This window comes from Panthera onca, chromosome B2 (genome assembly GCF_046562875.1).
Source record: "Panthera onca isolate mPanOnc1 chromosome B2, mPanOnc1 haplotype 2, whole genome shotgun sequence".
Taxonomy (NCBI): Eukaryota; Metazoa; Chordata; class Mammalia; order Carnivora; family Felidae; genus Panthera; species Panthera onca.
The window spans coordinates 14,986,213-15,262,197 of NC_138343.1; the positions used below are offsets into that span (position 1 = coordinate 14,986,213).

Consider the following 275,985-nt stretch of genomic DNA (forward strand, 5'->3'; position numbering starts at 1 on the left):
GTCAGTGTTGCCTTCGAGGATCCAGCTGTTCTCATCTTTGCATTCTTCCCTTCCTCTGTATGTTAGGCCGTCAGCTTCAGCCTTGGGGTTACGTGATCACAATATGGCTGCCACAGCTCCAGGCCTCACATCCGCAGGTGGCAGCATGCAGAACAAGAGAGAGAGCTCCAAAAGGGCTCTTCTCATAGGTGTCTCGCCTTTTAGTCAAGGCGAAAAGTGTTTCGCCTTTGCAGCCCTTCTGGTGGGAGGCGGACAAGGAAGAAGGAAGCTAGCAGTGGTTGTTGGGTTGGCATTCACAGCGTTGGTTAAGCGTGCGAGTGACACGGCCTGCACACTTAAAGAGAAGAAGATAATCACTTCAAATGGACAAATTCACACGCAGACGTATTTCTCAAAGCTCTTCCCCAATCTGCAGGGTTATAGATCCTCAGCTTTGCAGTATTATTTTAGCAAAGCATGGTGTAACCCAGATACTGCTCCCTTCCCCTTAAAAAGAGCAGGGTAGGGGGGCCTGGGTGGCTCAGTCAGTTGAGCGTCAGACTGTTGATTTCGGCTCAGGTCATGACCCCTGGGTCATGGGATCAAGCCCCACATCAGGCTCTGTGCTGAGCATGGGGCCTGCTGAAGGTTCTCTCTCTCCTTCGGCCCCTCTTCCCCACTGCTGTCTGTGTCTCTCTCTCAAAATTAGAGGGGCGCTTGAGTGGCTCAGTCAGCTGGACATCCAACTTCAGCTCAAGGCATGGTCTTGCGGCTCACGAGTTCCAGCCCCGCGTCAGGCTCGTTGCTGTCAGCGCGGAACCCACGTCAGGTCCTATCTCCCTCTCTCTCTGTCCCTCCCCAGCTCCTGCTTTCTCTCTGTTTCGAAAATAAATAAAACCATTAAAAAAAACACTTTTTTTTTTAAGAAAGAAAAGTCCCTTGCATGTTAAAAAAAAATTTTAAATTAGAAAGATCAGGGTAGACTTCCAACAGGCACTGGACCCCCGGCGTCCTGCGGTTTATTTTTGCCTCGGTTGCCTTACGCTGCATGGCGAAGGCATGTGTCCCCCACTCCATTTGTCCTCCTCTGTTCCCAGCTTTCTGGCTCCTTCTTTTCTGACTCTCTCCTCTAAGAATACCTCAAAACACATATACTTGATCTGCAATTCGCAGGTTTGAGGGAAATGTGTAAAAAAATCAGTCGACACCCGGTAGAAGTCAGGGTCGGCTATGGCACGCTTGGTGGCCATCAGGCTTGTTAAGGGGGTGGTGGACCCAGAAGGCATCGCCTTCTCCGCTGAACGTGGTGCCCTCTGTGGGATGCTGCAAATCACTGGCGTATCTGATCCCTTCACTCGGACCCTGGACAGGTGCCCCTGCAGAAAGTCTGCTTCCGAGGTGTGAGTGCAATTAAGAAACAAGGTCAGCGTGCGTGAGAACCAAACAGCGGTCGAATGGAGCACGGCCGGTAACTTCCGAGTCTCCACCATTAATATTTATGCGAATGCCTCCCGTTGGTTATGAGCACTGCGCGTGCTAATAGACCAAAGAGTAGCAAGCCCTCAAAGGTTAAGAAAACTCTAAGGGAAAAAGTTTAAGGTTGAGAGAAGTCCATTAACTTCTTCCTGCCAATGAATAAAACCATGATTGTTTTGTTTTAGCGGCATAGGATCACGGTGTGGTTGCTCAACACCCGTTTTTCTAAGCAGATAATTTCAAAACCACTAATGCGATGAGTCAGGAGCCCTGGGTTCAGCTCCCCAGCTTGCCACTTGCCATGCTCCTGGGAAAACCATCGAAGCTTGCCAAGCCACGGTTCCCACATTTCTACAGTAACAGCAGGAACAGTAACGAGAATGGGAATGATTATGGAGCATTTGTTTACCATATTCCAGGCACATTTCGAACGTCTTTCCGTGCTCGTTTAATCTTCATCACGTCCCTATGAAGTAAGCGCTGAAATAATCTCTTTACAGATGAGGAAATCAAGGCAGAGACCGTCGAAGTAATGTGCCCACCAGCACCCAGCTAAGACATGGTGACTCCAGATTCAGACCCAAGCGTTCTGACTCAAAGGAATACCTTTCCCTCGCCATCTCCCCAGAGTGCCAAGACACCAACACATACCAGGGCAGGTTTATTTTTTAGTGTTTTATTTTTGTTTTTAAATTTTTTAGTTTCTACTTGAGAGACGGAGAGAGAGCGACAGAGCACCAGCAGGGGACGGGCAGAGAGCTGGAGACAGAATCCAAAGCAGGCTCCAAGCTGCGAGCCATCAGCACAGAGCCCGACGTGGGGCTCGAACTCACGAGCAGTCAGATCATGACCTGAGCCAAAGTCGGACCCATAACCGACTGAGCCACCCAGGTGCCCCCCAATGTTTTATTTATTTTTGAGAGAGAGCACACGTGAACGGGGGAAGGGCAGAGAGAGAAGGGGACAGAGGATCTGAAGCAGGTTCCACGCTGACAGCACAGAGCCTGATGTAGGGCTCAGACCCACGAACCGTGAGATTGTGACCTGAGCCGAAGTCGGACGCTCCACAGACTGAGCCACTCAGGCACCTGAGTCAGATGAATTTGTTGAGAAAGATGCGGGGTCTTAGCAAAAAACAATAATCGCTTGAACAGCTAGGGTATAGATTGTAGCAGGTACGTACGTAGATCATAGCAGGAATCCAGAAACTTCAAGGAAATGAGCATAAGCTGTGAAGGATTCTACTCTGCCAGCCCCTTGCATAAATCCCAGAGTGACTGTGACTGTTCCTCATTTTATGTGGGGGTTTTTGTATTAAAGGATTGATGTTGACATGAAGGTCACTGTCTAAGCCTTAGATTTATTCAAAGTTTAGGCCTTAAATAATTACTTACTATTTAGTTTAATGCCCTTTTTTTTGGTGGATCATTAAGTAGGGTATTTCATTTTTTTTTAAGTTTATTTATTTTGAGAGAGATGGCGGGGTGGGGGGGGCAGAGAGATAAGGAAAGAGAGAGTCCCAAGCAGGCTTTGCACCTGCAAAACCGACCTGGGGCTCAGACTCCTAAATCGTGAGATCATGACCTGAGCCGAAATCAAGAGTCAGACGCTCAACCGACTGAGCCACTCAGGAGCCCCATTTTAAGATTTTATTTTTAAGTAATCTCTACACCCAGTGTGCAGCTCGAAACCACAGCCCCAAGATCAAGAGTCGCACGCTCCCCTGACTGAGCCAGCCAGGCACCCCTAGAATATTTCGTTCTTAATCAACGAAGGCAACCATCTATCTGTAGCACTACGTGAGAAAATATATATATATTATATAAAATATATAATACATACCATACATACATATATATATATATATATATATATATATATATATATATGTATATATATTCAGCCACTTTTCAAAAGTTTTCCAGAAAGCGGGGCTACCTGAATCCTGACAGGGCCCTTGGAAGCATTTGCCTCTTTTCCAAATTCTGTTTTATTTGCATAAAACCCCTCTTGCCTGCTCTCAGCTTTCCATGGAAACCACGTATCTCCTGCTCTTCTCAAAGCGGGGCCTCAGATCTCAGATCTCAGAGAGATGAGAGGGAGAAGGGGCACGCGGGAAGGGCGCACTGGCTTTTCATCCCACCTTCTTGTGGGTTAAAAAAGTTACATTAAGAATAGGGGCGCCTGGGTGGCTCAGTTGGTTAAGCAAAAGAAGGACTTCGGCTCAGGTCATGATCTCAGGGCTGGTGAGTTCCAGCCTCGCCTGGAGCTCTGTGCTGACAGCTCAGAGCCTGGAGCCTGCTTCCGATTCTGCCCCCCGCCCCCCCCCCCCCCCGCCCCTTCCCAGCTCACACTGTGTCTCTGTCTCTCTCGAAAATAAACATTTTTTTTTAAGTTATTTAAGGATAAAAGGTGTGCACACACACAGACACTTCACCAGAATAAGCAAATCCATAGAGACAGAACCTAGACTGGGAGTTGCCTAAGGCTGAGGGGTGGGGGTGGGGTGGGGGTGGGGTGGAAAGGGTGAGTGCAAAGGGTACAAGGTTTCTTTTTGGGGTGATGCAAATGTTCTAAACATGGATTATGGTGATGGCTGCACAACTCTGTGAATATACGGAGGACACACTTTAAATCCGTAAATTGTATGTCGAACTCATTGAAACTGGTTTTTATTTTTTTTAATTTTTTTTTTTTTAACGTTTATTTATTTTTGAGACAGAGAGAGACAGAGCATGAGCAGGGGAGGGGCAGAGAGAGAGGGAGACAGAATCTGAAACAGGCTCCAGGCTCTGAGCGGTCAGCACAGAGCCTGACGCGGGCTCGAACTCACTGACCGTGAGATCATGACCTGAGCGGAAGTGGGACGCCTAACCGACCGAGCCACCCAGGCACCCCGAAACTGGTTTAAAAAAAAAAAAAAATGTCCATTCTACCCCTTCAGCTTTCGGATGAAGAACCAAAGCCAGAAAATTGTGCAGTCTGCCACGTGGGTCACACAGCTGGCTACTGGAGCTCCTCCTACTCCCCCCCCCCCCCCCCCCCCGCCACCCAGGGACCCCGCGGGGGCCAAGTCCTCCTGCGGTGCCCTCCCTGTGTGCCACATGACTCTTGATCAGTCTCCCGGAAGGCCCAGAGGGTTAGCCATCCAAGGAGCCTAGACCCCCCCGCGCTCCGCAGAAAACTCCTCCCCCGGGACCTCCGCGGTGCTCTCCCCACGCCCCCGACTCTGAACTCATGCCGGCCTAGGTAGGCAAGTCAAGATTCCCCAGCCGTGACCAGTCTTCTCAGACTTCCAGTATCTTCTGAGACGGGACGTCCCGTTCTGCTCCTCCTGTCCCTTGTCTGTAACACGAGGAGGGGAAACTAGGAGACTCTCTTCCTCCCCAGACCACAGCCCTGAGGCTACAACACGTTGTGAGTCCTGGGGCTCAGGGCACACAGGGCCCCAGTACCTGATGCTTGCGGAATGATAAAGGTGAGGGAAGAGGCCTCCCCCTGAAGGAGGCCTTAAAACTAAAGAGTCATTAAAACTAAGAGGGTTAGAGGTGCCTGGGTGGTTCAGTCCGTTGAGTATCCGGCTTCGGCTCAGGTCACGATCTTGCAGTTTGTGAGTTCGGGGCCACATCGGGCTCTCTGCTGCCACTGCAGAGTCAGCTGCGGATCCTCTCCGCCTCTCTCTCTCAAAATAAATAAATAAACATTTTTTTAAAAAGTAAGACGGGTTAGCAAGAAGGGGAACCAGCTGTCTTTTTTTTTTTTTTTTTAATCTTGCTCATTCTCATTCACCACCAACGTGGCCCCGAATCTCCATCATTCTTTGTGACAACTTACCTCCTCCAGGAAGCCATCTGGTCGACCCCATTCTTCTTTCTCTGTGTTCCTCGCCATTCGCGTCCTGTGTCAGGGTTGGAAGCACAGCCTCCAGAGCCAGGCTGCTTCCGTTTGAATCCCTTGACCTTGGGGAAATGACCCCAGCTCTCAGTGCCTCAGGTTCCTTATCAGTAAAATAGGGATAATAATAGTACGCAAGTCATAGGGTCATTAGGAGGATGAAATCAGTTTACGTGCATCGCCACCCAATGCCTAGAAACCGTTTTGTGAGTCGGTGCATTTTCTCATCTGCATTTCCTGCTTAGTGAACATGTGGACTTACAGTTGTTTCTAAGCGCTCCTGGAAGGACTGTCCCCTAACCGATGTCCTTTCCCAGTGATGAAACGACGCCGTGCACACAGCGGAGTGTTCACTAAACGCTTGCTCTCTGCTTCCCGGCGCAATCTGTTTCAAACGTAGAGAACATTCGCTGGAAATTTTGTCAAGGCGGATCTGCCCGTATTTTAAACCCCGGGTGATTGTCGGAGGCAAGAATCGTCACCTTTTGTATTTTCCCTCGGAAGTGTCCTTTGCAAGCTGCAGCCACCCTGGTACCTCGGAAGGGCCCCGAACTGGGCTTCAGGGTTACAGGTTAAAATTAGCCACCTCGCTCTCGCTGGGGGTGCCCGGAGATGCAGGGATGGGGCGGGAGTGGATGAAGCTGGCCTGCGATTGGGGACCACCGTGGAGGGGAATAGAGGCAAGAACCTCCCCCCCCGCCCCGCCCCCACCATCAAATGTTGGCATCTCCGAAGGGGGCACAGAGCCTGGGGTTCCCCGAGGTTGTAAAAATCCCAAATCCGTGTTACGGCATATGTCTTCTCTGCGAGGTCTGCTGCTGCTACATTTGAGCTGTGTTGACAACTGGAATCTTCCAGATTGTTCCTTTTGTGATTATAAACTGTCTTTGGAGTAGCGTGATGTGGGCGGATGCAGTTTATAGAACTACTTGGACCAATCAGCCTGCTCCCCAAAGGAACGCTTGTCTTACCCTCTCCCAGAGTCTTCCTTGCAAAACAACATAGCCTGACGATCTGTTTTGGGGGAAAGGGGAGGAGAAAGGACATCATTCAATTTAAGGACATGAGGAGATACCCGAGCACAGACCAGACCTGAGTCGAATTGGGCAGGAATTCTCTTTTATGCGACCTCCCTCCCCGCCCCTGGACCTTTCCCCCATTCCATGGTATCTCTTCTTCTGTGAGACGCCCACTGCCTTCGTGTATTCTCAGTGCCCCAACCCACCAAAAATAAACCCAGAAACCTCTCCCCTCGGGAAGAGAGCAAATCTCAGCCCTTCGTTATGAGGGTGGGCTTTGACAGCACAGAGACCTGGGTTCAAACCCCAGCCTTTTCTGCTTCCTAGAGGTCTGAGCTCCTGCAAATCAGCCTGCCTGTCCCACATAAACCACAGATCATAACACTCACGGTGCTTTTAGCCACAAGTAACCAGAAAGCCAACTCAAATGGGTTTAACCAGTGAGGAAATCGATTGACCCCCACCCCGCCCTAATAATGGAAAGTTCAAAGGTGCAACAGGCTGACTGAACCCCGCTATCAGGGACCCAAGATTCTTTCTGCTTCTCTGCGTTCCATCCTCGGGGTCAGCCGCATCTTAAACCTGGCTCCCTTCACAGAGTGGCAGCCAGGGCAGAGGAAACCACCCCCTTGACCACGGGCTAATGACTGGCACGAAGGGAATGCTATGCGCTTAGTGCCTCGGGCCTGGCTCCGTAAACCAGTTACCAGCAAGGCATGGACAGGATTACCATGGTTGGTATGCAGTGGTTGTCAAACTTGAGCGTACATCGGGGTTGCCGGAAGGACTTACAAAAACACAGATAACCGGACCTCAGTGTCAGCGTTTCTGATTCTGTAGGTCAAGAGAAGAGCCTGAGACTTTGTCTTTCTAACAAGTTCTGGGGTGCCACGGAAGCCTCCAGATCACGCTCTGAAAACCACTAACGTAGTCAGAGCAGGGGTACCCCTAGACTCGGGTCAAATGCCCCAGACTGCACGGTAAGGAAGGGGTGACATGGACGTTGGAGAATTAGCTGTGATACTCAGAATCTTGGAGAGTCAGTGTTTCAGTCATCTGTCGCTGAATAACAGACATCCCAAAACTTAGCAGCGTAAAACACCAACTTATTATTATTTTCAATGGTTCTGTGGGTTGAGCGGTCTCGTCTGGGCAATTTTTACTTAAGGTCTCACATGCGTTTGTAATCGGATGTCAGTTGGGGGCCAAATCCCCTGAAAACTATGTTGAGCTGGCATGGAAATGGCTTCTTGGTTCACATGTCTGGAATGTATATGGCTGGGATCGCTGAGGGCTGGCCAGCACCTGTGTCCCCTCCACCACTCCACGTGACTTGCTTGGGCTTCCTTACAACATGGCTTCCGGAGACTTGGTTTTCTCATATGGCGATTGACTATCCCCAGAATGACCATTCCAAGAGACCAAGGCAGGAGCTGTGAGGCTCCTCCCGATCTAGCCTTAGAGACCACACAGTATGCCTTCCTCCCCCCACCACGCCCCCCCCCCCAATTCTACTGGTTACATGGGAGGCACAGAGCCAGCCCAGATTCAAGGGAAGGGCACCACACAAGGGCATGTATATATAGAGGCAGGATCACTGAGGGCTCATCCTGGGGACCAGCTACCACGGGGATTAAAGGAGATCATTCATGGAAAGTCTCGAGTATGAATATAAGCATTTACCATCAATAAGAGTTCAGGAAATGAGCATTATAATAATTGCTGTTCCATGCAGGGGGTTCTGCTTATTACACTTTCTATGTTGTTGAGGAATTTAAGGCTTTCTCAACTAGGAAAGGATTTTCAGGCAGTAGCCAGCAGGTGAAGCAGTATTTTCTTGGAGTGTGATCCTTCCAGGTCTCCCGAACCAGACGTACAAAGTCACTATTTCCTTAACCAGGAGAAAGACTACACTCCCAAGTGTATCTGCTATATGATAGAAATGTTCCTTTTCTATTGGCTTCTTCCATGTGGTTTCTATTTTATTAAAGTTTATTTATGTATTTCGAGAGAGAGAGTGGGGGAGGAGCAAAGAGAGAGGGGGAGAGAGAGAATCCCAGGCAGGCTCCATGCGGCCAGCGCGGAGCCTAACGCAGGGCTCGAACTCACGAACCGTGAGATCACAACCTGAGCTGAAACCAGGAGTCGGACGCTTAACTGGCTGAGCCACCCAGGTGCCCCAGGTTCCTATTTTTAAATTTTTTTTTAATGTTTATTTATTTTTGAGACAGAGACAGAGCATGAATGGGGGAGCATCAGAGAGAGAGGGAGACACAGAATCTGAAACAGGCTCCAGGCTCTGAGCTGTCAGCACAGAGCCCGACGCGGGGGCTCGAACTCACAGAGTGCGAGATCGTGACCTGAGCCGAAGTCGGGCGCTTAACCGACTGGGCCACCCAGGCGCCCCTCCAGGCTCCTATTTTAGAATGCTGGCTTTCGATGAGAGATTTTTACCCAGGCTCCTGTAGATTGGCTGACTTGACTAAAAATTATGACAGCTCTTGTGTTCTGTATCGGTACTTAGGTGAAACCTAGTCCTCCAGTGTCCCCGTTCCCATGTCACTTATGGAAAGTCACTAGAATGACAACGACTCAAGTCACTCTGTATCACTCCCACCCAGCCACCTCTATTCTGAAGCCAAACACGCCTTGCCAATTTGAGCGATTCCGAGCACGACTGAGTTTCAGAATGGCCTCAGAGAGAGGATGGGTTTTCTTATTTCTACCAAATATGCACACATATGTCTTAGCTTTATACTTGCTGGTGCTTTTTCCTTTCCTTTTTTTTTTTTTTTTTTTTAACGTTTATTTATTTTTGAGACAGAGAGAGACAGAGCATGAACAGGGGAGGAGCAGAGAGAGAGGGAGACACAGAATCGGAAACAGGCCCCAGGCTCCGAGCTGTCAGCACAGAGCCCAACGTGGGGCTCGAACCCACGGACAGTGAGATCATGACGTGAGCCGAAGTCGGACGCTTAACCGACCAAGCCACCCAGGCGCCCCTCCTTTCCTTTTGAGTGAGAGCGAGTTGGGGCTTTACTCAACCGCATGATGGAGAGAAACTTGAGGGGCTTTTGGCTTGTGTGTGTTGGGGGTGGGGAGGAGCTGGTGCATCCCAATCTGGACGAATCTACTGCTGCGGAGGGAGAAGCACGGAGAGCTTCTAGAGTGTCTGTCTGTCGGCCAATGTACCCGAGCAGCCCTGCCAAGGTCTGATGTGTTTGGACTTGAGCTTGACGGGGAAGGTTGCACAAAGGCAAGTTCCTGGGATTTGTTCTGCCGTCTGAGTGGGCTGGGTGTTCTCACGGGGCTATTTCTGTACAAAAAGCTGTCTGGAACCATCTGAGAATCCACTCACCGCCGCGGTTTACTGGAATATACCTTCTAGTCACTCTGTTGCATCATTTCCCCTCCATTTTGTGCTTAAGAGGACGACTGTGTGTGTACATGTGGATGTCCGTGTGAGCGTGTGTGTTCCAAAGTTATGTTACCATGGAGAGTTATTTGGAAAAGCTATCTTACCAACCGTTTCAGCCGAACGTCTGAAAGTTCATTTCAAAAATCAAAGCTCCTCTTAATGTGCATAGACTCTGTTGGGAAGGACACGCAAAAAAGTGGTAATCTTTGTTGCCGCTGGAGAAGGGAACTGGGGGGTCAGTGTGCTGAGGGGGGCTTAGTCTTCATGGCGTGCTAGTTAATTTTGTTTTACCATGATCGTGTAATATTTTTTAAAAATGAACACTAGAGTTGTCGGGGGTTTTTTTTTCTAATGTTTATTTTATTTTTGAGAGAGAGAGAGAGAGCTTGTGCGAGCAGGGGAGGGGCAGAGAGAGAGGGCGAGAGAGAATCCCAAGCTGGCTCCTCACTGCCAGCACAGAGCCCGACTCAGGGCCCGACCCCACGCACCGTGAGATCATGACCTGAGCCAAAGTCAACAGTCCGACGCTTACCTGACCCAGCCACCGAGGCGCCCCGAACGCAAGAGTCAAACGCCAAAGCTTCTCCTGGGAACCATTCGCTGGACTCAATCGTCCCTCTTGACTCCTGCACTCAGCTCCCCAAGAGGAAACTGGGAATCTTTGAGCCATCGTGGGCTGAATATGAAGAAGGAATCTGCCTTCTTGGACTCACACTGCACAATCTCCAGGACGCCCTTCGCCTCTTTATCCCAGAGAAAACACAGCGGGTGGTGAGTGGGGCAGCCCGCTGAGTGCAGGGTGCTAGGCATACCTGGAGTGACCTGCCAGGCCGGCACGAAACAGCTCGTCCCAGTTGTGCAGGGAGGCTCTGTACCTGGTCACATAGAGGAACACCGCACACCTTCATGATGTGTCTACCCACGTTTCGATTCCCTCCCAGACGATGGCTCAGGCTTCAGAAGTTATGGCGACCTTACTGTGTATTTTTGTATTCTCTTCGCTGAGCTAATGACCTGCTTCCAAGCCAAGAGTACAAATGGCAAGTGGACAGCCCAATATTTCCTCTCCCGTCCTCGCCCTACTGGCAGTCCATTAACATAACGCGTGTCCACACGGCCCCTCTCGTTGGCACCGTGCGTGCGGCTTGGGCTCGCTGAGTTGCACCAGATAGAGCCTGCTCATTGGAAAGCATTAGCCAACTCAAGAGGGAGGAAAAAAGAATAAAAAAGAAAAACACTGCCCATCATAAAAATAACTTGAGAATTGCGCAACCCGCCAGCATGGGTCATTTGTGTTGAACTTGCTTTCAGCGCTCTGTTAAAGGTACCACACCCTACCAGCCAAGAGATTACTCCCTTCCTTTCGAGCAGCAAAATAATGGGAACTAGAAAAGCTTCTGTGAATTTGGCAAGGCTTCGTATATACAGGTTTCCATGAGGTCGGGCAAGAGCCAGGGTGGTGTTCGGTATACGTTAGTGCTCCCTGTTCATTAAAGGCTGCCTTTCGGAGGTAAAGCCACGCTTTCCTAGACGTGAGATTCTGCCCCGACCCGGTGCACTCGGCTGACGGTGTGGATTTTGCAACGCAGGTTATTGTTGTCTTGTTTCAATATGCTTGAAATCATCATGGCACTTCACGGAACGCTAATGTTTTCCCAAGGGAAATACTATGTTTTTGCACGCAGAGCTACCCGGACTCAGAGTTTCCTCCCGAGGACATTGTGCTATTCCACGGAACACAATAGGGCAGATGTTTCAGAGGATTTCAGTGCGGTCGGGAGAAGTTTGCTGACTGCCAGCTGCGTGCCAGACATTTTCGTATGTCTTCACGTGTTGTTGACAGCCACCAAGCGAGGCTGATGTCACTGTGCTTTCCCGGGTGGGGAAGCTAAAGCACAGAGGAATGAAGGACCAGCACAAGGGTGTCCCGCTGTAAGTGACAGCCGGGATGTACACCCAGACCCTCCTGGCCCCAACGCAAACACCCTTTCCTACGGCAGTGACACTGCCTTTCAATGCCCCCTTTGACGCTGAAGATGAAGGTGTGGCTCAAAGTTTGGACGTGGCTTTCAGGGAGTCTCTGCCAGACCACGGGTGGGACGTTGATGAGAATGGGGACTTGGGTTTCCAGGGGGAGGTTCCAGTATTGAACAGCACAAGGGCATCCAGAGAGCGAGAGGCGGGATTCCTGCTAATCGAATAGCAGATATCTAGGGACTAGACTCTAAGGGCAGGATCATAGCTCCAGAAAGACTGACGAGGAGATAATGAGGCAGACCCTACGTCGTGGAGGAGACAATGGGAGCCACGAAAACATCGACTCAAATCAAAGGGAACAAGGGGGTCAAGATGGAGACCCACCACGGTGGACTTCAGTCCCAGAGGATGTAACAAGGGCCAATGACTAGCGTCAGACGGTCAGAGCATGACCAGCACCAGCCTGACTTGGTGCCGAGGCTCTACTACGCGGCAGGGGCCGTGGGAGTAAAAGTGGACAAGATAGGTGGAGTCCCTGCCCTCGTGAGCTGGTGATGGGTGCCCGGGGTCTGTGTTAGGGAGTACTCTTGGGTTCAACTTGTGGAAGGGAAGCGGGGAGGGAGCAAGACGGGGCGGAAGACGAGCTGTCTCCGGCGGGGAGTTTTGAAGATAGGATGACCCTCCAGAGCCACGTGCCCTGGGGGAGGCGGCTGGGCCCTGGCACTCCCCCCCCCCCCAGGTCATTGAGCCGTGGCTGCCCCTGGAAAGGGCTGGGGTGGGCAGCTCTCCTTCCCGGGGCGCCTGAAGGCTATCGACCGGCAGCACTACCTGCCATGAGCCCGTGATGGGAGCAAAGTGAGTAAGAGGGCGGTGGCAGAAAACGAGTTCGGAGAGGTGTCGGGGGGCCAGCTTGTGCGGACCTCGGAGACCTTCGTGAAGACGGGCTTTCGTTCCCCCACTGGCGGTCTTGAGAAAGGCATGCCGAGCTCTAATTCACATGTTAACCTGATCGCTCCTGTAGCTAAGGGGAACAGACTGTGGAGAAGCAAAGGGGAAGGAGGAAGACTTGTGTGAGTCTGGAATTCAAAGGAAAGGTCCCAACTGAAACATGAATTTGGTAGCTTTCGTGATGCATTTATTTATTTATGTATTTATTTATTTGAGAGAGAGAGAGAGAGAGAGAGCACGCACACGAGCAGGGGAAGGGGACAGACAGGGAGAGAGAGAGAGAGAGAGAGAGAGAAGCTCCACACGCAACACAGAGCCTGATGTGGGGCTCGGTCCCACGACCCTGGGATCATGACCTGAGCCGAAATCAAGACTCCAACGCTCAACCGACCGAGCCACCCGGGTGCCCCTTTCGTGATGCATTTAAAGCCACGTGACCCCAGCTACCCCATAGGGAGTGAATGCAGAGAGTGGAGAGAAGAAGTCTGAGGATTGAGTTCCAGAAGATTCTGCTGGCTGGGGGCCGGAGATAGGAGGAGGACACAGCAAAGAGAGACAAGCGGGGCTGCAGGAACTGCATGAGGGAGCAGCGGTCCCGAGGCCAAGTAAAGAAAAGGTTCCACCTCGGAGAATAATCAGCTGCTGAGAGGGCGAGTAGGAGAGAAGGAGCAGGACCCGTTAGACCTGGCAAGCGCCCTGGACAAGAGCGGTTTCAGATGCTCTTGGTGGTGGTGGGGTGAAAGCCTGATTGAACTGCCTTCAAGAGATAACAGGCGGAGGGGAATTGGACACAACCAGTACAAACAACTTTCTGAAGAGTTCTGTTAGAGGAGCAGAGAGGGGCACATGGGGGGGGGGGGGCTCAGTCGGTTGAGCGTCCAACTCCTGGTTTCCGCTCGGGTCATGATCTCGTGGTTCGTGGGTTCCCTGCTGACAGCATGGAGCCTGCTCAGGATTCTCTCTCCCTTTCCCTCTGCCCTTCCCCTGCTCATGCTCTCTCTCTCTCTCTCAAAACAAATAAAAATAAATTTAAAAAGGAAAGAAAGAGAAGCAGAGAAATGGCGCAGTAGCATGGATGCCTTCAGGGTCAGGAGAAGGCCAGTGAGCCTCGGGTCCCCCGAAAACAGTTCCGGAGTCTGGGCCGGGTGGAATCCGTGGGTGAGCACCCAGAGGCCCACCTGAAGGCTGGAGATTACAGGGTTTGGGGCTGAGGAGGCCATGCAAATCCTGATGTGATGAGTAGAGGGAAGGAGAACAGAGCATTTCAGATGTGCCTTTTTCTACACTGTCCTCCTACGGACGCTGAGAAGTTGGATATGGGTTGAACTTTTGGAAAACTTGGTCTTGTTTTAACTACTTGGGGGAAATTACTTAGAGGAAACCAGTGGTGATTTTTTAAAAATGCTGAAAAAATGTTTAGTATTTTTGAGAGAGAGACAGAGTGTAAGCGGGGGAGGGGCAGAGAGAGAGAGAGAGAGAGAGAGACCCAGAATCTGAAGCAGGCTCCGGGCTCTGAGCTGTCAGCACAGAGCTTGACACAGGGCTTGAACCCATGATCCGTGAGATCGTGTCCTGAGCCGAAGTTGGATGCTTAACCACCTGAGCCACCCAGACGCCCCAGCAGTGATTTTTTCGTGTGAGAAATCCTCTCCGAGTATAACCGTGTTATGAGAATTTCCATGTATCAGTTTTTCTAAAAACTGGGTACACCTATAATCGCACTTTGGGTTCTTGGCTACATCAAGGATGAAACTGAATGTAATTATATCACATTTTCTTCAAAGGCTCTTAAAAAAAAAACAGGCTATCACAATAGGACTGTGAGATTATAGAATAGCATGCAGTTTTTAAAAACTAAAACAGGGAGCAAGAAAGTTATTTTCCAGATGCCACAGAGTAAGCCTGGCCAAGCCTGGCAGGGGGACAAGAAAACAGCAATTCTGGGCCAGGCCAGTTGTCCTCAGGACCCAAGGGAGATCAGTAGGCATCAGGAGCCACAAGGCTTTAGGGAGGGCTTTAAAAGTTAAAGGACCAGCATCTAATACGAACAGGACCCTGGATAGCAGCACGGGGCAGGGGGACAGAAATTCCCGCCTTGGAAAGGCTGCAGGGCAGGGAAGGGGTAACAGCTCGGGCTCACACTGAGGAGGTGCCCAGCCTGTGTTTGGAGATTCAAGGCTGCAAGGTGTCCCCATGAAGACGCCTCGAGGACGAGCAGGCCCCCTCGGGGCCTTTGCTGTGTGGTCTCTCTGCTTGGAGGACTCGGCCCTCTCCGCCATCCCCAGCCGACTCTTACACAACCTTGAGATCTGTCTCATCTGAAACCTGTCGAAGTTTCCTGACTCCCTTCCCCCAACTTTCTTTTGTTTCTTTTCTCGTGCAGCTGTGGTCCCCTGGCTTCCCCTTCGTTGCTAGGTGTTGGTGCACCTGCTGCCCTGCTTCTCTCACTCCCCACCCCCTACCCGGGCTCTGATTTCCTGGTTCTTCTTGGATTAAAAGCAAGCCCAACCCACCCCACCCCCCCAAGCAGTCTGTTCACACAGTGCGTTCTCCAGCTGCTCTCCTCTGGTTCAGGCTGCCCACGTGAGGTCAGTCCCACCTGTTTTATGGGACAGGGCTTTTCAGCAAGAGCCATATCCAGTTTTTGAAGAGACGTCCTCCTGCTTGCTAGTCATGCTGGGGAAAATGTTCCACTCTCCTGACCAAATAGTGACTACCAAAGGTTTTCCTGCAGATAAATATTCTGGATAATCACCGAGCACCACTTTGATTCCCGTAGAATTCGCCGAGACTTCCCATGGCTGCATGGAGATCTTCCTGTGGAGGATTGCAGGAACCCTGTTTTTGTTTTTGTTTTTTTAATGGTTTATTTATTCTTGAGAGAGAGAGACAGAGCATGAGCGGGGGAGGAGCAGAGCAAGAGAGGGACACAGAATCCGAAGCAGGCTCCAGGCTCTGAGCCATCAGCACAGAGCCCGATGCGGGGCTTGAGCTCACGGACCGTGAGATCGTGACCTGAGCCCAAGTCGGACGCTCAACCGACTGAGCCACCCAGGCGCCCCTCAGGAACCCTGTTTTGATGAGGTTCTTTCTAAAGCACCGGCAGAGAACGAATATAGGAGAGGACTCCATAGTCACACGTCATTCACTATTTCAGCTATTCAGATGGAAAGGGGAGGACCCCGGATGCTAAGGTGTCCCCGTTCTGAGGCTTCACGCTTTCCCTGTGTGTGATCAGGACAAGATAACAGGCGGTGTACCTTCGTGAGTGTGCCCTTCATGAGACACCAAGCAAGGGCCCCCAGCTTCCCCTGGGCCTGCTACACTGTCATGTTTTCCTTCTCCCAAAGACAAATGTGGCTTAGACACTTCAGACCCTACTCACCAAAGACTTTCTGTGGCTTTGGGTTATGGTCCTGAGGCTGCTTCCTGGAATGCCAAGGAACCCTAGATTGCCCTTACCCACCAAGCCCTCAAGCCCCTGTTTGCTCCCGGGCTCAAAAATGCCAGCTTCCCTCAAGCCATCCTTCGTTTCCTCTTCGAGAACAATACCAGCCACAGGTATAAAAACTGGTGAGGATGCCCTTGCTGTTCCTGGGGAATTAAGAAGTCTGACCCTTGCCTCTGTGGGTGCAAATTAGACAAATCTTAACCTCTGGTATTCATATACATCTGACAAAGGACTGCGATCCAGATATATTTCTTTTAAAACTCCTACAAATCAATAAGAAGACAGACATCCAATTTTTTTTTAATGGGCAAAAGATTTACGCAAACGTCTCAGAAAAGGAGATACACAATTAGCACATGAAAAATGCCCAACATTTTTATTTATCGGAGAAAGAAAATTAAAGCCACAATAAGATACCACTACACATCCCCCCTGAAATGGCTACAGTTTTAAAAACTGACGCCACCAAATGTCGGCAAGGACGTAGAGCAACCAAACTCTCACACAAGCTGTGGTGGAAAACAAAACGGTACATCCGAGTTGGAAGACCGTTTGGCCGTTTTTCACAAAGCTGCACTAACCCCACGACCCAGCAATTCTACTCCTGCTTGGTTTTTCTTACCCAAGAGAATTGAAAATATATGTCCGCCCAAGGGCTTGTGCCTGAGTGTTTATAGAAGCTTGGTTCATAATAGCAAGGCAAAACGAAGTCGTGCATAACCAAAATGTCTATGCCAGCAAGTGAATAGATAAACAAATTTTGGTCAAGTCACATAACAGAACACCTCTCAGCAACGAAAGGGAACAAATTGGTCGTGTCCATGACGTGGGTGAATTTCAGAAACACGACACTCGGGGAAAGAAACCCAATAGCCAAGAACGTATACTGTGTGATGCCATTCTTATGAAATTCTAGAAACGCGGAAAAAAACCTATAATGACAGAAACATTCTCAACCTCATACACAATAAAAAAAAAAAAAAAAAGCAAAACCACAATGAGGTGTGGTTTTGTTGGTTTTTTTTTGTAATCTGCAGGGCTGCAAAAATATGTGCTTTGAGCAAAGTACAAATCTAGATTAAAGGTCAGTGACAGAGTTTGGGGACTGACTGCAAAGGACCACGAGAGAACATTTTGCGGTGACAGAAACGTTCTATGTTTTGATTAAGGAGTGACTACCCAAGAGGACACGTTTGTCAATATCCCACAAAATGTGCACTTAAAATGGGGATTTTTATTGTATATAAATTATACCTCATCCAAGGGGATGGGGGGTTACCACTTAATAGGTACAGAGTTTCAGTTGGGGATAACGGGGAAGTTCTGCTTTTTCATGGCCGTGATGGATGTCATTTTTAATGTAAATTTTATTTTATTATTTAAAAATTTTTCTTAATGTTTATTTATTTTTGAGAGAGAGAGAGAGAGAGTGTGTGAGTAGGGAGCAGCAGAGAGAGAGGGAGACACAGGATCCGAAGCAGGCTCCAGGCTGCGAGCTGTGGGCACAGAGCCCGCCGCGGGGCTCGAACCCACGCCCCGTGAGATTATGCCCTGAGCCCAGGTCGGACGCCCGACCGACTGAGCCACCCAGGCGCCCCTCTTCATGTAAACTTTTAAACAACAGTGTGAACATACGTAATGCCATAGGACCATACACTTGAAAATGGTTGCAATGGTGATTTTTTGCATTGTGTGTCTTTGACCGCAATAAAAGAATTGTGCCTCGTTAATGTCAATTTTACAAAAACGGAAGGGGGGGTTTCAAAGAGCGGCCTGGAAAAGAATGAAGAGCACTGTCTGGAAATGGATATGTAAAATTTGGAAGAGTTTTACAGGACCTACTGGGTGCTAGCCAGATGTGAGATGCCCCTGGGCCGTCAGAGAAGTTGGTCGAGGCGGCCATGGGGCCGAAAAAGAACTGAGATGAAAAGCCAGACTTGTAGCTCCTGCCGGGCTCCCCGTGTGGCCGGAGAGTGTCACTTGTCCTTCTTCAGCTTGGGCCACCTCCCCCATAAGGCGTGGGGGCTGGACTGGCTTGTGCCCAACGTCCGGCCTGGGGCTGACGCTGTTTCTGTAGCCACTAGGGATTTCCTCCCCTACAGAATGGGAGATCCATAGCTTAAGTCAGACAGACCTAACGTGTGCTTTAAAGAAGTGAGCAGTGTTCACATTCATAATCATAATTACGATTACATAACATTATACAACAATTATTATTTGTCTTAAAGAAGTCGTGCCAGCTTTTTTTTCCCAATTAACTTTTACTAAGCACTCGTGTGTTGTGTCCAGGCGTCTCCCTCCGCGCCCTCCCTCCCTCCTTTTCGTTCTCTCTCTCTCTCTCTCTCTCTCTTTCCCTCCCTCCCCCACCCCACCCCTCAGGGCCCTCCCTCCCTTTCTGTCTTTTCCCTTCCTGTGACTCAAAAACCTGCCTATCAACACTCCCCCAAACCTGTTCTACAAAGGTCACAGTGACCTACTTCCTCATTGCTCATTCCAAAACACTCTTAAACCTTCATCCTTCCTGAGCTCTTGGCCAAACTTGACACTGTGGGTCCCTCCCAGCTGAGAGAACTTGGGACCTGTCGGAGCTGCCCCATCCTGCCGCGTCCCCAGCCTCCTCTTTTTTTCTCTTTATCCCTTCCGGGACCTGCAGACGTTTTCCTTTTCTGCCGAGGGCCAGATAGCAAATACTTCAGGCCTAGCAGGCCATAAGCTCTCTATGGCACATTTTCTGGTTTTGGATTGTTAGTTGGTGTCTTAAAACCCTTTAGAATGTAAAAGCCATGCACCTGTCGCATGGGGTGCCCGCCACACTGCGTGGGTTTCTGCCCACTGCCCCCACTCTAGCACCACCTGTAACCCCATGGCCTCACGTGACGGCCCAGGAGTTCCATCTTTCCCCAAGATGGGGAAGGGGGTTACGGATGCCCCATTTTCTGCACTCCAAGAAAGCTGGTAGCTGCAGGAGAAAGGACAAGGTCAAAGGGCCTGCACAGGTGATTTACAAAATAACAACTGTCGATGGCTTTGAAGCATATTAACGTTCTCAACCTCAAACACGATGAGAGAAAGGCAAAGTGAAACCACGACGAGATGCGCTTTTTTGATCCTGTACAACAACAAAAATGAAAGAGTAATCAGGAACTGTAAGATCATGACCTGAGCTGAAGTCGGACACTCAATGACTGAGCCACCCAGGGGCCCCAAGCATCATCCTTTTGGGTGGGTGATTTAGCCACGCATCGATCAAAATACAAAACGCACTTATCTTTTGACCCAAGAGGTCCATTTATAGATAGTTACGTGCAAAGGCAGACTGGAGGGCGTGCTTGTGGTACGTCACTGCCTGTATAAATGGGGCAGGGGTAACGCATGAGTATATGATACGTTGTTGAGATGTTGTCGAGAGCATGATATGTTGTTGAGATGTTGTCGAGAGCTCGGCAGAAAGCAGAAAGCTGGGAGTCAAGGGTGGAGGAGGAACAAGCCTTTGCACTGTGTATCTTTTTGTATCATTAGAGTATTTTTATCTTGTGCATACAGTATTTTCACCAAAATGAGCCATAATTGCATGATGGATGGATGGACGGATAGGAAGGGAATATCTTATCAACAAAGACAGAGGAATCGTTGAGGTAGACGGGACCTTAAGATCATCTACACCAATGCCATCGTTTGTTGATGAAGACACTGAGTGCCGAGCAGGTCTGTGACTCTTCCACGAGCTCACTGTTGCTGACTGAACTAGAACTTGAGCCCCGGCTGCTAGTTCTCGGTCCAGCACTGGTCCCTCTAGCTACAACACGCTGCATCCCATCTCTTAGATGACGCTTCGATGCAGGAAATCTAGCTACATAATTTGAACTTGAGGAAGAAATAAAAATATTTATAAAATTGATCATTTGCAACGGATCTTCATGGGGAAAAAAAGGGCCCATTCTTGTATTTTAAAATTGCCAAAGTATTAGGCGCTTTGGCATCTATAGAACTGGTAGAAAATTTAAATAATGCACACGTGTCGTAGGGTTGTTTCCACAACAAACATTCCACCCCTCCCCTGTCACGTGGCAGCCACAAGTGATTTGCATGGGATCAACCCCACTCTCAGCTGCAGGGGACACCGTCATTGATCTAAACAGGATTCTTTGCCATAGTGGTTTATTTAGAGAATATAGGCCCAAGCCAATTAGCACTTGCCATTCCTCTGGCCCCAGGAGTTCATTCAGGGTTGATCCAACTGATATTGAACCTGAAGACTTTTGCTGAGAATTAGGAGACAAGAACACATCTCTGCTTCCAGGTCCTGTGGGGATGCATATGTGAGGTTTGGACCTGCTGCAGCCTTTTTGCCACCATGAGGGAATCTTGTTTATGAATGCAGCAGACACAACTGAAAGCAGAGTACAAAGATGGAAAGAAACCAACTCCTTAAAGACGTTATTAAGTTACCAAATCACACCAATCCTGGCATTGTTAAGCTGTCAAATCACACCAGACCTCCGAATTTTCCAGAGGCCTGAGTAAATATTCCCCTGTAGTATTTAAGTTAATTTGAGTTAGGCTTTCTGTTACTTATGAAGTGAAGAGACCTGAATGATACATGTTTAAAGGAGTCCCCCTACTTCCACATTTAAGGAATAACTAGCATAAACAACCTGTTGTATGTCCTTTTTCTCAAACTGCTCTGCGGGGGCGGCTTGTCACAGCAGGATATGTCCCTTCCCACACACACACACACACACACACACACGTGCTCACACATATAGTTGGTTTAAAAAAAATCCATTTTATTGCTCATGCTATTTTACAACTTGCTTTTTTTCTACTCAATAAAATGACGTGAGAAGCTTCCCTACCCGTACAAACCAAACTACCTGTTTGCTGCAGGGTATCCCATGGTATGGCTGTAACTTATGTATCAAGCCGTCTTTCTAATTTTAGAACCTTAGGTTTAGACTCTATAGCACAATCATGCATCCTCATGCAGGTGTGAGGCATGTTAAAGAGAGTGACTTCATGTATGGGCTCTGGAATCAGATTGCCTGGAATCAAATCCTGGTTTCGCTAGTTACTCACTGTGAAAACTTCCTTTCCCTCAGCCTCAGTTTCTCGGACAATGGAGGTGATTATAGGTCATCTTGTGAAGCAAAGGAAGTTGTTTATGTAACGCGCCTGGCATGGGATCTGGCACGCAGTAGGTGCTCACATAAGGCTAGCTGTTGTTATTATCACCGGAATGAATCTCTACAATTGCGCTTTCTGGACACAAGCTTATTTACCTTTTAAATCGTGATAGATGCTGCCAGTTGCACTCCAGAAATAAATCAAGTTCTGCTTTCTCCCACAGTGCCTTTCACCCCCACCTTTACCAACACTAAATCTTTTTCTTCTTTTTCTTTTTTAATTTTTGTTTTTACATTTATTTATTTTTGAAAGACAGAGACAGAGCATGAGCAGGGGAGGGACAGAGAGAGAAGGAGACAGAATCCGAGGCAGGGCTCCAGGCTCTAAGCTGTCAGCACAGAGCGCAAGGCTGGGCTCGAATTCACGAACTGTGAGATCACGACCTGAGTGCAAGTCAGACGCTTAACCAACTGAGCCACCCAGGCGGCCCCGCATTGGGTATTTTTCATTTTTGTCAATCTGGTGAGCAAAAAAGTTATTCATTGCTGTTTTAATTTGCACGTCTTGATCAGTAGCAAGCCCTTTCTTTGTTTATCAGCCATTTGCATTAATCCATGAATTGCTTGCGTATTTAGGATACTAAACCTTAGTCTACTATGTACGATATAAATATTTTATTCTGGTCTGTCCTGTGTCTTTTACTATCTTTGGTTTCTTAGAAGTTTATTGTTTTTAAGTTTATTCAGAGAGAGAGAGACACACACACACACAGCATGAGTAGGGGAGAGGCAGAGAGAGAGAGAGAGAGAGGGAGAGAGGGAGAGAGAGAATCCCAAGCAGGCTCCACACTGCCAGTGCAGAGCCCGATGCAGGGCTCGAACTCACCAAACAGTGAGATCATGACCTGAGCCAAAACCAAGAGTTGGACCCTCAACCGACTGAGCCACCCAGGCGCCCCAGAAGTTTATATTTTTTATGTAGTCAAATCTGTCCTTTTTTTTTTTTTTTTTCTTATGGCTTGTGGATTGTGTCTTTTTAGGATGGTTTTTACTTAGAATTTTTGATACGCATTTGGCTTTTCTATTTAGAGCAGGATAGCATTAGCTTTGGGATTTTTTTTTTTTTCCTGGAGAAGATTGGGCCTCTTGGACATTATTATAAACTATGAATTCCTTGGTCTGAGAGAGGCCCTTCAGGACACCCAACCTACAGCAAGGCTTTCTGAGCTGAGCAAGGGGGTCTCTGGCCTTCAGTTAGTTTAATATTTACTGAGCACGGTGGTTAGCGGTGGGATCCAGAAATGGTACAGGATATAGAAATGATATAGTTCCTGCTCTGGAGGTGCCTCCAGGGTGATGCAGGGAACGGGCATAGAAGCAGATCACTTCAGTCTTTCTCCCATGCTGATCAACAGTCCTCGCCACCCTCACAAAACATTTAAATACAAGCAGTGATACGGACGATATTGCTTCACTTAGTGTCACGGAATTCTTCAAAAAAAAAAAAAAAATGGTTCCAAGAAATTATGATCTAAGATTCCACAACGAGCAAAGCATTACCTTCTACGAGACCCAAATGCAAAAGGCAGGGGTAGGGGAGGCCACGTGAACAAGGATCAGGTCCTCGGATTCTCAGCTGGGCTGTGCAAGGAACATGCCACATGACTCAGAGTACTCCCCACACCTTTGGGCTTGGTTCTTTTCCTGGTTGGCTTTTAGGGTCTTGGGGTGAGGGGCGTTTGGGGAAAAGGAGGGTGAGGAAAGGCAGAGGTGCGTAAGGGTTGTTTTGCTGTTGTTTCATTTTGATTTTAAAATCAAACCTTTAGATGGAAACCCTTCAGATGAAACTTGCACTTGGTTTACAAAGTGGTTTGCAATCCACTCCAGCCTCATCGTGACTCTCTTCGTGACCCGCATATGGCCCTGTGCTCTCTACTCTCTGCAGGGCCTTTGGACACGCCTCGCTGGCCTTCCTCCCATTTCTACTTCGCTCACTGGGATGATTTGTGTCGTAACTTCTAGTACCTCGGAAGGGGACCTTATCTGGAGATAGGGCACTGCCCATGTCATTAGTTAAATTAGGATGAGGTCATACTGGAGTGGGGTGGCCCCTAAGCCACGAGGACTCAGTCCTTATGGAAAGGGAGAAATTTGGACACAGAGCCGGAGGAGAGGGCCGTGGGAAGACTGAAGTCACAAGCCAAGAAAATAACCAGAGATTGCCTGTAAACCCCCGGAAGCTGTAAGAGAGGCAATGCAAAGTGAAAAAAGCTGGCTTACAAACTGTCTTCACATGTAATCACTTTAATTAATTTGGATGCCGTTGACATAATGGTAATTTTGTAGACATGCAATTATATATGCATTTGATATTGATATTGTCGCTCCCTTTCGATATTTTGGTCATGATACTTTTTTTTCCCCAGAACTCAAAACATTTTCATCGCTCCTGAGAAAGCTTGCAGGCCTGAAGCTCCTGCTTGTGGAACCCAACGAACACCCTTTAACATCTGGAGCTTGTTTCAGCCACAGAATCTGGCACCTGCTGGGTAACTGTTATTCCCTTGTGTTTTTCTTTTTATTTTCTTTATGTTTATTTGTTTTTGAGAGAGAAAGAGAGAACGTGAGCAGGGGAAGGGCAGAGAGAGAGGGAGACACAGAATCCAAAGCAGGCTCCAGGCTCCGAGCTGTCAGCACAGAGCCCGACGTGGGGCTCGAACCCATGAACGGTGAGATCATGACCTGAGCCGAAGTCAGGCACCTAGCTGACTGAGCCACCCAGGTGCCCCTGCCCTATGTTTTTCTTAAAAGGCTATAAATTCCTCGAGTACCAATCTCTACCTTATTTCTCTTTGTGACTATGTCTAACACGTGGCTTCTGTCCAGCAAGACTCATTTAATGAACAAATAAGCGATTATTTTTACAAATACCATTTTAAAAACTTACTAAGTGGGGCAACAATTAGTGTTTCTACTTTATTATTTTTTTAATATTTATTTGTGGGGGGCGGGGCAGAGAGAAAGGGAGAGAGAGAGAATCCCACACAGGCTCCACATGTCAGCATAGAGCCCAATGCCGGACTCGATCTCACGAACCACAAGATCATGACTTGAGCCGAAATCAAGAGTCAAGATGCTCAACCAACTGAGCCACCCAGATGCCTCTCGTGTTTCTATCTGAAAGCTCAAATGCAAGGAATAGCTAAACATGAAACAAAGAAAAACCCAGGACATTTTTTTTTTATATTTGAGGATATTTACATATGAGGACATTATGAGGACAAAGCCACGTTTTATATCGTGAGGACAAAACCATTGTCATTTTGTTATTCCTAAGGGATAGGAGCGGAGGCTAACTGTTGTTAAGTAATCTAAGTGCAGGTGCAACTCTCCTGGCCTTTCTTGGTTCCAGGAGATGAGTCTTGTCTTGGGTTCAACTCAAGGGTTTAGAGCAGGTGCTAGAGAGAAAATTCCAGGCAGGAGAAAACAATGGGCCGACATCATAGGGGTGGGAATGAGTGCCCTCTGTTATTTGAGGGCAATAATCCCTTGGATCAAGACCTATTCTGGGGGCACCTGGGTGACTCAGTCGGTTAAGCGTCTGACTCTTGATTTCGGCTCAGGTCATGATCTCACGGTTCATGAGTTCAAGCCCCGCATAGGGCTCCATGCCGACAGAGTGGAGCCTGCTTGGGATTCTCATTTTCCCTCTCTCTGCCCCTCCTCTGCTCTCTCTCTCTCTCTCAAAATAAAGAAACATTTTAAAAAAGACATATTCTGTTAAAATCATCGAATACTTAAACAGTGCTTCTTCGGCACTTGGCACGATTTCACTTGATCCGTGTCTGTCAGCTCATGTAATCCTCTCCGGAACCCTCCAAGCAGGTCAGCAGCCCACAACCATGCAGGCTGTGACCGGCGCCCCCAACCCTACACAGCTCTCAGCCTGCACAACCTGTGGTGACCCTGCCTATAACCCTTCATATACCCATTTTACAGGTGAAGAAACTGAGGCATGGAGATGTTCAGAGAAACTTTCTTAGTTCAGGGTTTAATCAAACTCATGCTAATCACAGAATACTCTATTCAAAGCTTGATAAGATAAAAATGCATTGATCAACCCAATTGCGAGGTGGGGGGAGTGTGGAATGGGGGGAGAATTTACATGTCATGGCAAGTGTATAAGAGAATCATTTCTAAGAAATTAGATCTCGTGCATTAAATTACATCAAACCAACTAAAGTACTACCAGAACGTTGAGCCAGAAAGCAATCATGTGCCCCTAACGAATGCCGAGGTCTCATTTGCAGTCAAGAACCGTTACGGTACTAAAATTCTTAAAATTGGAAAAGAGGCTGGGCTGGCTTTATTTGATCAATTAAGCATGCCCCCTTATGAGCCTATTAACTAGCTAGACAATTTATTTACTAAACAATTTCTTAAATTTCTCCAAGACTTCACCATATTCCAAAAAGAACACATTGCCACTCAGAATTGAGTGCAACTTGGTAAGGTTTCACTATGCTTTTACTTTACTCGGTTAAAGACTGAGTTTGGAAGGTCACAGGCAAGAGTTTCAAGAGAAAAAATGTTTCTAAACTGACAAAATAACTCTTAAGCCAATAAGATAGGATGGAACCTGGTTTGTGGACAATTTAATACAGATTTTTGTGTGTGCCTAGTTTCTAGAATAAACTGCTCCGTTAAAAAAACAACAATAACAAAGTCCACAGAATTCTCAGTAAAGTTTACCTATGCATATATTAACATTTATTATTCTTATCAAACAGGCACTAAGTGTTGCCTGGTGGTTAGACGTCAGTCTCCCAAGGCTCCGAGGTGCCCAAGAACCCTTCCTGGATCTCAGTGCCTTGCAGATCTGATCCATTAGGTCTGGGGTGGGGTCTGTGAACCTGCATATTTAAAATCTCCCAGGTGAAGACGATGCTGAAGAGTCTAGAACTCAGACTTTGGGAGCCAGATAGTTGGAGCTGGGTCCAAATTCTAACTCTGCCACTTCTTAGATCTGTGTCCTGGGGCGAGGCACCTCACCTCTCTGCGCCTTAGTTTCCTCATCTGCAAAATGGGGCGATGACAGCCGTATCTACATCATAGGGACGTGGCAAAAGTAAGATGATCCAGTAAGAGTAAAGCAGAAAAACACGACTGGCATTATGCTACATGTGTGGTTGACAACTTGCTTTTTGTACTGGGCATCTTTTTACGTCAGTAGAATAATAATAGGCTCATCTTTTTACATCTTTTTACCCCATTCTTCCTAACAGTTATATGGTATTTCATGATTGGTTGTATCTTGATTTGCTTCATTCCAATGGATTTTTTCTGCCCATTTTTAAAATTGTGGTCAAATATACCTGACAAAATCGACCATTTTAACCATTTTTCAGCGGACATTTCAGGGGTATGAGGTACAGTCACATGATTGTGCAGCCATCACCACCATCCATCTCCAGAACATTCCATCATCCTACGCCGAAATCCCATATCCATTATCTCCATGATCTCTGGCACCTGACGATCTCTAGTCTACTTTCTTTCTCTATGAAGTTGCCTAATCTAGGTTCCTCACTTAAGTGGAATCATACAGTATCTGTCCTTTCGTGTCTACAGTGGATTTTGAAGGGCAAAAATCTTGCAGTTTGTCCTCTGAATCCTGAGATCTCTGAGCTTCAGGTCATCCCCCTCCACAGCCCAAGCAGGAATTAGGTCAGAGCCGCTGAACTTCTGTGACGTGCAGCCAGCCTCTGGAGGCTTCTGACTCGGCAATGAACAAAACTCATCGTCACTTTTCTTCTCTCAGGGTCTACCTTGGGCCAGAAAGGTACTGAAGACCGCAGAGTGTCCCGTGGGGTTGGGAACATGCCCCCCCATTTTGCAGACGCAGAAACAGAAGGTCAGAGAGGCTCGCTGACCCGTCTGTTGCAACTCAGAGCTGTTTAGGGACAGAAGTGGATTATAGGTAGGTCTGACTCCATCGTTCGAGCCCTTTCCCACCACCTACCCAGCCCGGCAAATGAAAAAGCAATTGTTGGTGGTGGTGTTCAACAACCGTCTGATTAAACGCAGGTGGAACTTAAACGAAGCAAGCCCGATAACTGAACACTCAGATGTTTAGCCAAAATAACTGGGGGTAGTTGCTCACCGAAAGAATTCGACGCAGAACCTCTCTTGAGCATAAGTAAGCTGCTCAGCTTCCCAGGTGGGGAACGTTTCCAACAGGTGTTGAGTTGGCCAGTCGATTTACACCCTCTGCTGCTGTCCAGCTCCCTTTCCGTGGGGTCTCTTCCTAATCGTGAGAGTATGTCGATTTCGAATGGTAGTCTAGTCGATCAAAGGGCAAGGGCAACCTCAACGGGCCGTTCCTTACAGGGCTAACCCGGGTCCTCAGACGCTGCCGCCTTTCCCTTCAGTGTTTCAGGAGAACTAAGAAGGCTCAGAGGCAACCACTGTGGTCCCTGCCACACATAAGGACCTCAAAATGCTCGTCCGATCTCCTCAGCTAGCCCCCTGGCCAACAAAATGGGCCAGCGGTGCAGGTGTGTGTATCCGATTGCTTTCTAGAACGAGACTCAAATGTTCCGCTTAAGAAAAGAAAAACACACCTAATTTTAAGTTTGGTGGGAAAACCCTCTACCAGTGGCCAGAGCCACGGCATCTAAAAATAGCATCTCTGTCTCCTCCGAGGTGTCTCTTGTCCCTTGTTTTTGCCAAGAAGAAAGAGCGCTGTTTACGTGTCGCCTCACCCTCTTCACGTGCTCCCAGCTGGGGATCCTCTTCACCAGGCTCACATGTTGCTCTGGCAGCCTACACGCATTCTTTCGTGCTTCCACCCCTTAAAGGAGCCGTGTCCAGCCGAGCGGATCTGGGACTGTCACCCCAGCGGCGGCGGTGAGGGGCATACCGCGTGTTGGGATCGCATGAGCTTCCGCTTTGGGGCTGTGTCGCCTAGCTGGACCTTAGATCAGGGCGATTAGCGAAGGCCTGATGATACTACCCCACGGTGCACACCCCAAAGCCAGCCACTGTGGTATCTTTCATTGTGAACCCCAGCACGCAAAAAATAAAAAATAAATAAAAACCCACAAATAGATAACAGTCATACCCACAAGGACTCTTGGAAGGGGTACTGGTCAGAAGGTCAAGATTTGCCAGGTCTGATGCTTTTTAGTGACTTTGGTCAAGCTAGTGAACCTTCTGTGATGATGACTAACATCTACCCCCTCCCTAGTAAAACCTCCCTTACTAGGGGTTTTATTATCGGACAGACCCTCTGAGTTATTTGATAAATAAGCTTGAAATTTCAGTCACCTGTAGCTGCATCCACTGAGTAGCTCCAAAGGATCTACAAGAAATAACCCCCTTAAACACAGGGGCCGTGACACAAAAGACTGAGGGTACACGTCCCCCTCGGAAATTGAGCTTACTGCTTTCTTTTGCAGCCGAGGAAGCTGCCTTTCTTAACTCAGACTCTGTATCAGAAGAACATCTCACCCTTTGCTCCCTCTCTTCAACTGGTTCGTGAATATAACTGGGCATCCGCATTCAGGGAGACTCCTCTAAACTGTGGGGCTTGTGTTACGTACAGGATCCAGAAAAACGGGGGTATAAATAAAGCAATGCCTCAGCTTTCATATGGATGTCACTGGCCATCCATTTGGAGTCAGGGAGATACAATGCACATGGCTTCTGGGGCCCGCGTATTCTGGAGAATTGTGGTTACTGTATGCGCTAAGGTATAATTCAGTCCATATTTATTGAACGTTTCAATGCTGAGTGTGCCTTCTACTCAAGACACCGAACTAAACAAGAGGATAAGAGATGAACCACCTAGTGGCTGCTTTTCGAGGTAAGTTCCCATCTGTCCCTTTCCAGCCCGGTTTCTTTCTTTTTTTTTTTTTTAAATTTTCGTAATGTCGATTTGTTAGAGAAAAAGAGACAGACACAGAGCTAGCAGGGAAGGAGCAGAGAGAGAGGGAGACACAGAATCGGAAGCAGGCTCCAGGCTTTGAACTGCCAGCACAGAGCCCGATGTGGGGCTTGAACCCACGAACCGCGAGATCATGACTTGAGCCGAAGTCGGACACTCAACCGACTGAGCCACCCAGGCGCCCCTCCAGCCTGATTTCATGTGCCTACACAGAGTGGCTGCTTTCAATCAGTCACCAAGCATGTGGTAGGCACAGTGAAGTACATCTTTAAGGAACTCACTCTCTAGTTCGGGAGAAAAGACACGTGTACATAAAAGAATTAGCGATCAATACGAGGTCATATAGAATCAAGCGTTAGAATGTGGTGACAAAGACGTGAGTATGGGTTGGAATTTTAAAAGGGGATAAAATGGCTGGAATCCAGTTAGTGAGGGTCTCTGTGGAAGAAGGAAGCTTGGGAGTTGGCCCTCGAGTGAAGAATTGAACTAATGCAAAGGACAGAAAAGTGAGCCTTGCAGACTGGAAAACAGATGAGCTTGAACAAAGCACAGAAGTAGAATGAAAGAGCTGTGCCTGCTTGTTTCTCTTTGTCCTTCCTTTATAGTTTCTTGCTGCCGCTTCGCCCATTAGAGCTCCTTCCACTCCAGCTAATAGGCTGCAAATTTATAGAAGAGCCGCTTGGTTTTTACGCCATCTGTTCAGGGAATGTTGTGTACCTACTCTCCCAACTTTGGAAGGAGGGGAGGATGAATTGCATTTCACGAGGAAAAAAATGGAATCATGAAAGAGAAATGTGCTCTTTTCCTTCCTTTCCCTTCCCTTTCATCCCAAATGATTCAGACCTGAAGCGTTGGATGGGGCTGGACACCCATGGTGCGGGGAGAGAGGGTTAGCTGTGGTGTGTCAGATCTTAAGCAAGGTGAAGAGGGCCACCATGCAAAGGGGAGGTAGGGCCTCTGAGGGTGAGAGGGCATCCACATACAGGGTGGCTCCATGTGTGTGTCAGGGTGTGAGCACGATGACAGAGGCATCCTCACGTGAGGGCAGCCGGACACAGGATATCGGAGCCCGAGTAGAGAGGAAAGCATCTGTAATGGAGAAGGAGTGGCAGAAGAGGTAAGGAATGGATCAAATAAATATATAGAGGTTTCTCACCGTCGGGAAAAGAGAGTTACAAATACGGAAAGGAAGAAAACGAAAATGAACGGTGTGATGTTACATTGGAAGTAGGTGAAATAGTATGAAGCATGGTTTGCAAGACAGAACAGGTGGATGGATAGACTGGATGGATGGATGGATAGAGAGATAGATAGAAATATAAACAAAGACGTACATATGCATATACGTCCTGTGGCAGATGGACTACAAGATAGCCCCCTTGCCTCTATCACTTAATAAGGTGATCGGAGTAGCAAGCTCTTAAGATAATCCCCAGTGATCCACACTTCCTGGTATTCATGCCTTTGTGTAATTCCCTCCCCTTAAGTGTGGCAGGACCTATGACCTGCTTCTAACCAATTCAATACGGCAAATAGGATGTCGTTTCTGTGCTTATGTTACGTAAGATTGTAATGCCCGTCTTGCTTGGAGCCTCTCTCTCCCTTGCTGGCTTTGATGAGGCAAGCTGCTGTGTTTTCAGTGGTTCTGTAGAGAAGCCCACAGGGCAAGGAACTGAGGGCAACCTCCAGCCAACAGCCACTGAGAAACTGAGGCTCTCTGCCACCACATGAGCTGAGAAGGGGGTCCTTCCCCAACCGAGCCTGCAGATAAGATCACAACCCCAAACAGACATTTTGTGACACCCTAAAGCAAAGGAGCCGGCTAATCCATGCCAGGATTCCTGACCTCAGAAACTGTGAGATAATAACTGGGTGTTGGTGTAAGTTGCTAAGTTTGTGAAATTTGTTACGCAGCAATAGATAACTCGTTACGTGTAGTGCATGTACCTTAGCTTTCACTGAGAAGGCTTAAGGACAACAACACCCCAATAGCAATACATATACCTAGTGCCCAGATTTTCTTCCAATGTCATTTCCAACTACAAGGAACCATGGCTTCTTGGAGAAATGGCTCATTCCAAGGCTAAAGTGTGGAAGGTACAAGAGGAGTCTGGAGCATCATCTTGTGCCGGAGAGTAAGAAAATGCTCAAAGAATGACAGAGATGTGTCAAAAGGACCCACTAGCCAAACCACGGGTACTTTGAGCATCAAAATAAATGATAATAGTGGTGATTTATGAACCGACTGAATAAATAGGAAGTCATGTGTTGACAGATACATAAATAACTTTGTGAATTAAAAGTTTGATAAGGAATGAGACATTTAGTTCATTTCTTTTTTCTTTTTTTTTTTTTTTTTATTGCTGAGTGATGTTCCATGGTATGGATATACTACCTTTGATTTATCTGTTCATCCGTTGATGGGCATCTGGGTTGTTTCTACCTTCTGGCTATATTATGCATAATGCTGCTATGCATATCTGTGTACAGACTTTTGTGTGGACATGTTTTCATTCCTCTTGGGTGTATACATAGCAGTAGAATCGCTGGGTCGTATGGTAACTCTATGCGTAACTAACCTTTTGGGGAACCACCATACTGTTTTTCACAGGGGCCGCCCCATTTTACATTCCCGCCAGCAGGGTGTGAGGGTTCTGACTTCTCCACGTTCTTGCCAACACTGGCTGTTAGTACATGTAATCCGGGCATCGTAATCAAACTGTGAAAAACTTCCTTCTGAGAATGAAAACCACGAGGTGCTCATAAAGGCCTGGAGTCGAAGATTTTGAAACCAGCCCGTGTGTAGCACTGGGAAGTATTTAAGGAGAACACACTAGATGTGGGGCATTATAACAGGAAGTGGGCTCTTTGAAGGGGTTTCTCCTGCTTGTGTTAAGTAAATGGGGCACCTGTGACTCAGATTTCCCTGGCAAGCCGGGAAGTGTATCAGGCTCTTTAGATCTGGTTCTACAGGCAGGGTAGCATGACTGAAAAAACTAATGTCCCCAATCACCAATGGTAGGTAGGTGGAGGCAAATCACAACACTTTTTGGCTTCTCAGTGAACCAGGCAGATGGGAGACGGCAGAGCACATCCAGGACATCTGTAATTGGCCCCGAATGTCCGGCTCTGAGCTCAGGGTTGCCTTTAGGCCACTAACTGGTGACCCACTAACCAGATCTGACCCGCAGAGAGATGTTTTGCCTGGCCCACGTACTGTTTCAAACATTACGATTCTAATTTCTTCACACTCTCCATCTGTGACAGTCCCCACGGCTCCGTATGGTTTTAAACCTAACCTGGGTGACTCTTCTACATGATCCGTCTGGCTCCTGGAGGTATCTGGATGTGCACGTCCTGTTTAGATGGTGCCTGAGTCATATGGCTAAAGCCTGGGTAAGTCATTGAGTAAAATATCACTGCCGTCATCACAAAGCAAACAGTCACATCTCTACAGTGCATCATCAACAAGAAGTAGTTATTAAGCAGAAAATTGTGCAACACGCGACATAGAGAACAAAAAATAGATGTGACCTGTGTCTACTAGGACCTTACAGACTAAAATAAACCACTCGGACACAGACGGACATTCATGTGGCCAACAGAGAGTGGAAAAAGGCATGCAGGCCACGAAAATAAACACGGCGTGAGGTCAGCACTGAGCGTGGCAGCACAAACTCACAACTGTGCGGTTGCTCCCACAGGCATCCTAAAAACAGATTTCTCTACAAAACACACTCTTCCTAGATTATTCCTACTAAAAGTTGAAAGTGTTTGCTGATGAGGTCTTCCTCATAGGATTTGCAAGACGTGAATTTCCAGCCTTTCGGGAATGCAAACATGCTTGTTTGTTTGCTTTCTTTCAGCGAGTTCTCTTATGGCAGGTGTATTCGTTGCAATGGTCACCCGTGGGGCGCCTGGGAGACTCAGCCGGTGAAGTGTCTGACTCTTGATTTTGGCCCAGGTCATGATCTCACGGTCCGTGAGTTCGAGTCCCGTGTCGAGCTCTGCACTGACAGTGCAGAGCCTGCTTGGGATTCTCTCCTTCCCTCTCTCTCTCTGCCCCTTCCCTACTCATGCATGCGCTCTCTCTCTCTCTCTCTCTCTCTCTCTCTCTCTCAATAAATAAATAAACATTAAAAAAATGTGGGGTGCCTGGGTGGCTCAGTAGGTTAAGTGTCTGACTTCGGCTCAGGTCACAATGTCACGGTTCATGGGTTCGAGCCCCATGTCGGGCTCTGTGCTGACAGCTCGGAGCCTGGAGCCTGCTTCCGATTCTGTGTCTCCCTCTCTCTCTGTCCCTCCCCTGCTCATGCTCTGTCTCTCTCTGTTGCAAAAATAAAATAAACATTAAAAAGAAAAAAGAAATAATCAGTCGTGTGATTAGAAATGTAGTTTGGAGCAGAGCACACACATCCCTAAATGCGATTACTACCTTGACCAGTATCCGTCACCAGCCGGCTCACCCATCTCAGGCTGCTGGGAGCACCAGCTGCCAGTGGTTCACACTGTATCCTTCTCCAGAGAACTGCCCTTGCCTGAGGGGGGTCTCGTAGCCCAGAGATGCCGGGATGTTATGCTCCCCCAGGGAGGGAGGTGGTCAGCTAATGAGGGCTGAATACAAGTTACAAAAGTCCTGGACTCTTGCCCGAGATGGGGCAATCCTGCAGCATCGCACACACTTCAGAGCTCCCCGTGGGGTCAGGCAGAAGCCAGACTTCGCTGGACACTCATCTTTGCCTGGCTTCTTCCCCTGCCCTCTCCTGCTCCCCTTATTCTCTTACAGATGTCACTTGAGAGCGCTGTCTCAAAAACCACGTGCACCGGAAATCCCATCTCAACGAACAAAGAAAAAAGAGACTAACATAAGAATAGACTCTTAGATATAAAGAACAGACTGGTGGTTACCAGAGGGGAGGTGGGGGGGACCATCGGTGAAATAAAGGGGATTAAGAATACACTTATCATGGGGCGCCTGGGTGGCTCGGTCGGTTGGGCATCTGACTTCAGCTCAGGTCATGATCCCACAGTTCGTGAGTTCGAGCCCCACATCGGGCTCTGTGCTGACGGCTCAGAGCCTGGAGTCTGCTTCGGATTCTGTGTCTCCCTCTCTCTCTGCCCCTCCCCTGCTCGCTCTCTGTCTCTCAACAATGCATAAATGTTAAAAAAAAAAATTAAAAAAAAAAGAATACACTTATCATGATGAGCAGTGAGTAATATATAGAATCGTTGAATCACTACATTGCACATACACCTGAACTAATAGAACACTGTATGTTAATTATACTGGGATTAAAAAAATAAATAAAAAACAAAGAAACCCCATCTCGGGTTCAGCTTCTAGGAAACGTGAAATAGGACAACTGACCTGTCCTACAAAGTTATCCTTATGGGGTCAAATTTTTCAAGAGTTGTTAAAGCATGATACACATGACATTATAGGCATCTTATGGTTAAAAAGTAACAGCTCTGAGCTGGGGCAGCCAAGGTGACCCTCTAATAGTGTCCTTAAGGCAGTTTTACGGCATTTATGCTTCTGACCCATGGAAGAGCCATTTCAGTTCATACCCCAGTCATAAAATTACTTTTCCATCAAACCAAAGTGCTTATAACCCCTTCCTTTACTGGAACTCAGAACCCGGAGAGAGAGGAGAGAGACAGAGAGAGAGAGAAATGAGGCTAAGCTATAAAATTATGAAGACAAGTAGTGAGCTTAGATTTGCCTTCTGGAGATAGACAATTAACATGACACGTGAGCTCTGGATCGTATGGCAAAGTACATTCCAGTAAAAAGCACTGCAATTTTGATGGGGGAAATGTGTTCATGGATCACTCTGGCTTCCACAGCACCCGGTATACTTAATCTTCTTAACGACTTCGTACAACTTTTCCCCCCAGAACCTAATAAGTTTGAAGTATATGTGTGCGTGAGTTTCCTAGGCTGCCGTAACAAATGACTACAAACTTGGCGTCTTAAAGCAAAAGAAGTTTATGGGGCGCCTGGGTGTCTCAGTTGGTTAAGTGTCTGACTCTTGATCTCGGCTCAGGTCAGGATCTCACAGTTCGTGAGTTCGAGTCCCGCGTGGGGCTCTACGGGGGCAGCACGGAGTCTGCTTGGGGTTCTCTCTCCCTCTCTCTCTGCCCCTCCCCTATTTGTGCTGTCTCTCTCTCTCTGTCTCGCAGAATAAATAAAAATTAAAAAAAAAAAAAACAACCCAGAGTTTATTCTTTTATAATTCTGGAGGCCAGAAGTCCAGAGATCAAGGCACGGACAGGGCTGTACTCTGTCCATCTCTGTAAGGGAAGATCCAGGCTTTGCCTGGTGGATGTTGGCGTTCCCTTTCCCCTCCTCTGTCTTCACATGGCCTTCTGACTGTGTGCGTCTTCTCCTCATGGGTCTGTCCGAAATCTCCCTCTGCCTCTCTCACAAGGACATTTGCCATTGGATTTAGGGCCCTCCATAATAATCCAGGCATTACTTCATTACCTCCTTAATCATATCGGCAAAGAGCCTCTTTCCAAATAAGGTCAGGTTCACAGGTTCACAGATGGACATCTTTCGGGGTGCTATGTTGGGGTCAACTACAGTGTGTGTGTATGTGTGTGCACAGCCGCACCAAGATAGAGAGGGCCGTGCACCGTTGAGGAATCCAACCAGGGCAGCACTTACGCACCGTACTCAACTCTGAACGCCCACAGTCTCGCCTCTTTAGAGGCAGCCCGGAAGACTCTTGACGAAATCCAGGTTCATAATTTTGCCCGAGCACAGATTGCATCACATGTGCGATGAGGTGAGAGCACTACATGGAAATAGGAACCTGGTCATTGAGTAGTCACCCAACGCCCACATGTTAGTGCAGCTTTTCTGTGCTCTAACCATGTCGATGATTCTCATTATGCTTAGTGTGTTTTATAGGGTGGCATGCTATGCTACGGTGGGATTTGGAGTGTAAGGATTTAGAAAGGTCTTTGATCTTTTAAGAATGCTGAAGGTCATGGTGCGCCTGGGTGGTTCAGTCGGTGAAGCGTCTGACTTCGGCTCAGGTCATGATCTCACAGTTTGTGGGTTCGAGCCCCGCGTCGGGCTCTGTGTTGACAGCTAGTAGCCTGGAGCCTGCTTCGGATTCTGCGTCTCCCTCTCTCTGCCCCTCCCCTGCTCACACTCTGTTTCTCTGTCTCTCTCTCTCTCAAAAAAACAAACAAACAAAAAAAAACCCCAAAAAACAAAAAACCAAGCATTTAAAAAAATGCTGAAGATCAATTGTCTATGGGAAATTTTCGGATAGTGGCACAAAGCACATGTCAGGGGCTGAGACAGTTGGTGACAGCAGGAGACAGGCCAGTAATTCCCAGCTAAGGCCACTCCTTTAAATAACTGCTATCTGTTTATATAAGTTAAATATTTGTAAAGTAAACTGATTTCAGCTGAGGCAGAAAACTACTAAAGAAGTATTTGAAACCGTTTATGCTGCTTCTTAAAATACAGATGTTCTATAAAATATTTTAAAAAACGAAAAAGGAAAAAGGGGGCTCCTGGTTGGCTCAGTTGGTAGAGCGTGCGACTCTTGATCTCAGGGTTGTAAGCTCGAGCCCCACAATGGGTGTAGAGATTACTTAAAAATAAAACCCTTAGGGGTGCCTGGGTGGCTCGGTAGGTTGAGTGTCTGACTTTGGCTCGGGCCATGATCTCATGGTTCCTGAGTTCGAGCCCCACACTGGGTCTCTGCCATCAGCCTGTCAGTGCAGAGCTTACTTCGGATCCTCTGTCTCCCCCTGTCTCTCTGCCCCTCCCCTGCTTGTGCTCTCTCTCTCTCTCAAAAAATAAATACAACATTAAAAAAAAAATCTTTTGAGAAAATACAGATGTTCTGACATCTTTGAAATATTATGATTTTAAAAAGCCTCACATATTGCCTGGCATATTTTTCCTTGCATATCATTAAAGGCACTTCAGGAAAACAAACAAAAAAGTTTAAGAAATTAATTACTGAGCATAAAGTGATATGCAGCCGTGATGAAGGAAACAGTGAATTGCAAAATAAATTGCCTCACTAAATTACTTTCTTCTTGTATTTAGATTGCAAATTACACCTTGCACCTTCTTTGAGGGCCGTTACAATAAAAAAAAAATATGTGCATTAATTATGTCTGTGTGGTAACCTAGGTACAAAGAAACTTGGATCGAAGAATTAATTCATTTTACTGACAACAATGGGTTGGCTGGAGAATTACTTTTCCTGGGATATTAGAAAAATAGCCATAGTGCTTTCCGTCTCTATTACAGCACTTTTCCTACTCAACCTGAAAAATTGGTTATGTAAAAGCAATGTTCTTTCGCACACAACGACAAACTCCTCGAAGTCAAGGACTTTAAGATTTCCCCCCCACACCTCCCCTCTCCTTTGCTAGAAATGCCCATGTGCTGCTTAGCGCTGTGTATTGTATGTAATAGATACCCAATAAATGATGGCTGCAATGCAGCCCATATCCCAGGAAGATAGGGGGCTAACCCACAGTTGTAGGCAAGTTATAGACCTCAGGGATGTTTGGCACTTTGGGGAACTATCTACCATTGCCCTTTGAGGACCCATCTTTCTTTCTTTCTTTCTTTCTTTCTTTCTTTCTTTCTTTCTTTCTTTCCTTTTTCTCACCTATTTTTTCTGTTTTTGTCTTTTGTCTTCCTTTCACCTGTCTCTTCCCTCCTAACTATTTGCCAAACTCCAGATGTTGAGATTTAAACCCCCAATGTGATGGAATTTGGAGGTGGGGCATTTGGGACATCATTATGTCACGAGGGTGGAGCCCACGTGAATGGGAGCGGGTGCCCTTATAAAAAAGATCCCAGAGCACTCCCTAGCCCTTTCGGCCAGGTGAGGACGCACAGAGAAGATAGCCATCTATGAACCAGGAAGAGGACCCTGACCGGACACTACATCTTCAGGTTCTTTGATCTTGGACTTCCCCGTCTCCAGAACTGTGATCAGTAGACGTTGGGTGTTTATAGGCCACCTGGTCTGTGGTATTTTATTCTAGGAGCCCAAACGGACCAAACCAGCATGCCTTGGGCTGCCCGCATGATCTAGCATCCAATAGGCTTTTCCTGGGCTCACAGGTGCATTGTCTGGACCTCAGGGAAATTCTGGGCAGGCTTCTCATTTTATGATTCCATCAAGAACCTGATCGCCCCCACTCAATAGCACTGAGGGAGACGGTGCAGAGGAAGCAAGTTCCAGATCAGAGCTTGACAGCAAGTTTTGCTCCCTGCTGATACGCCACCTTGCATGTGCTTTTGTGGCACTACCAGGAAACAGAGGGGACGCAGAAATCAACACGGAGGGAAGAGATGCGAGTTTTGACAAAGGAAGGAGGAGCTCCGGGAGACTAGAAAAAGCAGAAGGAAAAATTAAGAGGGAACTCAGATTGATAATAGATTAACTTCTTAGCCCAGCTTCTCTAAGCCAAAATTGCAATTTTTGTTCAAATCCTTCTAGAACCGATTAATAAAACATGTAGTTTCCTCTACATTTAATAACTTTTGGGTTTTCACATTTGTGTTATTAATGAACACTGAATTGTAACCGTTCTAGTCACGCATGAATATGAAATGGTGCATTTGTGTTATTCCAAGTGATTTTGCGGACCCTTTTCACCCCGAACCCTCAGCCGCAGGAATCCTACCTCTGGGTTTGCGATCATAGCCAGCACCCCCTTCCTGGCCTGGCCAAGACAGCACACAAATCCTCCTCATATTAGGTTTTGTCTACCTCGCCTTGGACTCTGAAGTCTCTGTTCATCCCCCAGAATCATCCCCTCCCCTTGGATGCGGGCTGCACCTAGTGACCTAGAGTGACTTATGTACTTAGCGACTTACTTTGAAAAAATAGATCATGGCGAAAATGATGGGATGGAACTTCTGTGATTAGGTAGGTTACAAAAGACTGACTTCTGTCTAGCTGCTATCTGCTTTCTTGGCTTGCACACTTTGATGACACAAGCTGTTTTATTGGAGAGGCCCATGGGCCAAGTTACTGAGGGCCACTTCTGGCCAATAGCCAGCAGGGAACTGAGGCTCTTTAGTCCAATGGCCTCAAGGAACTGAATCCTGCCATCAACCAGGTGGGTGAGCTTAGGAGTAGAACCTTTCCCAGTCAAGCCTTGGGATGAGGGTCGCCCAGCTGACACCTTGACTGCCCCTGAGAGACTCTCACGCAGAGGACTCTGTTAAGTTGGGCCAGATTCCTGACCCACTGAAACTATGTTATATGTTGTTACTTTAAGCCGCTAACTTTGTGGGTAATTTGCCAAGCAGCAGTAGATAACCAGTACAGACCCTGAAGCCATACTCTGGATCTCGGCATACTTGGCCGTCACATTTTCCAGTACTTAGAAGGATACTGTCATGGATATTTCCTGAAACTGGCTGGCCAGTGTCTGACCCTCTTTTCTAGTACTGGGAAATCCTCAACTCTGGGCATCAGTGGCCCTTTTTCCACTAGGGCAGTGTGTTCTAACGTTTTTCATGTCATGCCAGGCATAGAACATGAATACGAGAGGCGCCTGGGTGGCTCAGGCGGTTGAGCGTCCGACTTTGGCTCAGGTCACGATCTCACAGCTCGTGAGTTCGAGCACCGTGACGGCTCAGAGCCTAGAGCCTGCTTCCGATTCTGCGTCTCCCTCTCTCCATCCCTTGCTTGCTCACACTCTGTCTCTGTCTCAAAAATAAACATTTAAACAATTTTTTAAAAAAGAAAATGAATATGAGGTGTACTCTATGAACGCATGAGGCTGCTCAAGGCCAGGAAAGACCACCAGCTCTGTGGGCTCCAGGCGTTCAAGGGCTACCCTCTATAACCCACCCATAGAATAAGCTGGGAATCTCTGCTCACAGGGAGCCCCTGGCATGATCATGCCACCTAGGCTTTGCCAACTTTGAAATTTGAGTGAGTGATGAGAAGATTGGAGGTCAGAGAGATGAGAGTCCAGGCAGTGGAGGTGGCATCTGATTGATGGTGGCTGCTGTGACCAGTGGTGGGGCCCTGGCCTGACTACCTTTGGCCTTTGTTTTCAGGCTTGTGTCAATTCTGAGAACCATCCGATATCTTTCCGGTAAATTCTTTCTGCTTAAGAGAGACGAACTGGCTCCTACTGTTTGCAACCAAGAACGTCAGCACATAGATACATATCAGTATTATTGCAATACATGGCAAAGGCTGAAAACAGGTGCCAGACGTGGTGGACGAGTTCAAGGCTAATGGATTTTTACCACGTATATCTCTATGTACAAGCCGAATGTTTTCATAATTAAAATTTACTTTTAATCATGTATTATAATTACCCATTACAGAAACATCTTGTGATTTTTTTTTTTTTTCCTTCAACTCTTTTTGGTAACAATTGGGTCCAGGTACGATTATTGGGTAGTCATTTCCCATGTAGCGCATCATAATCTCTTTTCCAGGTCTTCAAAACCATATTTTTAAGGGGCCATATATTTATTTCACACTATGCCCGTGCAAGAGGCCTGGAGGGAGGTCTGAAATTGGGCCCAATATCCACTGACTAAATCAAGAGAAAGGAGTGTCTGTTTCTAATTGGTTGGCCTCCTTCTCCTGGCAATTCCGCTGCCCAGCGGGATACATTAAAAAAAAAAAAAAATTTCAAACCAACGTGCTAAACACGCTCCTGCAGTCCTACTTCTACTGAGTGGCTTGGAGCGCATTTATTCTACCTTGATTAGCCAACATTTAAATAGAGTGTGGCTTACATTGGACTCGTTGTTGCTGTAATGTAAATGAAAGTTTTAGAACAATTTAAATACAATGACATCCTGTAATTTAAAGTGCATTGGCTTGGAAAAAGTCATCAAACAATAGGTTACAATGATCAGAAATTTTTATTAAAGAACAAGAGGGCATCAAGTTGTCTGGGTAATTGAGGGAGAAATTAGACTTGAATGACTTTATTCGTTCTGGCCAGACATTAGGGGCCTTCAATTAAATCACCATTTACCTACCCTCTTCAAGACAAAATAAATACTTCTCTATTCAGCAAATTATTCGTTCCTTGCATATTTGGACAATTACCACCACAATATCTTTGCAAGCAAACAAAATACCAGAATTTACATCATGTCGTTTACACGTGTTGAGATCGATTTTGCCAGCTAAGGAAAGGATAACCCAAACAAAGGGAAGCGAGGAAAACAAAATAGTAATGCTAGGATGGGTCAGAGAGCAACACTTGGCAAGTTGTGCCAAATTAGTCGACCAAGCAAAGCACTCTATTGGGAATTGCAAAGTAGGAAGTCCTAGTTTTGACTCTGCTGACCTCGGTGAATATTTCCTTGTTTTAAAAATGTGCATAATTCTTTGCTACCTAACCAAGAGGCCTGTTAGGAAAATTAACGAGTCTATAAAATGTTTTGACGTCTCTAGAAGCCCTTTCTAAACCCACACTATAATCTTGTATTCATATAGTTCGTGTTCCTGCTCTTTGAAGATATGCCAGTCTTTATTAGTATTCCTGTGCCACCTTCTACGACTCCAAGTTCACTTTAAGTCCTCATAAAATTAATTAATCAAATGACCACTATTTTAAAGTGGGAGACTTTGCCTTCAGAAATGGTTTCCAGTCCCCACATGCTAAACGCTGAGGTATTAAGTCCCGTGCAGAATAAAGAGCAAGTAGGTTCACGGAGAGGGAGGCGGCGGACAGGGTACCTCGCCCCGTCCGGGGCAAGCTCGGCCGGCAGAGCCCGGGCAGCCCGTGGGCAGTCTCGGGACCGCTCACCTCGGGGACCCAGCGGGGCCCCCGGAGCCCGAGCCTCTCCGTTCGTCCCGGGAGCCCGCGGGCCGGGCTCGCGGCGGCCCCAGCCGGGCTCGATTACTTTCGCCTGGGCGAGAAGCAGCACCGCCGCTCCAGCGGGAACCCTACGGGGGGGGGGGGGGGGGAGGTGGGGCGACGACAACAAAAAGAAGTAAAGTAGGAGGAGATTCTCCCGGGAGGGCCCGGGCGGAGGGGGGGGGGGGGAGGCGGCGGGCTCGTGGGAGGAGGCAGGGACCGGCAGAGGGACCCCGCGCCGGTAGCCCCGCGCCCCGCCGGGGAGAAGCGCTCCGCCGCCCCCGCCGCGCGCCTCGCCGCCCCCCCCCGCCTCCCACTCCCGCGGCCCGCGCGCCGGGACCCCCGCGAGCCCGCCCCTCGCCGCCCGCGCTCCCCCCGCCCCTCGCGCCTCCGTCCCCGCCCCCTCGCCCAGCGCCGCCCGCGCGCAGCGTCTCGCGCCGGCCCGGCCCGCCCGCCGGGAAACAGCCGCGAGAGCAGCGGCCGCGGCGGTCGCCACCGCGCCTTCTGCGCCCGCGCTCACGCTTCGCCCCCGCCCTCGGCGCCGCGTCCCGGGCCCGCGCCCCGGCCAACGTTCTCTCGGGGCCTCCCCCGGCCCGCCGCCCGCTCCCCCGTCTCCGAGCCCCCCAACCGCCGAGCTCTCCCTCGGCGCGCGGCCCGCCGCCTGCTTCCGGGGCGGGCGGACTGGGCGCCTGGTGCCGGCGGCCGCAGCGACAGCGCCCCCGGGAAGCAGAGGAGGAAGGAGAGAAGAGGTGGAGGTGGCCGCAGGCTGAGTCGCGGCCGGGATGTCCGGGCAGCCGCCGCCGCCACCGCCGCCGCCGCAACAACAACAGCAGCAGCAGCAGCTGCCGCCGCCACCGCCGGCGGCCGTGGCCCCCGTCTCCGGAGTCGTCCTGCCGGCGCCCCCGGCCGTCAGCGCCGGCTCCTCTCCGGCCGGCTCGCCCGGCGGCGGTGCGGGCGGCGGCGGCGGCTTGGGGGCCGCGGCGGCCGCCCTGCTCCTCCACCCGCCGCCGCCGCCGCCGCCCCCCGCCACCGCGGCCCCGCCGCCGCCGCCGCCGCCCCCGCCGCCCGCCTCGGCGGCCGCCCCCGCCAGCGCGCCCCCCGCGCCCCCGGGCCTCGCCGCGGGCCCCGGCCCGGCCGGAGGCGGCCCGGCCGCAGCCCTGGCGGCGGGCAGCAGCGCCGCGGCCCCCTTCCCGCACGGGGACTCGGCCCTGAACGAGCAGGAGAAGGAGCTGCAGCGGCGGCTGAAGCGCCTCTACCCGGCGGTGGACGAGCAGGAGACGCCGCTGCCGCGATCCTGGAGCCCGAAGGACAAGTTCAGCTACATCGGCCTCTCTCAGAACAACCTGCGGGTGCACTACAAAGGTACTGGGCGTGTGTCGTCGTGCGGTGGGAGTGGGGCCGCTGACCCGACGTGTCCTGCCGCCGCCGCAGCCGACTCTCGACCCGCCCCCGACCCCCTCCCGCCCGGGGCCCTCCGAGGTGACTCGCCGCCCGTTCGCGGCTGCGAGGGTGGGACCGGGGTCGCGGGGAACGGGCGAGATTGTCGGGCAAGGCAGGTGAGTAGCATGTCCCTAGGTGTAATGGAGCCGGTGATCCTAGGCCAGGAGTGGGACACCTTGAGGGAATCCAGGATGACAGGACATAACTCGCTTTCCGATTTCCCTTGAAGATAAATCTTAGGGCTTGGGTGGAGGAATCCACGGACCCGGAGTTGGGTTACATTGTTCTCCAAGTGGTGGTGATGGGGTCAGGCGTTCTCTTCTTACGTGGGGGTGGGGGGGAGGGGGGGTGGGGGGTGGACAGGCACGATCCCGAGGTATGATTTCTAATTAAGGGAGATCAGGGATATATAGGGGGAGGGGTAATCAGTGGAGGATTTTGTCCAAAATTAGGCCAGAGATTGTCTACGGGGACAAAAGGGCAAGGGCCCCAAGTTTGCCATCAGTGTTTCTTACTCAGAGCAACGGGGAGGGGAAGAGGTGAAGCTCAAAAGTAGGTGTTTTCTTAGGGGAGCAGAAACCTACCACTAGTGATTGGAAATGCCCTATATTTATGTGCTCGTGTTATATGAAGTCTAATTGAAAACGGATATTTAAAAATGTTATATAGCATTTTAAAGAAAACGGCTTTACGTTTTACACCTGCAGTTAAAAAAAAAAAAAAAAACAGCAGCCTTAGGCTTGTCCCCTCCTCCCTCACCTATCTGTTAAAACAAAGCATTAAGTAGATCAGTTTTATATGAAATTATCAATTGCTCTGACAATTCTTGAAACGTAGCAGTCTAAATGAATAGCATGCGTCAAGTTTACTTGTCGGGAGAAAACAAAATCTAACGTATGTCTGTCTGGAAGCAAATCCAGTTTTTAGGCCCCAAACCTGAAGCAAGAGCTTTTACATTTCAAAGCAGCCTCGTTTTGATTGGCTACAAAGGAAGGGGCCTCATCAGATCCTAGTGACAGGGGATATAGAGGGTATAAACAGTTTTTGTGGATAAATTCTTGAAGTACACAGGACTAGAATCGGAGAAGAACCTTGATAAGTAAGTTACTGTTTGATCAGAAAGGAGAATGGCGGCAGAAATCTAGCAAATGGTTTGGCTGGAAAGAATCACGCACAAAAATAGGCCTTGTTGCACATTCCTTCTTTTTCTCCATAGATCCACAGAAGTACTTTCCGTTTTAAATATTATGTTCCTTATTCTAAAATGGCTGAAAATGACCTTTGCTTTCTTTTTAAGTTAGGACATTTCGTTAATGCTCTGTGAAGGCTATTTAATTTTGCGTTTTAATTTGTGTGAGCTGTGCTGTGCTGTGAAGTGTTTACTTCTGATCTGGCTACCGGAAAGCTTTTTGTTAGACTTGACAAAACTTTATCTTAAATTTATGGTTGATGGTTAATAGTTAGCTTATAAAATCAGAGGCAAGCGATATGGAAAATTATTGAACAAAGAATCCTACCTTTCTTGAGTCCCGCAGTCATTTGTGATTTTAGGCATGTTCCAGGACAGGGCCTCAGTTTCTTCCTCTGAGAGTTCAGTGAGTTGAGCTGGATGGTAAGGAAATTTCCAGCTCCGAATTTCCGTGAGATCTAGGATTTCTGATTAGAGTCTCTTTAGCACTGTAACATGCCTCGATTAGTTTTACTGACTCCTTTTACGTAAAATTGATGATTTGGGTCACAGAAAAGTGCATGCTTGTGTGAAATTGGTTGGAGTTTGGAATATTTATGATACTGCTGTCTCCCATTATTTTTCCTGTTGGCCTCTTATTACTTGTTGTGTAATACTAAGATTCACTTTCTGGAAACTTCACTCTTTTATAAACACAAGGCATTATTTCTGGAAGAACAGATTTTGTTGTTTGTCATCTTTTTTCTTTTCTCTCTCTCTCCCCTTTGTCTCTCCCTTCCCCCTTGTCACAATCTCTCCCCCCCACCCCCCCCAATGCCTCTTCCTCTTGTCTTGTTATTTTAATGTGTGTGAGGTTTTGTGTTTTTTTGTTTTTTTTTTTTTCCTGTTGTTTTTCTGTGTGCCTTCTGAGTGGACCACACCAAAGTACTGGGCAACTCTGTCCCATTAAGAAGGGAAGGGAGCAAAGGGGGAGTGTCATAGGTATGGAGGATAAAATATTGAAGTCCCCAAATTGGAAGAGTGAGTTTTATTTAACCTATCATTGGGCTGCTTTGATTTGGACCGAAGCATTTTTCGCACCCTTTTAACATGAAAACCACTGTTGATAAAATATTTTTGCATATAATGGAATTTGAAAAGATGGGTGTTATAAGGATAAGGATTTTTCTTACCTTTGAAATAGAAATACGTTGGCTTCTTTTGCTCTGAACCATGCTCAGTTTTTAAGATGTTATTCTTCTGAGTCGGAATTACTGTTTTGGAAGCCATATGGTTCCTTAAATGATTTGAAGGGATTCATGTTAAACAATGCCAGACATGCAGACAAAGTTGATCGGATTGCAGTGGAATAGCAGGGTGTGTGTACTGTGTGGTAAAATTTTAAAAAAGACCCTTTGCTTAGCAGTCACACACCAACTGGTGAAACACTCAGGCATAGCCCCTTTTATTTTTAAAACTCTTGTCAGCCTTGAATAAGTACGAATGTGACAAGCTTAGACTCCGTTATAATGAGAACTTTATTCCAACTTAAAGCATTTTAATGCATATGACAATTGGATTCAATTAGTCCTAAATGCTTCAGTTACAGATTGCATTTTTATATTTGTGAAGTTATCCCATTTGGATACTTTACAAAGCTTTTTAATACACACAAGTGTCTTAGTGGACTTGGACAAGGTAGTGGAATTCTCAATTTCAGATATGAGCGAGTGGCAGCACCTGGAGGCTAGGTGTTCCCAGTCACAAGTAAGCCAGGCCTGGAAACTAGTTTTCACCAGCTCTAAATTTAGTGCTCTTTCCAACCCTCCAGTATTGCCTCTTTCAATTTGTATGAGTTTTAGTTATCTCTAGTGGATATAATCCAGTGATCACATTTAGAACTTTTTAAGGACTAGTTGACGTTAAAAGTACTTCCTCTAGGGAAAAAAAAAACGTGGTCTGGAACACACTAATGCCTTGGAAAAGTCCAGATGCTTTGATTATAGCAATTTATGGCAGCTTAGAAGAAACGCAGGATAAGTGAAAGTTGGAAATGATAAGTAGCTATGAACTAGTGAATTGCTCTTTTTGATTGAGGCATTATTAACAGCATCTAATGAAATAGCTTGACTTTCTGGTGTGCCTCACTCCCATCCCTCTCAGTATCCCTGGTCATCAGGCCTTTGACACTTCTGAAATTTAATTACTCACTGAATTCTTTTGCGCTTCTTCAGGTTGAAGAAATATCTTTATGATATTTGCTTGCCTACCAATACGAATGTCTTTCAGGACTTATGGGGATGATAGAAAAATGTTCCCTAATATCAAAGAATTTAAAAACCAAGCTGAGCTTTTCCCAGGGATCTCTTTGCCAGTATTAGGGAAACTGAGCTTTAAAAATGGTAGTTGAGGGGCGCTTGGGTGTCTCAGTCAGTTAAGCGTCCGACTTCAGCTCAGGTCATGATCTCACGGTTCATGAGTTCGAGCCCCACGTCGGGCTCTGTGCTGACAGCTCGTAGCCTGGAGCCTGCTTCAGATTCTGTGTCTTCCTCTCTCTCTGCTCCTCCCCTGCTCGCGCTCTCTCTCTCTCTCTCTCTCTCTCAAAAATAAACATTAAAACAATTTTTTAAAAATGGTAGTTTATAACTACAACAATTAAGTGAACCTAATAATCACACTCATAGAAAAGTAGTAGTAATGGCATTCATTGAGCAGTTCCTATGGTGCAGATATTCTGCTAGACAGTTTGTGTTTATGCCCTGCTCTCTGTTCATTCATTTATTCAACAAGCTTTTATTTATTAAAAAAATTTTTTTTAACATTATTTATTATTGAGAGACAGAGAGAGACAGAGCACAAGCAGGTGAGGGGCAGAGAGAGAGGGAGACACAGAATCCGAAGCAGGCTCCAGGCTCTGAATGGTCAGCACAGAGCCCGACACAGGGCTCGAACTCACACTGTGAGATCATGACCTGAGCCGAAGTAGGATGCCCAACCAACAAGCTTTTAAGTGAATGTTTACTTTGTACCAAGTTCTAGGCGCTCCAAGGTGATAAGATAATGTCTTTGAAAGCACGTGTAAAACACTCAAGGGTAGTAAGGGAAGTGTTAGAGTCCTGTGGAAGAGTGGAGGGGCATCGACCCCTGGCTGATACTGGAAGTGATAAAGTTGGTGAGTCAGGGACAGCTTTTGGGAGGGATGAGGCCAGTGGTCAGTCTGGAAAGATGAGGAAATAGGAGAAGGGGCCTTAGGAGTGAAAATGCATAACTAAGAGCACAGAGGAGAGAGTTATCCTGTATGTTCGGATTGACCAGCAGGTTTGCTTTGTTGGAATTTAAGAGGTGTGACAAGTAGCAGCTGGGAAAAGATCATGAGAGGCCTTTGGAATATTTTACCAAGCTTAGATCTTCTTCTCTAGGACATGAGGAATCTTCAAAGGATTTTTTTTTTTTAATTTTTTCTTTTAATATCTTTGAGAGAGAGAGAGAAAGAAAGAGAGAAAATGAAAGTGTGGCGGAGGGGCAGGGAGGGAGACCCAGAACCCGAAGCAGGCTCCAGGCCCCGAGCTGTCAGCACAGAGCCTGATGCAGGGCTCAAACACACGAACTGTGAGATCCGGACCTGGGCTGAAGTCAGACCTTTACCTGACTGAGCCACCCAGGTGCCCTTCAAAGGGCTTTATTTATTTATTTTTTTAATTTTTTTTTTTTTTTTTTTTTGGAGACAGAGAGAGCGTGAGCACGGGAGGGGCAGAGAGAGAGGGAGACACAGAATCCGAAGCAGACTCCAGGCTCCGAGCTGTCAGCACAGAGCCCGACGCGGGGCTCGAACTCATGAACCGTGAGATCATGACCCGAGCTGAAGTCGGACGCTTAACCGACTAAGCCACCCAGGCGCCCCAAGGTGCCCTTCAAAGGACTTTAACTAGGAAGTGACTGGCTCATAGTTTCATTTTTGTGATACAACCAGTTGGAAGATAGATTTAAGGAGTACAGGGCTGAGAAGAGCAAATTCATTTAGATGATTGTTTGGCAGACAGACCATAAGAAAGGCCTAGAACTTGGTCAGTGGTGGGATGGAGGAAAACCAGATTGGTGATATGTTTTAGAGTAACACTAATAGAAAGTGATGGAATGATGGAGACAGAAATCAAGGGTGACACTTGGGTTTCTAGCTCTGTTAGGTTCTTGCAAAGAACCAGGAATCAAATAACGATTGCAAGGAAGTATTACAGTGTATTTGGAGATAAGGAGGACTGGGAATCTTAGTCATATGATCTGACTTCATGGCAACCAGCAGAACCCAGAGACACCTTACAGAAAGAGCAGGAACAGGTCTTCTGGAGTTAAGGTGGCTCCAAGTCACTGCAGTGGCTGGAGTTCATGACTTTTCGTTTTATTCCAGTGCCAAAGAGACTCGGCTACAGTTTCTAGTCTCTGGTTGTTTTCTTCTCTTTTCCCTGCTGACTGGTTTATCCTTTCCTTCCTATTTCAGATTCCTGAGGGACTTAGCAGATTGGCTTAGCTAATTGCCATCATTCTTAGTTGGGCGCAGCTTTTCGTTGCGAGCTGTGGTGTGAATGGGTGGCCTTCACGTCAGGTGCTAACCTGTGTTGAGTCAGCTGTAGAGGCGAGAGGGTCCCGATGAAATACACAACACCCTCCGGGCATAAGGAGAGTCGGGGCCCCACTTGCAGTAGGGATGGTGTCTGAGGCCCTTTCTCCTAGGAAGGGTGGGCACACACGGTAACTGACTGAGCTTGGGAGAGAGGTCTAGGTCGTGACTGATCTGGGAGTCACCTCTAGGTGGTGGCTGAAACCCAGAGAGGGAGTAGATACAGTGAAAACAGTGGGCTAAAGATGGAACCCTGAGCGACACCAACATTAAAAGCCCGGGTGGGGTCCAAGAAGGAATAGGTGGGAGGTACCTGAACAGGGCAGAGTGTGGTGTCCCGGAAGCTGAGCAGAGGACTATGGGAAATGAGGAAGCGACCTCAAGTGTCAAGTGCAACAGATCGGCTCAGTGAGACAGGCAGAGTTTTCCACTGGATTTGGAAACTAGATCATTGCGACCTGAGGAGAGCAGTTTGCATTTGGCGTTGGGGGGCGAAGATCAGAGTAAATAGTAGGGACCAAGCAGAGGGGATAGTGAATATAGACTACTCTTGAGAAAATAAGTGAAGAGACCTGGAGGAGGATGGAGGTTAAGGCAGGGTTTTTTGTTGTTGTTGTTTAAATGGTGGACGGTGGAGTTACATCGCGCCTGGTGATTAGCGTCTCACACCAGCACAGAAGATGAAAATCCACATAGTCAAAATGATCCCCGAACACTCCATTGGAAGGTACTGTGTTCGAGACTGTTGTATCATTTCCAGGTAAGTCTCGTTTTTGCTTGGCGGTGTGGGTAAAACTGAAGTGACGTGAAGTTGGATGAGAGCGTGGTGTTAGTCGAATGTACGGACTCCCGGTAAATGTTATGTCCAAATTTAATGGACCTTTTGACGAAGTTACTGTCAACGGTACTTGCTTTTATTACCTTAAAAAAACAAAAAAGTTCATTATACTTACTACCAACCCCAGTGCATTACTGACCATGATGTGGCCCCGAAGCACGGGGGATTCTGGAGACACCGCCTTACAGATTGAGAGGAAGGAGAGTGACGAGGGGAAGGGGGAAGAAGAGCTTGGGAGGCTGACGCCGCTGGCCTGCGGGGAGGAGGGCGGTTCCGGAGCACAGTGCAGTCCCGAAGAAGAGAGGACATCCCACTCCCCTGAGACTCCCCCGATCGGGGGAGAGGTGAGGATTGCTGTGGACGACGACCAGTTTGTAATAGGAGAGTGGGGACGAGAACATGACCGTGCACTTAGCGGAGTCCCAGTGTACGATAAAGGAGGCGAGGCGGTTTGCTCGCATCGGTAAAGTGGGTGGTGACCTTAAAGTGGGTGATGAGAATGTGGACCGGCCATCGAGGGGAAGGGGGCACAGGCCAACTAAAGCTTTCTCAGTACACCGTAGACAGCAGTGGGAGAGCCCAGCCGACGTCCTTCCTTCATAGTGGTGGCTGTGTGCGAGGTTGTTGGACTTGACTTGGTAGAGGCCAACTGCCCCCGGCAGGAAGAGGGAAGTGGATTATAATATTGATCTAAGGCTGTGGTTTTGCTGGTTGCGTGTGGCGGAAGGATAGGCGTGGGAGAGAGATCAAGGATATTTGAGAGCTTTTGAGTGATTACCACGTAGCCCGTCCCGGAAGAGGAGAGATGGGGCGGAGCGGAGCGCAGCCGGGGGGAGCAGGGCTCAGGGAACGGGAGTTGGGAGTTCCCGTTGATCCCTTGATGTTGAAGAGGAGTGTGGACCAGGAATGTTTAGGAAGGGGAGGGCAGAGGGAGTTGTGTCCTAGAGGAAGATACAGACATTGCAGCTCCTGTGCCAAAAATGTGTTCCTGGAAAAACCTTAGGTTTTCCACAAAATTGGGCACTGAAGGTAACGGGGCTTATGGGAAAAATAGGGCTGGGGCAGACTACTTGAAACCTATGGAACTTTGTAACCAGAGCCCCACAAAAATAACGGCCTAGTAAAACAGAAGCCCGGTTAAATTTCTGCTGGCGTTTGTGTCCGGCATCACAGGCTGCAGCCTGGAGCCCTGGGGTTTGGGCTTCCTTCTTAGGTAAGCGCTTGACAGCCGTCCGATCAAAAATAAAAATCTGATTCAGGGTTTAGCTCTTTTCAAATCCCCGCCCCCCCTCCCCCCTTCCAAACAAAGGAAGAACATACAAACTCGAGCTGTTAGGATGGCTGAAGTCCAAAGAAAACCTGACGATGGCAGTTGCTGGTGAGGACTCGAGAGCGACGGGGGCTTGCGTACTGCCGGGCCGGGAGCGCAAAGTGATGCGGCCGCTCTGCACAGCGTTGGGTGGTGTCTAACAAAGCTAAACGTGGCTTCACCAGCAGTTGAGCTCCTACCCGGCTGACTTGAAAACTTGGCCCACACAGAAAGCCGCATGTGAACGTTGGAGCGACTTCTCCCATAATTGCCCCAAAGGGGAAGCGGCCAAGAGGTCTTTGAGGGGGTGAATGGGTGAACTGTGGTACATCCATACAGTAGAATATTATTCAGTGATAAAAAGAAATGAGCTGTCCTTCCGAGCAAAGGCACATATGGATCTGAAATGCGTATTGCTAAGTGAAAGAAGCCAGTCTGAAAAGATTACGTGCTGTATGATTTCAGTTACCTGACCTTTTGGAAAAGGCAGAAGTAAAGAGATAGTAAAAAGATAAGTAAGTGCTTGTCGGGGGCGTGAGGGGAGGGGAGTGGGGGGATGGGCAAAGCACAGGGGGTTTCTGGGCCGTGAAAGCACGTTACTGTAACGGTGGACACATCACGCTGTGTATTTATCAAACCCACAGAACTTTATGGCCATAAAGAGTGCACTTTAATGTCTGTACATTTCAAAAAAAAATGTATTAGGAGAGAGGGGGGAAATCCCAGGATAAAACGCAGAATGTGACAAACCAGTCTAACTATTACAAATCCATGGAATAATAGCCTTGGAGAAGAGGGGAAAAGGAGCTGCCCCAGGTAACTTTGGAAACCGATAGTCTGTAAAAGTAAAGGTAAAAGAAACTACAAAAGCACTGAACTTTTACTGATCAAGTTGTGTCCCGTGGGGATATGGATTAACAATTCAGACGCTATTATACACGTGTACTGGAACTGCACAGTTAAATGCATGGCGGACGGTGGGAGCTACGTTTCTTACTGTTGGGGTGGAATTTTACAGATGAGCAGAGAGAGAAGGTTAGAATGATCTGTGTGGTAATAAACTTGGAGACCTCAGCGTGACCTCATGTTTGGTTTAATACAAACATAGATGATTACATATAGAAACGTAGATATATGTAGGGGGTGTGTGTGTGTATGTGTGCATACGTATACATGTACGTATGTACATGTAAGGGTTTATATACATCCATATATTTCCCTGCTCTTGTCAATGAGCAAGCCTAAAAGCAGTGACACCCCAGTAACAAGGAGCACACCTGCTAGCTCGATCTTGGGTTCTGGTGCTATTTGCCAGTAAAAGGAGCGAGCCCCAGGGCTCCTTGGAGAATGGCTGATTCTAGGACTAGGGTGGGAAATACACAAGATGAGCCGCCAGAGTCTTCTAGGGCCAGAAAAGAGCAAACAGCAAGAAGCGACATAATGGAGGTATGTCAGGGGAGCCAAATGAAAAAGCTCCCAGAGGCTGGGCAGTTTGAGCAGCAAAACAAAGTAGTATTGAATTATAACACAGAGTGTAAAGTAAATATGCAAGAGAGGCATGAGTCCTACCAGTATAAACGAAGAGGGAGTATCTTCATACTTTTTGATCAGTGTCGCGCTTGAATTTTTCCCCAGATGGCTTAATGCCCTGGCAGGTGTAGCTGTTCCTGAGGCCACTGAACACTGGACACCGTAGGAATGCACTTGTAGAGGGCCCCAGGTTTTTTGACTTGAGAGTTTTTTTGCATGTTGCTAGGCTTTGCTCTTTAATTCATTAATGTACTGGGAAAAGCGGTGTTATGAACTAAATGACTTCTTTATTGTGCTGACATCATTCCTGTATTTATCAAGTACGTGTGAGCTAATTTGTATTCAAGAAACGTGTTTTGTAGCAGAACACACGTCGTTAGAATTTACTGTTTCTGAGGCGGCATAGTTTCAGGTGCTGTCAGAATCCAGAGTGTGGCTCCAGGAAGGAATGATTGAAGTTAGAGTAGGAGGAGGTCAGTGGAAGTAAAGAGGCCTGGGAATTAAAATGTGAGAACAATAAGATAATCACAAGTAAGTGTGGAGCGTGTAAGTGTATGGGACGAACACGTGTTGCTAGGAGGGCACAGAAGAAGGAGGTTAGACCCAGTCAGAGGCTAGAGGAAGAGTAATTGAGGAAGAAAAAGTTGAGCGGAGAGCTAAGGGGCGAGCTGCTGTAACTAGGTGAGGAGGAAGGGGAGAGCTTTCCAGTTAGGGGGAATGGTTTGGGTGAAGACTGGTCAGGCCAGTGTGGCCGGTGCTGGAAGGCGGTGGAAAGTGCTGGGGGGCGGGCCAGATCGACAGAGTTTTCAGGCAGTGGTGTATCTTTTTCCTGGCTGAACGGGAGGCTGGTGAGAAGGAGTGTTAGCGGTGTGAGGGGATAGTGGCACTAGGAAGACTGATTGATATTTCCAGAAAGGCAGTTGACTGCACGTTGGGAGAGCGGAGGGGGGTGAGAGGTGGGCTTAACTCAAAACCTTGTCCTTGTAGTTAAAAGGAATCGACAGGTTGTGAAATGAAAGAGCTAACCTTACGGTTTTGAAGCAGTAACTGTACTTTGTCTCTGAATCCTATAGAAAACACGTGACGCTGAAGACTTTGTGGGTTTAAAAGTTTATCTTTTGGTAGTGTGAAGTAGTGTTGTCTGGTCACGACAGAATTTAAGGTAACAAGCTTCCTGCCGATGAGCAGTTACTAGAAATAGGCCCTTCGCTATTGATATTACGAGTCTTACCTAGGAGACAGTACGACTCCTTTAGTCTGACATCGCAACTTTTTCCTGGGTCTTTCCATTTAAGTTTAATTTAATTTAAAAATGAGACCAATCCTTTTAGCATTTACGGAATTTTTCTACAGCGTCTAAATAGAACATAATATAATAGAACCTGGAAGATTGATGATTGTGTAGTTTACAGTTATTTTTGTATAAGAGGAAAATGTAGGGCATGTAAAAAAATTTTCTTTTTAACGTTTGTTTATTTATTTATTTATTTATTTATTTTTAAATGTTTATTTATTTTTGAGAGAGAGAGTGAGACAGAGTGTGAGTGGGGGAGGGCCAGAGAGAGGGAGACACAGAATCGGAAGCAGGCTCCAGGCTCTGAGCTGTCAGCACAGAGCCCGACGTGGGGCTCGAACTCATGGACAGTGAGATCATGACCTGAGCTGAAGTCGGACGCCCAACCGACTGAGCCACCCAGGTGCCCCGTTTATTTATTTTTGAGACAGAGAGAGAGAGACAGAGCATGAACGGGGGAGGGGCAGAGACAGAGGGAGACACAGAATTGGAAGCAGGCTCCAGGCTCTGGGCCATCAGCCCAGAGCCCGACGCGGGGCTCGAACTCACGGACCACAAGACCGTGACCTGAGCTGAAGTCGGATGCTTAACCGACGGAGCCACCCAGGCGCCCCAGGGCATTTTAATTCATATATGGATTTAACACACGACTCTACTAATTAGGGGCAAGTTATACAACCTCTGTAAGAGTTTCTCCATTTTTACTTTATGTATGTATGTATGTATGTATGTATGTATGTATGTGTGTGTGTTTTCAGGGTGGGGGCTGAGAGGGGAGAGAGAGAATCCCAAGCAGGCTTCGTGCTGTCAGCATGTGACAGTGTGGGGCTGGGTCTCACGAACCGTGAGGCCATGACCTGAGCTGAAATCAGGAGTCAGGTGCTCAACTGACTGAGCCACCCAGGTGCCCCACAGTTTCTCCATTTTTAAAGTGAGGTTAAATGATACCTGTTTCACAGATGTTGAAGGAGAAAATCTATACCAAAGCACCTAATTCTTTGGGAGGTTGTTCACCCTCAAATACTAATTTTCTTTCTCTTTTCCCATAGAAGTAGCAAGAATAGGAGCTAGGAATACAAGTGAAGTGATCCCAGGATGCTCATTGAACCCTTCCTGTGGGTTCGGAGCTCACACTGGATCAGACCTCTTGAATTTAAATCCCAGCACAAATCCTGGTTTGGAATTCTCACACAGCAGTATGATCTTGGGCGAGTTTCTTCATCTTCCCTTAATTTCCTCAACTGTGAAATGATAATAAATAGTACCTACTTCAGAAGTTGTTTTGAACACTAAACGAGTGAACAAATATGGTCCTCTTTGAGAAGTGCCTGTCACATAACACTAAATGTATGTTGACTATTGTCATTTATTATCATCATCATCATTTTTTAAGTTTATTGTGAGACACAGCAGGAGCAGGGGAGGGGCAGAGAGAGAGGGAGAGAGAGGATCCCAAGCAGCCTCCACAGTGTCAGCACAGAGCCCGATATGGAGCTCAAACTCCAGGACCGTGAGATCATGACCTGAGCCGCAACCAAGAGTGTGATTGCTTAACCGACCGAGTCCCCTGGCACCCTGATTATTATTATTAAATATATACCTTGCGACTACTTTTTCCCTCAAAGTTTTGGTCACTTCTCTTCCAGAAAACCAAAACTAAAAGTAAAAGTTGATTCAGGACTCCAGGGTTAATCAGGGTAGGGTTTCTTTAGATTTTTTTTTTTTTTAACTGTCTGAATTTTAAAAGGTCATTTAGTTCACCCTACCATTTCCCAGGCAACTCAATTATTTGAACACATTCTTACTGAAAAACAAGTTTTGCTGAAACTGTAATTTATTAAATGTCTCTTTAAGAATTGACTGGTATCATTCTACAGATTGATGTGTTTTGTTTTGTTTTGTTTTCCTTCTGCCTAGCTCGATGTAAATCTATTAGCTAACATATGTTAAAGCAGTTTTAGGGGCATCGGTATATTGCTGCTTCCATTTGTATCTTCCTCACCAATTTTATCACCTGTCAGTGGTCACCACTTTTGCCCATAACGTACATACTTAAGAGATCTGTGGACACAGGTTTTCATGGTAACAGAAAGGAGTGTCTGAGATCACTCAGTTTCTTTTGGGCCATGTGAACACATGCTAGTTTGCTTTGCTAGTGTAAGCTTACCTGTTTAATGATGTAATTTGATTAAGGTGTAAGTATGGTAAGGGAAGCTGTCTCATTGGTGTGTGAGGGTTATTGTATAGCTAAGAGAGAATTTTCTGTTTGAAGAAGACATTTAGTTTTGAAACATGGTACATTTGAGAACGGGAAGTTTGCAACCCATGAAGGTCATATTATAGTGTGACTAAAGGGTAATGACCTAAGTTTGTACTGGGGGAAACATATTTAACACTGAAAAAGAATTTAGAGTGTTGTTTCTCAGTCCTTTTGGGGATTGTGGAGAGTTGTCTCACTCTTGAGTACTTTCTGCCATCAACTTATGTTTTTCTTCTTTTGTGATTTTTTTGGGCATATCTTGCTCAGTTGATTTTGTTCACATGCTAGCTTTAGGCTAATTTGTGTCTTGGGCAAGGGACAGGGGAGGCGATTGTGAGGGAAGGAAATCCTCCTGGATTAGAATTGAGGAATTGCTATTTTAAAAAGTTTAAAAGCCATTAGCTAACAGATTCCCTAAAGATTTCAGCAGTGGTATGGTGTTAGATTCCTTTCTTTAAAAAGAGAGAAAGAAAATACAACTAGAGTTTAGATCTACTTCTCAGTAGGCTGTAACTGACCAAAGAAATTTTATGGATCAGCCTTTGTATAGAATGAATGATAAGAGTATGTCAAAGAACAGACTTGTAAATTCTTTTTTTTTTTTCTTAATGTTTATTTAGAGAGGACGCATGTGTGCACACATGAAGTGGGGAGCCAGGTAGCGGCAGAGAGAAAATCCCAAGCAGCCTCTCTACGCTCAGTGTGGAGCCCCACACAGGGCTCCATCTCATGACCCATGAGATCATGACCTGAGCTGAAATCAGGAGATCACCCAGGTGCCCAAAACTTGTAAATTCTTCAAATAAGAAAGCTGCTCTGCCAAGTCCAATCTAATTATATAAAACTTCACTTAAAACTAATACTCTGTGAGGGGCTCCTGGGTGGCTCAGTCGGTTGAGTGTCCCACTTCGGCTCAGGTCATGATCTCGCAGTCCATGAGTGTGAGCCCTGCATCGAGCTCTGTGCTGACAGCTCAGAGCATGGAACCTGCTTCAGATTGTGTCTCCCTCTCTCTCTGCCCCTCCCCTGCTCATGTTCTGTCTGTGTGTCTCTCTCTCAATCTGTCTCTCTCTCGTCTCTCAAAAATAAATAAACATTAAAAAAAATTTTTTAAATAAAATAATACTCTATGATATAGATGCTTCAGGTTTAAAAAATAGACCACTTGACAAAAGAGTAGGAATAGTATAAATTCTATGCAATTTGGATCTAATAAAATTTCATCTTTTTCAAATGCAGCCTTTTTTTTCTCTTAAAATATAGTCTACCCTATTTAGTTTGGTAGGTTCTGTGTATTCAGATTCTTGAAGTGTATTAAATCTAGTAATAGTGTGAAAAGTCCCGGGGCTAACGTGGGCTGTTTTGCATATCGATTTGCGATAATAAATGTTTCACTAAGTCTTTATATGTACTGATGGGAGCAGAAATGTATATATCGTTCTAAAAACTGTATTTTTCCTGAATTGCGTAAGATTTTTGTTGAATATCTCATTTGAGGTGTTTTTCTCCCCCCTTCCTGTGTCCTATGCAGGTCATGGTAAAACCCCCAAAGATGCAGCGTCCGTTCGTGCCACGCACCCAATACCAGCAGCCTGTGGGATCTATTATTTTGAAGTAAAAATTGTCAGTAAGGGAAGAGATGGGTAAGTGTAAATTTTGGTGGGACGAATTGTTGGCTGTTCTTGCGTAATTATTTTGCCTTGATTTATAATAATTGTGATGTAACTGGGAAACGGGGATCTTGGAAGTTTTGGTAATCGGTCAAGTAGGATCTGAACGTTCCACTGTAGCAGGTTGGATGTAGTTCTAGTTTTGTTTAAATACTGGTTGAAGCTAATACCTGAGTTGGTGAAATAACAAAGTTTCTCTGGTGGGTTTGTCATTAAGTTGGAGAATTGGAATTAAACGACAGAGAGACTGACTCATTTTCCATGCCTTGCCTTACACTGCCTTTGTCTGAATTCTGTTGAGAATTTAAATCTTCCCAGAGCTAGTTAACCAAGGCCAAACGGTGATTCATAGGTATTTTATGGGGGTTAGGAGTTTAACTTTTGGGTTTAGATCAGGGAAGTGTATGTTTATATGCTCTCAGCTGGAGGTGATTGGCAGGGATTAGGATGTGGTGGAATGGCCTCCAAATGAGAACTCCACCTAGATCCTGGAGGCAACTTTGATAGCATTGCTTTTCAACTTGGGATCAGTGTGTTCTGTGTGTGTATACATTAGAGTCACTTACGGCACTATTGGAAACGTAGTAGCTTGGGCCTTATCCTAAAAGTTCCTAAATCACTATTTTCAGAAGCAGAGCTTAGGCAAGATGGGCATTCTGAGTAAGCTTTGCAGGAAATTTTGGTGCATATCTCTGATTAAGAACTAATTACCTTGAATCATTGGATCTATTCTCTGGTATTTCCGGATAACTTCATTGTGGTACCAGAGGTCCCTTTTTAAAAAAAAAAAGAAATTTTTTTTTTAATGTTTATTTTTGAGAGAGAGAGAGCGCGAGTAGGGAAGGGGCAGAGAGAGAGGGAGACACAGAATCTGAGCTGTGAGCTGTCAGCACAGAGCCCGATGCTGGGCTTGAACTCAGGAACTGTGAGATCGTGACCTGAGCTGAAGTCACATGCTCAACCTATTTAGCCACCCAGGCACCGCCCCCCCCCCATTTTTTTAAGTGTATTTATTTATTTTGAGAGAGAGAGAGAAAGCACAAGCGGGGGAGGGGCCCAGAAATCCTTTAAAGCATCCAGAGTCATTTGTCCGACTACCAAGATAAACTTACTAAGTTGACCTGTATTTGAAGTGAATCATTTAACCTCTTAGTGCTTCTTCTGTGTTTAACTGACAAAATAAGTATGTTTAATAGATTATTCCTCTTTATTTGTGGAATAATTTCATTGTCAACAATATGGGAAGTAGAAACTTTGGAATTCATGATAACTTCTTATTTAACTGCCTCAGTTTCCCCAGGGTGATCAGGGCAAAGATAAAATCAGAGAAGCCACAGATAAAGTGGTTGAGAGACCCCAGATTGAAATAGACACATGATTATAATCATTTTTTACTCGGCTGCTGCATACTCAGTAAGCCAATTCTGTTTTTACTTCAGATTATACCATCAACCTCATTAATGCTGCTGTCGCTCACAGTGATTCCCAGGATTCTCTTTACCTTTTCTTTTTATTTTTTTTTATAATTTTTTTTTAACATTTATTTATTATTGAGAGACAGAGAGACACAGAATGGGAGCAGGGGAGGGGCATAGAGAGGGGGAGACACAGAATCCCAAGCAGGCTCCAGGCTCTGAGCTGTCGGCACAGGGTCCAACACGGGGCTCAAACTCATGAGCTGTGAGATCACGACCTGAGCTGAAGTCGGTCGCCTAACCCAACTGACCCACCCAGGCGCCCTTCTCTTTACCTTTTCATTCTCCATATTCTGTCTTTGCATGATCTTGACCTTATATTTTCATGGCTGCAAGTGCCCTGACGAGTCTCAACTTTAAAGCTGCCCCTCATGTTTTTTTTTTTTTCCCTCGAGCGCCAGCCCCATACATCTGACCCGGTGTTTGCATGTGAGTGTCCCACACACGTTCCAGGTTAGCTTGGTCAGTGGTGTCACTCGTGCTGGAAACTTGAGAACTTCCTCTTAACTGACTCTGCATCTCTATGGCCTCCGCCTTAAGTCAGCTTCCCTCGTTTGTCCCCTAAATTACCGAGGTGGTTGGTTCACCGGTCTTACTTCAGTCTGTGACTGTTGTCAGTGTTCTTTCAGACACAGTTGTGCCTGTCCCCTTTGGGAGATTGTTTGGTGCGCTTGTTGCTTGGAGGATAAAATCTAAAACTTCTTAGCAGGGTCCTTCGTGGTGTGACTTAACTCCCTTTGTAGGTTTTCAGTCTCATCTCTTTGTTGCCGGGATCCTCATTCATTTTTTTTCCTCTCTTTTTAAAATTAGGTGATTTTTACGTGTAGTAAAATTGATCATTTTTAGTGTGCAGGTCTGTGAATTTTGACAGGTGTGGATAGTCGTGCACCCACCACCACAGTCAATATACAAGTGGCCTTTGAATGACACAGGTTTGACCCGCATGGGTGTACTTTATGCGCGGACATTTTTTATAACTGCAGTATAGTACTGTAAATATACTTTCTCTTAACGATTTCTTTTTTTAAGTTTATTTGAGAGAGAAAGCATGAGCGGGGGAGGGGCAGAAGGAAAAGAGAGATTCCCAAGCAGGCTGCGCACCACCAGCGCGGAGCCCGATGCGCGGCTCAAACTCGCAAACCGTGAGATCATGACCTGAGCTAAAGGCACATTTTACCGACTGAGCCACCCAGGCTCCCTCTTACGATTTTCTTTTTCTTCCCTCTTAGGATTTTCTTAATAACATTTTCTTTCCTCTAGTGTACTTTATTGTAAGAATACAGCGTATCATACATATACAACATACAAAATATGTGTTAACTGTTTATGTAATCGGTAAGGCTTTCAGGCTACGGCAGGCCGTTAATAGTTAAGTTTTGGACATGTCAAAAGTTACACAGGATTTTCAACTGTGTGGCGGCAGGGGGGGTGGAGGGGGTGGGAGGCTGGTGTTCCAAGGCCACCATAGTTCAAGGATCAGTGACAAAACCATTCCTCCCCCCCACCCCGATTCCTTCCTACCCCTTTGTAGACAATTTTTCCCCATCTCCAGCCCCCTGGCAACACTGATTGATCTTCTGTCTCTCTCGTTTTGCTTTTTCTAGAATGGCATATAAATGGAATCATCGTATGTAGCCTTCTAATTCTGGCATCTTTCACTTAGTATGGTGCATTTGAGATTCATCCCTGTTGTTGCATATACTGGTAGAGCAGTCCTTTTATTGCTGATTGTATGGTTGAGCCAACCACAGTTTGCTTATCCACTTCTCAGTTGAAGGACATCTGGGTTGTTGCCGTTTTTGGCAATTAGGAATATAGCCGCTGTCAACACTTATGTATAGGTTTTTGTGCAAACTTGAGTTTTCATTTCAGTTGGGTAAATATGTAGGAGTGAGATTGCCGGACCGTGTGTTAGGTGCACTTTTAACTTTATGAGAAACTGCCGAGTCGTTTTTGCAAGGCGGCTGTACTAGTTGGTGTTCCCACCGGCAGTGTATGAGAGTTCCTGGCGCCTTGCGCCCTCAGGAGCACTCGGTATTGTCAGGTGTTTTTTTTTTATTTCAAATTTGTAGCCGTTGTAATAGGTATCTGGTAGTTTCTTGTTGTGGTTTTGATTGGCACTTCCCTAATGACTAATGTTGTTAAAGCATCTTGAGTTCTTATCTGACCCCCCCTTTAACAAACTCCAAAATTACTTGATTTTGATTTTAATCATCTGCCAACCACTGTGGAAGTGGTTAAGAAACGACTTACAAACACACTTAAAAATCCTGAATGACGGCGAAACTGAGTGGAAAGTTTCATAGGGCAGTTTTCATTTTGTCATTCACGCCAGTTAAATTCAAGGTCCTTCTACCTCATCTCTTTTCTGAGCACTGTAAGCTGTACCTGGGGCATCCAGTTAATCTCCATTTCCACCTAATGCAAGCTTAGGCGTGGGAAATTAGCCCCAGAAAGTAGAAAGTAGGATACGAAACAGAGTGGAGTCAATGTGAAATGACCCCAAAGAGGGATGGAACAAACTGTTTGGTTTTTTTTAATGTTTATTTACTTTTGAGAGACAGAGGGAGTGTGAGTGGGGGAGGGGCAGAGAGAGGGGGGACAGAGGATCCTCAGTGGGCTCCACGCTGTCAGCACAGAGCCCTACGTGGGGCTTGAACTCATGAACCGTGAGATCATGACCTGACCCAGAGTCCGGACACTTAACTGACCGGGCCACCCAGGTGCCCGACAAGGACCTGTTTTTAATCAGAATCAGCATCTGTGAAAAATGCATTGGGTAGACAGCAGTGTAGTACCACAGTTTGCTGTGCATGTGGCCAAATATTTCTAGTTCTGTCTGCAGACTCTTTTTTTTTTTTTCATAATTTTTTTTCTTAATGTTTGCTTAATTTTGAGAGAGAGAGAGACAGAGCATGAGCAGGGGAGGGGCAGAGAAGGAGACAGAATTCGAAGCAACTCCAGACCCTGAGCTGTCAGCACAGAGCCTGACGCGGGGCTCAAACTCAGGAACTATGAGATCGTGATCTCAGCTGAAGCCAGACACTTAACCCACTGAGCCACCCAGGGGCCCCTCTTTCCTTCCTTCTTACATTCACCTTCTCTTGTCTCTTTACCATTTGCCCAGCTTAACTAATTACTCTTCAACCCTAGTTTAAAGATTCCTTTTTCGTGGTACTTTCTCCTCCCCCAAATAGGATTATGCCTTTAACAATCTTCATTTACCTTTTGGCCAGACTGTAATTATGTCTATACTGTTTCACTTCCTGCCAGTGGTATAAACTGCAGAATCAAGGGTAAGGGCCTATTTTATGTTTCTGTCACTCTAGTACTAGTAACTAATTTATAGCCAGCATTCATATGAATGAATGAGAAACAGTACTTACCTTCTCTTCTTGGACAAATCTGTTGTGTCTTTGGGCAGATCTTAGTCATCTTTCTGGTGCACTTTTTGAACAAAATTCTAGGTGTAACTCCATGTTTTTGGCAGGGAAGCATGATTCCTTTATGAAGGAAAGCAAGTCGTATTGCTAACTGGGCAAGTAATGTCTTTCTGGAGATGTATTTAACTGTATCAAGAGAACTAAAAATTCCTAAAATCCCAGCATCTTTGTAAAGATGGACCAGAAAGAGCAGCTGTTACTTTTCATTTGCAGCGATATGTGCTCATCTGAGAGTTTATTATATTTGAAATTTAATTTTCTTTTAAACTGTGTGTTTATCCAGGATTAGAGCAGGCAAATAAATATTTAGATCCAAGAACTTGTCTTAAGATAAATTGATAAATGCAGCATGTTTTCTCATGACATAGCATGAGTTGAGTATGAATTACCTCTTAATTTATATGTGATATGCATCATTTCTGGGTCTGCCTTGGAAAATTAGGAATATGACTGTGATCATTGTTACTTGTACTTTATTGCCTAAGGAATAAGGCTTGAAGGAAGCCTTTTATTGAGTGAAAGAAATAATATATTTTGGTTTTTGCCTTAGATTTTCATTTAAACATTTGTGTATGTTCAGGAAAATAAGCTTATTTATTGGGACACAAGAGCCTAAGTTTTGTAGTTAATTTAAAAATAAATTTTGAAAAAAAAAAAAATAAATTTTGAATACATTTTGTAACAAGATTAAATCACCTGTCACCTGCATAGCTTTTTTTAGGAGTTATATAACTTTAATATATTTAAATAAACTTTAAACATATTTAAGGCTATATATTTACTTTGTGGTCTTGTTAATGATTGTTGACTCTCGAGATGAATTTCTCAAAGCTGTGTCTCATGAATGTACATTCAGTGCAGGAATTTCATTCAAGTTTTAGATTATCCATACTAATGCAGGCAGTGAAGATCCAGTCAGTTTTAAATGTGAGAAGTGATCCATTTTTTATTTGAGTATTTGTAGAATTATAATTTATTATGAGTGGTATTTTTAGCTTTTCAAACAAAATATTGATGCCATTCTGCCAGTGGTTCAAGAGAAGCCAGCAGGTAATCCAGTCTCTGTTCTGTTCCTAAATTCTTCTGCTGATAAGAAAGTGCAGTCCTTAGAGTGTTCCTTCTATGCTCGCTGACTTTCTGGATTATTTCTTGGGAGTGAGGAAAAGAAATAAGTCCTCTCTTCCCATTTAGTTTTAAACGGCTTTAAAAAGTCTTTCCTTCTGTTTTCGATGAGTGATAAGCAAGCAGCAAATGGAAACACAGATGGAAAAAGTGAACAAAGGCATCAGGTGACGTATTTATTAACTTAGCAAATATATATTGACCACGTGTGACATGTGATGTGTCAGGCATTGTCAGCGGCTGAATATAAAAATGAAATTATTTTATACATCTCTGTCTTGTCCATAGTTCCTAGAGGACGCTGAGTGAACTAAATGTGGGTCCTTGCCCTCAAAGAATAGTAAATTCATTGGAGAGTACAGTGGGGCAGGGGAAGCGGCAGACATATACAGATCACTCTAAATTAAGATACACTACTCACTTGAAGAGCAAGAGAGTATATGGGAGAACTGAGGAGAGAGTGATTAATTCTCGCTCAAGGAGACCGATTTGTAAAGAAGGTAGTATGGATAGGCTTTACAAAATGAGTAAGAATTGAAGACGCTCTTTTGGGGAAAAATACTCCCGACTGTGATAGTGGCGGGACTAGTTTCATGGGAGGAGTGGAGCCGTATGGTATCTTTGGCCAAGGTATGTGGCTCAGTATTGCTGGAGACTGAAGGGATTATAGTGAAGAGTTCCCAGAAGTGAAAATGGCAATAGAGAGCACTGCTCTAGAGAGCACTGGGGACAGTTCTCACGTGGAAGGTAGTAGGGAGCCTGGAGTCTTTTTAGTAGGGCAGTGATAGCGATACCTGTTTCGAAAGGCAGTGCTAACTGGGTGGGGTACGTTGGATATGGTGTGCGGTGGCAGCGTGAAAGGTGGCTACGGTTGGAGTTCGGTTATGAGGCTGGTGCCTTGGGATGGATTATGTTAGTGCTTTAAAAAAAGACAATGGAGGGGGGCGCCTGGGTGGCTCAGATAGCTGAGCATCCCACTTCAGCTCAGGTCGTGATCTCACGGTTCGTGAGTTTGAGCCCTGTATTAGGCTTGCTGCTATCAGGGCACAGCCCGCTTTGGATCCTCTGTCCCCCGCCTCCCCCCCCCCCCCACCATCTCTCCCACGCACCCGCTCGCGATCTCTCTCAAAAATAAACATGGAAAAAAATAGAGGGACAGGTGGTGGTTTAATTTTTGGCGTACTTATGTGCTAGGAACCTGGGGTTTATAAAGATGAATGGGGTCCCTGCCCTCCAGAGGTTCGCAGGTAAGAAGGGACACGGACAGGTCAGTGAGTTGTTAAATATAGTATAAAATATATGTAGTAATGGAGGAAGTGACCAACTCTATCAGAGGATAGGGTGGGGAGCCACCATAGAAAGCTTGCTTATAGTTACGGAAGAGGAAGGTTAAATCTAAGTCTCTCACTGTCCCTTAGCCCTCATTTACCCTCCCTAGACTAATTGCCTGGAGATTCCCCCCGCCCCCCCCCCCCAAGTCTATGAGCAGAGCTTTTAAAGACATAGCTGTTTTTTGGGGGGCTTAGTCGGTTGAACGTCTGACTTCGGCTCAGGTCATGATCTCACAGTTCCTGAGTTTGAGCCCCACTCGGGTTCTGAGCCTCCTTCAGATCCTCTGTCCGCCTCTCTCTTTGCCCCTCCCCACTCGCTCTCTTTCTCTCTCAAAAATAAATAATATTAAAAAAAAAGATGAATAGCTGTTTTAGAAGCTGATAAGTGACCTTTGCCAAGAAGTACAGTGTACTTTGGGATTGGACAGACGGAGATTCGAACGTTGGGTCTGCGCGTGTACTTTTGGATGAACTCTGTTGCCTCATCTGTAAAATGGAAATAAGAGTGCCAGCCTCAGAGGATTAGTAATTCGTTGAAAACACTTACTAGAGTGTCTGGTGCACATGCTGGATGCTGCTGTCGCTGGTGGAGAAAGAGCAGCCCCAGGTTTTGTGGGAGGATTGTGTGCAGAGGTGACCTCACATGGACTTCCAGTGCTTATGTGCGTGGCCCTTGGTCCTTTAGGTGCTAGTTTTAAGCAAGGGAATGATAGCGCTTGGCTTTGCATTTTACGGAGGTTACTCTGATGGTAATACAGAGAGGAGATCTGAGACTGATATGGACGGGACCGTTTGGGCTATTGTGATTTTAAATCGAGGGCTTAATCTGTCCTGGAGTTGGTGAGAGCCTAGACAGATGTGGTTAGTTATCAGGACACGGAAAAAACAAAAACAACCTTACCTGAGAGAAGGAGGTGGCAGGGGTGGGTTTGGAGAGAGAGAGAGAGAGAGAGTGTTGAGGACACCTTCCAGGTTTCCGGTGACTAAACAAATTAAATACCGGAGGGAAGCTGAGCTTCCAGGTTGCAGATTGGAGCAGCGTCTGAACTGCTGTGGGCCAGCCAGATGACTAACGGCAAAGCGGTGGGTTTTCCGAGGGAGAGCAGAGCTACGGGTGGATTCTGGAGTCCTCAGAATGTACGTTGTTAAAGCCGTAGGGATCGATGTGATCACCCACATACGCGGCGTAAAGAAAGGCTGGCGACGGACGCTTGAAACGCCACCTCCTATATATACGGGAGGAAAGAAATCGACTTGAAGAGTCTAGGAAGGAATGGTCAGAGAGAAGGGAGATGGGAGACCGTATTGTGTCAGAAGCCAAGAAAGTCCGTAAAAAGGAGAACTGAAGCGTCCACTGGCTTGAAACAGTTTCCTTGAAGTCAGGATAGAGGCGGGCACAGTAGGTCAGAACTCCGAGTTCCGGAGGTGGGGAACGGAAACCACGGAGCCTGCAGACTCCAGGGCTGTGTTGCTGTCGTGGGAGACCATCCTCTGTCCATTCAGCAAAGTAATACGCAGCTAATTGAAAGATTCAGGGAGCACAGAAGAAAAATGAGGAAGAAAATTATAATCTTGTATAATTGCTATTATTGATAATCCAACTTGTTTCCTTCTAGTTTTTTTAGATAATACGCTCTCATATTTTAAATATGATTATTCTCTACTTACAGATTTTTGCGTCCTGTTTTATTGGCTTACTTATTTGTATTTATTATTACATGTTTTTTACACAGTGACAAGCATTTTCCTGTAAGATTAAAAGCCCTGAACATCTTTTTTCTTTTTCCTTTACTTTTTGGCTGCAACGTAGTTTGTCGTACCTATATTAAGGCACATCTGTAGCTGTTCTCTTGTTATTTTAGTGAACTCCTTTGACTATTATAAATAATTTTTAAGCATGAAATCTATCTCTGTTTCCTAGGCAAAGATTTCTTGAAGTAGAATTATTGGACCAAAGGAAAAGATACACACATTTTTGAGACTTGTGATACAGTAGCCAAAAGACTCTCCAGGAAGAGGAGTCCAGCTCCCTTTTAGGTGGGAGAGACTTAGTTATAGAAATCAGTTGATGAGGAGGAGTCCCTGCTGAGTCCAAAGAAGGACTGAGGGAGTGAATTCCTTTGCTAAGTGGATGGACTTGGGGGTTTTAAATAAATTAGGAACATGGGATGGAATTTGAAATTGATTGGAACGTATATATCTCTACTTTGGGAAGCCTTTCTTGACAGCCTTTCTTCCTCCCCACTAGGTTAGGCTCCTGTTGCCTGTTCTCATGGCACTTTGTGCTGCCCCTTCCTAGCATTTTGTCGTGTTTATAATTGTTTTTTTAAGGTCTGTCTTCCCTGTGAGAGTGTCTGCTCCATGAGAGCACAGACTTTTTGTCTATGTGTTGTCCTCCCACATACTTATCAGTGAACAGTCACTGATCAGAGAAGTAAACGTATTGAGGAACTCTTGAGATTTAAAACCAGGAATTTGTGGGGCGCCTGGGCTGCTCTGTTGGTTAAGCATCTGACTTTGGCTCATTTCACTTCACAGTTCTGTGGGTTCGAGCCCTGCGTTGGGCTCTGTGCTGACAGCTCAGAGCCTAGAGCCTGCTTTGAATTCTGTATCCCCCTCTCTCTGCGCCTCCCCTGCTTGTGTGCGCTCGCTCTCTCTCGCTCTCTCTCTCACAAATAAACATTAAAAAATAATAATAAAACCAGGAATTTGTTGTGACAGCAGTTTACATACTACCGTTTTCCTCTATGTTCTTAGCTGATTAGGGAGGAAAGTTGAATTGCATGATTGATGCAGGTTGGGAAATGATTAGGTAAATTGGAAGAATAGGTGCAGTAGATTGTGGTTACTGGTGAGGGAATAATTAAACGGCCAGTTTTAGGGGTACCTGACTGGCTCAGTTGGAGCATGTGACTCTTGATCTCAGAGTTGAGAGTTCAGGCCCCACTTTAGGCATGGATCCTACCTAAACTAAAATAAGCCAGTTTTAGTTCATGCTGGGTAGTGAAGAAATGAAATGAGTAAGGAACTGATAAACTCCAACAAAATTAAAGAGATGTATAGATTGCTGTCTGTAGTGAGGTTTAAGAAGAAATTTGGTAGGATTTCTGAGCTGGAATTGCTAAAGAGGCAGGTTGGATGTAGCAGTGAAGGACAACTTCCATGAAGAGAAAGCAGAAGGGATTTGGGGTCCGTTCTGCTCACTCCTGTATTCTCCACAAAATCGGTGCTGGAGGAGTATGTTGACCAAGTGGAGGTAGATAGGGATGTCTTTTTCTTCCGTATCCCCCCAGCTCTGCCTTGTGCAGAGGGTAGGTATGTATTTAGAATGGATGGAGTGATTTTACCTGCCTTGTGAAAGGATCAGAAATTTTGGGAGCTGTGTTTGTGGTGGGGAGGACAGTGTTGTTTAACAAAGGACCTGGGGAATATGGGAAAAGTGACCTAGAGATAAAGCACCATTGTGTTTCTCAAATTATTCGTTTTGGTTTTTTTTTTTTTAATTTTTTAAAGGTTTATATATTTTAGAGAGAGAGACAGAATGCAAGCAGGGGAGGGGCAGAGAGAGAGGGAGACACAGAATCCGAAGCAAGCTGCAGGTCCTGAGTTGTTAGCACAGAGCCTGATGCGGGGCTTGAACCCACGAACCATGAGATCATGACCTGAGCCGAAGTCAGACGCTTAACCGACCAAGTCACCCAGGGGCCCCATCTCAAATTATTCTTGAGTTACTATCTTCGGTGTAATGAATCTCAAATCGCCCTTATCCCCTACTCCCATCAGTTATTTTATAACCAGCAAATGCATATGGATTTTTTCAAGAGTCTTTTTTTCTTTTTTTTTTGAGGTATAAGGTAACACATTCTTAATGTAAAAGAAGCCAGACAAATCCTGTGAAGTAGAAAACAGCATAACTATTTTAAAAAGGATCTGCAGTCCCACCACCCATACATACTAAAGTGCAGTTGACATTTTGTGGTGTTCTCCAGGACTTTTTGTCTCTATTCAAACAAATTTTAACATTACTCTAAAAAAAAGACTTAGGATGTATTTGAATAATGAAATACATTATTCTTGTGTGTACCACTACTTACATTTTCACATTAGGATGAGTTTAATGAAAAATTCAGAGAGAAAACCTCTCTCTAATAATGTCTTGAAAATACCCATAATCTTTCAATATAACTGTAAGGATACATAGCTTTGCCATAATGAAGATCTTACTTGAGGTCGTACTTCACTTTTTCAGAACGAGAAAACCGGTTTGTAACCAGTTGGTTTATGGTGACCTCAGATAGCGTGCTTGCTGTTCGCTGACGGCTAGAATCATTTAGGTGAAATTAAACGAATTTCAAAATAAGGAGAAAGTGGTCTGTTGGTCCTAGACCTTTTGCCTCTTTGTGGCTGACCTGGCGGTTCGGATGGGTTGTTGAGGAGGAGCGGTCGAAGTGTTTGAAGTGATTACAGAGCAGTCCTTGTTCTCGGATGGAAGCCCGGGCTGGTTAAAAGTTGAGCTTCATCCCAGTCTTTCTCTCTTGGTGATTCAGACAGCACGCGTTCTAAGCGTTTTCCTCCCCAACGTTTTCAGACACACGCAAGAGTTCAGGGAATACCCATGTACACAGCACCTAGATTTTAGGATTGGGACTGATGCATTTGCTTTATCACAGGTCTGTCTAGCCATCATCAGTCTGTCTCATTTAGTGCATTTCAAAGTAAATTGCAGTTTTCAGATCAGTTTTACTTGCATTTTCTAATTTTATACTTGTATCTCTTTTTTCTTAATCTGAAAATCTTTGCTCCCTACGTTACTGACATTTTTTTCATTTGTTTCATACTACAACATAGCTATATATTTCTTTTTAAATTTTTTTTAATGTTTATTTTTGAGAGAGAGTGCGCGCGGGCGAGGAGCAGAGGGAGAGGGATACACAGAATCTGAAGCAGGCTCCAGGATCTGAGTGAACAGAACAGAGGAGAGCCGGACATGGGGCTCAAACTCATGAACCGTGAGATCATGACCTGAGCTGAAGTGGGACACTTAACTGACTGAGCCACCCAGGCGCCCCCATAGCTATATATTTCTAAATTAAAATACCAGTATCGTTACTAAAAAGAATATTACTATATGATGTGTTTTTAGTTGTTTGTTTGTTTGTTTTTTAGAACATATCCTACTAGGGATAGATATTCAAAATACTGCGCTCTAAAGTCCCTTGAAGTAACTCTTTTCTTTGTGTTACTACAACTAACTTGACATTATTAGTTTCATTTATTTAAGTGTTTTAGGTTTTTAGGGGTTTCTTTCTTTTTGTTTTCTGTAATTATGTAAAACATTTAAACATTTGCACTGTTCCAAAATTAAAACTGTATAAGAAGGTACATCACAGAAGTTTCATTTTAATGGGTCATCTTCCCCATGCCTGCAAGTAATCGTTTTTATTAGTTCTTGGTTTACCTTTCCATTATTTCTTTTGAAAATACATTGGACCCTTGAACAGTACAGGGCACTAGGGCTGCTAACTCTCCATGCAGTTGCAAATACATAATTTTGGGGGGTTTTGTTTGTTTTTTACCTGATCAAAAGTTATTTTTCCACCTGGAATGTTTGATACGTTTGGAGATGGCATCTTTTTTTTTTTTTTTTTTCCTTGGATGTATACTTGAGTCCTGTCATGTTGGTTTCGGGTGTAGACTCTGTACCTTTGGCTGTGCCCCCACAAGCCTAGCTACCGTCTTTCACCCGGCAATGCTATTGCAACATTGACTCTATTCCCTCTTTCTTACCTTTCAGCCCGGTGACTTATGTAACTGGAAGGCTGTATCTCCCAGTCTTCTTCACTCATTTTGCCCATCCCTCTGCCCCTCTGCCCTCTGGCACCCATCAGTTTTTTCCTCTGTATTTATGGCTCTGTTTCTGCTTTTTGTTTGTGTGTTCATTTGCTTTTTTTTTGTTTGTTTTGTTTTGTTTTTTAGATTCTACATATAAATGAAAGGGTATTTGTCTTTGGCTTATTTCACTTAGCACAATACCTGCTAGGTTCACCCATGTTGCCAAACGGCAAGGTCTCATTTTTTTTTTAAATGGCTGAGTAATATTCCACTGTTGTTTCCATTCCGTGTGTGTGTATCATATTTTCTTTGCCCGTTCATCTGCCAGCGGACATTTAGGTTGCTTCGTTCCTTCGGTATCTTGGTCCATGTAAATAATGCTGCAGTTAACATACGGGTGCATGCATCTATTTGAATTAGTGTTTTTGTTTTCTTTGGTAAATATCCATCCGTAACTGGGATTATTGGATCACATGGTATTTCCGTTTTTAATTTTTTGAGGAACCTCCATACTGTTTTCCACAGCGTCTGTACCAATTTGCATTCCCACCAACAGTGTGTGAGGGTTGCATTTTATCTGCATCCTCACCAGCACCTGTTATGTCTTTCTGGTCTTAGCCATTTGGACAGGTGTAAAATGATATCCTATTGTGGTTTTGGTGTGCGTTTCCCTGATGATGAGTGTTGTTGAGCGTCTTTTCTTGTGTCTGTTGGGACATCTGTAGGTCTTCTTTGGAAAAACGGCTGTTTAGGTCCTTGCCCAGTTTTTAATTGGATTGTTACCCCCACCCCCACCGTTGAGTTGTATAAGTTCCTTATATATATTTTTTGAATATTAACCTCTTATCAGATACATTATTTACAGATATCTTCTCCCACTCAGTAGACTGCCCTTTGATTCTGTTGGTGGTTTTCTTTACTATGCAAAAGCCTTTTAGTTTAGTGTAGTCCCAACAGTTTAATTTTGCTTTTGTTTCCCTTGTCTGAGGAGACCTGTCTAGAAAATGTTGCTAAGGCCAATGTCAGAGATTTTTGCCTCTGTTTTCTTCTAGGAGTGTTAAGGTTTCAGGTCTTGCATTTAGGTCTTAACCCATTTTGAATTTATTTTACTGTTTGGTATTAGAAAGTGGTCCACTTTCATTCTTTTGCATGTAGGTGTCCAGTTTTCCCAGCACCATTTAATGGAGAAACTATTTTTCCCCATTGTATATTCTTGCCTCCTTTGTTATAGATTGACAATATAAACATGAGTTTGTTTCTGAACCCTGTATTCTGTTTCATTATCTTGTGTCTGTTTTTGTGCCACCATACTGTTTTGATTACTATCTTTTGTAGTATGTCTTGAAATCTGGGATTACGATACCTCTAGCTTTGTCCTTCTTTCTCAACATTGCTTTGACTATTTAGGGTCTTTTGTAGTTCCAGACAAATTTTAGTACTCTTTACTTGTGTGAAATTGCTGTTGGCATTTTGATAGAGATTACATTGAATCTACAGATTGCTTTGGGTAGTATGGACATTTTAACAATATTAGTTCTTTGAATCCATGAGCATGAGCTGTCTTTCCATTTGTTTGTATCATCTTTCTTTCATCAGTGTTTTAGAGTTTTCAAGAGTATAGGTCTTTCACTTCTTTGGTTAAGTTTATTCCTAGATATTTTATTTTTTGATACACTTGTAATTTGAATTTTCTTATTTCTCTGTTACTTTTTTATTAGTGTCTAGAGACAACCGATTGCTGTGTGTTAATTTTGTATCCTTCAACTTTACTCAATTCTTAAGAGTTTTTAGGGTTTTTCTATGTATTGGTGTCATGTCATCTGCGAATAGTGACAGTATAACTTCTTTCTTGCTAATTTGGATGCCTTTTATTTTTTATTTTTTTGTGTGTGATTGCTTTGACCAGGGCTTCCAGGACTGTGTTGAATAAGCGTGGCTACACTGGACATCTTTGTCTTGTTCTTGATCTTACGGAAAAGTACTCAGTTTTTCACCATTGAAAATAATGTTGGCTCTGGGTTTTTCGTATATGGTCTTTATTATGTTGGTATATCGTCTCTCTAAACTCACTTTGTTGACAGTTCTTACCATAAACACGTTGAATTATGTCAGGTACTTTTTCTGCTTTTATTGGGAGGATCATGTGATTTGCGTCCTTTCTCTTGTTAATGTTGTGTGTCACGTTGGCTTGTGTATATTGAGCCATCTTTGTTGCATCCCTGGAATGAATCCCACTTGATCATGGTGAACGATCCCTTGAATGTATTGCTAAATGTGGCTTGCTGATACTTTGTTGAGGAAATTTGCATCTGTGTTCATCGGGGATATTGGCCTGTAGTTTTCTTTTTTTGGTAGTATCTTTGTCTGGTCTTTGGTATCAGAGTAATGCTGGCCGTGTAGAATGTATTTGGAAACTTTCCTTCCTCTTCTAGGTTTTGGAATAGTTTGAGGAAAATAGGCACCAATTCTTTAAATGTTTTGTAGAATTCACCTATGGATCCATCTGGTCTTGGACTTTGGTTTGCCGAGGGTTTTTTGATTACTGATTTAATTTTGTTACCAGTAACTACTCTGTTCGGATTTTCTGTTTCTTCCTGATTCAGTTTTGGAAGATGGTATGTTTCTAGGAATTGATTGATTTTTTTATAGGTTGTCCAGTTTGTTGGCATATTGTTTTTTGCAGTACTCTCTTACTATCCTTTATATTTCTGTAGTGTTGGTTGTTACTTCTCTTTCATTTCTGATTTTATTTGATTCCTTCCTCTTTCTTGATGAGACCGCCTGGAGGTTTATCAATTTTGTTTTTCTTTTCAGAGAACCAGCTCTTGGTTTCTTTGATCTTTTCTAGTGTGCGTGCATGTGTGTGTGTGTGTGTATTTTATTTCTGCTCTTCTGATCTTTATTACTTCCTTTCTTATACTAACTTCGGGCTTTGTTCTTTTTCTAGTTCCTTTGGGTGTAAGGTTAGATTGAGATTTTTTGTTTGTTTGTTTCTTAAGGTCGGCCAGTATCACTATAAATTTCCCTCTTTGAATTGCTTTTGCTGTGTCCCAGAGATTTTGGTCTGTTGGGTTCCCATTTTTGTTTCACGTGTCTCCATGTAGTTTTTTATTGCTTCTCTGGTTTCTTTGTTGACCCATTTGTTGTTTAGTAGCATGTTATTTAGCCCCCATGTGTTTGTGTATTTTCCAGTGTTTTTCTTGTGATTGATTTCTGGTTTCATACTGCCATGGTTGGAAAAGATGCATAATATGATTTCAGTATTCTTAAATTTATAGAGACTGTTTTGTGGCCTACCATGGGCTTTATCCTGGAGAATGTTCGATGTGTATTCTGTTGTGTTTGGATGGAAGGTTCTGTATATATCTAAGTCCATCCTAGTCAATGTGTTACTCAAAGACACTGTTTTCTTACTGATTTTCTGTCTGGATGATCTTTTAGTGTAAGTGGGGTGTTAAAGTGGACTATTGTATTGTCCATTTCACCCTTTTTATTCTGTTAACATTTGCTTTATGTATTTAAGTGCTTCAATGTTGGGTGCATAGATATTTACAATTGTTACATCCTCTTATTGGATTGATACCATTTTTAATAAGTAGTATCCTTCTTTGTCTCTTATCACAGTCTTCGTTTTATTTTTTTATTATTTTTTTTAATGTTTATTGATTTTTGAGAGACAGAGACCGAGCATGAGTGGGGGAGGGGCAGACAGAGAGGGAGGCACAGAATCTGAAGAGGCTTCAGCCTCTGAGCTGTCAGCACAGAACATGACATGGGGCTCGAACCCACGAACTGGGAGATCATGACCTGAGCCGAAGTCAGTTGCTTAACTGACTGAGCCACCCAGGTGCCCCCAGTCTTTGTTTTAAAGTCTGTTTTGTCTGATAGAAGAATTGCTACCCCTGCTTTTCTGTGTATAACTTTTGACTCCCCAGAAACTTAACTACTAATAGCCTACTGTTGACCAGATATGTTACCAGTAACATAAACAGTTGATTGACATATATTTTGTATCTCTATTATATGTTGTATTCATGCACTAAAGGAAGCTAGAGAAAAGGAAATGTTATTAAGAAAATCATAAGGAAGAGAAAATACATTTACAGTATTGTAATATAAAAAATCCATGTATAAGTGGATCCATGCAGTTCAAACACGTGTTGTTCAAGGGTCAGCTGTATAACCGAATATGCCTTAGAACACTCTGAACAAATACCACAAATAAATGGTGACAGCAGTTGCTTCTAGATAGAGGAAGTGGTTAGCTGGAGATAGGAGTGAAAGGAAGCTTGAAACATTTTTGTCACTTCTGAATTTTGTTTTTTATGATACCTATTTTCATTGCTCTCTTTTGGGGGGAAGATTATGTAGTTTTACATTTAGAAAGTTACTTTTATACTAATACCTCTAGTCCCTTCCTTTTAAGAGATTCTCTTTTGTGAGCAATAATGAAATCAGCCAGTAACCTCTTCTTCACTTTACCTCTCTCTTCCCTACTATCTTTTGTTGTTGTTTTCTGGCATTTAAAAATTTATTACTGATTTGCATGCAGTAAAATCCACTTTTTGGAAAGGGTGTACATATGGTTCTGTGAGTTTTGACAAATTCGTAAAATCATGTAACAACCATTATAATCAAGATACAGAACTCTTCCTCACCTCCCTAAATTCCATCTTACTGCCCCTTTATAATCAAATCTTCCTCCCACCCCTAATTTTTGGCAACCACTGATCTGTTTTCTATGCCTATAATTTTTTTTTATTTGAAACCAGAATGTCTTATAAATGTTACCCTTTGAGTATGACTTTGTTTTTCGGTTAGCATGATGCATTTGAGATTCATGTAGGTAGTCCAATGTATATCAATAGTTCATTCTTTTTTTTTTTTTTTTTTTGGCAGACTCCTCCATTTTGTTAGTTTCATTATATCTACATGTTGTAAAAGCACATAATATGTTTGCATCCACAGCTGTGTTACCTCATCTTTTAGTGTTAGTTAAAAATTCAGTGTTTAGTAATTCAGTACCAGACCTTATGCCAAAGGTTCTCTTAGGGTTTTTTGGTTTTTGGTGTTCCCCCCCCCCCCGGTTGTCTGAAGATCATTCTTTACTAGAGAACTCAGGAAGAGCTCATGGGAACAATATTATTTTTAAGTCCTTTTTGGTTCAAAACTGTGACCATTACACTCATTTTATTTGAAGATTTGACTGGATATAAAATCGCTGGCTTATATTTTCTTGAGCTCCATAGTCTTGGATGTGCAGCATCATTGTCACAGTCTTAGGCCATCTTTTTTTCCTTATGAGAAAATTGGTCTTTCACTCGGATGGCCAAAAGATTTTTCTTTGAAGAGCCAGTACTGAATATATCTTGGTGTTAACCTTCCTGTGTGGCCTTAAATAATAATTTCAAGCCCTCTTTCATTTAGGAAAGGTTTAGTGTATGATGATTTTCATTCAGTACTTGTCCTGTTCCATTACCTAAGTTTCTTTTTTAAGGACACCAGTCAAGAGGGTGTGTTGGATCTTCTTTGCCTGACTTCTATATCATTTGCTCACAAAACCTTTTACTTTCCTTCTTTGTTTATTTAGAAAATTTCTCTGTTCCATCTTTTTCTTTTTTTTCTTTTTCAAAGATGTTTTGTTTATTGTTGAGAGAGAGTGAGCACAAGCTGGGGAAGGGCAGAGAGAGGGGGAGACACAGCATCTGAAGCAGGCTCCAGGCTCCAGGTTCCAAGCTGTCAGCACGGAACTCAATGCAGGGCTTGAACCCACAAATTGCGAGATGGTGACCTGAGCCGAAGTTGGACGGTTAACCGACTGAGCCACCCAGGTTCTCTTGTTCCATCTTTATCTATGGAGACTGTTCACTCTTATGTTCTGTTTAGTTTGTCTTCATTTCTGATGTAATTTTTTTCTTCTAATTCTTACATGATGCAGGTAAAAACACTATTCTACTTATGTTTATTCAAAATTGGGGACTTCCTATTAAAAAGTCTTAAAGATCCAATGTAAATTTTAAGTTCTAGAGAAATATGAAGAGAAATGTTATTGCTGAAAAACCGTAAAATACACCACAGTCTGTGTAGTTTTGTAGGTATACCTCGCTTGGTACAATGGATAGTACCTGTAAAGTTCATAAGATTGAAATGTGAAGCCATTTCTTTTTCTTTAAAGATTTTAAGTAATCTCTACAGCCAACGTGGGGCTCCAACTCACAACCGCTGAGGTCAGGTGTTGCATGCTCTACTGACTGAGCCAACCAAGTGCCCCAGATGTGAAGCAATTTCTTATTAACTTATTGGCTTGATTTGGAATTGCTGCTATTTATTGTTTATCGATTTTGTAGGGACATGCTGAAAAACAAGAATTTTATGTATGGAGTACAATAGAAAGAATTGATTTTGTTAGCCAAAGATTTCACTTTATTAGAGTCATAATTTAGTGTGTATGAGAGGAAAAGATCTCTTTTGTACCTAAAGTGTGATAAATTATTTTCCTTACTCTCTGTTTAACACTATGACAGGCTACTTTCAAAAGTCAGGAAACCAAATTATGTTTCGTTGTTGTAATTAACTACAGATGAGATTCTTAGAGGAACTCTGATACTAGTATCTGCTTTTGTGGGTCATTGAGTTTGATTGTCTTAATTATTACTTAAAAGGCAGGATCAGTGAATACTTGAAGGCCACTCTTTAATTTAAGGTATTGTTTATATAGCTCTTTTAGAGGTAATGGGAGAAATCTGCATCTCGAAGTTTGATGTATATTATGGTGGACTTCCCAGAGGCAAGTAGTAGAGCCTGTTAAGTTTGTTTTTCATGACCCTTCTGCTTTAGGAGGAATGGGGGAAGGGCAGTGCAGTGTAGAGAGAGATCGGTAGCTGCTTTGCTGTCAGTGGAGAATCAGAATTGGAACAACATTTTGCGTCACAGGGTGCGCTAGGTTTGAATAGTAATATTAAGGATAATTATTTCCATTTTCTTCAGTTAAATTTCTTACCTCAGTCCTCTTCTCTCAGATAGTCATCTGGCGATTAGTACTTAATTTGTAATATTTTAGATACGCATGATCTTGAATTACCTTCGTATAGTAGCAGTAGCTCTTCTAAGAACGCACATGTTGGATACGATGGTGAAGGTGTCACAGCTGCAGGAGGAGACCAGAGCAAGGCTGGCGAGGAAGTTTATTACACTCACAGGTCCTAGAGAGGGGAGGTCCCACGTGCCACAAGGGGCCCCAGGGGAAGTACCGCGTTGTGGTCAGGGGGCAGAAGACAGGAGCAAGGGGAAGGCCTAGGCCAGAGCCTTCTTTGGGGTTTCCAAGGGAAACGATGCAACAGTTTAGGAGGGGCTCGTTTGAATGATTTTGGTGGGCTTTGGGCCGTTTTGGTGGTCTCCAGTTTTCTGGTGCCTGACCCTGGGGGGATTTAGGTCAGGGGACGGATTGACGTGAAAATGAGATAACGAGATGGGCTGCAGACCGGGTATTGGCTGGTTTGTGTGTGGGAGACGTGCCCCGGGCCAAGTCCTTTGCCGTCTTCTCCTTGGCCAGCAAGCTCTTTAAGATGTTCAAGACCTCATATAAAATACGGTGAAAAGCATGACTATTTTAGTGGCTTATGAAAGTGAACTTCCATATGTTTTTCCTCATAATTTCTGATGTGTTCATAATCTTTCAGGACCGGAGCTCCCTAGACAATTGCTTTCTTTTTCTTTGTTTGCTTTCTTATAAGTTTTTAACTGATTTGGTTAGTAATTGTTTTTGTTTCTCTGGTTTTGGTTTTGGTTTTGTTTTTTTTAACCCTGAAGCATGCATTTCTTAAAAACCTGATTGAAATATTTTCACGGGAGCATGTGCAACTTTTGATGAAATCTTGTGGTTTAATTTTACAGCACTATATGAGTCACCAGTTGGGTATATGTCTGCAGTTTACTTTTAACAGTTGAAAGTAGTTAGATGTTTTCTTTCACATAAAGAAGAGATGGATGTTATATTCATATCTTTTACACATGTTTTAGATTGGTACTTGTGAGATGCAGATAAGTGTCCTGAGTTTCTGTATAGAAGGAGATACACATATACCAGTATATCTTGAAGCAGTAATTACTCTCCTTTGGTGTTCTTAAAGTAAGAGTTTTTTCTTTTTTTTAAGTTTGTTTTGAGAGAGAGAAAGCATGAGCATAAGTGGAGGAGGGGCAGAGAGAGAATCCCAAGTAGGATCCATGCTGTCAACGTGGAGCCCAACGTGGGGCTTGATCCCACGAACTGTAAGATCATGACCTGAGCCGAAATCAAGTGTTGGATGCTTAACCAACTCAGCCACCCAGGTGCCCTTAAGAGTCTTATTTTACTATATTCGTTATGCCTTCAGACAGAAATAAGACATTCTAGTTCAAAAGATATTAAGTAATTTTCAAGTCTTGTGAGGCCAAAAGATCCCTTTGTACCTAGAGTAACATGAAAAAACTATTCAGAATTTGAAATTTTAAAATTCAGCATCAAACAAGGAATTTGCTTGGTTACCATTATACCCACTAGATGAATGCTTAATGAAGAGCTAACATTCAGTGTAATTTGAAATTTTCTTTATTTCTGAGATCCATGAACACTTTTGTTAAGAAATCACAGTGATTTTTGTCAAGAATCACAGTGATAAGATTGCTGGTGAGTTTCGAACAAGGCGGTGGTTGAATGAATTATTGTAATTAAATGAATATTAAATCTTAATTAAGATTAAATTGAAAGCTGACTCCAGCCCACATGGCAGAAACATCTAGTTCACCAGTCTTTTTGAGAACTGCCAAAAGTTGAATTGTTTCACTCAGAAGGGCCATAGTTGCCCTTTTGGAAAACACTATCCCTTTACAGTTCCAGCAGATGTGCACACTGGTTCACAACAGGCTTTCCTCCTCCATTATTGTCTGATATCTTTACATTTTATTACATTTTTTTATGGCAGCATTTGCAGTAATCACATGGATTTGTTTCTTTGTAAGGTGTTGGGGAGTCCGGCAGGGCCTGGCCGCAGTTTGCTGGCTTGTCAGGTGCAGGGCCGTCTCTTCCTCCAGCCATCACGTTGCAGCGTGTAGGGTCCTGGGGGGACCTGCGTGAGATGGGGACTTGTGTGCCGCCTATTTGGAATGTATGCATGTAAAATGATTTATTACCTGTCCTTTATTGTTACCCATGGAGGAGAACGCTGGCTTTCAAATTACCCATTTTTTTATTACAGTACTGCCTTTTTTAAAATTTATTTTTAATTAATATACAGTAAAACTTTTTTGTTTGTACAGTTCTCTGAGTTGTGACAAATTCATGGAGTCCTGCAGCCGCTACCACAGCCAAGATATAAAACAATTCCATCACTCCCTGAACTTCTTCCCTAAAAGGGAATGATCATTAATCTTCTCTACACTGGTAGCTCCTAAGAGCCACTGAACCATTCTCCTCCCTCCATGGTTTTCTTTTTGAAAAATATGGATGGAATTGTGTCATATGTAATCTTTGGGACTGACTGATTTCATGTAGCATAGTGCCTTCAAGATTAATCCACACTGATGTCTGTACCAATTCTTTGTTGCTTTTTCTTACTGAGTAGTGTTGCACTGTGAGGGTGCCCCACAATGTATTCATCTGTTCACAGTAGGAAGGACTTTGTGTTGTCCATATGTCTGTTAGGAGTACAGCTGCAGAGAGTATCTGCGAATAGGTTTCTTCTTTCACAATATTTTTAAGCACATTCTGTGTTTAGCGTAATTCTATATTATGTATGTTGGAATATCACTCCTAAGTTGTTTGCCCTTTGTATTGGGTTATGGTGTTTTTCTCCCTAAATGTACCTTTGGGTTTTTGGCCAGTTTTAGGAAATTTTTAGAAATTTAGAAAATTCGCACAGAAAAATTAAGCAGATACTACAAAGAATTCCTGTTTATACCCCTCACTCCCCTGGTTTCTCCCATTAACATCTTGCATGAATGTGGTACTTTTGTTCTAGTTGACAAACCAGGATTGATAGCTTATTACTAACTACAGTCCATAGATTACATTGGGGTTTACTCTTTGTTGTACAGTTCTGTGCGGTTTGGCAAACGCATAATGTCTTGTATCCACCTTTACGGTGTCTTACAGAATAGTTTCACTGCCCTAAAAATCCCCTCTGGTTCCACCTGTTTGTCCCTCCCCTCTCTGCCCCCCGTCTCCAAACTTCCCGGCAACTGCTGATCTTTTCACTGTCTCCATAATTTTACCTTTTCTCGAGGGTTATAATTGGAATCATACAGTATGTAGCCGTTTCATACTGACTTCTTTCACTTAGCACGCATTTAAGATTCTTCCATGTCTTTTCATGGCTTGATAGGTTATTTCTTTGTATCACTGAATGATACTCCATTGTACGGATGTATCACCGTTTGTTTACCTGTTTACCTAATGAGGGGCATCTTGGTTACTTCCAGTTTTTGACAGTTACGAACAAAGCTGCATGTGCAGGTTTTTGTTTGGACATAAGTTTTCACCTTATTTGGGTAAAAATACCTAGGAGCACGATTGCTGGAGCAGAAGGTGGTCTGTCTTGGTGAATGTTCTTGTGAGCGTGAGAAGAGTGGGTATTCTGCTGTTAATGGGTGAAGTGTTGTATAAATGTCAACGAAAACCAGTTGATTGATGATGTCTTTGAGTTTGACTACATGCGTGCTTCTTTTCTGTGTCTGCCGGTTACTAATGCATGTTTGTTGACGTCTCTGGTTGTAATAGTGGATTTAACTATTTTTCCTTGCAGTTCCGTCAGTTTTTGCCATACATCTTGTGACGTTTTGTTACTGGTGCGTAAACATTAAGGATTATTATATCTTCAAGAATTGGTTCTTTATTGTTATGAAATGCTCTTTAGTTCTGATAGTTTTCCTTGTTAAATCTGCTTTGAAATTAACATAGCTAGTCCCGCTTTCTTTTGATTGGTATTAGCACGGTATGCCTTTCTCTGTCCCTTTACTTTCCATCTATGTGTGTATCTCTATTTAATGTGGGTTTCTTGTAGATGCTATATACTTTGGCCTTGTTTTCTTATCCAAACTGGCAGTTTTCTTAATTGATATATTTCGACCTCTCACATTGAAACTGACTGTTGTAGCTGGATTAGTGTCAGTGCTATTTGTACTTGTCTTCTGTTCATTGCGTTTGTTCCTCGTTGCCTTTATTCAAAAGAAAAATCTGCTTTCTTCCTCCTCTGGTTTTAATTGAGCATTTTTTTTATGATTGCATTTTCTCTCCTAGTTGCCTCAGAGTTTGCAGTAGTCGTTTTCATGAGTGTAAGTCCATTTTCGAAAAACACTTTACCATTTTACAGGTAGTACAGGTTCTTTATTACATTATAACCACTTCCTCCCTCCCATCTCATATAATACTGCTCTCACTCATTTCACTTGTCCATAAACTGTAATTACCCAATTTATTGTCGCTGTTTTTATTTCCAACAGTTAAGATCAATTCAGAATGAGAAGAATGCAAGGTTTTATCATATCTTCATTTATTTCTTGCCTGATTCTTTATGTGGATCTGAGTTCCTCCCCAATACTTTTTCCTTCTCTCCGAAGAACTTTTAATATTTTTTGCAAGGCAAGTCTGTTGGCAGTTCTTGGGAGTTTTTGACTGTCTAATAAAGTATTTGTCGTTAACCTTTTAAGGATAATTTTGCTGGACACCGAATTTTAGGGGAATAGTTTTTTTCTTTCAGCGTTCAGGTATGTCACTGCAGTCTCTTCTTGCTTGCGTGGTTTCTGAGAATAAGTCTTCATGTAATTCTTAATCCTTTTTCCTTACAGGTGAGGTTTTGTTTTGTTGTGCCCTTAGTTTATTTCAAGATTTTCTTTTTTGACTTTCTGAAATTTGAATGTAAGCCTGGGTGTTGATGTTTTGGTATTTATCTTGTTTAGTGTTCTGTAACCTTTCTGGAATTTTGGTTTCATGCCGGTCATGAATTTTGGAAAAATTCCCAGCCATTATTACTTAAAATACTCAAGTTTCTTTCCTCTTCTTTTGGTATCCCCATTATGTGTATGTGACACCTTTTATATTGGTCCTGCAGCTCTTGTATGTTCTGTTCTGATCTTTTTATTCCTTTTTTTTTCTCTTGGCATTTCAGTTTGGGAAGTTCTTAATAACATATCCTTAAGCTCACTGGTGGCTTTCTCAGTTGTGTTTGGTCGAATGATGAACGCATCAAGAGCACTGTTTGTAATAATGTTTTTAACTTCTAGCATTAAAAAAAAAAAAATTTCTTATTGCCTACAGCCTATTAATCACAGTTATCTTAAATTCTTAGTTTGAAAATTCCCAAATCTCTGCCTTGCCTGAGTCTGATTGCGATACTTGCTTTATTTCTCCAGATTGTATTTTTCTTGCTATTTAACATGCAGTGTGATTTTTTTGTTGTTGTTGAGAATGTTACATAATTGATTGGGTAATAGAAATTTAGGTAAATAGATCTTTATGTGATGTTTTATACCGTGGCTAGGAGTCAAGTTGTGTGTAATGTTTCCTTGGTGTATGTATTGTTTGACTGTGTCAGGGGCTTCATTTTTCTCTGGTTTCCTTGTTTTTGTTGTCACTCTTATTTGGGGTTTCCCTAGAAACTCCTTAAATAGAGTCTGTGTCTTGCACCTCTGTCAGTTGTAATTGACTATTATAGTGTTACACTAGAGCCTTGCTGACGTGGTGATAAGGTACCAGGGAAAGGCAATGGTCTGTGATTTAATGACTAAATCTCAGTTGTTATAGTGGACTAGTGTCCCTTTCCTCTGAATTTCAGAAGAATTTTAGTCTTTCTCTTTTTTTTTTAACCCCTTCTCTTCAGTCAGGAAGGCTAACAAGAACTGGCGTTGTCTAAATGCTCTTTTTCTAATTCAAATAAGGTTCTGATAAAGTAGTTTCTCTTGAAGGCAGGTCTTTGTTAAAAGGGACACACTGCTCGGGGTGTTATCTCTGAATGGTTACTTTTCCCCTTCCCGTGGACAGAACTGAAGAGCTCTTCTTGCTCCTGGGTGATAACCTGGTGACAAGGTAAAACTCATCCAAGTGTGGAGGCTTCTGGAAGACTGGGCCATCAGCAGTTTTAAAGCTTCAAGCTAGTTTATACTCTGCCTTCAGGAATTCATTGTTACCTTTTAGTTTTTAAAAATTTGTTTGTTTTGAGAGAGAGAGAGAGAGAGAGAGAGACAGTGTGTGTGTGTGTTGAGGAGGGGAGAGAGAGAATCCTGAGCAGGCTCTGCGCTGTCAGTGAAGAGCTGGACGTGGGGCTCGATCTCAGAAACCATGAGATCATGACCTGAGCTGAAATCAGGAGTCAGACAGACTTAACCACCTGAGCCACCCAGGTGATATTCGTACCAGTTACTATCTTCAGAGACTCCTGCTCATGGTAAGCTCTGATTCTCTGTAATCACACAGCGTTGTAGCCTTTTTATTTGTTCACCTTTTTTTTCTTGTTGTGCGGAAGGGAGTGACAAGTTCCAAGCTCTTTACATATTCGCGCTGCAAACAAAAGTCCTCTTGTTGATGTTTTAATGAGAATCTTACTGAGACATTATTCATAGTTATAAAAATTTACCCTTAAAAGCATGAAGTTAGGTAGTTTTTAGCATATTCACGGAATTGTGCAATCCTCACCACTGTTTAATTTTAGAACATTTTCATGGCGCGAAAAGAAATCCTGTACTCATCAGCAGTCCCTTCTCCTGATCATGGGCAACCACGTGCCTATTTTGTTTCCATGGATTTACCTACACCCTGGGCGTTTCATATAAATGGAATCATACAACACGTGACCTTTGTTTCTGGCTTATTTATCTTAACATGATGTTTTCAGAGTTGATTTCTGTTGCGGCATTTGTCAGTATTCCATTCCTTTTTCTTGCCAGATATTCCATTATAAGGATATATCACATTGTGTTTATTCATCAGTAGGTGGAAACACATTTCTGGCTATTTGGAATGATGCTGTTATAAACATTTGTGTCATGTTTCTGTGTGGATATGTTTTTGTTTCTCCTGGGTAGATAACCAGGAGTTGAATTGCTGGGTCAGAAAGAAACTCAATGATTCCCATTTCAAGGAACTTCCAGACAGTTTTCCAAAGTGACTGCACTGTTTTACCTCGTCACCAACTGTGAAAGTTCTAAACGCTCATTCATGATTCTAGTCTATTCTTGATTCTCGTCCTCGTGGGGTGTGTGAAGTGAGATCTCATAATGATTTCGATTTGCATTTCCTTAATGACTAGTGATATGGAGCATCACTTCATGTACTTATTGGCTATTTGTATATTTTCATTGGAGAAATGTCTGTTCAGGTCCTCTGGCCATATTTTAGTTGGGTTTTCTTTTTATTGCTAAGTTGTGAGAGTTGTTTGTGTGTTCTGAATACAAGTCCCTGACAGCTGATTTGCATATATCTTATCCTGTTTTAAATTCCTTAACAATATTCTTCAAAGCACAAAAGTTTTGTATTTTTATGAAGTCCAGTTTATCTTTTTGTGGTTGTTACTTGTGTTTTTGGTATAATATCTAAGAAACTATTGCCTAATCCGAGGTTATGAAGATTTACTCTGGTGTTTTTGTCTAAGAGTTTTTATGTTCTCTAATTCATTCTGAGTTACATTTTATATATGGTGTCGAGGTATGGCTTTGTTTTCATTCTTTTGCCTAGATACATCTAGTCCCTGCATCAGTTGTAGAAAGACTATTGTCTTTTCCATTCAATTTCCATTAAATCAAAGACTTGTTTTTTCCATGAAATTGTCTTGTCTCTCTTACCCTAATCACTTGGCCATAAACATAAGAGTTAATTTCTAAACTCTCAGTCCTGTTGCATTAATACATATGTCTGTTCTTAAGCCAGTAATAATACACTGTCCTAAGTACTGTGACTTTATAGCGAGTTCTAACACTGAAGTGTGAGTCCACCAAGTTTTTTTGTTTTGTTTTGTTTTTCCAGATAGATCAGTTCTCCTGGGCCCTGTTGCATTTCCATATGAATTTCAGGATCAGTTTCTCCATTTCTGCTGAAAAGCAAGTTAGAATTTTGATAAGGGTTGCCTTGAATCTCTAGATTAATTAGGACAGCGTTGCCATCTTACCAGTATTCTTTCAATCCGTGAATGTGGGTGTCTTTCCATTTATTTAGATGTTCTTTAATTTCTTTCAACAACGTTTTGTAGTTTTTAGCGTTCAAGTCTTGCACTTTTTTGTTAATTTTATTTCTAGATATTCTTTGATTCTGTTGTAAATGAAATTGTTTTCTTAAATTTATTTTCAAATTGTTGCTAGAGAGTAGAAATAAAACTGATTTTTGCATATCGAACCTGTATCCTGCAGTATTACTGAACTTGTTTAATAGGTTTTTGGTAAGGATTCTGAGGACTTTTTATGTATAAAATTGTGTTGTATGTGACTAGGGTATGTTTCTTCCTGACTTTACAATACGGATGTCTTTTCTTTTTCTTGCCTTATTGCCCAAGCTAGAACCTCCAGTTCTGTGTTGAATAGAAAGAGTAAAAGGGGTTATCCTTTTCTTGTTCCTGATTCTAAGGGGAAAGCATTTAGCCTTTTACCGTTAAGTATGATGTTAGCTGTGGATTTTTTGTAATAGATACTTTTTACCGGGTTAGGAGGTTCCCTTTTATTCCTGACTTGTTGAGTGTTTTTGTAAAGAAGGGATGTTGGATTTTGTCTAATTCTTTTTCTGTGTCAGGGATCAAGTTGTTTTTATTCTCTATTCTGCAAGTATGGTGTATTATGTTGATTATGTTTCGAAGCCAACCTGCATTTCTAGGATAAATTTCTCTTGTTCATGATGTACAGTCCTTTTCTGTGTGTTGCCAAATTTGGTTTCCTAGTCGAAGATTTGAGCATCTATATTTGTAAAGGATATTTTCTCTTGTTTTCTTGTGGTATCTGCTTGATTTTGACAACAGGGTAACATTGGCCCTGTAGAATTAGCTAGAAACTGTTACAAATTTGCAGGGAGGAGTCTGAGGATTGGTGGTCAGTTTTCTTTATGTTTGGTAGAATTCACCAGTGAGGCCATCTGAGCATGGGCTTTTCTTTGTGGCAAGTTTTAAGATTGCTATTCAGTTTTGGTAGTTGATGACTTTTTAGGGATTTGTCCATTTTAAATAGTTTCTGTAGTATGTTGCTATATAGTTTTTCACAGTATTTTCTTATAATTCTTTTTATTTCCTTAAAATCTTTTGTTACTTTGGTAGTAATTACCGCTCTTTTGTTGCTGCTTTTGTTGAGTCTTTTTCTTTCGTAGTAGAACCACCTTTTGGATTCAGTGATTCTGTTGTTTTCTGGTCATTTTTGCATTTATTTCTGCTCTAATCTTTTAATCCCATTGCTTGCTTGGGTTTGTTAGTTTTGGGGGGGGGGGCTTGTTTTGTTTTAATTTTCTAGTTTCTCAGTGTAGAAAGTTGGATTATTCATTAGATCTATTTCTTTTTTTTTTTTTTTTCAAGATTTTATTTTTAAGTAAACTCTACACCCAACAAGGAGCTTGAACTTACAGCCCCAAGATAAGAGTCGTGCACTCTATCAACTGAGCCAGCCAGGTGCCCTGAGATATTTCTTTTTTTAAAATATAGGAAACTGCAGCTATAAATTTCCTTCCAAGTACTACGTTAGATGCATCCCATAAGTTTTGGTGTATTATGTTTTCATTTTCCTTCATTTCTAAGTATTTTCTAATTTCCATTGTGGTTTCTTTGTGAATTTTTAGAAGTGTGTTTAGCTTCCACATATTTGTGTACATTCCAATTTTTATTGTATTTATGAGTTCTTTAAATTTTTTTAGTGTTCATTTATTTATTGAGAGAGAGAGCGAGCGTGCGCGTGTGTGTGCACTGGGGAGGAACAGAGGGAGAGAGAATCCCAAGCAGGCTCGGTGCTGTCGGTGCAGAGCCGACGCGGGGCTCGATCTCATGAAAGGTGAGATCGTAACCTGAGCCGAAATCAAGAGTCAGACACTTATAACCAACTGAGCTACCTAGTACCCCATGTTTGTGATTTCTAATTTAATTTCTTTGTGGTTGGAGAATATGCTGTGTATGATTTCAGTTATTTTAAATTTACAGGGGCTTGTTTTAGGGCCTGGAGATTCTTCTGTGTGCTCTTGAGAAGCATGTCTCACCATGGTTGGTGGAGAGTTCTATAGATGTCTGTTGGTTCTGGTTGGTTTACAGTTGTGTTCAAGTTTGCATTTCCTTGTTGATCCTCTGATTGTTCCATCCGTCATTCAAAGTGAGTTATTGAAATTTTCAGCCATCATTTTGACTTGTGTATTTCTTTTAATTCTTGGAGTCTTCACTTTAAATAGGGCTCTGTTGGTAGGTTTGTATTTGTGTATAATTGTTATGTTTTCTTGATGTATTGACCCTTTTGATGATAAAATGTATCCTTTTGTTTCTAGTAGCAGCTTTTGTCTTAAGGTCTATTTTGTCTGGTATTAGTAATAGATTACTTAATTTCTTGTTTGATTACTATTTAGAATGTCTTTTTTCCTTCCTTTTATTTTCATCTTGTGTGTTCAAATCTAGTGTTCCCCTAGACAATATGCCATTGTTTGTTTGGTTTTTTTTTAATGAAAAATACTGTTCTATGAGTCTCTACCTCTTAATTGGATGACTTTATCCATTTGTGTTTCTTATCATTGCTGATAACGTAGGACTTAAGTCTGCCATTTTGATATTTATTACATGTGTTGTATCTTTTTGTTTCTGTGCTCTTCCATTATTGCTTTTGTGTGAATTAAATGTCTTCTAGTATACCTCTCAATTTCATTGTGGTTTCTTTTCTGTAGTTTCTGAGTTATTTTCTTAGTGGTTGCTCTGGAGGATTACTCAGATAATACCTTAACGTAAAAATATAATTTGGGGGGCGTCTGGGTGGCTTAGTCGGTTGAGCATCCGACTTCGGCTCAGGTCATGATCTCACAGCTTGTGAGTTCAGGCCCCGCATCGGGCTCTGTGCTGACAGCTCAGAGCCTGGAGCCTGCTTCCGATTCTGTGTCTCCCTCTCTCTCTGCCCCTCCCCTGCTCATGCTCTGTCTCTCCCTCTGTCTCAAAAATAAATAAAACATTAAAAAAAAATTTTTTTTTTAAATAAAAAAATATATAATTTGGATTAATACCAACTTAATTCCAATAGTATGTTAAATTTTGCTTCCTAATATATTTAATTTCTTCTTTTCACTGTTATTGTCTTAAAATTCTATCTGTATGCAATTTAAACCTAAAGAGTTATAATTATTGCTTTTATGTTTTTTATGTAGGAGAAGAGAGTTAGAAACAACCATTCATACCTTCTTTTGTATTTACCTATGTAGTTATCTGTATTGATGTCCTTGCTTTGTATGGATTTGAGTTAGTCTCTAGTTTCCTTTCTTTTATGCCTTATCATTTCTTATGCAGGTTTGTTAGTGACAAGCTTCCAGTTTTTGTTTATTTTGGAATATCTCAGTTTCTCTGTTTTTGAAACATAGTTTTGCTCTATATAGAATTCTTGCTTTACAGAGTTTGCTTTTTCAGCATTGCCAAACGTCATCCCACTGCCTCTGGCTTCCATGGTCTCTGATGAGAAGTCTGTTGTGTGTCTAATGAGTTAAGTAGCATTAACTAAACAAAGCAAGAATGGTGCCGTTCTTGTGGAGTGAGTGGCAAAAATGTGAGAAGAGGTAAACGGGCTTTAAAAGTTTTGTGTTACATTGTCATCATGTAATAAATATACTAATTCAGTCAAGAATATGTGGGTTAAAGATGCATTTCTTAACACATGGTGTTCATTGATATACTATCAAAACATACAGCAGAAAGCTAATAACAAAGGGTAAATATAGAAAAATACAAAGAACGTAGAAAAGGATGAATGGAGAGAACAGATGGGAAATTAACAAGCTAATTGACTTAAACCTTAAACCTATAGTAGGAATATAAACTAATCTTCTTAGTCTCTGTTCTTTGATATTTGGTGCAACCATTATTTTTAAAATGCTAATAACTGTATAATTTGAAATTGATATATTGATCTGAAAAAATTTTATAGCCATTTCCTTTGCTAAACACAGAGTATCACAATAATAAATTTCTTATTCATTGGAGCTCCTGGGTGGCTCAGTCGGTTATACATCTGACTTTGGCTCAGGTCATGATCTCACAGTTTGTGAGTTCGAGCCCCACATGGGGCTCTGTGCTGACAGCTCAGAGCGTGGAGTCTGCTTCAGATTCTGTGTCTCCCTCTCTCTCTCTCTGCCCCTCCCCCCTCATGTTCTGTCTCTCAAAAATAAATATTATTAAAAAATAATAAAAAATAAATTTCTTGTTCATGTACTTTAAAAATCTTGCCACTCCCTCATTGCTGTGTAATTCGAACTTGCTTTTATATGTCATGCCACACCTCAGACATCTACCAACTATGTTGGTTCACTGCCTGTTACAAGCCACACCCATCCACATCTGCTGTTACAGATTTGCCCGGCAAACAACTTTTCTTCCACCGCTTCACAATAAACCACAAGCTACAGTCCTGTGCCACCCACTTCCCCAAGTGAACTTCAAGTCTTCTTCAGTGCAGGAGGCTATATTTATTGTTGTGTTTATGTATTTTAATCAATTTAGCTTGTGTAAAAATTTTTTTTTGAAAAAAAATTTTTTAATTGGGTTCTTCTCTGTCTTTTTTAAATGTGTTACTGCTAGAGTTTTGGAATGCCATGCTCTTACCCCATTTTTTCCCATAAGCCCTGTGGTTTTTATTGCATGATTTTGTATAGTGCAGTGAATTTAAGGAACTTAAATGTGATAATATAATGAGATCCCCTCCCCCAGTTTCTGCATTTATAGATATTTTACTGTGAAATAAAATTTTCTTATTTCCATGTGAGAAATGCACGAGTATGCAGCTCAGTGTTCCTGTGACAGTAATAGGTTTTTTTTGTTTTTTTTTTTTTTTCTGGCTGCTTTCACTATTTCACTTTATTCTTACTTTTCAGCAGTTTGGCTTGTGACTTGTGCATAGGTGTGCTTTTCTTTGTGTTTAACCTGTAGATTATTGAATCTATAAATGCTTTTCCCAGACTTGGGAGATTTTTCTCAGATTTTTTAACCCATTTTCTCTTTCTCCTTGTGGGACTCGGGTTTACATGTATGTTAGACCTTTGGATACTGCCTTAGGCAACTCTTTTTTCCCCTCATTTTTCTCTCTGTTCTTCAGATAGCTCTGTCTTCATGTTTACTTAACTCATTTTGCCATTTCCAGTGTGCTGTTAAGTATGTAAGTGCTTATTTCAGGTATTTTTCAGCTCTAGAATTTTTGGGTTTTTTTTTTTTTTTTATTGTTTCTTCTTCTTTGTTGAAATGATCACAAGCATATTTCCCTTTACGTCCTTGAGCATTGTAACAAGAGTTGCTTTAAATTCTTTATATTTTAATTTCAACCACTCCATCATCTCAGGGTCATTCTGTTTTTTGTTTCTTTTCTCTTGGATATGGGTCATGTTTTCCCGTGTCTTTATATGTAAAGTACCGTTAATTGTATTCTGGCGTGTTAGGTATGGATTATAGAATTTTAAAATAATAGTATTTTGAGGAATTATTTTTAGTTACATATGTCATCATTTTTTGTGCTGATTATTGTTTCTTTGACCCTTGCATTTCTTCTGTTGTTTTTTTTTTGTTTTGTTTTGTTTTGTTTTGTTTTGTTTTTACTTTTTCACTTTCTGGTAAAGCATATCTTGAAGTAGTTCTTTTGTGAGGGTCTGTGGATAGTAAAACTGTTAGCTTTTTAGTGTCTTTAAATACCTTCTGCTGCCCTCATTTTCAGTGCAGCTTGATCTGGGCATTAAGTTCTAGGTTCTTTACCTTAAGTTCTAGACTGTTCTTTACCCTTAGTGCTTTGTGCCATTGTTTATTGCCATCAACTGCCGCTGGGGCAAAATCTGCTGTCAGTCTAATGGTCTTTTCTTGGAGGGACATAAGCCGCATCTTCCCTTTGGAAGCTTTTAGGATTAAGTGTTACCGATATTCTGTAGTGTGTCCGCGTGCGGGTTTATTTTTATCTTCTTCAGTGTGTGTGTGCGCTTTCAATTCAACAATGATAATTTTCAGTTGTGGAAAATTAGCTACCTATCTTAATAAACACTGATGTTCTGCTTTAATTTTCCGTGCTAATGGCTCCTTTTTCCTTTTACGTATCCTAAATGTCCTTTTTAAATTGTTCCCTCTGTCTTAATTGTCCACTTGTGTCATCTAGAATGAATTCTTGTTGCAGTTGTATGTATTTCCTTGGCCTATGTTTGGTATATCCTATAGAGTTTGGCTTTTGTAGCTCATTTTGATTAGAGAATTTAAAGTTTCTCTTCATTTTGTGCATCTTTTTCTATCCTCATTTTCTCCTTATGACAGTTTGTACTTTCTAACCCCTGGGCCCCCAAACAAAAGCTGGTAGAAGAGTCTTCCAGTTCTCCCTTCAGGGGGATTGGCAGCCTGGCAGAGTCAGTCCCTGATCGTTCAACAGCTTTGCTCAGGTTTAGTCAGGAGGCTACTGCTAGCCTTATCTAGGCCACGGTGTCCAGTAGGCTTAAGCCAAGGCAACAAGTGGTATCGGTATTTTCTTCTCTTCCTTTCAGGAGCGGAAGCCTGTTCCAGTCTTTGGTCTTAAGCAGTGAGCACGGCTGATGTGCCTCCTGGGGAGCATTTTTGGTCGCCGTTTTCCCAGAAGGGGAAACTCGTAGCCATTAATGGGTGCTCCTAGACCCAGGACCTTGCAGGTCTGCCGTCGTATCCCTGCTCGCAGCTTCGTGTTTCTTCTCAAAGACTTAAGTCTTGTACTTTATTAAGTCTTTTGTTTCTCCCAATACTTACATTGCATGTAAAATACGTGCAATACTCTCAAAATCCTTCTAGTTTTGAAAATCCGTTGGGAATCTTTCTTAAATCTTATTACATGTATAAATTTTAGAAAGATACTCTTTTTTTGTACTGGCAGGCTATCCAAATACATAGTATATCCATGTATTTATAGCTTTTATTTTAATATTTGTTTTCATGCCGTGGGACTCCTGTTTTATGATTTCTGTAGTTTTGTGACTGTATATTTACACACACCACTTTTCTTTCTCTGGTTACTACTAAAAGAGAAACGTAAATGTTGGTCTCATTTCTAGTCACTTTGCCAAAATAATTATAGTTGACCTCTGAACAACACGGGTTTGAACTGCATGGGTACACTTATATGCAGATATTTTTCAATAAATGCAGCACGGTAGATGTATTTTTTCTCCCTTATGATTTCCTTGACATTTTCTTTCTTTAGACACAACTGTATTGTAAGAGTACGGTGTGTAATGCACATAGCATACAAAATATGTGTCAGCTGACCGTTCATGTTATTGATAAGGCTTCTCTGGCCCATAGCAGACAATTAGTTAGGGAGAATCAAGTTATACTTGGATATTTGACTGCATGGGGGTCAGTATTGCAACCCCCTGCATTGTTCAAGGGTCAACTGTAATTCTAAAAACTTTTAGTAGACTCTGTGGTTTTCTATGTATATAATCATAGCGACTACGGGTAAAGATTATATCTTTTAATATTATACTAGTTATTTTTATTAAATTACCTGAAAACTTCAAAACAGTGTTTAACAGTTGTAGACAACTCCATGTCCTGATTTTAATGGAAATGGCTTCAGGGTTTACTGTTGAATATCTTCCTGTATTAGAGTTGGGCGGGGGGTGGGGTGTGGGGGGGAAGTGTGTCATATTTTAGTTTCCTTAGACTCTTATTTTGCTTGAGTTTTTATTAGAAATGTAGCTGAAATTGGTCAAATGACATTTTATTTTAATGTTTATTTTTGAGAGAGAGCAGGAGCCGGTGAGGTGCAGAGAATGAATGAGGGCGTGGTGGGGGGAGGGGTGGGACATACAGATTTTGAAGCAGGCTCCAGGCTCTGAGCTGTCAGCACAGAGCCCAACACGGGGCTTGAACTTACAAACCGTGAGATCATGACCTGAGCCGAAGTCGGATGCTTAACCGACTGAGCCACCCAAGGCATCCTGTCAAATGCCATTTTAAATCCTGGTGCAATCATAGTCAATTAGCCTTTTAACAAACTGGATTCAGTTTACTGTTTTATTTAGTTGTTGGGTTTTTTTGTGTCAGTATTTACAGGTGTATTGCTTTATACTTTTCCACTTTTCTCCTGTCTTTATAGGTTTTATTAATATTTCATAAGCTTTTAAAAGTACTTTTAAGTGTAATTTTATTAAATATTTCAGATGTTTTTATATGAATTTGACATCCTTTTTTTTTTCTAAATCTGTATCTCTGTTCCTTTTTTTGTGGTCTAGATCTTTACTGTGTCTTTTTAGAAATATATTTGTTTCCTAATTATTGTTTTCTTTTTCTTCCACAATCCCCCTACACTTTTTATTAGAAGTCTTAATCCTAAATATTTGTGTGGATAAGTTGAAAGGTTTTTCTAGTTGTTAGTAGAGTGCATAATTATTTCTAATAGTTGGGGTGTCTTTATGAATGAGTACTGTAGGAATTTACTGTGAATCTGGGTTTTATTGTGCTTAATATTGTCCTTTTTGCCATTTAATGAATTGTAATAACTGTTTTGTAGCTGTCCTAGGAGTTTCAACTTGGGCTGGGTTCTGATGTTTCAGGGTGTTGGGTAGTTTTTTTACATATATGGTTATAATAACATGCTTTTCTCCCCCCTCCCCCCCTTTTTTAACAGTTACATGGGAATTGGTCTTTCTGCTCAAGGTGTGAACATGAATAGACTACCAGGTACTTGTGATTGAATTATAGTACTGTCCTACAACTACTTCTTTCTGGTTAAATTTGAAGTAATAATTTGAAATCGTTAAATACTGATTTTTCTGTGTTTTTAATCACGTGTATTACGAGTTCAAAGTGGAAGCCGAGAGGTTTTAAAAAATTCAAATTTTATGTTATTTAGCAAAACTTACGTGTACTATGCATGTTTTTGGTTTTTTGGGTTTTTGGGTTTTTTGCTTGTTTTGTTTTGGCATTTTAACTTCCAGTATATAGCCATATCAACTGCTTTAACTATTTTCATGTGATTGGTTGGTTCTCTTTGCTACCCAGCACATTCCTGGCTTTTAACCTGTTGTCATTTGTTTAATGTTCTGGGAATGTAGGCTAATAGGAAAAGTAAACTAAGGAAGGTGTGAAAGTGATTCTTGGATTATATTTTCTGGTATCCCGCTTACCAATGTTAAAAAATTAATTTGGGGGGAAACTTTTTGAAAATAGAAAAATCTTATATTTTACACTAAATGCTCTGTGTGTGTGTGTGTGTGTGTGTGTGTGTGTGTGTGTGTCTAAGCCAAATCAAAGCAAAATTCCTTTGGTCTGATAGCAAAGGAAATATGCATGGAAAATGTGACTTTTTTTTTTTTTTTTTTTTAAATGGTAGGAGTCTTGTTTAATGCATGTTTTAGTCTTCTGTGTGGCATATTTTCCTTAGTGTTGTGAGCAGTATTTTAATGTAGAAATCATGTGGTGTAATTGTTGAGAATTTAAATGTACATTTGGGAATTTATCTTTGTGCTCTTGTTTGTTGTACCATTCTTGCTTGTCATAATCTTAGTGAATAGCTCTCGTACAGAGGAACCTGACTTTTCATTGTAAATATACTGGAACTTTCTCTCTAGGCTGGGATAAACATTCATATGGTTATCATGGGGATGATGGACATTCATTTTGTTCTTCTGGAACGGGACAACCTTATGGACCAACTTTTACGACTGGTGATGTCATTGGCTGTTGTGTTAACCTTATCAACAATACCTGCTTCTACACCAAGAATGGACATAGTTTAGGTACTAAGATAACGTATTGCATGTAAAATAACCGAATACTGTGATTATTGTACTTACAGCATGGTAGTCACATTTATTATGTAGTTCTCTGTTATAAATAGTTGCCCGTAGACATTATTTCTTTGTTCCTTCCAGGTGGAGGTTGAGCAAACGGGGAAAATTTGTATTCTGTGAAGGCCACATTGTATCACATGTACGGGAATAACTGTGAAAATAATCCCCGGGGCTCACGTGTTTATTCTAGTAATAGAAGTAAATGCTAAGTGTTCTCTGCTTTGCTTTGAGTAAAACACTTCGTAGCATGACTGAAGTCTCTAGGTAACAGGTGCTAAGGGGAAGAGAAGGGCTGTCAGTTGGTAGTGTAGTATGGGGGAATAATGAAGGAAAAGATTGGTACTATCAAGCAAACCAAAGGCCGTGACCTACTGAAAGGTCAAGCCTGCTAACAGTGTGATGACTGCAGGATGATGGCTACAAGTTAGTTCTGCAGAAAGGAGCAGAACTGAAAGGAAAAAAATAACAGCAGGATTTCTACGGGTAAAAGACAGATGGCAGATACACAATAAACAGGTTAATGGAAACACGAAGAAGCCCGTCCATTGTAAGACGAGTAGGAAATTAGGCTTTTTTAGTTGCGTATGCACCCACAGCACTTCAAATTCCGAATCGTATGCGGTTGTTACACTCGCTTTTCTTAGAAGTCTTTTTGCTTTCGTTTTTATACAGAAGGTATAAAGAAAGAATGGTAAGACTGATGCTTTTACAAATAAAATGGTTTCACATTATTTGAAAAATCCTTGGCTCAAAGCAAATTATTTCTGATGAGGTAAAGCGTAAGGAAGCAAAAAGTAATAAGTAGCTTCAGAAGGCAGAAATTTCAGTTGGCTCATAAACAGTATTGAAAAATTAGACTGCAAATAGTGTCCTTAGGCAAATAAGAGATGTTCTTTGATAGAACACAAAAGCTGTTGTGTCTTTCATTTCATCATGGGAAATTCTAAGTGTTTTGCTACATTGGTAATAGCTATTCCTTTCTAGTGTCTCAGCATCTTCGTGGTATGCAGTTAATGTCTTCACATTTATATATGGCTTCAATCTTTTCCTTCCAAGTTTTAATATTGATCCTGAAGCCCTGTGTTACCTGACTAAAAGGTCATTCGAAGTCCATACTAGACCCTTATATGGTCCTTGGTACAGGAACGTTGATTCAGGACGCCAGGCAAAATGTGTGTGTTTAAGGTTGGGTTGCTGTGGCCAGCCAGTTTCCAGAAGGATGCAGCCTCTTCAGCTTCTTTGTTAATAACTGCTTTGGCTCTGACTTATCAAAGCAGTTAACTGGGATGGTCTCAGTGGCCTTGCTCGCGTCAGATATTTGGTCTTAAGTTAGGAGAAATCTGCTTTGAGGTATGACTTTCGATTCAAAAATGCAAAGGAAGACATGTTTTTAAAACTTTATTCCAGAGAAAAAAATTCTATTTTGGGCAGTGGAAAGATCATAGGTGATGTGCCAGTTTCCTGTTCGAGTTTCACAAACATTTATGTTGAGGTTTTCTCTTGAATAAGAAACAGTTTTTAAAATGTGAGATGCTTTTTAGGAAAAGGGTACTTTAGTGATGGGATCACATTCTAATTTTAAGTAAATGTGAGACATTTGTCATGATTCGTTTCTAAAAGTAATGGTTATTAGGCCCACAGAGAGGCAGTATAAGAGCGATTGAAATGGGTTCTTTCGTTGCCTGCGTTTGTCTCCTGGCTTAGGCCTTGTGACCTTAGCAGGTTAGTATTTGTGTGCCTCAATTTGTAAAACAGGATTACTATAATACCCACCTTTTTTTGGTTGTTCAGGTCGACTGAAATGACGCATGCGAAGTTCTGAGGTGATTGCCTGGCACATAGTGAGGATGCACTAAATGTTGTTTATTATCATTGTTTGCCAGGGTCTGGGCTAGATGCTGGAAGTCCAGTGGTAAAAAATGACTCCTCTAGGACAGAGGTCAACAGACCATGGCTCATGGTCCAGATTGGTCTCCTGTCTTTTTTTTTTTTTTTTTTTTTTTTTTTAAGTAAAGTTTCATTGGAACATAGCCACACCCATTCATTTGTGTAATGTGTATGGTTGCTTTCCCTGTTTCGGTGGCAGAATTGAGCAGTTGTGACAGAGGCCATACGGCCTAGAGAGCAGAACATACGTACTGTCTTTACAGAAGTGTGCTTACGTAACTTTGATCCGAATACTGGCATCTAGAAAATAAAATGTTATTTCCACAGTGTCGTTGTGTACTTCCTGGAGTGGATAATTTCTACCCAAAAGGTGATACGTCTTTAGCTTCTGTTTCGTGAAGGTTTTCAAAACTGGATATTTACTGATCATAGAAATAGAAATGGAGAAGTTTTTATTTGAGGAAATAGGTAAAGGAGAAACAGTTCGGTATGCAGGTTAACTTAATTGGGAAAGTTTTTTACTTGTTTTATTGAATATTATCAACTGAAGATCACTTTTTGGAAAACCTCTTGCCAAGTCACAAAATGAGAAATATTAAAAAAGTGTCTTCTGTGTGAAATTTCAATAATTACACTAGTTACAGTGGCATCTTCCTGTGGTCTGGATGTGTACAGGTTGTGGTAGCTGGGTTTGGCCACGTTCCAAAGGTTCATGTGTGGAATTGGGTTTTTCCATTAGAGTTTTTGGTGAAGACTGAAGATTTCAGTAATAACAAAAAGGAACTTTTGCTGAAACTATAAAAGTAGACAGTCTTTGCTATAACAGACATCTTTGAGGAAAATAATTTGTCAGGCTGCTAATTTATGGCAAATGGTAAAGATATGAATGGCAACTAAAATATTCTCTGTTGTTTTCTGTATCCTGTTTAGTTTTCTGAAAATTTTAGAATAAATTTTCATATTTGGCCTGTAGTCCCTTTGCTTTCCATTTATGAATGAAGCCAAAATGATCAGGATGTTTCACAGGGGACTTGGGGGAACCTCCAGCTTTGTTTGCCTTTTGACAAGCCAACATGAATTTACTAGTTTTTAAAAGTCATAAAAATAAGACTTTGACTACAAAACACTATTTCTACACATTTACTAAAAACCATCGAGTAGAGATGTATATAGTCTGTCTTTCAGTTTTATTACTTTAATATCAGATAATTGTGTTTTCTGATGGTATAGCACAATTACAGAGCCATAAAATCTCACGTGGGGAGATACCATAAAGATAATTTAACAGAAACGCCCTCAATTTTTAGATGATGATCAGTCCCAGAGAGGTCATGGTATTGGTGTGGGTTTTTGTTTTGGTTTGTTTTGGTTTGGGTTTTTTTTGCTTTGTTTTAATGTGTATTTAGACTGGAAGAACTGAGATTAACTGACTAGCCAACAACATCTCCTCCTCTTTTTCTAGAGCTCATTTTTTTAAACCTATCAATGAGATCCTACAGAAATGTTTGGTTTATTTATTATTTTATTTTTCGCTAAGTAACATATTTAAATACTTGAAGAGAGATTATTAAGTCGTCATTTCAGGATGCCAGTAGACTTACTCCAATGACGTCACGTTATTCAAGTATATTTGGAAAATGACTGTGCTCAAATTACTGTCAGGACATTCATGAGAAGTTCTCAACCGTGTAAATCTTGATTCTTTGAATGAGGAATTGACTTTTGTCACAGAACAGTCAAGTTATTTAAGAATGTACTTTCATGGGAAACATTTTTTTTTAAGGAAACACAAATACCGTATTTTGCATTGTTCACTTTTCTTTTTCTTGGTAACAAAAGAAATCTCTGTGCCCCTCCACCACCCCCCCCCCCCCGAATTACTGAAAAACTAAATCCAGGTGAGGAAGATTAAGTGATAAGACTGGATAGAGCAGCTTGGGTGTTGGCCAAAAATCAGATGTCACTGTCGTGCAACCGGTATTCTCGCAAGGGTCCTCACATAGCCTAGGAGATAGATCTAAAACCATTTTTCAAGATGGTACCCCATAAACAGACTTGGTGTGTGACTAAGAAGGATGTGGACTTTGAGAGGAGATAGTATTCACTCCAACCTCTGTTGGTGTTCTTGAGAAAAATGCTGGTCTCATTATTTTATATTTAGCCTTTAAATTTTTCCTTTCCTTCCTTTGCCATTCCTTCCCTTGTTTTCAGTTATAAATTCAGTTCAGCTTTGTCACTGTTGTCTGCCTTTGAAAAACCATTTCTAATGCCACTTTTTTTGGTTTTTGTTTGTTTGTTTTTTAGGTATTGCTTTCACCGACCTACCGGTAAGACATAATTTCTTTTACAAGCAGTCTTGCATTTTTAATTAAAAGAATTTAAACTAGTATTAAGCATGTGTGGAATTCAGTCTTACTGATAATTATTAATTTTAGAATGCCATGCGTAGAATAGAGATCCTTTCTGTAGCCACCGCTGTTGTGCACTTTAGAAATTAAACTCCCAAGTTGCTCTGGGTGCCATGGCACAAGGGAACTTTGTTGTAGCTAAAAAAAAAAAAAAAATCAGGATTGATTCTTAGACTACACCTTGTAATGTCACTGCATTCACTTGGTATCCCTGAACTTTTCAGCAGGTGGCTGTGCCACAGTTCTGGTCATTTATTAATGCAGTTGTATATTGAGTGCCTGCTGGTGACAGGTTCTGTGCTTGGGATACGTCATTCATCAAAACAGGTGGAGGTCTCTCTCCTCTTGAAGCATTCACGCTGGGGAATAGAGAATAAACAATTCATTAAAAACAAGTAAATTATAACCTATTTTAAGTACTTTTTAAAGAAAGAAAACGTGGGCGTAGCAAAGACAGAAGAGGAGCTGTACGGTTTGCTCACCTTTGCTCAGGGTAAGTCTCGAGCAGAGACTTGTGGCGAAGTGAGGGAGTCAGCTGAATGGGTATGTAGAGAAGGGCACAGGCAGAGGGAACAGTCAGGGGAGCCGTACTGAGGCAGGAGCACAGAGAGTGCTAGGTGAGTCAGAGGTCATGGTGGGAGAGGACGAGCTAGATCACAGAGGCCTTGAGAGCCATTGTAGGGACTCGGCGTTTACTATGAGTGAAAGGCAGAGACCCTGCAGGGTTTGAGGTATAACTTAAGTTTTAAAGGGTCACTGACTGCTGGTTGAGACCTAGACAGGGACAGGGAGTAAGGGTAGAAGCAAGCAGACCTGTGAGGAGGCCATTGAGAAATTGAGGCAGGAGATGATGGTGACTCCCCTCATTAGAGATGTGAGAACTGGTGTGATTCTAGATACATTGTCGAGTCAGAGGCTGTCCATTGTCATGTGCATCATGTATATATAACCCTACAGTAAGGGAAAAAACCTAACAAACAATGATACGATGCTTTCTTGTCACTTAGAATTTTTATTTTGTGTTTATTGAATTATCTCAGCGTATTTAGAGGTTTTTAATCCATATCACTCGTTGCACACTTAAAAACAATAAGATATGCAATATAGATTGATTGAGGTATTCCCCAAACTTAATGTCAAGAGTCCAACCTTTGAAATCACTTTCTTAGAGTTGACATCTGGTTGTCTACGTGATGGGGTCTTCTGGGCCATCAAGAACATTTCTTAAGAGCTGTCCATTACGTCTCTGGCATTTTCTTCTAAGCTCCTGGTGCCATTGTGCAGGCTCTGATGACAGCCCTTTTTAATATTACCAAAAGGTACTAACCAGAGGTTTTCTGACAGCAGTCAGGACTCTGATACTTCTTTCTTAGTTGGTCCGTTCATGACTTGTTGACTAAAATTGCAGTGATCCATGTTTCACCAGGAAAAACGTTGTTTTAACAAATTCACACTCCTGTGGGCCCAGCGACAGCTGCCTGACCAGACACATGTAAGGTGCCACTGATGATAAGACACGTTCCAGTTTCCGAGAAGTTTTGAGAAAAGTGACAGGAGAATCAGGCAGAGAATAGTCATCTGACCTGTAGATTATTAATATTCCTGAAGAAAATTTTAGGGGAGGAAAAAAACCCAGAAAGAAATCGAAGTTATAATAGAAAACAACTCTGCTAAGCCAAGGAGAATTTGGAGTCTAAAATCAACATGCTCGCCAGGAAGCATTATTTAATAATAAACAGTGATGGGACAGGTGTTTCTTTTTTTTTTTTTTTAATTTTTTTTTAACGTTTTATTTATTTTTGAGACAGGGAGAGACAGAGAATGAACAGGGGAGGGTCAGAAAGAGGGAGACACAGAATCTGAAACAGGCTCCAGGCTCTGAGCTGTCAGCACAGAGTCCGACGCGGGGCTCGAACTCATGGACCGCGAGATCATGACCTGAGCCGAAGTCGGCCGCTTAACCGACTGAGCCACCCAGGCGCCCCAATGTGTTTCTTTTTTTGAAAAAATATGTCATCTTGGGGTTTTGTCTTGTGTTTGTTCCAAAGTAAGTTCCAGGTAAAGAGTTAAATGAAAAAACAGAAATCAATATGATTGAACAAAACCCCAACTGAGAGCCAGAGGCAAGAGAATTTTCTGATGGATTGGATGTGAACGTATGAGAAAGAGGATAGATAGGACTTGGAGATTCTTGGCCCGAGGAACGGAAAGGATGGCGATGTCACTTACTGATAGAGGGCTGTGTGTAAGGGAAGCAGGCTTTGAGTGGGGGTGGATCTGGCGTTCAGCTTTGGAAAAGTGAAATGGACTTGCCAGGTATACAGCGTTCAAGAGCATGATCTGAGCTGGGGACGAAAACTTGGGAGTCTTTGGCATTTCAGTATGTAAATGTAAAGTCACGAGACTGTGACGTCAACAAGGGAGTGTGTGTAGGCAGAGAAGAAGGGGCATGCATGTTTGGGAGAAGAGATGGGAGCGGCAAAGGGAGATTGAGACGGAGCAACGGGTGAGGTAGGAGGAAGACTTAGAAGCGAGTGTGTCCACAAAGCCACGTGAAGAAAACCTCTCTAGAAGGAAGGAGTCAGCAGCTGTGTCAGATGCCCATGCGATAGATCCCGTAAGCTAAGGGCTGAGAATTGACCGGCGGATTTAAGCAGAGTGGAGGTCGCTGGTGACTTTGACAAAGTTTCAGTCGACTGAGTGACGGGGAAATCCTCATTGGAAAGGGTTTAAGAGAGAATAGGAGGAGGGGAATCACAGAGTACGGACAACCTGGTGGAGAATTTGACTGCACTAGGGAGGAAACAAGTGGGTTGTCGTGGCTGGTGGCAGAGGTGGGAGCAGTGAAGGATTTTTTGATTTACTAGGATGTTTATTTGCTGGTGAGAATGATTCAGGAACAGCCAAACAAGTTAACATAAAGGGAGAGGTACACCGTGAGTGGACAAGCTGGGGATCACATGACTCGTGGAGGGGAGGCTGCAGAGAAGAGCATCTGTGGAGGGGCCAGGGGTGGGGTGCAGGTGTGGATGCTGGCACGCAGGTCAGTGTGGCTCAGAACCATCGCAGAGGCTTCGGGCAACACTTGAGTTTCATTTGCAGTTGGCCAAAGGGTTTAGCTGGTTGGGTGTTTGGGGGCGTTTTTTCCTCTTTGTGACCCAAAGTAAGTAGAACCAACTTGTCGGAACAAGCAGATGTTTTATGAGCTCTTGTTCCTCACTTTCATGAGTGGTGACAATTTGGAAAAGACTCGCCGGTTGTAGACATGTTGACTATTTTTGTGTTGCCTTCTGGTTATTTTTGTCCCATTTTAGAATCACTGGTTATGTTTCTTGCCTTGTCTATAATTAGCTGGTGGTAACTTTTTACCAACAGCGGGTAAAGTGGTAGTTAGGGTAGTGTTACAAGTTTTGTTTTGTTTTGTTTTGTTTTGTTTCAATATAGTGGTTCTGAGAGCCTTTTATTCTTAGGATTCTGAGATCTGCTGGGACTTCCACATGCAGCACAGCATTCCGCTCCTTGAAAAGGAAAGGAAAAGTGAATCTTTCCCTTAAGGGCCCCACCAAAGAAGTATTTCTGTGTTCTCTCCCTGTGATCTCTCACTGGCCAGCTGTAGCATTAAATCCTGGTAGAGAGTGTATTTACAGAAAAAAAAAGTTTATCTAGACTGTGTTCCATTTATCATGGAACCTAGGGTGTTTACATGGCTCTGAAAACCCTACATTACATCTTTTCCAGAATAATCTTTCTTCCCCAGCTCACCTCACCAGTTGGAAAAATATCCATCTATAAACTAATTTCACTTTGGGATTACATAAATTCTTTCTTTTTTGTTATAGAAGCTGTCCTCATTTAAAATGATGCTATTTTCCAGCTCTTTAGGCTGATTTGAAATCTACTTTTTATAGATAACATTATTCTTTTTGTTTCTTTTCATTTCATTTCTTTTCATTAGAAAACATCTTTAGAACAAGATTATGCTACTGAATTTGATTTTGTGTGTGTATTTAGTTTTTGAATATTATTTTTAATATCTTTATCTTTAATACGTTAATAGAAATTATGAGATCTATGTTTCTCTTCATAGAGACTTATTTTCATTTTTGTCTGATTCTACATGAGAAGGGGTGATCTTTTTTTTTTAATGTGTTAAGTTTCCTAGAAAACATTGTTTTACATAAATCCACAACCTAGATTCATGCCGTATCATGGAAGAACCTTGAAAGCATTTTGCTAAATGAGCGAAGACGGTCACAAAAGACCACGTATTGTATGAATCCTGTTTGTGTGAAACGTCCAGAATAGGCAGCTGCATACGGTCAGGAAGTAGATGAGTGGCGGTCAGGGGTTACAGGATGGGGAGCAGGAGGTGACTGCTAGTGATAAAAATGTCATAAAATTAAGTAGTGGTGATGGTTGCACAGCTCAGTGACCATACTGAAAACTGTTGTGTTGCTACATTCTGTTTTTAGAAACCTGTAGTCCAGCAAGTTATCTATTAGATTTTTTTTTTTTATAATGTATAGTTTAGCCACTTAAGCCATTCCTTTCTCCTCAGTTCTTCAGGTTTGAAGTTGAGTAAGCGGTATAAAAAATACTGTTACTTTTCATTGAATCCAACTGACTTTACCACTTCTAGTTTTTTATCACGTCCTGATTACAGAAGTAATACACAGTGTTAAGTATTTGAATAATAAATGTTTGTAAATACAGAAAGGGTACAAAAGAGAAGTTTCTCGAAATTCCAGCCTGTTTAGACATGATGGCTGCATTGAATATATATCCTTCCAGGTCTGTTTCTGAATTTAGGTTAGCCAGTATGTCCATTATTTAAATGTTTACAGCAGAGGTGAGGTCATAGTTTATGTACTAGTCTCTAGCTTGCTTTTCTGCATTTAGGAATATAACATCTTTCTGTGTCAGCATACAAATTTTTTACTCTTGTTTTTTGCTTGCTTTTGATATCTTATTGTATGATGCGCTACCACGATTTCTGAGATGCACATTTTTTCATATTTTGACACTTATTTTTTTAAGTTTGTTTCTTTTTGAGAGGGAGAATGAGTGGGGGAGGGGCAGAGAGAGAGGAAGAGAGAGAGAATCCCAAGTAGGCCCCGCACGTCAACGCAGAGCCCAGTGTGGGGCTCGAGCTCACGAACCTGTGAGATCATGACCTGAGCCGAAGCCAGATGCTTAACCGACTGAGCCACCCAGGCACCCTTCTGTTTTGACTTTTATAAAATGGGGGTGCATCTTAGAATCTGTGGCCTGCCACATTTAATTGGAAGTGTTTTTTCTTAGACATAAAATGATGGCATGTCTTACAATTATTGGAGTCTGAGTTTCGATGAATGTGGTATGTAATACCACTTGTGAATGGACATTCTTTTTAATGTTTTTCCATTAAAATAATGCTTCAGGGCGTTATGTTTGTTTCTCTGTAGGATTTAATTCTTAAAAGTGAAATTGCTCTGTCAGTTTTAATAGATTTTGCCAAATTTCTTTCTTAAAAGATGATATCCTTTTACACTGCTGTGCACAGTGGATGAGAGGGTTTACTGTCTCAACCGTCATCAGCATTGGGTATTCTTAGCTTTTAAAATCTTAATCTAATGTGCAAAAAATTCTTCTTGTTTTAATTTGTATCCTAGGAAGGCCAGTGAGGTTAAGTGTCTCTTCATATTTTCATTGGTATTTGACATTTCTTCTGCAAATTCCGCGTATAGCTGTCACCACTTTAAAAACAATTGAGTTGGCCTTTTAATCTTTGTCCCGTATCTTGAGAATATTGTTTACATTGGGAATGTTGATTCTTACATGTGTAGCAGATTTTTTTCCCCATAAAGTCTATTGTCTTGACGTTTATGGCATGTTTTGTCATAGGGAAGTCTTAATCTGTGTTATGGCACAATTTTATCAGAGTATTTCTGAATGTTGATTTTCTTTTCTAGTGTTGATAGGATTATTTTCCCGAGTTCGCCAGGAAAATTTAGATTAGCACACCCCTTTTAAAGCGTCTCTGGGCAGTGCTGAATGTCAGAATCACATTCTGCTTGACAGATGGGATTGCCTTTCACTCTGTTGTTGCCTGTATGAACAGTCTTTGGCTTTATATACTTTTGTTTTAAGGTATGTCAAAGTTTGGTTCTGGAGTTCAGTGGAAAGAATCGTGTGCCAAAAGTGGAGAGGCTTGCGTCCCTTTTTTTATGTGTCTCATTCAGAGATGTGTGCTGCCACTCCCTGGGTCTCAGTTTCCCGGGGGGTGAAATGAGAGGGCTGGAACAAGTGTCTCCCTTATCTCCGGCTTAAAATTGTAAACACTTGCTAGTTTGGTTGATCTGGAATCCGGGCATTTGCATACATCGCATCACCATTTATTTCCCGAATCCAGTGCAATTCTGTTCCTCGGTATTTTGACACAGTAGTCCCTTTGTTTCTGATTTTGGTTGCTTGATCATCGATGAGTTGTTGTTAAATACATCCTCTCAGCTTTTTGCTGTGAAATATATCTAAGCATCTTAAATTCACATCCAAATTATCCGCTCTTAATCTTTATCCAATTTTGTAGTGAAAATATTTGTGATAACCATTAAAGCAAAGAAATAAGGCATAAATACAGAGAATAAAGATGAAGTAAGCCTTGGAGTTTAAAGTAAAACTAAACGTGGATTTGTTGTCAGATTAATCTGTGCTCCAGTCCCTCCTGTGTCGTGATGCATACCATGAGCAAGTTAATTTACCCCAAACCTCACTTTCTTTATCTTTGTAATGCAAATAATAATTATTTCACAGGATTATTATTGTGCTTAAACCCTGCTATTTAGTAGACATTCAGTAATTCATCCGCCCTTTAGGTATGACAACTAGTGATAGACCCAGAAGGATTCCTGTATTTTTTGCATACTTGAAGCTATTAAACTTGATTGTTTAGCTTCAGAATCTTGGAATAGATCTGAATGCATTTCTCTGTGAATTTGATCATCGAAATCCCTTTCCGCTCCCGAAACGTGTGCATTTGAGTCTTTTATTTTTATACAGAGAACCCCACTCTTAATGGCACTGTGTGTTTTGCTTATAATTAAGTTCTCACCACCGTCCCTTTATAATGGCATGCCCAATGCACAGAGAAATGAAATCGGTAAACTTCAAGTGGCGCCTGCCCCGATAGAGTTGTACAGTAACTAGTCTTCTCATGGAGTCTCTAGAAAATGCATCAGACGTATCCTATATGAAAGCATAAATCCGAATTAACGTGTTTACACTTGAATTAATGTGTAACTATTATGTGACATGTTCTTAAAAGCAAGACTTACGTTTTTGCTTATTAGAAGTATAATGCCACACGGTCTCTGAATAAAACAGGTGCTTTAGGTGGCTTTAGACTTTCTCTTGATGATTAGATTATAGGAAGTGCTACTTTTTGTCGAGCATATGGTCTCACTTCGATTATTTGCTTACTTTTATTTGTCTTTAGCTGATTTTCTTTCTCTGCTGGTTTTGATTGAGATTTTAAACTATTTAAGAAGTAAAATTCTGAAAGGTAGCATTTGAAAGAATGACTGAGTCTTTAAAACAGTTAGATAGATGCTAGTGAAATGTGTTGTCTTACAGCCAAATTTATATCCCACCGTGGGGCTCCAAACACCAGGAGAAGTCGTGGATGCCAATTTCGGGCAGCATCCTTTCGTGTTTGATATAGAAGACTATATGCGAGAGTGGAGAACCAAAATCCAGGCACAGATAGACCGGTTTCCTATTGGAGATCGGGAAGGCGAATGGCAGACCATGATACAAAAGTAAGTGAGGAAGTTTGAATGGACGTTATTAAAAAAAAAATATATATATATATATATATATATTTATGAAACATTCTTCTAGTATGAAAGAATATTTATTGAAGCATTTTAATCTCATTTCTATCCTAATAATTTTAGTGTATCATTGATTACATTTAAATCTCTATAAAAAGTAATTTACTTTTCTTAATTAAAAATATTTTTTATATATCCTAATAATTTTAATGTAGTGATGATATTTTAATCTCTATAAAAAGTAATTCACTCTGCTTAAGCGATTAAAAATAATTTCGTATCTGGTCTTACTGATTTGGAGGACAAAATAAAGTGACACTAGATAGCTTGGGTTCGTTCATTTGCTATCCTCAGTAATAGGATTTAATGATTTCCATAGGCTACTTGATTCTGTTGTTAATAGTGCCAACGCAAAAGACAAATTCAGGAAGATAATTTAGGTTGTATAATTCGTGGTTTTTGGACATGAACTTGGCTGTGTCCGGTTCACATATTTATGGGGCTAAAAAAAATAATCCAGTTAAAATAATGGTATAGTTAATGTACTGGAATACACACTTGGGATGTACATTTTGTATTTCAAGTTTTGACTCAATTTTTCCAGTGTGTGGGTTACTCTGTCAGAATAATACCAGCTACTTTTGCTTACTAGGATTCCTGTTGTGCTAAATATTTACTATTTTTCGTGGAGATTCAGGGAGGCTATAATTGCCTCTGTTCTAAATAGGAAAATCTGACCAAAAGCATTCTATGGCAGGAATTTTTAAGAATCTAATTATTTTTAATGCAATTTACTTTTATATGTTCTCATTAGACATTTAAGAGGAAGCAAAAAGAATGAAGATCAAAGAGTTGAGACTATGGAGTGAGGATTCCTAAATGCAGGATTGATACTTAGGATTTAGGATGATACAGAATGGGTAGCAGCAAACAATGGGTGTCAGTAAAAGTACTCTAAACTGAACAACCTGTATCTTAACTCCTTTATGAAAAAAGAGGATTTCATTATGGAAGTCAGCAGGAAAATGCAAGTCCTGTGACAGTCAACTCTGTAGACTGTACCTTTGTGAAAAGGCTAGAGATGACACCTGGGTGTCAGTAGCACTAAACGGTAGCTCTGAAAGCTTGAAATGGTACAGACTTAAAAACTAAGTACCAGTGAATTTAGTCATTTTCACTGCTGTCATCTCACCCAAGAAAATAGCAAAGGCTTGGAGATACCATCTATCCGACAGTGTGTCTTAAATGTCTGTGTAATTGCTTTGAACAGTTGTAAACTTAAAGATACAATGAAATTTTGTGTGTGTGTTTTTTGGAGAAGATAGTGATTGGAAGACATGATGGTAATTTGGAAAACATGCTTCTTCCTTGGAGCTGTTACCATCTGGTATCACAGAAGCTCTCCACCGGTAGTCTTTGCCGGCACACTTGACCCAGCAGTGAAGTCTGGCTGAACGCCTCGTGGTCACCATGAGTTAGAGCTCAGATGGGTTGCTGTCCCGGGGTCACCTCCCTTTCATGCTTTAAAAATGGGTGCCGCTGAGCATCCTTGCAGGGGAGTAGTAGAGGAGAGGAAACCTTGTTTATCTTAATTCTGTGGTCAGAGTCCAGTGAGGACCCTCACCGCCACCAAGTCCTTTACACAAGTGACACTCACCATGACCTCCTAGGGGGTCCATTTAAAACAGTTCTTCCCTACCCTTTGAAATTAATTTGACCAATTAGATGAATTAAAATGAAAAATCTTGTTTCTTGGAGATTTGCCCCTCTGCCCCCCAGTCCCTCCTTCCGGAACCACAGCTTCCTTCCCCATTTTGATAGGGCCTCAGTAGTGCCAGATGGAGGCAGGCTTAGGAGTTGAATACTTGGATATATTGGTTATTTGGGTTAATATTGTTGAGTCAAGTTTTTGTAACCTTTTGTGATTAGATGTAAATGTGTTTTGACCGCTTGATGGCCTTTTAAAAAGTACACTTGTTCTTTGGAAGTATGGCACTTCCATGTAAATCACAGCTGAGTCAGTTTTTTGTGTGTACAGTCATACTAATAGATTTAGATTAGAAGGGCAGTTTCTCATTGATTAGTAGAATCGCCCTCAGAGACTTTGTTCTGGAAGATCCTCAGGTTCACCTTAGCGTTTCTTGTGTTCACCTCCTGTGACCCCATCTCTTGTAACTGAGGAGCAGAGAAAGGAGTCGAGCTCCACACAACACAAAGAGTTAATCTGTTATTTAAAAATTACTGTATTTTATAAAATGCTAACACTTCACTGGGATAAGCCATGCAGTAAAGATGAAACCGAAATTACGGTTAGTGGGATTGAATATAAGGATGGGAATCGTAGGAAAGGCCCCGGGGATAACGGGGAGCCAAGAATCAAGAGCTGTATAATGTCCTTGCCTCTCTAGTGGTAGTTACTCCTAGGGAGAGCACTCTTCACATGGGATTTGCAGCTGCCTTGCTGGAAATATGACATGAATAGAACAAAATGACTTTTTTTTTTTTTTTTTAACTTTAAAGTGGAGGTTCTTAAAGCCTGGTTTCAAGGGAATAGGTTGGTTTTGTAACATCAGAGTAGATCTTGTTTTATATAACTTGTAGTATGAAGCCTGTATTCTCTTGACTAAAAGATGTGTGTTTCTTCTTTTTATTTTAAGAATGGTTTCATCTTATTTAGTCCACCATGGGTACTGTGCCACAGCAGAGGCCTTTGCCAGATCTACAGACCAGACCGTTCTAGAAGAATTAGCTTCCATTAAGAATAGACAAAGTAAGGACCCTGTGGTGCATGGATAACACTTGTTTTCAGATTATAGGTTTGGTTATATCAATTTTTAGAAATTATATTTTTTAAACTAAGATCTTTTCAAATATATTAACTTAAAATGGATGCCTCTGAAATTTATTTTCACTGACATTTTTGAAGACCACCTTAAAAAACACTCACGTAAGACTGGGTTAGCGTTCCGGACGTAGAAAGAATTTTGGAGAAAGTTTTATAAGGAATGTTTACCATTTTTTCTTTAAAAATGTTTGCATTAGCTTTTAGGAAGTAAACATTAAACAAAAAAAATTTTTTTTTTTTTTTTTTTTTGTAGTTGGTAAAGTAATCCCATGATTAGAGACTAGCAGAGATAATACGTACAAAGCAATGTAAACCTTTGCATTCAAATCGCTCGCTAACCTTAAGGTAGTATTGGTCTTCCGTTGTACTGCCCGGGTGCCGGTGCTGTGGCCAGAGCTGTCGGCCCAGGCTACCAGGGGCACGTCAGTGTGTCGCTCCCACAGTTAGCCTCCTAAGTGACAGTGGCGCAGCTAAGTCCACCGGGGAGGGGGTGGCTTGATGAGACCCTAGGCATCGAAACAACGTGATGGGTGAAAGCGATGTTTTTATAGGTCGCGCTGCTATAAGAACACTTACTCCATTGTGTTGTCACCAACTGTAGGCTTGTCTGTCTTTCTCGCTGTGTTTAAGCTCTGGCAAACCGGAGACGATCACTTTTTTTGTGTGCCCATCATGTAATTGAACAGCTTACCTGACAGCGGGGAACACTCAGTGAATGTTGAATTCAGACTTTACTCCAAGGCTACCTTCTCTCAGTACTGGGTTCAAAAGGTTATCACGTTTGATAAGGCATTTTGAATATTACGTCTTTAATGTTTGCTATGGTCTTTAAAAAAAAAAAACACAACACTCTACTGAGATATGATTGGCATATTAGATAGAAGCTGACGTATTTAGTGTGTAAGTTGAAGAGTTGGGGCTTGAGGATTCCGTGAAGCCAGCATCACACTGTATGCCGTAAACACGTCCCTGCTTTTAATCTTCGTGTTTAAAACTTCAGTAATGCTTCACAGATGTTTTTTTGTATTACTTGTATATTAATTCGTGATTTTTAGAAATAGTTTATGAAAGTACTTGTTTTTCTAATTTTTTAATGTGTCTGAAATTGTTCCTTGATTGCCTGATAGAAACTATGATTTAAAACAAAAAAAGAAATGGAAGTTAATCACCGTAATTTAAATACTTTTTTTGACTAACTCCTTTTTTGACGGTCCACTAAGTTTATGTTTCTACTCTTAAAAAATTAATCTTTTACCTTCTTTTTCTAAATAGGAATTCAGAAATTGGTGTTAGCAGGAAGAATGGGAGAAGCCATTGAAACAACACAACAGTTATACCCAAGTTTACTTGAAAGAAATCCTAATCTCCTTTTCACGTTAAAGTGAGTTTGTTCAACAAAACGTTATTGTGTGTGTGTGTTATGTATAATCAGAATTGTTTTCATGTTTTAATAGTTTTTGTTTCACCTCGTGTCAGGTATTTACATATAATTCTGTGATACAGCACGTCTCCATAACCGTTTGTAAAAGACACTTTTGTGGTAGGATTATAAGCAGATGGCATCTCTTGCTATGTTTCTGCTCTTCTGTGGTGCTAGCTATATGTTTAAAAATGTTAAAATTGTAGTTAGAAGGTGGATATCTGTTTTTCTTCCTGCAGAGTACCTTATTGTAAGTCTGTGTCATTTCGAAAGCTGTGGTAAAATATACGTAACGTTTGCCATTTTTGCACGTGCACTTCTGTAGTATTTTTGCTTTAAGTTTATTTTGAGAGAGCACGCACGTGCACCGGTGGGGGTGGGGGGCAGAAGGAGTGGGGGAGAGAGAGTCCCAAGCAGGCTCCGCCCTGTCAGTGCAGAGCCCGACGCAGGGCTCGTGTTCACGAACCGTGAGATCATGACCTGAGCCAGAATCAAAAGCCCGACCGACGCTTAACCGTCGGAGCCACCCAGGCACCCCGTGCAGTTGCGTAGTATTAAGTGGAGTCACGTTGTTCTGATCGTCACCCGTCATCCACCTCTAGAACTTTCTTCATTATCCCAGATGGAAACTTGGAAGTCCCCATTTCTCCCTTCCCTGCCTCCCAGCAACCACCATTTTACTTTCTGTTTCTGTGAATTTAAATTTGGCTGCTCTGGGCGCCTCAGATAAAAGAAAGCGTAACAGTGTCTGTTCCTGTAACTGGCTCATTTCTCCCAGCCTATTGTCCTCAAAACCCATCCATGTTATATAGCATGTGTCAGTTTCCCTCCTTTTGAAGCTGAACAATTGATAGACATTTGGGTCGCTTCCACTCTGGTTCTTGTGAATAACGCTGCTGTGAACAGGGGTGGTGTACGAATATCTGTGCGGGGTCCCTGCTTCCAGCTCTTCGGGGTATATACCCAGAAGTGGGATTGTTGAACCTGTGATAAATCTGTTTCACTTTTTGAGATTAATCCTTAGAGCTCTGAGGCCTGCACCATTTTACAGTCTCAGCCAGTGGTATGCAAGAGTCCTGGTGTCCCCACATCCTGCCGACACTTCGTTTCTGCAGCTTTTGTTTTCATAGCCATCATGATTTGGCGTTTCTTTTTTATTGGTGTTAAGGATCTTTGTTATTTTAAAATTCAGGTGTTATTAAGCCTAATATTTCAACTCTCTAAGTACCAGACGCCCTTTGTGTTTGTTTTTCTTTTTTTTGAGAGAGAGAGTGAGCCGGGGGGCGGGGGGCAGAGGGAGAGAGAGAATTCCAAGCAGACTCCGTGCCCAGCCCAGAGCCCGACCTTTGCAGGCTTCGATCCCATGACCCTGAGATCATGACCTGAGCCAAAATCAAGAGTCGGACATTTAACCGACTGAGCCACCCAGGCGCCCCACCAGAAACCCTTCCTTTGTAAGCCAATGTCAGAATTGTTTTGCTTAAGAGTAAAATTTTAACTGTGGCACATTTTGGTTAAGAGGTTGCAGATGGGAGTTGCAGTGAGGAAGAGCGTGGAGCAAGGCGCTTCGTCTACGTGATGTGTACACGAAAGCGTATCGTGTTCTTGCACGCCATCTGACTTGCCGCCAAATGCGAATATTATTTGATTAAACTATTTTTAGCTTCAAAAATGAGGTCTTCTGATTTTAAGCTATGGACTCCTTCATTTTCTTAGTGAATCTTTTTTTTTTTTTTTTTTTTTTTTTTAATTTTTTTTTAATGTTTGTTTATTTTTGAGAGAGTGCAAGCAGGAGAGGGGCAGAGAAAGAGGGAGACACAGAATCGGAAGCAGGCTCCAGGCTCCGAGCTGTCAGCACAGAGCCCGACGCGGGGCTTGGACTCACGAGACGTGAGATCATGACCTGAGCCGAAGCCGGACGCTTAACCGACTGAACCACCCAGGCGTCCCTCTTAGTAAATCTTAATTAAAGGAGAGATAGTGTGTTTTGCTTTATACTCTGGTTTTTCCGGAAATTTTTAAATTATTCTAAGCAGTACAGTGTATGAAACTACATGTAGTGTTTTTAGCACACTATCTAAAGACCACACCTACTGATAGATACAAGTCCATAAGGTATTTCCTTTCAGAGATCTGTTGTTGCTACTAAACAAACTGCTCTTTGAAAATGACCTAAGTAGGGGCGCCTGGGTGGCTCGGTCAGTTGAGCGTCCGGCTTCGGCTCAGGTCATGATCTCGTGGTCTGGGAGTTCGAGCCCTGTGTCGGGCTCTGTGCTGACAGCTCGGAGCCTGGAGCCTGCTGCGGATTCTGTGTCTCCCTCTCCCTCTGCCCCTCCCCTGCTTGTGCTCTGTCTCTCTCTGTCTTTCAAAAATGAAGAAACATAAAAAAAAAAAATTTGAAAATGACCTAAGTAAATTTGTCTCTTATCTTTCTAGAGTGCGTCAGTTTATAGAAATGGTGAATGGTACAGATAGTGAAGTACGATGTCTGGGAGGCCGGAGTCCAAAATCTCAGGACAGTTACCCTGTCAGCCCTCGACCTTTCAGTAGCCCGAGCATGAGCCCCAGTCACGGATCGAGCATCCACAGCTTAGCACCAGGCAAAGGAAGCAGCGCACATTTTTCTGGTGAGACCCAGTCTTACGACGTTACTTTGAAGTGTTTGCCCTTCTTTGTAGTTTTGAACCAAAATGAAAATTTTTTGAAACATGGACGTTTCCACATAGCTGTTTTGCACATGCACATACTTGACCTCAGCGCTGTTCTGGAAGGAAAATTGTAAGTGGATCGGACTCGTGTGTTTTTAGTACCAGAAGGTGACTTGAAGCAGAGCTGTTTCTGAGAATGGATTATTAGCAGATCTTCGTAAGCCAAAGTCGACATTCGAGCTGTCTCTAGAAAGTAAATCAGTAGATATTTGGTAAAGGTAAAAGGTAACCCGTGTGTTCTAATCCCATATAAACGTGAAGGTGGTGCCGTGGCCGTGGCGGCTTTGGCCACCGATCCCCACGCTAGCTGGGCCGGCTGCTTTCTCTTTCTTTCCCCACCGGGCCTCTGCTCTGCCCGCTTCATTTTCTCACGTCCCTCTCTGGGCTCACCGGTCATAGTCTCTCAGGCTTTTGGTGTTCTAGGAACTAAAATTCTCTCCTTTCCTGCCTTCGAGGACATCACTTCTACAGGTTTATTTCCAGCCTTCCTTAGTCTTCCTCTGCTGGTCTCTCTCATTCTGTTCTTCCCGACGTGTTCTCTTTCCTCTGTACATTTAACCTTCTAAAGCAAAAGTCACATCCTCTTTCCTTTCATAGAGTAACACCTTTGCTCTTTCTCAGTCGGCATGCACCTTTCTACATTACCACCTCTCGGTTTATTTACATCACCATCCTGTGCAGTGCATGTGATTCCCACGTTTGTACCCTTCGCCACCTCCCCTCTTGAATTTCATACATTCACTCGGGCCCAGACGACTTCTTGGCCTCAGTGTATTCGTGCATTAAATGGGAGCGATGAGAACACAGGCCTCATGGGGGAGCTTGGGGGATTAAATAAGATCCATAATTAAGCCTTCAGTAAATGTTAGAGGAGATGATAATTACAGCCCACAGTTAATATCCGTCTGTCCTTTCAAAGAAGTTATGTTTCCTTTTTAAGCAATGCATGGACTCTGCCACGTTATAAAAGTTTTAAATGCAAGATCAGAATATGGGCATATAGTCGTTACAGCTGACCAGTAAGTTGGTGTTTGTTTCTGTTTTCATGCCTCTTTTTCTTGTTTTTCCCCAGGTTTTGAAAGTTGTAGTAATGGTGTGATCTCAAATAAAGCACATCAATCCTATTGCCATAGTAAACACCAGTCATCCAACTTGAATGTACCAGAACTGAACAGTATAAACATGTCACGATCACAGCAAGTTAATAACTTCACCAGGTATGTGATCTCCCTAGCTTTTACATTACTATAAGCAGCCTAATTATTTGTGTCGTCATTTTTAATCATTTGGAGAACTTGAATTAGATCGTCCATAGGGGGTCTGGGCGCTCCCAGGTCCTCAGAGAACAAAAGGGTGAGGAGTGAGTCCCAAACTCTCCGGTCTCCCGGGGGCCGGCAGCCTCTTTTCCTCTGCTCCTTCGTCGTGCTCCGCATCACCTTTTCCCTCTGCCGGGCTGTAAGCATACACACCGGACTCCTTGCCTCTGGGCTTCCTGTGGGCAGCGGCCTGTACACGTGGTCACATAATGCTGTGCCTGTATTTCCGGGTTAAGTCCCAGTCGTTCATTTACTCTCTAGAAGTAACGTATGGTATGTTTACAACTGTCTTTTTCTCTCTGTGTGGGTTTTTTGGTGTAGATGTGCATCAGGTTTTCTGAATTCCAGGTAACTAACTTGACAAAGAATCTTTTTTGAAAGCCTGACTTTAGGGGGCGGGGCTTGCTTGTAGCAGCAGAGGGACCTTCGGCCATTTAGTAAGCGTACCATGAGCCCAGTGCTGAGGACCTGTCGGATGTCAGACATTCTGCCGGGCCTGGTCTCCGGCTTCAGAGAGCTGGGAGAGAAGAGATGTGTGTGTCACCGTCCTGTCACATATATTCGGGTTGAATATTCACGAACCTCGAGGTTCACGAAATGTAATCATTTGAATACGAGTTCTTACGAAATCAGCCTGCCCAGATCATCCAGCATCTGAATTCACTTTGGTTCAGGACTAGTGGCATGATAAAAAAATAATACACATGAAAAATGATGTGTAGATTTTATCAACTTGAGGTTGGTTTGGTCTTACAACATGAATTGTTTGGTCACACCCCATCTGGGGGGGAATAACGTTCATCAGTGCAAAACTTTCTCACTGAAGGAGAGAGGATGGGATCTGACTTTTGACGTGGGAAATAGGATTCTGGAGAAAGGCGTATGTGTGAGAATCAGTATTGCGAATCAGGAGAATAATGAGAGTATCAAGATGATCTATCCCAAGCGCCAGCCTGCCGAAGTAATGGCGTGTGGTGTATACAGGTCATAATGGTGGTCCACAGAAGTGGTAGGAGAAGAGTAGGAAAAAACTCCGTCTTGTACGGAGGAGGTTCGGGTTGTCTTTCACGGTAGAAATGACATAGTGGAAAGTAGGTTAGAGGACTGTGTCGTGCTGAAAATTCTGTCTGGAATATGGGTGTGTGCGTGCGTATGTGCTTTATATATAGCACGTTAGCACTTTGTTCTCGGTAGAGGCTTCTGCCATTGTTTGTGGCAGGACCGGGGGCAATTCGGGCAGTTTGTGGGTTTTTCTCTGAAATACCTCCTCATGGCAAGGAAGTTGCTAAAGAGACCTGTTGTTACCTGCGTTCAGGGAAGCAAGCTCACCGGAAGGGTTTGGCGACAGCATCTTCTGTGTGCCGTACGGACGAAGAAAGTGAGCTTGTGAAGTGCCCGGAACCGTTACACGGTAGCAGTTCCTTTGTAGTTGCTGAAGGCTTTCCTTACAGCCCTATTGCGAAGTAGCGAGGGTGGTACTAACTATTAAAACATTGTCCAGATGGAGAGCCCAAACCAGAAAAGTAAGCGATATTTTGTTGTTGTCAACAATACACGTCAATAATTCGTGGCTAGTAAGTTGCAGAACAGTGACTGCGTCCCAGGATTCCTGACTTCCAGTCGTGTGCTTTTTCTATTATACAGCACCCCCCTCCCCTGCTGCCCCATCTGCAACACTGCTCCCTCCGCCCTCCCTCCTCCCCTCCTCTCAGCCGGCTGTAAAACTGAGTTCACTTGTCATTCCCAGGATGATTTCCTTGTGACATCCCCACCAAAGGTGGTGGCTCCCTCCCAGTGGGTCCTCTGTTGGCCCCTGGAGGGCGGAGGCCGTCTCATTGTAACCTTAGCCCGCAACACACAGTGTGGGCTCAGAGGCTCTTAAGTGTGTGTTGAATGAAAGGATCCCTCCCAAATACCGAATTGAATTGTCAAAAAAAAAGAAAGAAACAAGTGTTAGTATATTAAGATCACTAAGAGCTATGATCTCAACAATTTCCATTACATTAAACATTATTTTTTAAAGTTTGATTTTTCTTCTCGTTGTCAAAGCTCATCAAGATACAGTCCGCGAGCTTTTCTGCCTGATGGAGTCATCCTGGGGCCCTTGCCCCCTTCTTCCCAGATCTGTGTCTTTTTGCCTTACACGTCTCACCGATGGAGGCAATGCTCTCACACGCACACACTTAAACTCACGCACTGACCCCGAGGTGCTACCAGCGGTTACCTCTGGTGGTGTGTGTGCAGAGCGCGTTTTGCTTGTCTGCGTTCGGTGTTGTTTTTTTCCTACGAATGAATATAGTTGCTTTTTTAATGAGAAAAGTGCATTTTCATTTAAATATTTCCTACACTGTCATCACGCGTTCCTTCTGGGCCGTATAATCCCTGCCTGGATCGTCACTGGAGAAGTCTTCAAGAGGAGGCGTTTGCCGTTCGTAGGGCGGGTGCGCGCGCCCACAAGTTCAGTGTGTCCAGACCCAGTTACTGGCACGGGGCTGTTCTTCAGTAGATGTGACCTGAGGGAAAATGAGGAGCAACCTAAATACCCAAAATCACATTTTTAAAATGAGGATTTAGCAGTGCTTTTTAGATTCTGTAGCCAGCGAGAAAGCCTGCGAGAGAAGAATCGCGGTGGGGGCTGGCCGGGGTGTGAGAGGGCGAGCCAGAGTGGCCTTCCAGATCACCGTTCACCTTGGTGGGAGGCTGCGTTTCTGAGTGGTGAGGACAGATGCCACCCCGTCCGGGCCACTTAAAGAAAACCTCGTCCTAGAAGGGATGAAGATGAGGGCACGAGAAAGGTGAAGTGGGGTCGGGGAATGGTTTGTTTCGACGGGGTAGTTTTCCCCTTTTTTGCCCTGGCTGCTCGAAATGCGAGCGGCGTGAGGCTGGGGCACCCGGGGGCAAGAGCTGATGAACACAGAACCAAGTGCGGATCTGACCTGGAAACACGGTGAGACGTATGTGAAAAGGAGTGTGTCCGTACGGATATAGAGTCAGGAAACCGCTGCATTTTAGGACGTACGCTGTTTTCCTCCTTCCAGGAGTACGGCTTTGTTGCGAGTCGGCTACCTACTGGCTCTGAAGACATTCAGGATAGAACCAAATACCCTGTTTTTGCAGACTGCTGTCGCCCTATGAAGTCAGTCTATGAGGAGGCTAGGAGTAGGAATTGATTTTAAACTACGCTGCGAGGATGTGATTTCTAAAGTTAGGTGTTTCTTCTTTATTTCCAGTAATGATGTGGATATGGAGACAGAGCACTACTCCAATGGGGTTGGAGAGACTTCATCCAACGGCTTCCTAAATGGTAGCTCTAAACATGACCACGAAATGGAAGACTGTGACACCGAAATGGGTCTGCAGTGATATTTCTTACGTTTTTAATAAAAAATGGTGACTACAAGGTTATGCTTTTACTTGTATTGATTCACAGCTGATGAGCACAAATCATGCTTAGCGATGTATGTGCCATTGGATTTGACAAGAGCACATATCCCGTAAACTGCCTCGTGAGCGCGGGCTGCTGCAGGGCGCGGTGCTTTCCAGTGCCTTCTGAAGTTAAGTTCCAGCCGGTTTTCTGTGCCGGACTGTCTTCGGCTCAACTTGGTGCTGGCGTTGATGCAGCCGTACTCTTACTAGCGTTAACTGTCTTTTAGGACACTTGGGGTTGGGGAAATGAACGTTTTTACACTGGCTTCAGTATAGCCAGTGAAGGCCAAATGGGTACAGCTGATTTTATAAATTCGAATCAATTTCTTAAGTTCGTTTAATGTGAATATTTGTGACTATGAATAGTTCAGTGCCTGGCACATAGTAGGTGCTTCAGTATGACCCCTCCCCTTCCCTCTCCCTCCCCCAGGCCCCCCCAAAATTATGTGGCTGAAAGGTACATTAGCACGCATAGTTTTGTTTTGTTGGTAACTTGCATAGTAAATTGTACCCATAATGTTAAACCATCAGCAAACTTTCCCATCGATTGGAGAATGAAAATGATTGGAGCTTCAAAATGCTTTTTTGCCTGAATTCGATGGCAACATTAGATTTTTGAGTATTTGGGAGTTAAAGGGTCCTTACTGAGGACTGTTGTTGAGGATTATGTGTTCAGTGTAAAATCCATTTTTCCAGCAAGGGGTATAGTTGGGAAGGCCAGCCTAGTTTTCTTCTATCAGATACCAGCACCCTCAACATTCAGAGTATAATCAGAGCATGGTGATTGAGAGTTCTGGAGCCAGATGACCTGGATTTGAATTCTGCAACTGCCATTTACAAGCTGTGTGACCTTGCTCAAGTTACTTAAGAGCACAGTGCCTCAGTTTCTTCATCTGTAAAATGGGTGTGGTAATAATAGCAACCGCCTCATAGGCCACTGTGAAGCTTAAATGGGCTAATTTGTGAAAAGCTAGTAGGCACAAAGGAAGTGCTTAGTGAATGTTAAGGATCGTCATCGTTAGTAATTTATATGTTATTAGGGATTCATACAGTTACGTTATTGATCAGCGGTTATTGTCAACCAAGATATATACTAAACAATTATTTTCTCAAAGTGTGTAATTAATCCTGCGATTCCCTGGTGTCTTCTGTGTTTTTATTGGAGTCATTTAGCTTTTCACCTGGAGGAGTCCTTTTTTTCCATCTCTGCTCTGTGTCAGAGTAGCTGGAGTGGCAGTGCCGTTGTCTCCTTAATGCTGCTTAATGAAGTTTTAGAGAATTGTGCTTAACTTCTTCTACACTTTTCCCTGATATACCAGGGGCATCCTAAATGGAGACGATTTCGACGGACTTTGACCTGCGTGCTGGAGAGTAGAGCCTAGGTTCTTGAGACCTAGATAAAGTATACCTTTTAGCTGCAATGTTTCCTATTAAGTGAGAAAGAAAACCGCATATTTAAATAAACTATTAGGTAGTAATTACTAAATGAAACGTACAAAATGTTGTAAGCAACTGATGTTCATTTCTCCCTGGCACTCCATTTAATAAGAAAGTAAAATACTCGTTTGTTTTGCTTACAGAAGTTGATTCGAGTCAGTTAAGACGCCAGTTGTGTGGAGGAAGTCAAGCCGCCATAGAAAGAATGATTCACTTTGGAAGAGAGCTACAAGCCATGAGTGAACAGCTGAGGAGAGAATGTGGCAAGAACACAGCAAATAAAAAAATGTTGAAGGTAGATTTGTTTTTCCTTGAAAAATTGTTGATCTGTCAGAGGAACTAAAATTTAATTTTGTAAAGCACTGAGCACTAGGAATTCTTGTTGGACTTCAGGTAAAAAGGATGGATTCAGGGCACCTGGGTGGCTCAGTTAAGCACCCGACTCTTTATCTCAGCTCAGCTCTTGGTCTCAGGGTCGTGAGTTCAAGCCCCGCGTTGGACTCTGTGCTGGGCACGAAGGCTACTTAATAAATCAATAAAGGTAGGGATTCAGTCCCAGTTCTGCCGCCTGTCAGCGTTTTATGCCCTTTGTCGACCTACTGTAATTTTCTTAGCTGTAAAATTGGCAAACTTATTAGGAGACATGCGAGTTTGCTGATAAAACTATAAATTTGCGATATTTTTATTTCCATAAACGCTGCTCAGGGCTGCAGCAGATTGAACGTGTACTACGTGGCTTTCATTATGACAGTGATTGCCGAGGCACTTTCACAACCCCAGATAGATAAAATAACATTTTCAGATCTCTTCTGGATTGATGCGCATGATAGATGGTAAGATGGCTAGGACTTCAGCAGTTTAGTACGGTGGTCACAAGTTTGCGTGTCAGTTGCGGATGGAGTTTTTCCCTCCCTTAAGTCGCCGTTGCTGTTAGTTGTAGAGATGTTAAGACTCCAAGAGGGTTTTTTTTCGTACTCGCGTAAGTCCCAACAGCCCTGTAAGTCTATGACATGTTAACCTAGCTGTTGCATTTTTTTTGTAATCCTGCATCAGCTTGGGCTCAAAGGTGATTCGTTAGCAACATTTTCTCCTGCGTGTTTAAGAGGAGAGACGCGTGTGCTGTGGCCCTGAGACCGATGCTGGGGTGCAGTGGCAGGAGCAAGGCTTCTGCCAGCCCTTCCTGACCCAAACTGAGCCTCAGCGCCACAGTCAGCACCACCTAGCAGCACCAAACGCGGCCTAAAAGCAGCCAAAACTCAAACGGCTACCTGCACCGGAGCCTCCGTACGGTGCCTGTGTAGACGGAACACCACCTGCTCAGCCTAGGATGGTGGGTGAAGGAGCCACCCACGTACATCGCCAGTTACGGCGTGCGGTCTTGTAGCGTCGGGGGCTGCGACGGGAGCAGCGGTGTATTTGCTCTACGCGGTACTTCACCCGCTGGATCTCACAACTGCGGTTTCTGGTGGCGACCCTGAGCTATCCAAAAAAAAAAAAAAAAGAAGTAGTTAATTATGATTTTTATGCTAAATAAAATTGGTGGAATATGTAATTTAAACAGTTTTTCATTTAAAATGTCAAATCGCTTGGTGGGACCGCAAACTGGTGCAGCCACATGTGAAAACGGTTTGGAGATCTCCCAAAAAATTAAAAATAGAATTACCATATGATTCAGTAATTCCACTCCTGGGTATTTACCCAAAGAATATGAAAACAGTAATTCTAAAAGATCCATGCACCCCTGTGTTTATAGCAGCAGCATTGTCTACAACAGCCAAATTGGGGAAGCAGCCCAAGTGTCCACCTACCGGTGAACGGATAAAGAAGTGGGAGAGAGAGAGAGAGACACACACACACACACACACACACACACACACACACACACACACGAATGTTACTCAGCCATAAAAAAGAACGAAATCTTGGCATTTGTGACAACATGGATGGACTTCGTATTCTGCTAAGTGAAATAAGTTGGAGAAAGACAAATACCACACGATTTCACACATATGTGGAATTTAAGAAATAAAGAAAACTGACCAGAAAAAGACTCTTAACTCTAGAGAACACACACTGCTGGTTGCCAGAGGGGAGGGGGCTGGGGAATGGGTGAAACAGGTGATGGGGATCAAGGAGCGCACTTGTGAGGAGCACTGGGTAATGTGTAGAATTGTTGAATCACCATATTGTGCACCTGAAACTATTCTAATGCCGTGTGTTAATTATACTGAAGTTTAAAAAAAACAACAATAGGGGCGCCTGGGTGGCTCAGTCGGTTAAGCGGCCGACTTCAGCTCAGCTCACGATCTCGCGGTCCGTGAGTTCGAGCCCCGCGTCGGGCTCTGGGCTGATGGCTCAGAGCCTGGAGCCTGCTTCCGATTCTGTGTCTCCCTCTCTCTCTGCCCCTCCCCCGTTCATGCTCTGTCTCTCTCTGTCTCAAAAATAAATAAACGTTAAAAAAACAAACAAACAAAAAAAACAATAAATTAAAGCCAGACACTGATATATTAGGAATATGGCTGCCCACGTTTGCCCTGTAAGGTGCAGAATTCCTTGAGGTCAGACTAGGTCTTTACCTAACTCCTCCCCCTTTAAATATATCCAGTGCACATGGCACCTCGCTATTCATGAATGTTTATTAAGAGTTTTGTTTATATGGGTTCTGTTTATTGATATTTACCATACTAGAAATTAAAACAAATGATTAATCTCCTGACCAATAATCCTGGATCCGTTGAATATTTTTACGAAAAATAACTTCCAGAAACATCCGAAGAATGGCATCGCTTTACATTTGCCAGGCTTAATGGAGGGGAAGTTGGATTCTCGTCCCTACCTGTGCACTCGATGTGCTGTGCTGTCACTGTCACCGGCCCCGTGGCCCCTGGAAACCCCGCTGTGTGGCCGGGAGGGAATGAGAGTGAGGGTGAGGCGAGAGAGGGTTTTCTCAGTTTTATTACGAAAACAGCGTTGACGTTCCGGGACCTCCTGCAAGGATCTTAGATTGAACCCAGTGTTTCTGGACTGTACTTTGAGAACTGCTGTTTTAGGGGATATTTGGGGATACGGAATGTTTCTAAGAATTCACGTGCTTTTTTACGCTAGGTCATCTTGACTGTTTTCTTGTTAAAACTTTATGCTAATTGTGCATGATGAAGGAATGTGATTTATGTAGTGCCTTTCAGAATGTAAGATTTCACTTAATCAGCTTACTGTCTTTGATGCTGATGTGCATAAGCTGAGAAAATGGCATTGATGTGGCCTCTTCTCAAAGATAGTCCTTGATTATATATTGAATTATGTGAAGATGTAATTCATCTTCCTCATCTAAAGAGTGTGGATGGCTTTGATTTTGCACTTCTGACTTCTAAGCACATGCCAACTACTACTTTAAGAGACTTTCTTAATATTCTGAACTCCTTCCTTCCCATTCCCCAAACTTATCTTGATCCACGTGGGGACAAGATGACTGACTGATCCAAGTTACAAGTCCCCGAAGAACAGCTGGAGGGTTTGAGGACAACATGAAGAGGTGGTTTTTTTTTGTCAATCGTTGAGAAGGTTTAGAAATTATCCCCTTTCATTTTTCATTTCAGGGCACGTGTGATTGTAGTGGGTGATTTTTATCTTTAATTTTGTGTGGGTCTGCGTAAGCATCTGAATCACACAGGCATCTGTAGAGAGAAAGATTCCTTTAAATGTGAAGCTAAGAGTTCCCTAAATGCTTTCCCGTATTCTGCTTCCCAGGGTCCTGGGGAGCAGGCCTCGTGCAGAGCCTGGGGTGGCCCGTGTGCGGTACAAATGGGTGGGAGGGGCAGGGCGTCCTGCAGCGCCCGTTTGCCTTGACCTTTCCCAGTTCTCTGTCTTCCTTTCCTCTTCTCCTGTTCTCTGTTCCTCGCCTCCCTACACCTGCCAGTGGCTCATCAGACAGCTACCTGAGTTTGTTCCGGAGCTGCGTCCTGAGGCTCTGGCCGGAGGGACCGTGGAGTCGCACACGAAGGAGCAGCCCCGGCTGGCAGTTGAAGCCAAAACAGAACCACTTAAGACCAGCCCTGTTTAGAAACTGCTGCAGATTTTAAGCCAACTACAAGTACAGTTTGAGAATCCTACCTGAATGATGTCACGTTTGCCTCAGAAGTTATTCCCACTGAGATCTGTTTTTTTTAAGTGAAAAGTAACCCACGATCCCACGCCTCAGAGTTTTAGTTTTGTGCCTTAAATCCCCCGTGTGTATATTTCACGTAGTAAGTATACCATTTTGCGGTGTTGTCATTGTCCTAAAAATGTACTCCCAGTTTCTGTGCATTAGTTCTTTTTAAATGGCTACACGCTACTCTCTTGAGTTGCTGTGTCAGTTCATTTAAGCGTTGCTTTATTCAATTTTTTGCTTTTATTCAGATGCTTTAGTGAATGCCTTTATACATGCGTCTTTGTTCCTTAAAATTACAACACGGGATAGAGTCCTGGAAAGAGAATGATTGAGTCAAAGCTTGGGATTATCGTGGCTTTTCCTATATATTGCTATACTGTTTTCCAGAAACCTTCCCCCAGCTTACAGCAGTAGTAAAGGAAAGTGCTGGACGTACTCCTGTGTTAGTCTGCTTTAGTGACTTCAAGCTCAGACCTTAAAATCGCTTGTTTGCATTTCTTTGGTCATCACCATCAATTAGGTTTTACTTCAGGATTTAAAACATTAATGTCGCTGCCCTGATTTCACTCCCTTTGAAAAGGAAAAGTTGTAGATATTCAGGGAACCTGGTGGCATAAGCCTTTTTTTTCCTTCTTCTTCTTCTTTTAAGGTTTTATTAGTTTTCTTGCTTATAGCTTCACCTGACTTCCAAGCCTGTTCCATTGTGCTGCGGTGGGATCCTGCTGAAGTCAAGTCTTACCCACATCAGTCCTCCATTTAAAACTCCATTGTCGTATTGGAAAAAAAAAAAAATTTAAGCCTTTGGGGACATTTTAGGATCTAACCCCCCTTACCTCTGGCTCCGTCCGTGCCTTTCTTTCTCTCAGCCTGTTTCCACGTACTTTGGGTCTCTCTGGGACTGTGACACGTGACACAAAATACTGCATGTTCATAAGCAGTACCCTGTCCATTGTTTATTTACATGTCTGACTTCGCCGTAAGACCGCGTGGGTTCTTGGCACAATGACTAGGTCCTGGTGATTGCTCTCTGTGTCCTCAGGGTCTGGCAGCTGTGTGCAATAATACTCCATTGTTTTGAAAATATTGGAGCTAAATTTTAGCCTTTCTTCATCTTGATATTTAGATTGGCAGTTAAAAGAAGCTGCATCTTACTAAAAGAGGTTCTGTACTAACTGTGTGCCCTTAAGCTCTCACTGCCTCAGTTTGCTTCTCTGTAAGATGGGCATAACAGTATCCGTCTCCTAAGGTTATTGTGAGGATAAAATGAGATTCTCCACGTTAGGGCTCGAAACATTGCTTCACCGGGTATTAGTGCACGATAAATTATTACCATCATTATCTGTTTTTTTCCATGAGGTTTTGGTGAAATACTAGAAGAAGGTGTTAACAGAAGAACGGTCTGCCTTGAGATCTGGGACCGCAACCTTTCTCGTTTTCGGTTGCGTGTCCAGATGTATAGACCCGAGAGGACAGTTTTGTGCTTAGAGGTGGTTAGGTGCCAGTTGTTCCTTGAACGCTTCTTCGGTGTACTTCAGCTAACTTTCTGTGGCATGGGGATGGTACCTCACTAGGTGGCTGTGGGGTCAGTTAAGTCTTGAGCGAAGATCCGTGACTAGAGTTAGCTTCCCAGGATACAGGACGTTAATACTCTTTCCATCAGTAAATTCGGATGGCGGGGGTGGGGGAGCCAGGAAGTAGAACGGAGTGGCTCTGTGCGATGCACTGGAAGAAGCAGGTCCTGTGATGGGCGGGTGTGTGAAGCTGCTTCCCTGTTCCCAGCGTCTGTGAGTAGCTGCAGGGGACTCAAAATAGTGTAAGAAAGAAATTTTCCTTTCAGAGACCTTTCATTATAAAAACCGGGGCGAGCCGCCCACCACCCGTGAAATATTCAGCAGCGGAAGGAAGACCGTGGACGAGCCGCACGCGTTTTCTTTGAGAGGCACGTGTATTCCCCGCCCGGTAGCCCCAGGCCGCGCGGCTCCGGCTGCGTGGACAGCCCTCCCCCGGGCTCCCCGGTGTGCAGGCCGCGTGGGGTGAGAAAGGGCCAGAGCACAGCTGACCGGCAAGCCCGGCCTCCGCGGCCGCTCTGAGCAGCGGTGAGTTGAGCGGAGGGACGTCCGGGCGGCCGGCCCTGGGACCCTTTCCTTCAGAAAGTCCAGTCTCCCACGTGTCCGTAATCCGCATTTTGAAAGTGGCACTGACCGAATTCGTTGACGCTTTCCTGAGCACTGTCCTACGTAGGCCTTCTGAACCGGGAAGGCGTCCTGTCATTCGCCTCTCTCGGGAACACCGCCCCGGATTAGGGCCTTGACTTCGGGCAGGAGAGGACGACCTCCGGTACCGAGAGGTTAGAACGGACGGACGCTGCCAGTGTCCTGGAGCGGTTAGTGCTTACTGACCGAGAGTCACTGACTGAGAAGACCGCGTGTCCGTCCCTTTCGGAAGGGTGGCTCGAGGATGGTTGGCGCTACCGAATGTTCCTGAAGGGCAGCCAGTTTACCTTGTTGGTCCCGAGTTTGAGAAAATGACATCCAGGGAGATGGAGCTCGTCCCCACATCTGTTTAAGAAAATGAATAGGCTCTGTCCTTTTAATGTCAGATTCATACCAGTGGTGATAAATTATAGAGCATCTGAATGTTTTTGTCTTCCTCTTTAATTAGCCCGTTCCACCAGAATTTAATTTTGCCGTTGTGTATGTGTTGTAGGGATGGGGGAAGATTCAGATTCGGATTGGCTGTCTACAGTAAAGAAGAAGGAAGACCCATTAGGCTTTGTTGTATCATCTTGTTAAAAAAACATATATAGCCTCATAATCATTGGGGTAAATGGGTTTGAGTGTTACCGTAGTCTTGTGCCGGAAAGCTGTGTATTTTGTCTCTCAACTTTGTAGCCGTGGGGAGGACAGTAGCTGAAGCGTTTGAATGAAAAACCAAACTGCTGTGTTTTCAACAGGACGCATTCAGTTTACTCGCTTACTCGGATCCTTGGAACAGCCCGGTTGGAAATCAGCTTGACCCGATTCAGAGAGAACCTGTGTGCTCAGCCCTTAACAGTGCAATACTAGGTGAGTGAAGCGGCACTTCAGCCAGAGTGTCTGCATATTTGAGACGGGGTTCGTATTTTGGTAAAATCTTAATGTAGAAACCATTTCTACATTTTAAAAAAGGTAAAATTATTTCAAAATATAGAAACCTTCCCCTCCACCATCTCAATTCCAAAATTAAATGGATTCAAACAGAATAATAAAAAAAAAAACCACAACGGTATATTGAGATCATACCCCGGGAAGTCTGGAAAATGGAAGTCTTTGTGTGCATGTCGTGTAAGCGTTTTTGGGCTGAGCCGCACATACCGCAGCTTCCGCTGTGCTTGAGATACGGACACGAGGGACTTCCGGGTGACGTGTGACTGCCCTGCCAGCACCAGCCCTTGGAGTAGCACCGTATTTGCATGAAAGTTCAGCATATTCAGCCGTATTATGCCCTTACCAGGTAAAAAGCGAGGTGGGGGAAGAGAGCAGCAGTTTCGGTAGTGAGACGTCGCTAGAGGGGAGCACGGAGGGAGACCGGTTTGCCGTTCCCCTGGTCGGTTGCTGTCCCTGTAAGCAACTCATTACAGAGTATGCTTACAGGACTCATGTCCCAAACAAGTACTTTTTCTGTGAATGCTATAACATTCCGTGCATTTATATATAAACCGTACAGGGCGGTTTACGTGAAACTATGATCTTCTCTCGGAGATTCTTTTCACAAGTAACTTAAAGAAGAGTGGCTTTTGACCTGACTTTACAGGCTAAATCCGCAGGTAAAATGAGGCTCCCACTCCTGCTCGGCCCTGTTAGGGAGCTTTTAGCAACACGTTTCACACCATTTCAGGTGCGCGAGAGCATTGCCACAAAGAGCAGGGAGACCTGCAGCGGGCCAGGGACCGTATGGCTAGAATGTGAAGGGAGCAAGTGTTCCTACATGAGCCTTATCTGCTCTTACAAAGTTCATTACAGTTGACGCTCGAACCGAGTGGGGGTTGGGACACCAACCCCCCAGCACAAAAATTTGCGTGTAACTTTTGACTCCCCTAAAACTTAACCGCTGCTGGCGGGAAGCCCTGCCAAGAACAGGAGCCCTTGATAGACACAGATCTGGTATGTGACACGTGTTGTGTTCTGGATTCTTACAATAAAGCCGGAGGTGAAGAAAACCCGAAGGGAAGAGCCGTCTACATCCCTGTACCGTATCAAAAACCGCAGCTGGAAGCGGGTCTGTGTAGTTCAAACTGGTGTTTCTCAGGGGTGAACTGTGAATTCTTTGTGTTAAAGTAGAACGGGGGGGGGGGGGGGGGTTGCAATAACGGTAAGAAAAAAAAAGTCTTTGGTGGGGTTTCTATAAATTTAGAATTTGTATATAATAAATCACGTGAATTTTCTCTGGTTAACGTGTTGTATTCTCTGGTTATATGAAATCCACTTAGCTCTATTGGTAAAAACAGAACTCAGTAGTAATGCTGAGATTGTAGGGCAAATCGTGGTTTACTGTAATGGTCTTTTTGAAATTACAGCCTTCATATTTAAGGATCAGATTCGTGAAGAATTTTTGAAGTAACCAGTTTTCTTAGAATAGTTTTTTATGTCGAGTTCTTCAAGGTAATTTAGTGATTAAATATGAAATTTTGTAGGGCCATTAAAGATCTGTGTACTCTCACTGTGCTACCTAGTAGATAGGTTCAGCTGTACCTAGTACTTAAATTTATATTCATAGGATTCCTGCAAAATTAATGACAGGCTTATTAATATAAATCGCTGTAGATGAATATGTGAATATTTATAAATCTGTAATTAGTGCTTAAAGTTGTTACATATTAATTGTATGTTAGTTCTTGTCAGTTGCAGATCCCAAAAGAATTTAAAGATGCTTATAACCACATGTCTCCTGATGCTTATCTTCCAGCAAGGTTACTTCCCTGTGAACCATCAGACATTTTTGAAAAAAAAAGCTTCCTTTTCCATTTTTTATTCCTTTTCATGTTGATTTTGTGTAAAACTTAAATTGTTCTGGACTCAAGACAGAACTATAAAGTCCGTCCTGCTTAGAGCTGGCAAAAACTGTATCACCATCAAAGTTTAGCTAAACAGTGTCTCACCGAAGAATAGCCAGGACTTTATTAATCCTAACCCACAGACCACTTTTCAAACCATACTTTCTCACTGATCTGTGTACCTTTTCTTACAGACTTCCATTCTTCAATTCTTGATCCTATTTTGTGTTCTTTTGTACCTTTAAATCCTGTATTTGCTTCCTTTATTTTTTGGGGTCATTCCTTATGGAACTTTCTCCCACCCCATTGTAACCTTGGAATCAAAAGTAGAATTAAATTGGGGCACCTGGTGGCTCAGTCGTTTGAGCGTCCAACTCCTTGATTTCAGCTCAGGTCATGATCCCAGGGTCGTGGGGTCGTGCCCTGTGTCGGGCTCTGGGCTGAGCGTGGCGCCTGCTTCAGATCCTCTCTCTCTGCCTCTGCCCCCTCCCCCACTCACGTGCATGCTCTCTCCCTATGAAATAACAAAAATAGGATAGTATGGAGTGTGGCCTTACCTGCCAGTATCATGGTCTTTGCCCTTCGTTGTCCACTATGCCTAGAAAGGACTGAGGAGTGATTTTATTAATTGGGAATCTAATCAACTTGAAACTTGGACTTCTCCACCCAGGGAGAGATCACTAGGAACTTGGCCAGTTTCACCAGTAGTTCATTTTTTCATTTCTGGCACAGAACTTGAAGTTTTGCAGACTTCTGGTATGTAGGACACGGAGAACAAATTTATCGGCCATTTAAAACGTATTTTATCTACCAACTGTAAGTCAACTCCCTCCAACGTCGTAGGGTGGTTTTGCTTTTGTCTTGCCTCACGGCCACCGGCACCATTTGCTCCCTAGAAGCCCAAACAACATCCACCAATATGCCTTGGAGACAATTAGCCTCTGGTGGGTTCTATCCCCAGAAGGGGAGGCGTTTATCGGTGAAACTTTTACTTTAAGCCTGAGGCCTTTTCCTGTTAGGTCAAGTGACTTAAGGCGAAGAGAAATACTAAATAGTCCTTACTCCCCACTGTAAATATCAGGTAAGACCGGACCTCTTTCCCATCATAGTTAATGTGGAAGTTTTTAAGTGTCGAATTCTGCAAGAATTTTCCTTCAGAGTCGAATACTCAGTACCCATAGCACCTAGTCCGAGCAGCAGGGCCAAAGACGTTAATGACTGGCTTAGAAATGACCGATGCTAGTGAGGTAATTAAGAACAGTGTAGGCAGGGGTAAGTTTTCAAGTAATGCAGTATTTTCCCCATTGAGAAGTTTTTGGGAAATGTCTTGCTAATTGCTGTTTCCGTTTTTAATCATTTTTCCTCAGAAACCCACAATCTGCCAAAGCAACCTCCACTCGCCCTAGCAATGGGCCAGGCCACACAATGTCTAGGACTGATGGCTCGGTCAGGAATCGGATCCTGTGCGTTTGCCACAGTGGAAGACTACCTACACTAGCTATGCATTTAAGGAGCTCACGTGTACATTGTGGCATATAGTCAACCTGGAAGTAGACCAGCTCTGCTGATTTGAAATTTAGATTTTTTAATTATGTACTGGGGACAGGTTTTTGTCGCTTTACATTGCTTCCTAGTTTACAGCATGATGCAAATGATTTTCTAACTTGGTGTTAGGAGAAATTATTTTCCATCTTTAACCTCTTAGTTGTCTAAGAGTTCAATATTACTGAATTTCAGACGTTCAAATTGATCATCACAAATCCTTTAAAACAATTACCTAAAAGAAACCAAAAAATCCTGCCGCCTTTGTTTGGGGGAGAGGGGGGAAGGAAACGGAACCAGTTGTGTTTGTGTTAGCATGTGGGTGATGTAAACTTCAATTTGGGAGATGCTCCGACCCCCGCTCCCATATAAGCATTCAATCAGTGTAACTTGCAAAACGCATAAACATCCGACAGTTTGAATTTATAGTGTTGATGGAAGAAATCATTTTTAATGTGTACTGTAAAACTTGAAATACTCAGGAGCTGAGTGAATATGTTTGTTGCTACTTACAATCCCGACCTGTTAGTCCCAGTAGTTTTGTTTTAACATGGTCTTTTTCAACTTTGTTTCCTGTTTAACTACAGACAACTTCTGTTGTAGACTCACAAGTTTAACTGTTGTATTATAACAGTATTACATGTCAACAGTGTGGTTATGACCTTTATTTATATAAAAACCAAATATTTAGTCAATTTACCGTGTCTTAATTTAATCTTTGTACACCTTCCATTTTTAAGTGCTTAAATGAGTACTATATTGCAATAAAAATGTAGTGATATAATTAACCAGCCATTAAAAATTTACTATTACAGATACTAGAGTGTCAATTGAATTTATATATTAGGTGCCCGCACACTTCTAATACAGAATTAGAGCAATTCTCTAAATCTGAGTTCTACAACGCAAGACTGCCTTCAGCTTACTGGCCGCCCTAGAGTAGGGTCAGACCTGATGCTGTGGGTGCTGCCGCAAGAAAACAGACAGTTCAGCTCCTGTTTCTGTAACTACAGTAGGAACGATGGCACGTGGCCTGCCACCAAAGCACACCTGCCCAACCTGGTTAAAAGTAACACTCAGCCAAGATCACCAAATCCTCTGGCTAATGAACTCTGCACGGAGGCTTCCATCTTCCTCGAGAAGAAATACTTACTGCACTGAGATACTGAGCTTTCAGCTACTTCCTTCCCGTTCCATAGCCTGGGAAACAAATGCCCCTCAGAGCACCAAAACCTCTGCGAGACCAAGGCAGCTGAGAGCTGCAGCTGAAAACACCCCAGGGCCCACTTCTCTCGCCCTGCTGTGCACCCAACACCGCAGGTGGAAGACGAGCTTTCAATTAACTGCACAAACGCTCATAAAAAAGAGAAACCATCTTTTGAACCGGTTTGTCTTCCAACGTCATTCTCAAACTACGAGGCAGGACTGTCCTGAAGGATGAGAGGTGATGGGGTGCTTCCCCCAACAGACCTACGAGTTTTGCAGTAACCCTTCAAAACTCTTTATAAATCATTTATTAGATCTTTTTAAGAGCATTTTCTAAACCAAATAACTGAGTCCTATACATACAAGTTCTCATCCTTCATTTACTTCATTTGATTTACTTCTTAGAAGTTTTCATCTTTCTGACCATCCACCGTCTTTTAAACCTCTTGGCATTTTGTTTTTTCTGAGTTCCTAGAATAGAAAATTTTATACAGTAAGAATATTGGATACGAAATTCGCAAGAAACAATTCCAAAGTTTTCAAGATTCTATGAATATAAACACTAATCAAATTGTACAGTAGATATACCACGCTGATCTATGTTTTAGAAGCAACTTCAAGATATTAATACAGAAGCCATTATAAGGAAAAAATGGATATCTCACGATTATTTAAGTATTTACTACCTCCTTAAAAGAAAGCGTGCGATATATAAAAAGCTGAGGGAGCGGAGCTGGATCTTACCCCAAGCATTATTCAGAAACTGGGCTGCAGCCTTTTTCACTGGTAACCTCTTATTTTCAAGAGACAGGAACTTATTTACTAGAAAAGAGAATTATCTATCACTTCTTTGTTTAATTTGCAGTAAAAAGTGAGAGAGACAGTCTATAAAGAAATTACCAGTAGTTCTGTTGGTTCCTGGACCATATAAAGAATTCTGTATAAAGGCTTTTGCTGCTTGCTGTCTTGAATCTCTCAGATCTTGATCTTTTAGCCTTAGAGCCAAGTAGCTTTTATTCTGGCTGGTGACAAACACAAAAGGTCAAAATGAGCAAATCTGATAACATGCTGAGTTTGAAAATAAAAAGTTTTGTTAGCTACTTAAAAAAGTGAAAAGGGGTGCCTGGGTGGCTCAGCTGGTTAAGCGTCTGGCTTTGGCTCGGGTCATGATCTCACAGCTCATGAGTTCGAGCCCCACGTAGGGCTCTGTGCTGATGGCTCAGAGCCTGGAGCCTGCTTCGGATGCTGTGTCTCCCTCTCTCTCTTCCCCTAACCCACTCACATTCTGTCTCTGTCTCTCTCAAAAATAAACAAACATTAAAAAAAAGAAAAAATTTAAAAAAACCCAAAATCCTAATTTTCTGTATGTGCAGATCGTGAATAAAATGACATCACTGGGCTATTTTACTACATACAAATAGACTAACGTTTCCATTTTAGGAGGCAGAGGTCTTATTTTTACGTAAATATCAGAACTGGTTTTCCCATAGAGGAGGTAATCTGAAACTACTATAATGAAACTATTTCCCCCCACAAGCCAATACTCTCTCTCAGGTCAGCTTTACATTCTCTGAAAAGAAGAAAGACCCTCCTTACCCGACAGACTGTACTTTTTGTACTTTAGCTTTCTTGGAATCACTTCCTTTGTCACAGTCTTCATTTTCCTTCTGCAGATTCGCTAAAAAATTGAGCTTATATATGTAAAACAAAGCAGGAACATTTACTGGACTGTACTTTAAATCTAGTACCAATCTGGGTGCAATCTTTACTTGTAAGAAATAGAGACAACGGGCCAAGCTCCGCTTGGCCAGGCCTATTCCCACACTCTCTCGGGGCCAAACATTTGGCTGCAAATATCTGCAAATGTACCTGACATTTACAAGAGAAGTTATTGAAATGAGAATAGTTCATACCTTCTTTCAACTTTCCTGATGATTTCTTGATGCTAAGGAAGAACAATAAAAACACTGATTGGTAAGGCAGATAGCAAAGATGACTCCACTGGTTAACACAATTTCATCTGCTTTTACGAAGATCTCCCCTTTTCATTACCACCATCCTCGGTTTTTACTCAGGATCGTTAATCAGTTTTGGAAAGCAAAAGTCCCTCCCCAGGGCACTGCTACCAATTCCCAAACTAGTAATACGCTAGGAAGGGAGTATCTTCTCAGAAGTGAAGATCTCAAAGCATATGAGCAAACTTCAGCAGAAGCAGATCGATGTGGGTAACAGTAAAGTGAAAGACTTCAGGAAAAACGAGTTCTGTAATACAGTATTCAAAATACAAAGTGAAAAGGTGGTAAGACCGCCTCGTTTTACTTGGAGGAATCACAAAGGGTTAATCCAGCAGTTCAGACAGAAAGACAAGGATGGAGACCAGGACTAGCCTGGAAGAGTAGTGGTCTTAACGAGAGACCAATGTGAACTGACAAAACACAACAGGAGACTCCCATGTGGAAACACCAGCACAGGGGAAAAGCTACACTAAGGAGGCAGCGAGGACATCTGAGCTTGGTTTTTAAGGAGGAAAGGGGAATGTGCCCCAGGTAACAACTGTTGGTATGTTTACTGGTAGTGTTTACAGAACTTGAATAGCTCTTTGGAAAAGCCTTTTACTGAAAATTTTGAGAACCGCTGGCCTAGGCAAGAAATACAGGACTAGGGGTGTCTGGGTGGCTGTCCACTAAGCGAGCGGCTCAGGTCATGATCCCAGGGTCATGGGATTGAGTCCCAGGTTGGGCTCCTGAGATTCTCTCTCTCCCTCTCCCCTCCCCTGTCTGCACGCTCTCTTAATAAATATTAAAAAAAGAAAAAACTACAGGACTAAACTTCTGAACTTAACAAAGCAGTCAGGAGAGGCCAGGAGAATGTTAAAAAATTGCCGAATATCTAGCAGCCTAAATTTATTAAGGTTTGATTTCAAGGGCTAGAGGAGGACGAGAACTACTGCACGGGCCTTTACACATTCGGCACAGGGCACAGCTGCTAAATGAGAGGAATGAAACCGAAGCCGGGGAGCAGCCAAGGCAAGCACGGGACAAGAGGAGCCTCAGAGCCTGCGGATGTGCCTGCTACTCCACTAGCTGATACGGTTCGAGACGTCATTTTACTCACCACCGTCTCCCCTGCCCTTAGTACAATGACAGGAGCACAACCGTCCCCTGACTGAACACACTGGAATCAGTAACTCGGAGGCTAGAGTTTGCTGTGGGAATGAACACAAAGTGGTGGGGCACCTGGGTGGTGCATCCGACTTCGGCTCAGGTCACGATCTCGCGGTCCGTGGGTTCGAGCCCCGCGTCGGGCTCTGTGCTGACCGCTCGGAGCCTGGAGCCTGCTTCGGATTCTGCGCCTCCCTCTCTCTCTCTGCCCCTCCCCCGCTTGCTCTCTCAAAAATAAACATCAAAATTTTTTTTAAAAAGTGGCAGAAGACTGAAAAGTGGAGTTAATTCCCTCCACCTCTCCACCTTTCCCACCAAATCCAACCACCTGCTGTGTAGCTTTCTGTCTTATTCTCTTTATTATTATGTGGATTCAAACAAACGTGTGTACCCGTATAGCATCCAAAGACAGGTGTCTAAGCAAGGCGCATATAACAGGATCTATTACTTACTTAGTCTGTCCGGCTGTAGTTAACTTCTCTAGAATGTTATCCGGAAGGAGTTTCCTTTTCTTAGATTAAAACATTTAAAAATTAATCAGAGGTGAGATACATGACACACCCTGGGCTGCTTCTCAAGTTTCTGGCTCTACGGACACAGATTTACACCCAGAGCAAGAAATGAATCAGGCTGAACCCTCCCTGCCCCTGCGATCCCTACGCTGTGGAAGGAGTGGGCCCAGGAAGCTCAGAACCTGTAACACATTCTTGGGAAGACTGAGCGAAGACTGGGAAGGCTGGCCCCGGTATTCCACCCCAGAGGTCACCGTTCTGCCATGAGCGCAGTCAAGTCACGTCCCTCTGAGCGGGCTCTCTGTGGCCAATCTGCCAAACGTCAGACAGCAAAGCAAAGATACTCCAGGTACAGCCTTCACTTTGCAAAGTACCTGAGCAACCCAATTTCGGGTAAAGAAACGACCTCCGCGAGACTAAACGACCAGGCTCGTCACGGTGAGCTGGTACAAGGGGGAGAACCCCACGATCTCAAACTCCCGCCTCTTCCCACTCCCATTTTCAACCGGTGGACAGCAAAGAGCACGAGCGCCTTGTCCCCAGAAATCTCAGCGACTCTCCCTGCCAAACATGGGAATTCTGCCCCGGCCGGGGTGCCTTTGAAACGGAGACGCCTCCCCAGCCTCTAACCTTTTGTTCGATGAACAGCTCCTCGCGTCGCTTCCTCTTCTCCTTCAGGAGCGTTTTGTCCCTGAGAGAAAGAGTGACAAGTCAGTGCGGGGCGACACGCGCGGGCCGGGGGGGGGGGGGGGGAGGGGGGGGTAGGGGGGGCGGTTTCTCCCGGCCGGCTGCGGGCTCCGAACCTGCGCACCGACTCCCGAACCCGCCGCTCCTCCTCTCGTGCTTCCGCCTGGGCGCTGGCGAAAGTCAGCTCCTCCGGGGCCTCGTCGTCAAACTCGTCGTCCCCTTCCTCGTCGTCTTCCTCCAGCGGCTCCGCGGCCGCGCCGCTGCTGGGCTGCCCGAGCAACAGGCCGTGCTCCGCCTCCTCCTCCTCCTCGGAGGCGGGCTGGCCCTCGTCCACCATCGCCGACGCCGGGACGCGGGACGCGCGAGGCCGCAGCTGCACCATGGCCCACACAGCGCCCGGCCGTCCGGCCTCTGACCCGGAAGCAACGCGGAAGCGCCGCGTGACGCAAAGAAAGAGCGACGCGAGTTAGGCCGCCCCCTGCAGGTGCAGATGCGAAGACGGCCGCGCGCCAGCAGAGGCGCAGGCGCAGAACGAGGAAGGGCGTGGCCTAAAGAGAGCCGGCCGTGTTTGTTTCCTCTCTGTATGTAGGATGTTTTCCTCGCCTGGGATCCCACCCGGATTCCTCTCCGCCCCGCAGCAGTGGCTCGCGCGCCGGCTGCGAGAGCGGGCAGGGATGGGGCTCGTTTCCAGGAGGGGAAGAGCCATCGTGAGACGTCCTCCGCTGGGAGGCTGGCAGCAGGATTAGCTGGCTCCCCCCCTCCTCCGGCCCAGTGGCCAGTTATGCCAGCCAGTGCCCAGAAACCTGTGACCGCAAGCCCCGGCGGCCCTACCTACCACGGGGATCCGCTTGGTCCTGTTAATCTGAAAAAATAAAACTGCCGGTTGTTTTACCAGCGAAAAATGGGTTTATTCAGGAATCGTAGAGAGTTGCAACCCCGGGGCAAACAGGCTGCAGGCAAAACCACAGCAAGTACCCCCAAAGCGTGGATCGCTCTTTTTATAAAGGAAAGGGAAACTTTGGGTGAGGCTGTTACAAACTAAAAGGCCATTGGAGTAAACTGGGAGTTCAAACTACAGTGGCTTCTCATTGGGCGAGTTGTCACGCTGTCATTGGCTGGGCTGTTGCTGGGGGAAGAGGAAAGCCTTTCTCACTCCTGTGGGCGTTAATAAAGCAGTATACACCTGCCAGGTCCACTGTTGGATTTGCAAGTAAGGGCAAGTGGTAGAGCGGGAGACCGCCCTTGCCCAACTTCCCGGCTCCATTTTAGTGAAGTTTCTCTTTATTAATTTTCACAGTCTAATTAATCAGTATTTGTAGAGTCAGCTCCCTTCACTCCCTGCACCCCAAAGAAGTGGCATTTCCGAGGGAAGAATTGTAGCAATAGGACCTCGATGCCTTCCAGTCCTTCTGTCGCCGACAGGAACAAGTCGACAGATGCAGGTTTCAATCAATCCTCAGCATCGAACGTGTGCTTGGCAACCTCAGCCACCAGGCTCCCCTGACCACCTGCCCCCTGGACTGTCCACGCCTCTGTTCATCGTTGTTCGTCAACACCACTTCTGACAGCTGATCATCGGACACCCCAATTAGGATGTAAGCAATGTGAGAATAGGGTCCTGGTCTGGTTCCCTGCTTTAACCCCAGGAGCCTTGAACAGTGGCGGGTGGTCGCAAATCCTGAATCTGGTAGAAGAATAACTTCACCGTTACTTAGTGAATGCAACCCGAGCGTTGTTTATATTCTCTGCCTCCGGGTATATTTTGTCTCTTGGCACACAGGCCCCTTCCTGATCTCTGTGCTTATCTTCTCCCACCCATTGCACAGCACTAAGTGATTGGTCACTCTCTGAACAAACCAAGCTGTTTCGCACTTGCTGTGCATTTGTACACACTGTTTCCTTTTCTGATACTCCTCCATGTGGAACTATTTATACTTCAAACATTGCCACCAAGGCTGACTTCCTCTTAGATTTTTGTTTTAACGTTTATTTATTTTTGAGGCAGAGAGAGACAGAGCATCAACGGGGGAGGGTCAGAGAAAGAGGGAGACACAGAATCCGAAACAGGCTCCAGGCTCTGAGCTGTCAGCACAGAGCCCCATGCGGGGCTCGAACCCACGAACCACGAGATCATGACCTGAGCCGAAGTCGGACGCTTAACCGACTGAGCCACCCAGGCACCCCAAGGCTGACTTCCTCTTAAAGTGCCTTAATATCTACCCTATCCCCTCTCCACCCATCTCCAATTGCATTCTTCCCTGAATCTTGCTCATATTACTTCACTGTAGTTGCCACACTGTAAAATAGTTTACGTAACAGTTGTCCCAACCATTCTGTGAACTCCTGGAGGGTAAGGCCCATATCTTGCCGATCATCTAATTTCCAGTGTCTATCACATGGGAGCCATTCAGTAAACATTAAATTGAATTAAATAATGCTACCTCACATACGTTTTGTATTTTCAACTCTTTTTTTTCATCTTCTCTAACAAAACCAAAACGTGAACAAAAATGAAAAAACACGAATCAAACTAAAAACTAAAAAAAAGCCACTGGTGCCAAAGGCCCAGGATGAGAAGAGTTGCAAAGAACAGTTCCGAAATACGTGGGCTTTGGTCAGATAGAAATTACAGGTTAAAAATATAATCAGACTCGCGGGGCACACCTGAGTGGCTCAGTCAGTTAAGTGTCTGACTTTGGCTCAGGTCACGAGCTCATGGTTCTTGGGTTCGAGCCCTGCATCAGGTTCTGCGCTGGTGGCGTGGAGCCTGGTTGGGATTCTCTCTCTCTCTCTCTCTCTCTCTCTCTCTCTCTGTCCCTCCCCCACTTGCACATGTGCGCACTCTCTCTCTCTTGCAAATAAACTTGAAAAAATATATATAATCAGACTCACTGAGACAGTATGCTGACTTCGGACATCGCTAACCCTAGGAAAATGTATGCATTTAACTTTGAGAAGCCCAACAACAAAACTATTAAGAGTGAATGATGATGGGGCGCCTGGGTGGCGCAGTCGGTTAAGCGTCCGACTTCAGCCAGGTCACGATCTCGCGGTCTGTGAGTTCGAGCCCCGCGTCAGGCTCTGGGCTGATGGCTCGGAGCCTGGAGCCTGTTTCCGATTCTGTGTCTCCCTCTCTCTCTGCCCCTCCCCCGTTCATGCTCTGTCTCTCTCTGTCCCAAAAATAAATAAAAAACGTTGAAAAAAAAAAATTTAAAAAAAAAAAGAGTGAATGATGAAAGTGGGAATCGAGCCCTCAAGATGCTTGGCCGGTCTCTCAGACTCCTTGTAGGTTATGAACACCCCTCTTGCCCAAGCAAAGAACCTCTGGGATTTATGAAAAGTTATGACGTCTCTCAGACTCCTTGTAGGTTATGAACACCCCTCTTGCCCAAGCAAAGAACCTCTGGGATTTATGAAAAGTTATGACTTGCAAACGCAGTACAAAGTCTTATGTGACCCGTGTCTTGTCTATTTCTACGAAAGCCAACAGTGTAACATTAGATGCGGTTTTGTAAGGGGCTGAGGCAACGTGGCCCAAGTGTGCGATCACCCAGGGAACCCACCTCATCTAAGGGGCCCAGGTAGGGCTGACCTCCCTCCACTGTTTCCTAAAGACCACTCTTCCCGGTCAGGCCAGACAGCAGGCATTCCGGGACCCTGGGTGTGGCGTTAGATGGTGAGGCTTGAGCAGGAGCTGTATTTTTACTACTTTACTCCAAGGTAGAATGGGCATAATTTTTTTAAAGTCCACAGGAAAAAAAAAAAAAAAAGCTTCAGAATTCAGTGTCTGGGAAAGCTTGGTGGGCTTTTCCACCATACACAGACCGTTTGCTTCTGTGTTTATGTCATTGAGAAACAGCGATCACGTCCCCCTTTCCTCCTTGGCTGCTAAGAAGGCCAGCGCTCAACTTTAGGCAGCTGTGTTTGCCCCTGGAGTCCATATATTTGCATCGTTTATTTTTTTTTAATCCGGATTTTCTATCTTTTTAGAAAATTTTTTTAACATTTTTTATCTTATTTTTTTTTTGAGAGACAGAGACAAAGCGTGAGCAGGGAAGGGGGAGAGAGAGAGGAAGACACAGAATCCGAAGCAGGCTCCAGGCTCTGAGCCGTCAGCACAGAGCCCGACGCGGGGTTCGAACTCACGGACCGCAAGATTGTGACCTGAGCCGAAGTCGGAAGCTCAACCGACTGAGCCACCCAAGCGCCCCCTGATTTTCTGTCTTGTGCTACTTTTCTCTTCCTTCCTTGCATGACTTCTTGTCGTAGGGTTATCCCACGCACTGTGAGGTAAGACAGACAAACGAGGAAAACACCGAAAAGGAAAATCCCCCAACAAAGACATCTCTTGGGGTAGCATCTTTATACAATAAATCACCTACCGTAGAGAGTGAGTTTGTTTTCCACCAAAACTTGACAAAAATTAGAAATACCGAGGTTTGACCCCTCTACTCCTCTCTTTGCCCAGATAGCAACAATAAAATCAGCACAACTGCTTCTTTAAAAGAAAATCTAATCACAAAAATATCCCCTTCCAATAACCAAGCAAACACGTCAGAGATATCTTGTGTTTAGGTTCACACAAAATAACACTGCATCAACCCCACTGTTCATTGACTTCTCCCTCTGACTACGTTTGCGATTGTTCCTTCTAAACTGCCATCGCTTATCATCAGGTGGGATTCCAGCCAGGGAATCGGAGGTTATTTCTAGATTTTCTAACATTTAGCTCACCATCCCCATGATTGTTTCGCCTCTGTCTGTGGCCCGGTACTTAGATGTGCCACAATTTCTTCTTTCCCCGGGACAATTAAGACACGTTTTCAGTTTCATGAGGAGCAAGGGCTTCAGGAAGAGTGGTACCGCAAGGCCCCTGGAAGTGAAACCTGAAATAGGACAAATACAGCCGAGTTAGGAGCAAAATGAACATACGACTTCAGCCGCTCACACACTGCGTGGTTGTATCCAAAGTAAAATCCCAAATCTCACAAATACGGTATTGTGAACTTTGTCCCCACTCTTGGCAAACTAGCTTCTGACAATTCTAGATGTAGACATTTCATTACAGGCCGGCCACAGAAATCAAGGGAATTTAGTTAGGAAAGGAACAGCCTAGAATTCAGGCGCTATAAACACGAATTTTATTTTAAGGGGTAGGGGAGACATAATTGTAAAGTGCATTTTATGACCGTATTGCCAACCTCATAACTGAAACTGTGAGTTTTACAAAATCCATATGCTACATTAAAAGAGCATTTTCGTGCACTGAAGACAAGAGAGGGGCGCCTGGGGGGGCTCAGTTGGTTAAGCTTCCAACTTCGGCTCAGGTCATGACCTCACGGTCTGTGAGTTCGAGCCCCGCGTCGGGCTCTGTGCTGACAGCTCGGAGCCTGGAGCCCGCTTCGGATTCTGTGTCTCCCTCTCTCTCTGCCCCTCCCCTGCTCACGCTCTGTCTCAAACAAACATTAAAAAAAAAAAGACTAAAGAAAAATAACCTCGTGTACCACACAGACCATGAACATTTTCGCTGAACAGGCCTCTCAAGCGATCCACTGGACTTCACGACTGACGTATATACAGTCAGAAAGGAGAAAGAAACAAACATAAAGAGCAAACAGCAGGGACAAAGAAGAAAAATTAATGATTTCGGCTTCCTTTGAGGAAAAACACAAAAAATAAGCCCAACTCTGAATGCAGGATGAGGAGAATCCTGTAAAAGTAGGATTTTCTAGTATGTTAATAAGCAAGCCAACTGAGCACAATTAAAAATGGAAAAAGCACATGTTCAATGTAATTCATCATTCATGCTGTATTTTTTAAAAATTGTTTAAAATGTTTACTTATTTATTTAGAGAGAGAGACAGAGAGACAGACAGGAGAGGGGCAGAGAGAGAGAGAGAGAGAGAGAAAATCCTGAGCAGGCCCCATGCTGCCAGTGCAGAGTCCAACGCGGGGCTCGATCTCCCGAATTGTGAGATTACGACGTGAGCTGAAACCAAGAGTTGGATGCTTAGTTGACTGAGCCACCCACGCGCCCCATATCGCTTATTGACACAACACAAATCGTGGACGCCTTAGACCTCAAACAAGTCTTGTCTCTGGACAGAGTGCCGCTAATGGATGTCCCCACCCAGTGACACCTCTACTCCTTCCGGCCACCTACAGTATGTTGAACACTGGCTGCCAGAAAGCTCCTCACCCGCCCGGTTGCAGCCCCTTGAGGACCTTCCAAAAATGCCAGCCAGGCACGGAGAACTCCTAGGGAATCCCCACAGCCTCAACTTGCACACGTTTTCCTTCCTGAGAAAGTGACCTTTCACCTGCCCCTTGCCCCATTCAGCTTTCTCCCACTTTCCAAGAGCAAACCGAGCCCCTCACCCGCCTGTAGCCTTCCCACGATGCCTTATCACAGAACGTGCAAACTTTCGAGGGGCCGGATAAAGGGGCGTTTGAAATGTTGGTGTGCATCTCAGAAAACAAACGGTTTCCGGAGACGGGGTGACGACACATCCTTAGGCAAGCAGGGGCCACTCCGTTCCTGTCTTCGATAAAACCGGAAGAGCATCTGGCCCGGTAGGGCCGTCGACGAGATCACTAAATGCGATTCAGTAAAAATGTGCCCTCCCAGCCTTCAGACTAGAGAGAACAAGAGACGCAGAGAAAGCCAAGTGCAAAGAGAAAACGGTATTTTTTCCCAGGAGGAGCTGCAAAGTATCCTGACAACCCCCCTTCTCTGTGTGACTGCTGCTTTTTGTTGTTGTTGTTGTTGTTGTTACTCAGGGAGGAACTTTGTTCTCTAAAATCATAAACTGCCCGAAACTGCTGTTGGAAATGACAGCGGTAAAGGGTAAGTATGCTCAGAGGATCTAAGTCACCGTGCCACTGACCAGCAGCCTTGACTTCCAATCCCGGTGCAGACCTCCAGATAAAGGGCATCCGGACACAGCCTTCCATGTCTACCTTCACTTTGCAGGCTCCAGGGAAACAGGACCCTGTGCCCACGCTGCCCGCCAGACTGCACCTGACCCCCTTCCACACAGCCCTGCTTGCTGTTCTGTCTCCCCAAAACAGCTTTGTTTAAATTTCACCTAAGCTCCACCCTCCCTCCAAATCCTGTAGTCACGGCACCTTTTCCTTCGCATGGGGACACGCACCATGTCCCCCTGGGATGCGGTCTCCCTCATTTGCAGAGAACCAGTAAACTTGATCTGACTACAGATTTGTTTCTGGTGACTGCCGGCGGATTGGGCAGGAACAACATAAACTGTCTCCTAACACTTAGCCGGGGACACGGGAACTACTCCAAAAAGTTCATGGCCCATGCATCTATTAAGAGATGCGTTTTGGGGCACCCGGGTGGCTCAGTCAGTTAAGCATCTGACTCCGGCTCAGGTCATGAGCTCACAGTCCGTGAGTTCGAGCCCCGCATTGGGCTCTGTGCTGACAGCTCAGAGCCTGGAGCCGGCTTCAGATTCTATGTCTCCTTCTCTCTGACCCTGTCCTGCTCCTACTCTGTCTCTCAAAAATAAATAAAACATTAAAAGATGCATTTCCTGGGGCGCCTGGGTGGCTCAGTCGGTTGAGCGTCCGACTTCGGCTCAGGTCACAATCTCGCGGTCCGTGAGTTCGAGCCCCGCGTCGGGCTCTGGGCTGATGGCTCAAAGCCTGGAGTCTGCTTCCGATTCTGTGTCTCCCTCTCTCTCTGCCCCTCCCCTGTTCATGCTCTGTCTCTCTCTGTCTCAAAAATAAATAAAAAACGTTAAAAAAAATTTTTTTAATTAAAAAATAAATAAAAAATAAAAAAAAATAAGATGCTTTCCAATAAAATTTCACTTTTATGGAATTAGTCAAAATTTATTATTTATATGTTGTTTTCAACAGCTATACCACAAATTATTGTAGCAATGATTCAATCTGGAGAAATTTTTCAATAGGACAGTTTTTAAGTTTTAAGGAAATGGAAAACAAAAGATTCATATCATATTGTGCTACAGAAATAGAGTAGTTAACAAAAAAGATTTTTAAGCATAAAAATATATTACATTAATATGAATTTATATAGTGAAAGAACGGAAATAAAAGTTCATCCCTTCTCGGCCTTTTGGCTAAGATCAAGTGTGGAAATAAAAGTTCAAAGAGAAGAAGAAAAAACGTGAAGGCTGTGGAAAAAGGGGGCAACCTGAGCATCTCAGCTAAGCATCTGACCTTGATTATGGCTCAGGTCATGATCTCACGGTTCACGAGCTCGAGCCCCACTTTGGGCTCTATGCTGACAGAAGGGAGCCTGCCTGGGATTCTCTCTCTCGCTTTCTCTCTGCTCCTCCCACCCCCACCCTGCCGCTCATGCTCTCTCTTTCGCTCTCTCTCTCAAGAAAAAAAAAAAATTTTAAAGAAAAGGACTTGTATATCTATTTTGTAAATAGATGACGGTGAGTATCAAGCACTTGTAACACTCAGACTGGATACATTTAAAATCATGAAGGGGCGCCTGGGTGGCTCAGTTGGTTAAGTGACCGACTTTGCCTCAAGTCATGGTCTTGCAGCTCGTGAGTTCCAGCCCCGCGTCGGGCTCTGGTGCTGACAGCTCGGAGCCTGGAGCCTTCTTCGGATTCCGTGTCTCCCTCTCTCTCTCTGTCCCTCCCCTGCTCTCTCTCTCTGTCTCTGTCTCTCTCTCAAAAATACATAAACATTAACAAAAAATAAATAAAACCATGATAATGGCGGATTTGCTTGTAATGCATTTTTATTATAAAATTTCAGTATTTTATTTCTAATACACCTAGAATCACATGGTTTTCAACTCCAGTAAAACCTTGGTTTGCGAGCATAATTCGTTCTGGAAACATGCTTGTAATCCAAAGCACTCGTATATCAAAGCGAATCTCAAGAACCATCGGCTCAGTTGTGATCATGTGACGTTCGGCTTCACCTACTACTCGTGTTGCGAGACATTGCTCGTTCATCAAGTTAACGTTTATTAGAAATGTTTGCTCGTCTTGCGGAACCCTCGCAGAGCAAGTTACTCACAATCCAGGGTTTTACTGCATTCCGATACAAAACGTTAGATGTCAAGTTTCAAAAAAAAAGTGCTTGAAGACTCGTGTTGTAGCAGCCCCGTGCACCACCCCGCCTCCCCCCCAGCAGCGGGCGACCAAGTCCACTGTGTTTGTTCCGGAATCTGTTCATGCCACTTCTAACGGTTAATGAGATTATCTACTTCAAGTAAAAATTGTGTAATAAATCCCCAAAATATAGTTGTGAAGAGAGGGCTATTCCTGGGAAAATTTGTTGTTACGCTTTGGAAAGGCACGGCAGGTCACTGAAAGTAATTCTGTTAAATTAGCATAGGTGGGAAAGACTAGGGAGGAAGCCTGCTTCACAAATTTCTTCTCCATTAGTTCTTGTTCCCCTTTTAAAAAGGGGGAAAAAAAAAAAGGCAGAAAAATACCCAAACCAGAGGCTGTAATCCGGTGTCTTCTAAGACTCCCTGATGAGAACAGTCACCTGGGCTGCTGGTCAAATACACAAATAGTCGTCTCGCCCCGGAAAGTCTGATTCAGGAAGTCTAGACCAGAGCCTTGGGATCGGACTGTTTTTTTGGTGGTCTGTTTTCTTTTACAAAATAAGAGTTAGGGTGACTTTAAAAAAATTTTTTTTTTAATGTTTTTATTTATTTTTGAGAGAGAGAGAGAGAGAGAGAGAGAGACAGAATGTGAGCAGGGGAGGGGCAGAGAGAGAGAGGGAGACACAGAATCTGAAGCAGGCTCTAGGCTCTGAGCTGTCAGAACCGAGCCCGGCACGGGGCTCGAACTCACGAACCGCGAGATTGTGACCTGAGCCAAAGTCAGATGCTTAAACAACTGAGCCACCCAGGCGCCCGATTTTTTTTTTAATGTTTATTTATTTTTGAGGGAGACAGAGACAGAATGCGAGTGGGTTAAGGGCAGAGAGAGACGAAAACACAGAATCCAAAGCAGACTCCAGGCTCCGAGCTGTCAGCACAGAGCCCGACGCGGGGCTGGAACCCATGAGTTGTGAGATCATGACCTGAGCCGAAGTCGGACGCTCCACCGACTGAACCACCCAGGCGCCCCAAGGGTTAGGGTGATTTTTATCTGCAGGGGCTTGGGGGGCAGGGGACGCTGGGAGGATTAAGAGCATGATTCATGCAAGAAAGGCGACTGCATGATCAGCAGGTCCCTGCTCAGAGAAATGGCCTCCAGCTCCGTCAAGCAAAGCGAAACAAACCAAATGAATGCACAGTGTTTTGCTCTAAACGAAAATATGTTTCATTCAATAAAATTAAATCTCGTTAGGTATCTTTAAGTATACTTTATTAAGGCATATATGTGTGCCTTTTAAATTGTTCTTACTCTCAGTGACTTTTTGATGAACAGACCAACAAGGAGCCGAACCGCATGAACCAAGATTAGGGCCCTTCCTACCCACCCTCAGTGCAGCCAGGGGGAGCACTGGACTTCCTACCCACTGTGGCCGACCGTAATTTAAAAGTATATTCTTTATACTCTTGCTGAGCAAATACATAATTAAAGCAATTTAGAAAACTGGTTTCAAAAACAACATTTTTTTTTAACATTTATTCATTTTTGAGAGTGAGAAAGACAGAGCATGAGCAGGGGAGGGGCAGAGAGAGAGGGAGACACAGAATCCACAGCAGGCTGAGCTGTCAGCATAGAGCCCGACGCGGGGCTTGATCTCACGGACCGCAAGATCATGACCTGAGCCGAAGTCGGATGCTCCACCGACTAAGCCACCCAGGTGCCCTTATAAAACCATTTTCTAGGGGCGCCTGGGTGATAGGGGCACCTGGGTGGCTAGGTCGGTAAAGCGTCCGACTTCGGCTCAGGTCACGATCTCATGGTCCGTGAGTTAGAGCCCCACGTCGGGCTCAGTGCTGACAGCTCAGAGCCTGGAGCCTGCTTCGGATTCTGTGTCTCCCCCTCCCTCTCTGCCCCTCCCATGCTCGTGCTCTTTCTCTGTCCCTCAATATTAAATGTTAAAAAAAAAAACCAAAAAACATTTTCTAGCCAAGAACTCAGACTTATAAACTCTACTGGCAGTTTGCTTTCTTTCTCCCCTCCCCCCGCCCCCCCAAAACAAGTTCTTTCCTGACCTTCCTGACCACCTCTTCGCCCTCCCTCCCCCTACTCTGGCCACACTGACCTCAGTGCTGGTCCTCACACCTCCCAGGTGTGCTTTGTCCTGGGGTGGGGGTGGGGGGGCTCTGCTCCAGGTGGTCCTGTGTCTGGAAAGCTCTTAGCCAGACAGTCCCCTTAGCTCGCTCTCTCATCGCCTCCAAGCCCGCGCAGGTGTCTTCTCAGTGCGGCCTGCCCTGACTACCCAGCGGAATCTGGGTAGTCTGCTCCACTCCAATTCGACTTTTGCTTTCTGCCACAGCCTCCGGCCCAGCTGCTCACCGACTACAGTCTTGGCACGTTTATTCTGCTTTACTGCTCACCGTCTGCCTCCACCACGAGAGGGTCATGTTCACACAAGAGATTTTTTTGCTTGGTGTCCTGACGTATCCCGGCCTGAGCACCTAGGACCGTGTCTAGGGCATTATAGGTGCTTAGTAAATGAACACCTGTGGACTTCAACTAAATTCCCAAGTTTAGAGAAATTCCAAGATGAACGACATGGTGATCACAGGGCACGGGGGTGGGGGGAGGGGACCAGGTACTTGGAAGGCCCAACACATCAGCCTCCTGACAAGCAAACCTCATTTCTGCCTCAGCAAGTGCACAGACCCTCACGGGCCAAGGACCCCGGCGCTGAGTGAACAGCCAAGAACCTTGAAGCCGAAGCTGAAAGTGGCTCGTGTCTACACTAACCGTAATGGCTTGTCAGAAATCATCTGCGACCACCAGCGGGGATGGGACAAATGACAAAAACAAAACCGGAACTAATGAACACCCTGAGGATATTAACACGTTTCAGTGGGAGGCAAATTCTGTGACTTTGTCTCTACATGAGAATTGGGGCAAAGAATCTAATCGACGCGTGCTTGGTCTAAGACGTCCTGTGAGACCCACGTTCAAAGTGTGGCCCGCATTCCTGCCCCGCCTATTTAGGCAATAAGGAAAATTAGGCCAAAAGGAGACATTATCCCAGTTTTTGTTTCTCTCATTAACCTACAGTAGTTGTTGGCAAAGCCTTTCTCTGTGAAGAGCCAGAGAAGGCATATTTTAGGCCAGACGGTCTCTGTTGCAACGACCCAGTTCCGTTGCTGTAAACACAGGGCCACGGCTGAGTGCCAATAAAACTTTATTTACAAATGCAGATGGCGGGTGAATTTGGCCTACGGGAGGCAGTTTGCGGAGCACCGACCCAGAGTCAAATCCAACCAAAATCTATCACGCGTGAGCTGTTAAGAGAAAATCCTGCCCTTGTCGAGCTGTGTGTTCAAACACTCGATCGCCCCAGCCCTGGTTCCCCGTTTGAAGAGCCGAGAAGGGGTGAGAAGATCACCTACATCTCTCCTAAATGCCACCTTTGAGGACTCCTAGATAGAAGCACGACTGTCTTCGCCCGTCAGTTACACCCATCTGGGAAAATTCCCAGACTTGGTGGTACAGCCAGCCTCAGCTGCCAGAGGAACAAACGAACAGCAGGCGGTTCTTGTGGTAGGTGCTGGTCAGTGGGTAGCTTGTCAGACTTGGTCAAGGCTTCCAAGATTTTGGCCGAGACGGAGCAGCGGCGGAACCGGGTCTGTCGTGTTAGGAGGCCCAGCTTATGCAATGATATCATTATATGCCACGATTCTCTTCTCAACCTGCAGGGACAACTGGCAGGTTCAATTTCCTCTCACACGAAGACACACACAATGCCTGCCAGTCCCTGCCGGTCAGTCCGGGGCATGAAAGGTAGAGGCCAGCCCTTGGCTTGTGCAAACACTCTCCTTTTATTGTCTTCTTTTCTCCCCCCCATCTGCATTTTGTTACTTTCCTACCATGATGGTTTTGTTTTCAGTCTTTATACTTCTTAGAGGTGAGCTGGAGATCATAGGACTGAAAATAAACCACATTAGAAGAAAGGGACTAGGGACGGAGCTCCCTTCCTCCTTCAGAAAGTTTATCCCAGGGCACCCGGCTGGCTCAGTGGGGTAAGGTCTTGACTTGGGCTCAGGTCATGATCTCGCAATTCGTGGGATCAAGCCCCGAGTCAGGCTCCGTGCTGATGGCGCAGAGCCTGCTGGGGATTCTCTCTCATTCTCTCTCTGCCCTTCCCCAGCCCCACCTCAAACAAATAAATAAATTTTTAAAAAAAGAAGGAAACAAAGTTTGTCCTTTCCCATTCTTGGAGAATACTGATTTTTTTTTTTAATGTTTATTTATTTTTGAGAGAGAGAGAGAGAGAGAGAGAGACAGAATGCGAGCAGGGGAGGGGCAGAGAGCGGGGGAGACAGAGAATCCGAAGCAGACTCCAGGCTCCGAGCTGTCGGCACAGAGCCCGACGCGGGACTTGAACTGGTGAACCGTGAGGTCGTGACCTGAGCCGAAGTTGGACACTTAAGCCGCCGAGCCACCCTGATGTTCTTTCGAGCAGACGAGAGGCCTGAGCTGCCTGCTCCGACACTTCTTAGAATGCTACAGGCTAGCACAGCTGCTACCTGTGTATGCCACAACGCGTGTTAGAGGTCCAATGTCTACTTTTCGGGGCATACATTAGAAGATAACTTAATTCTGAGCAGGACAGCTTAACTGAGATATAACTCACGTATAAGCTGTTTAAAACATATAATTTAATGTGGTTTTTTTTTTTTTAGTATATTCACAGAATTATATGACCATCACCACAATCCACATTAGACAATTTTTTCTCATCCCAAAAGGAAACGTGTCTCCATTTATAGTTACTTCTCGTTCCTCCCTGCCCTAACCCTAGACAACCACTCATCGACCTCCAGTCTCGGTTGATTTCTAGGTATCTCATATAAACAGAATCATATGATGTGTGGTCTTGTGTGTCTGGCTTCTTTCACCCACTAGAATGTTTCAAAGGTCATTCGTGTTGTAACACAGATCAGCATTTCATTTCTTTTCATGGCTGCATAATATTCCCTGATACGTATGTACCAAATTATGTTTCTCCACTAATCAGTTGAGGACCGGAAGGACATTTGGATCATTCTTGCTTTTTCTTTTTTTTTTTTTAATTTATTTTGGGAAAGACAGAGACAGCACGAGTGGGAGACGGGCAAAGAGAGGGGGAGACCGAGAATCCCAGGCTGGACAGAGCCCGACGTAGTGTTCAAACTCATGAAACCATGAGATCATGACCTGAGCCAAAACCAAGAGCTGAATGCTTAACCGAGTGAGTCACCCAGGTGCCCCTTTTTTCCCTAATGTTTATTTACTTTTGAGAGAGAGAGCGCGAGAACAGGGGAGGGGCAGAGAGAGAGGGAGGCAGAGGATCCAAAGCAGGCTCTGCACTGACAGCACAGGGCCCAATGCAGGGCTCGAACCCACAAACTATGAGATCATGACCTGAGCCGAAGTCGGACGCTTAACCGACTGAGCCACCCAGGCGCCCCAGTAGATGTATGTTTTCATTTCTCTCGGCTATCTACCTAAGAGAATTGCTGGATCCTATGTTCACTCTGTATATAACCTTTCGAGGAACTGCCAGACTGTTTTCCGGAGCAGGTGCACTATTGTACATTTCTACCGGCAACAGGTGAGAGGTCCGCTTTCTTCAACACCTGTTACTTTGTTTTATTATATATATAAACACACTTTGTATTATTATACCCATTCTAGTGGTTGTTAAGTGGTATCTCATGGTGGTTTTAATTTGCATTTCCCTAATTTTAATAATGTTCAGCATATTTCAATATGCTTCTCGGCCATGTGTACATATTTGGAGAAACGTCTACTCAAATCTTTGGTCCATTTCTAAATTGGACTGTTTGTCTTTTTATTATTGAATTGTGAGAGCTCTTTATATATGCTGGATGCAAGTCCCATATCAAATATTAGACCGGCAAATATTCTCTCCCATTCTGTAGGTTGTCTTTTTCACTTTGCGGATGGGGTCCGTTGAAGTACAGAGGTTTTTAATCTTGATGGAGTCCAATTTATCCATTTTTTTAAAAAAAGTTTATTTATTTATTCTGAGAGAGGAGAAAAAGACGGAGAGGCAAGGAGAGAGGGAAAAAGAGAATCCGAAGCAGGCTCCACACTGTCAGCACAGAGCCCAATGTGGGGCAATGCAGGGCTCAAACTCATGAACCGTGAGATCATGACCTGAGACAAAAGGAAGAGTTGGATGTTTGACTGAGCCACCCAGGCACCCCTGATTTATCCATTTTTCTTGTGTTACTTGTGCTTTTGAAGTCATATCACGGGGGCTTTGACTAACTCAAGGTCAAAAAAGACTTACTCCTATATTTTCATTTAAGTATTTTACATTTTTAGCTTTTATGTCTAGGTCTATGACCCATTTGGGCTAATTTTTGCAGGTGGTGTGATGAAAGAGTCCCAGTCCCTTCTTTTGCAGGTGGCTCTCCAGCTGTTCCAGCACCACTTGTTAAAAAGACTGTCCTTTCCTTGAGTTGTCTTCATACCCTTTCCAGAAATCAGTTGGCCATACGCTGACTGGACTCTCGATTCTTTTCCGTTAACCTAGTGTATTTCTGGACTCGCGATTCTGTTCCGCTAACCTATGTATATTTCTGGACTCGCGATTCTGTTCCGCTAACCTATGTGCCCATCTGCAGGCCAGCGCCACGCGGTCTGCGTAACTGTAACTTCGTGGTAACTTTCCAAACTGCAAAGCGTGAGTTTTTCAACTTCATTCTTTTTGTTTCGGCTATTCTGGGTCCCCTGCATTTCCGTATGAATTTTGGGACCAACTTGCCAATTTTAGCAAACAGGCCAGCCGCAATTTCGATAGAGACTAGCGGTATCTGTAAATCAGGGTGGGGAGCACTGCCATAGTAACAATATTAACTTGTCTGGTCCATGAACGTGAATGTCCTTCCACATATTCTCATCTTCTATATTTCTTCTCCTGGGGAGTTTTCAAAGAATCAGTTTTATAATCGAAGGCAGTTTTTTAAAGGGACGTCTTCCTGGTTCCTACCACTTATGCACAAATGAAGAGGTGGACTAAGGACACAAACCGTAGCTGATTAAAAAGACGTGGAGGAGACCAGATTCGGCCAAGTCACCTGAAGACGGTCACACAGTCTGTGGCACATTTTTATCCCAATGAAGACTCAGAATGCTGGTTCTCACTGTGGCTGAACATTAGAATCATCTAGGAAGCTGATAAAAATCACGATGGCCAGGCTACACCTCAAGCCAATTACATCAGAACCTCCTGGGTGGTACCCACACGTTGGTATTTTTTTTTTAATTTTTTTAACGTTTATTTATTTTTGAGACAGAGACAGAATGCAAGTGGGTTGGGGCAGAGAGAGAGGGAGGCACAGAATCCGAAGCAGGCTCCAGGCTCTGAGCCATCAGCACAGAGCCTGACGCGGGGCTCGAACTCATGAACTGTGAGATCACGACCGGAGATGAATTTGGACGCTCAACCAACTGAGCCACCCAGGCGCCCCCGTCGGTATTTTTAAAATATGTTGTTGAGGTGAAAACTATTGGCTGAAGTAATGATAAGAAGTTTCAGGAGCGCCTGGGTGGCTCGGTCAGTTAAGCGTCTGACTTCGGCTCAGGTCATGATCTCGCAGTTCATGGGTTCAAGCCCCGCGTCGGGCTCTTTGCTGATGGAGCCTACTTCAGATTCTGTCTCCCTCTCTCTCTGCCCCTTCCCCACTCATTCTCTCTCTCTCTCTCTCTCTCTCAAAATAAATAAACATTAAAAACTTAAAAAAAAAGAAGTTTCAGTGACGTTTTCCATTTATTCATATTTCTTTAAGAGTTTTTCATGTTCTACCTTATTCTAGAAAGGAATTAAGCAGACTGATAAAAATGTATAAACTAAGGGAAGACACAACAGCCAGGGTGAAAAAAGAAAGCAAAAGGAAGGGGAGGACAAAACAGAACCCCCAAAACACATACTCTGATGGTCTTCACTTTCCACAGTGTGGAAGAAGGGATCAGTACCGTGGCATGGCCCCAAGTACTAATATTGAGGATACGTGGCAACCTGGCGATTATTTGGCAATGAGACCAAAGAGGAGCTCACCCAGGACGCCGCGCAGTGAGAACAGAGTGATGAGGGCGTATGGGCATCTCCCCGGCTGTGCTGGGTATTCAACTCGCCTACACCGAAATGCCATTACTAAATCTCACATAAACACACGAATGACAGCAAAGCCTAGGGAATCAAAGAACTTTCAAAACGCTAATCAAAGAAGAACTTTCAAAATGTGAACCCCAAAAGCCCTAAGGCAAATTCCCTGTAAAAAGACATAGCTACCTTGGTCTACAGTGAAGATTTTGTTCTTCCATCAAAGCAACGACCGACCAAATTAGAAAACATATACTCTGTGTGTCTCCATCTCTCTCTCTCTCTCTCTCTTTTTTTCTAATTAGAACCATAGGTGACATCTGTTTAGATAACATGTCTAAACGTGCTCAGCACCGTCCATCTCCCACCTGGTCCCTGTACCTGAATCTGTTCGTGGCTGGGGTGGTTTCCATGTTGAATTCGGCCACTGGCACTCCGCGGGCAGACACCTGGGGGGCAAACATGGCGGCAGGATAAACCACGGAGGAAGTTCCCACCTACAAAGCAAACAAATGGAAACGGACCAATGACCACACTACGGGGAGAGGAAACATCTTCCAGAAAACCTTACATAAACTCAGGCCACTTTAGGGTTGCAAGATATGAGGAAAGCTAGCTGGATGAAACAGATGGAGAGCTTCCAAGGGACAGATGGGGAGTTAAGAGGCATCCTGTCGGCTGATCACTAGAAGAATGTGCTAGGCAAAAGGGAGCACAAATGGAGAGAATCAAGGGCTCGGTTTTGTCTCTGCTCTGTGAAGTAATGCCAATAATCCATGTTCATTTTTTTCTTTTTTCTTTTTTTTTTAACATTAGAAAACGCAAAGAAAAAATATACTCACGTTATTCATACTCCCGCTACCCTGTGATAACCACTGTTCACATTTGGATATACATCCTTTCAGGTTTTTCCCTATAGATACATATGTATAAGTGTGCTTTACAAGAATGGAAAGGCCAGAATATGTTGTACAAACCAGGTTTTCTCATTTAAGCACTGGTGATGAACAGACACTGAAACATTGGGGTGCACTCAATAAATACTGGCTGAATGAATGTGTACCCATGAGAAAGTGCTTCTGCTTTTAAAGATGTGTTAAGGAAACTCGGAAATATGCACACCCTCTGTCTAATTCATTCCATTTCTAGGAAATATGTCCCAAGGAAATGATTTGAAGAGTATGCGAGGAGTTATGACTAAGAATAGTCACTACAGGGGAGCCTGGGTGGCTCAGTCAGTTAAGTGTCTGACTTCGGCTCAGGTCATGATCTCGCAGTTCGTGAGTTCGAGCCCTGCATCGGGCTCCGTGCTGACAGCTCGGAGTCTGGAGCCTGCTTCAGATCCTGCCCCTCCCCCACTCACGCTCGCTCTGTCTCTCAAAAATGAGTAAGTGTTAAAAAAAAATTAACAACAGGGGCGCCTGGGTGGCTCAGTCGGCTGAGCGTCCGAGTTCGGCTCAGGTCATGATCTCGCAGTTGGTGGGTTCGAGCCCCGCATCAGGCTCTGTGCTGATGGCTCGGAGCCTGGAGCCTGCTTCGGATTCTGTGTCTCCCTCTCTCCCTGCCCCTTCCCCACTCATGCTCTGTCTCTCTCTGTCTCTCAAAAATGAATAAACGTTAAAAAAAAATTTTTTTTAATTAACAACAAAAAAAGAATATTCACTACAGCATTATTGAAAATATCAAAATGTGAAATGGCCTAAATGGCCGACAATGGAGGATTGGTTAAATATATCATTGTATATCCATGCAACAGAATACCATGCCGCCAATGAAAAGATGATACAGATTTGTGGATGTACTGACACGGAATATGCCCGGTGAATCGCTACATGAATAAAGTTGTTTCAAAGCAGAACATACAGTATGAACCCACTTTTGAATTTTTAACCATATGTATACATCTGCACAATAAAAGGTCTAGACCAGGAGTAGGGAAATGTTTTTCTGGGAAGGGCCATATAGTAATATTTTTAGGATTTATAAGCCATACAGTCTCCATCACAAATAGTCAACTCTGCCATTGGAGTGTGAAAGCAGCCATACACGATACATAGAAGAATGGGCATGGTTGTGTTCCAATAAAACTTTATTTACAAAAACAAGTGGCAGCCTAGATCTGGCCCACCGGCCACAGTTTCTCACCTCTGATCTAGGAAAAAATACACTAAAATGAACAGTGGCTATTTTTGGATGGCAGAATCATTGGTGATTTCTAATTTCCTCCTTATAATTTTACACTTCTTTGTGTTTTCTCAAATGTAATAATGAACATGTATTACTTTCAAAATCAGAACCAATAACATGCTCTTTTCATTATTTTTGGCAGGAGGGGAGTGTCTTTGCAAAGCCCAAGACATGGTCTTCCGCAGTTTCACATTTACGATCAATTCGTATTCGTTGTTTCTTAATTCTTCTGTAGGGTACAAAACCTCTCAACACACACAGTAGGAAGAGGAGGAAGGAAGGAAAGGGAAGAGAGAGGGAAGGAAGGGAAGATAAAAAAAACACAACAAACTCCACCCCAGTCCTGGTGTTCCGGAAAATCTCGAGGATCAGGGGAGGGCATGACTTACCACTAGACATAAGTCACAGAGGGTCAGCTCTCTGTCAACCTCCTCCAGAATGGCAGGATCCAGGTTTTCGCCAAACCACACCACGTGGGGTCGCAGCAGGCCCTCGCACCCTGCCTCTTCGCACCTGTGGGAACATTATCCTTCACCCAACCCCAACACCTGCCCTGCCAGAAGATCTGCCCCACTGGATCAGAGGAAGGCTAGGGGCTACCCCAAATCAAGTCTGTCGCCCTCTTCCTTGTTATCCTCCCTCCCTCCCCTTCCAGACCATGTGAGCTTATTCTGAATATTCAGGCCCTTCTAAAGCTTTCATTTTGTCCGGATGCACTGGGCTGATATGTTGACAGATGTGTTTCGGCCAACCTTACCATTCTCTTTCTAAACCGTGTTAAAAAAGAGAGACCACAGGCCCAAAATGGAGTCCCGTGGGCTAAGCCCCATATCAGCAAACCAAGACCTAGTACCTAACCTAGCTGTACACCCAGCCTCTCCAGGGCCTGTGGTCTTTAACCAGTCAATCTGGAGCCACCTGGTCGGCACTAGTGGGGTAACCCGCCTGAAACACCCCTTGGGTCCCCAGAAGGAAGGTGACCTTGCCCGAAACAATTCCCTCTTTGCCCGAAGAACTTCCTCGCCCTGCCTCTTCCACCTATAAACGTCTTCCATTGTGCGCAGCTCCTTGGAGCTTCTGTCTGCTACGTGGGATGCTGTCCGATCCATGATTCTCGGATGAAGCCAAATGATCTTCAACATGGACTCAGCTGGATGTGGGGTTTTAACCACAGCTTTCCCTTTCCCAGCTACGTCATCGCACTCTTCAGCATGGCAGCCGGGAGGAACCAGGCTCAGCCCTGCCTCGAACACACCAGCCACCTGCTAGTCGCATCTGTGTCCCCCTTTCACTTTCCCTCAGATTCACCTTTCTCTTGCCCTCGCCACGGCCAAGTTCGCCACCTTCCTCTTCTTCCACTCCCTACTGCCTGTGGGTCATCTTACGTAGACCTTCTACAACAACTTCCCAAACCTCACTTTCATCATAAATAATCTTCTCAAGAACTGCCCACGATTCCCTATTGTTTTAGATCAAACTTTAGAATTCAGTAATAAAAACCCTTCTTAAGAATAATAAATAGGGTTCTGGGGCGCCTGGGTGGCTCTGTCGGTTGAGCACCCAGCTCTTGATTTCAGCTCAGGTAGGTCATCATCTCAGGGTCATGGCATCGAGCCCCGCGTCAGGCTCCACACTAAGAGCCCAGAGCCTGCTTGGGATCCTCTTTCTCCCTCTCTTTCTGCCCCTCCCCCACTCACTCTCATCCTTTCTCTGTCTTCTCAAAATAAGTAAATAAAACACTTAAATTAAAAAACGTTGAAAAGAATAACAAATAGGGTTCTGTGGTTAAATAAACTAGTGAAATATTCACAAATGATAACTATTCTTTAAAGAACAGGGGCGCCTGGGTGGCTCAGTCGGTTAAGCATCCGACTTCGGCTCAGGTCATGATCTCACGGTCTGTGAGTTCGAGCCCCGCATCAGGCTCTGTGCTGACAGCTCAGAGCCTGGAGCCTGTTTCGGATTCTGCGTCTCCCTCTCTCTCTGACCCTCCCCCATTCATGCTCTGTCTCTCTCTGTCTCAAAAATAAATAAACATTAAAAAAAAAATTAAAAAAAAATAATAAAGAACAGTGTACTTTGGTGTATTAAATGCTCTGAGAAGTCCTGCAGTAAAGCAAACATACTTCAAATTTGTTTACTCTACGGTTTCCATATGTATTTGAACACATAACATCATTTTCAAAGTAACGTCCATCAACATCACATGGATCGAGTGTTCTAAGAACACTTTGGGAAATGCCGTTGTAACGTCTGCTTTTGAAAAACCGACACAGGGGTGCCTGGGTGGCTCAGTCGGTTGAGCGCCGACTTCGGCTCAGGTCACGATCTCGCGGTCCGTGAGTTCAAGCCCCGCATCGGGCCCCTGTGCTGACAGCTCAGAGCCCGGAGCCTGTTTCAGATTCTGTGTCTCCCTCTCTCTGACCCTCCCCCGTTCATGCTCTGTCTCTCTCTGTCTCAAAAATGAATAAAAACATTAAAAAAAAAATTTTTTTTTTTAAAATAAAAAAAAAAAAAAAAGAAAAACTGACACAAAAAACTTTCTCTAGGGCTTTCCTTTTCTTTTTTTTTTTATCTACAAAAATCCTGTTTGGTCCTATAATTTCACTTTTGTGAGACCTTTTACTGCCTCCTTTGCCCTGGGTTAATAACACACGACAAGGAGGAGAATGAAGATGATTGCAGCTAACATTTTCACAAGACGTCCGCCTCTACGCTTCGTAAGCACCGGGTAAGCAGCTGGGGCATAACAGCTCCAGAACCCTTCCAGGCCTCAAATTATCCCACCACAGTGCAAAGCAAAAAGGGACAGTGCAAAGCAAAAAAGGGACGGGAAGGGAGTGGTTCTCCTCGCCCTGGGGTGGTTCACCTTCAACCTTTGGCCCCCGTCCGGCTGCATTTGTGCACTTAAGAGGCATCTCAGCAAATGAACTTAGATTTTGATTGTTTTTTTTTTTTTAATTTCAATCTGAAAAACCAACTACGGATCAGAGAGTTTTACCCACCGGGGAAGTTTCTCCACTGGGATTCTGGCATCCTGAGCTTCAGGTTCCGGAGCCCTGGAGTAAGTGATGTTAGTAAAGAAACAATGACATTGGTATAATCAAAGAACAGAGAGAAAACATAACGTGAGTCTGTATATTCGCCTGGCGGTATACAGCTCCCAAACTCATAGTTAATACAAGCTGACTTAGAAGGGTACTGGAAGGGGGCACCCGGGTGGCTCGGTCGGTTAAGCATCCGACTTCGGCTCAGGTCACGATCTCGCGGTCCACGAGTTCGAGCCCCGCGTCGGGCTCTGGGCTGATGGCTCAGAGCCTGGAGCCTGCTTCCGATTCTGTGTCTCCCTCTCTCTCTGCCCCTCCCCTGTTCATGCTCTGTCTCTCTCTGTCTCAAAAATAAATAAATGTTAAAAAAAAAAAAAAAAATTAAAAAAAAAAAAAAAAAGAAGGGTACCAGAAGGGCAGATACCAAACAGTTAACACCCAGTGATTTTAACCCCACTATTCTTGATAATCACTGTTAATATTTTGTTGTCTTTTCTTCTGGTCTGTTATCTATATACCAGGTATACCCACATGGGGTGTGCGTGTGTTTGCATGAGTGTGTGTGTGTGTGTGTGCACGTGCATGTGTTTAAATATGAAGTTTGGATCATATTAGATAAGAGTTAGGTCCTGTGGTTTTCACTTAGCATTGTAAATTTTGAGCAAAATAGTTCTTTTATCCTATGGCTGTACTGTAATCTAGTCTCATTTCTCGTAACTATCCACAGGAATCTTAGGCTACTGTTCAATTTCCTTCCGTTTATGTTCAACTTAAAAGAGAAAACAAAGTACACCCATTCCGTAGGGCAGTGTCATTACCCTTTTCCCAATAAAGCTGGACAAATGGGACTCTTGTAATTCTCCGCCACAACTCCACAAGAGGTACATCGGGTTTTAAATAAGCTACCTGAAAAACACAAGTTAAACAAGACCGTTATTTAGCATAATTAGAAGGAATTGTCTCCATGTCTAAAGGGGTGCAACAGAATTTAGTTTTTATTCGTTCATTTCAACAAATGGGCCTGCCCTAGGTGTCAAGGGAAATCCAAAGGCACGCAGTTCTACTGAGCCACGGACATCTGCCTCCTGGATTTTGTAATCTGGAAGGGAGAGAGACAGATAAAATGACTTATGGCATGATTAAGGAGCTCTCAAATGATCCTGATGTTGAGGCGGACTTGAAGGTGGTCAGTAGGGTACATGAAGCCAGTGTCAACCCAAGGGCGTGGTTTACTAGGTACATGACTGACGAAGGCTCAAAACGTTGGATGTACTGGCAAAATCTTACCGTCGACTCAACAAATCTTGAGTCTTTCTACAAAAGCAGCTCAGTAAATACATAAGCAACTAACAAATGAAGCAAGTAATTGTTAAAACTAGCAACCCATTTATTGAGCTAAAGCAACGACGGTGACCACGATTCACTAAATGTTCACCACGCACCAGAGTGGATGTCCACTGCTCCGTTCTGTCCAGTTTTCCTTCCTCGGGGAGCCATCTCTCCTCTATCCCCTGAGTGGTGGAGCTGTCAATCCCATCCCCAAATACAAGCTTAGGCTCACGCCCCCGACTGGTCCAATCACGGTACCGTAATCCTCTGGCAGTGGCCTTCGGTCACAGGGAGGTATGTGACCCAAGCAAGGTGCCCAGAGCGGCCCACAGCTCCCTTCACTGGCCTGGCGCACGGAGGCAGACCGCATGCACGGGGAGAAGTGAGGTTTTATTCAAAGAGTCAACAAAGCTGGGGTGGGGGGCAGAGCAAGAAGAGACTGTTGCTCACGACATCAGCTCCAACCCAGGACTCCCGGGTTCTGTGAGACAACATCCCTACTTTGTCAATTTCGGCAAGGCCATTCTCCCCCACGTTAGTATCTCTGAAATCGCATGTGTCCTATGACCGCTACCCGGCGAGAGGACAGGTGTGAGGCGGCCGTCAGAGCCTGCGCTGGCACACCTGTTATAGGAGAACAGTGATGGCTGAAACGTGTGGGGACATGGCTGTTATTCCCCAGGGACTGCTGGGGCAAGGGCCAGCCCTGGACGTTTCAGCCCACAAACCACCAAAGGGCCATTTGGGGGAAGAAAACGAGTTTGGGCTGTTGTCTAGTACATTCCCCCCGACACCTGTTGGTGTCGATCCAGGAAGGCCCAATATCAGATTTCCAGGATGTGTGTCAGCAGCTTGGAGGGGAACCCGGAGACGAGCGGGGAGCAGCCTCTTAGGAAATGCTTGGAAAACACGCCTGGAAAACACTGACACCTTGGAGTCATTCAGAAGTGATTTGAAAGAGTTGGAACGTGAGAAGTATCTTAACCACTTTATTTCACTCATTTTCATATGTGCATTTTTATATTTCACTGTTTTTTATATGTGCAAGGGTGATACAGTTTCTAAAAATCTGTGTCTATGTAAGTTTTAGTAGGCCATTTCGGTAAGTGCAAAATAACAATGCTCAGGGATAATAAAATATGATGGCTTAGGCAGACTATTTCCTTTGCGAGGGTCACACTGAAAACACGATACATGTTAAAAATTGGTGGCATCTTTAGTTTGATGAAAGAAGGGGCTTTCTTTTTTTTACCTAAATCAGAATTTTTTTTGAATGTTTATTTTTGAGAGAGAGAGAGAGAGAGGCAGAGAGAGAGAGAGAGAAAGAGACAGAGTGCGAGCAGGGAAGGGGCAGAGAGAGAGGGAGACCCAGAATCCGAAGCAGGCTCCGGGCTCTGAGCTGTCAGCACAGAGCCCGACGCAGGGCTCGAACTCACCGACCGTGAGATCATCACCTGAGCCGAAGTTGGCTGCTCAACCAACTGAGCCACCCAGGCGCACCTGTTTTTACCTAAATTAGAAGAGAGTTCTTATCGCTTGCAACCCCGTAAGCCCCAACTAATAATATGTACATATTGTCTTATTTAATCCTTAAACAACCAAGACAGGTGTTAACACCCCCATCTGACACATTTTTACATGGCAAGAGACACCGCCTGCATTCTGATAGTGTAAAGAAACGAGAGGAGCCGCATGGACAGTGGCCCAGACCCAGCGGGAGAAGGTGCCAACAAGACACCAGGTCAGTAGGTGGCTGACTATGGCTAGGGCACAAAAGAGGGACGGGACCCAAGTGAACAGTGCTCGGTTTCCGTTATCCCAGGCAAAAATAGGCAACTTCACTGCATACCCAAGGAAACCAGCCCCATTCCCCCCTGGGTCACCACTGCTGGAAATTCCACAATTAGCAATGCGTTGCTTGGGATGGAAGTTTTGTAGGCTCTTAAATACAAACGCCCTTGGGATTATGCTCTTGTATGAATGAAATGCGAAACTGTATGAGTTTACGAGATTTTTGGTGAGCTCAAAGGAGGGAGGGGATTAAAGAGGACGTGAGGGAGACGGTGTCATCAAGGGCAGAGGGAAGCCAGCGGGACGTAAGACAAACTCCACAGGTGTCACAAACCTGGCGGGCTTGGTCACTGATCTGTTGAGAGCTGGGCAGAGGCTCAGCCTCAGGGGACAGGCCAGCTGGGGAGGAGGGGAAAGGAAACGGCCACCCCCAGGAATGCCAGAGTCTTCCCGGGCGGCTCCTGCCAAAGCCGTAAGTTGGTCGATGGCCCACACTTCCCTTTTCCCGCCAGCCTCCCTGGGCACTCGCGTCTCTGCCGTGTGACCCGCACACCAGACGCCTGGGTGTCCTGTCTAAATGCAGACTGTGGTTCGGTGGGTCCAGGTGGGAAATGGCAGGACACGTGTTTTGAAGTCTGGTTCCCCTCCCCACGCGAGGGCACCTCACCGTGGATTTCCAGAAGGTTCTTGGTGCCAGCCTTGCGGTGCAGCTCATCGATGTTTTGAGTGATGACCACAAGCCGGCGGCCCTGCCCACGCAGCCGGGCCTCACATTCAGCGATGGCGAGGTGCCCGGGGTTCGGTTCCTTGCTCAGCATCACCTCCCGCCGGTAGTGGTAGAACTCCCACACCAGGGATGGGTTTCGCGCAAAGGCCTGAGGGGTGGCCAGGTCCTGGGGGTGAGACAGGAGACAGGAGTCAGAGAAGGAAGGGTGCACTAAGGCTCTGGAACGTGGAGGCAGGCGGCTTCCGGGGGGAGCGAGCTGGAACACATCCGCCTTAAGCCCACGCGGTGTGGCGGACGGGGCACAGGGGCCTGGGCGCCAGCCTCCGTCCTAATCCTGGGACCAACAAGGGACCTTGGAGAAACTGCGTTTCATTTCCCCACTTACAAGGCAGGGATAATGCAACCTGTCCCATTTTCCACTCGAGTAAGTTATGACCAGGAAGTAAAGCAATAATGTGGAAGAAAGTAATTCAGGTTGAATCTGCTTTTTTCATGGAGTCCCAAAACATATGAGGTCCCTTGCATCGATGCAGGAAAAAAAGTGAAATACAAAATGCCCGACTGATGATGGCCACAGTTGACAAACTCAGTTCTTTATAACTATAATTATGGCTCCGCGCACACACACACACAACTACACACAGAAAGAACAGGGGCGCCTCGGGGGCTCAGTTGGTCAAGCATCTGATGCTTGGTTTCGGCTCGGGTCACCATCTCACGATCGCAGGTTCATGAGCTCGAGCCCTGCATCGGGCTCTGGGCTGACAATGCGGGGCCTGCTTGGGATTCTCTCCTTCTCTCTCTTCCTCCCTCATTCTCCCACTCTCACTCTCAAAATAAATAAACTTCAAAAAAAAAAAAAAAACAGTGCACATATTAACAGAATATATAAAAATATATTTTTAAAGTACGATCCCTCTTCTAGGAGAGAAGAGTCTCATCTACCGTGAAAGAGAGAAGGGTAGTCGTTGTCTGGGGCTGCGAGCCTATGAGGAAAGGGCAAAAGGGAGCCTCTGGCAATGACCGAAACATTCTAGATCTTCATTGCGGTGGTGGTGGTGTTCTGCCTTTCGTTTTACCTACGAAGGTCACTCTTCCACCTGCTAACAGTGTCAGCCTTCACTTGGGGAGTGAATGGGGAACAAACATCTACGCCGTGGATCATCGACATCCACCCTGTACTTCCCCACAAACCCTGAGCTGTTTTGACACTTCTGACTATCCTCTCCTCTCAAAGCACCCCCCGAGACCCTCCGAGCCCCCTCACCCCCTGCCTCTCAGCTTCAGCGGCTGCTTTCTGAGCCTCCTCTTTCTTCCGGGACCCTAATGGCCCTCTGCCCTCCTTCCCCCACTCCTTCATCCTTAAGGCAACGATCCCCACGGCTACAGCCACAGGCTCACCTGGAGGGCAGCAGAGAGGCGACAGAACATCCTGAACATCTGCCAGCCGGGGGCATGTGATAGGGCAGGAAAGGCAGGTTCATCAGCCCTTCATTTAACAAGAAACTACCTACGAAATGTGGAATTCGTGCACTGAAATAACTATGCACGATGGCCTCCATTCACCCAACTCAAGCACTCACGTGTGCCAGAGTTCCGGGAGCTGGGGATAGAGCAATGCGTAAAACAGACGGGGGTGCCTGGGGGGCTCAGTCGGTTCAGCGTCTGATTTCAGCTCAGGTCATGGTCTCAAGGTTCGTGAGTTTGAGCCCCCTGCGTTGGGCTCTCTGCTGTCAGCGGGGAGCCTGCTTCAGAGCCTCTGTCTCCACCCACCACCACCCCCCCTTGTGTTCTCTAGCTCTCTGCCCCTCCCCCACTCACACTCTCCCTCTCTCTCTCAAAATAAATAAATAAATAAATAAACATTAAAAAAAAAAAAAAGGGCAGACAAAACTTCCTGCACTCCAAAACTTGGGATTTCCTGAGCCAGGAGGAGAGCAGGAGGCTGACTGCAAAAGGCCTGAAGTTATATTCTGGGCCCATGATCATGGTCATGGCTACGCTACGGGGCACACTTGTCAAAACTCATTAAATGGCACACTTTCAAACTGGTGAATTTTATTGTACGTACAGTTGACCCTTGAACAACGTGGGGGTAAAGGGCAGCGACCTCTGTGCATTAAAAAATCTTGCGTATAACTTTTGATTCCCCCAAACTTAACTACTAACAGCCTACTGTTGACTGGAAGCCTTACTGATAAAATAAACAGGCAATTAACACACATTCTGCATGTTACGTGTATTGCATAATGTATTCTTACAAGAAGGTATGCTAGAAAAAAGAAAATGCTATTAAGAAAATCCTAAGGGAGAGCAAATACATTTACAGTACTGTACGTATCGATACCCAAAGTACATTGTCCATTCACAGCGTGAATCATCTGTCAGTATCTACATCAATATTCTTATATATGATACAAAACACTGTAGATGCTCTATGTATTACTAACGGTAGACCTCAAAAAATAAAAGAGGGGCACTGGGGCGGCTCAGTTGGTTAAGGCATCAGACTCTTGATCTGAGCTCAGGTCATGATCTCATGGTCCTGAGATCGAGCCCCACACTGGGCTCCATGCTGGGCGTGAAGCCTGCTTGAGATTCTCTCCCCTTCCCTTGCTCGTGCACACACACTCTCTCTCTCTCTCTCAAAATGAATAAACATTAAAAAACACGTAAAAGGCAATGTGAAAAGTTCGTATTTATTCACGCATAACACAATTCATACGTCAGTAATGAAGCAGCAGCAACAACTGAAATGGATACGATTGCTCCGCGGTAGCTAGCCCATACGCTGGGTGAGTGGTTATAACATCTTTACGGCATACGGTATCACAATCATATTCATAACACAGTGTTAGAAACACTTAACTTTAAAAAAAAAAAAACCACTTGTGGGGCACCTGGGTGGCTCAGTCGGTTAAGCGGCCGACTTCAGCTCAGGTCATGATCTCACGGCCCGTGAGTTCGAGCCCCGCGTCGGGCTCTGTGCTGATGGCTCGGAGCCGGGAGCCTGCTTCTGATTCCGTGTCTCCCTCTCTCTCTGCCCCTCCCCTGTTCATGCTCTGTCTCTCTCTGTCTCAAAAATAAATAAATGTTAAAAAAAAATTAAAAAAAATAAAAAACAAACACTTGCCTGTGGTGATAGGTTGATACACGGTTTCTCAAATTGTAAGAGACGCTCACTGTAGTGTACCGTAATTCTTCAAAAGCAGCGTTCGAGAACCGTGAGAAAACTAACACCTTAGGAACCTCATGTTAACTATCACTCACTTTATGCCTCCGTACGGGTGGGTGATGCACTTCCATGCAAGTGAACACAGGATGGCGTACACGATGAATTCTTGGGTGATAACGGGCACGACACAAGACACCTCCTATGGTCTGAGCCCTACGGTTATGAGGTTCTCACACGAAGACACACGCATGCACGACGGGCCGGCTTATCAACTGTGTGGCGCGATGATCATTTATTATTCACTAAGTGGAAGCGGGTCATCATAAAGTCTCCATCCTCATTGCCTTCCAGAAGGCCGGGGCGGGGGAGGAGGACGGGGGGGTCTTGCTGTCCCAGCGGCATCAGGGGAGGGAGCGGTGGGGGAGGTGGAAGGGGAGGCTGGAGAGGCAGGCACACTGGGTGTGACTTCGCAGAAATACATCGCAATCTCTGCCCAACTTTTTTGCCTTTTCATTTCTCTCAAAATGGTCCCATACAGAAGCAATTCTTCCTCCACCATTTGCTTTAGGGACAGTGCCCAAGTCCGTCTCGTAAAAGAAGTCAAGGGGCGCCTGGGTAGCTCAGCTGGTAGAGTGTCCAACTCGCGATCTCAGCTCAGGTCATGGTCTCATGGTTGGTGAGTTCAAGTCCCACATCCGGATCATCAGAACACTTTTGCCAGACTGTCTAACATCAGTTTGTCTCCTGAGCTGCTTTTGCATCTTCGTCCTCGTTGTCTGGCACTGGTTCCAAGGCTCTCACCTCCATCACGTCGACTCCTGTGGGTGCCTCTGGCGTGTGTCTTTAGCGCTCGAATTTCTCCAAGATCCGGATCTTAAAACCCTTCACCTCCCTCTCGCCCCTCCACCATTTTTGCCAGAGCCATAATCTTTCTCATGGTTTCCCCGACGGGCTGCGTGATAAATCCCAAGAAGTCACACACGACGTCTGGACTTTTCTCCAACAGGAATTTATTGTTTCGGGCTTGGTGGCTCTCACGGCTTTTTTCTGTAACGACAATGGCACCTTCTGGTGAAATCCTTCCAGACTTCTGTGACGCTCTCTGTTGGGGTTCCCTTCCACAGCGTTGACAATCCTTTCCATAGGACACCGTGTGTCGTGAGCATTAAAGGTCCTTCTGACCCCTGATCTAGAGGCTAAATTAGAGACGCTGTGTTTGGAGGTGAGGAGATCAGTTTGAAGCCTTCGGTGTTGGACTCACAGGGTTCTGGGACAGGGTACCGTCTGAAATCAAAGATACTTCATCAGGGACCCACCCAGAAAAAGGATTCTTGGTGTCCAGGCCTTCTTCTTGTACAAGATAAAGACAGGAAAATATTTATATTCTCCCTTCAGAACTTGGGGGTTAGCGGCTCTCTAGAGAAGGGCTGTCTGATCAGAAACCCAACTGCGTTTGTACAAAACCATAGAGTTAGCTTATCCCTTCTGGCTTTAAATCCTGGCGATCACTTCTCTTTCTTACTAGTAAATGTTTTTTGTAGCATTTTTTCCCCTAGAATAGGGCACTTTCGTCTATGTTAAAAACCTGTTTGGGCAGACATCCTTTCTCCTCAATGATTCTCTTAACGGCATCCGGGAACTTGTCTGTTGCCTCTTGGTTGACAGAAGCTGCTTCCGTTAATTTATTTTTGAGAGAGAGACAGAATGTGAGTGGGAGGGGCAGAGAGAGAGGGAGACAGAATCCAAAGCAGGCTCCAGTCTCTGAGCTGTCAGCACAGAGCCTGACGCAGGGCTCGAACTCACGAACCCTGAGATCATGACGTCGGCCCAAGGTGGACGCTCAACCGAGCCACCCAGGCACCCCGACCTTGGCATTTTTTAAAGCCAAACCCCTTTCTGAGGTTATCAAACCATCTCCTGCACTAAAGTCTCCAGCTTTAGGTCCTTTGCTTTCTTTGTGCTCTAAGTTGTCATAGAATGATGTCACTTTCTCCCGAATCAGCTTAGTCCACAGGTATGCCTTTCTTACGGCAATCCTGAAACCGTATAGAAGCTGCGTTTTCTTTTTTTTTTTTAATGTTTATTTATTTATTTTTGAGAGCGAGCAAGTACGAGCGGGTGAGGGGCAGAGAGAGGGGGAGAGAGAGAGAGAATCCGGAGCAGGCTTCGAACTGTCAGCGTGGAGCCCGATGGCGGGGCTCAAACCCACAAACTGTGAGATCATGACCTAGCTGAGATCAAGAGTCAGATGCTTAACTGACTGAGCCACCCAGGCGCCCTAAAGCTGCATTTTCAATATGAGATACAAACATATTTCATCCAAAGTGCAAGGTTTTTGCACCTGCTGGTATAGCTACAGCAATGGCTTCATGAATTTCCTTTTATTTTTTCTTTTCTTTAAAAATTTTTTAGTGTTTTATTTATTTTTGATACAGGGAGAGACAGAGCATGAGTGGGGGAGGGACAGAGAGTGAGAGTGAGAGAGAGAGAGAGAGAGAGAGAGAGAGAGAGAGAGGATCCCAAGCAGGCTCTGTACCGTCGGTGCAGAGCCCAACAGGGGGCTCGGATCCACGAACTGTGAGATCGTGACCTGAGCCAAAATCAAGAGTTGATCACTTAACCACCTGGGCCACCCAGACATCCTGTGTCACACCATATTTTAAGCAGATATTCGCAACACGTGAGCTCACGGCAACAGCCACAGGAGGTGGCTACGAAATCACTACAGAGGTACCGTGTGCACTGCAGTTAGTTTTACGTGGTTATGATTTAACACTGTATCTTCACATGTGTTTACGTTGCTCTAGACTACGAATGGCACCATATAGGCTCTGCATTTGCGTGCCTAAGTTCTGGCAAATTCTTCTTTTTGCAATAAATTTGAATGGTAGTAAATGATAAAAGACAGACTGGTATCCACATGTATTTTATGCATTCACGACATGCCTAACTTTGTCTTAGATTTTTAGAAATGTCTAGGTTACGGGGCTCATGTGAGAGTTTTTTCAAACTGTCGCAAATCTCTAAAAAGTTTTACGGTACGTATAAAAAAAATCCGCACGTAGGTGGATCTGCACAGTTCAAACCTGTGTGGTTTGAGGGTCATCTGTATATTATACCATAATACAAGTCTGTTTTTAAAAAGTCCGTGCCCATAGTTTCCATTCTAATGGCCTTCGTATAAAGTTTTTTTTTTAATGTTTTTATTTATTTTCGAGACAGAGAGAGACAGAGCATGAACGGTGGAGGGGCAGAGAGAGAGGGAGACACAGAATCGGAAGCAGGCTCCAGGCTCTGAGCCATCAGCCCAGAGCCCAACGCGGGGCTCGAACTCACGGACCGCGAGATCATGACCTGAGCCGAAGTCGGACGCTTAACCGACTGAGCCACCCAGGCGCCCCCGTATAAAGTTTTTAAACGTCGAACCCTAAGCTTTCAAAACTGCAACTTTGGTTTCAAACATGAAAGTTCACAGGAACTTTAAAAATTTGTAATACTTGGGGTGCCTGGGTGGCTCAGTCAGTTAAGCATCTGACTCTTGGTTTCAGCTCAAGTCATGATCTCACGGTTCGGGAGTTCCAGCCCCACGTCGGGTTATGAACGGACAGTGTGGAGCCTGCTTTGGATTCTCTCTCTCCCCTTCTTTCCTTGCCCCTCCCCCACTCGTGCTACCTTTGTCTCTTTCAAAATAAATAAATACACTTAAGAACTGTGTTAATACTTAATTTCAAGATCTATAGAAAAGTAATGAGCTATGCTTAGCACGACTTTTCTGATTCCACTTTAAGTTCGAGAAGAAATCGAAATTGTTACACGAATAAATGAGATCTGTACATATCTACAAAGTAAGGAAAGTGGCTGCTTTGCTTATGCCTGAGACCCTAATCATACAGACTTTGTGTTGAGGCCAAAATGAATAAGGACAAGAGTCATGGTCAATTTCAAATCTTTTTTCCCTCTGGGCCAGGCATCAGGCTCTGAGTCAAACTGTGCTTCCTTCAGTAGAACCTCTCGGTATTCTGGAAACATCACTCACCTGAGCTTGCCATGTTCTCCAATAGCCCCCAGCTCCTCTGAAGGTCGGAACCCCACTTTCAGCACTAACGCCAGCCCCCGAAATGACGACTATGTGCTTTGCTTTTGCAAAAAACTTCCGAAAATCAGCCATACCTAAAGAGAGCATAAAATCTTTATAAATCCACTGTACTGTTTGGACATTTATATTCTGTATCAATCGTTCGTATTTTGACTTGACCTTGCAAGAAATTAGATTTTAGGATACCCAAATAAGAATCATTCCGATGCCATGAAGATGCCACCCGTGGGGCCTGATGTGAGACCGTATAGCGTCTTAAGAAAGAAGCAGGAACGGGGAGCCTGGGTGGCTCAGCCGGTTGAGCGTCCGACTCTTGATTTTGGCTCAGGGCAGGATCTCACGGGCTCGTGGGTTCCAGCCCTGCATCAGGCTCTGCATTGTCTGCTCGGATTCTCTCTCTCCTTCTCTCTCTCTCTGCCCCTCCCCCACAGGCATGCTCTGTCTCTCTCCAAGTAGATAAACTTAAGGAAAAAAAAACAAAGAAGTAGGGGCTTCAGGCACATGACACTGGCTTCCGATCTCAGCTCTGCCTCCCATCCATCCGCCTGTGAGATCCGATGCAAACAAGTGGCCTCTGCTGCCCTAGCTGTTTGATGTGCACAGTACTGCCTTCCCCAGAGCAGGCTCTCGCAGGGGTTCTTAGCAGCTAATGGATGGGACGCATCCTCCTTCCTAACAGTAAAAACAAGCTAGTGTAGGAGGGTTCACCTCAGGCCCACTGGACCCTAGAGTCTTCCCTTCCTCCCCAGATCCCCTTCCCTTTGGGGATCTTGCTAATTGCAGCGTCCCCTCGGCATCATTACAAGCTGAGGGTGAGGCTCCCTCCCCTGTGAACAGATGCTCGGCTCCAAACCTGGACCATGTTCTTTACAACTCAAGCAACAGCTGGATCTTTCAGCAAGACATCACCAGGGACTTGGGGTCACAAAAAGCAGGTGAACCCAGAGCATAACCGGAGAGCAGGTCACAGACTACGGCTGGCTCGCTGTCTGGGATGGGGGGCCTTGTTCTGCACCTCCAGGCCTTCTCCCTCTCCAGCTCTGACCAACAGAGGCAGCAGCAACCATCCTTCAGTGAGGGCGCACCACGCCCCAGGCTCCACACCAAGCACTGTGAGTGGACCACCAGGGAGAGTCCGCCCTTGCAATAAATGTCCTCGTCCCTGGTTAAGAGTGACTTGGTGACGCCATTGAGTGGTGCTGGGGCCCCTGGAGGCCGGGCCCAAGCGGTGCAGAGCTGAGCACAAGCTGCCAGGAGAAGAGAAACTCCCCCTTCTGCCCTCCCGCTGGAGAAGCAAAAGCCGGACCAACACTGCTTGTGGCCCCTTGACACTGACGTCTTCTGGAAGTGGCTAACCTGGGCTCCTGCTCTGCAGATTCTGGCAAAAGTGCAAACGAGTTCTTCAGCGGATGCAGACAGAAGGTTTTCTGGTCTCCTGCTGGAGGCAGTGGTGACCAAGGTTGACCCCTGGACGGGATGAGCATCCCCTGAGAGATGGCGCCCATGACAGGAGGATGGGAGAAAGGAGAAAGGATAGCAGGATGGGGGTGGAGAGACAATGAACTTAGACATGAAAGGAATGTGACTTCATTCTGTGCCCCAGGCTGGGAAGACAGATCCTGCTGGTTTCTCATACATCCAAGACGCCTCCCTTACAAGCCCAGAGTCACCTCCACGCCTGGCCCAGGGTGAGAATCTCAATAAAGACCCAACCTGCCCTCCCCGTCCCTTCCTCTCCGGCTGCTGGTAAGAATGCACAGGGAGTGAAAACAGACTCTCAGAAGCAAAGACGCAGAGGCTCACTACTCCCTCTCCTACCACATTCCTGAAGCTTCTCCGGGACCACGTTTCTGGCAGCACAAATCTCAAAGGACTGAAGATGGTGCTGGCACACTGTTCCTGGGGTATAACCAGCCCAACCACCATTTGCCAACCACACCAAAGCTCAGCCCACGCTCACGTCCCTTTCGGAGATAGACCACTGTGAGAAATGAGGCCCACTAAAGCTGACCAACCAGGAGAAAAGGAACCCCGTCTGGGTAGATTTGGGTTTGCAGTCTGATCTAATCTCCTGAAAGAACAAGATGCTTCATAAGAAAACGGGCAAGTATTTTACTTGGGGGTATTTGTGCGACTCCTGGGTTCAAACCCTACAAAGATCCTCAAGGACTTCAAAGTTCACCCATAAAACTTTCTCCAGCTCTAAGAGTCTTTTTCACCTGAAATGTAAACTCTTGTCATCCCACTGATGAAAAGATCCCAGGTCCAAGTGACTCCTTTAAAAGGTCCCACTTTAAAAGCAATGTCTAGAAACAAAAAGGGCAACTTAGGTTTGGTTCTTGGAAAACAGGATGTAAGATATAATACATTAACGTGGTGCGAAATCCTAAAAGAAGAAAAAGGAAGAGGAGAAAAGAAAAGAAAAGAGAAGAGAAGAGAAAAGAAAAGAAAAGAAAAGAAAAGAAAAGAAAAGAAAAGAAAAGAAGACAAGAAAAGAACATTTCCTAACACAGCAGGACACTTTGCACTTCCAAACCCAGACGGCCCGCTCTGGGCAGAAGCCAGGCACAACCGTGGGTCTCACTACAGCCTCTAGCAGCCTGCCCTGTTCTCCACAGCCAGGACCACCAAGGGATTGGGTTCTTTTTATTTCTGAGGGTGGGCAAAACAGAAGCAGGGGCCGTTATGTCTGAGCACACTTGCAGGATTAGAAAAATCCAGAAGTTGAAAATGAGGCCAAAAGAGGTCAGCTTGGCCTTTCAATGCCACCCTGAATTCAGCACTCTTGAACAGGCTCATCCAAGGTCCTTTTAGTATATAAATCTGTTAGACTCTATACTCCCTGCAGACTAAGGGCCCCAGGTAGAGATACAAATCCTACCTCGGGGCGCCTGGGTGGCTCACTTGGTTAAGCGTCCAACTCTTGATTTCAACTCAGGCCATGATCTCACAGTTCATGAGATGGAGCCCCACATCGGGCTCTGTGCTGCCATCACGGAGCCTGCCTGTAACTCTCTCCCTCTCTCTCTCTCTCTCTCTCTCTCTCTGTCTGCCCCTCCCCAGCTTGCTCTCTCTCTCAAAATAAATAAGTAAACTTAAAAAAAAAGTCGTTATCAAGGGGTGCCTGGATGGCTGAGTCGGTTGAGTGTCCGACTTCCGCTCAGGTCATGATCTCATGGTTCGTGGGTTTGAGCCCCGCATCAGGCTCTGTGCTGACAGCTGGGAGCCTGGAGCCTGCTTGGGATTCTGTGTCTCCCTCTCTCTCTGCCCCTCCCCCACTCGCACTCTCCCTCTCTCTCTCTCTCAAAAATACACATTAAAAAAAAATTTTTTTTTTAATCTATCTCTGAAGTAGAAAATCTACTCCACATTACCCTGTAGGACAGTCTCCTGCTTTCCCCTCCTGCTGAGAGGTGAGGATTTTAAAGTACAAATCAGGGCGCCCAGGTGGCTCAGTTAGTTGAGCATACGACTTCAGCTCAAGTCACGATCTCACAGTTTGTGGGTTTGAGCCCCACGTCGGGCTTTGCGCTGACAGCTGGGAGCCTGCTTAGGATTCTCTCTGTCTCTCTCTCTCTGCCTCTCCCCTCCCCTCTCTCTCAAAAATAAACATTTAAAAAAAATTTAAATGCAAATCTTATGTGAGAAGCTTGAATGCAAACATTCTGGGAGAAGCAATAAAATGTCTTCAATGGGCTTGCACTTGACCTACTAGGAGATGATCCCAGATCCTGACCTGCAGGGGGCTTGCCTGAGGGCAGGAGGGCAGTGTGGCTTTCTCTAAAATCTTGCCCAGCACCCACTCCACTACAGACATTACCCCCTCAAAGTGTAGGAACGTTCAGGTACTTTAAATTCCACCGGAGATAAAGGAGTGGCAGGCTGAGAAAGACCTACTTGAACTTGGTCGAGCCATCGTCGGGCAAATCCGGGTTCTGGTGGAGACTGGAGACTTCAGTCCACTATGCAGCCAGGAGAGTAATCGACAGGGGACAATCTGAAGAGGTTGCATCAGGTTTTCTTTGTAGTCCTAACTCCAGAGATGGGCTTCAGAAAAAAAACACAGACACAAACAGAAACAGTCAACTTCTATTTCTACACGTGTATATAAAAGTAAGAAGGCCCTTGACAAAAATCATTAGTAACAGATCTTGAGGGCAATGCATCCTCTAAAGCAACGGTTTCCAGTCTGTGTTTTCAAGCTGTTCCTGGTGCCCTGGAGCAGTGGTTCTCAAAGACAGGTCCCCAGACCAGCAGCGGCACCTGAGATCTTACTAGAAATTGCAAAGTCAGGGGCTCCACCGCAGATCCACTGATTCAGAAACTTTGCAGGTGGGGCCCCCGTCTGTCTCCAAGTGATTCTGATGAATGTTCAGGTTTGAGAACCGCTGCCCTAGAGGCTTGGGAAGGGGTAAGATGTGAGAATTCATTCAGAAAACAAGTTCTTCTGCTTTTTAAAACGTATGAAAAGGTAAGAAAAAGGTGTGTCTTCTCAACTTTGGGTCAAAAGACAGTTTCTACGAGAAGGTAAACTCTAACTGAGAACAGAACGAGGCAGGGAAGACACATACTATGACAACGAATGGGATCAAGATGACATCAGGTCAAAGGAACTTGTGACTTAAAGCACAGTTAGTAGATTCTTATCCATCCCCGAGGAAACGTATAAAAGGGAAACAGACACAGAGAAAGACAATATTTAGATCAATGACATCAAAAGGGTAGTTGGCAGGGCTGACTTCTATCTAGAGGGCAAACTGTTGGATAGACTCAGAATGAAAAAGTCTGTAGATCCAGAAAATAGAAAAAGAACACATTTACCAAAACTTCATAATCCCTTTGGAAGACAACCTATCAAGATTACAGGCGCTGGGAAGGCAAGCTGGTGCAGCCACTCTGGAAAACAGTCTGGAGGTTCCTCAAAAAACTAAAACCTTACAACCCAGCAACTGCACTACTAGGCATTTCTCCACGGGATACAGGTGTGCTGTTTCGAAGGTGTGCTGTTTCGATTTGCCCGACGATGGCTCGACCAAGTTCAAGTGCACCCCGATGTTTATAGCAGCACTATCAACAACAGCCAAAGGATGGAAAGAGCCCGAATGTCCAATGGATGAATGGATAAAGAAGACGTGGTATATAGATACAATGGAGTATCACTCGGCAATCAGAAAGAATGAAATCTTGCCATGTGCAACTACGTGGATGGAACTGGAGGGTATTATGCTAAGCGAAATTAGTCAGTCAGAGAAAGACAAAAATCATATGACTTCACTCACATGAGGACTTTAAGAGACAAAACAGATGAACATAAGGGAAGGGAAACAAAAATAATATAAAAACAGGGAGGGGGACAAAGCATAAGAGACTCATAAATATGGAGAACCAAGAGGGTTACTGGAGGGGGTGTAGGAGGGGGTATGGGCTAAATGGGTAAAGGGCACTAAGGAATCTACTCCTGAAATCATGGTTGCACTATATGCTAACTAATTTGGATGTAAATTTTAAAAAATAAAAAATAAAATTAAAAAAAAAAAGATTACAAGTGCATTTTTCCCTTTGCCCTAGCAATCCCAAGTGAGGAAATTTGTAAAACAGGGAGACTTGCCCACATCCAAAATGATGAATCTGTAGGTTGTTCTTTAGATCAGTTTGACTAACAGCAAGAGACTGGAAACAACCTAACTGTCCACCTGTGGGGGACGAGTTCAGTAAACACAATGGCACAGTCACAACATGCAGCTTGACAAAAAAGAAGGTACGTATGATTCTACCAATATGACATTTTGGAAGGGACAAAACCATGGGGACAGAAAGTATGTCATGCTCACCTGAGCAGGGAGGCGTGAATACACAAAGGGGCACAAGGGGATTTTGGGGGGGTGATGGAATTGTCCTACAAGTTGATTATGGTGGCGGTTATGATTGTTGTCTGTCAAAACCCACAGAACACTACATGAAAAAAGGGTTCATTTTCCTGTATGTGAACTATAAAATAGTTTAAAAAATAAAAGTAATGGGTATAGGGTTTCAGTTTTGTAAGATAAAGAGAGTTCTGGAGATTGGTTATGTAACAACGTGAATGTACTTACTGAACACTGTTGAACTGTACCCTTAAAAATGGCCAAGATGCTAAGTGTTACGTTATGTGTCGTTTCCTACAATTTTTTTTTTTTTTAAAAATGGGGGCGCCTGGGGGGCCCAGTCGGCTGAACGTCCGACTTCAGCTCAGGTCATGATCTCACAGTCTGAGAGTTTGAGCCCCACGTCAGGCTCTGTGCTGACAGCTCGGAGCCTGGAGCCTGCTTCGGATTCTGCGTCTCCCTCTCTCTCTCTGCTCCTCCCCTGCTCATGCTCGGTCTCTCTGGGTCTCAAAAACAAATTAAAACATTTAAAAAAATTTAAAAAACACACAAATGAACCAAGTGATCACATGTGATTTGCTGGCTGATTCAGTATTTAGAAGCAGACGGCTCCCTGACTTCAGAGTGAGGGCCGGTATCAGCTGAGCAGAGGATGTTTGGAGAGGTTAGAAATAAATGTCTGGAAGATGAGGCTCAAAACTCTGTTAGTGCCAAATCAGACTATTTAATTCCACAACTCACTCCGGTATGCAGATGTCCCATGTTAATAAATAAATAAATAAATAAAGACATTGTCTCTAACCTTTTTTTTTTTTTTTTTTTTTTTAACATAAGCACCATACCCAATGTGGGGCTTGAATTCACAACCCGGGTTCAACAGTTGGATGCTCTACCGACTGACCCAACCAGATGCCCCAAGACAGCCTCCCTAACCTGGAGAGACGTCTCCAGAATATAAATACTGTTTTGTAAGAGAAAGGGGATAGGAGGTACCAGAGTGCTACGGCACCACAGTACTCGTTGGCATTTGCGTTAAAAACGTGGAAGAATTCCCAACTAGTAAGTGAAAAGAGTTGGAGGTGGGGTGGGAAATAGGATGTCTGGAGACACGAGGGGAAGCAGGGATCCACCATACTTGCCTCTGTATGTTGTTTACGGTGCGAGTAAAACACACCTGTAGCTGGGCAGGTTGCGGGGAGAGAGAAACACCATGGAGACCTACGGGGGGTCTCAGTAACAGCCTTCGAAAGGATTTATTACAGGATCGAGGCGTGTGTTAGGAAGGTCAAGCAGGGTTCACGGAAGCGGGACCGCGTTCTGGACTGGATGCGGTCAGAGAACACGATGCCTTGGTTATTTTAGTGGATCTTACCGAAAAGGGGCAATGAGGAAAAAGGGGCTGGCACCACGACTGGTCAAGAAGCTGCAGTCCCTCGTATCAGCCAGGGCAGGAGAATGTTTTGTCATTTTTGTGGCTTGGGAGACGTGCTTGTTTTTGTCTGGGTTCAGACCTAATCACTGAGCTGTCTTGTTTTCGTCCTGTTTCACCGCCGGTCACAGGGTGGCCTTGTGTGATGTCGGTGTTCTGGGAAATTATTTATGTTCAACAGCAGAACACCAGGGTCCATCACACGGTGCCAGGACAAAAACATGGAGGCAAACCCAACGTCCATCAGCTTACAAAGGGGGTAAAAACACTGTGGTTCGTCCATACGATGAAACACTCGCCTACTTCTTGTCAAAGACATGTAGCTAGCTTCTGAATAAACGTCTCTTGCACAAGGGTCTCAATGATGAGTCTTCTACTAAATAGCTATGAAATGAAAACAAATCTTTTTTTTCCCCCTATTTTTTCTTTAAAAAAAAATGTTTATTCATTTTGAGAGAGAAAGAGAGAGCCCGGGTGAGCAGGGGAGGGTCGGAAGGGGAGAATCTTGATTTCTGCTCAGGTCATGATCCCAGAGTCCTGGGATCCAGTCCCGGGTTGAGTTCCACATGGAATGTGGAGCTTGCTTGGGATTCTCTCTTCCTTTCTCTCTCTCTCTCTCTCTCTCTCTCTCAAATAATAATCATCACAAAGTAGAAAAAAGTTTTACTTGATCATATTTCAATATTTCCCAAAATCACTAGTTTCTATTTTCTTTGCCCAGGAAATGCAATCAGCAAGTACTTCTTGGGAAGATAGCTTTAGGTCTTATGTGAATTATGCCAAATGTCACACACACACACACACACACACACACACACACATATATATGCATGTATACATACACTCAAGGACTATAATACAATTAAAATACTTTCTAAACATCTATATTCTTTGTATTGCAAATCTTTTATCGTACTAACTTATCAATTTATTAGTAAAGTCTAAGTTTTCCTTTTTTTAAATGTTTATTTTGAGAGAGAGGGAGAGAGGGAGAGAACTAGCAGGCGAGGGACAGAGAAAGTGGGAGAGAGAATCCGAAGATGATAATGCAGAATGTGACATGGGGCTCGAACTCACAAACCGTGAGATCATGACCTGAGCCAAAATCAAGAGTCGGACGCTTAGCCAACTGAGCCATCCAGGCGTCTCAGAATGCAAGTTTTTCATTGTCTATCGGAAGTAGTCAATCAGTGAGATAATTTCTGGTCTCACAAAACCCACTCCGCTTCCTGTTTTATTGGTGAACATCTCACATGATGTTTTTAATGAGTGTAGGAACCATTTTGCTAAGTTTTCCGTTAATTTAAAAGATGTTCTGCAAATCTTTCAGTGAATGTGCAGACTAGAGATTAAATACAGCAGTGCCACCTGAAACTTACTTCCCAGATTGGAAATGCTCAGAACATAAGACTATTTTCAAGATACTCCCACAAAGTATTTATTGGAAATATCTTCTGTGCCAACATTTATCTGCTTTTCGGGGGTGGGGGGGCTGGTCGGAGTGGTCTACCTTCTACAAGCTTACGACCCTGTTCAAGTGTAAAAGCAAATTCCTCTAAGCAGCACAGTCCACGGATGTGCTGAGTCGGAGAATGGAGAACTCCATTACTCTGCCTTTTATCTTCAGGGTGGGAGACAGACCACAGGGGAGAAAATAAACTAACTCATCAAACAGTCATTGGGAGCTTTCTGGGTGCAGGACTGGTTCCCCAAACACTGACATTCCTCTGGGTGAATGGCAGTTCCCTGTTTAACCAGACTTTTGAAATCACCTACTGAATTAGAAGAAAAGAACAACGTCTCTCTGTTCCCTGCGTATTTTTCAACGCTGAAAAATACTATAAATGAAAGGCTCCATCAGGAAGTCAAGAGAAAAACACTGATTTAAAATACGTAAGTATATGGCAAAGGAACTGCAAAAACTGACACAAATAATTTCTGAAACCCTAGGAGTTAAGTGCAATGTACCAGTCCCCACTAACACACTTATTCCCTCACCCCTCTACCAATTGCTCTTGTCAAGACCACCAGTGACTTCCATCCACCTTGCTAAACCCAATGGTCGTCCGGATCCTCTTACTTGGCCACGTCCAGCCTCTGACCCATTTGATCACTTCTACAGGAAACATTTGCTCCTTCTGGTTTCCAGGCACCACACTTTCCAGATTTTCCTCCTACCTCCCTGGGTCTCCCATCCGCCCCTCCAATGTCCAACAGGCGCTCCCACCTCACACAGCCCCGCCTGAGCTCCAGAACCTTCCCCACACCTTCTCCGCGCAAAGCCTTAAGGCATCGTCTCCTTGAACCTGACCTCTCCCTTTCACATCTCACACCCCAGTCTGGCCCAGGCCACCATCATCTGCGACCCGGGCTGCTGCGGTGGCCACACTGGCTCCACTCGGAGCCCCCCTGCGGCTCCCCCTACAGAGGGGGCCCGCCAGGCCCACCTGATCCGGCCGAGTGACTTTGAACCTCGCTTCCTGCCCCCTCCCTCGTCTCTCGGGCGGCAGGTGCCCGCGAACTGTGCCACCACCGGGCTCGGGGCTCCGCACGCGGCGCGGCCCCGCCCGGGGAGCCTCCTGGGGTCCTCCCGCAGAAGCGAGCTCCGCTCCCCTCCCCCTCGCCCTCCCACCCGTCGTGGGCCCCGGAAGAGGGGAGCGCGCATGCGCCCGCCGGCACCGCCCCCCGGCCCGCCTCGGCCGGCGGAGCTTCGAGTCCGCTCCGGTCGGTGCTGGGCTGGGACCCCCGGCGGGGAGCGGAGGACGGGCCGCCGAGCCCGCGGGCCGCGCGGAGACGCACCTGCCGGAGGCGGGAACGGCGGCGGCGGCGGCGGCCCTGACGCAGGGGGCGGGCCGTGGAGGCCGCGGGGCGGGCCGGCCACCTGCCCCGCTGCAGCGGCCCCTGCCGGACACCCAGTCTGGCCGCGCTCGCGAACGGCGGGGGCCACCCCCGCTCCTGTCTGTCCGCCAGCGACGGTCGCTTTGCGCGACCGCGGAGCGGAGCCGGGGGCGGTGTCTTGCCGCGTCTTTGCGCGCTTCCCCGAGGTGTCGTGAATTACTACCCGCTTTCGTCCGGCCGGATCACACAGCTTCCGGACAGAGCACTTCAAACACTGGAAAACGCAATCTCCAAAGATGGTTAGCCGGGTTTCCGGGCAGCGACCCCTGAGATCTTTACCTGGGTGTCCCAAGGGAACAGTTTGAGGGTCTCTAGGGCAGGGTGTCCCAGGTGGCTCCACGTGTCTGATTTCCCTTAAAATCGCTCAGGTTTCTTCCTTTTGATTCAGGCTGACCACCAGCACGAGCCTTCTTGCAGTAGAACTGCCTACGGGTGTGCCTGTGGATCTGAACCGGAAGTGGCCTGAGAACCTGGGTGCAAAAAACGTTACCTTGACATTTGTTTTCTGGTGTCAGACCTCAACCACTTCCTAGTTTGGCTGGAAATTCAGCCTACTTTGGAAGCCTCTCTTGCTCCTGTAGGCTCTCGCAGCCCCTCAGGGGCTTAGGGAATCCAAGGATATGGGAGGAGGGCCTCACATCTAACTATTTCCCTCCCCCACCCCCCCCCACGTGTATGTGGCACTTACTTTGTGATAGACACTTGTAAGCGCTTAACATACCTTAGCCAGTTTCTTTCTTTCTTTTTTTTTTTTTTTTTTGAGTTTATTTATTTTGAGACAGAGAATGCATGGGAGGGGCAGAGAGAGAGGAAGAGAGAGAACTCCAAGCAGGCTCTGTGCTGCCAAATACAGAACCGGTCACTGGGCTTGAACTCACGAACTGTGAGATGGCTGACCTCAGCCAAAACCAAGAGCCAGGATGCTAACCTACTGAGGCGCCCAGGTGCCCATCCTTAACCAGTTTAAATCTTCCCTGTTATCCCTACTTCACTGGTGGGGAAATAGAAACCCAGGGAAGTGATGCCCGAGGCAGAAAAGCTGTTGATAGAGCTAAGATTCGAACCTAAGTGCTTTAGCTGCAGATACAAAGGTCGGGGCTTCCACACACACTTTCTCTTACTACAGTGTTGTTCCATGGTTTCGTGTGCATGTGAGATTAGCCTTTGAGTGTTCATCCTTTCCTACATTCAGATACTGGGTGCAGGGAGCTGGGGCGGGAGAGGGGGGGCAGTGCCCTTCCCTGCAACCTTTCATGGTTTCAAGGCCCAACATGTAGCCCTCTGCCTCTGCCCACATGTTCACCCACCTCTGGGGCGTGGCCGTCCATCAAGGTCCAGGAGTCTCCTCCCTGCAGCAACCCTCCCTACCAACCCCTCAACGCCATCCCTTCTTCCAGACTTGGATGAGCTGACGGTTCCTCCTGAAGCATCATTAGCTACTATCCTTGCCATCTTTCAAGCAACTCCCGCTGAATCTCCCGATGGCCTTGTTCTTTCAAAACAAAGACTGTCCCCTCTTCCTGAAACGTTCTTTCCCTATTCCCTCAAGAGTAACTCCTCTCAACCTTCCCGGCCCCCCTCAGTCGTAACTTCCTCAAGGAAGCCTTCTCTGACCCCAGCTCTCCCCCCAATGTGTGAGATCCCTTGTTCCTGATCCAGGCTCTTACAGCACTACAGCAATTATCCCAGTGAAGGTTTCAAATGCACTGCTGTTTATTGGATTCCATTGTCTCCCCTCCACCAGGCTGTAAGCATCCCCGAAGATGACCTTTTTGTCTTTCTTTGCTCACAGTGGTATTTCCAGTGCCTCACAGGGCCTGACAGTGGATATTCAATTTATTAATTCAATTAATATGTGTCACACGAGTAAATGAGCAACCTCACAGGAAAAGCAGCCTAGCATGGAGAGGAGAATGGCTTGGCTGTCTTTACCAAAATGAAGAAGTAAATTACTTTTTCCTTTCACGTTGCTTAGGAGTCCCGAGCAGCACAGAACAAAGCAAAAGTAAACAAGCAAAAGCAGTTTATCGATTAACTACCTGTTTGCAGAGGTTTTCCTGGCATAATGAAGGAGGTGATATAAGAATTTAGGAGTACATACGCTAGGCAGTAGAATCTTGCCTCCTCCCTTTAGTGAAATTCAGACATGCCAAACTTTCCCTCTGGGAAGAAAATCTCCCCCCCCCCCCACTCTGACTTTTTTTAAATGTTTATTTACTTTGAGAGAGAGAGAGGGATTATGCATGCGTGAGCAGGGGAGGGGCAGAGAGAGAGGGAGAAAGAATCCCAAGGAGGCTCCACGCTGTGAGATCATAACCAGAGCCAAAATCAAGGGGCACCTGGGTGGCTCAGTTTGTGAGATTGAGCCCCAAGTTGGGCTCTGTGCTGACAGCATGAAGCCTGCTTGGGATTCTCTCTTTCTGCCCCACCCCCTGCATGTGCGAGCTCTATCTCCCCCTGCCCACCTCAAATTAAATAAACATTTTAGGAAAAAAAGAGAAATCAGGCTTTGGACACTTAACCAACTGAGCCACCCCAGGCACCCCATGTATATTCTGTCCGAGTCGCTCACTTTGCTGATTGCCATGCTGCCTCTTAAGGGTGGACTGTCCTCTTTAAGCTCTGGTGCAAATGTAAACATGGATGTAAACATCTAGACTTGGCGTCCTTCACCGATTGACTGATTTTGACATGCTTAGGAGAAAGCTACAAGTTTCTAAGGGTTTTACTCAGTACTAAGGGAGAACAACAAGAAAATCGACATCAAGACCGCAAAACTAGAAGAGATATAAACACCATCCAGAAATGGTGCAAAACCCCAGCCGCGTAGATGATACATTTCCCAGCTCTAGTCTGTTTCCACAATCACACGCCGATGTGACGCTCATCCCCCCATCTACCCCCCGGCATCTTGGGCCCTGTGTGGAGAAAGGCAAGAGAGCAAGAACGGGTCTGCACAGCCCCTCAGGTTCTTCAGGTTTCGGTATGAGGCCCGAGGAGTGGTTAGCGCAAAGAACGGCCTTGCCCTCGGAGGGATCCCACACACACAGCATCCAGGGCTTTGGCTTTCACTTCCGTCAGCTGGTCAGTCCATCTGCATACAATACAGCTGCATAGGATATAGCAAAACAGCTGTGAGTGGTGGAAGGCAGGAAATGAGGGGTGCAGGTGTTTGCATGCTCTGTGGTGCGGGAAGCCAGGTTATGAGGAAATGGTTATATCAGACAGCAATCTGGAACAACGAGGGCGCAATCTTCTAGTAGTTGGATGGCGAGGTGTAGGGGAGTCAGTGCCCTTATTCCTAATGTCTGTGATAATTAATAAAGGGAAACTTCACTAAAGTCCAGAGGGCAGAAGGGGAGCCCTTATCACTCAACATCAATTACAAGAATTGTCAATTTCAGGTTCCAACAAAGAATGGCCAATAGGGAAGAATCCCCAATGACAGGCGCCAACAGGGAAAAGATGTGCATTGCACCTCTACTCCTGCAACCCAGCCAATGAGAAGCCTTCATCACCCTGAACTCTTGCCTTTGTCCAGTGGACTTTCATTCAAAACAGCCCCTTCCAGGGCACCTGGATGGCTCAGTCTGTTAAGCCTCCGACTCTTGATTTCGGCTCAGATCATGATCTCGCAGTTCATGAGTTTGAGCCCCGCATTGGGCTCTGCATTGACAGTGTGGAGCCTGCTTGGGATTCACTCTCTCCCTCTCCTTCTGCCCCTCCCCTACTCGTGCACGTGCTTGCTCGCTCTCTCAAAGTAAATAAACGTTAAAAAAAAAAAAAAAAAAAACCACTTCCAACTTCCTCCTTCTCCATAAAATAACATTTCTTTCCTCTCTTTTGTTGGACGTGCCTGTGGTTTGCTGCAGATTGCTGTGTCAAATTGCAATTCTCCACTTCGACTCCAGAATAAACCCATTTTTGCTGGTTTAAAATAACTGCTTCGTTTTTAAGATTAATGTATCCAAGAGCCCTGTTCTTTCTTTTCATGTTTAGAACATCCATGTTTTGGGGCGCCTGGGTGACTCAGTCAGTTAAGCGTCTGACTTCGGCTCAGGTAATGATCTCATGGTTCGTGAGTTCAGGCCCAAAGTCGGACTCTGTGCTGACAGCTCAGAGCCCGGAGCCTGCTTCGGATTCTGTGTCTCCCTCTCTCTCTCTGACCCTCCCCCATTCATGCTCTGTCTCTCTCTATCAAAAATAAATAAACATTAAAAAAATTTTTTTTTAAACCTGCCCATTTCTGAAAGCCAAATTCTATTGGTATTTTTTAAGGGATCAAGTTAAATTTATAAACTAACATGGGGGGAATTGACAGATACTTACGATATTGAGTTTTCCTACTCAAAAACAGTATCTACTTAGTTTGAAAACATATATGCGCCCTTATGTTTATTGCAGCATTATTTACAATGGCCAAGATGTGGAAGCAGCCCAAATGTCCATGGATAAATGAATTTCTACATATAGAAATATTACCTAGCCATAAAAAAAGAATAAAATTTTGCCACTTGCAACAACAAGAAGTACCTAGAGGTTGTTATGTTAAATGACGTAAGTCAGACAAAGAAAAACACGGGTACCGCCATCATGCCAGGGAGAGTGGAGCTCCGCAGTCTGGGGGATCCGAAAGGGTAGGAGGTGAAAGTCGGTGCTCAAAGCTGAGGCTCATCACTATGGAGTTCAGCGTGATAAGCCTAACAATGAGTTCATGCTGTGCCATTGGAAAGAGAACGACTCCAGGCAGTGTTTAGAGGAATGTGAGATCATCAACAAATGTGCTCTGGACTTCTTCAAACAGATCAAGCTTCACTGTGTAGAGCCTTTTACAGAAGCTTAAACTAGAGGTGCCTGGGTGGCTCAGTCAGCTGAACGTCTAACTTCAGCTCAGGTCATGATCTCACAGTTGATGGGTTCAAGCCCCGCGTCAGACTCTGTGCTGACAGCCCGGAGACTAGAGCCTGCTTCAGATTCTGTGGCTCCCTCTCTCTCTGCCCCTCCCACCCCAAAAGTAAATGAACATTAAAAGAAATAAAAAACAAATAAAAATAAGAAGGTTAAACTTGCATTGATTATTCCAGCCTGCATTTAACTCTGCTGGTGTTGCAAACAGCAGACCAAGTTTGACAAGCATGTGCCGGACAAACTGGGCTGGGTGTGACATGACCCGAAAGAGCGGTCAAAGTCACCCAAGTGAAAACAGATCAACCTTTCCCGGAGAATCTCAAGACCAAGAGCAGAGGCCAACCCCGAGGTGGAAGGAGAACTGAAGCCTCCCAAATATGGCAGCCGCCATGTTTTCTGGACCAGGTAGAGAGGGGTCCATGGCCTGCACTCAGTCACAGGTCCAGACGACCACTGATGACACTCCCATGCTGTTTGCATCGACCAATAGAATGTCCTTTCTGGGATTATAAACTTTAAAAAGTTAATTCATGTGACTTGGCAGTTATTCTATACCATTTCCCGGCCATTAAAATTTTTAAAGGGAAAAAAACCCAAAACCAGAAACAGACTCATAAATACAGAGGACAAACATAGTTGCCAAGGGGGGGAGGTGGTAGAAGAAGTCAGAGAAATGGGTGAAGGGGATGAAGATTACAAACATCCAGTTAGTTATAAAATAAGTCATGGGGATGAAAGGTAAAGTAGAGAGAATATAGTCAATAATATTGTAATAACTTTCCATGGTGACAGATGGTAAGCAGACTTATCGTGGTGAGCATTTCAAAATGTATACAATTGTTGAATCGCTATGTTATCACCTGAAACTAATATAATATCGTATGTCAACTACACTTCAACTAAAAAAAATATATGCCTTTTCATTTATTCAAGGCATCTTTTAAATCTCCCAAGAGCCCTTACATTTTTCTTCATATATAGTTTTCCCACATTTCTTGTTAAATTATTCCTATTTTATCTTGAAATTCTGTTATTGGAGTTAACCGTTCAAAAAGCCCTCTCACTGCAGAAAGTCCTCTTTACACGAAGAATCCAACAAAAGAAGTACCAAGACAATAGGAGGTTAAAAGCTAAGGAACGTGGGAATAAAAAGGAAGTGTCCAATATTCTACCACATTAAATTGACTGGGCAAGTTTGACCTCCCGATTTAGTCTCCTCCATCCCCCCATTGGCACATCCATCCATCCATCCATCCACTTATTCATTTATCAGTCGTGTGCCAACCATGGCTAGGCCTCTAATCAGAGCAATGGATAAGAACTAACAGCACCAGCAGAGATAACTATGCACGGATCAAATAATAAAATTCTGCCATCAAACATATACTGTGTTGTATCTTTGGCCCTCGGCCTTTCTCAACACATTAAGCACTAAAATTTAGAATCTGCTTTTCTTTATTTAATTTTTTTGACCTCCAATAAATAGCTGTGCGGGGTACTTAGTATAAAAGTCAACATTCTCTCTCAGAGCATGAAGCATTTTGTAATAACCTGCCATCGGGGTGTTTGACAAGTTTACTGTGAGATGTCAAGGCAAGTCGAGGCAAACCACCTCTAACTACCATACTTCTAGATTAACTAGATTGGTGGGAAGCAAAAACATCCTCAAGAAACAAAGAGAAAAGGTCTTGTGGTTTCCATGTAATCTGACATATGCCTGTCCATTTTTTGTTATGTAGTTTGCAGATATTTATTTTAAGAACCTATTTGATCACTCGTACCGCCCGGTTTGTGATCATCACGGGTGTGTGTATGTGAGTTTGTTGTAGGCAATTCTACAAGGCTTAAGAATCCAGGGTCCATAGCTTCTGTTCTAGCGTCTTGAGTCTCAGATTTTTTACCTTTTAGATGGGACTAACAATGCCCCTTCTTACTAGATTCTTGTTAGGAGCAAGTGAAATAATGTCAACAGAGGATTTAACACAGGGCCTGGTGTAGCTACACCCAATAAGCAGTTGCCCAGTTGCTATTAATTTACTGCTATTAATTTACAACTAGCAGTTGCTATTAATTTTACTACTAGAAGGTGGAATCACCTTCTAGATTGTATTTTGAAAGCATACCCACGCCATCATTACCAGCGCTTGACCCCTTTATTTGTGCTGTGTCATCAACCTCCTTGAAAGAGATACAGCACCTCAACCCTCTTGGGAAGGTATGAACCAAACATTAATCAGATTCTGAATTTTGCTTTATGGAAAACAGGTGTGGTTCTGGGAACAGCGGCCTCAACAACACCTGGGAGCTCGTTAGAAATGCAGAAACTCGAACCCTATCCCAGACCTCTCAGTCAGAATCTGCATTGTAAGAAGATCCCTGGGTTGATTTCCAGAAACTTCAGAGTCTGAGAGGCCCTGACATTGTTTACCTACCAGTGGAGACAAAGTTATTATAAACAGCTGCTGCCCCTAGAGCAGGGGTAACGCGGTGTTATATAAGAAAGTCACAGCATCCTTGTTCCTGCCCAGTGGAAGGCTGATCTGTTCTTTTGCCGAAACTCCAAACGAGAAATTATATTTCTCACCAAAAAGAGCAAATGAAACACCCATCCTGTAGTTCAGCGCATGCAAGGGACACAGAATGCTAATCTACAGGAGGAGGAAAGCTGAATACAGAGCAAACCAAGGCACTTGACCTTGGACGTTAAGGAATCAGTGGCTGACATTGATGAAGTTTCCTTGGAAATGTAATTGATCAAACTCCAATAGAAAGAGCTCTGGATTATTTTTTTAATGTCTGCACATTCCAGCAGTATGTGAGGAGTTCATTTACTCCACATTGTCTCCTGTGCTTAGTATTGTCAGCAGTTTCAAAGGCATCCTATTAAGCGTAAGGTGGCATCAAATTGTGATTTCCATTTCTCTAACGAATAACCATCCTGAGCATCTCTCCACGTAGTCATTTTCTGTCCACTTTTGGTGAAGTGTCCATTCAAATATTTTGCCTCTTGTAAAAAATTAGGTTGTGACATTAAATTAAAATTAAGTTTAATTCAAAATTTTAAATTTAATTAAATTATTTTTTACAAGAGGCAAAATATTTCATTAATAAAGTTGTGACATTCTTTAGCCAGATACTTGTTTATAAGTATTTTCTCTGCTGCTCATCCTTCCATTATCTTACACGCATCTTTCAAGGAGCAGACCTTTTTCAATTTTGACGAAGTCCAATTTATCAACAAATTCCGATGGCTTATGGCTTGATTTGTGTCCCCTAAGTAATCTTTGCCTCAGCCCAAGTCACAAAGGTGCTTTTCTATGCTTTCTTCTGGAAGGGCATTGGCTTCCATGGTAGCCGCTAGTCAAATGTCAAATTTAAATTTAAATTAATTAAAATCGAATTAAATAAAATGACCAATTCAGTTTCTTAGTCACATTAGCCACATTTCAAGTGCGCAAGAGCCACTTGTGGCTACTGGCTATTGTATTGAACACCACAGGATAAGAAAACATTTTCAGCATTACAAATGTTGCTGTAGAAGACTAATAGGTTTGGGTTTTACAATCAGATCTGTGATCCATTTTGAGCCAGCAATCTCACTCCTGGGTATTTCAAGAGAAATGGAAAATACATCCACAGAAACATCTCTAGACTAATGTTTAAAGCAGCTGTATTTTTTTTTTGTTAATGTTTATTTTTGAGAGAGACAGAGACAGAGACAGAGCACAAGCAAGGGAAGGGCAGAGAGAGAGAGAGGGAGACACAGAATCCAAAGCAGGCTCCAGGATCTGAGCTGTCAGCACAGAGCCCGGTGCGGGGCTCGAACTCACAAGCTGTGAGATCATGACCTGAGCTGAACTCGGACGCTTAACCGACTGTGCCCCCCAGGTGCCCCACAGAAGCTGTATTCTTAAAAATTGTTTTTAAATGTTGATTTATTTTTGAGAGACAGAGCATGAGTCGGGGAGGGGCAGAGAGAGAGAGAGAGACACAGAATCTGAAGCAGGCTTCAGGCTCCAGGCTTCAAGCTGTCAGCACAGAGCCCGATGCAGGGTTCCATGCAGGGTTCGAACTCAGGAACCATGAGGTCATGACCTGAACTGAAGTTGAACACTCAACCGACTGAGTGTTCAACCCACTGTAGGCTCCCCTACAGCAGCTGTATTCTTAATTGCCAAAACCCGGAAACAATCCACATAACCATCAACTGTGAATGGATAAACAAATCCGTGGTGCAGCCTTGCAAGGAGATCTAGGCAGCAATAAAGAAGAACAAATGAATAACATAGGTAACAATGGGGGTGACTCTCAAAAGCATTATGTTAAATGAAAAAAGCCAAACTCAAAAGGCTACTACTTACTCTGTGGTTCTATTCAGATCATACTCTGGAAAAGGCAAAACTCTCGGCATAAAAATTAGATCAGTTGCCAGGGGACTGGGGTGGAGTAAGAGATTGATTATACAGAGGCATGAGAACGTTTTGCATTTTGGCGACAGAGAAATATTCCAGATCTTCATTGTAGTGGGGATTATACGACCACATATGTTTGTCAAAATTCCTAAAACTGTTCACTTGAAAAGGGTCAATTTCACCGGAAGCGTTTATTATCCCACAGTTTCTAGAGGTTAGGGATTTGGGAGCAGTTTAGTTGTGTGGTTGTGGCTTTGATCTCCCGGCTCAAATGTCAGCTGGGGTTGCTGTCATGTGAAGGCTTGACCAGGGCTTGTGGATCTTCATGTTAAGCTGTTCCTGTATTCTTTTTTTTTTTTTTTTAATTTTATTTTGTATTTTTTAAAATTGACATCCAAATTAGTTAGCATCTAGTGCAACCATGATTTCAGGAGCAGATTCCTTAGTGCCCCTTCCCCGTTTAGCCCATCCCCCCTCCCACAGCCCGTCCAGCAACCCTCAGTTTGTTCTCCATATTTATGAGTCTCTTCTGTCCCCTCCCCCTGTTTTTATTTTTGCTTCCCTTCCCTTATGTTCATCTGTTTTGTCTCTTAAAGTCCTCATGAGTGAAGTCATATGATATTTGTCTTTCTCTGACTAATTTCACTTAGCATAATACCCTCTAGTTCCATCCACGTAGTTGCAAATGGCAAGATTTCATTCTTTTTGATTGCCAAGTAATACTCCATTGTGTGGAGTATACTCATCTTCTTCTTTATCCATTCATCCATCGATGGACATTTGGGCTCTTTCCCAACTTTGGCTATTGTTGATAGTGCTGCTATAAACATGGGGGTGCATGTGTCCTTTCGAAACAGCCCACCTGTATCCCGTGGAGAAATACCTAATAGTGCAATTGCTGGGTCGTAGGGTAGTTCTACTTTTAGTTTTTTGAGGAATCTCCATACTGTTTTCCAGAGTGGCTGCACCAGCTTGCATTCCCAAAGCTGTTCCTGTATTCTTTTTTTTTTTTTTTTAATTTTTTTTTCAACGTTTTTTATTTATTTTTGGGACAGAGAGAGATAGAGCATGAACGGGGGAGGGGCAGAGAGAGAGGGAGACACAGAATCGGAAACAGGCTCCAGGCTCCGAGCCATCAGCCCAGAGCCTGACGCGGGGCTCGAACTCACGGACCGCGAGATCGTGACCTGGCTGAAGTCGGACGCTTAACCGACTGCGCCACCCAGGCGCCCCTGTTCCTGTATTCTTGATCTACAGAGACTGTGGGATAATGAATGCTTTGTTTCTTTTTTCTTTCTTTTTTTAAATTTTTTTTTAATGTTTTTTATTTTATTTTTGAGACAGAGAGACAGAGCATGAGCAGGGGAGGGTTAGAGAGAGAGAGAAACACAGAATCCGAAGCAGGCTCCAGGCTCTGAGCTGTCAGCACAGAGCCCGACGCGGGGCTTGAACTCACAGACAGTGAGATCGTGACCTGAGCCAAAGTCGGAAGCTCAACCAACTGAGCCACCCAGGCGCCCCGTGAATGCTTTGTTTCAAGCCACTATCTTTTGGGTTAATTTGTTACACAAAGGTAGGCAAGTAATATACCTATCAATGACAGAGAGAAAAGGGAAGGGCCCAAATCAAGAGAAATAACGTAGTGCCACTAGGGTTTGGGTAGGAGAGGCAGCCTCTGACCCTCTGAGCTCAGCTGGGTATCTCTACGGCAGGGGACAAGGTATTCAACTAGGCAGGGTTAAAGAGGAGTTCCTCTGATGTTTTGGGGAACAGGGAAGGAGAATCAGGCATAAGATAAGAAGAAAGTAATCGTCACTCTTGCCACTTTCCATGCGTCTAGGCTTGGTGCAGGTGCAGGGGTCTTTGAACTTGCTCATTTGCTCCATAATGGATGTGCATGGTAGAAGGGGGAATGTACCACCAAGAAAGTCATATCTGGTGGACTGGACGGGGACTGGGAGCTCAAAAGAAGAAAGAGCAATAAACACAGAGCCTCTGAGAGTGAATTCATTCTAAGGGAAGACAAAGTCAGGCACCCTGAACCAGCCTTAGCAACAAGACTAAGGTTTGGAGGAGGGCAGAAGTTTCAGGTAGAACCCAGTGGCCATTACATGAGTCTGCCTCAGCCCAGTCCTCTTGACAACCTAGGAACTCTAAAGAGGAAAAAGCTTGTGTAAAATGAAAGCACTCAGCTCATCCAACTCTGTAATGCCTGGGGGCAACAGGTCTCTCCCGGGGGCCTGGAAGGACATAAACCAAGGACAGCAGTGCTTACAAGTCATTACCCATTACATGGGAGAAATGACGTGCCAACGATGAACAAGTAGGCTATTAAGTGGCGGGTGGGGCTGATCATCTTGCGGAAATGGGCAGTGGCAGGAAGGAGCTTGGAGATGTCTACAAATGTAAAAAGGAAGGCAAGGGGTGCCTGAGTGGCTCAGTTGGTTGAGCGTCTACCTCTTGGTTTTGGCTCAGGTCATGATCTCATAGTCAGTGGGTTCAAGCCCCTCATTGGGAGCTGCGCTGACAGCACGGAGCCTGCTTGGGATTCTCTCTCTCTCTCCCTCTCTCTGCACCTCCTTTGCTTACTGGCTCTCTCTCCCAAAATAAATAAATAAACATTTTTTTAAGAATTAGAAAAAAGAAGACAAATACTTGGGAAAAAAACAACAAGAATACTGGGATACTATAGTTATATAAGTGTGGGCTTATAAGTGTGACTAACAAAATATGTCTAAATAGTAAAGTGACCTGATTTGTACCCTCAGTTGGTGAGGTCTAGGGACATTCCAGGTATAGAAAAATAGTGGTCTGGTTCTTCATTGTGAGCCACAGAAACCAATTCTGGCTAGTTGAATTAGAAAAAAAAATATTTTATTAGAAAAGATATTAGATAAATACAACTACAATAATGTGTTAGCGATTAATAAGATAAAGAGATGTAAGTTGTGACATCAAAAACACAAAACATGGGAAGGAAGAGAGTAAAAATGTAGAGCTCTAGCATCCATTTGGACAAGTTGTTATTCACTTAAAATAGACTGTTATAAATATAAGTTGCTTTATGTAAGCCTCTGGCAACCACAAAGCAAAAATCTACAGCAGATACGCAAAAGATAAAGAGAAAGGAATCTAAGCATATCACTACAGAAAAGCATCAATTCACAAAGGAGGGGAGCATGACACAAAGAAGGGAACAAAAGCACAAAACAGCCAGAAAACACTTAGCAAAATAGTAATAAGACCATACCTATCAACAATTACTTTCCTTTTTTTTTTTTTTTTTAAAGTAGGCTCCAAATCCAGCATGGAGCCCAAAGTGAGGTTTGAACTCATTACCCCAAGATCAAGACCCAAGCTGAGATCAAGGGTCAGATGCTTAACCCACTGACCCATCCCGGTGCCCCTCAACAATTACTTTAAGTGTAAGTGGACTAAATTCCCCAATCAAAAGACATAGAGTGGCTGAATGGATAAAAATTTAAACAAATAAAAAAACAAGACTCAACTATATGCTGCCTGTAAGAGACCCACTTCAGCTTTAAGGACACACATAGACTGAAAGTGAAGGGGTGGAAAAGATATTCCATGCAAATGGAAGCCAAAAGAAAGCTGGAGCAGCTATGTCTATGTTGGATGAAACAGAATTTAAATCAAAGACTGTAACAGGAGACAAAGAAGGGCATTATATAATGATAAAGGTGTTAATCTAACAAGAGGATATAACATTTGTAAATATTGACACACCCAATATAAGAGCACCTAAATATATAAATCAAATACTAACCGACCTAAAGGGAGAAATAGACAGCAAAACAATAATGACAGGGGACTTTAATACCCTGCTTTCTTCATCCAGACAGAAAATCAATAAGGAAGCATCAGACTTAAATGACAAATCGGACCAGACGGACTTAACAGGCATATACCAAACATTACATTCAAAATCAGCAAAATACACATTCTTCTCAAGTGTACATGGAACATTCTCCTGATAGATCTTACAGTAGGCCACAAAACAAGTCTTAAGAAATTTAAGAAGACTGAAATCATACTAAGCTTTTTTTTCTTTTCTGACCACAGCAGTGTGAAACTAGAAATCCATTATAAGAAGAAAACCGGAAAATTCACAAATATGTGGTGATCAAGCAACATGCTATTAAACAACCAATGGACCAAAGGGAAAATAAAAAGAGAAATAAAAAAAAAAATCTCAAGACAAAGAAAAATGGAAACACAACATACCAAAATTTACGGGATGCAGTAAATGCAGTTCTAAGGCAGGAAGTTCATAGCAATAAATGCCTATATATAGAAATAAGAAAGATCTCAAATAAACAACCTAACTTTATACCTGAAGGAATTAGAAGAACAAACTAAGCCCAAAGTTAGTAGAAGGAAGGAAATACCATAGATCAGAGTAAAAATAAATGAAATAGAGATTAAAAAAAACAATAGAAAGGATCAATGAAACTAAGAGCTGTTTTGTTTTTTTTTTTTTTAAAGATAAACAAAATAGACAAACCTTTGGCCAGACTCACCAAGAAGAGAGGGGATGCAAATAAGATCAGAAATAAAAAAGGAGATGTTACAAATGGTACCACAGAAATACAAAGGATCATGCATCTACTATGAACAGTTATATATCAACAAATTGGACAACCTAGAAGAAACAGATAAATTCCTAAAAACATACAATGTATCAAGACTGAACCATCAAGAAATATCAAAGCTGGGGTGCCTGGCTTGCTCGGTTGGTGGAGTGTGTAACTTGTTATCTGGGTTGTAGGTTTGAGCCCCACATTGGGTGTGGAGATTACTTTAAAAATAGATAAAATCTTAAAACAAAACAAAAAGAAATACAAAACCTGAACAGACCAATTGCTGGTAAAGAGACTGAATTAGGAATTAGAAACTTCCCAACAAATGAGGCATCTGGACGGCTCAGTTGGTTAAATGTCTGACTCTCATTTTCAGCTCAAGTCATGATCTCACAGATCGTGAGTTAGAACCCCATGTCAGGCTCTATGCTGACCGCACATAGCTTGCTTGGGATTTCTCTCTCCCTCTCTCTCTACCTTTCTCTGCTTGCTCTCTCTTTTGCTCAATAAATAAATAAATAAACATTAAAAAAAAACCCTCCCAACAAACAAAAGTTTAGGGCTGGATGGATACACTCACTGGTGCATTCTACCAACCATTTAAAGAATTAATACCAATCCTTCTCAAATGCTTCCAAAAAATAGAAGAGGAGGGAATACCCCCAAACTCATTTTATGAGGCCAGCATTACACTGAGACCAAAATCAGACAAGGACACTATAGGAAAAGAAAATTACTGGCCAATATCCCTAATGAATATAATTGCAAAAATCTCAAAAAAAAGTATTAGCACACTGAATTCAATGACACATTAAAAGGATCATATACCACGATCAAGCGAGATTTATTCCAAGGATTCAGGGATGGTTCAACACCCACAAGTCAATCAATGTGACACACCACATTAACAAAATGAAGGATGCAATCCTATGATCATCTCAATAAATGCAGAAAAGCATTTGACAAAATTCAATGTCTATTCATGATAAAACTCTCAATAAAGTCGGTACAGAGGGAACATGTCTCAACATAATAAGGGCCATATATGACAAGCCCACAGCTAATACCATACTCACCAGTGAAAAGTGAAAGCTTTTCCTCTAAGATCAGGAACAAGACAAGGATGCCCACTAATGCCACTTTTCTTTAACATGGTGCTAGGAGTCGTAGCCAGAGCAATTAGGCAAGAAAAATAAAAGGCATCAGGATCAGAATGAAAGCAGCAAACCTGTCTCCATTTACAGATAAAATGATATTATATACAGAAAACCTTAAAGACTCCATTAAAAAAATTGATACAAGAATTTAGTAAAGTTGTAGGATACAAAATCAATATACAAAGCTCAGTTGCATTTCTATACATTAATAATTAACCAAAAGAGGGATGAGAAAACAGTACTATTTACTATCGCCTCAAAAAGAATAAAATACCTAGGAATAAATTTAACCAAAGAGGTGAAAGATCTGTACACATGACAGAAACTGAGGAAGACACAAGTAAAGGGAAAGATATTCTATACTCATGAATTGGAAGAACTGATAATGTTGAAAATGTCCACCTACTCAAAGCCAAAGCGATTTACAAAAACAATGCAAGCCCTATCAAAATACCAACATTTTTACAGAAATAGAACAATCCTAAAATTCACACGGAACCACAAAAGACCCCAAAATAGCCAAAGCAATCTGGAGAAAAAAGAACAAAGCTGGAGACATCACACTTCCTGATTTCAATCTATATGACAAAGCTATCATAATCAAAACAGTATGGTACTGGCATAAAAACAGATACTAGATCAACGGAATGGAGTAGAGAGCCCACTAATAAACTCACACATATGTGGTCAATTATATGTGACAAGAGTCACAAATATACAAGGGGGAAAGAACAGTCTTTTCAATAAATGGTGCTGGGAAAACTGGATAGCCACATGCAAAAGAATGAAACTGGACCCCAATCTTACACCACACACACCAATCAACTCACACTGGATTAATGACTTGAATGTAAGGCTTGAAATCACAAAACTCCAGAAGAAAACTTAGGTGGTAGGGTTCCTGACACTGGTTTTGGTGTTGATTTTTTGGATTTGACACCAAAAGCTAAGGCAACAAAAGCACAAATAAACAAGGGAGACTACTTCAAACAAAGAAGCTTCAGTAAAGCAAAGGAAACCATAAGCAAAATAGAAAGATAACCTATGGAATGAGAACAAAAATTTGCAAATCATATAGGCGATAAGGAACTAATATCTAAAATATATAAAAACTCCAATAAATGATGATGATAGATGAAAGATGTAATATAAATGTGTGCATGTAGGGGGCGCCTGGATGGCTCAGTTGGTTAAGTGACCGGCTTCGGCTCAGGTCATGATCTCACAGTCTGTGAGTTTGAGCCCTGCGACGGGCTCTGTGCTGACAGCTCAGAGCCCGGGGCCTGCTTTGGATTCTGTTTCTCCTCTCTCTGCCCCTCCCCCACTCATGCTCAGTCTCTCTCTGTCTCTCAAAAATAAATAAACGTTAAAAAAAAATTTTTTTTAATGTGTGTATGTATTTGTGCGTCTACGTACATATTTCCCCTAGTTCTGTTCACTGAAAGCCTGGGAGCAGCAATAGCCAGTATCAGTTGACGCATTTGGCACAGGAAAGAGGAAGGTGATCCTGGAACATTCTGTAGTTCCAGAAAGCAAGAACATGCCCCAAGAACGATGGGGACATCAGAAGGACACAGAGCTAATAGTTACAACTTATTAAATAACACCGGAAACCATGGGAACATAGATACACGGTATGTATATTTAAACGTACACATTTATTTTATATGCATTCTGTGTGTGTGTGTGTGCACGTGTGTGTGCATGTGTGCGCACGTGTGATACAGAACAGGGTACCAAGATAGTTTCCAAATACCACCCTACAAAATATTTGTCAAACCTGGTATTTTCCACCTAATTAAGGGATCAAAGTGGATATCATCAGTAACGAGACAAATAGAAATTATAGGATGCAATCACTTCCAACAATGATAGTATTAATCTAATCTCAAGGAAACACCAGTTAGACCAGATTGGAGGATAATCTACAGAAGAACTGCACTGTTAATTATGAAAGTGTCAAGGTCATAAAAGCCTCTGAAAGATTGAGGAAGTCTTCCAGACAGAGACTCAAGAACCATGGGAGCTAAAGACTCCATGTGATCGTGACCTGGAGACTTTTGCTAAACAATTCACTCTTGGGTCAACTGAACACACTTGAATGGCTCCGGGGATTAGGTGGTAGTGCTGTATCAAGGCGGATTTCCTGACTTTGACTGTTGTACTGTGGTTATGCAGGAGAATGTTCTTGTGTGCAGAAAATACATAAGTATAATGGGAGGATAATGGGACATTAGATTATCAACTGCTCACAAATCGTTTAGAGAAAAAACATTATTTGTATAGTATCCCCAATTTTATTAATAAGTCATGATTATTCCAAAGTAAAACAATTTTTTAAAACGTAAAAAAAGATATTTAAAATAGAAAAAGATATTTCTCCCCCAACACCAAAAAAAACCCCAGAAACGACACAAATGCCCCTCAAAAGGTGAATGGGATACACAAACTGTGGTCCAGCTGTCAACATAATGCCACTCAGCAAAAAGGGATAGACTATTATCACATGCAACAACTTGGGTGACTCCCAAAAGCATCATGCAAACACACAAAAGACTACCTACTGTAGAATTCCATTTATATGACATTCTGGAAAAGAGAATTCTAGAGGTGGAGAACAGATTAGTGGTTGCTTCATCTGTATCCTGACTGTGGGGTGGCTAAACAAATCCATACCTGGGTCAGAATTCCTAGAACTGCATACTAAAACAAAACAAAAATGTGACTAGATTGTGGTGGCAATTGTATAGCACTATAAATTTACTAAAGCCCATTGCATTGCTCAACCACAATGTGTGAATGTTATGGTAAATTAGTTGTACCAAGAGGAGTGGAGGGTGGGGAGAGGAGAGGTTTGTGCATGTTTGTACAACAACAAACACAGATGCAAAATATGAATATTTTTCATTTTAACCAGTTACTAACAACGAAAGAGTCCTGGGTATCTCGCAGTAGCCCTGGGACCAGGGCTGGGACCTCCAGCCAGGAGCAGTGCTCAAAATCCCAGTGTAGAACTCCAGTAGAAAGAAGACGTCTGAAGATGGGACCACATCTGAACTTGAACCACAGACTGCTAATTCTGGATCTGGACATGGCCAACTCACAACTCCCTCTGCTGCCCGAGGAGGTGGGCTCCCGCATCTGTTGCCACGGTCACGGTCACGTAGAGCTCTTCTGGTCCTTTCTTTGTGTTACTAGTTCTGTTTTCAAAGTCCCCAACAGGTGTCTCTGTCTGGCAGGACTTTGTCCTGTGGCTGTGCCCCGGGAAAGCAGGTAACTTGCATTTTTACCTTCTAGCGTGGAAAGCAGACCCTGCCTCCCACCAATATCCCTAAAGTGAGAGAATTCCCCGATACTGGAAGGGGGTACCTGTGCTGAGCAGCCAAGGAGAAGGACAATGTCCACCCAACAGCAAGCACCGTTCTCTTTAAAGTATTGTTGGGGTGCCTGGGAGACTCGGGAGTCGGTTAAGCGCCGGACTGCAGCTCAGTTCACGATCTCACGGTTGGTGGGTTTGAGCCCAGCATCGGGCTCTGTGCTGACAGCTCAGAGCCTGGAGCCTGCTTCGGATTCTGTGTCTACCTCTCCCTGCCCCTCCCCTGCTCATGCTTGTCTCTCTCTGTCTCTCAAAAATAAATAAATGTAAAAAAAAATTTTTTTTTAATTTTTAAGTACTGTCTTAAATTGGCTCCTTTCGGTCTAGCAATGCTTCACATGACAGTAAAGCACCTACACATTTTTCAAAACACTAAGATGTTTGACAAGGTTCACCTACCACTTGCCTGTCTCTTCTTCCACATACTCCAACAGGGTCTCTAGACAGACCCTTACGAACTCCAAACCTGTTAGCATTTTCCGCTAACATGTTTAGCAACACAAGCTTTGCTTTCTATTTTCTAGGTCAAAGGAGGCCAAAGGCAATGAGGACACTCCAAGCTTTTTGACATATGAAGACAGCTTTGAATCACATCAAATTGTTACACTACGGCCACAAGAAAATAACTAGAAGGCGGGTTCGCAAGTGTTCACCTACTTTGGCAAAAACCTTCTGGTGGAAAGGGATAGCCTCCTTTGCTTAATTTCACAGAACACCAGAATGACGCCTCCGTGGTTCATTTCCACTATGGTGATTGGCTATCGCACTTCCCTTATGTTACCCGTACGTTATTGCAGGAGGGATTTTTATGGAGCTTTATAGGTCTTAAGTGCTTTCAAATCATTAATAACTTATTTGTCCCTGAATCTTCAGGTCAATGTTAACATCTTCTTTTTTAAGTGCAGCCACCTGGATATAGAGGGTAAGTGGCTGGTCCAAGGTCAGGGGTGAGTCACTGTCAAACCTGGGATTGTATAATTCAGTAGAAAAAGAAAATTCCACCGGGGTAGCATGCATTGGAAGAAGGCTGCTCTTGATCAAGGCCACTTTAAAAGTCAAAGGAAAGAGAAGGATTGATTAAGTGCTGAGCTGGTTTGTTTCAAAACTTGGCTTAGGCGAGTGCCGCCCAGGGAAGGGCCAATAAATAACCTTGCCACAATGGGACTTCTAAATCAATCCAGGTCGTTGCTTTAACCACAGACACTAAAACTGTCACTTGAGATATTTCTCCCTGTGTTTTATATATTCACACTCATGTTCTAAAAATGACCTTCTGAGGGATTAAGGGAAGAGGTGATTTAGACCCAAGGTCACTAAAATGGATATTAAAGAGAAAGAATTTTAGCTTAATGTAGTAGCCATCGCTTAAAAGCAATTGGTAGCTAATGTTCCTTTATTCTTTTCTTAAGAGTAGAGTCGGTTTAAAATACAGGTGGTGTCGTAGACTCTAGGTCTGGAGTTCTCTCTTGTCCAGGACAAGAAAGTGGGACACAGGATTAAAAATGTGAGAGAGGCTAATGTCTGGGAGGAGACAAGAGCCCCGAGTAAGGGTCCTTGCTCCGTTTTTATTAGGATCAGAAGGCTTACAAACGTGGTGATGGGCGCGCACAAAGAGAATGAAATTGTGAGGTTTTGAAGATACGCGGTGTTAGGGGTTTGGGTTAATATAAAACAAAATCCTGGCGTCCAGGTGGAAGGTTGTTTTCAGCCAACGTGAGGCACCACCTCTGTTTACCTAGTCTAGGGGACAAGAAAGACGAGCTTGCTACCTCTGGGTCAACAAGGCTCCTTTCTTTTGCTAATTAGATCTGCTCTGGGCAACTTCGCCCTGCAGCGGTCTATAGCCCTGTTTACCTATTCACCTAATTTGGCCCTTCCTTCCTGTGCAAGCAGCTTTCTTGCTATTGTACTAAGTTGGGCGGTATTTCCGCCCTGAATACCTAATCTTGTTTACCTCATCTTGGATATTTTCATCCTGAGATTCCCTATTCCTACACCTTTGTCCTATACTGGGAGCCTTTGCCCCATTTACCTATAAGGTGGCAAAAATACTACGCCTTTTTTGTAGGACACTCAAGCGAGGAAATGTCGAAAACACTAGAAGGAACCCTGGGCACAATAGTGGCGACCTCTGGGCATTAGCATGAGAATAGTGCTTGTCTTCTAATGTCTCTTCTTAGGCTCATCAGAAAGGCTGAAAAAAAGCTCTGGAAGGAAATTCAAAGTCAGTTTCCTTTGCCTTCCAGAGAACCCTGTAATTAAGTAATAGTGATTTAATGAGAGAATCTAAGAAAATGGATCATTCTGCGATCCAAGTAGACAAGCTCCTGACTAAAGCAACTTCTTTGCTCACTCTTGCATTCTATCCTCATGGCATCAACTGTCTAAGGTCTTCGTTGTTTATCTCCGGGGCAGCATAAAGCAATATCCTAGAGAAGACAAGCATTCGGTTATCTGACACAGAGCAGGTAGGAACAGAGCCTGTTAAGTGTGGAGGAACAAAACCCATCAGCTAAAGCGCTGAAAGGGCATTTTTCCTTTTTTTATTTTTTTTTAATCTTTATTTATTTTTGAGAGAGAGAGAGACAGAGCACGAGCTGGGGAGGGGCAGAGAGAGGGAGACACAGAATCTGAAGCAGGCTCCAGACTCTGAGCTGTCAGCACAGAGCCCTCCGTGGGGCTGGAACTCACGAACTGCGAGATCATGATCTGAGCGGGAAGTCGGAGGCTTAACGGTCTGAGCCACCCAGGCACCCCAGGGTGTTCCAGATTTAAAGATGTACACAAAGATGACAAAACAGAAGCCCCAGAAAGCAGTGTAAGAAGGAGATTCTCTCTTCTGGGGGGACTCTATTTAGCATCCAATGAAGGTGATGGTGGAGCATTAAATCAGGCCATTAACTCCTTCCCCAGCGACAAAAATTAAATGGGAGGTGAGGAAGGGGATGGGCAATGTATTTCTCTTTAAGCCAAATAAGTAAAACGAAAGAGAATAGTTCCTTTTTTTACATAATGGCTTTCACCCGTAAAATGAGGCTTCTGCACAGCATCGGAGTCCTAACATCATTCTTTGTCAATTCAATTTTAGTAACAACTAAGGTTGTGAAACACTGGAAAGAGAAACTTCTGATGATGTAAAATTCAAACCACGTACAAAGTAAGAACAAGTGTCCATCGAGGCCTCCCCCTTTTCCTGGCTGTAACTCCTTCACTCCAGAGTAATAAGGATGTCCTCTGCCGTCCGATTACCCAGATATAAGGTGGCACAGAAATAGGGCTTATAGTGCGATTGTTTTTATTAGTCTGGTTTTTTCCTGAGGGTATTTTAAAGACTGGGGAATGTAGGCCGTTCTCAGGAAAAAAAAAAAAATTCTCTTAATCATTTTTAGAGTTATGTATAATACATATAAAACTATCTGTTGACTTTAATATAGCCTCTCGTGTCGATGATAAATATTTCCACTACCTATGACAACTTGTTTTGGTTGAAACCGGTTAATCTTCAATCCAACGTCAGCTTGTGAGCCCCTTAGTTATTACTAAGGTGCCCCTGGACCTGAGAGCTGGTTCTATCCCAGCCAGCTCTCACTGCCGTTATGGCTTCCTCTCATCTGTATCTATTCCAGGGAGAACACCCCTGGTAAAGGCCACCTCTGGGTAGGGGGGCTGGGGGGGACAGGCTGGGTGCTCACACCGTGGGAGAGTGGTGGGGCAGGAGTGACCAGAGGACACAGACTTCGCATCCCAACTTGGAGACTGGGCTTCAGGATGACCAACAAGTTAGAGGCACGGAGATGTTCCAAAGCGTAAACAAAACAAAAACAAAAAACAACAAACAGACAAACAACAACAAACCAAAACCCAAACCAAAAACCAGAAAACAAAGTTGTTAGCTTATTCAACTTTGAGAAAGAAAGCCCGAGAATAGATCTAATTAGAGATTTTTCAATATCACCTTTAATCCAGAAATATTCATTGAGAGCCCACCATGCACTGGGGGAGTGTTACCCCCCCAAGAAATAATCTCCTGGGGAACAATGCCTAGCTGTTAGGTCTCTGCCCGGAATGGAACAAAGGCAAATGGCTCTGCATAGCAGAAGAGGCTCAAATTAGCCGTAATGGAGAATTTTCAACATCACAAAGTGAGGGCTGTTAAATACCAGGACAGCTTGCCAAGGGGATCGAGGGAGCCCTGGGGCTGGCTTGCACAAATCAGTTCTGGGTGGTTTCGGACCGGTAGCTTACAGCAATCAATTGTTCCAGTAAAGCTGGGGGTTGAGAAAGGGTATGTTGTTTGTGTGTTATTTTGAAACTTACTTTTTATAAATATTACTGAGAAATCTCTCAGGAGTGTTAAACACAGGTTACACTTGGAGGAAGGAGAAGGGAGAAGCTGAGCAACGCAAAATTATATTCAAACCACTTACTATAAATTTCTTTCTAAAAAAATCAACAGGTTATTTTTTCAATAGTAACTTTTATTGCTGATGAACATACAGGAAAAGAGGACTGTTCGGACATCAATGATTCTCTACATATAAAACTCCTTAAAAACATTCCATTTTCTTTTCTAGTCTTTTTTTTTTCTTAATGTTAATGTATTTATTTTGAGACAGAGAGAGACAGAGAGAGATGGGGAGGGGCAGAGAGAGGGAGACACAGAATCCGAAGCAGGCTCCAGGCTCTGAGCTATCGGCATAGAGCCTGACACAGGGCTCAAACTCATAAACCATGAGATCATGAGCTGAGCTGAGCTGAAGTCAGATGCTTAACTGACAGATGCTTAACTGACTGAGCCACCCAGGCACCCCAAAAAACATTCCATTTTCTTAGAGGAAAAGCTCTCAGTTTTTCAACATTGAATATGATTATTAGCTGTGGGTTTTTCATATATGGCCTTTATTATGTTGAGGTATGTTCCCTGTAAATCTACTCTGTTGCGAGTTTTTATTATGAATGGATGTTGTATTTTGTCAAATGCTTTTTCTGCCTCTATTGAGTTGAGATGATCATATGTTCTTTGTTTTTTTTTTTTTATCCCTTCTCTTATTAACATGACGTATCAGGTTGACTGATTTGTGAATATTGAACCACCCTTGCATCCCTGGAATAAATCCCACTTGATCGTGGCAAACAATTTTTTAATGTATTGTTGAATGAGGCTTACTAATATATTTTGAGGATTTTTGCATTTATGTTAGTCAGAGATGTTGTCCTGTAGTTTTCTTTTCTTGTGGCGTCTTTATCTGGTTTTGATTTTATTTATTGAATCCCCTCTCTCTCTTGCTCTCTCTCTCTTTTTTTTTTTTTTTTTTTTTGATGAGTCTACCTAAAGGTTGGTTTATCAACTTTTCAAACCTTTTTTCCAAGCTCCTGGTTTCATTGATCTATTGAAGATTTTTTCCAGTCTCTATTTCAATTTTTTCTGCTCTAATCTTTATTAGGGTTTAAGGATGTCCGCTCTTACCTCTTTTATTCAACATAGTACTGGAAGTCCTAGCCATAGCAATCAGACAAGTAAAAGAAATAAAAGGCTTCTAAATCAGTAAGGAAGAAGTCAAACTTTCACTATTGGCTGATGACATGATACTATATATAAAAAACCCTGAAATACTCCACCAAAAAACTATTAGAACTGATAAATGAATTTGGTAAAGTTACAGGACACAAAATTAATATATAGAAACTTGTTGCATTTATGTATACTAATAACAAAGTAGTAGAAAGCGAAATTAAGGAAACAATCCCATTTACAATTGCACGCACACACACACAAATACCTAAGAATAAACTTAACCAAGGAGGTGAAAGATCTGTACTCCCAAAACCATAAAACACTGATGAAAGAAATTGAAGATGACACACATAAATGAAAGGTATTCCATGCTCATGAACTGGAAGAAATGGTATTGTTAAAGCGTCCATACTACCCAAAGCAATCTACAGATTTAAGGCAATCCCTATCAAAATAGCAACAGCATTTTTCACAGAAATAGAACAAATAATCCTAACATTTGTATGGAACCAAAAAAGACCTCAAATAGCCAAAGCAATCTTGAAAAAGCACAAAGCTAAAGATATCACAATCCCAGATTTTGAGATATATTTCAAAACTATGGTAATTAAAACAGTATGGTACTGGCACAAAAAAAGAGACACATAGACCAATAGAACAAAACAGAGGGTTCAGAAATAAACCCATGATTATATAGTCCATTAATCTTTGACAAAGGAGAAAAGACTATAAAATGGAAAAAGGACTGTCTCTTGAACAAATACTGTTGGGAAAAGTGGACAGATACACTCAAAAGAATGAAAGTGGACCATTTTTTAACACTGAACACAAAGATAAGCTCAAAATGAATTATTAAAGACTTGTGAGTTCTGAAACCATAAAACTCTTCAAACAAAAACATAAACAGTAATTTCTTTGACATCAGCCACAGAAACATTTTTCTAGATACGTCTCCTCAGACAAAGGAAACAAGGGCAAAATTAAACTTGTTAGACTGTACCAAAATAAAAAGCTTTTGAACAGTGAAGGAAATAATCAACAAAATAAAAAAGCAACCTACTGAATGGGAGAAGATGTTTGTAAATGATATATCCAATAAGGGGTTAATATCCAAGAGATATAAAGAATTTATACAACCCAACACCAAAAAACCCCAAATAACCCAATTAAAAATTGGGGAGAGCACCTGAATACACATTTTTCCAAAGAAGACATACAGATGGCCAACAGATATATGAAAAGATGCTCACCATCCCTAATCATCAGGGAAATGCAAATGAAAACCACAATGACATATCACTTCACACCTATCAGAATGGCCATATCAAAAAGACAAGAAATAACAAGAGTTGGCAAAGACGTGGAGAAAAAGGAACCCTTGTGCATTCTTGGTGGGAATGCAAATTGGTGTGCTCTGTGGAAAACATTATGGAGGTTCCTCAAAAAATTAAAAATAGAAATATCCTATGACCCCGTAATTTCACTACTAGGTCTTTACCCAAAGAAAAGGAAAACACTAACTCAAAAATATATATGCGCCCCTGTGGTTATTGTGGTATTATTTACGATAGCCAAGACTTGGAAGAAACCCAAGTGTCCATCAATAGATGAATGGATAAAGAAGATGTGAGATATATACATATATATATATACACACACACACATATACACATATATATATATACACATGTATATATACATACATGTATATATACATATATACATAATATATATTACATATATATATACATACATATGTAAGATATATATATCTATCATATATATGTATATATGTGTACATATATATATCATGTATATGTATATATGTATATATATCATTCTTTCTATAGCTGAGTAATGTTCCATATTAGTAATGGAACATATATATACATATATATATACTATATACATATATATATACATATATACATATATACATATATACATATATATACATAATATATATACATATATATACATAATATATACATATATATAATATATATATGTACATATATACATAATATATTACATATATACATATACATATATATGTAAGATATATATATATCATATATATGTATATATGTGTACATATATATCATGTATATGTATATATGTATATATATCATTCTTTCTATAGCTGAGTAATGTTCCATATTAGTAATGTTCCTATATATATATATACATATATATATATATATTCCATTATGTATATAATGGAACATTACTCAGCTATAGAGAGAATGAAATCTTGCCATTGGCAATAACACAGATGGAACTAGAGAGTATAATGCTAAGTGAAATAAGTCAGGCAGAGAAAGATGAACACCATACGCTTTCACTCATATGTGGAATTTAATTAACAACACAAATGAACAAACGGAAAAAAAGAGAGCGAGAGATAGAAAGAAACTAAAAAACAGACACTGAACTATAGAGAAGAAACTAATGGTTACCAGATGGGAGGTGGGTGGGGTATGGGTGAAACAGGTGGGGAGGATTAAGAGCACACTTTTCACCGAGCACTGAGTAAGTATATAGAATTGTTGAATCACTATATTGTACATCTGAAACTAATATAACATTTTATGTTAATTATACTTCAATAATAAAAAAAAAAAACAAAGACAATAAAAGACAACAACATTCCATTTTCACTTTTGGAAATCTATCCTTACAAATCCCTAAATCCGAAAATAATTGTGCTCAGAGACGCTCATTCTGCTATTTGTAATCATAGGTAAAGAAAGTCTAACATGGTCCACAACCATAAGACACTGGAAGTAACCCCGTGTCCAATGCTAGGTAAAAAATTGTGAGAGAGCAACTCAAAATATCGGACCATTACAATGATGTTAGAGTTACAACATGGAAAAGGTCGTGTTCAATATTAAGTGAAAAAAGTAGAATATGCCTCGTTCTCCCACTTACTAACTCTGTGCCAAGTAAGAAACTCCATTGCTCGTATTTAAAATGGGAAGTCACAACAGTATCTTCCCCACATCAGGCTGTTGGATCATTAATTGGAATTATGTACGTACTGTGCAATGTGTTTGTCAAATGGCAATTGCTATTTTTTAAAGCCAGGTACAATCTGGCATTTAAAAAGTCACCCCGGGGGCGCCTGGGTGGCTTAGTCGGTTAAGTGGCTGACTTCGGCTCCGGTCCTGATCTCATGGTTTGTGAGTTCGAGCTCTGCGTGGGGCTCTCTGCTGTCATATCCTCTGCTTCATATCCTCTGTTTCCCTCTCTCTGCACCTCCCCTGCTCTCACTCTCTCTCTTTCTCAAAAATAAACATTAAAAATAAATAAATAAATAAAAAGTCACCACAACACTTCAATCCATAAACGAAGCTTAGAGAAAACCCTGGAAAGAAATAGAACAAGGACAGGGGCCATCTCTGGATATTCAACTATGGGTTCAAACAGGGTTCAATGATTATTTTCTCTGTTTTTTGTTTTTCTGTTTTTTTGGTACTTTCTGAGTTGTTGGTTTTTTTTTTTTTTTCTTTTCCCTTGGATATCTCTACGGCCCTTACAATGCATGATAAACTCAAGGTCTTTTTCTTTTTTAATATATTTCGGTTTAGCTTACAATACTTTCCAAAAACGAGAGAAACGGATTAAGTCACTAAAGTTGAGATGGAAATGACAACCATTAATCAGCACTATACCCAGTGACTTTACTGGACCCACAAATGACACATGGTCACGGAGAAGGGAGGGGTGGCCAATCCCCCACCTCCAGCCCCTCATCCCTCACCGACTCAGGTTCATTATCTAGCCGGTGCAAGGCTGTAGCTGAGCCTAAAAGGGACTTTTCCAGTGTTGATGAAGCTGTCCGTCCAGCCCCTCTTATGATCTATGCATTCTTTTCTCCAGCAAGCAGCAAACTGCAGCGACAGATCTCCCAGAAAAAGCAGAGCTTTTATAGAACCCAAAGCCTGATTCATCTTGCTTGACTTAATGAATGCCTGAATGGATTTTTATTTTTAAATTCTCAAAAAAAAAAAAAAAAACCCTCAAACAAACAAACCCCAAAAAACCCTTTAATCTCTATCCTGGAGTCAGCAGTTACTGGGTAAAAAAAAAAAAAAAAAAAAAAAAAAAAAAAGTTTTTTATTCATTATTTTAAGAATTAATACAATAAAGGGAGAAAAACCTACCAGTCATTTCTTTTTTCCTTAGGGACCTCAAGGTGTATCGACTGGACGGGTTAACGGTCTATGTGGGTCATTCTGTTTGCACATACACCAACATGTGTGAGACACAGGGGTCTGCCGGGGGCGGGGGGAAGGGGGGGAAGGAAATGGGGCCCGATGGTTGCAGAAAGAGGAGCGATTACCCCTGAATTCTAATGCTCTGGTATTCATTTCAAGGACAACTGTGAATAGGGCTTGGCTAAATATCCTCAAATAACCTCCCGCGAATTTATACACATCTCATAACCAGAAAACACTCAGCGCCTTCCCCACCCCTTCGCTTCCTTCCTCCCCTGTTCTCTGAAAAATTGTTTGATTAACAGTCGTGTCACACTTTCCCCTTCTGCCCCCTGCTCCCCTCCCATCCCTGGGGCTGCAAAGAAAGCGTCTCTTCATGAGAAGTGCAGCTGTGTGTGGGTTGCATCCCTCCCCTCACAGCCAGGAAGGTGGAAGCCCACCCCCACCCCACTCCCCACCACCCCTGCCTGAAAGAGCCAGCCAAGTGCCCCCCCGCCACCCCCCTCCCCCCCCCCCAGCTCCTCAGGGCTGCTTTGTGGGGCTGCGGCTGAACGTGGTCTTTCCCAGGAAAAGACTCCAGGGGTACCTGCAGGCTGGCCCTCGTGGTCCTGAACATAATATAGACACTGTCTTCTTCTTGGCCAGCGCTTCCTTGGGTTGCTTATTACCTATAAAAGAAAACGAAGAAGAAGACAGAACGTTTGAGTCTCTAATGCGGCCACGAAAAATAGATCATGCTAAGATTTCAAAAACAGATGAATGGGCCCCACCCTGGGCACATAATGTCAGGCAAGAGTCTGGAGCCTCCGTCTCTGGAGAAGCTGAAAGGAAAAGGCTTTGCTTTAGAGCAATTTGTCTCGACCTCGGTGCTATTGACATTTCAGACCAGATAATTCTTTGTGGTGGGGGACTGTCCTCGGGCATGGCAGGATGCCTAACGGCATCCTTGGCCCCTACCCACTCCTGGAATTGTAACAACCAGAAAAGTCTCTAGGTGTTGCCAAATATCCCCTGGGTACCTTCAACTTGCCAGATAAAAAAATATCAGATGCCCGGTTAAATGTGAAGTTCAGATAAATGATGCGAGTTTTGGAACATACTTACACTAACAAATTATCCATTGTTTATCTGAAATTCGCATTTAACTGGGCACCCTGTCCATTTATTTGCTAAGTTTGGCAACTCTACCTGAGGAACAAAATGGCTCCCAGTTGAAAACCACTGCCTTAAAGATAATAGGAACCCGAGGATGGTCTTGAGGCTTGGGGCTGTCGTCAGGAGGATTGATTGCCTGGGAATGGACTGGTCTGACCGCCAACTCCCTTCCTCTGGCACCCACCCCTAGCCACCCTGGCTCCAAGGCAGACCTCTATAGAAGGCTTCTCTCCTGGAGGAACTGAATGGGGCCACAGATCCACCACACCATACTGGTAATTGAGGTTCTGCAAAAGAAGGTCTGAGTCTCTGGCTAATCATTCTAGCATGAGGCCTGCCCCACAATAAGCATCCTCCAATGTCTTGAATAGAACCCTAAATTTATTCAAGGTAGTAATGTGCCCAGTTCTAGATGACGAATTGCCAATAGTCCAAGCCATTGGTTGGCTCCCTCTTTGGGGAGCCAAAAGACCTGGTGTAGGGAAGTCTGTAAGGGGAGGTTTCTAGAAAAGTCTTGCTTTGTTGACGGAATCCTCAGGAATATAAGAAATGACCTATTCTATCCTTTTTTTCTTGCTGTGAAAGTAGATGTGATATTTGGATTTGGGGCCACAATCTGATGGTCATGAGGGAAAGGCCAAAAGAACTGTAAGGATGCCCGCCCTAACTAATGCCCAGCATCCGCTTATCACCATATTTCTTGTTACCTGGGAAAATGAACTGCTTTTTATTGTTTTGTTGCTTGTAGCTGAAAGCATTCCTCACCGATACAGAGACCAAAGTTAATAATTCAGGAAACAGAATAACAAACAAAAAATTCCTAAGTCACTCAAATCTATTTGATATCCTTAGAGAAATTGAACACTGACTAATGATTCCTCCCCCCAAAAATATTTTTATTACTTTCTTATTTATATTTCCAGTGTTGTTCTCTACAATTGCAGACAAATACAACTGATATTTTTATTCCACTAAGTGTAGCATACTGTTTACATTCCATCAAATAGTATTCTATCTACACCATCCTTTTCATGTTTTAATGGTGTAGCTATAGATAGAACTCTTCACTTCAGTAGGGATTTTCCACATTCCTTTTTTATAGCTGCCTATTGTTGCATTGAATTGGTGTGCCTTCGTTTTTTGAATTAGTACTTAACTGCTAAATACATTGGTTAAATTTTAAATTTGTTTATTTTTGAGAGAGAGAGAGAGAGAGAGAGAGAGAGAGAGAGAGAGAACGGGGGAGGGGCAGAGAGAGAGGAAGACACAGAATCTGAAGCAGGCTCCAGGCTCTGAGCTGTCAGCACAGAGCTCGATGCAGGGCTCGAACTCATGAACCGAGAGATCATGACCTGCGCCGAAGTCGGATACTCAACAGACTGAGCCACCGAGGTGCCCCAATACATGGGTTAAATTTAAAAAATTACACCACAATCAATAAACTTGTACATGTGTTCTTGCATTACTATGTAGAAGATTGTATAGCATATATTCCCAGATGAGTGGATTGTTGTGTCCAAAGGAAAATGTGTCTGTAATTTTGGAAAACATCACCAGATTCCCCACCATAAGGGCATGTATGGCTTTGCACCAATAAAATACGGAATTGCATATTTCTTCTGAGCCTTTCCAACAAAGTATAATAGCACATTTTTAGATTTTTTGGGGAGGGGGAATAATTTGATAGGTGAAAAATGGAATTCTGGTACAGTTTCCATTTATATTTTTCTCATTAAAGTGAAGTTGTTTCTATGTTTAAGGATTATTTATAGTTCTTTCTTCCATGAACTCCCTGTCTTCTTTGCCCTTTGTTTTGTTTTGCTTTCTAGAAATAGATAGATAGATAGATAGATAGATAGATAGATAGATAGATGATAAAGCATGGGTCAAATGGGTACCCAGTCACTGCGGTATCTTTTACTAAAAAGTTCATCTTTACTCCACGGACTCAAGATGGTACTTTTGTCATACGTGAAACTGATCCGTAATCTGTTGAATCTATTTCTGGACTTTCTGTTCTGCTCCAAGGATCCATATGTCTTAGTGTCTTTTCAGGCATAATACCACATTGTTCTTATTACTAAGGCTTTGTAAATGTGTTAACATCTGATAGGGCTTTGTTCCTTCACAGTGTACTTCCTCTTAGAAGTTTTATGGCCTTTTTTGTTTATTTTCCCACATAAACGTCAAAATCAGCTTGCGTACTTCCAGAGAAAAGGTTTTGCTATGTATGTCGAAATAGCGTTCAAAAGAAATTAAGTAGGTTGACTGAAGTAAGAAATTTGGTGATGAGGTCGGAGAACAGTCAAAGACATCTTCCAGGAGAAAGAAAATAGAAAACATGAGAGTGAGAAAAAATTACCCGAAGGCTCGGTTCGGGAGGTCAGGTAAAGCAGTAGGAGTCCCAGAAAATGAACATCGGGAAAGTGAAGGGAAGGAAATTAATAAGAAAATAATTTTTAAATGTCTGAGGTGAGTCTCCTGACTAAACAGCATATTCCAACACATTCAGAGGAGAAAGTAGGTTCCCATGGAAGGACTAAGACTTAGAATGGCATGAGGCTTCTTAATAGCTCCACAGGATTCTCTGAGAGTCAGAAGCGCCAGGATTCCTGAACAATGTCCACGGTTCCGAAGGGTCATTATTTTCCACGTAAACTTCTCTGTGCAGGCAAACCGTGAGCTCATTAGTTCACGTAGTGAACTACCGGTTCACCCAATTAGTGACATTTCAAGCATTTAAAGACTCAGAAAACTTACATCTATGCGCCTCTCTTAAGAGGCCACTGGAAGGTATGTCTCATCAACATGAGGAAGCCAAAGAATAGTGGAGGTTGGGGTGATCGGTGGCTGCAGCAGGTCCCAGCAGGCCACACGGTTCTTGACCCTGGCTGTGCACTCAATCTTCCCCTGGTCCCCTCCCCCTTTCCCCGTCTGCATCGCCCCCAATTCTGATTTAATTTTCCTGGGGTGGAGCTCAGCGAGTAGTTTTTTATTTTTATTTTTAAGTTTATTTATTTTGAGAGAGAGACAGAGAGAGCGAGAGGGGGAGGGGCAGGGAGGGAAGGGGAGAGAGAACCCCAAGCAGGTTCCAGGCTGTCAGCGCGGAGCCCGACTCGGGGCTCGAATCCAGGAACTGTGAGATCGTGACCCGAGCCGAGACCAAGAGTCGGACGCTTAACAGACTGAGCCACCCAGGGGCCCCTCAGTGAGTAGTTTTTTTTAGAGAAGCTTCCCAGGCGATTCTATTGTGCAACAAAGGTGAGGGACACCAATTATGAAAGAACTTTTTTTTTTTTTTTAAGAACTTTTGATCATTATGGTCAGAACAAGCATTTGCTACCTTTTACTGTGTGTGTGTGTGTGTGTGTGTGTGTGTGTGTGTGTGTGTGTGTGTTTTCCAGTCAGATCGGCAGGTTGAAATTTTCAACTACGAGAGAATTCTACTCTGCAAGTGTTGCAGAGTATTTGTTTTTTAGCCTCTGGCTTTAAATGGTTAAGACTCCAAGGGGAAATCGAGTTTTTGAGCTCTTCAATATGCAGGGACAGGGGGAGGGGGTGGGAACGAACAGAGGAAGATGTGACAAGTAGGCAGTTGCAAATTTCTAAATTATGCAAGAAAGTGGAGATGATTTTAATGTTCCTCCTCGGAAGGACAGTGGACATAGCGTGCAGCACCTCCACCCCCTTGGCTGCAGTGGTGAAGCATGCCTGACTTCTTGCTAGGAACTGTCTCCCAAAGAAACATAGGTGCCCAACTCATGGGTCGTAGATAACTGGGATTAACTAGTTCTTCCCTGGGGAAGCTGGCACAGAGACTTCCTCTGCCCTCTCTCCCTCCATGAAGCTGTGGCTCAAGGTGTTGGCTTCTGGAACGTAATTTTCGGAGAACTTGGATGACTGTACTAAAAACAAGAATTTGGCTTTTGTTTGTTTGTTTGTTTTTGTTTTTCCAGTGAGTAGGTGTGGGGCCAGGGCCACCCAAAGCCTCGTCTCTTGTTGCATACTACGGACCTTCTGGAAAGTAGTGTGATGGATGACATTTTGGATATGCTGGAGGAACACGGTTATTTCAGGCTGGATCTCCCAGAGGAGCCCCTCCAGCCACCCAGGCTCCAAGAACCCCTGTGGGTAGAACGGACTAGAAGAAATTGGGAAGACTGTTAATTTCTTTTAAAATTATCCTAAGGAATTGGAACTTTAGGCTTTCACACATAAGAGTGAAAATATTAGATTAATTCCTTTGGACTTGAACTTAAAAATTCAGGAATTCAACCTCTCTGGGATTTTCATCTTTGAGCTTTCAATCCACACTGAACATCCTGACAGGAAGGATGTGCTGTTAGCATTTTGTTACCACTATGACGCCACCTAAGCTCATTGCAGAACCCCTGGTAGGCTATATGCTGGACAACGTGACTGGCCTAATTTAGAATGGGACATTGCATAAGGAGCGGGTTTTGAGCTTTTTCGTACCTCAGTTCATTGGGACAGAGAATGGCTCTGGGTTTCGTGAGGCCTGATGCTTATACAATATGCCGGGACGCTCTTAAGAAAAAGAACAAAATTATGACCACACAATTAAATATAAATTTTATAAATATAAATATAAATATTATGACCACAATATTTAGGGGCACCTGGGTGGCTCAGTCTGTTAAGTAACCGATTCCTGATTTTGGCTCAGGCCATGATCTCGTGGTTATGGGAACGAGCCCCACGTCGGGTTCCGCGCGGAGTGTGGAACCTGCTTGAGATTTTCTCTCCCCCCTCTGCCCCTTCCCCCATCACATGTTCTCTCTAAAATAAAAAGAATTTTTTTTTAAATAGGTAAATATTTAGAATGAGAAAAGAAATCACAACAAATTACAATTCTATAAAGCTGACAGATACTACAAATCTAGAAAGTAACATGACTTTTTCTTTTTTTAAATACATTTCTTGACATTCCTCTCCATTTTTTTGGCTGCCGCCTATTCTTTGATTACCTCTTCACAAAAGAGTGGTTTTACAACATCCCTTTATGTAAAAGGAAGATAAGCCAGGCTTTCTTCTCACATGGTCGGTTGGGATTTTCTTCAACTGCACAACATTTTTCCTCAGCGATGACACTTTGCTTCACGAGATAGAGCTTGAACTTAAATTGTATCTTGAAAGGACAGTGCTTTCTGCACCACTCAGTTTCCCAAAGAGAAAAGTCACAAGAGGATTACTTGTCCCAAAGTCACCAACCTGACGAGTGGCTTGTTCCTCCCCCTGGGCGTGGACGAGGGTGGGTGCGGAAAGACCCTTTAGAGGAAAATCTCTCTTCCTAGAACCAGAAAGGTGGGGGATGAGCATTCTTCCCTACCTTGTCCAGCTTTTCGGTCCCATACGATATTGGGTTTAACCGTTAAATCCATAGTCAGAAAGAGTAGGGTTGCCTCCCGTGGGAAAGAAAGCCCACAGCTGATCAAGGAAATCCTACTCTCATATTCCTTCAAAATCAATCCCTCCTCCTCTGTAGCTCCTCTTGGCAATGCTGGCCCACAGCACTGATTTCGTCCTCAGCAAAGTTCCCAGGTGGCTCAGAAGCCCAGAGGACAGTTTACCTTGAAGCTACTGACATTTAAGCTCCAGGGCCCATCAGTTCAGCCATTTCTAAAACTAACAAAGATCTGGGCCTCCTTTTCCTCGAAGCATCCTTCTGCCTGGAAGGGAATAGAATTGGTAACAGAAATAATGCCAGAAGAAAAATAATACTCTGCCGCTGATATGCAAAATAGGACTAGGCAGCAAAATTTCAGCCCTGAGTCAGAGGTTCGGGTCTTAAAGGGAGGTTTTCTATTCCCTTATCTACTACCCCTCCCTCATCCTGGGACCAAGCATGTTTTTTTCCTGATTAATTCCTGCTGCCTCCATAGCTCCTGAGGCACACTCAACCAAAGCCCAACTGTGCACCAGAACATATTATCAAGAGAAAGAAAAGATCTCCCAGACTGGGAGAAAATATTTGCAAATCATACATCTGTTAAGGGATTAAGATCCAGAATGTATACAGATCTCCCACAACACAAAACAAAACAATCCCCCTGCCCCCAAATAACCCAATTCAAAACTGGCCAAAGGACTTGAATAGACATTTCTCCAAAGAAGATCTCCCAATGGCCAAAAAGCCCATGAAAGTGTGCTCGACATCACCAGCCATTAGGGAAACACAAATCAAAAGTACAAGACACCCATTCACACCCATCAGGACAACTATTATAAAAAACAAAATAGGGGCACCTGGGTGGCTCCCAGTCGGCTAAGCGTCCGACTTCGGCTCAGGTCATGGTCTCCTAGTTCGTGAGTTCAAGCCCCGCATCAGGATCTGCGCTGATCTTCTGACTCCCTCTCTCTCTGTCCCTCCTTCTCTCTCCTCCCCTCCCCCCCACTCTCAAAAATAAGTACACATTTAAAAAAAATTTTTTTTTAAACAAAATAATAAATGTTGATTTGGATGAGGAGAAACTGGGGCAGCCACAATGAAAAACAAGGCTGGCAGGTCCTCAAAGAGCTGAACAGGATTACCATGCGATCCAATGATTCCACTTCTGGGTATATACCCCAAAGAATTAAAAGCAGGGACTCAAACAGGTACTTGTACACCAATGTCCCCTGCAGCATTCTTCACGATAGCAAAGGATGGAAACCCCCCAAGCATCCATTAGTGGATGAAGAGATAAACGATACCGCGGGATATTATTCAGCCGCGAAAAGCAGTGGACTTCTGACACGGGCTACATCAGTGATGAACCCTGAAAACGTAATGCTGAGTGAAAGGAGCCAGACACAAAGGTCAAATTACCTATGAATCCACTCATAGAAGGTATCCACAATAGGCAAACTCGTGGAGATTATTAGGGCAGGGGAATGGGAAGTTATTGTGTTGTTGTTGTTTTTTTTTAATGTTTATTTATTTACTTTGAGTGAGTGAGAGAACGGGGTGGGGGGCAGAGAGAGGGAGAGAGAGAATCCCAAGCAGGCTCCATGCTGCCAGCGCAGAGCCCGATGTGGGGCTCGATCTCACTCATGACTGTGGAGATCGTGACCTGAGCTGAAATCAGGAGTCGGATGCTCAACCGACTGAGCCCCCCAGCCGCTGCCCCCCCGCCTCCCCAGCCAGAAGGTTATTCTTTAGCGCGTATACGGTCTCTGGGAAGATGAAAAAGTTCTAGAGAAGGATTGGCAGTGATGGTTTCCCAGCCGTGCGAATGCACTTAATGCCACAGAACCAAACACTTAAAAATGGCTAACATGGTAAATTTAATATTGTGTATATTTTACGGGGAGGCCAGCCAAAGATAAAGAGTCCAGTCCTGTCGATTCTGCTTCTGCGTCTCTCAGATGTGCTCTCCCCACCCGACTGATGCTACACCGCTAGTCCGGCCCCCCCAACACATTTTTCTAAGTTTACTTATTTATTTTTATTTTTAAAATTTTTAAAAATCTTTGTTTTTGAGAGAGACAGAGAGACAGAGCATGAGCGGGGGCGGGGCAGAGAGAGAGAGGGAGACACAGAATCCAAAGCAGGCTCCAGGCTCTGGGCTGTCAGCACAGAGCCCAACGGGGCTGGGAGGGATGGGTCTTGAACTCACGAAAGGTGAGTTCATGGCCTCAGCCGAAGTCGATGCTTCACCGAATGAGTCACCCAAGCGCCCCCAATTTATTTATTTTTTAGGAGAGACAGAGAGAGAGCACAAGTGGGGGAGGGGCAGAGAGAGAGGGAGACAGAGGGTCCAAAGCAGGCTCCGGGCTGAAAGCAGGGAGGCTGATGTGGGGCTCGCACTCACGAACCAAGAGATCATGACCTGAGCCGAAGCCGGACTTTTAACCAACCGAGCCGCCCAGGCGCCCCAAAGCCCACCCCCATCACATTTACCTGGGTCACCGCAGGGGCCCCTTCATCTGTCTGCAGGTGTTCATTCTTACTGTTCCCCATCTCTTCTCCACAGACAGCCCAGAGGGGACCTCCGAAAGCTTAAATCCAATCTGGTCAAACCTCTGTCCACTAAGAAAGTGCACTGGGGAACGTCAGAGGATTTCAAGCACCGAAGACCCCCGACTGGATTTACACGGATCAAAAAAACACGGGCTTCTGTAGGGAAGCCAGATTTGTAAGAAGATAAGAGAAGGAGTTCTCAAATTTCAGTGCTATCAGCTGGAGAGCTTGTTAACATCCACGTTGCTGGGCCCCACCCTCTGAGTTTCTGGTTCCCTCGATTAGGGGTGGGGCCTTCTGGAATGGAGTAGACAGTTGGCCTTATTTTATTTTATTTATTAAATTTTTTTTTTAATGTTTATTTATTTTTGAGACAGAGAGAGACAGAGCATGAATAGGGGAGGAGAAGAGAGAGAGGGAGACACAGAATGTGAAACAGGCTCCAGGCTCTGAGCTGTCAGCACAGAGCCCGACGCGGGGCCCGAACTCACAGACCATGAGATCATGACCTGAGCCGAAGTCGGACGCTTAAAACTGACCAAGCCACCCAGGCGCCCCTGCCTTATTTTAAAGTTTATTTATTTTGCCAGAGAGAGAGAGAAAGCACGCATGAAGGGCAGAGACGGGAGGAGAGAGAGAATACCGAGCAGGTTCCATGAGGTCAGTGCACAGCCCAATGCGGTCTTGAACCCATGAACCCTGAAATCATGACCTGAGCTGCAATCAAGAATTGGACACTCAACCAGCTGAGCCACCCAGATGCCCCCAAAATTTGTATTTCTAACATGCTCTCATCTGGGTTGCTTCTGGCTGCCTCTGATCCGGGGACCACACTGTGGGATCCGCTGGCCTAGAGCGGAAGTAGGGAGAACAACGGTCTTTGGTCTTCGTGGCCTGGCCCCACTTTTGTAATTCTCACCCCTTCCCCCTCCAGGAAAACATTTGCCAGCCACATCAAAATTCTTTTGTTTTCTCGAATGCTTTATGTTCCCCAGACCTTCGTGCAAACAGTTCCTTCAGCCTGGGACTGTCTTCCTTTTGTCTCCTTCCCTGCTCCCTCCTTCCAGTGGCCTCCCTACCCCCACTTTCTGCCTGGTGACCTGTCACCCACCCTCGAGGGATCTGCTTATATGGTGTGTGTGTGTGTGTGTCCTTTTTAAAAATAGCTCTATTGAGACATAATTCACATACCACACAACTCATCGTTCAAAACACGCAGTTCAGGGGGCACCTGAGTGTCTCAGTTGGTTAAGCGTCCGACTGGGCTCAGGTCATGATCTGAGTTTGAGCGGTCTGTGAGTTCGAGCCCCACATCGGACTCTGTGCTGAGAGCTCGGAGACTGGGGCCTGCTTCGGATACTGTGTCTCCCTCTCTCTCTGTCCCTCCCCTGCTCATGCTCTCTCTCTCAAAAATAAATAAACATTAGAAAAAGAGCACACAGTTCTTTGGTCTTTAGTATGGTCACAGAGACGTGCAACTATTACCACAGTCAACTGGGGACCATTTTCGTAACCTCGAATAAATTCTGCACCCTTTAGCCATCACTCACTCTCTCCCCTCCTGCACTCCCACCTTCAGCCCTGACCATGCTGAGCACCTTCTCATGTGCTTCTTGGCCGTCTGCATATCTTCTTTCGAGAAATCTCTGTTCATTTTTACATTAGATTATCCTTTAATTTTTGAGTTGTGAGAGTTCTTTACATATTCCAAATTCAATTCCCTTACCAGAGATAGGATTTTCAAATATTTTCTCCCATTCCGAGCAGAAAAGTTTTTAATTTTGATGAACTCTAATCCACTCATTTTCCTTTTGTTGCTTGTGCTTTTGATGTTGTGTAAGAATCCTTTGCCAATTCGAAGATCATGAAGACTCATCGCTATATTTTCATCGAAAAGTTTTATAGTTGTTATGGGGCACCTGGGTGGCTCAGTCAGTTAGGCGTCTGGCTTCGGCTCCCGTCACGATCTCGTGGTTGGTGAGTTCGAGCCCCGCACTGGACTCTCTTCTGTCAGCGTAGAGCCTGCTTCAGACCCTCTGTCGTCCGATCTCTCTCTGTCTCTCCCCCCACTCTCTCTCTCTCTCTCAAAAACAAAGAAACGTTAAAAAAATTAAAATAATGGGGAGTAATTTAAAAAATAAAAATAAAGTTTTATAGTTGTTGCTCTTACACTTAGGTCTTTGATCCACTTGGAGTAAATTAAAAAAAAATTTTTAACGTTTATTCACTTTTTGAGAGACAGAGAGCAGAGCATGAGAAAGGGAGGGGCAGAGAGAGAAGGAGACACAGAATCCAAAGCAGGCTCCAGGCTCTGAGCTGTCAGCACAGAGCCTGATGCAGGGCTTACACCCACCAACTGTGAGATCTTGGCCTGAGCTAAAGTTGGACACTTAACCGACTGAGCCACCCAGGCGCCCTGAGACAATTTTTTATATATGGTATGGGATGGGGTCTAACTTCATTCTTTTCCATGGTTTATCCCCGCACTGTTTGTTGAAAAGACCATCCTTTCCCCCACTGAATGGTTTTAACACTCGTGTTGAAGATCAGTTGAGCACAGACGTGGATCCATTTCCGGACTCTCAATTCTAATCCATCGAACTATGTCTATCTTTGTGCCAGTACGGAATTGTCTTGATTACTGTGTCTGCTTAAATGTTGTTACAGTATTTCATGTGGGGCGCCCGGGTGGCTCTGTCCATTGAGCATCCGACTCTTGATATCAGCTGAGGTCATGATCTCACCATCGTGAGGTCGAGCCCAGAGTTGGGCTCCACACCGAGTATGGAGCCTGCTTGGAATTTTCTCTGCCCCTCTCTCCTGCCTGTGCTCTCTCTCTCCCTCTGTCTCTCTAAATAAACATTCAGAAAACAAATGTTGTCACAGTATTTCATCAAATGCATTTGATTTTGGAGATATTAAAAGGTAGAAAATAGTCAGTGTTTACAACATCAGAGATGTTAGGGTCCTAGTATTGACTGAATCTGCTGTGTCTGGGGAAACTTCTATCCCCATAGACTGCCCATCATAGCACTCATACTATTAGGACCCCCGTTCTCTTAGAGCAGCGGTTCTCAAAGTAGGGTTCCCAGGCCAGCATCATCATCCATCAACACCATCATCTGGGAACTTAGAAATGCCAGGTATCAGGCCCAACCTTAGACCTACTGAATCAGAAACTCGGGGGGCGGGACCCAGCAACCGTTTTTAACAAGACTTATGAGTGATTCTGATGCACACCAGGTTTGAGATTCTCTCAATGTATAAGGTCTGTGAAGGCAGGAACCATACCTGTCTTGTCACCATTGTGTCCCTAGTACCCAGGAAGGGGGGTGGAAGTGGAGGGTTGGTGACCGGCATGGATTAATGATCAAGGAGATTTTGTTGAATAAATAAATAAATGAGGTGACGTGACTTACCCAAGGTCACCAGTAGGTGAATGTTGAGAGCTAAGTTACCTCTTTCTGCCTTAGTTGCCTGGTTTCTGGCATGAGGTTTGTAGGAATATCAACAAACAACTGTTGAGGAATTATTATATGCCCATTATCTTTCAAAATTTGGCCAGATGTTCTAGTTTTGGTAATAACCAATGAGGCGTCGATGGGTAGCTTTTTAGGATGATTGAAAGCACTTAAGAGTTTGGATACTAGCCCTTTGTCTGATATGTCATTTGCAAATACCTTTTCCCATTCCGTTGGTTGCCTTTGGTTTTGTTGTTTCCTTTGCAGTGCAGAAGCTTTTTATCTTGATGAGGTCCCAATAGTTCATTTTTGCTTTTAATTCCCTTGCCTTTGGGAATGTGTCAAGTAAGAGATTGCTGCAGCTGAGGTCAAATAGGTTTTTTCCTGTTTTTTCCTCTAGGGTTTTGATGGTTTCCTGTCTCACATTCAGGTCCTTCATGCATTTTGAGTTTATTTTTGTGAATGTTGTAAGAGAGTGGTCTAGTTTCATTCTTCTGCATGTTGCTGTCCAGATCTCCCAGCACCATTTGTTAAAGAGACTGTCTTTTTTCCATTGGATATTCTTCCCTGCTTTGTCAAAGATTAGTTTGCCATACTTTTGTGGGTCCAATTCTGGGGTCTCTATTCTATTCCATTGGTCTATGTGTCTGTTTTTGTGCCAATACCATGCTGTCTTGATGATTACAGCTTTGTAGTAGAGGCTGAAGTCTGGGATTGTGATGCCTCCCGCTTTGGTCTTCTTCTTCAATATTACTTTGGCTATTCGGGATCTTTTGTGGTTCCATACAAATATTAGGATTGCTTGTTCTAGCTTCGAGAAGAATGCTGGTGCAATTTTGATTGGGGTTGCATTGAATGTGTAGATAGCTTTGGGGTAGTATTGACATTTTAACAATATTTATTCTTCCAATCCATGAGCACGGAATGTTTTTCCATTTCTTTGTATCTTCTTCAATTTCCTTCATAAGCTTTCTATAGTTTTCAGAATACAGGTCTTTTACATTGTTGGTTAGGTTTGTTCCTAGGTATTTTATGCTTCTTGTACCACCTCACACCAGTCAGAGTGGCGAAAATGAACAAATCAGGAGACTATAGATGCTGGAGAGGATGTGGAGAAACGGGAACCCTCTTGCACTGTTGGTGGGAATGCCGACTGGTGCAGCCGCTCTGGAAAACAGTGTGGAGGCTCCTCAAAAAATTACAAATAGACCTACCCTATGACCCAGGAATAGCACTGCTAGGAATTTACCCAAGGGATACAGGAGTGCTGATGCAGAGGGGCACTTGTACCCCAATGTTTATAGCAGCACTTTCAACAATAGCCAAATTATGGAAGGTGCCTAAATGTCCATCAACTGATGAATGGATAAAGAAATTGGGGTTTATATACCCAATGGAATACTACGTGGCAATGAGAAAGAATCAAATCTGGCCTTTTGTAGCAACGTGGATGGAACCGGAGAGTGTTATGCTAAGTGAAATAAGTCATACAGAGAAAGACAGATACCATATGCTTTCACTCTTAGGTGGATCCTGAGAAACTTAACAGAAGACCATGGGGGAGGGGAAGAAAAAAAAAAAAAAAAGAAAGGTTAGAGAGGGAGGGAGCCAAAGAGACTCTTAAAAACAGAATAAACTGAAGGTTGATGAGGGGTAGGAGGGAGGGGAAAGAGGGTGATGGGCATTGAAGAAGGCACCTGTTGGGATGAGCACTGGGTGTTGTAGGGAAACCAACTGGACAAGAAATTTCATGTTAAAAAAAAAAAGCACTTAGAAGTCCAAAAGAATTGGGTAAAGTTGAACTTTATGAAACACCAGGGGGAGCCTTGTGAAGAAGAAAGTAGCAGACTTGTAGGGCAAGCCAACCCAGCATAAGGGCACTTCCTTCCTCCCTCCCTCCTTCCTTCCTTCCTTCCTTTCCTTAAAGGAGGCTTCATGACACCCAGGTGTCCCTTATTTTTTTTTAAGAACTAATTTGTTCAGGGGCACCTGGGTGGCTCAGTCAATTAAGCATCCAACTTAATTTCAGCTCAGGTCACGATCTCACGGTTTGTGAGATTGGGCCCCACGTATGGCTTGCTCTGATGGCTCGGAGCCTGCTTGGGATTCCCTCTCTCCCTGTCTCTCTCTGCCCCTTCCTTGCATGTGCTCCTTCTCTCTCAAAATAAATAAACATTAAAAAAAATTAGTTCAAAGTTGCCCATAGAATGAATTTCTACAGATAAACCATTGTTTCCATTGGATTTCATTACCTTGATATTTTCATTACCCAAGCATAATAAAATTACTCTTTAGATAGCATCATATTTTTAAAAAACACATTTATGTGTAAACAACGGGCAATTTTTTTAAGTTTATTTATTTTGAGAGAGAGAGAGCACCAGTAGGGGAGGGGCAGAGTGAGAAGGAGAGAGAGAATCTCAAACGGGCTCTGAGTTATCACCAAGGAGCCCAACGACACGGGACTTAAACTCACGAACGATGAAATCATGATCTGAGCCAAAATCAGGAGTCGGTGGCTTGACTGACTGAGCCACCCAGGAACCCCTGGATAAACAGCAGTCAATTTTTGTCTGTTTTCAAAACCCCAAACTTAAATCCTGAAAATTAAATTAGAAAAGAATTGTCTTATTTTCTGAAATAATAAACGTCAGTTAATCACAAAATAGATGCCTGACAGCTAGGGCGATTTGTGTGCTTTATGCAATGGTCTTAAGTTTTAAAGGGGGAAAGGTGAAAGGCTAATTAATCACTAAACACTAGAACGCATTGTACTTCCCGCGTTTTGAATGACTGTGCTTTCTATTTCAATGATTATTAGAACACGGGTGCTTTCCTGGTAAATCACAGAGAGCATTTAAAGTGTATCCTAAAATCAATCAGGCACAGTAGTAGGAGACCACTCCTGTGAATTTCATTATCAGGTTCCTCTAGGAAGGCAAAGGTTATCATTCCAGGGGAAAATGAGTCACGCGGGAGGCAGAACACATTGTTTATGGCCAAACTCTGCATCTACATATGGAAGCTCATTACTGAGGGCAACCTTCCGCGGTCATCTGACTCTAATTTTACAACACGGCTTTAGAAGTTCACAGGCTGCTCTGCTTTCTCAGAAGTGGGTCTAATTCTGGTAGAGTGCCAGCACTTCGTGGGTGTTCAACAAGCAGCAGATGAATGAATTGAATCAACCATGAGTTTCCCCTTGAATTTCCTAAGACTTCTAAAGGCGCTCAGAGGGGAGAAGCTGCGGCTGTTTTCCGTGGATGGGCTGCCACTAAATTAAGACAGATAACACCAGAGAAAAGGCATATTTAAAGCCCCAAAGCCAAAACTTTCAGATCAAAGCCCCGTGCCTCCCAGTCATGCTGGACATATTCCACCCTTCAATAAGAAAGAAAAATTCTTCTCTAAAAAATGTCAGCTGTCAGATTTTAATTGCAACGGAGACTGAACCAAATGGATGGACTTAGGTCATTTCAGGCATGTTACTGAATCCCTCCATGCCTCAGTTTCCTGATTTGGAGAATGGAGGTATTACTAGCACTTATCTTGCCAAGTTATCGTTAGGGTTATGCGTGTCCAGAGCTTTGCAGAGTGTCTCAATTCACTCCATATTTATCAGCCAATGAAAGTTTGTTACTACATACATAATTTCTTTCCTCTGATGTTCATCTTCACAATTTCTTTGCATTTATTTATTTTTTTTTTTTTGAGACAGAGAGAGAGAGAAGGGAAGGGGCAGAAAGAGAGGGAGAGAGAACGAATCCCAAGCAGGCTCCACATTGTCAGTACAGAGCCGGACGTGGGGCTCAGACTCATAAACTGCGAGATCGTGACCTGAGCTGAGATCAAGGGTCAGACACTCAACGGACTGAGCACCCCGATCTTGGTGATGATTTTTTTTAATCTGCAACTCCCAAAACCTTACAAGTTCAGAAAACCCTAAATTTGGTGGTATGGTTTGTACTGAATTGATGAAAGTCTGATCTGAGGCTTCTCGACCCCTTTCGTGAAAACACTAACATGATTTGCTGCAGAAATATTAATTTATATACCTTCCTAAAACCCCCCAAACTCTAAATTCCAGAGTACTCTTGTCCCAGAGGTTTCAAATAAACGGACTGTGGACCTATGTCAACATGATGCCAACGCAAGTCAGAGAAAAATAAACCACTTTGGATTCTTGGACACCTGGCTTTGAATCCAGGCCTGGCCCTCCACTTTGTGGCCGCAGGAAAGTGACTTAAGTTCTTTACACAGCTCAGGTGGTTGATAGATCATTCCCTATACTGCCCAGGTGTGAGCATCCTCAAATTCTGCACACACACCCCCCCCCCCCCCCATATATCTTTTCCTTCATTCATCCACCTGTCATTTTTGGAGACTGCTTCATGCCTGAATTGTTCAGGCCACTGTACCACAGGCGGATGGTGAGTGAGCCAAACGGGAAGTTCTATGGTATTCTCAGAATTGACAGGCCTAGAATATATTTGGCCTATGGCATGATGGGGCATCAGGATTTTTAAGATTCCCGAGTTCAGATGAAGGAATCGGTTGATTTGAAGTTACCCTATTTGCCTTTCTCCACACTTTTTTTTTTTTTTTAAGTTTTTAACATTTTTCTTTATATTTGAGAGAGAGAGAGAGAGAGAGAGAGCGCATTAGCAGGGGAGGGGCAGAGAGAGAGGAAGACACAGACTGTGAAGCAGACTCCAGGCTCTGAGCTGTCAGCACAGAGCCTGACATGGGGCTCGAACCCACAAACCATGAGATCGTGACCTGTGCTGACGTCGAGCGCTTAACCGACTGAGCCACCCAGGCACCCCCCTTTCTCTGCATTTCTGATGGCCAGCAGCAATCCAATGAGTGAGCTTTCCAAAGGGCTGCTGCCCCAAAGGTAAGAAAGGTACAAATGCACAAAGGTATACATGACTGACAGCGTAAGATTGTGCTGATTTCAATCCACATATAAATTCAAAGGGAAAAAACTAGCTTCACCCTACCCTATCATGCTTGACTACAGAAAGCAGCAGTAAAAAACAAGCAAACAAACAAAAAAACCTGGAGAATGTAGGGAAGATTCGAGACTGGTTCACTGGTCTGGACTGATTTAATTAAGGAAGCAGCATTAGGCCAGAGCTTCTCAATCCCGGCCGCACGGTAGACTCACCTGTGTATCTTAAAAATCCGCATCGGGGCGCCTGGGTGGCGCAGTCGGTTAAGCGTCCGACTTCAGCCAGGTCACGATCTCGCGGCCCGTGAGTTCGAGCCCCGCGTCGGGCTCTGGGCTGATGGCTCAGAGCCTGGAGCCTGCTTCCGATTCTGTGTCTCCCTCTCTCTCTGCCCCTCCCCCGTTCATGCTCTGTCTCTCTCTGTCTCAAAAATGAATAAACGTTCAAAAAAAAAAAAAAAAAATCCGCATCTCCTCTGTAGATCAGTTGGGTCAGAATCCTTGGGGAGGGGGCCCAGCATTAATATTTAAAAAAAAGCTCTCCAGGTGATCCTATATTTGGGGGTTGTTCCAGGTTATCTGTGGAGACACCTGGGAGCTTTAAAACTGTTGACGCCCAGGCCCCACCCCCAGAAATTCTAATTCAATTGGCCTGGAATATAATTGACTTACAGCGTGCTGGGGAATCCGGATTTTTCAGTTTCCCGAGTCATTATAATAACGAGGTCCAGGCTCTCTCCAAATGCGAGGTATCCTTTTCTCCCTAAAAAGAGGTTTTCTGGAGTTTTTGTCATGGGACCGCGAACCACTTTCCAATTCCATCTCGGCTGCTCAGGGGTCGAAAATCAATACTCAAGAGACAAGCGATGGTGGGAAAGGTAAGTTTGCTTTACTCAGGAAGCCAGCAACCTGGGACGAAGGTAGACTAATGTCTCAAAGACCACCTTCCGTGTCCAGGGGGAGCCGGGGGTGGGTGGGTAGGGGTTTCGAAGGCATGGGGAGAGGGAGAGGGGCTATGCGCACGAGAAGCAGGTGCCCGGACAGTTAGTCACCTGTCGACATGACCATGAACAGACTTGCTGGCACCCGCCGTGGCTATTTTCTTTTTTTTTTTTTTAATTTTTTTTTTTTTAACGTTTATTTATTTTTGAGACAGAGAGAGACACAACATGAACGGGGGAGGGGCAGAGAGAGAGGGAGACACAGAATCGGAAACAAGCTCCAGGCTCTGAGCCGTCAGCCCAAAGCCCGACGCGGGGCTCGAACTCGCAGACCGCGAGATCGTGACCTGAGCCGAAGTCGGACGCTTAACCGACTGAGCCACCCAGGCGCCCCTACCGTGGCTATTTTCTAATGTAGTCAGGCCATCTCTTCTGAGAAAGTCTGGTCCTTCATTCCTCAGGGCCAGTGGTCTGCAAATCTCAAAAGAAACTTAGTTCTGCTACAGATCAAAAGGACTTAAGTCAGCCAGCAAGGTGTGCATGAGCTTGAAGCAAGTTCACCCTTAAGATCGGTTGGGGTGCTGTTACATTTTTATTGAGAATTTCAGATACCCTAGCAATAATTTCCAATAATATAATTTACATGCTCACTTGGCTCTTTACTGAACATTCATGTTTTCAGGAATGGATTCCGACTTGGAAAAGCCTAAAAGAATAGGTTGGGCGTATTTCAGTGAGAATCTCAAGCATAACTCGCAGCCATTGAATCGATTACCTGGCCAGAAATTTTTCCTGTTGTTAAGCCTCACCGTTATCGGATGAATTATTACCTCGACGCTGCAAAGGAATGGAAAAAATGGGGAATAGGGAATATGTAGTACTAATAGCTTTTAAAAAATGATTAATGGCCATTTGTCATAAATCTGTGAAGTTGGTACAGATCACAGACATAATCTATTTCCACATACTGCTGCGCGGTCGATATTTAAGAAATGTGCTGTTTTTCACTAGCAGCCAAGCAGTTTACTGGGGTCCCTGACTTCATAGCACTTTACCCCTCACCTGGGAGTCTAGAACAGGTGTGATGAACCTGGCCTCTCAGCGAGGAGCAGTGACTGAACGGAACTCATGGCTAATGAGCCTGATGATTGCACGTGTCAGTTGTTGAACATCTGACTTTGGCTCAGGTCATGATCTCATGGTTCTTGAGTTCGAGTCCTGCATCGGGCTCTGTGCTGATAGCTCGGAGCCTGGAGCCTTCTTCGGATTCTGTGTCTCCCTCTCTCTCTGCTTCTCCCCCGCTCGTACTCTGTCTCTCTCTCTCTCTCTCTCAAAAATAAGTAAAGATTAAAAAAGATTTTTTTAATAGAGATTAGGAGGGGCACCTGGGTGGCTCAGTCAGTTAAGCGATCGATTTCGGCTCAGGTCATGATCTCCGCATTCGTGCGTTGGAGGCCCACGTCGTGGTCTGTGCTGACAGGTCAGAAACTGAAGCCTGCTTTAGATTCTGTGTCTCCCTCTCTCTCTGCCCTTCCCCCACTCATGCTCGCTCTCTCTCTCAAAAATAAACATTAAAAAATTAAAAAAAATAGAGATTAAAAAAAAAAAACCCGAAGGGACAGGAGGGGGCTACTTTACAGAGTGACATTTGAGCTAGGAGATCTGAGCAATGAGTCAGCCAACCCAAGAGCTGGGTAAAGGGAGTTCTGGAATTGATTCTCTAACATTTCTAGAGGGCTGGGTCGAAACGACGACACAGGCTTTCCCCCTCCCAGCCAAGTCCCTTAGTACACAGCTGAGGGAGCTCTAGGCCAGCAGACGTCTCCCTTGCCTAACCGTGGCCCTCCGGAACTAGCTGGCCAGGTCACCCAGTATTACTCCTCCGCAGGTGACATGAGGAAATGACATCGTGCTAACCAGAGAGGCAAGACGGTGCCCCCTTCACTCCAAACCTTCCCGTGAGCCCCGATGGGTGCGGCACCCTTGGTCGGTGGCCTGAAAACACGTGCCTCCCCGGGATCCCGGGATCCCCTGACCGCGTGGATGCCGACCCCCCCCCCCCCCCCCCGGGCTGGAAGCGTACTCGCTACTCGCTGTAGGTGTGCAAAGGAGACCAGTCAGGAGGCTTTGCTCTTCCTCTTTGAAGTTGTCACAGCACATTTAGTCATTAACTCGCCCAGTCTTCAGAACAAACAGCTAGACCGGACTTGTTTAAGCTGAGTCTTGGAGCGTAGTTAAGCCTCGGAATTTCAAGGCGAGCAGGTCTGGCTCATAATCTTGGGTCTGGAGCTTGCTAGCGTGTGATAGCTGATCAATTCCTTCATCTCGTTGAAGTCGGTTTCCTTGTCGGTTCAGGGGAGGCCTCCTATCCATCGCATAGGTTGTTGGGAGGGGAAACGGGTCAAACGTTTAGGAAAGCACCTGGTGTATAGGTAGTGTCTCGTGAATGTATTTGTTGCCACTGGGTGAGGGACGGGCATCACCACGTGTCCACCCACAAACTTCACAGCCAGCCTCTGCCGGTGTGGGTTGGACCTCTCAGACCTCTCTCTCTGTTACTCCCGAGAAGGCAAACACCAGTGCTGTACTTATCGGGTATCCCTTGACTTCCCCAAAATGCACTGGATTTTGTTCCCTTCTGGACCGCGGGACAACACCCAGCTGTTGTAGGTTTGGGGTAACAGGGCCTGTTAACAACAGCAATCATTGAAAAATGGTTGTCAGTATTTACAGCCAGTTTCTAGAGAGAATAAATTATCCCCTAAAGAGATTAGTGGTTGTGTCAACATGCCCCATGAGGACCCATTAGGGACGACTCTGTGGCCATTTGGATCAGAAGGTACTCTTTGATTGTCTTGGTTTAGAAACAATTCCCTTCATGCTTGTAGTGTTTTCCTGCCACAGAGCAGAAGTGACAGGAGCACCTTGGCCAGGGACAGTAGTTTAGGGGGACCCGATGCCTCCCTAGAGTCGTTCAGATCACTAGTTGAGAGATCGCCCTGTACAGCAAGACAGTCAGTCCTCCCTAAGCGTTTCCAGTAACCAAGATTCGAGTGAATTCTCCTAATATCTCTGGAAGCAGCATGTTTCCTACTAGTTTCCTCTGGCTGGTCTGGGTTTCAAATAAGAATGGAACTTCCTGTTTCTTTCTTTTCTTTTTTTTAAGTTAAATTTATTTTTTATTTTATTATTTTTCAATATATTTTTTAAGTTTATTTTATTTTAATTTTGAAGAAGAGATAGAAAGCAAGAGGGGGAGGGGCAGAGAGACGGAGACAGGCTCCCAAGCAGGATCCACGCTGTCGGCACAGAGCCCGATGCGGGGCTCGAACTCACAAACCGCGAGATCATGACCGGAGCGGAAGTCAAGAGTCGGATGCTTAACCGAGGGAGCCACCCAGGCACCCCCCGCCACTTGTCTCCTTGTGGTAGCTCTGTTGTTTTGAGTCTCTTGACCCTAGACTTGCCGATCTTCCCTCCTCCCTGCCTTTCTCCGAAGGTCGGGAGCGGAGTGCTCCTTCAGCCAGAGTGCTCTCTCTCCTCTTTTCTTACAGCCAAGCTTCTCAGAAGCAGCACCCCCTGAATCCACCTCCCCTTACTCACCTCCCATTCGCTCTCTAAGACCTTAAGATTTGATTCTGCCCCCACAACAGGGTGGGGAGAGATCACTGACATCCTCCTGGTCACCGGGTCCAGTGGGATTTTCTCAGCCCTTCTCCTTCTTGCCCCCGGTAGCACCTGACTGCGTTGACAGGTGCTTTGACTGTCTCCTCCCCCTTGTTTTCCGGCTCCTGGACCCTCCCGGTTTTCCTTGCCCCTTTAGAAGCACCCCTCCCGCTGCTTACCCGCTAAAGGTTGCCATTTGTGGCCGCCTCCTCCCTTGGTTTTCCTGAAGCCTGCCACACCCCTACCTCCAGCCTGGGCGTCTGCCCCACCCTCTGAGGCCTTGAGTTAGTCATGCGGGTCCCTTGCCCTAACTTCCTCACTAGATGGTGGGCTGGATGATGTCTAAGATAGGACCCACAGTACGTCAAGGTGTTGTCATTGTGTTTTAGCAAGCCATAGCACAATTTGTATGGACTCAGAGCTTCATATTGGCGGAAAAAGTCTAACCTTGGAAAATCGCCAATGCTTTGCCATGCTAGGGCTTTTGGCTTCTCTCAGGGATATCTTACCAGCAGGGTTAAGTGTGATGCATTCATACGTCCCTGTCAATATCTGTCAACACCTCTGCTGGGGAAGTAAGAACTAAAGCCCCGGTCCCTCTGTTATCCAACAAAGTATACACGGGTTTGCTTAGGGGAGCCCTGGTTTGTAGTGACTTATGTTGGTAGCTTTCCTACTACAGGAGGGTTCTCTGTTTATTTAGTTCATAAAAACATCATTCAGAATATTAGGCAGGCCCTTTGAGGAACCCCTCACTGATTCAACTCATTGGTAAAAATCACATAGTGGAAATAAATATGCCCTTTGGGGTGAGAAGTCATTCTGCCTCTTATTTACAAGACTTAATTAGCTAGAATCAGAAGCATAAAATTGCTTTACCTCTAGGTTTCCTTTCTAGCTGGTAAAAATGATAATTCTCAGTGAGCAACCACCGTGAGTTTTGAGAGGGAAAGTCATTTAGAAGACAAAGAATTGGCCTGATACAGGGGTGCGGGCATGGTGCTGTGCTCGGCCTTAGGAGATCTGGTTCGGAAATGATTTCTCACCCCCTCTTCCTCCCTCTTTTCTCCTAGACTTTCTGTGACCTGTCTGCCTGCTAGGCCAGGCTCCAAAGTCCCCAGAGATTACTTTCTTTTAAAAATGAAACACTGGTATTCGAGAGGCAGTATGGTGTGGTGGTTAAGTACACAGGCCTGAACCCCGACAGTTTGAAAGCCTGGTTCTGGTACTTACTAGTTCTGTAATGTACACATTTCTTTTTGCCCCAGTATGGGTGGGGGTGGGGGTGGGGAGAGTGTTCAACATAAGCTTCTAACTCTGAGCTCTAATGAACTGGATGTTCGCAAGCTAGGGAGTAGTTAAAAGTTCGTCACCCTGGGTTGCAAAATCTTTCCTTCTGTGCCTCACCCATCACAGCCCTGTCCCTGGGAGATAGGGCACAACTGTGTGCTCACTCTGTTCTAGAACCCAGCTTTGGCCCTGAAACTCACTTCCTTTCTCACTTGGAGATTTAGCTGGGAAACCAGAGCAGCCCAAGAGGGTCACTTGCCTGCCTCTTTTTTCAGATCCTTCTTGGTTCTTGAAAGTATATAAGGTGTTCCAAACCCCCAAACGTCCTCCTACCCCAAGACCGATTTCTCAGAACTACTGCCAAGAGCCCCTTTTCCTTATGTCTATTAGCTCTTATAATTATATCTCTCCTTGCAAATACCTTACCCCCAGCTGATTCCTTTATTCAACCAACCAACCCACAAACCGATCAACCGATCAACTAGTTTTCCTGAGCTCCCTGCGCTCTGTGGGAAGCCTTTCCCATTTAGAGTTACAAGTGATAATTTGGTAGTGAGCCCTGCGACATGGGCTCACAGAGCAGGGACACCTAGTTCCGCTGAAGGGTACGTCCAGGGGTAAAAGAGTAGGGTAAGAATGCTGTTGTGGAAAACTTTTCAAGAGGTCACTGTGAGTTAGGTCCTAAGGTTAAGTGGCAATTAGCCATGTGAGGGGCTGGTTATGCAAGAAAGGCCTTCCAGGTGAAAGACACAGCAAGCAGATTGGGAAGTAGGGTGTGACTCCTTCTGGGAACTCCAGAGCTTGGGTTCAAACCTTGTCTCCTCTACTTCCTGGTCATCTGACCTTGGGAGTGGTAGCCAGGATACAGGCTACCTAAACCTGTCCCTGTCCTAAGACCCGTATCCCGTGACAAAAGGGACTTACATGGCGAAAGAGACTTTGCCAACGTGATCAAGTTAAGGATCTTGAGATGGGGAGATTATCCTGGGTTACTCAAGTGAGCCCAAGGTAATCACAATGTCTTTATGAGAGGAGGCAGGAGATCAAGAAGAAGGAGTCTGGAAGCATAGGTTGAGTGATATGGACACACGGCCAAAAACACAGGCCCCCTCAAGTCGGTAGAAGAGGTAAGAAGACAGATTGGCCCCTGGAGTCTCCCGAAGGTATACAGCTCTCCAGACATCTTGATTTTGAAGCTGGTTTGGGACTTTTGACCTCCAGAACTATAACATAATATGTTTGTGTTGTTTTAAACCACTACGTGTGTAGTGACGTGTTACGGCGATGATAGGAAAGTACTACTGCGGGGACAAGTTATTTAACATCTCAGTTCCTGATCGTCTCATTTATACAGTATGGCTGTGAGAGCATTTCCATCTAGCAAAGCTATAGTGCTTTGCATGGGCGAAATACTCAGTCATCACATCATGCTAAAAGGTTCGTCTCTTTATTGCATATGAACTAAGGAGTGACAGGAACATTTTCAGCAAGAAGACAGCATGAGCAGATATGTATTTTAGGCAGATCCACTGGGGCAAAATGAAAAATGGGTTTATTGAGTGGGGGAGGGAATGTTGGAGGCTGGAAGACCAATTAGGAAGCTGCTGTCATAACTCCAGGCAGTGACAATGGGAGCAAGGTCAAGAGCAGCCTTTTCTGACCCCTCTGTCTCGTTAGTCCATCTTATTCTTAATGCTTTTTTTTTTAATTTTTTTTTTTAACATTTATTTATTTTTGAGAGAGACAGAGATGGAATGCAAGTGGGTTAGGGGCAGAGAGAGAGGGAGACACAGAATCTGAAGCAGGTTCCAGGCTCTGAGCTGTCAGCACAGAGCCCGACGCGGGGCTCGAACTCACGAGCTGTGAGATCATGACCTGAGCCGAAGTCGGTCCCTCAACTGACTGAGCCATCCAGGCGCCCCTTTAATGCTTTTTAAATATTTTGTCAACACTGTTGGCCGTCAAGCCAGAGCTGGTTCCCCTCCTTTTCCTTCTTAACAAAACCCTGGCTTCGGCCGGATGTCACCCTCCCACAAACCCCCTTGGGGAAGAGGCTCCATCTTGTTTGATCCAATGGTAATCTCACACCCTCTGCTAATTTGGGGTTCTAGAATGGGCAAGTGACCCAGTTCCAGAGGGAGAGACATGAGGGGAAGGCTGTGAGGGCTGCCAGGGAAAGATCCCTCTGTCCTTGGAGAGCCACAGGCAGAGAAGCCCTCTCCTCCCTCTGGCCTTGGTGTCATCTCAGCGCGATGCCTGGAATTGCGGCAGCCATCTTGTTTCGAGCTTTACCTTCATGCGAAACAAGAACAGGGCAGACGGCTGGAAGGGACTGGGTCCTTGATGACAGTGCTTCAACCGCTGATCACAAACCCTTGAAGTCTCTTCCACAACTGGAATTAAGCCAGTTTCACTTACCTAGCCGACCAAAGCAACCTAACACACGACCGGAGGTGCTTTTTTTTTCCATCTGTTTGTTGCTATCTCACCAGGTAGAATTATAAGCTCCTTGGCCATGAGGTCCTTATGCTGGTAATCTCTCTGGACCTGAACTTTGCTTGGCATATCGTAGATACACAGTCTGTATATTTAATTCCAGTTTTTGGCCAGACCTGATGACCGCTGGGATGCGGACGGTGGAGGAGGGGGAAGAGCCCAAAACAACCTCAAGACAACTTCCTGGTTCAGGGCCCCAGTGACCAGGTTGATGGGTGTGACGTGAATAGAAATACTGAAGAGCCCACATGTACGATACCACTGGGCATTTTCCTGCTAACCTTTTGGCTCCCATCTCCACTGTGTCCCCAGTTGCTACCATGGACCCTTTGCAAAAACAGAGAGTGAGGGAGAGCACGCGGGACCCCAAAGACCAGACCTAAGAGGCACGGGTTGAGTCACTTACAATTCCTCACCCCGCCTCTCCCCCAGCCCAGGGTATTTGTGACTCGCTTGTCTCTCAGTGTGGACCTCGTCCCAGTTTGCCGTCCTACATAATCGTTCTGCACTTGAGAGCAGTTCTTGTCAAACAGCATCAGGATTCTGATCTTACAGGTGTCTTGGGAGATGAAGCCGAGTGACAAGTCTAACAGGTGGGAAGAAAGCCCCCCCCTCACTTTTCATTATTTAAATAAAATCCATTTTTATCACTGCAAAGAGATTCAATATGAAAATTCCTCTTTCAATCTTCCCCCATATTCCTTGGTTACAGAGCAGTTATATCACCTGAGCTTTGAGGTTCTGGGTCTTCTAAGTGGGCGTCCAGGCTGCTTCAGGCCCCAGGGTCTGGCCCCACTCAGTCCCCCCACGGTGGGTATTTTGTTTTCAGGCCTTGGAGGCTGCTTTTTGTTTTGAGGCTCACTTCTTTTTCATTAAAAAAAAATGTTTTTAATGTTTATTTATTTTTGAGAGAGAGAGAGGGAGACAGAGTGCGAGCAGGGGAGGAGCAGAGAAAAGGAGACACAGAATCTGAAGCCCAGAGCCCGATGTGGGGCTCGAACCCACGGACCGCGAGATCATGACCTGAGCTGAAGTCGGATGCTTAACCGACTGAGCCACCCAGCTTCCCCTTTTTTATTTTTAAATGTTTATTTATTTTTGAAAGAGAGAGAGAGAGCATGAGCCAGATTGGGGCAGAGAGAGAGGGAGACACAGAATCCGAAGCAGGCTCCCTGCTCTGAGCTGTCAGCCCAGAGCCCGACGCGGGGCTAGAACTCACGAACCGCGAGATCACGACCTGAGCGAAGTGGAACGCTCAAGCAGCTGTATTTGGTCCACTGAACACAGTCGCACTTTTGGAGAAAGCAGGGGGCAGGGCGCGTCGACTCTGTGACAGGCAACTGGCGCTCAAACGCTGTGGCCTGTGGCTCTGGCCGAAGCTCTTGCGTAGGCAGGGTCAGGACAGCAAGTGTCGGTCACGTGCTGGCTGTTCCCCACTTGCTCCCCTCGCCCCTTGCTTCTCTGCCCTTCTCCACCTTGACTGTGGCCCAGGAGCCATCTCTGGACCGCCTGGCCGAGGCCCTCTGCCTGCTAACCTTGCAGGGGGTGGGGTGGGGGGTGGGGAGAGGGCGGCACCTGCCGCAAACGGAAGGGTGACAGGGCAGTCCTGCGAGTGGCTGCGACCCACATCTCCCGGCAAGCCGTTCCTCCCCTGGGGACGGCCCCAGGGGTCACTGTGTTCTGGTGACACATTCCCTCCCTCTGCCCTTGCGGTCCCAGGTGGTAAGAGCTTCCGGCATTTGTTCTTTCTGGGGGCCTCCTCACCCCTTGTTGCTTCCTCTCATTCTGCCCACCCTTCTGTAAACAGCGTCTTTGCTAAGCTCTCCTCCGTTAAACGCTCCGCCGTGCACGCCATCTGCTTCCTGCCGCCGCCCTGGCCGACGCTGCCACTGAACCTGCTTTTCGTTTAGGCTCCAAATAAGTCGGTGCTGTCTGCCTACCCAGATTTAGCAGCAAACGCCTCCAGGTCCACTGCTTGCGGGCTGAGCTTTCGGATGAGCGCCCCCTGTCGGGGTCCTGACTGTTGGCTCTGTATTTCGCAAACCGTCTACTTGGGTCCTTTTCTCTTTATTGCTTCGATTCCTAGCCTGGGTTCCCGATTCGTCGTGAAACAGGAACAGCAGAGTTCAAGGCAGGTGTAGAATGGCGAGGAATAGCTGTGTGTCCTCAGGCCATTACACAACATCCGCGTGCCTCAGTTTTCCTCATCCCCCAAATGGGTATAATGATAGCATTCCCTTATCTGAGAGGGCTTTCCTGAGGCTTAACTAGATTTATTTATTTTTTTACTTTTTTTAACATTTATTTAGTTTTGAGAGACAGAGCACAAGTGGGGGAGGGCAGACAGAGAAGGAGACACAGAATCCGAAACAGGCTCCAGGCTCCGAGCTGTCGGCACAGACCCCCACGCGGGGCTCGCACTCACGAGCCGTGAGATCATGACCTGAGCTGAAGTTGGACACTCAACCGACTGAGCCACCCAGGCGCTCGAGGTTTAACTACATTTAAATGTGTAAGGCACATAGGATAGGGCATGAAGCATAGCATATCTAAATAAATGGTAGCTATTATTATTGTTTTATTGGAGAAAGGGTTTTACTTGGAATTAAATGCCCAGGCTTGAATTCTAGCTCTTAAAAAAAAAAAAAAAAGAAGTGTATTTGTTCTTTTGAGAGACCGAGGGAGAGCAGGGGAGGGGACAGAGAGAGAATCCCAAGCAGACTCTCCACTGTCAGCAGAGAGCCTAATGAGGGGCTTGATCCCATGAACTAGGAGATCACGACCTGAGCTGAAATTAAGAGTCGGACGCTTAACTGACTGAGCCACCCAGGTGCCCCTTGAATTCTAGTTCTGCCATCGAGTAACTGGGTGCCCTTGGAACTATCACTTCAGCTTTTCATGTTGACATTTCTACATTCTCAGCCTGGGATTGATAATACTTGCCTCACTCAGCGATTGCCAGGCCAAGATGTAACGATGGGTCAGAAAGGTCGTCATAAATTCTACAGCACTGTACACGTATTAGGTAGTGTGGCCCACTCTGTGGCGGAAAATTCCTTCCTGTCTTGTCTTATGTGGGTCTCTGCTCTGGTTTACCGCTTATCCTCTCCCTAGGAGGGTCCCGAGGAGAAATGGGCCTTCGTTCCCCATCAGACACTTGTGGGGAACATACTTTTATCCAGGGAAGAGAAGAGAAAGGGAGGGTGCTGGGCTACGGAAGGAAGGCGAGGGAGGGGAGGAGATTTTTTCCAGCTTTCTGGAAGTGTGATGCTCTCCAGAGGCCCCAGGCCAGCACTTCTTGGCTGACTGAGGGTGTGCCTGGAAACCTGGGTGACAAGGAAGGGCAAAGCCCGGAGCAGACCAGGAATACTCGTCCATCGGGAGGGAGAGAGACAGCACAGCCTGGTGGGACCGGATGGTGGGACCGGATGGATGGCCCTTCATCCAGGGGCGTTTCTGGTAACAAGGTGCCAAGTGATGATTGCCGGTATTTTGTCTCACATACGCTCTGAACTCTGGAGGCCCACCATCCATAGGTAATGCACCCAGTTCTCCTCGCTCTGGGTGATTTCTGGAAAATCCTGCGGGCTCAGCATTGGTGGGGCCCATGTGGCTCCTCTGTGAACTTGCTGAGTTCTGATAGCATGGCCCGAGGCCCACGGACTCTCGGGGCTCAAAGCTGGCCTCTTTGGCCTGATGCAAAGGCCGCCCCTTGGCAATCAACCAGAGGCTATTTACGGGGCTCTCCCAGCATCTGTCTGCTAAGGGCTATGGTGCCAGCCTTCCAGTCACCCAAATACAGATTTTCTGGGTCTCCAGGCTCTCCTCCCCTCGCCAGCTTGCCCTCTTCTTTTTCTGGCCAAACATACTCTTCTGTGGCTTTCCTGGGACTGCCCTGGGGTGATGGGATGTTTTTCTGCTCCTTCCTGGGTATTTTTAGACGCTGACAGACGGACCCACTCCCCCTTCCCAGGAGGTTTTGCTTTTGTTTCATTCAGTTGGCAGAAACACCTGCAGACGCTGCCTTGTCCAGTCGGCCCCGCCTGTCACACGGCCGCGGTTGATCAATACGGTTCTGGACTTGGCTGCTCTCAGGCCTGGAAGACGCGGGGTGGGGGGGGGGGGGGGGGCGGCTCCTCCCGGAAGCCCAGGCAGGGTTGACTGTCCAGCCCACACCTCTCAGAACAGAAAAGGACCGTCAGTGCACCGAAATGTCACATCAGGGCGCCAGGACGGCAAGGCTCTCATTTACACTGGTCAAGATTTCCCAGCAAACAAGTCCCCTAAAAACCCGATTTCCGTTTTCACTTAGAAACAATTATGCTGGGGCGACTGGGTGGCGCAGTCGGTTAAGCGTCCGACTTCAGCCAGGTCACGATCTCGCGGTCCGTGAGTTCGAGCCCCGCGTCAGGCTCTGGGCTGATGGCTCAGAGCCTGGAGCCTGTTTCCGATTCTGTGTCTCCCTCTCTCTGTCCCTCCCCCATTCATGCTCTGTCTCTCTCTGTCCCAAAAGTAAATAAACGTTGAGAAACAATTATGCTGATTATGGAAAGAGCCTAAATGTCCATCAACTGATGAATGGATAAAGAAATTGTGGTTTATATACACAATGGAGTACTACGTGGCCATGAGAAAGAACGAAATATGGCCTTTTGTAGCAACGTGGATGGAACTGGAGAGTGTGATGCTAAGTGAAATAAGCCATACAGAGAAAGACAGATACCATATGGTTTCACTCTTATGTGGATCCTGAGAAACTTAACAGAAGACCAGGGGGCAGGGGAAGGAAAAAAAAAAAAAAAGAGGTTAGAGTGGGAGAGAGCCAAAGCATAAGAGACTCCTAAAAACTGAGAACAGGGGCGCCTGGGTGGCGCAGTCGGTTAAGCGTCCGACTTCAGCCAGGTCACGATCTCGCGGGTCCGTGAGTTCGAGCCCCGCGTCAGGCTCTGGGCTGATGGCTCGGAGCCTGGAGCCTGTTTCCGATTCTGTGTCTCCCTCTCTCTCTGCCCCTCCCCCGTTCATGCTCTGTCTCTCTCTGTCCCAAAAATAAATAAAAAACGTTGAAAAAAAAAAAATTTAAAAACTGAGAACAGACTGAGGGTTGATGGGGGGTGGGAGGGAAGGGAGGGTGGGTGATGGGCATTGAGGAGGGAACCTGTTGGGATGAGCACTGGGTATTGTATGGAAACCAATGTGACGATAAATTTCATATTAAAAAAAAAAAAGAAACAATTATGCTGAGTCCCAATTTTCAAGCCCGTTTGGGCCCCACTGACGAGTTATCCAGGGGACAGAGCAGCTAGGAGGCCCTTCCTCTTCGTCCACTTCAACAGGTTCTCTGACCCAGTTCTGCTTGTGCTGGAAAATTTTAATGATATTTTCTTTAACTTGCACATTTCCATACAGAAATCTGAAAATACCTATTCTTAAAGTAATACAAACGCTTTAACCTTCAAGAGTGCATTTTCTTAAAAAAAAAAAAAAATCAAAGATCCTTAATAACCACTTTGGTTCTGGTGGTTTTTCACTGATGACACCACTTAGCATTCACCTAGCTAAAACAGAAATGTTGTAATAGGAAGCTGGATCGGGATATTCGCATGAATATTCAGTTTTGGAAGAAAATAGTCTAAGCTCCCCCCCCCCAGGCCAAGTATGAGAACCTTAGAAGTAAAGCAGTTTGCATTTTGAATCTCTTTGTAGGGGCTTAACATGATAATACGACGCGTTTATCTCGATCTCAAACACCCTTATCAGCTCTTGTGGTTTCTGCTGTGGAAAACCCTTTCGCTCTGCCCAAGACACGGAATTTTTTTTAACCGTGTTCTTCCCTCTACGTGATACGATGATCATTTTAATGGGCTCTATGTCCTTGAGTTATACCTTAATCAGGACTTGCTGGTTGAAAAGGAAAAGGGAAGCTACACATCAGAGTTGAACAAAAAAAGTACTTAAAGAATTTCCTTATTAAAACATTCGTCTTCGAAGTGTGAAGAGGGTGTGTGAATGCTTCCTGTCATTATTGGGTTGCAACGCGAGAGTCTCATGAATATTTCTTACCCACGGTTTATGATAGAAAATTTCAGCTAAAAATGTAGTGAGACCCCATCTATCCATCATTTTTAATGATTATCAACACGTTGCCAATCATGTTTCATCTATCCTCCTTGTTTACTTTTACTTTTATTTATTTTTTTTTTGTTAGCATCTTAAAGCAAATTCTAGATAATATAAATGCTTGCATGATGGCTAAGTTCATGTGTTAATTTGTCTGGGCCACTGTATTAGTCAGCCTGGGCTGCCATAACAAAATACCACAGACGGGCTTGAACAGCAGAAATCTATTTCTCACAGTTCTGGAGGTTGGAAGTCAGAGATCAAGGTGCCAGGTAGGTTGCATTCTGAGCCCTTGCCTCTTGGCTTGTAGGTAGCCACCATCTTGCTCTCTGGGCCCCACCCTTATGACCTTATTTAACCTGAATTACATCCTAAAGGCTTTATCTCCAAAAACAGTCATATGGCAGGGGTGGTTAGGGTTTCAACATACAAATCTGGTGCAGGGATTTGGGGGACACAATTCAGTCCATAGCTTCCATGATGTCCAGATATTTGGTCAAGTATTGTTCTGGATGTTTTTGTGAAGGTCTTTTTTCCTTTTCTTTCTTTCTTCCTTTCTTTCTTTCTTTCTTTCTTTCTTTCTTTCTTTCTTTCTTTCTTTTCTCATTTAAATCTCCAGACTCTGAGTAAAGCAGATTGCACACCATAACGTGGGTGGGCCTCACCCAATCAGTTGAAGACCTTAATAGAACAAAGACTAAGAAAAAGGGAATTCTGCCAGCAGATAGAATCTGTTTAGATTCAAACTGCAGCTCTTCTTTGGATCTCTAGACTGCCAGCCTACCTTTCAGATTTTGGAGTCACCAGCCTCTATAATCATGTGACCCAATTCCTTGAAAGAAGTATCTATCTGTATCTGTATCTATATCTATATCTGGCTCTGTTTCTCTGGACTTCCCTAACTAATACAGCCTATAAAAGCTTCAATACATATCTCTAACAGTAAGGACCTTACAAAATAAAAAACTCACCATTACACACAACAAAGTTGACAATAATTTGTAATATCACCTAACACACACTTCATGGTCAATTTGCTTCAGTTGTCTCAAAACATCTTCTTAATCACTTGGTGTGTTTGAATAAGGGTTACACAAGATCTATACATTGTGCACGGCTGATAATGTTTCCTGAGTCTCTCTCCCTCTCTCTTTTACATTAAAAATACTTTTTCTTGTGGGGCATCGGGGTGGCTCAATCAGTTAAGTGTCCAACTCTTGGTTTCAGTTCAGGTCATGATCTCACGGTTTCATGAGTTTGAGCCCTGTGTTGGGTTCTGCCCAACCAGTGAGGAGCCTGCTTGGGATCCTCTCTCTTCCTCTCTCTCTCTCTCTTCCACTCGTACTATCTCTGTCTCTTTCAAAATAAACTTACAAAAATATATTTTGTATTGTTATGAAAAATCTCTACACAAATGTAGAGAGAATAGTATAGTAACACCCTGAATGCCCATCACCCAGCTCCGACAGTAAAGTAATTGATATATGCACGATCTTGGGGGGTGGGGGGGATGGGTGGGTTAAATGGGTGATGGGCGTTAAGGAGGGCACTCTTCTGGATGAACACTGGGTGTTATATGTAAGAGATGAATCACTGGTTCTACTCCTGAAGCCAACACTACACTCTATGTTAACTAACTTAAGAATTGAAAGAAAAAAGAAAAAAACAAAGAACCGTAGTTTACTGAATAGAATACCCAAATAAACTCACTTATATAACAATAACCATAAAGAAAATCCCACAACTTCTTTGTCACGTGTACAAAAATTAACAATAGTTCCTTAACATCATCTGGTATCCAATAGGTGATTTTAAAATTTCTCTGGCCCATAAATTGTTTTACAGTTGGTGAGTTGCAATCAGGATTCAAAGAAAATCTATGCATGGTATCTAGTTGATATGTGCTATGGAATGAATTGTGTGCCCCTAGCTCTACTCCCCAGGGCAGCTCTATTTGGAGGTAGGGCCTTTAGGAGGCATTTAAGGTTAAATGAGGTCCTAAAGGTGGGGTCCCAATCCAACTGATAGATTGTAAGATTTATAAGAAGAGCATCCATGGGCACTCACTAAGGAAAGGCATATGAACTCACAGCAAAAAGGCCAGGAAGAGCGTTCTCACCAGAATCCAGCCATGCTTGCACCCCTGAACTTGGACCGCCAGCCTTCAGAACCTTGAGAAAAATAGGTTTCCATCGATTATGCCACTCAGTCTATGACATTTTATTATGGCGGCCTGAGTTGGCTAATACAATATATCCCGTAAGTTTCTTACATTCCCCCACGAGCACCTCCTTTTTACGCCATTCATTTGTCAAAGAAACTGGGTCAGTTTTTTCCATAAAAATTCTCCCATTCCAGATTTGACGGACTGTTTTCTCCTGACATCATTGAACACATCCCTCTGCCCCCGTATTGTCTGCAAACAGGTAGTTAAGAGCAGAGTCTTGACTAGATTCATGGTAGTGCAGTGCACATTTCTACTACATCACATCAGGAGAAATATGATGTCTGCTATTTCCATCTTTAGTGATGTTAAATTGACTGGTGGTTCTAGATATCGTCAGCCTGATAGATCTATAATACAGGTCCCCATGAACCTTTCGTTTAATGGTTTTCATACCCATCGATGTCCATGACCCAGATCCATGAACTCAATAGGGATTTGAAAATGATCATTTTCTAATTATGTCATTCCTTCTGCTTTTATTAGCTGTGCTCTTTCTACAAAGAAGGTATTTCCCATATCGACAACTCGGTTACCCTGAAATACAGGTTACTCAGAAAAAGCAGGAAAAGATCCGTTCCTTTTATTTAACAGCCTGTCTGGAGTTGGTCTCCTAGCAATCTCCAAAGGAGATCACCAATTTGTTTTAAAATTATCATTATATGAGCGATGTGATTTTTATATATTTGATGTGTTTCCGTCTTTTATGAGTATCGTTTTGGTATTCAAACTGACCCAACTATGGCCGGAGAGAGGGCCCCTTCAAGTTAGTTTCTGTATCCTTTTGCCATGACCCAGGAGTCTTTGATGACGGCTTTGATTTCAGGCATAGCAACATGTTGTAGCCTTATCTTGAACAATTCCTGCCCCAGATCCTGAATCAGTTGTTTTGCCAAGGAGCCCTGGTTTCTTTTAGTAAGAAATGGTATTTAGAAACTACATCTGGTGCGAGGGTTGTTCATTGCCACTGAACTGTCATTGCTTCTTGGTCTGATGCATAATATTGAAGAACGGAAACTGTCTTACATCATGAAGGAAGCCATAAATATCGCTTAAATTACTCAGACATTTATTTCATTATTTTTAAAAAAGTTTAAACTTTTTATCTATTTATTGTGAGAGACAGAGAGAGCACAGGCAGGGGAGGGGCAGAGAGAGAGAGAGGAAGAATCCCAAGCAGGCTCCGCACTGTCAGGGCAGAGTTCGAGGCGGGGCTCGAACTCACGAACCCTGAGATCATGACCTGAGCCGGAATCAAGAGTCAGACGCTTAACCGACTGAGCCACCTTGGAGCCCCATTACTCAGACTTTTAAAAAGATTTTTCATTGCGAGAAAAAATAATAATTGAGAAAACTGAGTATTAGTTTAATTACCTGCTGATGCTTATTTTCTGCTATCAACTTGGATACATAAATGTTTTATAAAAGTGATGACACAAATATTTAATTATATATTATATATTTTTCTGAGTGTTATATTTTATTTTCATGTTATTGTAGTCTTTCTAGTAATGGTGGTTTCTTCAATTTGTAACAAAATATTATTTACATTAATTATTAAAAAAATTTTTTTTACATTTATTTATTTTTGAGAGACAGAGAGAGACAAAGCACAAGTGGGAGAGGGGCAGAGAGAGAAGGAGACACAGAATCCAAAGCAGGATCCAGGCTCTGAGCTGTCAGCCCAGAGCCTGACGAGGGGCTCGAACCCACAAACCGTGAGATCATGACCTGAGCTGAAGGCAGAAGCCCAACCGACTGAGCCACCCAGGTGCCCCTTATTTACATTAATTATTAAATAATAATATATTATGACGTTGATTATATAATTACTTAATTACATTATTAAAAAATTTTTAATGTGGGGCACCTGGGCGACTCAGTCGGTTAAGCCTCCGACTTCGGCTCAGGTCATAATCTCGCAGTTTGTGAGTTCAAGCCCAGCGTCAGGCTCTGTGCTGACAGCTCGGAGCCTGGAGCCTGCTGCGGATTCTGTGTCTCCCTCTCTCTCTGCCCCTCCCCCGCTCACGCTCTGTCTCTCTCTCTCAAAAATAAGTAAACATTACAATTTTAAAAATTAATTATTTCATGTTGTTATTTTTTAGGAAAGAGCCATTAAAGACAGCTAAATGAACTAATGCCACAAATCAGGTTAGAGTTCCTCGTTAAGCTCTGTGTTCTGATTTGGAGCTCAGAAAATATGCGTACCTCTAGCAGAAAATGGAGCATCAAATGGTCACAGCTGGATTGGTTGACCGGTAGGCTTTGTTCGAGCTCCGGCTCCCCCATTAACCTTCTGACCAGCGTTTGCTTTCCTCTGTGGGCTACTTTAAAGGGAAGGAAGGGCACTGACCAAGAGACATGAATATCTCAGTTTGCTAGGTGTTGCATTCAAAAAAATTTTTTTAATGTTTATTTATTTTTGAGAAAGAGACAGACAGCATGAGCAGGGGAGGGGCAGCGAGAGGGGGAGACACAGAATTCAAAGCAGGCTGCAGGCTCCGAGCTGTCAGCACAGAGCCCAACGCGGGGTTCAAACTCACAAACCACGAGGTCATGACCTGAGCCAACATCAAGAGTCAGATGCTTAATCAACTGAGCCACCCAGGTGCCTCTAGGCAGTGCATTTTTTTTTATGGGAAAATTATACGTAGGCATTTTGATTTATAGATCTGTTTTCCATGACTTCGGTCAATGTGAATCAGCCCCCTGAATCTGACTGATCTGATGAACTGGAAAAACTGAATTGCAGGACATTCTCAGCTCAAACTCTGGACTGACCCCCTCCACCAAGATTCCACCACAGGGAACAGGCCTTGACTGCAAAGCCAGCCTACCTCTCTTTTTGAGGAAGTACATCGTTTTTGTCCTCTTGGGAGGCGAACCTTTCACCACTGAGAACATTGGATGGAGCATTAGATTTGTTTTCTTTGTTTCTTATCGCTTTGCCTGTTTCAAAAAATGGTTCAGGGTGCCTGGGTGGCTCAGTCATTTAAGCCTCGGCCTCTTGATTTCTGCTCAGGTCATGATCTCACCGTTCCTGAGTTCGAGCCCTGCATCAGGCTCTGTGCTGGCGGCACTGAGACTGCTTGGGATTCTCTCTTTCTCTCTTCCTCTCTGCTCCTCCCCTGTGCTCACGCACACTCGCTGTCTCGAAATAAACTTAAAGGGCAAAGAGGGCTCAATCGCATGTTCTCGGGCGCTGCATTCCTGTTCCACCTCCTTCTGCCCCGGTTCTCCCTCAGGGTCTTTGCCCTGCAGCTCCTTCAGCCTGGAAGCGCCTACCTAGCTCCGTGCGCGCACACACGGGAACATGGTTACTTCTGGTTCACTCTTGGCGTCTTAGCTCAGGGGTCTCCTTCCCCAGCCCTCAGGTTAGCACATGTCCCCCTGTCACACGCTCTCGTGGCCCGGCGCCCCTCCCCGCTCCGCTCCTGTCACACTTTGTAATTAAACATTTATCCGTGTGATGACGAGGTCACACGGGACTGGGACCGCCTCTGCGGGGCTCCCCGTCGCACCCCCTGTGCCCGTCCCGGGACCTGTCGTAGCAGCAGGTGCCGATTACTGAGGCCAGGAACGAAACGCGTGGCTGACGTCTCCCCGCGACGCGACAGTGGACGCTGCACGCTGGACACCCGCTGGCGTGCGCCCACGCGACGGATAGACGTCCACACCCCTCCTTCCTCCACCTGCAGCTCAGCGTCCCGCAAGCCTGGGCTGAGCCAGAGGTTTATTGGCGTCCTCAGATGCACGAGCGGCCTCGTCCATGCAAGGTGGGCTTTCCTCCGGGTTGGTCCACGCGCCGTGGGCCGGCATCGCGCGTGCTGTGGGTCCCCACCCTCAGCGCTCTTCTGGTGTCTGATCGGCCTTCCTCCTAAAACTCCAGTTTTCTCCTGCGACGGGGACTCGGCCCCCAAGGCCAGCCCCCTTGATGTCCTGCTCAGCATCTGTTCTGCCCCACCGTCACGTGACTGGGGTTCCTGCCTGTCACTTCTTTGCTGCGTGATCTTGAACACGCCACATCAGTGCTTTGGGCCTTCATTTCCTTACTTAAGATAGAGAGGGGTGCCTGGGTGGCTCCGTCGGTTAAGCCTCCGACTTGGGCTGGGGTCATAGCTCAGGATCTGGAGCCTGGAGCCTGCTTTGGATTCTGTGTCTCCCTCTCTCTCTCAAAAATAAATACACATTAAGGAAAAATAGAGAGCTTATGGCACGCTCTTTTACTACCACGCCAGGGTGCCTGAGGAACTGATGGGAGAACACCGAGAACAGTGCTTCGCTGAAAGTGAAAAAAAGAGAAACTGACAAGCCTAGGTTTGGAGAAACATCCCTAAAAAGGTCACATTAGAGGTGAGATATGAAGGACTAATGGGAGAGCGATTTCGAAAGTCGTAAGAGGTCGATGATGGCAACAGGTGTTTTATGGGGCAATCACTGTGTATCCAGATTTGGCTTGTTAAGTTTGCGGAATGCAAAAAGACATAATATATTCCTGGCCTCGTACTGCTGACAACTGAGTTCTAGAGATCACGTATGTACATGGATCAGTGGTTCTCAACCACAGGTGGTTTTTCTCCCCTGGGAGGAAAATCTGGAGGCATTCTTAGTTGTCATAACTGGGAGAGAGGGGTGTGCTATTGGCATCTAGTGGGTACAGATCAAGGATGCTGCTCTCGAAAATAAACAGACATTAAAAAAAATTAAAACAGACGCCTGGGTGGCTCAGTCGGTTGAGCATCGGATTTCGGCTCAGGTTGTGATCTCGCGGCTCATGGGTTTGAGCCCCGCATGGGGCTCTGTGCTGTCAGCATGGAGCCTGCTTTGGATCCTCTGACCCCTCTCTCTGCCCCTCCCCCCGCTTGTGCGCGCGCGCTCTCTCTCTCTTTCAAAAATAAACGTTAAAAAAAATTAAAAAAAAAAAAAGAAAAAAGGATGCTGCTACTTCTCCACCGCATAGGACGCCCACCACAACGAATGTTACCAGCATTGAGTTTGAGAAGCCCCGACCCAGCCAGACCCATTGGCCAAAACACAATCCTGGGCACTGAGTGCCAGAATGAAGACTGCAGATATTTCTACTCCTTAATACCCGACTTCTTTTTCAAGATTCTTCTTACATCTTTTCTCACCCTGAAGCCGTCCCCAGCCGCACCTATCCAGGCTTACCTCGGCCAGTTGCTTAAGAGCATGGACCACGGAGGCAGGTACACCTGGGTCCACACCCCAGCTGCACAGCTGGTTGGCAGGGTGACTTTGGGCAGGTGTTCTCACCTCTCTAGGTATCTGCTTGCCCATACATAAAACCAAGGAATACGTGACAATGCTTGCCCTTTCTTTCTTTCTTTCTTTCTCTTTCTCTCTCTCTTTCTCTCTCTCTTTCTTTCTTTCTCTCTCTCTTTCTTTCTTTCTTTCTTTCTCTTTTTCTCTCTTTCTCTCTTTCTCTCTCTCTTTCTTTCTCTCTCTCTTTCTTTCTTTCTTTCTTTCTTTCAGTAGGCTTCACCCCCAGCACGGAGCCCAACATGGCGCTTGAACTCACCACCCTGAGATCAAGTCCCGAGCTGAGATCAAAAGTCAGACATTCAGCCAACTGCGCCACCCAAGAATCCCAGGTGACAATTTTCTCCTTCGCACCCACGGTGGTTTTGTTGCTAAGCTGCCCGGCTAATTTGGCTATTTTTTCCCCTGGACTAGGTATGTCTACTTCTATGTACTAGGTATTACTTGAGGCGCTGAACATATTTTAGTTCACTTAATTCTCTTAACAATGATTATGGGCTGAACGGTTGTGTCCTCCCCAAATTCATATGTTGAAGCCCGACCTCCCAATGTGGTGGTGTCAGGAGGTGGGGCCGTTGGGAGGTAATTTGGTTTAGGTGAGGTCATGAGTGAGGGTGGAGCCCCCACGATGGACTGGTACCCTTAGAAGAAGACGAAGAGGTGCGAGAGCTCCCTCTCTTTCCCCCAAGTTAGGCTAGAGCGAGAAGGCGGCCATCTGCAAGCCTCATCAGAGGCTGAATCTGCTGGTACTTTGATCTTGGACTTCCAGCCTCCAGAACTGTGATAAATAAATGTTACTTAGGCCATCCTGTCTATGGTATTTTGTTTTAGTAGCCTGAATGAGGGGAACAACCTTATGAAACGGGGCTGATTTTTATATCTTTTTTTTTTTTAATGCTTATTTATTTTTGAGAGAGAACATGAGCAGGGGGAGGGGCGGAGAGAAAGGGAGACAAGAGGATCCGAAGCAGGTTCTGCGATGACAGCAGAGAGCCCCATGCGGGGCTTGAACTCACAAACTATGAGACCATGCCCTGAGCTGAAACCAAGAGTCCCACGCTTGACTGACTGAGCCACCCGGGGTACCCCGGTAATCTTTTTAAGTACTTATTGTTTCCTGGGCACTTTGCTAAGGACTGGGGATATCCAGCCAGATAAACCTCTCCAAGTTTGCCTCAACCATCAAGTCCGGGGAGACAGGCAGATGAGTCAGTGATTACAGGACCGGGTGATACATTCAAAGACCCAGCAGCACAGGGAGCTATGGGATAACAGTGCAGGGAGATTCGGGACAGAGTGTGGGACGTGGAGCGATTAGGAGGCAAAACCCGACTTCGATTCCCAGCTCTGCCATTTCTGAGCACTTTGACCTCAAGCAAACCCCTGAACCTCTCTAGGCCTTGGTTTCCTTGACTGAGAAAAGAGGATAGCACCGACTGGCCACTTTGAAGATCAAATGTAACTGTGTATGTGGAAGAGACTCCCTAAAATGAGAGAGAGAGCCCTGTGGGCTCAGAGAGCTGGGAAGGCTTCCTGGAGGCGGTGGCGTGTGTGTTCGGTTTGGGGTGAGGAGGGAGCATTCCAAGCTGTGATAACAGCACCTGGGGAGACATGCGGTTCATCAGGGTTTAATCACTGAAGAGTAAGCCCGGGTTGAACTGACCTCTTATGAATGGACATTGTCTGACGTGGCCCCTTCTGGAGCTCACAGGTAGGCAAGCCTCTACAGCACATCCGAATTTTTAAAAAATATTTTTATTTATTTTTGAGAGAGACAGACAGAGTGTGAGTGGGGGGGGGGGGGGTGGGCAGAGAGAGAGGGAGACCCAGAATCCGACGCAGGCTCCAGGTTCTGAGCTGTCGGCACAGAGCCCGACGCGGGGCTCGAACTCGTGAACCTCGAGATCATGCCCTGAGCTGAAGTCGGACGCCCAACTGACCGAACCACCCGGGTGCCCCCAGCATATCTGAATTTCGTCCCAAGCCTACATCGCCTCTGCCGCGCAGCAGTGGTGAGCCAGGACAACCTCCTAAGTGGCTAGGTGACAAGGACCAAGGTAGCGCATCGTTGGCCTGAACCCGAGCCGGGGCCGGGAAGCCTGGACCCCACCCCTCCACCCGGGCGCCCACTCCTCAGACTGCACACTGGCCTCTGGTGCACGGCCTTCTGAGTCTGGCCCCCTTCCAGGCTGGCCTGGCTGTTTACCTTCATCCAGGCTCGCCCCAGAGGGAGATGGCGTGGGCTGACTGCCCACGGTGGAGTTTTGCCCGGATCTTCCTTCAGGAGGGAGCCTGGGCTCTGGTGCAGACCGGCTGCACCCACATCTGGCTCAGACGCCGACTAGCTGTGTGACCTGGGCAAACAGTTCAACGTCTCTGAACTTACTTTCTTACCTGTGAGCTGGGGGACAATATTACCTATTTTGAATGTTTGTTTTAAGGCCTGGAGATAATGTACGTACAGGACGTTACACAAAGCCAATGCATAGCTGTTATGCCACAAAATGGTAATTATTACGGCTAAAGCTGTAGGGAGGCTGTGTCCTTCTGACCAGGGAGTGGGCTATTCAGCATCAGTGTGAGCTGCTGGTCTGTTTAAAAAAAAAAAAATCACAATCGGAGCACCGGCGTTGCTCAGTCCGTTGAGCATCTGACCCTCGATTCTGGCTCAGGTCACGATCTTGCGGTTTGTGAGATCGAGCCCTGTGTCCAGCTCTGTGCTGACAGCGTGGAGCCTGCTTGGGATTCTCTCTCTCCCTCTCTCTCTCTGCTCCTCCCCCACTCACACGCTCACCCTCTTCCTAAAAGTAAATACGTGAAAAAAATCTTCAAACCTGCCTACTTCTTTGTCTGTTTATTTACTTATTTTTTAGGGAGATGGAGATAGTGCCAGCAGGGTAGAGGCTGGCGGGGGGGGGGGGGGGGGGGGGGGGGGGGGAGAGAATCCCAAGCAGGTTCCATGCTGTCAACACAGCATGACATGTATACTCAAGGGGCTCAGACTCAAGAACGGCAAGATCATGACCTGAGATGAAATCAAGAGTCTCTCACTTAAGTGATGAGCTACCCAAGTGCCCCACACCTGCCTATTTGTTGCCGGAGCTCTGGCTGTATTGAAAACGTATGCTTATTTGCTTAAGTTCATGGGAGTGCCATTGCTTTGACAGTGGAGACCCAAGCTTCTCTCTGTATTGTATTTATTTATTTTATTGAAAACCCCAGGATGATATCAAGTCAGGGTCTGGCTGGCCCTGCCGTGGAGCATTTGAGCTGAGTGGCTGGGATTACTTTTCAGATAGTTTGGCAACAAGGAAATCCCCAATGGCTTCTTCCCCCAGCACTGTTACACTCCTTACCAAAAAAACACACACACATGTCTATAGTTTAGAAAGAAATGAAATCTCTAATCCCTTAATTACTTTAAACTGTACTTCTTCAAATAGTGTTTATAAAACGATGTTTTGTTCCAAGACACCTGTGAGACATTAAGAATCCGATTCACTCGACTTCCCCTTGCCAGAAACAGAAAAAGAACAATGGCCAAGAATAGATGAAGCTTCCTGACCACTTTGTAAAACTGTTTGGCATGATTTCTCCAAATTGAGCATTCATATAACCTATGACCCAATAATTCCTTGCTGGGTATACATCCAACAGAAAACCATGCTGAGATACGTACTATAAGCCACGTAGCAGAATGTTCATACGAGCACAATTTCTAACAACCTCAAATTATAAGCAAACCCAAATATCCATGAATAGTATGGCGAATGAATAGATTATTGTACAGCCATATAACGGAATATTATATAGAAATCAAATGAATGAACCATATCAGCAACATGCAGAAGAATGAAACCGGACTACTTTCTTACAGCACACACAACAATAAATTCAAAATGGATTGAAAACCTAAATGTGAGAGCTGAAACCAAAAAAAATCCTAGAAGAGAGCACAGGAAGTAAGAAGGTCTCTGACATCAGTGGCAGCAACATTTTTTCTAGATATGTCTCCTGAGACAAGGGAAATAAAAGCAAAAATAACCTCTTGAGACTACATCAAAATAAAAAGCTTCTGCACAGTGAAGGAAACATTCAACAAAACTAAAAAGCAAACTACTGAATGGGAGAACATGTTTGCAAATGGCATGCCCAATGAAAGGTTAGAATCCAAAATACATTAAGAACTCATACAAGTCAACACCCCAAGAACGAACAATCCGATTTACAAATGGGCAGAAGAATTGAATAAACACCTCTCCAAAGAAGACATACCCATGGCCGACATGAGAGGAGGCTCAACATTGCTTCATCAGGGAAATGAAAATCAGAGCTATCGTGGGACGTCACCTCACACCTGTCACAATGGCTAAAATCAACAACACAAGAAACGTCAAGCGTTGGTGAGGAGGTAGGGGAAAGGGTACCATCTTGCATCGTTGGTGGGAATGCAAACTGGTGCGGCCACTCTGGAAAACAGTGTGGAGTTTCCTCAAAAAGTTAAAAATAGAACTACCCTACGACCCTAGTAATTATGTTACTGGGTAGTTACTAAAAAATACAAAAACACTAATTCAAAGGGGTACCTGCACCCCCATGTTTATAACCTCATTATTTACGATAGCTAAACTATAGGAGTAGCCCAAGTGTCCGTTGATAGATGAGTAGATATAAAGAAGATGTGGGGGATAAATATAAATATAATGGAATATTCCTCAGCCATAAAAAAGAATGAAATCTTGCCATTTGCGATGGCACAATGGAGCTAGAGAGTACAATGCTGAGTGAAATAAGGGAGTCAGCAAGCGACAAAGACCGTAACGTTTCACTCATGTATGGAATTTAAGAAACAAAACAAATGAGCAAAGAGAGAAGCCAGGAAACTGTTAACTACAGGGAACAAACTGATGGTTACCAGAGGGGAGGCGGGTAGCTGGGTTAAAATAGGGGATGGGGATTAAGGAGGGCATTTGTTGTGATGAGCAGCGGGTGATGTATAGAATTGTAGAAACATCTAAAGCTAATACAACATTATGTTAACTATACTGGAATTGAAAAAAAAATTTAATGAATGAACGACAGCCAGGCATAACAGCTTGGACGACACTCCAAAACAAGACGTTAAATTAAGGAAGTCATACAAAATAGAACGCATATCATATCATTTCATTTATATAAAAAAATTTTTTTAAACTAGCAAAACTAATCGTTGTTGTTAGAGGTGAGAACAGTGGAGGGTGGGGAGGGGACAGAGAGGGAAGAGGTTGGAGGGGGCCTTCTCCAGTGCCAGAAAATCTCTGCTTATTGACGAGGAAAGTGGTTGCACAGGTGTAAGCACTTGGTGATAATTCACTGTCCACTTGATCGGCGAACAAGTTTTTAAAAATAAAGAAATTAATAAGTAAGTGTATTCTAAACCTCATGAGCTTTTGATATTTTAGAAGAATCTAAATCTGAAAAACGACATCCTTTTCCCCCAAATCGCATCCCTATTACTTTATCTAATTAGAAGTAGCCTCTATTATAAAGTAGATAAATGAGTATTTGAATATTTTGGAATACCCAGAATGGACATCAGTTTAACAACTTAGGTTAGAACAAAAGTAGTTAATCAATGGATCTCCCGATTATAGAGTAGACTCTTATAATTCTCTTTACTGATGAACTGAAGTTTTCTTTTTTTTTAATTTTTATTTATTTTTGAGAGAGAACGAGTGAGAGAAGGAGGGGCAGAGAGAGAGAGAAAGAGAGAGGCACAGAACCCGAAGTCGACTCCAGGCTCTGAGCTGTCAGCTCAGAGCTGGACACAGGACTCAAACCCACGAACCGTGAGATCATGACCGGAGCCAAAGTCGGATGCTTAACCTACTGACCCATCCAGGCGCCCTTCTGATAAACCGAAGTTTTCTTCAAGTTCATTTAAAAATTCACTTTTCTGAAAGAATGACCTTTGAAATACAGCTTTTTATAAAATGGAAGAAATCCTATTTTTCTGTTATTGAATTAGCATTAAAAGCATGTTCCATGGCACCAAAAGTTGTTATTCCATTAGAAATTCATAATAGTATCTAAATAGAAAGAGCCATATAAATGTGCAGTTAAATATGAAACTTATGTTGCACATTTAGAAAGTAAAAAGTATCACAATTTTGTTTATTTCATAAAAGAAGACAAGAGATAGAGGATAATGACTAAGTAACTTTGGTAAATTTTCTCAACTGGGGAGTATTTCAAGTTGTAATTTAACTCAGCGAACCATTAAATGGCTCATCTTGAAGTAACTGGAGTTTGTTGATTAATGTGCTACTATTTGTATGGTAACATGAAAAATTAATAGGGAAAGACAGATTGTTATATGAGCTCAACAAATCTAATCCAGTGACAAACATTAGATGAAATGATAGAATTAATCTAATAGTGAATTATTTTACAAAAGAATTGTGTCTTTAAGATAAACCAATAAAAACAATTTTTATATAACTGTAATAAAATGCTGTTTCACTAAAAAAAAATAAAAATTAAAAAATTAAAAAAATAAAAAAATTCACTTTTCTGTTAGTTGAAAAGAAAAAAAGAAAGAATTCACTTTTGAACAGCTCAACTCTTCTCTAGTTGCAATACGGATTTCCAAATCTCGACGCAATCTTGACATGGGATTGGAACTCGGGCATGCACAGAAAGTTTCCAAGTGTTCAAATGATAAATGGTTTTCTGCCTATTTCAGTTTTCTTACCGATGGCTTACATGCTCCTGCTAAGAGTAACAATTTGTGGAGTTCTTGAAGGATTAAAACCAATCACCCAAGCATTCCTTCCAAGTCTCTCATGTTTTTAGTTACCTCATGAACGTTAATGAGATTGGCATAATACCCAGTATGGGAATATTTGGGTAGTAAGGTTTCCACGAAGAGGATACAGTACTAAGTGTTTCCATTGTTCCCAGAAAAAATGTGGTTATGGAATTTTGGAACCAGTTTTCAGGGAGTGTTATGCTTTACCACACAACCTGTGCACAGGTATTATAAAAAATATTCAGGGGTTAAAGGGAGTCACAGGGAAGAAAAGACCTTGACTGGTCTGTAGTTACACCCCAGATCTCTTATTTTTGTGCACGTTAAAACACACACACACAAAACTTTGTTATCGGCAACGTTTTCAGTTTCTGCTTTCTTTCTCCTATCACGTAGGCCCTCCCAGAATGGTCCAGCACAGTAGCTGACAGGTATTCACTGTTCATGGGATGAATGGATGACAAGACAGTGGATGCTGGTTAATGAAAGCAGGACGGGCCCTTGCACACCTGTTAACATTCCCCTCCGTTTTCAGATGAGGAGGCTACAGACCAGAGCCGCCAACAGCAGCCAACTGTGAAGGTGGAAAGAGGCTGCGGGTTCCCTTTGGTCTTGTCCGGATCCCTCTCTGCCCCTCCGGCTGGTGGAACGGAGCGGCCAGCTAGAGGGCTACTTGGCAGAACTTTGGGTAGAGAAGCTGATCTGAGAACCAGAGGCCACAGCAGAGGGTTTCCCAGTTCTCGTCACCCTGCTGCCCACTCGTCCGGGGCGTAGCTGATTTTAGAAACCGGTTACCTTATCCTTCCGTTCCTGGGGCTACCTTCAGCCTCTATTTCCAAAGCGTGGCTTTCACATTGCCATCTCAGATGCTTCCCATAAAAGTCCTACACTCTTTACTAAAGTTCCAAATAAATCCTGGGATTTTCGTTTGACCTCTTGTCTCCATGCCAGTGTTCTCCCCCGAGGTGGGCGGGGGGGGAGGGCGCGGAGGGGGGATAGATCCTAAGATGCTTCCGTTGCTACTCTGAACCATTCTACAGACTCTTTTTACAACACACCATAAAAATATGGCCTCATTTATGTTTCCGTAGCATATGCAGGAATGACGGGTCACCTGCTGGGCACTTGGCCAAGTAGAATCTTTTGTAAGTTGAAAAATGACTGGAAACGGAAGTTGTCCATAGAAGGAAGAAATCTTGAGCAGTTGAACAGCTAACTAAAAATCAGCCTGGTGCTTCTACCTTTGGAGATCCTTAAATCACATGGCTATGCCACCTCTGGGACGAGCCCCTGCATCTAGGTGCTCAGTGGCCAGTGATCCCCACACCTCGCAGGAGCGTGCCCTGGTCACTGATAGAGATGCCACCATTGACACCTTGCACATCCTGTGACTTCCATAAATGCAGAGCTCATTTCAAAAAAGGACCAGAACCTACTTAGCAATTCTGGGTGCCGTCAAACAGTTCGAAATTAAAGTACCTCTCCTCCAAGACAGGAGGAGAGTCCATTAGGCTAAAGAGAAATGGGGATTGAGGGCCACCATATATATATATATACATATACATAGATATATATATCTATGTATATGTATATATATATATATAAGATTTTTCAGTTTGATGTTGGCACAAACAAAAACTCTAAGTTATTAGTCAAGGATTCAAAGATTTGGGAATTTTATTAAGAGTTCCAGGAAGCTCAGGGCACCTGGGTGTCTCAGTTGGTTGAGCTTCCAACTCCGGCTCAGGTCATGATCTCACAGTTTGTGAGTTCGAGCCCTGCGTTGGGCTCTGTGCTGACAGCTCAGAGCCTGGACCCCGCTTCAGATTCTGTGTCTCCTTCTCTCTCTGCCCCTCCCCCACTCATGTTCTGTCTCTCAACAATAAATACACATTAAAAAAAAATAAAGAATTCCAGGAAACTAAAGGCTTGGAGGTAATAAATAAACCACAGAGAATATGTTGGTTAAGAGAGTCCTAGAGGGTTCAGCTTTCAGTGTTGACAAGGGCTTAGGGAAGTATAAGTTGGTTTTTTATAACTCTGGAAAGGTTGGGGAAAGTAGCTTGGTAGTATATTTCAAAAGTTATTAACATGTAAGGTGAGTTGGCACAATGGACACTCAGGGAGAGCTGATGCCTCAGTTCAAGTCCAAAGGCAATAAAAAACCTGAAGTCCCAGTTTGAAGGCAGTCAGGCAGGAAAGCCTTTTCTCTTATTTGAGGAAAAGTCAGCCTTTTTGCTCTACTCAGGCCTCCAACTGATTGGACGAGGCCCACCCACATTTGGAAGGGCAATCTGCTTTACTCGGTTTACCAGTTCAAACGTTAATCTCAACCAAAAATACACTCACAGAAACACTCAGGATAATGTTTGACCAAATATCTGGGCACCCTGTGGCCCAGTCAGGTTGATCCATAAATTAACCATCTTAGTCTTGCCAATCTATTTTTTAAAGTCTCCTATTGAGGCTTAATTTATAGTTGAATGTACCGTTGTATGAGTTCTTCCAGTTTTTTTTTAAACACACACAAACCACAAATATATCCATGAAAACACAGAATGTTTGCGTGTGATTTAAAAATCGGTATAGGGGAACCTGGGTGGCTCAGTCGGTTAAGCGTCCGACTTCGGCTCAGGTCATGATCTCACGGTCTGTGGGTTCGAGCCCCGCGTCGGGCTCTGTGCTGACAGCTCAGAGCCTGGAGCCTGCTTCAGATTCTGTGTCTCCCTCTCTCTCTGCCCCTCCCCTGTTCATGCTCTGTCTCTCTCTGTCTCAAAAATAAATAAATGTTTAAAAAAAAAAAAAAATCGGTATAAAAGTATATTTTTATTTTAATCAACAGTATGTTTCTATAGGTTATTCCTTTACTCTGGTGTAGTGTTTGGTTTAAATATATGATTTTTAATATTTATCCATCTAATTAATGGACATTTAGGTTGTTTGGGGTATTTCTCTACCATCATCGATTCAGCAATAACTGTCCTTGCGTGAGTCTTCTCGTTCGATGGCACGAGAGATTCTCTCTGGAAGCTCTCCGATGGCCAAAGTGAAATTGTCAGTTCACAGTATGTGCACACATTCAGTTTTACTTCCGACTGCCGAATTGCTTCCACAATGGCTATAAAAATTTATACGCCAGCAATGTCGGAGAATTCCCATTTGTCTACATCCCGGTACACCCTTGATATTTTTAGATTTGTTAATTTGTATCAGTCAGATGGATGAGAAATAGACTCTCACCCTGGTGTCATATGCATTTCTCAGGGCGCCTGGGTGGCTCAGTTGGTTAAGTGTCTGACTCTTGGTTTCCGCTCAGGTCGTGATCTCATGGTTTCGTGAATTCAGGTCCCGTGTCTGGCTCGGCACTGGGAGCATGGAGTCTGCTTGGGATTTTCTCTCTCTCCGGCTCTCTCTGCCCCTCCCCCACTTGTACTGTCTCTCTCAAAATAAATAAACTTAAAAAAATTCATAATTTTCGTTTCTCTGGTTATTAGTAAGATGGTTAATGGTTATTTTAGCTTGCCTCTTCCATGAATTATCTATTAATTACATTTACCTATTTTTCTATTGGGCTGTCTATCTTTACTTAGTTATTTGATGAGATTCTTTATGCCTTCTAGATACTATACATTGCAAATTACCTTCTTCTTTACCTCATGTACCTTTTCATCTTGGTTGTAGTGTCTTTTCCTTTATGGCACATGTCTGTGTGTATGTGTCTGCTTTAAGAAATCTTTCCTATAATCGTAGATATTGTCCCACATCACCTTCTGGAAAGTTCTAAAGTTGTGTGTGTGAGGTGTGAGGAAGGATTCGATTAAAATTTTTTTTGAATATTTATTCATGTTTGAGAGAGAGACAGAGTGCGAGTGGGGAGAAGGGCAGAGAGAGAGGGAGACACAGAATCCGAAGCAGGCTCCAGGCTCTGAGCTGTCAGCCCAGAGCCCAACGCGGGGCTGGAACCCACAAACTGTGAGATCATGACCTGAGCTGAAATCAGTGGCCCAACCCACTGAGCCACTGAGGGGCCCCAAGGAAGGACCCAATTTTGTTTCGTTCGGGGGATGAGATATTATGTTGCTACACCACAAATTACTCCCAAACCTAGCAGCTTAAAACCACAAACATTTATATTATCTCAACAATTTCTGAGAGCTGAGAATCTGGGAGCAGCCTAGCTGGGGGGGGGGGGGGGGGTTCAGGTCTCTCCTGAGGCTGTGTCAGATGTTGGTCAGGGGTACAATCACGAGGAAGCTGTGCTTCCAAGATGAAGCACTCACATGGCTATTGGCGAGAAGCGTCAGTATCTCCCTGTAGAGATGTCTCCCCACAGGCTGCCCGAGAGTCCTCAGGATGGGGTAGCTAGCTTCCCCCAGAGCAGGTGATCCATTCAAGGGAAAGGATGAGCAAGCGGGGAGCCTCAGTGCCTTTTATGACATAGTCTCTAGGTCATACGCTGTCACTTCCATTTTATTCTATTCACTAGAAGTGAGCCCACTTCTATTCCCTAAGTCTAGTCCAGACTCTAGGTTGGCTTTGTGACCTGCTTTTCAATCTTAGGATAAGGTAGAAGTCATACATTCCTTGTTCCTGGCCTAAGCCTTAGGCTGTAAGCTTTTGTTTTGTGCTCTTAGGACCTTCAAGCCACCGTATAAATTGTCTGGCTGTCCCGCTGGAGAGACCCCCCCCCCCCGGTGGGAGAGCGTGTGGAGAGTGATGAGCCGTGAGACTCCCTAGAGACAGACAGGAGCCTAGCCATCTTAGCAAGCCAACTGGGTCCAGCCCTGAGCTGAGCGGCTGGCATCTGGCCAGGTGTCCCTGGGAGAGGGGTAGAACTTCCCAGCTGAGCGCATCCCAGGCCACAAGGTCACAATGGCTATCTTAAACCATCACGTTTGGGCGAAGTTTGTTACACATCAATAGATAACATATAGCTCTTTCCCCCTCCTTTCTCTTCTATTGAAAAATTACTGTGTATTGAACTTATAAATTCACTGGGGGAAAGAATATTGGGTCTTTCTTTTTGCCCATGTATTCAGCTTTTCTTTCTTTTCTTTTTTCCTTAAAAAATTTTTTTAAAATATTTATTTATTTTTGAGAAAGAGAGAGAGAGAGACAACACAAGCAGGAGAGGGGCAGAGAGAGAGGGGGAGATACAGAAACCAAAGCAGGCTCCAGGCTTGGAGCTGACAGCACAGAGCCCAACGCCGGGCTTGAACTCACAAACCACGAGATCATGACCTGAGCTGAAGTCGGATGCTTAACTGACTGAGCCACCCGGGCGCCCCATCTTTTTTGTTGTTGTTGTTAAGAGAGAGCTGGGGAGAAGGGCAGAGGTGGAGAGAGAGAATCTTAAGCAGGTCTCACACTCAGCATGGAGCCTCACATGGGGCTCGATCCCATGACCCTGAGATCAGGACCTGAACCAAAATCAAGAGTTTGATGCTCAAACAACTGAACCACCCAGGCACCCCTAGCTTTCCCCCACCCCAACAGATCATTATAGTTTGCCCATCAAACCCTGAATATCCTTTGCTTAATTCATTCTTAGATTCAGTGTAATTTCTATTACTATTGCAAATGAGTATTTTTTCTACCTTTTCTGTTTAGTTATTGATGGCATAAGGAAATGCTATTATTTTTATGTTGACCTTGTATGCAGCAAACCCTTATTCTTTCTGACAGTTTGAGGATTCTCTCGGGTTTTCGATGAAGACAATTGGAAAATGATGAGCATTTTATTGCCTTCTCCCTGATTCTTTTGCCTCTTCTTGTCTCTTTTCATTGGCAAGGACTTCCAGTTCAGCGTCAGGCAGTAGGGGTGATAATGGGCACCTCGACTTGTACCTGAACTTCATAGGAATTGTTTAAAGTTTCATCACTAAGTGTGATATTATTATAGGGATTTTTTGGGGGGTGGGGAGGGATATTTTCTCAAGTTAAAGAAGTTGCTGTCTATCCTTTGTTAAAAGTTTTACTATATTTTAAGACGAATAAATGTTTAGTTCTATTGCCTACATCTTTCTATATTTCTCAAGATGACCATATAGTTTTCTTCCTCTTAACATCTTCATATTTTATAGCAATTTGATACATTTTCTTAATGTTGAGTCACGTATATTTTTACAGGATGAAGCCTACTTAATTATGATATCTTTATGTACTGCAGAATTAGATCTTCTTGGTTTTTTATTTAGAATCCTTGCATTTAATTTATAAAATTATATTGACCTATGTTTTCCTTTTGTTGCTTTACAAAATACTTTCTACTTGTGTTAACCTCATAAAATGAACTAGGTAGCTTTTCTTTTTGTCCCATTATGTGGAGCTATTTGGCTAAAATAAGAATTATATGTTCCTATGGGGTGCCTGGGTGGCTCAGTCGGGTAAGCACCTGACTTCAGCTCAGGCCACGATCTCACAGCTTATGGGTTCAAGCCCTGCGTCGGGCTCTGTGCTGACAGCTCAGAGCCTGGAGCCTGCTTCAGATTCTGTGTCTCCCTCTCTCTCTGCCCCTCCCCAACTAGCACTCTGTCTGTCTCTGTCTCTCAAAAGATAAAATAAAAATGTTAAAAAAAAATGTAAGAATTATGTGTTCCTAGAAGGTTTAGAAAAACTTGCCTATTGAGTTGTTTGAACCTGTAGCAGAAGAGATATTTACAGCCATTCAATTATTTTCATAGTTATTGGCATATTCATATTTTCTATTTCTTCTTGGGTCACTTCTGTAATTTATATTTTTCTGTAACGGTGTCCATTTCATGAACATTTTCAAAAGTATAGGCAACAAATTTGTTTATGGCATTTTTTTTGTCCCTAATATTGTTTATCTTGCCTTTTTTGTTTTCTTAACTTAGTCTTTCCAAAGATTTGCCTATTATTCTTTTAATCAACAATCTTTTGCTTTCATTGATAATTCTTAAATTGTTGGTTTTAGATACTGTTATTCGTGTTTTGTATTAATTTCTGTTTTCTCTTAGATTCTTTACTTTATAGATCATTCAGTTGAATGCTTAGTTCATTAATTTTCAAATCTCTTTTGTTTTCTGTTTTTTTAAATGTATGCTTTAAAGTTTTGGTTTTTTTATTTTTTGAGAGAAAGAGAGTGAGTGGGGGAGGAGCAGAGAGAGCAGGAGGGAGAGGATCCCAAGCAGGCTCTGCACTGTCAGCACAGATCCTGACGCGGGGCTCGATCTCACGAACCATGAGATCAGGATCCCAGCTGAAATCAAGAGTCAGATGTTTAACTGACTGAGTCATCCAGGAGTCCCATCTCTTTTGTTTTCTTAAAAAATGCGTTTAAGATTTAAATTTCCCCTTGAATACCATTTTATCTGTACCTCATATATTTTGATATCCTTTCTTCATGTATCGTTTCTAAACATTTTTCACTTTCATTATGGTTTCATTTTTAACTCCGAGATTATTTGGAATGATATTTCTTATTGTCAAATTTATAGGATGGGAGAATAAATGTCTACTGTTGGGTCCTATTTTCAGTGCATTGTGGTGCAGGAACATGATCTGTATGACATCAGTCCTTTGGAATTTGTTGTGATTTCCTGTGTGGCTGAACAAATGGTCAAGTGTGTAAACATTCTGGGTGGGCTTACAAAGGCTATGCATTCTGTATTTGTTGGGCAAAGATTCTCTCGACATATCCATTATTATTTCTCAGTATGACTGCTGTTTTACTGATAAATAGCTTATTGTTTGGAAAAGAGGAGTGAAAAAGTGTCTATGTCTCAGAAACCTCATCTTATCAGGAAGGGAAGAGTTCAAGAAGCAGAACCTGAGTATGATCCCGGGAAATCAAACGCTACAGTAACTATGTAGTCCTGGAAAAACAAACTACCTCTCTGACCCCCAGGTGGGGGAGGGTCTAATGTAACAGTCCTGCCCTTGGAAATGCCAGAACAGCAGGACAGTATAGGTGCCAGCTGTGCCACTGCCTTTGCATTCCTAGTGACCCAGTAGGTGACAGAGAAGTAGCCTCTGCCGAGACAGCACAGTTGTGACCCACTGGTTAACTGGGCCCTTCCTATTTCAAATATTTCTCCTTTGCCAATACCCGATAGGGTTGTTTCACTAGGGATGTTATCTCATTAGATCATATTGGATTGAATTAAAGTGAATTGAATATTGATTTAGCTCGGCCCGAGGTTGGTATTGTACCAAAGGGTGGCTAGAGAAGGTCTTGGTTCTGCAACCAGCCTTTCCTTTAAGTTCCATGTGAGTCCTTGGGGCAGGGGCAGGTTCTTTCTTTTAGCTAGGAAAATTGTCATCAGATATTCCTTGGGGCAAGAACTTTTTTTTGGACTTCTAATTTTCTTCGTTTGGATTCTCATAGACAAGGCTTTCCTCCTTAAGCATTGTTGCTCCGCGTTTTGGTAGCCAGGGACTCTGTGGCTTACCTTCCTTTTCACTCTCTGACTGTGATTTTGCACATTCATGAGCGCCACTCTCTTGCTAGATGGCAGTCTTCCAGTTGGGGCACAAGTGAGCTTACCAACCCCTGTGGAGAGGGACGGGCTAGAGGGATCTCCCAATTTACTTGAGAGACGGTCACTCCTTCCTTGGGAGACCCGATGACCCACAGGCAGATCACCCCAGCTGCATGAGGCCTTCCTTGGTTTACCCCAGTGTACTGTCAAATACTATTTCTCTGCATACCATGATATGGTAAAGGTAGGGAAGCCCTGTGAGGGGTTCTGAGCTGAAGATAAATATGCTTTAATTTGTAAGCCACGTTCTCAAGTTTAATGCTATTCCCGATATTATTTCTCTGCCATTAGCTCCTAGTCCTTTGCCTCCGCTCCCAGCCCTTTGTTTAAAAGTGGTAGTTGGGGCGCCTGGGTGGCTCAGTTGGTTAAGCGGCCGACTTCGGCTCAGGTCATGATCTCACGGTCCGTGAGTTCGAGCCCCGCGTCGGGCTCTGTGCTGACGGCTCAGAGCCTGGAGCCTGTTTCAGATTCTGTGTCTCCCTCTCTCTGACCCTCCCTCGTTCATGCTCGGTCTCTCTCTGTCTCAAAAATAAATAAACGTTAAAAAAATTAAAAATAAATAAATAAAAGTGGTAGTCATGTCGGGGCGCCTGGGTGGCTCATTCGGTTAAGTGTCTGGCTCTTGATTTCAGCTCAGGTCATGATCCTGCAGTTTGTGAGTTCAAGCCCCACATTGGTGTGGAGCCTGCTTGAGATTCTCTCTCTCTCCCTCTCTCTCTCTGCCCCTCCTCCACTTGTTCTGTGTCTCTTTCTCAAAATAAATAACTAAACTTAAATGTAAAAGTTGTAGTCATGTCTTGGCTGTGTGTGGAGAGAAAAAACAAGAGATGAATGCATGTGGCATGGGCGTGGGGGAGGGGGTGATGGGGAGGGAGGCAGTGGGGCCATGGGGCACGACAGCTGGATCCCTGTGGCGGTAGCAAAAGCTGGTGAGACACTCCAAGGGGAAAGAGAATCCCGGGAGAAGAGTGGCTGCTGCTCCCATGGGGACTGTCCCTCCATTGCTTACTATAGAGGATCTAAAATTAACTGAGGCAAGAAGCACTTCCTATTTCTTTCTCATAACTTGTCCCCACTCTTCCTCTGCCTCCCCTCCCCCACCCCACCTGCTGTGTGTGCGTATCACTGCCACAAAACTGTGGTTTACCTCCACGATGATGCTTTGCCCACACTCCATCGCAAGTGTCTGTCTGCTTGTGTGTGTGATACACGAGGCTATGAGCACCTTTAGGCACGTGATGGAGACTTCCAGTGAGCAATTCAGGGACTCGGACAGAGCAGAGCCTGGCCGAACTGAGGGCTGCTGGGTAGCTGGCATGAACGATCTCAGCATAGGTGATACCTCTTGTGGACACGCTCAGCCACCACTCTGAGCGTGGAGTGCCACTTTGCCACCCCATCACCCTGACCTCTCCCCCAGGTCTCCTGGGCCTGACCATGACCCAGGAATAACGTGCCGATGCTTGATTTAGCCGGGGACCTCCAAGACCATGCTCCAGGGCATTGGCATTTGGATTGTTTGGTGCCTATGCTACACCAGGTGCTAAATAATTTTGCTATCATCCCTGGATGAATGAATGAGTGAATGAACGACCCTGGTTTCCTTCCATTCTCATTGTGCTTGAGTTGTATGACATGTTTTCTCTGCCATCTTTCTCCCAGGCCACACTGTGGCCTGGATTACCTCTCCAAGAATAAGCCCTGGGTCTCTCAGCCCTTTGGGTGGCCCTCTGTTGGACCACAGAATTACGAGGCCACAGCCCATGTTACGGTGTCACTGCCTAGACATGTATAGCTCAGGTGATTGATTTGGGGTTCTGTATATTGCCTTAATTAATAAACAGGAGAGGCCTGTTTAAAATGGAGCACACAGGGGCAGCTGGGTGGCTCAGTTGGTTAAGCGTCCAACTCCCGATTTCAGCTCAGCTCACGGTTTTGGGATGGGGCCCTGTGTCAGGCTCCGTGCTGCCAGTGTGGAGCCTGCCTGGGATTCTCTCTTTCCCTCTCTCTTTCTTCCCCTCCCCTGCTCTCTCTCTCTCTCTTAAAATGAAATAAATAAACTAAAAAAATAAAATAAAATAAAATGGAACATATATTGTTTTATGTGGCTACCCTTTAAACCAGCAATTGAGGGAGTGGAATAATGCTCTTAATCTGAATGGCAAAGGCCATGTTACTCTCTCTCCAATAATATTTATTTTCTGCGAGACGGTTAAGAGTATTATTTTTCTGGTCTACTCATCTGTGTGTGTAGGCAATGTGTTAATGATTTGGGATGCTAAATAGTTTTCTTGTGTACTTATTGATCTGTCCGGAAAAAGCACCATACTTCCTTTCTGTTTATTTATAGAGCAATGCTATCATCTGCCCCCATGCCTTAACACACCGACTGAGGCAGCAGAAAGTTACTTAACACAGCATTCTCTCAGAGAAACCCCCCGGTTTCTCTTGGCATGAAGAGGCCAAGTGCAAGTGCCCTGAGGATTTTCACCTGTCAAGAAAGAAAGCTCTGTATTTTCCACAGAAGCTAGCGATGTCCAGGCTCCGGTATATTTCCTTTAAGCCCGTCCTCACAGTCTAAGAGCTACGGGTTCGGCAGTGGCATTTTAAACGATGTCTCCATTTCCCTTGGCCCCGTGAGTGACGCAGGTCAAGAACCTGTTGCTGGGCACCCTAGCTGCATCCACTACTCCTTTTGGTATTTCAAAGGACGAGCAAAAGGGCCAGATGCATTTAGGCTCCCTCCTCCACTGAGTTCATTTGCTCAGAGTGGGAGTTGGAGACGAAACGAATTTCTGAGCCTGTGACCAGAACTGATTGGTCACGTAAACATTTCAATGGGTTTTTTTTTTTTCTTTACCTTAAATGTAAGGAAAATACAGACATGGAGAAAAAAGTGGCTTTGTTTTCATTTGATAGGTTATTTCTTCTTACAAATATATAGTTGTACACACAACAGTGGAAACTGTTTAAAAATGGTTAAATTGGTAAATTTCATATTATGTCTATTGTATGCCAACAAAAAAGATAGAGTTGCAATATTATATATGCAACATTGTTTTGGCTTGTTTCTTCTTAATGTTTATTTATTTTTTTGAGAGAGAGAGAGAGAGAGCCAGTATGCAAGCTGGGGAGGGGCAGAGAGAGGGAGACACAGAATCCGAAGCAGGTTCCAGGCTCTGAGCTGTCAGCACAGAGCCTGATGCGGGGCTCGAACCCATGAGCCGTGAGATCATGACCTGAGCCGAAGTCAGATGCTTAACCGACTGAGCCACCCAGGCGCCCTGGCTTTTGTTTGTTTGTTTGTTTTAATGTTTTTAATTTATTTTTGAGAGGGCACAAGTGGGGGAGGGGCAAAGAGAGGGGGACAGAGGATCCGAAGTGGGCCCTGTGCTGACAGCCTGATGTGGGGGGGCTTGAACTCACCAACCTGGTGAGATCATGACCTGAGCCAAAGTCGGGTGCTCAAGCAACTGAGCCACCCAGGTAACCTGTTTTGGCTTTTAAAACATGACATTATGCTCTAAGCATTTTCCCATTCCACTGCACGACATTAGAAAGTGTTTTACCGCCTAGATGATTAGCTTATTCTTTCAACGAGGATTTATGGTGTATCAGTGAGGTACTAAGTACTGTTTTGGGCTGGGGAGATAAAGCGATGAATGAGACCAACAAGAACCCGGGGCCCAAGGAGCTTATGTCCCAGCCAGGGGAGGCAGGCAATGGTCAAGAAAGCGAGTTAAGTGCTGAAGGTGGAATTAACAGGGGTGTGTTGGAGAGTAGCCAGCGGGGGTTGGAGAGAATAGCTACCGGGATATGGTGGGGGAGATGCGATTTGCCAGTTGAGCCCCAGAGGCTGTGAACAAGCCAACAGGTGAATGAAGGGCTGAAGAACAACATTGCTCGCAGAGGGAACAGAAAGTGCAGACGTCTGGAGGCTGGAGAGAACCAGGCGAGACTGAGGAGGAATCAGAAGGCACCAGTGTCACTGACACAGAACTGACAGCTCAAGGATGACAAAGGAGGTGAAGGGGAAACAGTTAGGGACCATAGAAACAGGCCCCAGGTTAAAAAGATTATGCACCTTGGGGTGCCTGGGTGGCTCAGGAGGTTAAGCGTCTGACTTCAGCTCAGGTCGTGATCTCGAAGTCCCTGAGTTCAGGCCCCACGTGGGGCCTGGAGGCTGCTTCACATTCTATGTCTCCCTCTCTCTCTCTCTCTCTCTCTCTGCTCTTCTCCCGCTCACACCTCTATCTCTCTCTCTCAAAAGTAAATAAACATTTAAAAAAATATTATGCACCCGGGGCACTTTTTGCGAGCGGCTATTGTTTCAACGTCTTCTCTTACAGAACAGAAGCAGGATGTGACCAGGATGCGGCCCCACAGACAAGCCAGACTTAAAACAGAAGACTCTTTGGGGGCGCCTGGGTGGCTTAGGCTGTTAAGCCTCCGGCTTCAGCTCAAGTCATGATCTCACGGTTGGTGGGTTCAAGCCCCGCATGGGGCTCGGTGCTGAAAAGCTCGGAGCCTGGAGCCTGCTTCGGATTCTGTGCCTCCCTCTCTCTCTGCCCCTCCCCTGCTCATGCTCTGTCTCTCTGTGTCTCAAAAATAAATAAAAACATTAAAAAAAACAAAAAAACAAACAAACAAAAAACAAAACCCCAGAAGACTCAGGCTGGGAAAAACACCAATGAGCTGCCTGAGTTGCCTGCCAATATCGACCAATCAGGACGAGGTCCTTCTAGCCAATCAGAATGAGGTCTCTCCCCCCCTCCCCCCCTCGTTAGCCTATTGCACCAGAGAGGGACCCTGGACAAGAACTGTCTGTATGGAAGCAGGACTTCCTCTCTGTTGCTGCCGTGTCTTCCTTTATCTCCATCTGTGACCCCAATAAAGCCTTCCCTGTGTCTTTGATTTTTAGGTCTGGCCTCGTTTCTATCCCTGCCGGGCCCAAGAATCCGATTCCTGGGACAGAGGGACTGAGCCGAGCGCCTTCGAGGCCATAGCGAGGGCCTTAGGCTAGTATTGCAGGTGCCGGAGGAAAGCAGCAGAGGGTTTTAATCCAGATGGCCAGTGGTCTTATTTCTATTTATTTTTGTCTTGATATGTATTTCAAATTCTTTTTATTATTGAGGTATATTTGACATACAATTTTTACGTTTAAAAAATATGTTTTAATTATTGAAGTAATGGCTAATGCTTTTCAAAGTTCTGATTACTTACAGGTGGGAGGCAGCGACAGCGTGAGGGTCGGGCCTCTTAGGAGTCCAGGGGAGAGATGCTGGTGGGCAATCCTGTCCCATGTCCCTGTCCCCAGGAGCAACAGCACAGGTACCACACTGATTTTTCTGTCCTGGACACAGCTGTAGGGAACCCCTCCTCAGGCAGCCTGTTGGCCTTTGCTAGGGGAAGGAGAGAAAGACATAGGGGAGAAATGTAAGTGTGTTTCTCTTTAGAGGGCCCGGTGCCCTGTTGTCAGGGGGGAAACAGAGGCTGTGGTATCTAACGTAAGTTCAAGGGCTCAGTGGTAATAACCCTGTGAGTTTGGAGTCTGGTGATTTCAGTCAAACGCATGCCTTCATGACCTACCTTAGGCAAGTTAACTTTTTTTAGGTAGCGGTTTCTTTATTTGTATAGTGGGGATAATGGTACTTACCAGCAAGAGCTGCAAGGAGTAAATACATGCCAAGGGCTTAGCCTAGTGGCTCATGTATGGCAAGCACTCAATAAACGGTAGTTATTTTTTTAAGTTTATTTATTTTGAGAGAGAGCGCGTGCAGGGGAGGGGCAAAGAGAGAGAGAGGGAGAATCCCAAGCAGGCTCCCTGCTGTCAATGCAGAGCCAGACATGGGGCTCCACCCCAGCAACCCTGAGATCTGACCTGAGCCCAGATCAAGAGTCACTCACTCAAAAGACTGAGCCACCCAGCCTTTTGTACCCAATGTTGAATGGGTACTTTTAAAACTCTACTAATGACAAGTCCAGGAATAAATTTCAGCACTTTCCATATTAGAAATGTTTAGTAGAATCCCAGGATCTCCAGCAAGGCATTTGGCAAAGCTAGGTTTCTACCAAGAGCAAAAGTATTTTGTTCTACAAATATTAAGATTTATAAGGCTATTGGACATTTATGGGTTCTCAGCTAAAAACGATCAAAACTTATTTCTACTCTGTATCAAAAAGAATAAACAAATCTAGCTAGATAGCAAGACTTTCTCTTTTATTTTTCATTAAAACAATAAAATATTTCTAAAATTGCGGAAGCGAATAAACCAAATTATTTACAGTGGCTGTGTAAAGCTGGAGAGATTAAGGTAGAATTCCTTTTATTTCTGAAATTTCTGTAATCTGTGTCAGTGACTTGTACAATGAAAATATTTAAAATTATCATTAGACTAAATTAATATGAGAAGAAATTCCATTTTATCATCATCCTAGGGCTATGAATAGAAAAATGAATCCCCACTATTTTTATTTCTTTTTTCTTCTTATTTTGAGAGAGAGAGAGAGAGAGAGAGAGAGCAGGGTAGAGGGGCAGAGGGAAAGAGAGAGATTATTTAAATAGGTTCCATGATCAGCATGGAACCTGATGCAGGGCTCAATCCCATGATCCTGGGATCATGACCGGGGCCAAAATCAAGAGTCAGATGCTTGACCCACTGAGCCACCCAGGTGCCCCACACACTATTTTTATTTTTTATTTCTTTTTTAAAAAAACATTTTAAATGTTTACTTACTTTTGATAGAGAGAGAGAGCACAGGCGGGGAAGGGACACACAGAGAGAGGGAGACACAGAATCTGAAGCAGGCTCCAGGCTCTGAGCTGTCAGCACAGAGCCTGATGTGGGGCTCGAACTCACTAACCGTGGGATCATGACCTGAACCGAAGTTGGACATGTAACTGACTGAGTCCCCCAGGTGCCCCCACACTATTCTTATTTCTAAAGAAAGGTTTAGAATGTTCTTTTTGGAGTCACATGACACTCATCTTAAATGACATGAAAATGGGCCTAAACTCTTTACCCAAATGCAAACAGTAGAGATTGGCAGATAAATCGTGGAATGAGGGGAGAGAAAATTTTAGGCTTATTTTCAGAACTGTTTAAAAGGTCAGAACGTCGGCTTGTGTTGGGATTCAGGATCCAGGTTTAAGAGGGTCTCGCACAAAGAACATGAAGAATAAACACCAGATGTTTGTGAGGGTATCATGTGCAAAAGCACTGGGGTGCAAAGGTCCATGTTATCAGAAGCTCGGGATCGATGTGTGCTAAGAGCAATCCTCCCCTGCCCGGTACCGTGAACCGGGTGAGACACAGATGGACACTCGGCTTCTCCACCTACTCCAACCTGGGAAGTCACCCCAACTCCTCCTCACCCCCCTTGCACGTCCAATTAGTTGCAAGGCCTGGGAGACTCCATCTTGTCATAGCAGAGTGCCCTGCTTTATCATGTACCTGTGCCTGCATTTTCATTCCCATGCCTGAGTTTCCCTTCACACTCGGGGTATTGCGGTGGGCTCCTTGTGGGGCTGCGTGTGGTATGCCCTCTTGCAATTTGCCTCCATAACGGAGCCTGAGTAATGGTTGTAAAAGGCCAATGTGGGGCACCTGGCTGGCTCGGTTGGTAGAGCATGTGACTCTTGATCTCAGGGTTATGAGTTCGAGTCCCACCTTGGGACATTACATTAAAAAAAATTTTTTTTTTAATCTTTAAAATTCCAATCTGATTGTTCACTGTCTGCTTTAAGTCTTTGGGCCACCGTCCCTCATGTCCTAGCCTCTTCCACGCAAACGCTTCCAACTTGAGTTAGCCTATTTTTAAAGTTTATTTATTTTATTTTATTTTTTAAATGTTTTTATTTATTTTTATTTTTGAGACAGAGAGAGACAGAGTATGAGCAGGAGAGGGGCAGAGATAGAAGGAGACACAGAATCTGAAGCAGGCTCCAGGCTCTGAGCTGTCAGCCCAGAGCCTGACGTGGGGCTCGAACTCACGGACCGCGAGATCGTGACCTGAGCTGAAGTCGAACACTTAACCGACTGAGCCACCCAGGCGCCCCTGTTTATTTTATTTTTGAGAGGGAGAGAGAGAGAGAGAGAGAGAGAGAACGAACACATGAGAGTTGGGAAGGGGGAAAGAAAGAGAATCCCAAGCAGGCTTTGTGCTGTCATTGCAGAGCCCGATGTGAGGCTCGAACTCATGAACCATGAGATAAGGAGTTGGACACTTAACCAACTGAGCCACCCAGGCACCCCTTGAGTTAGCCTATTTTTAGCCTCCCCCAGTCTAGAATATTCTCCCCTTTATTCCAGCTAACTCCAGCAAGTCCTTCAAAACCTGAGTCTAGTTGTGTCCTCTGGCTACAAGTCTTGGAAGGCTTCCTCCACTCCCAGATCACCCCCCGCAGGTTCCTACCATGGTGTGAGTCACGCTACATTGCCATTGTCAGTTCGTATCAACAGGCCACCAGGCATGAGTAACCTGAAGGCGGGGGCCCTGCCATACTCAGCCTTGCTCCTCCGGGGCCTAAATCGTTCTTGCACACGGCACTTGGCATAGTTCTAAGGAGTTTATAAACATTAACTCGTGCAGAACTTCGTAATAAAACACGGTGGGTAGAAGGACATCTAAGGATTTGTTCAACAAATGCATATTGAGTGTCTAACAGGCGCCAGATACAATTTTGGGCGCTGGGCATTCACACAAACTTCTGACCTCCATGAGTTTCTAATCTGTGGAGGCAAAAGGATGATAAACAGATAAACAGGTATATTACATGTTGCAAGGCGGTGAGGGGAGCTATGAAGAAAAACAAAGCCAGACACAGGGAGGAAATGTGACAAAATGTCATTTTAGCCAGGATGGTTGGGCAAAGCCGTGTAAGGAAGTGATATCTGAGCAGAGACCGGAGTAGAGTGAGGAGAGTGAGCCAGGTGGATACATGGGGGTGGAAGGGGTGTGTGTGTGTGTGTGTGTGTGTGTGTAAGGGGGCGTGTGGAGGAAACAGCAAGTGCAAGGGCCCTGAGTCAAGAAGGGGCTCTGTGGGTAGAGTGCACAGCGAGGAGGCCAGTGTGCTGGAGTACAGGCGGTGGGGTGGAGGGCTGGAGGCGGAGAGATGTGCGAGGCAGAGGGTTGGCTCAGGAGGAGCTTTTCAGGACATCCTGGGGAATTTGGGGTTTATTCACTGCTAGGCGTCAAGTCTGATGGGACGTGACTGGACTTACCTTTTAAAGATTCACTCTGGCTGCTGAGTGGAGAATACAGACTGGGGAAGTACAAAAGGAGCCAGGAGGTAGACCAGCGGGGAGGTGAATGTTCTGGTCCGGGCAGTGATGACAGGGACCCCAGGTCCCCACCCGGCAGAGAAGCTGTCAGACTCTGGATGCATTTTGAAAGCTGAGGACCTGGTGATGCTCAACTGTAGAGTGTACGAGAAAGGAGCCCTGGCCGCCTCCAAGGATTTTGGCCAGCTGTGGGCTGGTGGTGCCACTTGTTAAGATGGGGGTGATGGGGGGAGGGGTGGGGGGGGGAGGTTGGAAGTGAAGCCTTCTGTTTTAGATCCCTCAGTCTGAGATGCTGCCAGGATTGTTTTGTCTTCTATGAAATGGGGATGATGTCTGTTTTATACACTTGTGGTCAATTTCTTTTGATATTACACAGAAGTAAGGTTTATTTTATTCACACTGCAGCTATGGGTACAGTCCCCTTTAAAAGAACACAAGCAGGGGCACCGGGTGTCTCATTTGATTAAGCATCCAACTCTCGATTTCGGCTCAGGTCATGATCTCGCGATTCGTGGGATCCCCTCCCCCCAGCGGGCTCTGTGCCCACAGCTCGGAGCCTGGAGCCTGCTTCGGATTCTGTGTCTCCCTCTCTCTCTCTGCCCCTCCCCGGCTCGCACTCTGTCTCTCAAAAACAAATAAAACATTAAAAAAATAAAGAAAAGAACACAAACAAAATTCTCTCTTACTGGCTAGATACTGCTGCCCTTGGACAGCTGTCTCTCGTATCAAGCATGACTTTGGTAACAGACCCCCCTCCATGTTTATTTACCATATGTATTTAACGTTTATCTAGAGCTTACTATGTGCCAGGCACTATTCTAAGGATTTGATAATCCTCCAAAACTCTTTGTATATGCCATTGTTACCCCGATTTAACACACGGAACGTAACCGTGGCACCAAAAGATAGAGTAATCCGCTTAAGGCCCCATGGCTGGTAAATGGCAGAACCAAGAGTCAACCCCAGGTGCTCTGTCTCTGCTTCCAACCCCCATGCCAAGCTCCACACCCCCCTGCTCTGGATGAGCCGTTGCCATCCCTGACCTATGACCTGGCCTCTTGTGTGCCGAGATGGTGCCTCGTGTCTGACCCCATTGCCTGCACCCCTTACTCTGGTAGGCGTTCCTGCCTTGGTTCTTACAAAACCTCTGCTCAAAAGCAGCCTGTCAGTACTGATGGCAATACTCCTTTTGTCTCAGACCTTCCCAGGCCGTTGGCAGCCACTCAGAGCACTCAGTGTCCTCTGTGCCTTTCTTCTAACGCCCTGAGGTCAGCCACCTCCCCCCTCATTGCAACACACGAGCTTTTCTGGTATCCTGCTCTCTCCACGCGCCTGCCCGATTGCCACAAGTTGCTCGCCTGATTGTTACAAGTTGCTTCAAACGCTTGCAAGTATCACGTTTTCCGCTCCTGCGTTGAAGCAGACCGTGTGCCACATTGAGCTGAATGCTGAAGACAAGAGAGGAACAGGACCCCTGACCTCTCAAGGGACTTGGAGCTAGAAGCCAGGTCCCTTTCAGCTTTGGGTCACGCATCCCAGCACCAAGTGGACACGTAGCGGACATTCGGTGAATATTCATTCATTTGTTTAGCAAATGTTTATTGAGTGCTTACTACACACATGCCAGTGTGATCCGTGTGGAGGATATGGGAAACCAGACAGGCGCAGGATTCCCTGGGCTCCAGGGACGCAGAGCCAACTTTAGTCGGCCCCCCTTCCTCCAAAGGAGCAGAGGGTGAGGGTGGGGGAGAGACCAGCGAGTAGAGGCCACGGGAAGCTGCCAAAGAAGCCAAAGCTCGAAGCCAAGCAACTGGCCTAGCTTCTGGCCAGGGCGTCCTCTTCTTCTCGGAACCCAGACGTGGACACACGTGCAGCAGCCACTCCGGGGACCCCTCACATAGCAGGGGCTGGCCTCGCGGGGGAAAGCAGAGCTTTTGTTAAGATGACTGGGAGGAGGAAGGCTACAGGACCTTGCGCGCGCGGCGGCAGGGGTGGCGCGCGACTGGAGCGA

The 275,985-nt window shown here is 44.5% G+C and overlaps 3 protein-coding genes, 2 long non-coding RNA genes and 1 pseudogene across 12 annotated transcripts; 3 read left to right on the forward strand and 3 right to left on the reverse strand.

Annotated features, from left to right (window-relative positions):
* Positions 1 to 42,499: 42,499 nt before the first annotated feature.
* Positions 42,500 to 133,152, forward strand: RANBP9 (RAN binding protein 9). The gene is made up of 14 exons (XM_060614772.3): positions 42,500 to 43,435; positions 58,059 to 58,170; positions 95,188 to 95,240; positions 96,131 to 96,298; positions 100,544 to 100,566; positions 108,259 to 108,443; positions 111,116 to 111,228; positions 112,576 to 112,684; positions 115,160 to 115,350; positions 116,504 to 116,648; positions 119,978 to 120,099; positions 121,754 to 121,905; positions 128,714 to 128,825; positions 132,160 to 133,152. Exons 1-14 carry the CDS (start codon positions 42,856 to 42,858, stop codon positions 132,288 to 132,290), a joined length of 2,196 nt encoding a protein of 731 aa, XP_060470755.2. The 5' UTR covers positions 42,500 to 42,855; the 3' UTR covers positions 132,291 to 133,152.
* A 681-nt stretch (positions 133,153 to 133,833) lies between these two features.
* On the reverse strand, positions 133,834 to 138,842 carry NOL7 (nucleolar protein 7). Its single transcript, XM_060614774.3, has 8 exons — positions 138,017 to 138,842; positions 137,844 to 137,904; positions 137,154 to 137,212; positions 135,454 to 135,485; positions 135,137 to 135,218; positions 134,441 to 134,562; positions 134,285 to 134,362; positions 133,834 to 134,011 (listed from the first exon to the last, which is right to left on the reverse strand). The coding sequence occupies exons 1-8, from the start codon at positions 138,280 to 138,282 to the stop codon at positions 133,935 to 133,937; spliced, it is 777 nt and encodes a 258-aa protein (XP_060470757.1). The 5' UTR covers positions 138,283 to 138,842; the 3' UTR covers positions 133,834 to 133,934.
* Positions 138,843 to 142,246: 3,404 nt separating this feature from the next.
* Positions 142,247 to 182,105, reverse strand: SIRT5 (sirtuin 5). Of its 8 annotated transcripts, none has more exons than XM_060614780.3 (10): positions 181,210 to 181,401; positions 175,745 to 175,869; positions 175,367 to 175,516; positions 171,410 to 171,543; positions 164,139 to 164,364; positions 161,170 to 161,257; positions 160,310 to 160,363; positions 157,694 to 157,817; positions 155,499 to 155,614; positions 142,247 to 142,786 (listed from the first exon to the last, which is right to left on the reverse strand). In XM_060614780.3, exons 3-10 carry the CDS (start codon positions 175,479 to 175,481, stop codon positions 142,711 to 142,713), a joined length of 933 nt encoding a protein of 310 aa, XP_060470763.1. In that variant the 5' UTR covers positions 175,482 to 175,516; positions 175,745 to 175,869; positions 181,210 to 181,401; the 3' UTR covers positions 142,247 to 142,710. The 8 variants fall into 8 exon arrangements, with proteins under 8 accessions (XP_060470763.1, XP_060470762.1, XP_060470759.1 ...); XM_060614779.3 differs by lacking the exon at positions 175,745 to 175,869 and adding an exon at positions 178,473 to 178,655; XM_060614776.3 differs by lacking the exons at positions 175,745 to 175,869; positions 181,210 to 181,401 and adding an exon at positions 181,940 to 182,105.
* On the reverse strand, positions 166,878 to 168,628 carry LOC132666728 (uncharacterized). Its single transcript, XR_009604807.3, has 2 exons — positions 167,328 to 168,628; positions 166,878 to 167,086 (listed from the first exon to the last, which is right to left on the reverse strand). It is a non-coding gene; the product is annotated as an uncharacterized LOC132666728 (long non-coding RNA).
* LOC145715486 (uncharacterized) lies at positions 176,071 to 177,642 on the forward strand. Its single transcript, XR_014137692.1, has 2 exons — positions 176,071 to 176,474; positions 176,513 to 177,642. It is a non-coding gene; the product is annotated as an uncharacterized LOC145715486 (long non-coding RNA).
* Positions 182,106 to 186,253: 4,148 nt separating the features above from the next.
* On the forward strand, positions 186,254 to 237,685 carry LOC144616453 (NADH dehydrogenase [ubiquinone] 1 alpha subcomplex subunit 8-like; annotated as a pseudogene).
* Positions 237,686 to 275,985: the final 38,300 nt, after the last annotated feature.

What these genes read in the sequence shown, in the direction of transcription:
- RANBP9 (XM_060614772.3), top strand. Translation starts at nt 42,856, where the DNA reads ATGTCCGGGCAGCCGCCGCCGCCACCGCCGCCGCCGCAACAACAACAG. An exon ending in CAAATAAAAAAATGTTGAAG is followed by an intron (nt 121,906 to 128,713) that starts GTAGATTTGTTT and finishes TGTTTTCAACAG; the next exon opens with GACGCATTCAGTTTACTCGC. An exon ending in CCTTAACAGTGCAATACTAG is followed by an intron (nt 128,826 to 132,159) that starts GTGAGTGAAGCG and finishes ATTTTTCCTCAG; the next exon opens with AAACCCACAATCTGCCAAAG.
- NOL7 (XM_060614774.3), bottom strand. Translation starts at nt 138,282, where the DNA reads ATGGTGCAGCTGCGGCCTCGCGCGTCCCGCGTCCCGGCGTCGGCGATG. An exon ending in GTTCGGGAGTCGGTGCGCAG is followed by an intron (nt 137,905 to 138,016) that starts GTTCGGAGCCCG and finishes TCTTTCTCTCAG; the next exon opens with GGACAAAACGCTCCTGAAGG. An exon ending in AGCTGTTCATCGAACAAAAG is followed by an intron (nt 137,213 to 137,843) that starts GTTAGAGGCTGG and finishes TTTTAATCTAAG; the next exon opens with AAAAGGAAACTCCTTCCGGA.
- SIRT5 (XM_060614776.3), bottom strand. Translation starts at nt 175,481, where the DNA reads ATGCAACCTCTTCAGATTGTCCCCTGTCGATTACTCTCCTGGCTGCAT. An exon ending in GGAGAACATGGCAAGCTCAG is followed by an intron (nt 164,365 to 171,409) that starts GTGAGTGATGTT and finishes TCTCACCCCCAG; the next exon opens with GACCTGGCCACCCCTCAGGC. An exon ending in GAACCTTCTGGAAATCCACG is followed by an intron (nt 161,258 to 164,138) that starts GTGAGGTGCCCT and finishes TGTGTTTTTCAG; the next exon opens with GTAGCTTATTTAAAACCCGA.